This window comes from Felis catus, chromosome B4 (assembly GCF_018350175.1).
Source record: "Felis catus isolate Fca126 chromosome B4, F.catus_Fca126_mat1.0, whole genome shotgun sequence".
NCBI lineage: Eukaryota > Metazoa > Chordata > Mammalia > Carnivora > Felidae > Felis > Felis catus.
This window is the reverse complement of record NC_058374.1, coordinates 46,913,775-47,202,132: the sequence shown is the minus strand read 5'-3', so window position 1 is coordinate 47,202,132 and position 288,358 is coordinate 46,913,775. Positions and strand designations below refer to the sequence as shown.

The 288,358-nt window shown below is 44.9% G+C and overlaps 5 protein-coding genes and 1 long non-coding RNA gene across 15 annotated transcripts; 3 read left to right on the top strand and 3 right to left on the bottom strand.

Annotated features, from left to right (window-relative positions):
* Positions 1-84,719: 84,719 nt before the first annotated feature.
* Positions 84,720-100,696, top strand: GSG1 (germ cell associated 1). 3 transcript variants are annotated; one of them, XM_006933532.5, is made up of 6 exons: positions 84,721-84,949; positions 94,535-94,856; positions 96,505-96,552; positions 97,393-97,545; positions 98,217-98,328; positions 100,281-100,696. In XM_006933532.5, exons 1-6 carry the CDS (start codon positions 84,902-84,904, stop codon positions 100,621-100,623), a joined length of 1,026 nt encoding a protein of 341 aa, XP_006933594.1. In that variant the 5' UTR covers positions 84,721-84,901; the 3' UTR covers positions 100,624-100,696. The 3 variants fall into 3 exon arrangements, with proteins under 3 accessions (XP_019690111.1, XP_006933594.1, XP_006933593.1); XM_006933531.5 differs by having other exon boundaries at positions 96,505-96,675; XM_019834552.3 differs by lacking the exon at positions 96,505-96,552 and having other exon boundaries at positions 84,720-84,949.
* A 716-nt stretch (positions 100,697-101,412) lies between these two features.
* On the bottom strand, positions 101,413-137,305 carry FAM234B (family with sequence similarity 234 member B). Its single transcript, XM_023256791.2, has 13 exons — positions 137,178-137,305; positions 125,747-126,145; positions 122,273-122,371; positions 118,728-118,916; positions 117,558-117,688; positions 113,783-113,930; positions 113,281-113,422; positions 112,135-112,278; positions 111,890-111,971; positions 108,748-108,903; positions 106,290-106,407; positions 104,514-104,734; positions 101,413-103,932 (listed from the first exon to the last, which is right to left on the bottom strand). Exons 1-13 carry the CDS (start codon positions 137,212-137,214, stop codon positions 103,927-103,929), a joined length of 1,872 nt encoding a protein of 623 aa, XP_023112559.1. The 5' UTR covers positions 137,215-137,305; the 3' UTR covers positions 101,413-103,926.
* Positions 137,306-166,697: 29,392 nt separating this feature from the next.
* Positions 166,698-192,273, top strand: HEBP1 (heme binding protein 1). Of its 3 annotated transcripts, XM_019834550.3 has the most exons (6): positions 166,757-166,905; positions 167,683-167,931; positions 175,567-175,705; positions 177,471-177,651; positions 178,303-178,410; positions 191,682-192,273. In XM_019834550.3, exons 3-6 carry the CDS (start codon positions 175,663-175,665, stop codon positions 191,851-191,853), a joined length of 504 nt encoding a protein of 167 aa, XP_019690109.1. In that variant the 5' UTR covers positions 166,757-166,905; positions 167,683-167,931; positions 175,567-175,662; the 3' UTR covers positions 191,854-192,273. The 3 variants fall into 3 exon arrangements, with proteins under 3 accessions (XP_019690108.2, XP_003988482.2, XP_019690109.1); XM_019834549.3 differs by lacking the exon at positions 167,683-167,931 and having other exon boundaries at positions 166,698-166,905; XM_003988433.5 differs by lacking the exons at positions 167,683-167,931; positions 178,303-178,410 and having other exon boundaries at positions 166,698-166,905.
* Positions 192,274-197,560: 5,287 nt separating this feature from the next.
* Positions 197,561-219,575, bottom strand: LOC123386539. Of its 2 annotated transcripts, none has more exons than XR_006600551.1 (3): positions 218,567-219,575; positions 210,971-212,889; positions 197,561-199,468 (listed from the first exon to the last, which is right to left on the bottom strand). It is a non-coding gene; the product is annotated as an uncharacterized LOC123386539 (long non-coding RNA). The 2 variants fall into 2 exon arrangements; XR_006600552.1 differs by lacking the exon at positions 197,561-199,468 and adding an exon at positions 206,867-209,949.
* Positions 211,957-219,844, top strand: GPRC5D (G protein-coupled receptor class C group 5 member D). 2 transcript variants are annotated; one of them, XM_003988470.5, is made up of 3 exons: positions 211,957-212,851; positions 218,404-218,471; positions 219,569-219,844. In XM_003988470.5, exons 1-3 carry the CDS (start codon positions 211,957-211,959, stop codon positions 219,647-219,649), a joined length of 1,044 nt encoding a protein of 347 aa, XP_003988519.5. In that variant the 3' UTR covers positions 219,650-219,844. The 2 variants fall into 2 exon arrangements, with proteins under 2 accessions (XP_003988519.5, XP_011282108.3); XM_011283806.3 differs by lacking the exon at positions 218,404-218,471.
* A 19,736-nt stretch (positions 219,845-239,580) lies between these two features.
* On the bottom strand, positions 239,581-257,486 carry GPRC5A (G protein-coupled receptor class C group 5 member A). Of its 4 annotated transcripts, none has more exons than XM_019834547.2 (5): positions 257,168-257,481; positions 256,499-256,682; positions 243,219-244,147; positions 240,849-240,907; positions 239,581-240,555 (listed from the first exon to the last, which is right to left on the bottom strand). In XM_019834547.2, the coding sequence occupies exons 3-5, from the start codon at positions 244,138-244,140 to the stop codon at positions 240,463-240,465; spliced, it is 1,074 nt and encodes a 357-aa protein (XP_019690106.1). In that variant the 5' UTR covers positions 244,141-244,147; positions 256,499-256,682; positions 257,168-257,481; the 3' UTR covers positions 239,581-240,462. The 4 variants fall into 4 exon arrangements, with proteins under 4 accessions (XP_019690106.1, XP_044917343.1, XP_044917345.1 ...); XM_045061408.1 differs by lacking the exon at positions 256,499-256,682 and adding an exon at positions 249,883-249,923; XM_045061410.1 differs by lacking the exon at positions 256,499-256,682 and having other exon boundaries at positions 243,202-244,147; positions 257,168-257,486.
* Between the last annotated feature and the right edge of the window lie 30,872 nt (positions 257,487-288,358).

Genomic DNA, 288,358 nt, shown 5'->3' with positions numbered 1-288,358 from the left:
GCCTGGCCTGGGGGTAAGTGAGCCACCCTCCTACCTTTCAACTTTAAATTTTTTTTTTAACGTTTATTTATTTTTGAGACAGAGAGAGACAGAGCATGAACAGGGGAGGGGCAGGGAGAGAGGGAGACACAGAATCTGAAACAGGCTGCAGGTTCTGAGCTGTCAGCACAGAGCCTGACGCGGGCCTCGAACTCACGGACCGCGAGATCATGACCTGAGCCGAAGTCGGCCGCTTAACCGACTGAGCCACCCAGGCGCCCCCCTTTCAACTTTAAAGTGAGTCCACGTCCTAGCCTTCCAAATGTGCTTAATAAATCTCACCTTCCTGGGTACTTGTGCAAATGTTTAGGGTTTGGAAAGAAAATCTTAAATGCTTTGAGCTCTTAAAACACACACACACACACACACACGTGGCATCATATAAAGTGAAGTTGTATAAATATTTTTAAAAGATCAATGCCGGTCCAGGATTTCTAAAGTCTCCTAATTAACCCTTGAAATGTCACTGAACTTATTCTATAAAGCAAAGTTGTCAAGTCTGGGAAGGAAATCAGATCTGTTCCGGCTGAAGTTCCAGCTTACCGTGCCTCTGGATGTGATTAAAATGTTAAGTCTGATTCTGATTCTTTCCACGGCCATGAGCATAAGGCTATGGATAGGGAAGAGTTCAAGGGTCTAAAACCACATGGGGCCGGAGAGCACAGCTCTCTCTGCCATCTGCACGGGTCTTTTCAAACACTTCGGGGTAATCTGCCTGTCTGCTCCGTGCTCCCATGCCCTTCATCTGGAGGGTAGATCAGACACTTTCGTTTTCCATGGGGGTAAAGAACTGGGCAAAATTTCATTTGACCTCAGTAGAGTCATTTATTCTTGGGAAGGAATGTCCCCTCTTGCCCAGTGCCACAGCGTCACCCTCAACTACAAGAATATTTTTCCCTCCTTCTGAAGCAATGAGAATCAACTTCTGGCACAATGCCATTTAGGGCAGCTTTTCAAGTTGGAGCCGGCGTAAACACTTTTAATGAACGTATGAATCAAGAGCTTTTAATGATGAGCTACAAGGAGAAACCTCCGAAGGTGGATTTGGCCCCTTATGGCTCCCAGAAAAGAAAACTAATAATAGCTTTAACTTGTTTTTGCTCAAAGTCAGTTAGCCAAAAAGAATCTCAAACATGTTCCCCATTATATGTGCAGGGGATATCAATGTTAATATTAGCAAACACTGCTTGAAAGGTAAATAAATGAAAAGTTACGTAGTATCCTCCGAAATCAAATGGGTGTTTTGTCCCTTGCCACTCGTATTTGCAATTTGAGCTTTTATCAGAAATTTCATATTCTTCCCTCTTTCCTTCCTGCCACTCTCCTGTCCTTTTTTCTCCCTCAGACTGTTTTCTTCCACCTGCGTTGTTTCCTTTCTCAGGTCCGTCTCACTGAGATGTCATTTTAGTATAATTCCCCCAAATAGAGAGTCTCTACAATCCTGTTAGTCTCCCCTGCTTTCTTGTCTCAGCGAGCTCGTCCTGAAACTGGTTTTGAAAGATAAAATTCATGAAACTCCAAGAGCGTTCCAAGAATGTGGGCCCCTGGTCAGGCACTTCAAGCCAAGTGGAAAGTCTTGCCGACCCAGCGGTGTGATGTTGCCGTAGAAGAGGATGGGCTGTTGAAGACATCTGAACTCGGCAGGGGAAAGGAGCCAATGCAGCCACCTTGGACAGTTACCAGATTGATGCTAATTACTGCCTTTAAGTTCTTCAGGCAGCTGGGATTTGTATGGATGTTCAAAATGGCTAAACGAACCGAACTCCCGAGCCATGTCCACGTCACTGCAGCTCCAAAGCCAGAGAAGAATAACCAGCAAACAATAAGTGGGGATCAAAACAAAAAGTGAGGAGGTCTTTCTCCAGCTAATGTCAACAGCAACGCTAGAAGACGGATATTAACCGCATATCGCCTTCTTCACTTTGCCCTTCATGTTACTGAATGCATTATTTCTAGTGCTTAATGGACCATTTCAGGTAAAGCGCTGAATATTTATAAGGAATTCAAGAGTGACTGTCCCTCCTTTTGTATAGAGTGGGCATCAGGTCCAGTAAGTAGATTCTGGCTACATTGCAGTTATCCAATTAAAACCTAGTACATTTAGGGCACCTGGGTGGCTCAGTCAGTTGAGCATCTGACTCTTGATTTCAGCTCAGGTCACGATCTCACGGTTCGTGGGTTCGAGCCTCACACTGGGCTCTGAGCAGAGCCTCCTTGGGATTCTCTCTCTCTCCCTCTCTCTCTGCCCATCCTCCATTCGTGTACCCTCTCCCTCTTTCTCTCTCAAAAATAAATAAACTTTCAAAAAAAACTAGTACATTTAATTAGTAAAGTGTCCAATCCCCAAATAAAAGAATCTCCTGTTCTGCCTCAAGATTTTCCCCTCAAACTCAGATGCTGATCAGAGCACCCCTATGGCTAAACTTCCACAGATGCGAGAAAGCAGTTAACACATATCTTTACATTTGCCCAAGGAAAATTGCCAGGGAAGAGGGCGCAAAGCTGGACAGCACAGCCGAGGGGTCCACCTGGCTCTGTGTGGTCAGGAGAGCACACAGACATAGTGATACTCTAGAAATAATCTCGAGACTAAGTTAGCACTTTCAAGGACATGAACTGTTTCTTGGTGGAAACAAACAAACAAACACTAAGTAAGGGGACTCCATTATTCAGCCTCATTGGAAAATGGAGTACTCTTTCCAGTTAAATTTTAGGACAATTGATTGAATAGTTTTAAGTCCTACAGGACTAATCCGAAGTCTTTCCAGAAGTCTTAAGACTAATCCAGAAGTCTTAAGACTCATTCACGTGTGCACACACAAGGTGGCATTTGCCATTCCAAACACGTGGATGCCAGGCGCTCTCTACTCTTGGTGGGTGGTATGTAGGAAGGTCTTTCAAGGCTCTGGAACATGGCAGAGCCGGTGGCCACAGAATGCACAATTGCTCTTCCCTCGCGGGGCTGGATAAATGCTGACCAATACACAGAGCTCATTTTCCAGACCCTGTACTGGTTTTTCCCCCTTGGTTAACGTGCTACACCTTCAGCCAAATTACAGTGCTATCCAATGCAGTTAATTCAGTTTCATCTTTCCAGTTATATTTTTGCTTTAGTTATACTTGCCTGTGGCTACACCCAAGCTCCTCAAATAGAGTTGGGGACCCCTAATCTCTGCCACACATTTGTTCAGGGTGGTCACATCCACAGAGGCTCAAATCAACCATTCTGTTCTTCCTAATTTTTACTCTTAAACAGAGACGTTTTCTTGATGCTGTGGGAACCTCTTAATCTACCCTTGTACTAACAACGTCTGTTTGAAGATCCAAGGCATCATGCCCTCCGTAACACCCTTCCTTTTAGATTGTGTGCTGAGCAGACCTTGTAGATTTTTGAGGGGAAAGCTACTATAAGGGAACCAGATGCGGGGGAACTCACTGCCACCATCCTGCAGACCTCTGAAACTGCACACAGATATCTGTGACAAAAAGGAGGATGTCCTTTTACTGTTTGGTTTCAGATTATAAAAAGTGATACATGATCTTTGAATAAAATTCCAACAGTGCGTGAAAATGTAAGTAAGAAAGTTAAAATCATCCAAAACCTCACCTCTGAGATAATTATTGTAAACATTTTTTCACATATATATTTACATATGCATACATATATACAATTTTACCCCAGATGACTTACATGCTACATTGACATCTGCTATTGTCACACAACAGAGAGTCACAAGTATCCCTCTAGCTCAGCCCCAGGGCTTACCATGTCAGTAATGTAGATCTATTCCACCATTTGTAATGGCTACAAAGAATTCCATCATGTGTATCCACGTAATGGATACTTATGTTGCTTTGATTTTTTGTCACAGTAAACAAACCTGTGGTAAAACCCTTTGTATATAACATATCTATACACATAATGACATATTTGCCATATTTTTAAATACTGTGTCCCTCATTCATTGGACTGACACAAAGTACAGATGTCATCACCCAATTGTGTGCAGTCTTAGAAAACTCACTTAAGCACTCTGGATCCTATTCCTCATGATCTTGAGGGTCCCTTCTAGGATTAACATTTTTTGGTCACTTTCCCCATTCTAAAAACGCAGGTAAAACATGTATAGATGGATACCAACCAGCTGTCTCTGGCCTCTTCCTTCTCTTTTTATCTCATGAACAATAATCGACAATTCATATTGTTGTCCTTCTGATCTATCATCTGAGCACATGAAGCCAAATAAGCCTGCCCAACCCTAAAGATATAGGGCTGGGTAGTTGCCAGCAATTTGAGATTTAAAAGATTCTTTAGTTCTAGCTAAATCTCCCTGGACTGCCCCGTCAGCGTTCTCAACTCGCACACACGCATTTCCCAAAATTCCAGGCTCATGGCATCATTTCACCCTTAGTTTATGCCTTAATCCCATGGCTCAGGATGTGACCCTAGTCAGCTCCGCAGGCTGGAGTCACACAGAACTCAGAGGGGCAGCAGGAGTTGTGCCAGTGATCCGTCCCTAATGAGCGCCTGGTCTCGGGGGGATGCCCTCAGCAACCTACAGGTGCAGGGAAACAAACAAGTCTGTGGTGGTAGAGCTTTTGCCAAAGAAGTTCGAGCCTTAGCTCAGAAGCAATAAAAGGCAAGGCCCGTGCTAGCTGGTGGAAAGCGACAGCTGCACGATTCCTCAGCCCTGGTGCTGGCTGACTGATGGATGGGGGAGGAGCTGGCTCACTGGGCATTGTCTGTTGGACGTCTTCAGCCTGTTGAGGGAGAGCTTTTGGCACGACTCTGAGGATTAGGGTCCATCAGACTGTGGACTCCAGAAGGGAGGCCTGCTAAAAATCACAACACTAAAAACTTACATTTGCATAGCACCTTATGGGCATACATTCCTTGTATTTTAACCTCTTCTTCCTTTCTTTCTTTCTTCTGTCTCTCTCCCCCCCCACCCCTTCCTTTCCTTCCTTCTTTCCTTCCTCTTCTTTCTTTCTTTCTTTCTTTCTTTCTTTCTTTCTTTCTTTCTTTCTTTCCTTCTTTTACATTATTGGAAGGATAAAATTGAGGTTCAGAGAGTCCTAATTGTTTGGCCAAGGCCACAGAAATATTAAGGAACAGCACCTAGTTTTCTTAGGCTTTGGGGTTTGTTGTTTTGTTTTTGTTTTTGTTTTTTAACTCTTTGTTAAGTTTTCTCTTTCCTCTACTTTGCTTACCTCTCTCTGGCTCATGGGAGCTAGAAGAGGTCTGCTGAAGATCCAGAATGGTCCAAAAACGTGGAGGACTTCCAGATATGTGAGGCGGTTTTGAACCCCTCCAGTGGGGTGCTATCCAAATTGGAGCTTCCTAGACCTTCATGGAGGAGCTTATGACTTAAAGAGATCCCTGCATCCATGTTCTCTGAGTGAAGAGCTCACTCAACCCAAATGAGCCCTGCAATGGCCTCTAGGTTCCTCATCCCAGGCTTATCTTGCATGCCCAGAGATCTGTGAGAACCAATCTCCCTAGGAAAGTTTACTTGAGTATCCGGCCCCACCAAATTCAGTGAACTATCTCAAGGTTGGGTCTCAGGCACCCTTTGGTCATATCCAGAGACTTTCCCCCACAACTCTTAGTTGTGGACAAAGAATTAAATGTTATAAGGACTTAACGACAGAAGGTGTACATCCAGTACATAGGTCATTGGGAGGACTTAAGGAAACAGTTAAATTATCTTCTCAAAAGAGAGCATTTAATTGTTTTCAGAGTATATAGAGGAGGGAGCTGCCATCTATGGGGTTTAAAAAGAAGTTATGGTCAGAGAAAAGGCTGTGACGTTGACATTCAGAACTCGGGCAAAGTACTTAAGGTTCTATTTGGGGAAATTCCCAGGGTAAGGAACTGGTGTGCTGTGAACAATCCATTCTAGGGAGATGGAGAGGCTCATGTGAAGGAGAGCACAGCCCCACTTGAGAAAGGGCTGCAGGGAACATTCTCCTGGCTGGGAGGGGACAACCCATCTGTGAATATCCCAAAAGAGTGACACAAATCAAGAAGTGGTAAATCACTGAGGCTGCAGAAATGGAAGGCTGCATGAGGGTAGAGTCCTTCCTCATTCATGGATGCATCCCATGCAGCTACAACAGTTCCTGGTGCCTGATAACTACTTGTTGGGTGAATGAAGCAAAACCTTACCCAGGCTTGAACAAAGATTGTGGAGTACTCTCAGGAAGGAAGTAGACTGATCCACAACAGATAGTGTTTCCCCCTTAATTAACCCATCAGACAGTAACAATAAAAAATAAAGAGAACAGTACCTGAAAGAAAGCAAATCATTCACCACAATAGAAATGAGTAAGCTAAAACAAACAAACAAAAAAAACAAACAACAACAAAAAAACACAAGCCCAGGTAAATTTTACAAACGCTACAACACCTACGGTGAACAGCTAATGGGAAGGAACTCGGGGGAAGACTCCCAACCATGTGCCCACTTATACTGAGCATTTTAATAGAGGACAGAGGGAGAACATGACCGCAGGAAAGGAATGTGTCATGTGAGTGAGCAAGCTGTCTGGACTTTTAACTGCCACAAAATGAAAAGCATCACGGGGGTACTAGATCACAGAAATTGCTGGGTTGAAGATAAGCCTCTGCTCAACAAATCCAAAATCAGATTTGTGATCATCTCTCTCAAACGTGCACTCCTCCTGTGTTCCTTATCAGCAGAGCCTTCCCTAACCCCCTGCTTCCTAAGACTAGGAGAAGTGCCCCTCGGTGCCCCCAAATCTCTCTGTGCTTACCCTCCAACAGACTTCCTTACTAAGTTCTGAGCTCCTTCACAGCAAGGCACTGTATCTTATTCTTTGCTGTACCTCAGCCCCTAACACAGCATCTTGCATATATACTAAGTACTCAACAAAAAATTGTCCCAAAATTAAATGAATTAATGGTTCCATCATCTACCCACCCAACCTAGAGTTCTACCCTCCATGTCCAAAGTCACAGTCTGAGTTAATCCATTTAAAATGTGTTTCAGGGGGCGCCTGGGTGGCTCAGTCGGTTGAGCGTCCGACTTCAGCTCAGGCCATGATCTCGTGGTTTGTGAGTTCGAGCCCCGCGTCGGGCTCTGTGCTGACAGCTCAGAGCCTGGAGCCTGCTTTGGATTCTGTGTCTCCCTCTCTCTCTGCCCCTCCCCCGCTTGTGTTTGCTCTCTCTCTCTCTCTCTCAAAAATAAATAAATGTAAAATGTGTTTCAGGCCTGCCCCCTCCTCTCATTGCACACTGCCCAGGCCTTTGCTCAGGTCTTCTTTTGTCTAGACTCTTACAAAGGCCTCCTGACATTGGTGTCCTCTGTGCGCTCTCCGTTCTCATCCACCCACCACATCACAGGTGGCAAGCCAGCAGTCCACGCCTATGACTTGCTCAACCCTAAAAATGTTCTAAAAATACTATGAATTCGTTTTCTACATTTTAAAATCAGGGAAGCTCCAATAACATTTTGACTTTCCAAAGTTTCTTTAAAAATTAGAAGGACTCGGTTAAGCGTCTGACTCTTGATTTCGGCTCAGGTCGTGATCTCACAGTTCCGTGAGATCGAGCCCTGCGTTGGGCTCTGCACTGACAGCTCAGAGCCTGCTTGGGATTCTCTCTCTGCCCCTCCCCCAATTTGCACACTCTCCGTCTCTCTCAACATAAATAAATAAACTTCAAAAAAAAAGTCAGAAAGACTAGAAACAAAGGCACTTGATTCCCACATGGCTGCCGTGAGCTGAAAGGAGGTGGAGGCACGGAGCTTGTCACCTTCAGCAGGGACATCCCCCTTCTCCCCACGTGGCCCGCTTCCCTTGGCTTATGGGCCTGCTCCTCGACAGGCACGGATGCTTGTGACGTCTCTCCCGTTCTCCCATCAGAGTTACCTGCATGAAACACAGATCTGATCATATTGGATCACATGACTACAATCTTACTTTGCTGGCAAAATAAAATCATGGTACGCATTCCATACCCCTCACACACACTGGCTCCATCCAGCTTTTTAAGCCTACACCTCCCTTTTTTATCACCCTGCACCTTGAGCGTAATGGGCATTTTCCCATCTCTGAGGCTTTGCTCAAGCTCCGTTCTCTAGCCTGAGCGACAGGCCCTGTGCTGTAGTGGTCGAGACAACATGCTGGCATCAGACTGCTTAGGTGCAAATCCTCTCTAAGACTTCCTCATCTGTAAAATGGGGGTAATACTAGTTGATACTTCATGGGGTTATGGGGAGGAGTAAATAAATAGTATTTGTGAAACTCCTAATGCAGGGCCTGGCACATAGCAAGGGCTTAACAGGTGATACTTCTGTTGTTGCTGTCGTCTTGCCCTTCTGTCCCTGAAGAAATGCCGTTCTACCTCCATGTCGGGTTCAAAGTCGCCTTCTTGGTGAAGCCTTCCTCATCCTTCCACCCCACCCTGAACAGAATGAGTAATCTGTCCCGTCCCCAGGCACCAGAGGATTTTGCACATACCTCTAGGAAGGCAGTGTCCACATTCTCTCGCCTTTAGCTGTACGATGCCCATCCCCTACACGCACCACTCACTCGCTAAGGGCCAAGTTGGACATTTTCTAGCATCCAGTGCCTGGACCCCAGCTGCTCAGTGTTTCTGGAATGAGTTAGGTTGGACATGAAGATGGCAATAGCCAGAGGGTCAAATTTTTCCCCAGAGTTCTACACACCAAAGATTGTCACCTGATGCCATTTGTCACCTGGATGCCGTCCGTAAAGGGCAATAAAAAAGGAAAAGGATAAATTCAGAGCACTAAGAGAAAACTACAGCACTTAACTGTATGGTTTTTGCTTTTCTCACCCTCAGTTTTCTTACCGTACGATGGGAGATAATAATGCCTTTCCCACCTCACTGGAATATATAAGGATCCAATGAGGATAACATAGGTGCAAACATTTGTAAACATTTGTAAACTACAAACGTGAATTTACGTATGATGTTAATAACATGAGAATGGAAGCATACTATGTATTTTCTGATTTGGAATGGAGGGTAACTGAGTGTTTAAAACCCTCGGGGCGCCTGGGTGGCGCAGTCGGTTAAGCGTCCGACTTCAGCCAGGTCACGATCTCGTGGACCGTGAGTTCGAGCCCCGCGTCAGGTTCTGGGCTGATGGCTCAGAGCCTGGAGCCTGTTTCTGATTCTGTGTCTCCCTCTCTCTCTGCCCCTCCCCTGTTCATGCTCTGTCTCTCTCTGTCCCCCCAAAAATAAATAAATGTTGAAAAAAAATTAAAAAAAAAAACCCTCTACTCTTCTCTGCCCCTTCCCCACTCATGCTCTGTCTCTGTCTCTCAAAGATAAATAAACGTTAAAAAAAAAATGGGGCGCCTGGGTGGCTCAGTCGGTTGAGCAACCGACTTCGGCTCAGGTCATGATCTCACGGTTGGTGAGTTCGAGCCCCGCGTCCGGCTCTGTGCTGACAGCTCAAAGCCTGGAGCCTGCTTCCGATTCTGTGTCTCCCTCTCTCTCTCTGCCCCTCCCCTGCTCATGCTCTGTCTCTCTCTGTCTCAGAAATAAATAAACATTTAAAAAAAAAAAAATAAATAAATAAATAAATAAATAAATAAAACCCTCTACTCAGATCAAAGCCCTTGAAGCCCTGCTCCTTGATCACTCACCTGGATCTCTGCAGCCCCTTCCTATCTGTCCAGGGGCCATGTTCTGATCCCTTTCCACTCTCATCAGAGTGCTTTTCCCAAACTATTATTATGAGCCTCTACTATGGGAAGCTGTTCAATGGCTCCCCACTGTTGTTAGGACGTGGACCCTCTACTTGGCGATCGGCAAGGCCCTTCACAGTCTGATTGTACCTATCTCACCAGTCCTACCTGTCACCAACCCGTCACCCCACCCCTCATACCTCACATCCCTGCCACACAGTTCTAGCACACCTCCAAGGCTTTTATATCCTGCCCTGATGAGATACCTCTTCTCTCTGGCCTGTTCTCTAAGATCCGGTGTGGGCATCAACTTCTCCAGGAAGACACTGTCTGCCCCAATAGGGATTTGGTGCCTGCCCTGGATGCTCCCACAAGCTCTGAGCACACCTGTCTTTATCATTAATCACCAGGAGACACAATATTCATTTACTTGTCTGTCTTCCTCTTTCCATTAGATGGCAAGATCCTGGAAGGTAATAATGGTCTTTGGTGTTTGAATCCTCACCAATTACTGACCACGTCTAAGCATAGTTCGTCCTCTATTATTTTTGATTGAACAAAATATACTTATAAGGGAATGGAGAATGTATTGGTTATAACATTAATGTACTACAAGTAAGTTCATCTCTTTCCCCCCTTCAAAAAAAATAATAAATCATCTCCTGTCTTCAGGAACTTGCTTTTACAGACATAAAGAAATCAGAATTTAAGTGATGGCAGATGTGAGGCCTTTTAGCACTGTGTTTAAGCACACAGACGTTGGTGTTAGACAGAGGCTGAGTTTCCATTTTGGCCATATTACTTACTAACTGTGAGGGCATGTTGTGCAATCTCTCTAAAGCTCAGTTTCCTTCTCTACAAAACAAATATAATGAGAGTACGTGCTTCATAAATTTTTTACGACAATGGGACAAGATGACACGGGTAAAACACCGTGCCTAGTGTATAATAAGTGTTCAATAAATGTTAAAAATAAAGTAAGGGTGAAGAAGTCCTGGTAACTGCCTTTTGATCAATGAATCAGCAAGGGTTTGAATGTGTCTATTGGACCCTTGGGAAGCAAAGAGAGGTCTGGATCCCCAGCATGCCATAGACTCTAGATGGTACATAGGAGGACAATGTAAGAAGCCTTGGAAATGCTTGATCCCTGTGCAGAGAGGCAGGCCTGAGCTCAGGGGAGAGCACACCCATTTGCAAAGTGGCTTAAACACTTCAGAAACTGAATGTGGTCCTGCTCTTCACATCACCCAGGCTGTTAGCCTCTCTCACGCACCATGGACTTTCCATTTGCTCTGAAACGCTCAGCTCCCTCAGCCCCATGCTTTTCCCCCCACCCTTCCAAGTGCCTTCCGCCCTTCTTGACTCACTTAACTTTTGATTCTCTCAGGCCTCTTCCAGGCCAGTTTTAAATGCCTGAAACTCTCATAGTGTCATAGTCAGTTGTATTAGGTTTTTATCATATGGCTTTTGAGCACCCACATGGGTAAACTATGCAGACCAATGAAAGAAAGGAAGAGATAGTGCCTGGGGAGGGCAGAAGTCCCAGAGCCAGCTCTCCCAAGGTCCCCTTCTGATTGATACTCCCAGGGAAGGACTGATAGGTGAGCTGCAACTCCGTGATGCTTGTGAACAGGCACCTTCTGGTAGGAAGGTTTCCGGGAGCTCCTGGACCCTTGGATGATGTTTGCTTTAGTCCTGCTCCTTGGTCACCCCATCCACCTTCTCTTTGCCTCTTCCCGACTCCCCTGTCCCAGTGGCAAGCCCCAGGCCCTCAACATGCTCTGGTGGCCCCAGGTCAGAGGATATGACCCAACCACATCCCCACCTCTGGTGACAAGGGTACATCACCTAACCTCTCTATGTCCCCCATTTAGTCATCTACCGCGGGCAGAAAGCTCTAGAGTGAAATATGAGCTTGACTGCTATTAGCAGCCCCAGACCTATGACATGATTCCACAACAGCCACAGGGTGCCCATCATTTTGTGTCACAGAGTTATGCGATATCCTGATAATGGTAATAATGGGTAGGCTTGCTGAATGCTTTATATGTACCTTACAACACCCCTGGTTTGGGTGTGTTTTGTTTGTTTGTTTGTTTGTTTGTTTGTTTGTTTTTTAATGTAGCATTCCCAATTTGGAGATGAGGAAGCCGAGGTTCCGAGAATTAAGTAGCACACCTGGTCACAAGGTTAGGAGGCAGCCAAGTGAGACTTGAACCCACATCCCTCTAGCTGAGGGCACAGCCCCTGCTTTTCTGCCCATGCCACCACCACTTCCTGGGGCAAACAACATTCCCACATCCGTGCCACCTCCCAGGTCCAGCTGCAGTGGTTGGGACCCTCGGACATCCCTGGTAAATTTCTGGATGCTGATGTGTCTTGCCCAAAGAGCACGGTTAGGCACTATGAGTATTTTTCTTTAAAGTGTGTAATATACAGGGCACAGATAAGAGAAGACACTCATTGCAGCGTGCCAAATCTCAGTATACCGACACCACTTTTGGCCCCTTTCATTCCTTCTTTGATTAGATAAAGTTTTGTCAACTTTCAAACGTATAGAGTGAGCCCCACCTCCTGCATGAATTTCCGCTGGCTACTCCCTGGCCTTCCCCTCTGCTACGTACTTACTCAGCTTGGACCATGCAATTCCAGTACTCGTATCTTTCGATTGGTTACTCAAATGTCACCTTCTCGGTAGGAACTCTCCCGGTCACCTGTTCTAAAATGGCAACCGCTCCCCAACACTTCCTACCCCACTTTGCTGTTTTTCTAAGCTATCTCCTCACTATCCCACATGCTACATATCCTACTCATTGCTCCACTAGAGTATAGCTACCTGAGGGCAGGCATTTATTTATGCTTTTCCTTATGGCTGCATTCCCCGAGCAGTGTCTGATAGGTGCCCGGTACTTACTGGTTGAAAGCTTGGCATACTTGGTTTCCGGTTATATCAGTCGAATTAGTTCTTGCTCTTTCATTAACTATAAAGTCCTCAAAAACACTACACATACCCTATAGATCTTTTGTATCCCCACACGCTTGGGGAGATGCCAGGAACTCAGAAGTTATTTTTTTTTAAGTTTTATTTATTTAGATAATTTCTCCACCCCATGTGGAGCTTGAACTCATGATCCTGAAATCAAGAGTCTCATGCTCTTCCGACTGAGCCAGCCAGGTGCCCCAACATAGAAGTTATTTTAAAATCCACTTGCCAGGGGTGTTTGGGCATCTGACTTTGACTCAGGTCATGATCTCACAGTTTGTGGGTTTGAGCCCTGCATCGGGCTCTGTGCTGACAGCTCAGAGCCTGGAGCCTGCTTCGGGTTCTGTGTCTCCCTCTCTTTCTGCCCCTCCCCTGCTCACACGCTGTCTCTCTCTCTCTTTCTCTCTCTCTCTCAAAAATAAAATAAACATTAAAAGATTTAAAACATAAAATAAAATCCACTTGCCAGGTTGAGTAGCAAATTATGCAAAATTGAGGGCCGTAAGTTCAGTATTGAGGGATGTGGCTCTTTCCATCATTGTGAATTTACCTCAGTTTGGAGAAGTTTAATCTGCCCGGCAGGGTTTTTATCAATGATAAAAATTGATTTCTCTTTTACTCCAAGATTAACTGCTGGTGACCGTTTGTACCTTCTCACACTAGTTTTCTCTTCCCCTAGCCCTGGAAGACAATTGGGTTCTCTCTCTATCCGTCATTCTGACAGCTCCCTACGCTAGGAACGGAATTCAGCATGTTGCACAAATTCTTGTGCCTGCTGGGTCTGGGTGAGGATGCACACTCCCCAGCCCGTAGCAGGAGTGAGTGGCTCAGAGGGCAGAGCCCAGCATTCACAAGCCTGCAGGGCTGTGTGCCGCCTGCTCTGTGCACAGGCTGTGTGTGCCCCGGGGAGATCATGGATTTCCATGGCTGTCCCCCCCGCAGCAGCGTGCACGTGTGTGCACGTGCCCGTGCACGTGTGTGCACAAGCACGTGTGTGCCCAGCCGGCTCTGCCTGATTCTTTGCCCTCCCGAAATGGGCTGGCTCCTCTGGGAGCATCGCTGTGTTGAAATCCTGTGGGAGGGACCAGCTTTGACCCTAAGAGAATGCAGAGGATTAGCTCCGTCTGCCACCACCCAAATCAGGCCACAAGTTGCAGTGGTTCGACAATGAAATCATCTTTTCTTCTGGTTTTGGTGGTTACTATTTTTAACTGGGTTGAATGGCCAGGAAGAACCTGAGGGGAAGGTAGCCAGAGCAGCAAAGACCAGTTTCCTGGCTTAGGAGCCCCACAGCCCAAGGATAGTTTCCTGTTTGCTGGAGGAGAGCTGTGTGTGTGTGTGTGTGTGTGTGTGTGTGTGTGTGTGTGTTGCTGGGGGTGGGGGGAGGGCCATTATTCCCTCACAGTTTTTAAGGTTTTGCAACATTTTAAGGAAGAGAAATAAGAAATCTTTGGCTCTGCCCAGGCTTAGACTTCACAGCAATTATTTTTTCTGTTGGGGAAGGAGGGTGTTGATGAGCAGGAGAGAGCAAAAGAGAGAGCAGAATGGGGGGGGGGGGGGGGTAAGCTTTGGTGGAACAGGATGTACTTAAAATTCTCCCTGTCTGTTATCCATCCAAAAACTGGCCTCTCCATGGGTGTAGGAGGCCACGGCAACTTCATACATATTTATAGTATTCGACAGATTTGTGGAACACAACTCTAACGATGTATTTTAAATGAAGCTAGAAAAATGCATTTCTATTTCCCTGGGAGAGTTCTTAATTTTTTTGTTTTGTTTTTTTGGATGTAACATGGTGTGGAGAGATGGTGCTGGAGGAAGTGTCACGGATAATGACAGTGTGTGAAGCTGACGTGAGTCTGGGTGGGAGCCGGATGACCCAATCTAGATCGGGCCACCCTGGAAGACCGCCAGCCACTCGAACTAGCCTGACTGTTCCCAGATCTGGGAGCCCCCAGAAGCAGGGTGAAGCTGAAAGATCCCACCACTTCTCTACCTACCACTCTTTCCAAAGACTTTTTGATGACCTGATTCTCTCCACTCATGTTAACCCCCGTGCAAACTAACTCCGTCCCCTCAAAGGTCTCCGAGGATCAGGACGTCCCAGGGGTCAAGATTTCTGGAACCAGAATGCAGACGTCATGAGCCCAAACCCAATATTCTATTTCCTCTGGTTTCCCAATTATATCGCAGGAGTTTCTGTGTCCGAATCCGAAAATATATTTGTTATTTTCCAAATTAAATACGGGCCTCACTGAACTTCACTGGCCCACATTTTTTTCTCTGCATCAACAGCTTCTTTACTGACCTATCAAAAATGCCAAGATTCAACAAAAATATATTCACTATCACTCCTCCAATCCCAAAGCCCTTTTTTTCCCCGAGTCCTGCTAATCATTCCTCTGCCTTACTTCCTGTTTTGTGATCTTTTTCTCTATCCCAAAGGTATCAACACTAGTTCATCGTTTAAGCTTCTCAATGCTAGATAGACTACTGAGCTGTCTTCCTCGGGATTTCTTTGGTTTCCGGTTTTTTTTTGGGGTTTTTTTTTTTTTTTGGTTTTTGGGGGTTTTTTTGTTTGTTCTTTGTTCTTGTCTAAATTAATTGATAGCTCCTTAGCTCCTCAGAATAACCAGCTTTGGAGACCACTTCATATCCAATTCAGGACCTGTAGATGGCTCCTTACTTTCTCATCCCTACACCCACCTCAACCCCATCACCCCCTGCCACCGTACAACATGGCCCTATGGCCCTAGTCGTGTTCGTTTCCTATCCAGTCCTCCATTCGCCTGGAAGAGTCCCACTCCTTTGCCGTCTCACTAAGATTCCCATAGTTTCCCCTTCTCTCCGAACCAATCTTTGTCCATCCTTCTTTCAAGCCTCACCTTGGCTCCACTGCTGGGAGACTGACCCTCGTTCCCTTTTGATGCTCCCTTCGTGTTCTTTTCTTTGCCATTTTGATCAAATACCTCTGTCATGGCCTCATGGTTTCATGTTTACTCAGTGACCCCTCCCCCCTAAGGAAAAGTACAAGATCGTGCCTGCCCTTTCTTCTGTAGCAGTTAAATGTTGCCATGTCACAGCCCCTGCTTCTTCTCCTTGGAGCCCAGTGTAGTACGTGGCACATACATTGCTGTTGGAGGATTGACAACAGTTAATTGGCTTCCATTTGCAACTAATTCGACAGCAACCGGGCTTGCTCCGTCCCATTAACTACATGTGCCCATTGCAGCAAGGGGACATGTCGAGGGCTCGGAGTTCAGAGGGAGGCTCATGGGCGGAGCCCAGGGCTTGGCTACACAGGCCAGCTTGAAGAAGGTTGAGCTCCCAACGTGTTTTGCTTGTTCTGCAACTAGTGAGCTCTCTTTGTTTTTATTCTCATGTCTGTAAATTACGGGTGAGATGACTCAGCCAAGAAATCCCATGCACGGGGGTATCATGGTATTTTTGTAAATATGATAATCTCCGTAGAGTCAATCCATAAGGCAGTTTATGTATAATGATAAGGACTCCAAAATGTTTGCTCATATTTCCTGTGCAAACATGACATATAACCTGAGGAACCAGAGGTTTTGGTCTCCCCCCACCCCACCACCAATACCACATCCACTATTGGCGAAAATGACCAGGAGTGGGGATCCTCGGAAGGGTATGGCCTTTTTTCCCTTTATCTGCACTTAAAAAAGTATGTCAAAGTTTTTTTTGAGTGTTCAGAAATTACACCCTTTCCCCTGTAAGTCTTTCTGGATGCCATAGGAAAAGTCTTCCGTGCATCCTCTAGAAATAGCACCTCTCATGAGAAGACAGCAGACTTATACTGCGGCTTTCAGCTTTAGGCCTTCTGTTGGAGGACTTGTTTGATCCCCTCAGGACTCTCTGCAGAGTTCCAGAAGCAGGCCAAAGATGTGGAAGGTGATGACTGAAAAAAATAGCTCTGCTGGGTCCCCTTATTATTGTCTGTACTCTCAGATGCTCTATGGAAGGAGGCAGAATGAGGGGCTAAATCTACACTTGACCACACTTCTATGCTATGCTCACATAGGCTTGTCCTCTGGTGGCCAAGAGAGGTTGTTCTTGAAGGTGCCGGGGTACGCACAAGAACATGAAGTTGTGGGAAATGGCTTATATTTTCTTTCAATAGGAACACTATCTTGTTACAAGTTTCCGAATGAAAACCTGTACTTTGCCTTGTTTGATAATATCTCATTCGGATACCTCCAGCTCTGTGCTCCATCACCAGGGCCTGCCAGTTAAAGTTCTGCATTTCCACAACCGGGGTCATGAACCTGGAAGGAATCTCCTCGAGCAGGTTCAGCTACAGAATTAAATCAATCCACCAAATGAACAAGGTGGTGGCAGGCTCATGCACCTTTGGCAAAAGCCATTCTGAGGGAAACGTCTCATTGGTAACCCCAAATCTTCCTTTCAGGGTCAAGGGGGTCATTTCCAACCTTTCAGGATACGACACTGTTTTCTCCTTCTTTCCACTTCATTATGTCACCTATGGGACCTACGGGCATTATTACTATTTCTGTCAATAAAATGAATGGGAATAGATTGTTCTGGGAATTTCAGAATGTCTCGAACGCACAGAGAGCCTCCTGGCTGAACCAGACTGGACATCCGTAAAGAAGAGGCTCTGGAGTCCGGTGAACCAGGTTTATCTGATTTCCAGCCGCAAGGCCTTGGATGAGGCATTCAGTCTCTCTGAGCCTCGGTTTCCTCATCTCTAAAATGGGGTTAATGCCACCTCGCTGATTGAGTCACTAGTAACAATAAATGTGATAAATAGAAGTAAATTCCTTGGCGCATAGGCATACAATAAATGGTAGATTTAATCTAACATATCACCATTGGAGGGATAGGCACCACAACGTGCAGGAAAACACTCATAGATGGAGAAAAGTTTATCGCTGAGGCATTTTCTCTAGCTTAGGTCACCGAAGGATTAAATTAATGCATGCAAGAGGGTAGAGCTAAGCATAACAGACAGGTGAAAAGGAAGGTGGAGAACAAGTCAACAGAAAGGAACATTCCACAGGAAATTACACCTTTGGAATCCAAAGACAAGGGCTGGGCTTTTGAACTTTAGTCACTGCTGAGGAGCAATGAGGTAGAGAGCTCATGGCGGGTGTCCTCTCAGGCAACAAATCCACGCGGCGGGGACCTGAGCTGCGACAGCAGAAAGGCCATTTCCCTCCTCTCCGGGAAGGCCTGCTGGTACCAGGGAGGAAGTGAACCCAAACGCCATGTCTCCTTCAGCACATGTGTGACTCGGGGCCAGGAGGCATGGGAAAAGCCTAGAAATACAGGGTGGAGAACCTCTATAAACCTGGTGTCTGAGCAGAATGCAAGGACTGCAGGTCCCCTGTGCAGCGTTGTGGAGCAAGGCAGGCTAACTGCAACACCAGCCTCTCTGAAACCTCCTCAAAATAACAGTGAACACAACCAACTTACAAGAACGAAACAAAACACCTTTGCCGCCACGAATGCTAACCAGAAATCTGTCTAATTCAGAGATGAAACACACCAAGTTTGTAGTTAAAAGCCAGAATGGAGTACATACATTTTCTGAACCACATATTGAACTAAACCTAACTGACTCGTTTGCCAAAACCTCAAACCAATGCTAAGTGGTTTAAGTATAAAAAATTTAAACACGTGAATCCTAGTGAGCCAGGACAGAATCAATGTCATAAAGCTGAATCAGGTCTTCGTTGGAATAGCAAAATATGCCTAGAACCAAATTTAAACAGTAGCCTGCGGTTTCAAATCCAATTAGATTAAAGCAAAAAGAAATAAAGAACTCACAATTAGCCAATAGTGGTGATGATGAGGATGAGGATGAGGATGATGCTGATGATGAAAACACTATACTTCCCAGAGTAATGACATCTATCTATGTATCCAGGGTGCACTAATCCCGGGTTCGCCCTTCAATGATCTCAATACCTTCCAATTAGATAATTTGCCTCTGATTGGTATGGCCTTTGAGACGTGTGTTGGGCTACAAATCACAGGAGATTAGGTCCCACTAAGGAAAACAGAAGACGGCTAATTAACTTTTCAATTTAGTTATTATTAATTGTATTGTTAGCATATTGGCCAGAGATTATACCACTGTGTGTGTGTGAGTGTGTGTGTGTGTGTGTGTGTGTGCGTGCACGTGCGCTCAGTATGTAGGCATGATTGCATATGCACATATTTTAATAATATAAATAATTAGCAACTTAAATATACTCATTTTGTTAGCATGTGTGCTTTAGATCTTGAGAACCCCTAGAGGGAAATAAAAATGCGGACGCCCCCCTCCAGCGGGACCAGCACAGAGTGAGTTATTTGTGTCGCGGAAAAATATTAGGCGGAAGCGGGAATCAAAACCATACTTCCAGGGTGGCATGGAAATTGAGGCAGAGGACAGTCTTTGCACGGAAGAAGAAAAGGGTAGGGGCAAGTGGGAAGGTGGGGAGACATACATCTGGAGCAGCCATTTGTCAGATCTTCCCGGAGAAGGTGAAGATGCCAACAGAGGGAAAGAAGGGCGTTTTATGTCACGCAGCCAGGACTTTGACAGTGGCTCAGAGTCTCAGAGGTGTGACAAACCGTGATGACTTGGCCACAAGGCTTCCGTTTTCTGCGGTTCCAGCTTTACTCATCTGAGAAACCTGGGACCTCCTAGCCGGGGTGAAGGAATGAACCCGAGAGAACGAGTTGCTGATTCAGAAGCTGGAGCAGGAAAGGAGGTGCAGTTCCTGGCTTCTCCTCCTTCCGCATTCTGGCCTCCCTTCTCTTCTCCCCATAAGACTCAGCCTGTCTGGCCTGCTATACCACCTCCACTGGCGAACCTCAGATTCGCTCAGGTCTAAGGGGACTGAGCTCCTGGGGGCAACACCCCTTCGGAGATTTCTCTCCAGCAGGACAGTTTGAGGTGTGGCCTCCAAGCGCACCGCATATCTGAAAGGTCAGCCCACGTGGGAATGATTCCTTGAGTTAGTCTGGCCCCATGTCCAAGAGTTTAACTTGGATTCCATGTCTCTCATTTCATCCCTCTTCCCCTTGTCCTACTTTCCCGTGTGGCTGGGAGCAGTTTTTCCATTTCATTTTGCAGACATGTGAGGCATCTCACTCCCCCGGCTCCCCCACCCCACCCTTCCACACATCTGGAAGAGCAATATTCACATCTGGAGACCATTCGCATCTGGAAGATTTTTTTTTTTTTTTTGACATTCTTTTCTTTGAAACTCAATCCATGTAACCTCTTGTTCAAACGGGCCTCTGAACTACTGGAATCATTTGCAGAGGCTCAGGAAAAAAGTCCCGAGTTTTATCCCTACATGGTGGAATTTATGACTCAAACCAAGCCCAACATTATGTTTCTGATTGCTTTCTTTCTTTTCTTTTCTTTTCTTTTTTTTTTTTTCTGTAGTAATTACTTTTCTGAGCTTCATGTTGGAAAGGGCTGGAAGTGCCAGCCTAGGTCACACACAAGAGGAAGGTGGGAAGTGAGATGCTCAGCAAGCACATTGGTTTAAGTCTGGTGCCTAGCTGGGTGACTCTGAAGAAAACAGTCATTTCCTCATCAGTAAAATGGGTTTTTTTTGGGGGGGGGTGGGGTTTTTTTTGTTTTTTTTGTTTTTTGTTTTTTGTCTAAAACTAGGTTAATGAACATGCTTCATTGTCACATAAGATTGTTTGAAGATAAGGTGAGATAACACAGCCTAATGTGCCTGGTCTCACACCTGGGTAAGATAAGGATCGGTGGGGGGGGGGGGTGAGGAAAGACCCCAAGGCTATTGCTCTATGATGTACCACTGAGCACAGAAAGGCGGGAGTCTCTGGAACACAAATCCCACTGTTGGCCACATGCTGTCATGTTAAATGAGTTGACACTGGAGTATTTGATCAGTGGTTCTCCGTGCGCATACAAATCACCCGTCCCGTTGTGGAAAAAAATGTAGATTCTGGTTCAGCAGGCCTGGGGAGGGACTGAGGTTTGCGCTTCTAACAATCCCAGGTGATGCCTACCCCGTCCCCAGACATCCCAGGTACGAGGAAAGTAGAATTCCCCACCCAAAACTTCAACCTCTGCTAACAAGTGAATCTGCCATGTTTTCAGTGCCAAACCTTCATCTCAAGCACAGTCAGTGGGAGGAGAGGCATGGAGAGAAATGAAATTCACATTCCTGAAATGCACAAAGACCTGTTCAGCATAACTTTGACCCTCTCCTGCCTGAAGGCAGAAGCCACGTGGCTTTGGGCGTGAAGGGAAAACTAACTGCCCTATTTCACCCCATTCCCTGCCTTCGAGTATTTCCCCTCCTGAGTCAGGTTCCTGCCAAGTCAAGAGTGCCACAGCTATGGATGGCTGCCTCTGACCTTCAGTGAGCTGCTCAACTCCCAGCCTGGCTGCTATGAAAGGGAGAAAGACCAGTGCCTTTCGGTGGGGCACTTGCAGCCAGCCTCTCTTGCCCCTGAGCTGTGTTGCCTGGCAACCAGAGGGCAGGGGGACCAGGGTGATGGGAGTCTGTAAGGAGGCTGGGAGGAAATAATGGACCAGGAGAGACAGGGCTGAAGCCATCTGAGCTGCGGTCACACAGACTCGCACACCCAGCAGGGTGGAATGTTGTTATAAGCCTCAGAGGGAGGGTCCAGTGGGTGTGAACCTAGAAAGCAGGAGGCCAGAAGTTTACAAACATTCATTTTTCCCATTTTATTATTTTAAAGATACTAATAACAAAAAGGGGGGGGGACATCCTCCTTCTTCGATGAGTTGGCGAGGCAGGAAGAAAAAACTGAAAACCTGCTTATAAAAACCAAGGGAATCATTAAAGGGTGTGGAGAGGAGTGAAAAGAAGTTGGTAAAAATTCTGTACTGAAAACTAAAACATGCCTTGGAACGTGGCCCCAAAATAGTTTATAGTAAGGTTTGGAAGCTAAAATAAGACGCCTGCCCAGGGGGCTCCTAGCGGCTCCCGAATGAGGAGGGATGGGGCAGCTCCACGCAGTCCCCCAGAGGGCCAGGGTGATGGACTGCGGGCCAGGGAGGCAGCGAAAGTGGAAGGAAAATTTGCTACTCCATCACCATTTCCTCCCAGGTTGAAAGCCTTCGTTCAGGCCCTGAAGAGTCTCTTTAAGACTGTTGCGCCTGCTTCTGCTCCGGCGCCCCTGCTTCCTGGCGTGCCCACATTTCAAATCCTACCATAAGGATGTCACCATAAGGATGAGCCTTCTAAAACACAGATGGAATCGCACTGCTCAAAACTTCTCCTGCTTCCCCGTTGCCAACAAAGGAAATTCCAAACTTCTTAGCATGGTATTCAATGCTTTCCACAGCCCTGCCCCGGTCTACTTTTCCAGAATCATCTCCAGCTACTCCTACCGAGCCCCAGCCGCCCTGCAGCCCAGACACCCTAAAGCACACCAGTCTCCACCAAGCCCCGAACCCTTGGGCCCTTCTGTGTCACTGCACACTGCACTAACTCCTCATCTGGCTCATCTCCCAAACAAGCCCTATTCACCCTTTTAAAAATACAAAGCGATAGAAAGGTAAAAATTTCAAAGGAATACATGGCAATGATTTAATAATTTTTAAAGGTGCAGAAGATTTGGGGGTGCCTGGGTGGCTCAGTGGGTTGAACATCCAGCTCTTGATTTCAGTTCAGGTCATGATCTCAAGGTCCTGGGATCGAGCCCCACATGGATCAAGCATGGAGCCTGCTTGGGATTCTCTCTCTCTCTCTCTCTCTCTCTGCCCCTCTCCCCATCTCTCTCTGTCAAGAAAGAAAGAAAGAAAGAAAGAAAGAAAGAAAGAAAGAAAGAAAGAAAGAAAGAAAGAAAAAAGATAAGAAATAAATTTAAAAGGTGCAGAAGATTTAAAATGCAATGAAACGGTCTCTAGCCTTCTTCCTCCCCTCCCCAGGCCCTCTTCCTCAACCAAATCACCTGCCACTCTTAAATTTTCTTTCCTGGTGGTTCCCTTCATTTTTTCTAGAATCTATTTCTTGCTTTATTTCTTATTTCAGCAATTTTACATAGGATTTTTGCCTTCTGACTCTAATAAATGAGTGTTTGGCACACGTAGAACATATCTCTGTTTTTTATTTTCCCGGTGGAAACTTTTAATCACTTTAAGATCTGGGCCAAGAATAAGCAAAGTATGATAAGACTAAGAGCTCAGGCTAGGAAGTCCTTCTGGCTGGGTCCAGATTGCTAACTGCTTATCATCCCTGTGATCTTAGCCAATTGACCTAACCTTTTCTGTGCTTCTGATGTCTTCAAAATGGCAGAGGATACAATTAGTGTTTTCTTCACTGTGAAATCTGTACTGGTCTCTCCCTAGACCTTCAGCGAAACTTTCATCGGCATTTCTCTTCACTGCTGCTCAAGGGCAGAGGGGCTATTTCCAGAATCCAAGTCCCCCTCTGGCTTGTTTTACTCTCTCGTCCGACAGGTGTACATTTTCCAATGGCTTCCTTAGAGAGATGATGTAACAAGTCTCTCCACACCTCATCCGTCTGAAAATGCCTTTTCTTCTGCCTTCAAAATTCACAATGATTTTTGCTGGATACAGACTTCTAGTTGAAAGTTATTTTCTTTATCATTTGAAGCACTGCTTTATTATCTTCTAATATCTACTGTTGCTCTGAGAAGCCTTGGATGCCCATCTATTTGTGGGTTGTCGCTAATTTTTCTTCATTTCTCTCTCTCTGGAAACGTCTAAGATCTCTCTTTCATTATTCATGTTCTGAATTTTTATGTTGCATTAGGATGGCTACTAAGTAAACACTTCTTTCTTAACTTTTGTGTCCTTGAACTCCAGGAAATTCTCTTATAATGTTTCTTCCATAATTCCTTCCCACATAGTTTTGTTTTTAGATCTCCTCTCAGGTGGATGTTGAGTTCCCGGGTTATTCTAAATGTTATTCTAAATGTTGGTGGTGGTCATTTTATACTCTTTTTTCTTTCTTTTTTCCTCTATTTTATCCTCCCTCTTTTTAGTTGGCATTTCATAGTGTCTTCTTCTTATTTAATTGATGTCGTATCTTCATGAATGTCTCTGCGGTTACAAATTAGTTTCTTTCAAGCTCCTTATTTACCTTGAATTATCTCTTACGCTCTCATGGGATCTTCTCTCTATTTCACAATGTCTCCTTATCATGTACCACAATCCCCTCAAATACCTAGTCATTGACTGGATTAGCAAGGCTGACCCTGAACTCCGTATAGACCGACAGGCATTGGTTGAGTATTGGAAGAAATGGAGTATTGGTGGAAATGGAGCCCAGAAGTGGCATTAGCTCCAGCACTAAGAAAAGGGTGTTCAATATCGTTAGAGAGGAGCCAGCCGTCTCCCATGAGCTCACAGTGGAGAAGTAGGGGGTTTCTCTCAGCCCGAATCTCCCTCTTGCCTCCCATGAAATCTAGAGATTTCTCTAGAGAAATCTAGAGATTTTGAAATCTAGAGTCTTGAGTCCTTCCAGGAATCTTCAAGAAAAATTGCCCTTGACGCCTGCCTGCACTGTGGATAATCTCTACTGCATCTTCTTCTGTCGACTTCATCAGCCCTCAGTCCTCCTCCCACTTCCTACAATCCGTGTATCACACAATTGTTTATCCTCTGAAGACCTGTCCACATTGTGCTCATTGCTGGTAGTTTATACTAGTTTTTATTCCTTTGCTGTCATGTCATGAGAGCTCAGAATGTTAAAAAATAATAATAAAATGTGTGTTTCGAGAAACCAAAAATAAAAATGACAATTCTAAAAGTTTCCGGAGAGGAGGTTTAGATCTCCTGAAAAGGAACAGGAATTCCCAATATCAACAATAGATACTGGCCAAAAGAATAATCTTTCCAGTGTTGAAAGACAAGAACCTTTAACCAAGAATGTTAACACCGATTAAACTATTTTTAAAACTTGGGGCAAATGAATGCTATCTCAGGCATGTGTATAAGGTCCTTTAATATTCTCTTTGAAGGAGTACTCTAGTAAGAAGAGAAAGAAATGCAGGAAAACACTATGAGACTTACGTTAATTAAGAATGAATAAACACAGGGGCACCTGGGTGGCTCACTCGGTTAAGCTCTGACTCTTAGTTTTGGCTCAGGTTATGATCTTGCAGTTTCGAGAGTTCAAGCCCTGTGTCAGGCTCAGCGCTGACAGCACAGGACCTGCTTGGGATTCTCTCTCACTCCTCTCTCTCTCTGCCCCTACCCCACTCATTCTGTCTCTGTCTCTCTCAAAATAAATAGATAAACGTAAAAAAAAAAAAAAGGAAAAAGAAAAAAGAAACGTCATTTTTTTCCCTGAAAAAGAAACAATAAAATGTAAGTTAAAAGATACGGAATAGGGAAGTAGGACTGAGAAGACTCACAGAGTGTTATATAATACAGATACATGGTGCCCTCCACACCCAGGCACATTACAAGTATAAAGTATCAAAATTAGCAAAGAATGAATTAAAAACTTGCATGGATAAATAACCATTATAGAAATTAAATTATCAATTGCCTGATGAAGCTAATACGTATAAACTTGATTCCAAAACAGGATGAGAACACAAGACAAAATTCTGTTATCTACATACATGGATAATTATATGTCTAATACATATAAGAAACTCTTACAAATCAGCGTGAAAAAGATTGGAAACTCATAAGCAAAATGAGCAAAATGTATAATAATACACAATTTAGATAATGGATACCAAGGATGAGATGAGATATGTATTTCTAGGAAGGCCTAGAAATCAGAGAAAATTTTAATACAGTGATATACTACCTTATACACACGCAAGATAGAAAGATTAGATCTGGGTAATACCAAGTGATGGAGAAGATTCAGAGAAGGAGACTTGCTCATGCGTTTCTGAAGCAACATTAAACCAGCCCAGCTATTCTGGAAAGCAAACAGGCAGGTGAGTGCGCACCTTGCGCCCAGCAATCCCCCGTGCTGGGTATGCAGGAGCTCATATATAAGGGTATTTGTCTTATCATTAGAGAATGCCATATGTGTGTCAGGGATTGGTGGCTGGAGGAAGCGAGAAATGAGGGAGGGGGCAAAAGGGAAATGGGGACGAAGATCAGGGATGAACAGGAAAAACGAATAACAAACTAAAACCAAAGTGCGACCTTGCCTTCAGTGTTCACAAACTGAAGAATGTGTTTAACTCAGCTCTCTGTATCTGAGGTTCCACAAAGCAAAGCTCACGATGCACCAGCCTCCATTTACCACCTGGTATCCTCTCCTGGGTCAGGGCACTTGTGGTAGAAAAATAAATGAGCAGGCGCTGCCAGCCTGTATCATAGCTTTGACCAAAGACCTGAGCTGTGGCACGGGGGTCACCTTCCCTGTCCCTGACCTTCCAACCATCTACCTCCCCCCCATTCATCTGGAAAAAAAAAGAAGGCCTCACCTTTGGTAAACAAACCCCTCCCTGGCCCTCATTGATCTCCAGGCTTAGTGCTTCCCACCCAAATCTCCTTTCCTTTGACAGAACCCTCGGGAGTGCATTGCTCAACCCCCAAGCGATCCCGTCCACTTCACCTGAGGTCACACTAGAGCAGTCAACATCTGTGCCCGTACTCACCAGAGCGTCACTGCAGCCACCGCATGGGTCCCAGACCCGTGTGCAGAAGAACTAAGAAAGTAGATGAAGGCAAGACCTGTGTTTTCTGGGGGAAATTATTCTCACAGCTTACTCCTGCACCCTCCTAGGTAATAAATTGCACACCAGGATAAAGAAACTCCACCTCCGGCAGATAAGGATTTGAACGAACTTTCTGAAGTGACCCAGTGATACAGACAAGACAGTACAAAGGTGAACTCTAAGAGCTGGTGAAGTTACAAGAGGCAGATCCTTTTTTTTTTTTTTAATTTTTTTTTCAACGTTTATTTATTTATAGGACAGAGAGAGACAGAGCATGAACGGGGGAGGGGCAGAGAGAGAGGGAGACACAGAATCGGAAACAGGCTCCAGGCTCTGAGCCATCAGCCCAGAGCCCGACGCGGGGCTCAAACTCCCGGACCGCGAGATCGTGACCTGGCTGAAGTCGGAGGCTTAACCGACTGCGCCACCCAGGCGCCCCGAGGCAGATCCTTTTAATGGGCACATGGTTGGCCCCTTTTTTCTCCCGCATAGGCCCACACCAGACTTCTCTTTTAGAAACAAATCTTCAGTTTTTCCATTTCCCCTCTCTTCCTCTTCCATGGATCTTGCCTCATCTGATTCCCCAGCTCAGACACCCACACAGCATCATCTTCCCCACCTCCCTCAACTCACCTAGAGCAGGGACCCCCAATCTCAGACATCTCCAGACTTCACCAGACCTCAAAATGGCCTCACATCCTTTCCAGCTTGCTTGTCCTCAGCTACCAAATAGATGATCAGCAGCAGCCCTCATTTGATTTACCTTACAGGCACAGCAGCACACTGAGGCCTTACGGAGAAAAACTACAGAAATAAAAGTTATAGATAGTCCTTGCCCTTAAAGACTGTGACTTAGTGTCTGTAGATCATCTGTTAAGTGAAAGCCATTATCCTCAGCACTTTGATATACAGTCCTTTACTTATCATCGCAATAACCCCAGAAGTTAAAGCCTCATTTTCTCTGTTTTCCAGATGAGTAAACTGAGCCTCTCAAAGGTTGAGCCTCTCGAGCTGGCAAATGGTGAGTCCAGGACGATTTTTTTTTTTTTAATGTTTGTTTTTGAGAGACAGGGAGAGACAGCAAGGGCAGAGGAGAGGCAGAGAGAGAGACACACACACACAGAATCTGAAGGAGGCTCCAGGCTCTGAGCTGTCAGCACAGAGCCCGACACAGGGCTCAAACTCACGGACTGCAAGATCATGACCTGAGCCCAAGTCAGAGGCTCAACCAACTGAGCCACCCAGGTGCCCCTGCCAAGTCCAGGACTTCTGACTCCAAGCCTAGGCAGTGTTCACAACAGCATAGTTGCATTAAAGACAATCAATCCGGGGTGCCTGGGTGGCTCAGTTGGTTAAGCATCTGACTTCAGCTCAGGTCATGATCTTGAGGTTCATGAGGTCGAGTCAGGCTCTGTGCTGACAGCTCAGAGCCTGGAACCTGCTTCCAATTCTGTGTCTCCCTCTCTCTCTGCCCCTCCCTTGCTCATACTCTGTTCTCTGCTCAAAAATTAAAAAAAAAAAAAAAAATTTTTTTTTAAAGCAATCAATCCTACTTGGAAATTCAGCGCACTGTGCCCTGAAATTGACTCAAAACATTTTCAAAATAGCCTGTCAAGGAGAACTAATGTGTGATAAAATAAACTCTGAGCTTGAGTGTTTTGCTCTTTTCTGTGGAAAGGAAGGGTTCAACAGAGAAAGGCTGCTAACGGGGACACCTTTGAAATCAAGTTTGAAAGAACAGAGGGCTCTAGTATTGGCAAGGGAGAGAAAATGAAGTGGGAACAAGCATCTTCCCTTACAGTTACTTAGACATTCCTCCTGTACCAGAATGAATTTTCCACTCTGTCTCCCAGAGTAAGAGGAGTCGTGCTGAAACGTGGCAGGGTGAATTCAGGTTAAATAACACAAAGAAATATCTCCGGTGATGAGATGGTTAAAGACCAAACTATTTCACTAAAGGAAGTGGTGAAATGTAGATTTTTTTTTCCCCCTTCGATGATTTTGGCTTGCTCCTGCTGGAGACACGGGTTGGAATACGCGAGCTCTAGAAATCTCATCTGCAGACGGCAGTCCCACAGCTACCAGATTACTTTATTATGCTCACATAAAAAGGGTTCAGGGCAGCCTGTGTAACAACAATTACTCAACCCCAGACCCTCCCAGAGAGCTATGGCAAAGGCTTTTCTCACCTTTCCTCCCTGGTTCCCATACTCCAACAAGCGTGAACCAGAAAGGGCCTGAGTCACCGGGTCACGTGACAGAAAGTGCACACAGGGCCTCTCCGCACTTGGCGGGGCCTCTCCGCACTTGGCACGGCCTCATGAAACCGAAATCACCCGTGCCCTGCAAGCTGAGGAGCACCGGGCAGGTACAGGTTTGTGCTGGGGAAACAGACCAGCGCTGCCCTCTAGCCACTCGAGCTTTAAAGGAAACTCCTACTTGGAAATGATGGAGTCCCAGGCCCAGTGGCCCGGCCGAAAGGCCAGTTGAGTGGGCCACTTAAGGCCCGTTGTTCACATTTGGGGTCTGTGGGAGGCTGCAGGGCCGGGCCGGCCGGGCGAGGTCTCAGCACTGCACACTGTTGTCCACAGCAAAGGACGCTCGCGACGGCTCCTTCCCGGCCCTCTGGCTGCTGCTCAGCTGTGTGTCCGGCAGTCAGGCAGTCAGTCAGTCAGTTGATGAGCTCATTGATCGATTAGTTAGTTCGTTAGTCTTCTAAATAGCACAAGGGCACAGCCCACCTCCTAGAAAACGATGTTTCACGGGCTCATTAATGATTTCACTGCCCCTGAGGGAAATCAGAAAACTGCCTGGAACAGGAAGAACTCCCGAGGAAACGTTGCTCCTCCTGCGAGAATCATTTCCATCTTCCCAAGAATCATGGACTCAGACAGAGACTATTCAAATTAGTCAGATCCTAGGAATCATCTAGAGCAAGCTCCTTGTTTTCCAGGAAAGGAAGCCCAAGCCCAGAGAGATGAAGCGACTCACCCAGGGTCACACATCTGGTCAGTGCCCTTCAAGCCCTGGGAGTGGACCAGAGCACATCCAAGGTGAAGGAGGAGGAAACAGGCCATTTCCCTCTTGTGTTTCAGGTAACGGGGTTTGCCTGATATTGACAAGTATAGTTTTACACGTTTTTGCCTCCTGTCCGTGTCTCAACCACCACCATGGTCACCAAACACACACATAAATTGCCCGTTCTACTGCTTCTAAGAACTCACTAAGCCTTTTAGTTCCATGAGAAGATCTTAAATTTACAGGTGCCTTTCATTCCTGCTAGCAGAAATGGGAATGGCTTCTGGCCTACAGAAGGGGGTGGCTACCCTTGGCAAGGTCGGGCTGAGTGGTGAATACAGGGTTTCTTTGCCACCCAGAGCTGTCATCCACCTTCCCCGCCCCCTTCTTCCCTCCCAATCCCCAGAACCCACCTCCTCACCACTAAAGGGGATCAGCCAGGTGTAGACATGTGGGTCGTTGTAAGAGCCAGGGTTTTCAAACCAAAAGGCCTTCATACACGTTAGCTGCATGGCATTACTCAAGACATTTAGTGACTGGAAGCTTCAAATTGAGGACAGTAATGCCATGGCGCCATAAGAATGAAATGAGGTCATATTTTGGGAAAGCCCTTTTGAAATTGTTGAGAGGAGACATAAGAGATTTTCATTGCCGCCTCTGAGCTGCCTGCCCTGTGCCTGATCATTCATTAGAGTTCACAGCCCGAAGGAAGGGTGTCAGCAGCAGGGCTGGGCCAGGGACAGGGCTGGAGATTGGAAACATAGTCTTCTCCACCTGTGTACAAGGAAAGAGTCTCTTGCCACAGTCCTCAGAGGGGACTCGGTAGAGGCAGGTCGTGTCTGGGGCCAGATGTGAGCACAATCCCAGAATGCACTGTGGCTGCTGCTGTGTGTCCGTCTCTGAAGCTTTTTTTTTTTCTTTTTTTTCTTTCTTTCTTTTTTTTTTTTTTTTTTTTTTTTCCTGATCTGGGTTCTCATGGAGCATTTGAAGAGGCTGTGTCACTACCAGCCTGGCCAACTGACAGCTTGTTCTAGGGCAACAACTCATTTTTTTTTTTTTTCTGAGTCTGAGCTTGTGTGAGTGGAGAATATTGGAGATGTGGGCACGTATTCCCTGCTGCCCCATGTTCTTTGACCACTCGGTTCACCCTATGACTCCACTATCTTCAGAAGTCTTGACAGGACATGATAATCCCCTATCCAACGGAGAGTGATGTCCTTCTCCATCTCAAGACTTTGCTCCTTCCAGAAAGAGCGTCCTCTCTTACTCAAGTTAATCACGTCACCTATTTCATCACTTCTTCCCAAACCCTCCTCTCTCCCTCACTAAGCATGGCTGGCCCCATTCAGCAGCCCCTTCCATTTCTCCTCTCCACAGACCTTTTCCCCCTCTGCTTAGGAGCACGTTCAGACTTCTATTAATTTGCAAAATGCTCCTTAATGCTTCTTACACTAATTACCATCTTATTTTGATTTTCTTTCCGTTGCCACACCTCTTAAATCAGTGATCTACACAAGCAGTGTCTTCTTTTCCTAAAATCAGTTATGTTACCTTAACCTCATGCTCTATACAAGTGTTACTCCCAAAGGTCCCCAAGGTATTGTCACAAGATCAATGGCTAATTTTCAGCCCTCGTTCTTCATTGGCAGTATGGATTCTCCACTCAGTGGGATTCACTCCTCCCACGACGTTGGCGGTAACACACCATCTCATGTCTCCATCTCTCTGCCTGTTGCCATGTCCCCTTTGTCAATTCATTTTCCTTTTACTGGCTTCTTAACATTGACGTTTGTCGGGATCTAGCTCCCAGGGCCTCTGCTACTCTGTTTATTCTCTTCTTCTTGTTATTTTCACCCAATCTCTTAGATGAGTGTTTGTTTCATTCTGAAAACGTGTCCAATATCATAATTTTTATATACGACTGCTCTGACCTGAAAATTCCTACTGGGTGTTGTCTTCCTCAGGGTCTTCATAGTGATTTGATATATATAAAATTAATTGCTTCATCTTTCCGGATTCTGTGTTTCTTTTAATAATACAACTTCTCTCTTAATTAATCACTGAAGAGTTAACCTTGAGAACCATTCTTAAGTCCTCTTTCGTCCCCATATTTAGTCAACTTACCAAGTCAAGTTTATTTTTCTAAAAATTTTTGCAATCTCCTTTTCTTCTCATCCATTTTATTCCTGTTGACTTCGCCTTCCCTAATTCAGAAAATTCACTCTTCATTTATTCATTTACCAAATCTGTATGGAGTGCCTATTCTGTGCCAGGCTTTGTGCAGGGAACTAGGCAAGTGACAGCAGACATAGACTGCCCCTGCTTCAGCAATGGAATTTACAAGCTGGTAAGAGAGACAGATGTTGCTCAAGAAAACATTAATGAACATATGACTGTAAGTTGAAATGAGTATTCTGAAAGAGAGGAACACAATTAAGGAATGAGAGGTGAAGTATGAGTAGAAGTTGATTAGAAAAGTGGGTGTGGCATGCCGAGAGAAGGAAGAAAGTTATTCACCGATGGAATAATTTATTCAGACTAGTTGATCAAAGGGAGCAGAGTAGGTAGGTTCAAGAAACTTAAAAGTGGCCAGTGAGGGTGGAGCTGAGAGGACAAGAGGAAAAATGAGACTGGAGGGGGGAAGGGAAAGGCCATGTCAGGCCTGGTCCATCAGGGTAAGTTAACTGGTTGGACTCCATCTTAAAATTGATGAGGAGCGGGGCGCCTGGGTGGCGCAGTCGGTTAAGTGTCCGACTTCAGCCAGGTCACGATCTCGCGGTCCGTGAGTTCGAGCCCCGCGTCGGGCTCTGGGCTGATGGCTCAGAGCCTGGAGCCTGTTTCCGATTCTGTGTCTCCCTCTCTCTCTGCCCCTCCCCCGTTCATGCTCTGTCTCTCTCTGTCCCAAAAATAAATAAACGTTGGGAAAAAAAAAATTAAAAAAAAAATTGATGAGGAGCAAATGAAGAGTCTTTACTATGACTCACTTTGACTATAGCAAAGGCCTCCTGCCTGAGAGTCTGGTTTTCTTACTCTAATCTGGACTGTATGTCACCACAAGAGTTTTTATAAGATAAAACTCCAGCCTATCTAGATTTCTTTCCCAAGACCAGCTTACACAACTTGTACATCACAGCCAAATGGTTTACCCTTTGAGCTCTGGGCTATTTGGTGCTTTTTGACTCTGTGCCTTTGCTTACCCCCCCTCTGCTTCAATTGCCATCTGCGGCTCCACTCTCCCGTACAGCTGCCTACCAATGAAGGGATCGTTTAAATCCATTATTTTCTGGAAAATCAGAAATATCCTGACCATTCTAACTAAAAATGGCTCTCCGTGCGCTCAACAGCCATGATACTTGCCACCTGCATATTGCAAGAGCCTGAGTTTTAGAGCTAGAAAGTTTTGGTTTGAATCCTGGCTTGGAGCAAATTACTTAATTCTGGGAACCTCGGATACCTAATCTATAAAGTGAATAAAATCATTGTATTTATAGGCTTATTGGTAGAACCAAATCAGAACGCATTTCTAAAGTATCTAAAAGGGTACCGCACGCATAGAAAACATTGAATATTTGTTAATTACCTTGCCCCTATTCAGCTCTTACTTTCCTAAAGAAATGGTAGGCTTTTTAAAGAAGAGGGTTGTCTGTTATTTACTTTTGCATTTTTTTTTAATTTTTTTTTCCAACGTTTATTTATTTTTGGGACAGAGAGAGACAGAGCATGAACGGGGGAGGGGCAGAGAGAGAGGGAGACACAGAATCGGAAACAGGCTCCAGGCTCTGAGCCATCAGCCCAGAGCCCGACGCGGGGCTCGAACTCACGGACCGCGAGATCGTGACCTGGCTGAAGTCGGACGCTTAACCGACTGCGCCACCCAGGCGCCCCTATTTACTTTTGCATTTTTACACTTAGCATAGCACCTGACCTATAATATCCAGTCAAAAATGGTGAACGATTGAAGAATTGTTTAATGAAGTGGAATTCAACATCAGAAAATCACTTAACTAACAAACCAGAAAATCAGATTAAAGGGAGGAAAAGTCTGATGCTTTTAATAAACTCAAAATAATCAGCCAAAATTTAATTTGGTCATGAAAAAAAAAATCTTAACAAAGAATAAGATTCAATATTCTTCATCCGAAACGTGTGTTCATTGAGATCCTATAGATAATGTATTTGATGGTAAAATCTTAAAAGCAATTACATTAAAGTCAGGAATAAGACAAGGACGATTGTAACAGCATGTCCATTCAGTAATAGAAATTCTAACTAATGATATAAGACAAGGATTAGAAATAGAAAGTGTACAGAGTCCAAAGGAATTTACAAAGCTGCTCCCACTGGAAGAGGATAGAATTATCTATAGAAAATCTATATAGAAAATTAGTATCAATAAAATTAACACAAGCGTTCTGCAATGTTATTTTAAAAATCAATATATAAAAGTCAATAGAGCATATACATGCAATGAAATACTATTCAGCCTTAAAAAGCAATAAAGGACTAGTATATGATGAATCATAGATGTACCTTAAAACATTACGCTAAATGAAAGAAGACAGTCAGTCACAAAAGACCACCTTTTATATGATTCTATTCATATGAAAATCCAGAAGAGGAAAATCTAGAGACAGAAAGTAGATTAGCAGTTGCTTGGGGCTGGAGGAGTGAGGAGAAATGGAGGGATCCGTGAATAACTTAAACATACCAGATTTCTTTTTGTAATGAAGATGATTGAAAATTATGGTGATGGTTGCACATATATATATACGTTTTAATTAGGCTCCACGCCCAATGTGGGCTTGAACTCACGACCCTGGGATCAAGAGTGGATGCTCTACCAACTGAGCCAGCCAGGCACCCTGGTTGCACATATTTTTGAATATACCAAAACCCACTGAATGTATACTTTCAATGGGTGACTTGTATAATATGTGAATTATAATTCAATAAAGCTGTTTAAAAGTCACAGATGTCTAAAACTAATAAACAATTAGCAAATTTAATGGAAGAAATTTCATTCACAAAATCAACAAAATCTGTAAAGTGCCTAGAAGACTAACAAATGTTGTGTAAAATCTTTATTGAGAAAATTACAATATTAAAATGCTTGCGGCACCTAGGGCGCCTGGGTGGCTCAGTTGGTTAGGCATCCGATTTGGGCTCAGGGCATGATCTCATGGTTCGTGAGTTCCAGCCCTACGTCAGGCTCTGTGCTGACAGCTGGGAGCCTGGAGCCTGGAGCTGGCTTTGAGTTCTGTGTCTCCCTCTCTCTCTGCTCCTCCTTCTCTCTCTCTCTCTCAAAAATGAATAAACATTAAAAAAAGTTGTTTTGTTTTTTTTTTTTTAATGCTTGGGGCACCTGGGTGGCTCAGTCTAAGCATCTGACTCTTAAGCGTCTTGGCTCAGGTTATGATCTTATGGTTTGTGAGCCCAAGCCCACATCGGGCTCTGTGCTGACAGCATAGAACCTGCTTGGGATTCTCTCTCTCCTGCTCTCTCTGCCCCTCCTCCACTCATGCTTGTTCTCTTTCAAAATAAATAAACATTTAAATAAAATCTTTTTTAAAAACAAAAAATAAAATGCTTAAGAAAAGACCAGAATAAATGGAAAAATAAAACATGTCCATGAATAGAATATTTAATATTGAAAAAACATCAATTTTCCCTAAATAAATCCATAAAAGGAAAAAGATTCCATTCAAATGTTTATTTGATCCTAACATTTGCATGGAAGGGAAAGGGGCTAAAAATAACCAAGACGCTCCTGAAATAGACAAAGTGAGAAACAAGGCTTGCCCTACCAGATATCAAACTTCTCATAAAGTAGAATTATTGACAGTGTATGAGTAAGGAATGGGCAAATGAGCCAACAGAACCAAATAGAGAGCTCAGAAACAGTCTTTCATATAAATTAAAACTTGATGTGAAAGGGCGGGCCTACGCCGGCCAACTCCATCTTGTTCTGTGTTCTCCACCTTGAGTGACTATGTCCCCGACATGACCCCTTTTCCGGGAAAATCGCAGAAACCTCAGACCGCGCCTCCTCCCCTTGAGTAACCTCCCACTCACCCCTTCAAACTTCCTGATCAAAACACGCCCAGCGACCTGCGTAACAGGACTCTGACCCTTCCCCAGCCAATCGGCTGCCCCTAGACCCCTATAAAACCTTTGTGCTTTTGAAACTCGCTCTCTCTCCCTGGTATCTCACCGCTGCGTCGGTGCAGGTAGGGGATTGAGCTCGAGCTAGCTCGAATAAAGGCTCTTTTGCTTTTGCATCGGACTCGGCTCCCTGGTGGTCTTTGGGGATCACGAATTCTGGGCATAACAGATGTATGAGATAAGGGACCTTAAAAAAATCAATGGAAATTTTTTTGAAAGATGGAATATTTAATAAATCATCCTGATACAACTGATTACCTACAAAATGTTATCTCCCCCATCCCACCAACCACAGAAATAAATTCCAAATGAATCGAATACAAATTTGAAAAGAAAGTTTCACAACTTTTAGAAGAAAAGTGAGAAAATACCTTCATAATCTCAGGATAGAGATTTTCTCAAATAAACAAAACAAGCACTAACTTTATGTGAAAAACTGGATTGATTTGATTAAATGGGTTTTTCTAAAATTCTGCACTATTACAAATATAAAAACAAGGTGAAAAGATAAGTCACAGACTGGGAGACTATATTCTCAATGCATGTAACAACAAAAGATAAATGTTCAGAAAATATGAAATGCTTACTTAATTCAATATGAAAGAACAACCTAATAGAAAATGGTCAAAAGAGACAAATGAGAAATAATGCAGGAGAAACCCAAATGGCCAATATACTTATGAAACTATACTCAACTCACTAGAATCCAGAAAATGGAGGTTCTTTTAAAAACCAAAGCTTGAGGGTGGGGGGCGCACCTGAGTGGCTCAGTCAGTTGAGCATTCGACTTCGGCTCCGGTCATGATCTCACAGTTGAGTTCATGAGTTTGAGCCCCACATTGGGCTTGGTGTGGTCAGTGCAGAGCCTGCTTCAGATCCTCCATTCCACTTTCTTTGCCCCTCCCCCACTTGCATTCTCCTTCAAAAATAAATAAACATTAAAAATAAATAAATAAAGCTTGGGGTGCCTCGGTGGCTCAGTTAGTTAAGTAACCAACTCTTGATATACACTCTGGTCATGATCTCATGGTGGTAAGATAGGGCTCACGCCGAGCATGGAGCCTGTTTGGGATTCTCTCTCTCCCTCTCTCTCTCTGTCCCTCCCCCACCTCGTGTGCACCTACCAACCCTCTCAAAATAAATAAATAAACTTTTTTTTTTTTTAAGTAAAGCTTGTCAAGGGTGCCTGGGCGTTTCAGTCGGTTAACTGCCCGACTTCAGCTCAGGTCATGATCTCACAGTTCGTGGGTTCAAGCCCCGCATTGGGCTCTGGGCTGACAGCTCAGAGTCCAGAACCTGCTTTGGATTCTGTGTCTCCCTCTCTCTCTCTCTCTCTCTGCCCCTCCTCCACTCATGCTCTGTTTCTCTCTCAAAACAACAAAAACATTAAAAATTAAAAAAAAAAAAAACCTCTTGCAAATAAATAAAATCAAAAACATCCATGATAGATAAAGGAGAAGGTAACATGAATGGAGAATTTACAGAAAATAAAATATTGTTAATAAATATTTTCAAATAATTATTGTTAATAAACATTATCAAATAAATTCAAATGAAGAGTAAATAGATATTATTTTCCTTATTAGCTTAACAAAAATATTTTTCTTGGTAATTCCTAATGTTGTCCAAGGTGTGATTCCATGTCCACTCATATGCCACTGTTAAGAGTATAAATTGCCATCAATGGTCAGAAAAACTGGCAGTTTGCATTAAAATGTCCAAAATTTTTTATCTTGCAATTACCCCTCCAGGTATCTATCAGAAATAAAAACAGGAATTCAATGAAGATTTGTGTTCAGAGATGTTATGTGTTGCATTGTTTGTAATAATAGTCCAAATAAAGGAAGAAAAAAAACCAAATTATTCAAAATAAGGGAATGTTTTGATAACTTATGGATCATAGTTTACCCATAAGATAGACATTAAGAATAAGATAGACATAAGAATGATGTAGTCATTCACTTCTGATGATGTTTATGAAGCATTCTTTTTTTTTTAATGTTTGTTAATTTTTGAGAGACAGAGACAGAGCACAAGGAGGAGAGAGGCAGAGAGAGAGGGGCAGAGAGGGAGGGAGACACAGAATCCGAAGCAGGCTGCAGGCTCTGAGCTGTCAGCACAGAGCCCAATGCAGGGCTTGAACTCATGAACTGTGAGATCATGACCTGAGTCAAAGTTGGGGGCTCAACCGACTGAGCCACCCAGATGCCCCGCTTATGAAGCATTCTTAAAGATACTAGGGAATCACTGTGATTGAGGGTGAAGTGATAGGTAGGGGCACAGACCTGCATTAGTGTTGCCCCAGCAACATAAACATACACAGGTGTCCTCCTTATCTACATGTTCATTATCCAAAGCCTTCATAGTTGCAAAACTTAATGAAACAAGGAGAGGTTATTTGCAGGGCTGGGCAAATCACTAGCAAATAAGGATCTGGAGAGTTCAATCAATTAAAAAACCAAAAAACACGAAGAGAAAATTAACAAGAGTGATGACAAGATGGGCCATTCAAAAGAGAATAACTTAAAAGTATTATGAGAGGCCATGCAGGAAATTAACAAATGCTTCAAATCTCTTTGCCCAATTGGTCCTCTTTATAACTGTGCTACAAAATACTCACGTGTAAAGTGAAAGATGTACTATTAAGCTATCTTTCATTTTCTTTGGAAAAATCATCCCACAATCCCTTCCCCCATCATTTTCTTTATTGACATTTTCTTCTAAGAATTAGTGTATAATTGCAAGTAGAACCTAAATTGTATTTGAAAGGTTCATAGTAAAATTATTTGTATAATTTTTATTATATTTTCAAGATAAAAATCACAATTAATCCTTTTCACTACTTACGAAATTTTGATTCTGATTTTAATTGATTAACTCCACATGAGTCTAGGTTAATAAAGTTTTCCTAATTATTAGCTATAGAAAATAAGGAGTAGAACAGCACTGTCCAACAGAAAGATAATGTGGCCCACTGGTGTTATTTAGGTGAAATTAATGTGAATGATATATTGTACTTATAACTATCCAAAGTACAATAATTTCAACATGTGATCAATGTAAAAATTGTTCTTTTTTTTTTTTTTTTTTTTTTTTTTTTACTATATCTTCAAAATCCAGTGTGTGTCTCTCAATTTGAACTAGCCACATTTCCTGTTGGGGCGCCTGGGTGGCGCAGTCGGTTAAGCGTCCGACTTCAGCCAGGTCACGATCTCGCGGTCCGTGAGTTCGAGCCCCGAGTCAGGCTCTGGGCTGATGGCTCAGAACCTGGAGCCTGTTTCCGATTCTGTGTCTCCCTCTCTCTCTGCCCCTCCCTCGTTCATGCTCTGTCTCTCTCTGTCCCAAAAATAAATAAAAACGTTGAAAAAAAAAAATGAACTAGCCACATTTCAAGGATTATATAGCTCAGGTCTAGAAGAAAATGCACCAAAATGTATTTCCAAAATGCATATAAAATGGTTGCACGTGAATGGAGGGATGAAGATATAAGATACTACCTTCATAATTTAAAACTTTTAGAACTTCGGCATTTAAGGATCCCATATCTTTAGCTTTCTGTTTTCATTTACGAAGGGTAATATTTTTCTGTCTCTCTCATTTGGGGCTTAAATGTTTAATATTTTTTTCCTGTTTCTCTTTATATTTTTTGCTAGTTGCATTTCCTTTTCTGCTTTAGCTCTTCTGGTCTTCTGAGCAAATTATTTCAATTTTTGACCATCCTTTTCACGGATTGCCGGGCAAACTTCCTCTTCTGAGATCATTTTAAAGCAACCCTTGACCCTGCCAATTTAATTTCTTTCTACCCTTTTCTGTTTTCTCATGGATCAAGATCTTTTTTTCTTATGTTATTAAAACCATATTGTTTTCTTATGAAACAGGCAGTTCTCTTAGACCTCTTTGTCTTTAAAAAAAAAAAAAAAAAAAAAAAAACCCTCCCCAGGGGACCTTTTAAGCTGTTGGAATCCAGTTAGTTGATTTTCATTATTTTTTTCTCCTACCGATTTCCTTCCTTCCGTCCTTTAGAATCATACATTTATAATGCATTAAATGTATGGTCACTTTCAACAAGGTTGATAAATTTAAATTTTCTTTCCTTTTTCTAATGTTTTGTGTATTTTTGAGACAGAGAGACAGAGCGTGAGTGGGGTAGGGGCAGAGAGAGAGAGAGAGAGAGAGAGGGAGACACAGAATCCAAAGCAGGCTCCAGGCTCCCAGCTGTCAGCGCAGAGCCCGACGCAGGGCTTGAACTCACAAACCTTGAGATCATGACCCCAGCCGAAGTCGGACGCTTAACCGACTGAGCCACCCACGCGACCCTATAAATTTAAATTTTTAATACTTATTCCGTGAACATAAGTATCACATTAAGAGCTGTGTTTTAGATCCAGTGATCTGATTTCTCCCTCACTTGCCATAAAGGGCTATTTGTCCTACAGGAGCCTGACAACTTAGTTCATATCACTTTCATGCTGTCTCCTTTCAAAGAAGGTATACACAGAAATTGTTGGGCTACACTGTTGCATTCTGTGCCAAAAGCTTTGGGTAAATTCTTCAAAGAAAGCCGTGGAGCTTGGGCAAGAGATTATGTATCATTTTCTTAAAGGCCAATAGCTCAATTTCACTTTTTTGATGCCCTTAAAATCCCTGAATTGGGGCTTTTGAGAGACAAAAGAATTGAGGAAAGCATTATCAATATACGTATGACCTAAATAATTTTGAAATCTTCCCTGGATAATAGGCAACTGGCACTCATTACTGTAAGAAACCACCCACTCAGAAAGTGGAAGAGTTTGTTTAAAACAATAGAATGGAACTAAAGGGGGGGAAAAAGTAATAGAGGTGGAGGGAGGGGTGCCCAGGTGGCAGTTTACTGAATACTAACAGCTTACCAAAGTGATCCAGACAAACTCACAGATGCTGAAATCCAACTCCCTGAACATCTGCTCAGGAACCCCCACAGGCCACCCACAGAAAACAAGAGTATTTTTTTTTTTCTCCCTCCAGGGGTGGGAGTGGAAGACTATGGATAATAGCTTCCTAATGCAGGAAGTAGAAAAATAAAACAAACACTAGGATTTGGGGTGGAATGAATTAATGATAATTCATATTTGATACGCATTGTGGGTAAAAGTGGTGAAATGTACAAATCAAATGAGATTATTTGGGGGAGGCTCATTATTTGTTTATATTCTGCCCTTTTCTGTGTAGGGCTTGAGGAGATTGGAGGTCACTCTGAAAACGTTAACATTCTATACACGTGAACATATAGAAGGAGATAAAAAAAAAAGAAGAAGAAAGAAGAGGGGAAGGGAGGAGGGGAGAGAGGGAGGAATTTCAGTTAAGTGTATTTCACTTGTAGAATAGGTTTCCTGGAGGGAGAAAAAAACAAGACAAAATATCGGTTACCATGTGATTAAACTAAAAAACATTTACTGAGGGGCTCCTGGGTGGCTCAGTCGATTAAGCCTCTGACTTCGGCTCATGTCATGATCTTGAGGTGTGTGAGTTCGAGCCCCGCATCAGGCTCTCTGCTATCAGCGCAGAGCCCGCTTCGGATCCTCTGTCTCCCTCCCTCTCTGCCCCTCCCCTGCTCATTATCTCTCTCTCAAAATAAATGAACTTTTAAAAAAAAGCCACTTATTGAGTATTTGCTCTGTGCTAACTTGCTCTAGGTGCTAAAGAGCATTGCAAGATGAGCAGCATCTTTAGATCTCTGCATAAGACAGGACCATGTCCTCCCTCCCACCACCACACGCCCACAGAGGATGGCCCAGTTTTTATCCCATCACAAGGCAGGAGTGCACACCAGGATGGAGCCCAAACCAGTGCTAGGCCCCCTCTGAGGCCACTCGGGAGGAGCCCCCGAAAGTAGGAATGATTCCAGAATTTATCTGGGGCTTGCAAGGCTGACCTTGATCTTGAGTTATTGTGAGATCATCAATGAGGGGTCTCTGACCTTTCCCAGGACTTGGCTCTGTCCTCTCATTAACTTCTAAATGGGCTAGATAGGAGATCCTGGGAGTGATCCAAATCAGAACTGGATGTTTAGGGAGAACGTATCCATCATTATTTTTGTCTAGGTGGGTTTCTTATATCAGGTGGCTCTCTTTCCCCAAGACAAAGTAGAGGTGCTGTAGGTTAAGGGAAACCCTAGTGTCCGGGGCTGAAGAGAGGAGCCGCATCGTCAGGAGAAAGCCCAGAGAACCTGGGTATGGGCACCAGTGGCTAGCTGTGCACTGTTAACCAAATTGCTCAACCTTTCATGTCTTCATTTTCTCAACTTTCAAGCAATGGTAACAATCACCTACATCACAGTGTCACAGTGATGATTAAATGAGATAAGATACCCAAACATTCTGGGCACATCTAACACAGATGTTAATTAATGTTTATAAAATCACGAGCGAGGCACCTGGACAGGTGAGAGGATAGATTTCTAAGCAGCTAGGGGAGTAAGCAGGAGAGATTAGACCTCTAAGAAAGCATCTGGAGATACAGAAAGAACCTGATTCAGAAAACCGGAAAGAAGCATCCAAGCCGATGACAGAAACTACCCAAATAATCAGATTCTGCTCTTAATTTGTGAACCTGGGATGCTATTTTTATAATCCCATCGAGCCTACGTGCTGTCTGTGATAGAATGATAACCCAAGAACACCAGAAGACAGCCCGAAATCCACTGCTGTTGAAGCTTTAGAGACAAGAAGCGTTGTGTTCCGGAAGCCATAAACATGGGAGGGACAGAGCTGGCCGCTTACAGCCATCTGGCTCCAGTTCTACCACACCCTCATCCCCATCCTGTCTGAAACCGCACCCCTGGGGCCCGCCTGAAGCTGGACCAGATTCCATATAAATTGGGGTGCAAAGTGCCTTTTCATAGACAATCACCCAGGGAAACTGTTTCTTCTTGGGTCCCAGTCCTGGGTTTCTTTTCCCCCACTCTTTGTTCATTTTGCAATTTACTTTGTAAATTGTATCTCTTAGCCACATAATAAAGCTGTGAGGAGACAAATGCTGAAAAGACAACCAGGGCTGCAGAATTGAGCTATCCTGGTGGGTGTGAAGTAACATCTCATTGTGGTTTTGATTTGCATTTTCCGGATGACTAATGATGTTGAGCATCTTTTCATGCGTTTGGTGGCCATTTGTACATCTTTGGAGAAACGTCTGTTCAAGTACTCTGCCAAATTTTTAATGGGGTTATTTGTTTTTGTAATATTGAGTTGTAAGAGGTCTGTATGTAGTGTATATATTTTAGATCTACTTAGACCTCTAGATAAGAGGTCTTTATATACTCTAGATCTAGATATCTAGATCCTAGATACATGGTTTGCAATTTTTTTTCCCATTCTGTGGCTTGTCCTTTCCCTCTCTTGAGAGTATTTTTTGAAGCACAATATATTTTAATTTTGATGAAGTTCAGTTTATCTATTTTTTCTTTGGTGGCTCCTGCTTTTGGTGTCATAGATAAGACTCTGTTGCCAAATTCGAGATTGTGAAGACTGACCCCTGTGTTTTCTTCTGAGAGTTTTATCTTTTCACCTCTTACACTTAAGTTCTTTGATCTGTTTTGAGTTACTTTTTGCATATGGTGTGAGATAGGGGTCTAACTTCATTCTTTTGTCTATAAATACCCAGTTGTCTCAGTACCATTTATTGGAAAGATCATTCTTTTCCTCACCGAAGGGTCTTGAAACACTTGTCAAAAATCAGTAAACGCAGGGATTTATTTCTGGATTTTCAGTTCTATCCCATTGATCTACATGTCTATCCTTATGCCGGTACCATACTGTCCTGATTATTTTAGAATAAGTTTTGAAATCAAGAAGTATGAGTCCTCCAACTTTGTTCTTCTCTTTTTCTTCAGGATTGTTTCTGTATTGTGGGTCCCTGTAATTCTGTATGAATTTTACAGTCAGCTTGTCTAAGAAGCAAGCTGGAATTCTGATGGGAATTACATTGACTCTGTAGATAAATCTGGGGAATATTTTCATCTTAACGATATTAAGTTTTCTAATCCATGAACTTGAAATGAATTCTATTTATTTAGAGCTTATTTATTTTTTAATTTGTATAATGTTTATTTTTGAGAGAGAAAGAGAGAGAGAGAGAAAGAGTGTGAGCAAGGGAGGGGCAAAGACAGAGGGAGACACAGAAACCAAAGTAGCCTCCAGGTTCTGTCCCAGCTGTCAGCACAGTGCCCAATGTGGGGCTCAAACCCACAAACTGCGAGATCATGACCTGAGCCCAAGTCGGACGCTTAACCGAGTGAGCCACCCAGGCCCCCATAGAGCTTATTTAATTTATTTCAACAATATCTTGAAGTTTTCAGAGTATAAATTTTGCACTTCTTTTGTTGAATTTATTCCTAAATATTTCACTCTTTTTGATACTATTGTAAATAGAATCGATTTCTTAATTTCATTTTCAGCATGTTCATTGCAAGTATATTCTACAAACTAGCTGAACTCATTTACTAGTTGTAATCTTTTTTTGTGAATTTCTTAGGATTATTGATATATAAAAGCATGTCTTCAAAAAATACAGATGGTTTTACTTCTTCCTTTCCAATCTGGATGACTTTATTTCTTTTTGTTGCCAGAGTGCCCTGGCTACATCCTCTAACACAATGTTGAATAGAAGTAGTGAGAGCAACATCCTTGTCTTTTTTCCTGATTTTTAAGGGAAAGTATCTAGTCTTCCAACCTTAAGTATGTTACCTATAAATTTTTCATAGATGCCTTTTACCAAGTTGAGAAATTTCCCTTCAGTTCCTAGTTTGTCAGTGTTTTTATTGTGAAAGAATGATGTACTCGCCAAATTCTTTTTCTAAATCTATAAAAAAATGCTCGTATGGTTTTGCTTTTTTATTCTGGTGTATGATTATATCGATTATACTGATTGGCCCACCAAAAGCTTGAGCTCACAAGAGATCCTGAGCACAAACCAACGAACTAATCTGCTCCTGAATTCCCGACCCACAAACACTGCGAGCTAATAAATGCTTATTCTTTTTTTTTTTTTAATTTTTTTTTCAACGTTTATTCATTTTTGGGACAGAGAGAGACAGAGCATGAACGGGGTAGGGGCAGAGAGAGAGGGAGACACAGAATCGGAAACAGGCTCCAGGCTCCGAGCCATCAGCCCAGAGCCTGACGCGGGGCACGAACTCACGGACCGCGAGATCGTGACCTGGCTGAAGTCTGACGCTTAACCGACCGCGCCACCCAGGCGCCCCACTTATTCTTTTTTAAGCTACAAAAATTTTAGAATAATTTGCTATGCAGGAGTAGATAACTAATGCAGTATTGTTATCACTGTTCTATGAACGAAGGAAGTGAAGTTTGAAGTATTTATCTGCTTCATAACCCCGCTCTGGATTAGAATGGAAGTAGAAGTGATTTGAACGAGGTCTTCTGCCTCAACTGGATTTTCCTTCACAAATGTGTATATTGGACACTTCAGCCCAAGTTCACTGCCAATTGTTGTGCCTGGTAGGCAAGCCCAGCTCATATGGTTGGGCAAGTAGTTCACTGCACAGAGCCAACTGTCTGAAGGGGCAGATAAGGATGCTATTCAGCCGATGATTTTCCTGCCGAGCTGTGCACCTGTATCTACCCAAAGGAAACGGCCCCTTTTCAAACGTGCCCAGAGGCAGACTCTGATTGCCAAGCCATATACCCAGAGGGTTGATACCCATAGAGGTATTTTCCTTTTTTTTTAATGTTTATTTATTTTGAGAGAGAGAGAAAGAGAGAGTGTGCACATGAGCAGGGGGAGGGGCAGAGAGAGAATCCCAAGCAGGCTCCATGCTGTCAGGGCAGAACCTGATGCAGGACTTGATCCCACAAACAGTGAAATCATGACCTGAGCTGAAATCAAGAGGCAGATACTCAACCAACTGAGCCACCCAGGCGTCTTGAGGTATTCCTGTTTTGTGCGGAGGCACTCTAGAAGTCAGTTAGGTTGTTCCAATAAAACTATATACAGTAAAACCTTGGATTATGAGTAATTTGTTCTGCGAGTATTCCACAAGACAGGCAAACATTTCTAATAAATTTTAAATTGATAAACAAGCCATGTCCTGCAATATGAGTCGTATGTGATGCCCAACATCACATGATCATGACTAAGCCAATGGTTCTTGAAATTCGCTTCGATATACTAGTACTTTGGATTACAAGCATGGTTCCAGAACGAATTATGCTCACAAGCCAAAGCTTTACTGTAATGAGAAAAAGTTTCGTATTTCCCTGTTTACTAGTTCTACACGCCCATTAGGCAACATTAGTCAATAGGACTAGTCCCAGACAAATGTTTAAGTCTATGACAAGACTTGTTGTCACCACCCTCTCTTAACTCCCACCTTCTAACACCTCTTCCCTAGGAACTTGCCTTTAAGAAAGAGAAGAGCTTTAAGAAGAAGACCCCTTAATATATGAGTGTCTCTTATATGCCGGTACATGGCTGGTCACCTTTTAAACTCAATAACATTAAAAAAAAATTTTTTTTAATTTTCTTATGTTTATTTATTCTTGAGAGAGAGGCAGAGTGTGAGCGGGAGAGGAGCAGAGAGAGAGGGAGACACAGAATCCGAAGCAGGCTCCAGGCTCCGAGCTGTCAGCACAGAGTCTCACATGGGGCTCGAACCCATGAGCCGTGAGATCATAACCTGAGCTGAAGTCGGACACTTAACCAACTAAGCCACCCAGGCACCCCTCAATATCATTTAATGTTGATCGTTCCAAGAAGAAGATATTACCGCCATTTTCCAGATAAGGAACCCCCTGAAGAGGTCAAATAATTTATCGAAGTCACACAAATGGTAAATAGTGACACTGAAGTTAGAAATCAGGCTCATCTGACTCCAGAACCGATGTTTCGCCCACCACACCTCGTTAACAAATCTAAAGGGGCTGTCCTGCCAGGAACATCAGCATTCTTGCAGAGGACAAACAACATTCTGAACAAATCACATTTAAGACCCTAAGATATGAGATTATTGTGGGCATTAGGACCTACCAGCCTACCTTCAACATACCACATAAGTCACCACTCTGACCTAAAGGTAACCCTACTGACAAGTCTCCACGGTATAATCAGGCAATTCACTGAAGTCCACATCCTGGACCTCAGAGGCTGGTGTCCTCTAACTCTGAGACCAGAGAGAAGATCTGATACGGGAAGGCAGATGTTCATTCATTCCTTTAACCAATATTTATTGAGTGTTTACCATGTACCATGGATGTGGCAAAGAAAGAAGATAGAGGAGTAACCAAGGTAGATATGTTCCCTGACCTCATGGAGCTGAGAAGATAATTGGGCTCCTTAAACTGCCCCTTCCCATTTTCACACACACACACACACACACACACACACACACACAGCTGAGTAGGAAGGAAACTATACACTTAACTCTCGTTATAACCCCTACAGTAGTGGAAGGCTCAATTGACTAGGGCAGAGATTGGGGGTTTAAAAATAAGCAATAGCTGAGAAAGAAGAGATGATGCTTCCAAGAAATCTTCTTATCTTCTCAAGTGAAAACAACAGCATGCACACAGATGCCTCTCAGCAGCCATTCATGAGGCCAGAGGAAGAGGTTCAGACTACCCTCCCCCTGACCTAAGGGTGAAGAGATGGCGGCGGGGGGGGGGGGGCGGGGAAGGGCCTGGAAGGAACACTGAGGAGAAACGACCTTTAGGAAATTTGGCTTTAGAGTCAGGAATGTTAGCTTATTATTGCCACAATTTGACCAGAGAATCTCAGAAGGTGGCACGAGTTTGGGTTCATTTCAGAACAACATGTAGAAAGAATTAACTGGCCACCCAAAACCTTATCTGAACCTAAAATGTCTGCAAAATTGGGCAACAACATTCAAAGAAACAGCCTTTTCCTTGCAGACTTCTAGTGCCAAGACTCCTTCTGGTCCGGTTGTAACTGAGTGAATATAGAAGCCAAGAAAATTAAGTGGAATTTTTGGAACATGATCCTGGGTGTGCTGTAAGCTGAGGACAGAGGTATTTGGGTTTATGAAAGTGGGGTGTAGGCTTATTTGCTCTAGGGTCCTTCCCATCCTCCAGAACCTTGGCCAATGTCATACAGCCAGGCTGGCTTCCAGGCTCCCTGCAAAGACCCAAGTTCAAGGTGATCAGTCCAAAAACTTCTCTTTTTACAATATATTATATGGAGAGTATTTGCTAACAACACCTGTGCAAGACGGAATAGGCCCAAAAGCTCCATATACCAGAAAAACTGGTTAGAAAAATGGAATATGACACCATGTCAAAGAAACAGATACATAAGTACTGATAAGATAGCAATGTGGGCGGTCTCGAGGGCTGCTGCACAGGGCAAAGAAAGGGCCAGTGTGCAGGGATCCAGGCCCTGCCTCTCCCGTCAGCCAGAGCAGCTCAGCTTTCCATCTTCATAAACTGGGGCTCTGGAAAAGATTTAATTGGGGGGAATAAGGTCCAAATAGACGACATAGACAGAGAGATGGATAAAATACCTAAAACAAGAAAAACCCGATGGTGTGGAATGAATGCTGCATTGTGAGTTAGGAGACCGCTCCTTAGCCCAGACCACCACTGGGTCCCTATATGGTCTTAAGCAAGATCAGAACTTGTAAGTCTTGGGGTTGTTTCAACTGATAAACGCCCAGGGTGGGCTAAAAGTTCTCTAGGGAGCTTCAGCCCCAACATAAATTGACTCTCTGATTGCAAGGAAGCTCTAGACAAAGATTCCAGCTGCTTTTAGTGACCAGGGCTCAAATCCTCCCTTCGTCTCTTCCTCTTGAGAAGATGGGAGTTTTACATGGAGATAAACCTGACGACTGTTAAGTCATCTCTAAGCTTAGAAAATCCTTGCAACTGAGCCCAGAATGCAGTTTAGGGATGAAATGAGCACTCCACTGGGCTTCTCTCTCTCTCCCTCTGTTTCTCTGCCCCTCTCCCGCTCACACTCATTCTTTCTCTCAAAATAAATACACATTAAAAAAAACAACAACAAGTAACACAATTAGAAATTCAGCTCCTCAGTCTCACTAGGCCCATTCCATGCCTTGCGTCATAATAACAACCCAGCACTCACTGTAATAAAAGCACGCTGTCACTGAAAACTCACAGGGGTCAGACATGGGGCCCAACATTTCATACGTATTGACTCCTTTCATCCCCACCACTTGGGACCATTATTACTCCCATTTTACAGATGAGAAAACTAAGGCTCAACCAGGTTAAGTGATTAGTCCAAGATCACATTGCTGCTCAGATAGCAAACCCAGATACCAATGCTGGGCAGTGTGGTGTCAGTGCTCCTGACTACTATGCCATTCAAAGTGGAGACCAAAATGGTAGCCCTGTTGACTTTTGAAGACTCATCAGGGGAGGAAGGGGAAGTTATAAAAACAATGAAATGCATTGTCAGTAAAATCCAATGGGATGCCTCCAAGATACTTAAGAATAGGCTTGTCAAACATACTGAGTTATTAAGAAGCACTGGCTCCACGGGACAGAGGAGAGAGACTGACAAGTAGTTCTCAAAAAAAAAAAAAAAAAAGATGAAATCAGGTCACTGACCATTGGCAGGCTGAGGGAAACTTAAACAGGGAGGTCCCTACAGACAGGGTGAGGGAGGCATGCTGGCGAAGGGAAACCACCAGAAATTCATGCCAAGTGTCCAAGGGCCTGTCTCCATCGCTTAATGGGTCTGGGACTGTTTGAATGGGTCTTATACACCACTGCATTCCTGGTTTAGGTCTGAAAAAGGGTCAGTCCTGGGTCAAGTGAGCTGAGGGGGTTCTGCCTCCACCCACTGAGGTAGATTTCCTCCATATTTGTTCTGATTTCTTCAGGAAGGGGTGAAAAGGAAGGGGCATGAGCTATCATTTAATACAAGCCCCCCATAACGTTGATTTAAATCTCCCACATATTCCCCTTTCCTTTTGTCCCTCAGCCTTTACCTTCTAGCCCAGAATTTCCAGAATCTCAGTCTTTCCCTCTGCTCCCCAGTCTACACTTGAACTTAAAAGTTCCACACAGCCTGCTCCTTTTGAAAAGCATTCACGTTGCCATTCTTTCTGCCCCAAGCAACAATGAAGCATCACGGTCCTTCATAAAGGGTCTGGAAAGGCTAGTCTTGCAGGACAGAGAGAAAGGGTCAGTGGTGACAGAGACCACCACCCCCCGCCCCGACTAAAACCAACCAGGAGCAGATGACAGGCACAGTTCCTGCCACACGCTAAGGACCCCAGTAGTATTTGTTGAAAGGAAGAGAGGGAGGGAGGCAGGGAGGGAAGGAGAGAGAGAGGGAGGGAAAGAAGACAGAAAAGATATTTTGTTTGATAGTTACAGCTGATTTGATGATTTGGAAACCTCCAGACTGTACTCAGGGGCTGCCAGAAGCCAGTGAATTTTTATTTTATGAAATGAATCAAATAATGCATTTCTATTAGTGACCTTGATGACTGCGTCGTCTATGAATTATGTTCATATCGTCTGTCTCCTGTACTAAAATATAAACTGCTAAAGGCTAATGTGCTAAAATATTTTCTATTTCTATTTGCCCCTCCTTTATCCACGGTGCCTTTGGGAGGCTTGAGCTCTACCCAGGCTCCCTTGCACTTCATCGAGTTCTCCAATGGGAGGCACCGATGAAAAATTGGAGGGTCAGAAGAGAGGATTTATTCCCACCTGCTAGGCCGTGTCTGGGCCATGGTTGTGTTCTTCTACCAAAAGCCACAACTCTCATCAAACGGCCCTTTTCCAAACGCCACAGCCCTCTCCAGGGCTGATAGCCACTCTTTCCCGTCACACCTTCAACTGAGAGGTGGTATGGGTTTGCCGCCATATTCAGATTCATCCTGCACATCACACCATCCCTTCCTGGTTCTCTAAACCTTACCCCAGGGCTCTGTAATTGTCCTTTCATTAAACCTTCATTCGCATGTTTATTCATTATGGATCAGTCACTTAGTATGGAGCTGACACTATGTTAGAAACACGCCTTTTTGGTGCTGGAAGCGAGCCCTATTTTGCCATCCTGCTGCTGTCCTAGAACCCCAACCCCAGCCCTACAGGGACACCCCCACCTAATTATTTTCCCTGTATTAAAATTCCATTGAGGGTGATTAATATACCTCCGGGTTTAGGCTTAGAAATCTCTCTTGCAATGTAAATATGACTTCTGGGAGGATCACATTCTTATCTTGATCATTATTGGAAGTGAATAAGCTCATTAGACTTTTTGGGGAAAGAGGGTAAATATAGCATGTTTTAAAAGCCTGTGATTTATTAGCCCTTATTTCAATGTTATCGCTTATATGACTCCCTAAACACATAGTACAGCAGATGTTGCTTCTGATGGGGACTAGGGAAGGGAAAGATCGCCCATGGCAGTGCTAAGGAGGATGCCAAGAGTGGGTGACTAGAGGGGTGTGAGGATATTGAGGACAAGCAAAAGGGAGTGTGTCCAAAGATAGGGAAGGACCCTGAAAAGAAACTGAATTCATTCACATATTTGTACGGGGCTGGGCAGGCCCCACCCATTTCCTTCCTCCTCTTCTCCACCCACCATTACTGCTCTACTTGGACTGCTACTTCCTCCTCCTCCTCCTCCTCTTTCCCTCCTGTGTCTTTGGGCACCACTCATGTATTGCCTCAGTTACAGAGTGAATTCATGCTCCTGATTGCCAAAAGCATGCCGGATACCTCTTGTGTGCCATTCAAACCGTTGAGGGTCTGGGGGAAAGGTAGGGAATCTGAAAAAGTGGTTCCATAAGGGCCCCAACATTTGTGGCTTTGCCCGGAATGAGTGTTATCTGGATGAAACATCCCTAATCGGCAGGACTCATCCATCCAACGGACCAAGAACATCCATTCTTCCATATTGGTGTTCTCAAAATACCTGAAGGGGTGGTGTGTTGGCAAACAAGGAGACCTCTTCCTTCTTCAGCATTTAGATAACACCAGTGCTAATCACATCACACAGGGTTGGGGGTTAATGACTCTCCGGAAGGACTCCCGCAGCTATGTGATTCTCTGAGGCACAGGCTTCAGAGAAGAGGAGAGGTGTCAGCTCTGGGCTCACACGTACAGTGTTGGGCTCTTGCTCATGGGATTTGTGGCAGAGGCAGCTTCTTCCCACTGCAGTATCTTTTCACCTTGTCACCTGGAGAAATAACATTTCCCAGCCTCCACTAAGCTCTGGCCAATGTGTTATAAGCAGAAGCAATGTGTGGCAGCTTCCAGAAATCTCTTTATAAGACAGCTGTCATGTGCTATTTCCTCCACCACCACCATCCCCCCCTTCTTAACTTTCCCTGCCCTCCTTCTGCTATTTAGAGTATGGATGTGATGGCTGGAGTTTGTGCAACCACCCAAGACCATGAGATGGGGGACACACGGAGAGGATAACAGAATATTAAGACCAAAGACTGAGTCCTTGACTGTGCATGATTGTACCAATCCTATACTGCTTGCCTCTAGACTTCTTATATTTGAAAGGAAAATAAATTTCTCTTCTGTTTAAAACACTGTAATTTGGGTTTCTTTGTTATACATCACCTGACCAGATTCTAATTGATAAAACATCTCTCCAAGCTTTGGGTATAACACCAAAGCTATCTTAAATAAATTCTAGCCCAGAAAGTCCACTGTCATTTCCTGAATTTCTCCGGAGGTGTCTTAATATGGACCTCACTTTCCCTTTCTTTCTGGGTAAGTAAAAAAGACAATATTCCATGGCCCCTATAGATGCCCAAGTCAAGGTCAAATGACAAAGCAGAAAGTGCAATGGCATGTAGGGTCCCATCCAGGCCAAGTTCTGGTTCCTACGTTTCCAGAGAACAGCAGTACCCCAGCTTAACTATGGAATACGTACGTGAAACCCACCTACATTTAGGGCCACGATTGAGATCAGTAATGATTCCATGTCTCTAGATGACTCGGGGACCTTTCATGAAAAGAGGCTCAGGAAACAGAAACACATCCTCAGCTAGAAAACAGCACTCCGTGAGTCAGATCCGGCACAAAACAGGTGCACTGGGCCATTTCAGGAAGTAGTTAACCGTGGAGGGAAGTGGCAAGAAAGGAGAAGGGAGGATGGAGAACAGTGAGCCGCTGGGAGTGGATACAACGTTCCCCATCACTCTTCCCTGCAGCTGTGCTGGTCACATAATGTGTCTTGATGCCTTCGTGATCTTGCCTGATGAATCTCTTTTCTCATCACACTTCACCTTCTCTGCTACCGTTACGCATGCCCCAAACATAAATGCTAGATCACACCCTGGAGACACTATACCCTCCCATAGCTACAGGTCTCCCTCTGCTCATGCTATTCTGTGTGTTTAGAAAGCTCTTGGCCCCCTACCAGTTGGAATGACACCTCCTCAGGAAAGCCTCCTCAGATTTCCTCAGGCAAAGTTCCAACATTTTTCCTCTGTGCTTTCAGACCACTTTATACAGTCATACAAACTTCCGTTTTAGGGATAACCATGGGGCTGTTTCGTATGTACATTTAATTTGCATGGATTTAACTGCACGTGCTCAGTAAACAGAAAGAGGGAAAAGGAGAAAACAAAGAGAAAGAGAAAGGCATATTTTCATTCCAGACACCCTACAAAATATAGCTTCATAAAAGAAAAGCAAAATTCTTTTTTAATGGAAGCTCTTGGGGTACATGAGTGGCTCAGTCAGTTAAGCATCCAAGTTTGGCTCAGGTCATGATCTCACGGTTCATGGGTTCAAGCCCCACGTCGGGCTCCACGCTGACAGCATGAAGCCTGCTTAGGATTCTCTCTCTCCCTCCCTCTCTGCCCCTCCCCCACTTGTGCTCCCACTCTCTCTCTCCCTCTCTCAAAATAAATAAATAAACTTAAAAAAAAAAAAAAGGAAGCTCTCACTAAAATGTAAAATGCAAAGAAAAAAATGAAGGAAGTTTCTTAGGGTTTACTTACAGGATTTTTGAGGGGGTGACTTTCTAGACTGTCATTTCACTTTATATGCTGACTTTGGACTACAGCTTTGAATAAGATGTGACTCTTCTGCATAGTATCACATAGTGACTTCTCTAACTGTCCTTACACAGACTGCTCCAGGCTGTGAGCTTCTGAATGACAGCAGCTTGTGTCATTCATTTTGGGGTCTTCTGGGCCTGGCACGGTGTTCTAGTAGACAGTTGGCAGCCAATAAACATTTGCAGAAAGGAAAGTTGACTGGTCCCGGCATTTCCCACTGGCTACAACTGAATTGCAATCTAAGGGAAACTGTCTCACCCCATTCACCTGTACCACACCTTCTCCAAACTGTCGTCTGCTCCCCTCTTTGAAGACACCTAAACACGAGCCATTCACTGTGCAAAGCAGCACACTTCACAGTTTCGTTAGAAAATGTCTGACAGGGGCACCTGGGTGGCACAGTCGGTTAAGCGTCCGACTTCAGCCAGGTCACGATCTTGCGGTCCGGGAGTTCGAGCCCCGCGTCAGGCTCTGGGCTGATGGCTCAGAGCCTGGAGCCTGTTTCCGATTCTGTGTCTCCCTCTCTCTCTGCCCCTCCCCCGTTCATGCTCTGTCTCTCTCTGTCCCAAAAATAAATAAACGTTGAAAAAAAAAAAAAAAAAAGAAAGAAAATGTTTGACAAAGTCCAATCATTAAGACACGAGGACTGTCCGGAGAGCTCACTGGGGCACCATGAGCAACAAAGGGAGCTTAGTTGAATTCTGCATCGCCACCACCACCAGTAAAATTGGCTACAGGAATCAGAAGCCTTTCCTTACTGAACTGATAACACTGGCTTTCTGCTATTAGAGTTTGAGAAATTGAAGGTCCACTTCACTCTCAATAATGATCCTAAGAACTGTCTTTGATATCTCAATTATCCAGAGACCAACCTTCAGGAAGGCTCAGAATGGCTGTGAACCTGGAAGTAACAATGGAGTAAAACAGCAGAAACAACAACAACACCACTTTTCATTGGATACATCAACTTTTGACCACCCATCACAATAGATCAGAGAGATGGGGACCTGAAGGTGACAGCTATTGACTACTTGGCTGAGCCAGGGAGAAAATGAGCTCCAGTCACAGCTGGTGCAGAGGGCACGTGTAGATCTTTGGTGAGAAGAGGAAGTGTTGGTTGGTTGTTTATTTCAGTTTCTTTCTCTTCTTCTCTCCTCCCTCTACTTCGCTTTGTAGGGGACCAAAAATCTTTGTTTTATATTCATCCATTAATTCAAGAAAAATTTTTTGAATCTCTGCTCTGTGGCGGATACTGTGCTGTGCGGTCTTACAGGGACACAAAGTAACAGGAGATTTTACAACATTGGGTGGTAAGTGCTACAATAGCATACTAATTAGCACAAGAGAAGCATATATGAGAGGCACCTAACCCCATACTGGAAGACAAAATAACAATGACAATGACAACAGTGGTAATTACTAAAGCATAGTAAGCGTTCGCTGTGTGTCAGATGCTGTTCTATGTACTTGAAATATATTAACTTATTCAATCTTCATTATATCTTTAAGCGATAGGTAAGCTTATTATCATTCCCATTTTCACCTGAACTAAAGTGGCAGTGGGGGGAAAGGAAGTAGATATTAAGGCCTATGATGACGTATTCGATGACAGATGTGAACAGGTGAGGGAGAGGGAGTCGTCTAGGGGAAATCTGAGTTTCTGGTTTAAGTGATGCATGGATGGTGGTGCCATTACTGACAAGCAGTTTCACCGAGGAGTTCATGTTCCATCCAGAGCAACCCATCTTTGGGAGGAGAAGGGGAGAAGTCAGCGATTCCCTAACCTTTCCCCATCCAATTCTCTGCCATGGTCAGGTGCATGAAGCCATTCTGCTGATGTCTGCAATCCAGCCTTTCTGGGAGATTCCTATAGGATCCTCAAGAGTCCAGGAGGCCGAGTGGTCACATCAAAGAAGTTAGCGTGGATGTTGTAACAGTGGAGGAAAGACTCACTTGAGACAGAAGACTCTGTCTAGAGCCCGTCTGACCAAAGGCCACACAACAACTCCGGAGTCTTACCACTGCCTATTCTGAGAGGGCTTTGGCTTGGTCACAAGAAATCGTGGGACTGGGCGGGGGTGGTGGGGGAGTGGATCTGCGTAGCCTTTAGCCTAGACCAATAAAATTTAGCCTACAAGTAAAATTTGTAGGATATATATCAGATGCCAGGTAGTAGCTAGATACCTTTGAGTCCAAGGTTTAAAGAAGCTAGCCTCTGTCAACCCAGTAGGGAGGGTGACTCCTAGAAAACGATCTATGGTATCCATTGTATTGATTGTAAGAATACAAAGCAAAGACTCAACATCAAAGAACCTGAATGGAACAAGAAATATAGAGACAAGAAGGGTGGTTTGGAGAACTGTTCATGCAGAGAAAACGTTGATGCTTTTCAATGGCAACTCAGAAGATAAGATCAAGAGGTAGGGGAGCAATTTACGAAATGGTACAGATGAGCTCAGGTGGAAACTAGATAGAAAGGTATAAGAATGAGAACCAATAAGAAGCACAGCATTGAAACTTACTACTGGAGATGAGGGTCTTTGGGGTCACAAAGGCAGAAAGTCCTTTTTTTTTAATGTTTTTTTTTTAATTTATATTGAGAGAGAGAAAGAAGGAGTGGAGAAGGAGGGGCAGAGAGAAAGAATCCCAGGCAGTGTTCCATGAGATCATTACTTAAGCCAAAGTCAAAAGTCAGATGCTTAACTGACTGAGCCACCCAGGGCCCCAAATGCAGAAAGTCTTTAAGAACTAGGGCCCAAAGGAGTAAGAGGTAGGAGATCTAAATAGCATAGAACTCCAGAGAAAGGATATGAACACCAAATAAGAATAAGATGACCCTGAAAACCTGGCCCTGACCATTCTGTGACTGCAAGTGAGAAAAGGAGTATCTGCCTCCAGGGACACCAGTAGAGGCACTGTTGGTGGCAGAAAGTAGAAGCTGGGGTGACTGGCCAAAAACTAGGTTAACCAGAGAAGAAAACTACAAGTGAGAGAGAAGCAAGAGAGTAAGTAATAGCATAGAAGAAGATTGAGAAGGAGAGTGCGAAGGGAGGGTGGGCATTTATGAAACGGAGTTATAAGGTTGGCGACAATGGCAAAGCCACCAGTGAATTTAGGAGAAAATGCAATGTAGCCAAGGGGCAAATGCCTACTCTTATAAAATCATCACCCATGGAAAGAAACTATAACCCTCCCCATGACATCTGTGTTGGTGGCCTCACTGCCTGACATGGCCCTTCAGAGTCTGTCCAGTCCAGTGGTACTCAAGAAAAGAAACCTGTACCAGAATATATTCTGAGCAGATTCCCTCATCCAGAACCGAGGTAGGCAAACTACACCCCCTCCCCCCAGCCCCAAGCCACATCTACCAACACTGGGCACTTCCCAGCTGTGTCAATTTTTGTCAAACGAAAGAAGAGAGAGAGAAGAGAAAAGTCGTATTGGAACACAGCCACACCCATTCATACACACGTTGTCTATGGCTGTTTCGGTACCACTAAACAGCAACATTGAGTAATTGTGACGGACTGCGAAGCTGGACATATTTACTTTCTGGCCCTTTACAGAAAGTTTGTCAACCTTTGATCTAGAGGCCATATTCTCCTTTTAAAAGAAAAAAAAATTTAATGTTTATTTTTGAGAGAGAGCGAGAGAGAGAGAGAGAGAGCCAGCAGGGGAGGGGCAGAGAGAGAAGGAAACACAGAGTCCGAAGTGGGCTCCAGGCTCTGAGCTGTCAGCACAGGGCCCAATATGGAGCTCGAACCCACAAGCCACGGGATCATGACCTGAGCCAAAGTTGGTTGCTTAACCTACTGAGCCACCCAGGCACCCCTAGAGGTCATAGTCTAAAATGTTAACAGAACCTAACAGTGTGTTTAATGACACCATTGATTTAAACTTTGGTGCAAGCGCCCTCACTAGTGATAGGCTGGTAGTGGCCTGTGGGCTGGCTTCTGTGCACACTTTGAGTAGTTCTGTCCGTAGGGCGGTGGGGGAGGATAGCTCCTGCTATCCCAAGGTCAAAAGTGAGTCCAAAGTGCATCCAAAGGTCAGGCTCTAAGGAGACAGAGCCACCGTTCTACCTCCATAAATGCAGTCACCCAACACTACAGAGACCTAGAACACACTGACACCCCAGCCACCATGTTTAAAAGATAGGGGTGCTCAGAAACCACCGAAAGGAGGCCCTGCCTCGAGGTTATTTTGATGAGAGAAGCGCTTATGTATATTTATGCGTGTTTATCCTCACGGTAAAACTTGCCTAACCATAAACTTCTGAGTGTATACTTCATTATGAAAGGTAAACCACCATACTCTTTGCCAGGACAACAGTAAATATTTATTTTTATTCTCTGGAAACTTTTGTGAAGTAATTTCTCAATTTTAGCATCTAATTAATTTCCTTGGATCTGACTGTATGAGAAGTTCTAGGCAGGGTAAGGAACCATCTCCTTTGTTTCCTGATGTGTGTGTGTGTGTGTGTGTGTGTTTTAAATCAAGGATGGCAAGTAATTTCAGAAATACATTTATTATAATGGTAAGAGGGTAAGAAATAAGCTTCCTAAGTTCATTCATTCATTTGTTCATTCAGCATTGCCAAGCCTCATGCAGGAGCTGTTCTAGGTACTAAGGGTACAATGATGAGAAATATACACAGAAAAGATGGAGGTCGACGTAAGTTGGGTGAGGAGAGGACTCATCCATGAATTGATGCTGGCTCTGGTTCTAAATCTGATTCCAGACTAGTTGTTTCATTCATTGCCTTTGGCCTGCTGGGCCCACACGGTTCTCTGACACAGAGATGACCCTGGCTGAATGTGGCCACATTCTGACCCGGATCCCTCTGCTGGGTCAGACTCATCTCATTGCCCGGACACCCCTGGTATACTTGACTCACTACCTCACCCGGGTGGCAGGCAGGCAAGTGTGGATGCCCAGAGGAGCTCTCCCTTAGCCACGCCTTCTCCAGCCTTTCCAGAAAAGCCCTCAAGGATTTCTGCAACCAGCCCTTCCAGTTGGGCAGAAATTTCCTGCCTTGGCAATCAAGAGGACTTGGCAATCAAGAGGTATTTTGTTTTGTTTTATTTTAAATGCACAGTACATCCCCAGGCAGCCCCACCCTCTGTTCTCATTCCATTAAATCTATTCCTTTTGGACCTTTATTTTTCTCCATTGGAAAGCGGGACTAGCAGAAAGGTAGGGAGAGAGGCTGGAAAAGTGAGAGTCTTCTATAAACATGAAAATTGAGGGTCCCCTGCACCCCTGTTGGCCTCTTTACTTTCTCCTCCCTCAAATCTGTCCCCTCCATTCATCAAACACCCCAGCTGTGCCCACTCTCTCACCCCAAGGAGTAGAGGCTGCCTTAATTAAGCTGAAATATATAATGTCACAGGAGCTGGCAATAATTAAAGGGTAAAGCAGACATCTGTGTCTTCAGAAAATAACACATATGCATACTGCTCTTAATTTAAAACTAATAACAATGTCACGCTAATATAATTAATGCCTCATTTATTAGGTCCAGTGGGGAATGAACTGTTCTGCATAATTGATTCTCCCAGAATCCTGGAGCCTCAAATTTGGGAAATCAAATTGTTTTAATATCTTTCGTTGTTCTGGAAATCTTTCTAAATACATTGTATTATTCTCTATTTTGCTAAATAAAACGCACCCAATACATTTTGTTACCCTCGTAAGGACAGAACCGTTTCTGACATTATGTACCCAGTGCCTGGTGGAGTTCTCGGCCTCCCAATACATGTTTGTAGAACAAATAAATAACTATCACCTCCAATATTGAATTTTGATGGCAACAAAAACGAACTCTTGGGCTTTGCAGTTATAGGGAGCTCTTTGGCCTCATCTCCGATGGTTTTTTGCATTCTTATTTGTACTTTTATAATTCTCCTGTCTCCTCCTTCACCATAAAGTTGCCAGCTTCTTGCTTCTGTTTCTAAAAGTTCCTCCCTGCCCCATTAATGCACTGACTGTAATCTGCCATAGATCAGAATTAAGCCTATTAGGTCATGCCTGAAATAAAAGCAAAGCAAAGAAGCAGAGTGGCTCTATGAATTTTTAATGCCCATATTGGCCACCCAAAGGCCTTTTTTTGCTTCCTTCTGGATTCTCAGCTGTGCTTCAGATGACTGCTCTTGCTAAAGGAGTAGCTCTCAGATAAGACAAGTGTTACCATGAAAACTACAACAGAAACTCATAATAAATGAGTCTTACTTGGGTTAGAACCTCTCACCATAGGTCATCCAGGAAAAGATTGCCGCAGATCATAGGACATCACATTTAAATTAACTGGTTCCTCCACACTTGTGAAGCAAAGCCAACTGAGATCACATTCCAGAAAAGGGCGGGGTATGATAGGCTACAATATTTCTCAAAATTCAGGAGTAAACTTCTGCCAGGATATTTCAAATGGATCTTCCATTTGCTGGTTCTCTGGACCCTCTTTGGGTCCCAGAAACTCCAAATTCATCACATAAGCAATCCAGCAGGACTGAGAGTTTCCCAGAGTTTCCTTGGAGTGGAAAGAATCTCTACTTTGTGCTAAACAGCTCTCTGACAACAGAGAGCAAATGGATGAAAACCCTATTTTCAAGTTTACCAAAAAAAATCATTTAGCCTTCAATAATATATTCTGTCACTCACAAAGAGTGCAATGAAGGCAGCAATGAACTGGTTTCTAAATAGGGAGGAAATAAGGAAATGAGATTAGCTTAGCATCAGACCATTGGCTCCCACCCTTGGTGTGCCTCTCATATCATCTTGGTTCCAAAGCAAACTGGTTTAGGCATAAGTTTTCTTCCCTGTACATGGTCTGGTTTAGGGCCAGAGAGTTTTTGGTTGGTTGGAGTAAGTAAGGGAACCAGGAGGCAGAACTTGAGCCTTACCCCTGAGTCAGCAGCTGTCTCACCAGGTGACCTCAGGCAGGCTGTCTGAGCCCTTTTGGATTCTAACTCTCTGGTCTGTAAAAGGAATGATGACTGTACCCCTCTGTTCCCAGCATGCTGTGAGACTTGGTTAATTGGTGTTTGGAAAAGCTTGTATCTTTGGATGAAAGCATTTACAAGTTTTGAGCTCTGTTCTTAGCTGAGCCTTTGTTCAGTTGGATTTTCTTGACTGTGGCAATCGACGGTCTATAATCCCTTTGGAGAACTAATTCCTTAACCCTAAGAGTGTGTGAATAGATGGCTTTATAAACCTCTTAAGTCTCCCTCTAACTCATGTGTCATCTCATCCATGATCAACATAGATTGCTTCAACTCTAAGAAAAATCCTTTAAAAAGTTTTAATTTTAAAAATATATGGTATAAACTAGATTTTTCTAAATCAAATTGTGGATTAAATGTAGTAGTAAATGTTCCTTGCTTTAAAATTTCAATTTTGAATTTTTAGAAAAGATAAGGTTTTTCAAAATGAATACACCACCTTCTGATATTCTCCTTTCTTTAAACAGCTGTGTTGACGTATAATGACATACGATACGACACGACATACGATAATGACGTATAATGACATACACTGTTTAAATCATATGAGTTGAAAAGTTTTTGCATATATATACATCTATGAAACCATCACTATAATCAAGACAATAAACGTACCCATTATCCTCAAAACTTTTGCCTGGATTCTTTCACTCCGTAAAATTATTTTAAGATTTATTCCATACTCTTAGGTGTATCACAGTTCATTCCTTTTCATTGCTAGGTAGTATTCCATTGTGTGGATATACCACATCTGCTTATCTTTTTTGCATTTGGGTTGTTTCAATTCGGGGATATTACAAATAAAGTTGCTACAGATATTCGTGTACATGTGTCTGCATGGGTATATCTTTTCATTTCTCTTGGGTAAATACCAAGAAGTTGAATGACTAGGTCTTATGGTACAATATTATCTTCTGCGTACATTCTGAACAAACATATTGTATTTGGAGAAAAGCGTGATACACGTGAATCCCTACATATGGTTCTCGATGCCTAAAATCATCATGGAACCAAAAAAAATGTATACTTTCTTCTTTATTCCTTATATTATGATAATAACAAAGAATTTGCTTTTGTGTTACACAATGCAATTTAAAAAATGCTTTTGCACACATTATCGTAATATATCCTTACAAGTCATTTCTTCTTCTCATTCTCTGATTCACTCCAGTTGATTGTCTCCTGACATAACAGTAACACCTCCAAGACTGAATGAAGTATTCTAGCTCTCCAAAGGACTACATATCCAAGGAGCTTTTTCTCCCTTGTCTCTCCAATGGCAACACTTACCCCAAGTCATACGCCCTTGCCAAAGGCTGGCTTGCCCTACTTCGCAAGTGAATCAGCAAGGTGCAGACCAGACCCTCCACTGTTGCCTTCTTTCTCTCTCATTCCACATGTCTACAGATTCATCAATCACTGAGGCTGCGGTTCATATCTTACAAACTTCTTGACTCCAGCCCTTTCACAGATGTCCCAGCTAAGAACGTACAGAAACGGCTCTTTGGGTAATTCCCAAACAACAACATCTTACCATGTTGTTTTGGTTAGAAAACAATATTATTGGGGAAATACTGTTGAAAACCAAACTTCACATGTTCACTGTTTCACGCCAGAAACAACTTCATTCAATGGTTTTAGAAAAATTGCAGCGAGACCTTTAGAACCTTCACTCCAGAAATCCCATCCTGTCTCTCTCCGTTCCCTACTACGCTGCCCGTTGCTAAGTCTTACTGCCTTTTCTCTCTCCAATCTCCCAGCATTTTTTAAGGTGTGGAGAAAACTGTCAAAGACTATAGGAGATCATTCTAAAAAGAGTATTTAGCTTTGGGACAACTGGTCTTCTGAATGCAGAAGTTAGGTTAGATCCCTCCCCACACAAAAATGTAATTTAATATGGATTTACCAATTAAAAGTAGAACTACCCAAGCACTGGAAACATATGGAACTTTTAAAGTAATGTTAGGTGGGAGAAGTCTTCCTAAGCAAGACATAAAACCTAGAACGCATAAAGGAAATTATTGATAAATTAAGTGGCTACGTAAATTTTCCATTTATGTAAGTGACAACCATTGTAATAAAGTTGAAAAGTAAGAAGCTGATTGGGAGAAAATATATCTCTTGCAATATATCTACATAGAGAAAGAAAGATTACTACTGTTAATATATTGAAAAGCTCCCCACATTGAATTGTACCCCTAAGATATATGCACTTTGGGGGCGCCTGGGTGGTTCAGTCGGTTAAGCATCTGACTTCAGCTCCGGTCAAGGTCTCACGGTCTGTGAGTTTGAGCCCCCGAGTCAGGCTCTGTGCTGACAGCTCAGAGCCTGGAGTCTGCTTCAGACTCTCGGTCTCCTTCTCTCTCTGCCCCTCCCCTGCTCATACTGTCTCTGTCTGTCTCTCTCTCTCAAAAATAAATAAATATTTTTAAAAAGTATGCACTTTGGGGCGCCTGGGTGGCGCAGTCGGTTAAGCGTCCGACTTCAGCCAGGTCACGATCTCGCGGTCGGTGAGTTCGAGCCCCGCATCGGGCTCTGGGCTGATGGCTCGGAGCCTGGAGCCTGTTTCCGATTCTGTGTCTCCCTCTCTCTCTGGCCCTCCCCCGTTCATGCTCTCTCTCTTTCCCGAAAATAAATAAATAAATAAATAAATAAATAAATAAAAAAGTATGCACTTTGCTGTATGTAAATTTTACCTCAAAAAATAAAAAAGACTGTAAACAAATATTAAATCCTATTATTGATAAGCAACTGGAATATTTAGTGTACTGATATCTACAACTTTGTTCAAAATGCACAAAAATAAGGTAAATTGAGGGGTGCCTGGGTGGCTCAGCCGGTTGAACATCCGACTTCAACTCAGGTCATGATCTCACAGCTTGTGAGTTCGAGCCCCATGTCGGGCTCTGTGCTGACAGCTCAGAGCCTGGAGCCTGTTTCGGATTCTGTGTCTCCGTCTCCCTCTGTCCCTCCCCTGCTCACACTCTGTCTCTCTCTCCCTCAAAAATAAATAAACATTAAAAAAATAATAAGGTAAATTGATAAATTAATAAAGGAAGAGACAGAAAGATATATGATAAAGTAAATATAGCAAAATGTTAATTATCCATCTAGATGGTAGGTGTGTGGATGTTTAAACTATACAATTCTTTCAACTGTTCTGTGTGCTTGAAAATTTTCATACTAAAATGTTGGGGGAAACCCCCTAAAATGAATAAGAAAATACATATAACTCCTGAGAGCAGAAAACAAAGAAAATCAACAGACAATTTGAAATTGTTTAAAAAATGGATAAAAGAAAGGACTTTCAATTTCACTTGGAATAAGAAAACATGTATAATGCTTGATAACATCCAACATAAATACACACACGGGAAAAAAAAATATGTGTAAGGATATTTATTGCTTTTCTGTTTAAAACAGATAATAAGAAAGGGAAAAAAATAGAAAAAAAAAAAAAGAAAAGAAAAGAAACGACCCAAACACCCCTCCCTGGGGAAATGGTTAAGTAAATGACAACGTGTCATGGTCCAGAACCCTGTCAGCGGTGACAAAGCGTGAGGTAGTGCTTTTGGACTGACACGGAGGACATCCAAGGTCTGTTGTTCACTGGGAAAACGGGCATCACAGAGCATTGTGTGTAAATGGCCATTTGCATAAAAAATAATAATAAAACTACGTGTGTATACAAATATACAGAAAAGGTGTCTAAAAGCATACATATGCAACCCATGATTCATCTTAGGAAAGAGTGAAATTAGAGGGAGGGATAGAAGACAGAGAAGGACATTTAAACTTCTACTCGGTAGAGTTCTAGATTACTTGGACTTTTTGCAATGAGCATGCAATACTTTGGTAACTTTTTAAATTGCCTAAATTGATCCAAAATGCTAATAATGACTAAAATCTACATATCACTAAAGCGCCCTGTACAAATTGCAAAATTCAGTCAAGAATGCACATATTTTTCCCCGCCTAACATCAAAAGCCTGAAGTCTTGCAGACAAAACATCTGGTGATCTTTTACAGGATTTTTCTCTACTTTTCATCTCAATGTGTCAGCATTCGTGTCTATGAGCCGAAACAGTCACAAGCCTATAAATCATGTGAAAGCTCTTTCTTCTCCCAATTGCATCCCCCCGGGGCTTCACCCGACTCTGGATACGGTCTGCTCCCAATAGAAGCTCCATTGACAGAAAAGTGTTCTTAAACATAATGGAACACATTCTGAGCGAAATACCAAAGACTAGATGGGTCAGAGAGGGGAAAGTTTTACAAAAACACTGCACGCCAAAGGAAAGAGAAGGAAAGATGAGAAGTGAGCAAAAGCAGAAGGAAGATGGAGGCAGGGAGCAGACGAGGCGAGGGGGGAGAGTAAGGAAAGAGTTTCGAAGTTAATGTTTGCAGTATTTTGACCCATGAAAAAATTCAGAAGGAATTTCGCCACCTAGGCACGCACACATACATGCGTGTGGAGCCCTGTTCAGGAAACCAGAAGAGACTTTCTAGAAGCAGACAGAATGGTAAATCGTTCGTTCAGAGTGAGAGTTTTGGGTCTGCAGATGTGCAGACATGGAAAGAGGAGTGGGAAGTGTAGAGTCAGGATACATTCTGAAAGATTGCATGCCTGCAAGGAACAGGTTCCCTGCCCTCGGAGGGCCTCGGGGCATACTACAAACAAACATCCTTGTGAGTGGGGAGGGCATTCAGCTTCTTGCCCAACTGCAGCTTCTCTGGTAGGGACTGGATGGTTTGCATCTGGACTCTGGCAAAAATACCTATGCTCAGGTGAAGATGTAATGTAACCAGGACCAAAATGCCTTTCGCAAAACATGTTTCTCACTACCGCTGTTTCTTACTACCATGGGGTGGGGGGGGGGGGTGGAATACTCCTCACCCCATGCCATGCTTTCCAGGGAGGCAGCGGTGCCCTGTGCACGTAAGTCCTCATTTCACACTTCCATGTAGTCAGCACACACATATTGGGTACTTAATTCATGCCAGACACAGTGCTTTGTTCTGGAAATGCAAAAATGAGTCATATGACCCTCTCCCCAAGAATCCCACAGTCTGGTGGGTAAATATTTACCCACCAAATAGGACAGATGTTTGCAAAAGGCACAGTGACAGCACAAAGTCAATCTCGAGCAACTACTGGGGAGGGGAAGAGTTAGACCCAGTGTCACAGAAGGTGAGCTCTGAGCTGTGCTTTAAAAACGAATCAGGGCTCAAGAAAATGAGAAGATAAGCCAAAGACCGGAAGAAAATATTTGTAAAAGACATCTGATAAAGGACTCTCATCCAAAACATGCAAATAATTCTTAAAACTCAACAATAAGAAAACGAACACCCCGATTAAAAAATGGGCAAAAAACCTGCTCAGGCACCTCAGCAAAGATACACAGATGGCAAATAAGCATAAGAAAAGGTGTTCAACATCATATACCATTAGGTGATTGACAATCAAAACAGCAATGAGATATCACCACACACCAGTTAGAATGACCCAAATCCTTGGGGCGCCTGGGTGGCGCAGTCGGTTAAGCGTCCGACTTCAGCCAGGTCACGATCTCGCGGTCCGCGAGTTCGAGCCCCACGTCAGGCTCTGGGCTGATGGCTCAGAGCCTGGAGCCTGTTTCCGATTCTGTGTCTCCTTCTCTCTGCCCCTCCCCCGTTCATGCTCTGTCTCTCTCTGTCCCAAAAATAAATAAACGTTGAAAAATTAAAAAAAAAAAAAAAAAAAAAAAAAAGAATGACCCAAATCCAGAACACTGACAACATTAAATGCTGGTGAGAGTGTGGAGCAACAGGAACTCTCACCCACTGCCGGTGGGAACGCAGAATGGTACAGCTACTTTGGATGACAGTTTGACACTTCCTTATAAAACTGAACGTACTCTTAGCAAATAATCCAGCAATCACACCCTTTGGCATTTACCCAAGGGAGCTGGAAATGGAGGCCCACGCAGAAACCTGTATGCAGATGTTTATAGCAGCTTTATTCATCATTACCAAAACCTGGAAGCAACCAAAATGCCCTGCAGTAGGTGAGTGGTTAAACAAACTCTAGTACATTCAGACAATGGAGTATTATTCAGAGCTAAAAAGAAATGAGCTATCAAGCTATGAAGAGACATGGAGGAATTTGAAATGCATATTGCTAAGTGGAAAAAAAAAAACAACCTTACAGCTACACACGGTATGGTTCCAACTATGACATCCGTCCCCCCGAAAAAGTTAAAACTATGGAGGTATTTGCCAGGAGTTGGTGGGAAGAAAGGATGAATAGGCAGAGCCCAGAGGATTTTTAAGGCGGTAAAACTATACCATACGTTCCTATAATAGTGGATACATGTCATTACACATTTCCCAAGACTCATAGAATGTGCAACACCAAGAATGAACCCTACTCTAACGATGGACTTTGGGTGATAGTGATGTATCAATGTTGGTTCATCAGCTGTAATAAATGGACCACATCTGGTGGTCCATCCAGATGCTGATAGTAGGAGAGGGTGTAAAGGACAGCCAGGAAGTAGATGGGAACTCTCTGTGCTTTCCACTCCATTTTACTGTGAACTTAAAAGTGCTCTAAAAAATAAAGTCCATTTAAAAGAGAAAAAAAAGTAAATAGGAGGTACAGCACTAGCTACCACACCTGTCAACGCAGGTTCCCCCTGTAGGTAAAAGACACAGGCGAAGTCAAGCCGTCTGGATTACAAGTGAAACACTCATGTGAAGAAATAAAAAACATATTTTAAAAACTCATAATTGTATCTGATGAGTTTACCATGTGACCAAGGTCGAGGAAAGCCAGAGTATGAATCTAAGGCACTAAGCCCCGAGAGTGGTATGTTATAAATTCCCAATACATGGTGGCTGTTGTTATCATCCTCCTTTGCTTCATCATTATCGTCATCATTCAAAGCATTCCAGGGAGGGGGCCACCTTGTTAAAGGCACAGAGATTAGAAAAAGAAAAAACAGACGTGGAGTTGTTGAGTTCATAGAGAGTGTCTCTGGAACACAGAAATCGAGGTAGAGGCAGTAAGGAGACAAGCCAGGTCTTGTGAAGCCATAATTTACTCCCAAAGAACGTTTTATCCTGTAGATGAACAGAGATGGTCTAACGCAAGAGAGTACTTGAGATCAGATGTGCAGCTCTCAAAGACTGGGAATGGGAGCCAGCCTGGAGGCTGCCGCCATTGTCCAAGAGAGGAATTGTGCACTGCTCTGGAACAAGTAGCAGGAATGAGGGGCGGAGACGGAGATTGAACCGGTAGAAATGATAGACTTTAGTGACCACTGAGATGTTAGAGGAAGAAGAAGAGAGAGAAGTCTAGGATGGCATTGGGGTTTCTGGTTTTAGGAAGGGAGAATGGTGGAGACGCTAAGGGGAGGCACAGGTTGGGACAAGGCGGTGAGGTAAGGTGAAAAGAGCAAGCGGTACATGAGCTCTGTGCCCATAAGTACACCCCAGATGGCCGTGGGCATCATGGCACCACCGACGACCAACATAGGTGCATGAAGCACTAAATACGGCCCTGCCACTCTGCTGAGCCTTCTGCCCACACTATCTCATTTGATCCTTCCAAGAGCCTTATAAAATAGACTCTGCTGTTATCCTTGTCTTACAGATGAAGAAACCAAGGCTTACAAACTTGCCCAAAGGCAAGCAGTAAGTCGTGGAGCAGAGCTCTAAACCCACGTCTCTCTGACTGCAAAGCTCACGTCCTCTAAACCAAAATGTCTGATCTCGCTGAATCGCCAGCACCTCCAGCCCTTTCTCCTTGTGACCCGGGACATGCAGCTCCATCCTCAAGCACAGCCAATCCCCACCTGAATGCATAGCTTGGTGAGAGAGCCCACTTCTCTCAGCTGGGGACCCTTGGCGGGACACAGCCTGCACAGCTGTCCATGGTGGCCCCGTGCTCTATTTCCGAAGCACAGTTCCCTTGTTCTCATCCTTAGGCAGGACTGGGACAATCGGAAGGATTTCAGCCCTATAGGGGGGCATGTTCCACTTTGGCTGAAGGACACTTCCCAGAGAAATGGTCTTTTTCTGTGTGTGCCGCTGTCCCCCTTGTGTGCACTGCCCTGGAACTAAATAAGACATCATGATGAGGTGATTTTCATTAAAAAAAAAAATACACCTAGGGATAAAAACTGTACCAAGAGGAAATAAAAGATGGATGTGTATTCGGTACCTTTGTCATGAAAACCTTTGGGACTCTGAAATTTGCTCTCCTCAGCAATGTGCAGCAATGGCAATTGCAATAGTTAATTAATGACTCTGACTTTTCGCATAGCAGTTTCCAAATGCTAGTCCTCAGGCCAAGTAAGTGCTTGAGGAAGTGTCGCTACAAGATAGAATGAGAAAAATAAGCACACTGCAAAATGCTTGTGTGTGTGCAGGTCTGTTGCATACATAGGTGCATCAGGACAACTTTTCTAACCGCCTTTCTTGGGAAGAAGGCTCCTTTATTTTGAGACTATTACCTTCCCATTTTTAGAGCAGTTTTTACATTCTAAGCAGCAACTCCAAAATTCTGGAACAACTATTGCCGTTAGCCAGCCTTATTTCATCATTCAACCCAACGTGCGTTAAGCGTCTACTCTCTGTGCGGCTCTGGGGATGTCCCAGGGAGCAAGTGCCACCAAATGCTGCTCTTCAAGAGATTCCTGGTGGGAAAGATGGGTATTGACGATGTCATCAGAGCACGAGGAATACCAAGAAGGAGAAGGCACGGGACATTGCAGAAGCATGTGACAGGCGTCCTCGCCTCGCTGCGGGGGGATCTGGGAAGACTTCCTTGAGAAAAATGGCATTTAAGCTGAGTAGGAATGAGTAGGATGAGCAGAAATAAACTGAATGAAGTAGCCCTAAGTGGCAGCAAAAAGTGAGGCAGTTTCGAAGAACAGAAGGGGCTCAAGAGCCAGGGGGCTGGCTATGTCACAGGAGCACTTTATTGTTTACATCTAGATGGTCTATGGCTAAAGAGGAAAGTTCCCCCACCATAGGGTAAGCCTGAATCAAACCCATAGTCTGCATCTCCCAAAAATGCTCCTGATTGCTTGCAGCAAAGTCACCAACGAATAAATGCCTGACTGCACACTATCAAGTAGTGTTTGAGAAATAAATGTTCAATGAGTAAGATTCTGTCCCTGGCTGAGGAGGGTGGACAAACAGGTTACTTTGCTGATCACTCTGTGCTTTGTTTCATTTTGTTTTTTGTTTTTTTGCTTTGTTTTCTGATGCCTAAAATAAGAGGGTTGGTTCTTAGTGCTCTAAGGTCTATTCCAGGGCAAACATTCCATAACGATAAATGTGTAACAGCTACCATTTATTGAGCATTTAAAAATTGAAGTCACTGTGTTATATGTTGTATCTGTATTATCAGCAATCCCCATCACAGCCTCACGAGATAAATGTTATTACCACCATTTTATGGATGAGAGACTCTGAGACATAGACCAAAAGTTCCAAGGTCATGCTCTAGTACATAGCAGATCCAGGATTCAAACCCAGTGCTGTCTGATTCCCAAACCCATGCTCTCTCTTACCAGTTTGTGCACACTACCGTGAAGTCTTGTGATGTTCTGTGATTCAGCTCCTTGTCCCTTTGATATTCTTCAGCATGGCACTCAGAGTCTCTTCTGAGCCACTCTTCCCCCTGGCTGTAATCACACTTTTCTTGGGGCTGGTCCACGATACTCATCCCCCGGCAGCACTCTGCTTATGATGTTCATCCCTGATCCCCCCATCACCACCTCCTTCCCCCACTAGAATGAAATCAAGTAAGCAACTGGACAATGGCCCGCAAATAAAACACGCTGAGTGGGGTCATACAAGCACACAGGAGCAGACGTTGTAAGAGAAGCTATTTGAAGTCCAACCCGGCTGATGGATGGAGTAATTCCTATGGAGTGAGTAACAGGATAAAGGTCTTGGTGGGCCTGTCAGCATCCAGAATCTCCTACAAGTGTGACAATTGGACCACATACACAAATATACAGGCATGATGCTGGCCAACAGTGGCCCAGGATACAGCGATGAAATTCCTGAGACTGTGGGACTGAGTGGACGACCAGGGCAGGCGCTTCAGCCCTGAGGAGCAAGGCAAGAAAGAATGGAGCCCAAGACTGGGGTTTGGCTCATGGGACAAAGAAGGAACCAAATCATTTATGAGGGATGCCTCACATGAGCCAGAACAGCAACAGAACCCCCCTGCCCCCAAAACAGGACGAGGGCTCTTCCCTCGGTGCTGGAACAAATTTGAGTCTGATGTCTTGGACAGGGAATCAGTGAGATCATTACACTTCTCTTGGCTACTTTGGTTCTAACCCTAGCCCTGATGTTTACTAGCCGGGCAACCTTAAGCAAACTAGAAGACAACTCTCCATGAGTCTCTCAAGTTCACACGTCTCTATGAGAGAGGTGCTGATTACTCTTTGTTCCAGATTTAGCTTTTCAAAGACACTTGTGTAACAAACAGACTTGGAAGATAGAGTGTCCCTTTGGAACAAAATACAAGAAGGCTTATTGACCTTCATAAAAGATTTGGGTCCCCTAAGCTCAAGCTTCCTCTTTTATAGTGAAACCCACTTCAAGTACAAGTATCATCTGGTCCACCTAGCAGATTTACTCAACAAATTACATTCCTTCCACCACCTCTTTCAGAGAGGTGGTGAAAGGATCCTAAAAAGCGCTCACCATAAATGCTAATGCGCTCCATTGTTACTAAGTGTTACTAACAATACAAACCCTACAACTTCACGTCCCTCCTCATTTCTCTGTCTCCATTTTGACCTTTTCAAATAGGTGTCAGGACAGAAGTTAGTCACATAATTTGCACATATTGTCAAAAAGGTTTGTGCTTACTTCTTACGCATAACTTTTAGCTCCCTGACTTGATTATTAGTGTTTGAGGGCAGGGATCATATTTCCCACCTCTTCTGGATCAGGTATATCTACACTTAGCTTTATGATAAAGATGCCCAGTAAACACTTGTAAATGATGGAGTCTCATATGTCATCGTTCTACATACCTATTACCAGGAGAAGCTTCAGGAAGGTCAATAGGAAAGAATGTTAATTGTTTTTAATCAGTTTTACTGTCTCTGTGATACAGGCTTTATAGCCTGGAAAGAGGGCAGGCTGATAAAAACTGTCCGTGGGATGGCAAGCCCATTGAACTTATCTGAAAGGCTGATTTAGCAGTTAATATGTTTATAGGATATTTGCATCAAGTGTATTATTGAGCACAGGCTTAAGTATTTATATATGCCAAGCAAATTGCAATAATTCACGTAAGTTTTTTCCAGCAACTCATCATGTGGAACAAGCCATCTGCCCACCTACAGGAAACAGTCAGGGTCAAACCTCAGAAGCCACATCTTCACCCTGTTCCTGGGATCTCTGAGCCACAAGGCATGCCATCCACTTCAAAAAGACATTAACAAAATTAAGCTCTAAGCTATTAGGGTCAGCAAGCAATAACTCCTATGAGAAAAAGCAAACTAAAGCAATGAGAACCAAAATCAAGCTTATTCTACAAATAGTTATTATGCTATTACTATCATTATAGACAACGGGGTATCCAGGCAGTTTATTTTCTCCAAGACAGTTGTCCTACAGCATGATAGAGGTACCTGGGTGGTGGCCTCCTAGTCTAATGGCTATACGTCTCGGACACATGGTTAGTAATGAGTTGAGAAGGCTCTCTCAATTAGTTGTGCTAAATATACGAAAGTGTCCCTAGAGTCACCAGCACAAATCCACCCGATGCTGTCACTGAATATGACAGTCCACAAAGTAGTATGAGTCTATCATTTCACAAACCTGCAAGTGAGGATTGGCACTCAAAAAGCACCCAAATGTGGAAGTCTACCAGTGTTATAATCTGACACACTATCAACAGCCAAATTATGGAAAGAGCCCAAATGTCCATCGACTGATGAATGAATAAAGAAGAAGTGGTATACACACACACACACACACACACACACACACACACACACACATATATACACACACACAATGGAATATTACTGGTATATATTTATATTACATATATATTTATATTATATATATAGTTAGTGGTATATATTAGTATATTAGTTTTATATATGTGTGTGTGTGTGTATATATATGTATGTATATAATGGAATATTACTCAGCCATCAAAAAGAATGAAATCTTTTCATTTGTAACAACATGGATGGATGGAGCTAGAGTGCATTATGCTAAGTGAAATAAGTCAGAAAAAAACAATAAACAAAAAACAAAAAACAATTTCACTCATATGTGGAATTTAAGAACCAAAACAGATGAACATAGGGAAAGAGAAGGAAAAATAAAATAAGACAAAAAACAGAGAGGGAAGCAAACCCTAAGAGACTCTTAAAGATAGAGAACTGAGGGTTGCTGGAGGGGACGTGAGTGGGGGAGGGGATGGGCTAAATGGGCATTAAGGAGGGCATTTGTTGGGATGAGCACTGGGTGCTTTACGCAAGTGATGAATCACTGAAGTCTACTCCCGAAACCAATATTACACTCTATGTTAACTAACTTGGATTTAAATAAATTCTTGGAAGGAAAAAAAAGAATCTGACCACACTTCAGCATGTTCATCTCCTGTGAGTAGAGAAATACAAGAGGCTCTACTTTCTGGTCTAAAGTACAGATGGCCCACCACATTCCTTAACTTGGATTTTCACACACACACACACACACACACACACACACACACACACACACAGCTTTCAGGTAACATTACAACCTGGGAAAAGAAGTGAAATCATGTATGTAATGTTTCTGATTCATCATTAGCATTCACTGAATGTTCATTCAGTCCTCTCTTTCCTTTCTCCCTAAAAGAACCAGAAATGAGAGTTAAGAACGTGCCAAGAAGTCAGAGACAGTAAGAGACCACAGCCCGCTTCATCAAATGCTACCTCCATCCTGGCCACTCACACGTGGGGCGGAGGCTGAGAGGAAAACCCAGACAACCTGCCGCCGCTGGGAATGGAAACACTTGTCTTTAAAAGCTTGTGCTGTGATGAGACCCGCTCAGATAGGTCCAGGTTAGCATCTCTAGGCAGAGTGCTCACTTGGGCCATCAGAAACAGAGCTTTCCCATCTCTTTCTTTCACCAGAACATGAAGCATTTGCAGTGCGAGTGAACCAGACTGAGAGCCAGCCTTTGGTCCTTCCCGGTTGCGCCTTTGACAACCCCTACGTCACCCACTACCGTGCACCGCGAACCACGCCGCCCAGGATCGGGCAAACTCCGGCACATCCTCGATTAATGAACCCCGCAGACTTCATTAAAAATCAGAAAACGTGGGTCAGGTCTCACAAACCAATATATTATTGTCATTTGTTTCCACCTAAGAGGTGAAATTCCAACCTTGGGCAAGTCAAAATACAACCTTGGGCAAGTCAAAATACTCTCTCTATAAATTAAGTACAATTATGCCTGGCGGCAGATATCAGATATGTCGAGTATAAATAGCTTTGAGATCTCAAGATGAAAGGTCCAGTTCTCTTTGCTCTTTGTGATGTTATTTGCAAGAATCCCCAGATACTGCCCTTTTCCTCTTTTGCCCTGTGCCTTCCACTCCCCTCCCCCAACCCCTTGGCAACTGAGCTCCAGGGAATGCTCCAGACCTTTTGCATCCGATTTGCCACAGGGGAAAGAAAGATGGGGGAGCTCAGGGTTAAATTCTGAGACTTAGAGATTATTTGGAATAAACTCACCCCCGCGAACCAAAATTTCAGATAACGAGCAATTTTATGAAGTGCTGTATCAGAACGACTTGTGGTAGCTGCCATACAAAAGGTAATGTTTTAATGAGTGTTTTTGCTTCTTTTATTCAAGGGCCTTGGAATCCTTTAGGATGAAAGGTCCTGGGAGCCTGAAAGGGATTAATGACAGGCTTTGCGTGTTATTATCCTCCCACAGAGGCACCTACAATCCAGAGTGCAGAAGGTGAGTTTTCAGCCTGAAGCACTCAGGTGACACGCCGTTTTTGCTGCTGCAGAAATCCTCCGCGAGAACGACCCTCAGTGCCAAGAAAATAAAAGAAGGGCAGGAGAACAGTCACCCTCATCCCAATAACAGCATGAATTTTACATTTTCCAGATGAGGAAACTGAGGCAACAGGAGATTAACTTGCTCACATTTGAAGATCTTATAAGGGGTGCGAAAACAGAATTTGAATCTGGGGGCGCCTGGGTGGCGCAGTCGGTTAAGCGTCCGACTTCAGCCAGGTCACGATCTCGCGGTCCGTGAGTTCGAGCCCCGCGTCGGGCTCTGGGCTGATGGCTCAGAGACTGGAGCCTGTTTCCGATTCTGTGTCTCCCTCTCTCTCTGCCCCTCCCCCGTTCATGCCCTGTCTCTCTCTGTCCCAAAAATAAATAAACGTTGAAAAAAAAAATTTTTTTTTTAAATAAAAAAAACAGAATTTGAATCCAAGTAGTCTAATTCCAGAGACGAAGCTCTTGACAGGGAGACAAAGCTATTTAATCCTGTCCATTTCATAAAAGACCAGCTCAGGTGGGAATAGAGTCCCCATACTCCTTCCCTGTTCCTCCCTCTGTACCTCTGCTCTCAGTGTGGGGGAACACCCATCCTACCCACGAGAGGAAGAGAGGAAGAGAGCAGGCCTCTTCCCAAGAGAGGAAGCTCAAGGAAAGGAGGGGGGAGTCTGCTGAGCATTGGCTCCTCGAGTCTGCCTCGGAAGCTGCTGTGTAAAGACAGATTGAGAGATCTAATAGCTGGAGGCTGAAGGAGGGCCACACTGAGCTCTGGACAGACACTTTCCAGCCCAGACCATGCGGAGCTCATTCAGAACAGCCAGGATGGTGAAAGAACAGGGTACTACACCCAATAAGGAATTGCTGAAGGAACAGGGCATATTTAGCCCGGAGCAGAACAGACTTAGAAAACAGGAGGGCTATCCTCACGCACCTGATCTGTTCTCCTGGAAACAGAGATGAGACTTTGCCTGATGAGCCCAAGGGAAGACTTGACGCTAATTTTAGCTAATGCTCAGAGCTGTCCAAAGACAATCGCACCGCCTAGTCTTAGCAAAGGTGTTTAGGTACGAGCCAGAGGCCCACCGGCATCCTTGTTAGTAACGCATCCTTTCACTTTCAAAAGGGTCCTGACTTGGGTCTACAATACTGGTCACCGGAAAGAGGGAACACAGACCCTGAGCTCCTGGATGACCTGTGCAGGTTTCAAAACATTTCTAATGTGTCATTTTTAAACTCACATATACAAGATTTTTTGAGATAGTAATCCCGTTAATGATTCGTAACTACAAGGATTATACTTTTTATCTACTTTTCCATCATTTCCATTGTGGTGATGGAGCATAGTCCTTCACAGGCCTGCTCCGCTTTCCTGTCTGTGCGCTCCCACCGGCAGAGGAAACAAGCCCAGGAATGTTGTGCTGAACGGAAAAGGCAGGAAAGTTCTGTTTGACTTGGAATTCTGCGGCATGTGGCAGCAGGGTGGAGGAGTGACTGAGCTCTCTGAACAGGGTGTTCTTTGGGGCCTAGAAAACTTGCTGAAAGAATCTAAGTTCCAAATAAACCGGGAGGGAAGGGCGGAAGGGACAGGCAGGGACCAGGCCAGGGGAAAACAGCGTTCGGGGACACAGTCTCACCCTTTGGTGTGGCAGCACCACTTTGTTTTGCTTCGTGCTCTTTCTTTTTTAAAGAAAATACATCACCAGGCTAGGGGCTAAAGTAGCCATTTGAATTACAGTTTATAGGGAAGGAGGGAGGGAGGGAAGAGAGGCCTCAGAAAGGAAAATCATTTAAGAAAAAGAAGTAAAGAGATCCTCATGTGGTCTAGGTACCAGGTGCCTCCATCAGAGGACGCGAGCTAAAGTTCTCTCAAGTTCCTTTTAGTTTATGATGTGCTGATTTTTGCAAAGAGGAACTGCAGTCCCGTGCAGTGTAAGAGAGCAGAGAACATTTGGCTGGGGTCACCACTTCCCTGCTTGATTCTGGGGCTTTATCTAAGTCACTTCACCTCTTTGAGCCTCAGGGTCCGCATGTGTCCACATGAAACCTTGAGGACACCATGTTTCCAAGGCCCCCTCTTTTTTTTTTTTTTTTAAGTTTATTTATTTTGAGAGAAAGCGTGAGCGGGGTAGGGGCAGAGGGACAGGGGGAAAGAGAATCCAAAGCAGGCTTTACGCTGTCAGCGCAGAGCCTGATGTGCAGCTCGAACTCACAAACCGTGAGATCATGACCTGAGCAGAAATCAAGGGTCCGACGCGAAACCGACCGAGCCACCCAGGCGCCCCACCAAGGCCCCTTCTTTTTTTTTTTTTTTTTAATTTTTTTTTCAGCGTTTTTATTTATTTTTGGGACAGAGAGAGACAGAGCATGAACGGGGGAGGGGCAGAGAGAGAGGGAGACACAAAATCGGAAACAGGCTCCAGGCTCTGAGCCATCAGCCCAGAGCCCGACGCGGGGCTCGAACCCACGGACCGCGAGATCGTGACCTGGCTGAAGTCGGACGCTTAACCGACTGCGCCACCCAGGCGCCCACCAAGGCCCCTTCTAACTGAAGTTCAGTGATTCTATGATTAAAGTCTAAAAGAGCTTGTAATTGCCCTGGGCACCTCCTCCAGGTAAGGCAATGAGATGGGAAGAGCGACAGGAAGGGAATCTGTCCATGAGAGTTCTTGACATGCATGTAAAAAGGAACTGGGCTGATGAGGAACGCAAGCAGGGAAGCCCCTAGACTTTTCCTCTGTCTTACTCCATGTCTGACGATCACCAAAGAGAAGGGCAAAAACCACTTCAATTGCCCCCCTCTCCTCTGGAAATATCCTCAAAAAATGAGATAATGGTGACAACTGATCGCGTCCCTTCTTCTGAGGGGCTGAGGAGGCACAGACAGGAGGCCTATATGACAGCATCAGCTGATTTTATCAGACGCCAGCTCAGGCTTCAAGCTCCACGGACCAGGTGTAAAGTGAGTCACCCAACACCACGAGTTAAAGCAAAGAATCGGGAAGGAGCAACCTGGCAAAATGTGCAAGCGAAGAGGGGGGGTCTCAGGGTAGGCATATTTGTAGAAGACCCTGAAAGCCCCAGGAAGCCAGAACGGCTCGGGACTAGTTACCTTCCCACACGGAAATTCTGTTCTAGGTCCTCAACAGCATCCCCCATGCAGCCAGTTGCCTCTTAGATGCCTACACAGGCTCTGGACAAAACAGTCACCAGTCAGTGCAAACACACGTGTTGGAGTGAGGGGAACATATCTGAGCACGTCTCCTGCTGCTTCTGGAGAACCAGGTTTGGGTCTGTGCTGTTTGACAGCCCAGTTTGCGAGCCAGAGAACTAAGGCCACCGAGGGAACACATCCGCTAACGTGCTCTGTACAGCAATCCCTCCCGAAAGCCAGTGCAGCTTTGAACGTAGCTGTCCCCTCTGGGCAAGAGGCCACCAATAAAGCCCCATGCCCCTAGGTGAGTGACATCATAATAGTAGCTGTATGTGCAAAAGCCTGTGTGTCAGGCTTTACTGTGTGCCTAGCTTTGATGTATGCTATCTCATCAGATGCTGTAACAACCCCGTGAAGTAGATAAAACTGATACTATCACCTCTGTTTTAAGAATAAGAAAACTGAAGCTCACAGTGACCCAATGACCTAATCAAGCTCCCACGCTAGGGAGTGTCCGAGCTTACACAGACTTTGGTCCCAATTAAGGAAAGGCAATACTTCAAAAAAGAAAGAAGGAGCCTACCCACTCCTCTTTGCTTTGCTTTGGAATTTACTTGTATTTATGCCACTGTGGCTGTAAGCCCCAAGGAAGAGAAGGGTGTGCGCTTTCCTGCACAAGAGGCTCTAAATACCTGGCCAATCAGCAGCGTCTCCCTGCTCACTCCTCCCACACACTACACACAACTCCCAGGAATCACACTGGGTGGAAAAGTTAATAACGATCCCTGCCGCACTCTGACACCAATTAGTACCTAATGTACGGAACACCCACGCAGTCCTCACCAAGCCCTGCAGGGCTTTATGGCCACAGAGAAAATGCTGTCTTTATTCTCAAGGAATTTACAGTCTTAAGAGGAAGTAGGAGAAGATGCATATCAAGTTACGCATGGCATAAAATGCTTCACAAAATGCCAGGATGACTGGGAGGACCCGAAATCTACACATAGGTGGACGATGGCTCCAGCGGGAGAGCGTCCTTGGGGTCGGGTCACACTTCTACGTCCAAGGCTAATTGCTTGACCAAGCATATTTGCCTTGCTCGCTGTCCTTATTAAGTAAAAATGCACATGCATACTTTCAAAGGCGTGCTTAGATTTCACAGCCTTGCATTTACTACTACGATAGCTAATACGCTGCACACTTCCCTTTACCTTTTAAATGCCTTTTGTGTCAATTAGGACTATTAATAATAACAGCCTCCATTAAGTAGATGTTTACTCCGTGTCTGGCACTGTTAAATGCTTTGTATTTACTATCTCATTTAATTTCTTCTAAGACCCTATGAAGTAGCTGTTTTTAGCTTCACTCTTCAGATACAGAAACTGAGGACTAGAGTTTTGAATAAACCGACTCAAACTCATGCAGCTTATAAGGAAAAAGTAGATTTGAACCAAGGTCTGTCTAAATCCAAAGCTCCTAAGCTTAGAGTCTTCCATTTTAGCTTTATGACACCTTTATGAAGTAAGTAGGAAAGGTTTTATTAACCCCATTTTAAAGATGAGGAAATGGATTTATCCAGAGTATCAACAACTTACCTAAGAGTTTTGGCACTAATCCTGCAACCCATTCCACTTAACAGTCTATCCCATCGTCTTTCCACAGTATCAGCCACTACATACATGAAGAGGGAAAGCCAGAATATTATAATCAGCCTTGAGACCGATCATAAGCAAGAATGCAATCCATGTGTTTTTTAAATTGTTATTTGCTACGTGAGTAGCATCGCATCCAAATGTTAAAAATTCTACCCTTTACCCAGTAGAGAATGCAGGTGGTTTGGACTCTTCAAAGCCAAGCTGGAAATGACCTACATTTGAGAAAACTCATGTCCTGGGCTCTCTCAAAGCCACACGGTGCCAGAGATGGTTGGAACCTTGAGCAGACTCGTTTCAGCGCTTACCACTCGAAACTAGCAGTTACGTTGGAATCGCCAATGATTCAGACTCCAAACTCCCCCGGAATCCCTCCCTGCAAGCCCTGTCTGCTCTCAGTTTGCCTCCATAGAGAGTCACCTTCTCTGAACTTCCGCCATGTTTGTTAGTCACCCTAGTAAGTTGGGTAAAATGTGCGTTCAGGCTGTGATACTTTCGCTTCCACAGAAACCCTCTGAGACCTACAGTCCTGCTGTAACTTACCAGAAATTCAAGGGTCGTGATCTATACAGTCATATCCTCGGGTTGCTCATGGATAAAATAATATTAATGAGTCCACCTGACTGCATTACGGGGACTAAATGAGACAATGAACAAAAAAATCCCATAGCAGAATACGTTGCAAGTAGTCAATAAATACTAGCTACCCAATATTGTATTACATCACATTATACCGTATTATGTTATTAACAATGTAATATCATTATATTATTACTACTCATGAGGAGTTTGAGTATATTGAATTTAATTAAGGAGAGTATGACTAATCAGTATAGGCAATTGGATTTTTTCTTTAAAAAACTCTGAGTAGGATCCTTTCTCAGCCAAACAATGGTTTAAGAAAGGAAAAGACAAGAGGTAGAATTATTTGTATAGTCAATTTGGATCACGTTGTGCCTGTGATGTCTGAATGGATCAGGGGAAGAAGGCAAGGTTGAGAACCACCTACCTTTCATATATGGGAGGGAGAAGAGGCTTACATGAAGAGCTTGTATTTTGGGGACCTTTGCTCCTTTACTCACAGAATCCTTACGTATTCCATTTTTCTGTTATAAATTAAAAGCAGTAAGGCACAGAGAAGACATGCCTTCCTGCAAGTCTGTGTATGAGCTGGGAGTGAGGATGGAGACTGAAGTGATTTCCATTTCTACCACTGTATTAGTTTCCTAAAACTGCTGTAACAAATTACCACAAACCTGATGGCTTAAAACACCAGAAATGTACTGTCGCCGACTCCTAGAGGCCAAAAGTCTGAAAGTTATTCCACTAAGCCAAAAGCAAGGTGTCGGTAGGGTTGCACTCCCTCTGGGGGCTCAGGAGCGCATCCTTCTTTGCCTCTTCCAAATCCTGGCCGCCGCCATGTTCCTTGGTTTGTGGCCACATCACTCGGGCCTCTGCCTCCACGGCCACGTTGCCTTGTCCTCTTCTGTGTGTGCCCAGTCTCCCTCGGCCTCCCTCCCACATAATGTTCAAAGTTCATCTAATAACAACTTTGTCCCATCTCTGGGATTGGCCATTTCTTTGAGGAACTCTTGGTTTTACAGGCCAAGATTTGAATGCTAGGTGCTCACTGCTACTGGGGAGCCTTTACTTCTAGGCCCTTTCAGTAGACAAAACTAGAAAAAATATACATATATTTATGCACATACATACAAACATAATACATAGGTGCATATTATACATATACACACATGCACACACATATGTACAGGTATATTTAGGTGTCCATATATATTTATATGCATACATGTGTATATATGTATACATATAATATATATGTATATATATAAATAATACATATGTGTATATATAATACATATGTATATATGTATATATATAATATATATACAAATATAAAAATATATATATATATTTTTTTCACACTGATGCCTCTAATTCCAGTCCACCCAATAAGGTTCCTTCTTGCCTTCCCCCATTCCATAGTTTGATGTCACTTTCCCATATGGAAATTCTAGCTCCCAACTGCATTAACCATGTTTCCATTTGCCCAGTGCCACAATACCTCTGCAATGTTTCCAAATTGCTTGACACATCTACCACAAGATGCATTAAGGATATTTACTAAAAGGAGTTCAAGAGGTGGCTGCCATTCTCCTCAACTGAACTTCACCCAAGACAGAAGGTAAGTAGTCACGAGTTACTTGGATTTGCTCTATTCCTTTTTCCCCTTCAGGGTGGTTGTAGTGTTTATATGAAATACAATTGCCTTCGTTTGTTTCCCGTTTGTTTCCGTTGTAGGTTTTTCTTTCCCTTCCCATCTTGTTTTAATTTTATTTTTGAATACGTAGAACATTAACATGCTTCCAAAAGTCAAAACGACACAAAAAACATTGTTCTCGGGCGAAGTGTCACTCCCTCCTGAATCACTTCCATCCCTGCCCCCCACCAAGTAATCAACTTCATTGTTTTTTGGTTTATCTTCCTGTTTCTTTGGTAACGATAAGCAAATATTTATGTTTTATTTGCCCTTCTTTCTCACACAAAAGACATCATGTTCTATATCCTCTTTTGCACTTTCCAGTTTTTCAGTTAATATTTCCTAGAAATCATACTATATCAGTTCATGGAAATCTCCCTCATTTTGGTGTTTTTCAATTTTTATATAGCTGCACAGTACTCCATTGTTTGTATGTATCCATAGTTAATTCAACTAATCTATTTTGGGAGATTCAGGTAGTTTCCAGTATTTCATGACTGCAAAGAGCATTGCAATGAATAACTTTGTGCATATATATTTCCATATTGTTGGAGGTGCATCTTCAGGGTAAATTCCTAGAAGTGGGATTTCTGTGGTTAAGGGATAAACACACGTGTAGTCTTGCTCAATGTTGCCAGTTCTCCTCCAAGGGGCTGGTACCATTTTGGATTTCTACTAGCAATGAATGAAAGTGCCTGTTTCCCCCACAGCCTTATCAATAGAGTTCTATTGTCAAGGTTTTGAATTTTGCCAGTCTGCCAGATGAGAAATGAGATTCCATTGTTTTTTTTCCAATATGCACTACTCTGACTATAAATGAAGGTGAACATCTTTTCATATATTTAGGGCCACTTATATGTCTCTTTTCTTGAATTGCCTGTTTCTTAATTTTGCCCGTTTTTTTCTAAGGGAATTTTGATCTCTTTTCTCCCTTAATGTCTGAAAAATCTTTATATGTTAGGGAGAGTAGCCTTTTATCTGTCATATGTATTACTCATATTTTCTCCCAGTTTATGATCTGTTTTTTACTTTGTTTATGGTGATTTTTGCCATGGAGAAGGTTTTTGTTGTTTGTTTTTTAACGTAGTCAAATTTATCAATCGTTTCTTATCTAGTATCTGGATTTTGAGCCATAGTCTGAAAGCCTCTTTTTCACCCAGATTGTGAAGTAATTTGCCCACACGTTCTTCTGGCACTTGTATAATTTCATTTTTTTTACATTCAGATCTCTGGTCCGTTTAGAGTTTATCCTTGTATATGGCATAAAAATGGATACAATTTACATTTTTCTAAATAGCTATCCAAGTGTGTCCCAATGTCATTTGTTAAAAAGATCATCTTTGCCCCAGTAATTATGGATATCACCTTTATCACATACTGGGTGTCTATATGGAGCTGCGTGTATTTCTGGACTTCCTCTTCTATTCCATTGATCTGTTTGCTAGTTGTGTACCAACACCACATCGTGTTCATTATAGAGGCCTTGCAGCCTGCCTTAGTATCTGTTAGGGTTGGTCTCCCTCAGAGCTCTTTCCTTCCAGTATTTCCTAGCTAGTGTTGTGCGTCTGTTTTCCTAAATGAACTTTAACATCAACTTGTCTTGCTCTTTAGAAATGCTCACCGGTATTTGTATTAGGGTTACATTAAATTTGTAAATTAACTTAGAGAGAACCGACATCTTGATCAAGTTGAAACATGCCAAGAACGAGGCATGTCAATTCCTTTTGTTCAAGTTATCAATAGATAATTTCAATCTGGTGTCCTCCCTTAGGCATTTACTTAGGCATCTTAGTGAATACGAAGCTCCCCAGTGTACAATCGGATCATACATGCTATACAAGTTCAGAGGAAAGGGAGAGAGGAGATAACTAGAATCACAAGAGAAGGCTCTGGGCTGAATAGAGACTGGAATCACGCGTCCTGAAGGTTGTGTAGGATTTAGGTGGGGTAGCAAAGAAGAGGAGGGAATCCCAGTGAGGGGCACGCAGGCAAAGCTCAGGGGTGGACTGAGGGTGACCTGTCTCACAGGACAGAAAGCCCCCATCCAGACTCTTAGCTGGAATAATGGGAAAGACACCACCTTGCTCTTTAAACCTCAGAGTTACGTCTCAGTGTCAATAGCTCCCAGATCCTTGTTATGTATTATTAAAATTGTATTAGTGAACATCAACTAGATTTCCAGATACTGGAATGATAATTTCTGCACATTCTTGCCTTTTCTGGGAATGGTCTAGAGCTGTGTTATCCAATACAGTAGCTACTGGTCACGTGGTTACCGAGCCCTTAGGTGACTAATGCAACCAAGGAATTGAAGCTCTCTTTCTTTTATAAGGTTTTTTTTTTTTAAGTTTATTTTTATTTATTTTGAGAGAGAGACAAAGAACAAGCAGGGGAGGGTCAGAGAGAGAGCCAGACAGAAAACCAAGCAGGTTCTGAACTGTCAGCACAGAGCTCGATGCTGGGCTCAAACCCACAAACCATGAGATCATGACCTGAGCCAAAATCAAGGGTCAGACGCTTAACTGACTGAGCCACCCAGGCACCGCTGGAGCTCATTTCATTTTCGTCAGTGTCAGCTATTTTTCCATTGAACCCAACTTTATTGCTCTGAGGAGGACTACATTTTATTCTGATGATACCGCCGCATAAGATACCATTGTCGCATCGCAACATGTGTGTCCATTTTACTTTTTTAAATGTGGCTCCTAGAAAATTGTAAATTACATGTATGGTTCATATTGTATTTCTCCCTGACGGCACTGGTCTAGAACCTCCCGCCTCAGTGTGGTCAGCCACGTGTGGGAACCATCCCAGGCCTTCAGAATCTGCTGGTTTACAAGGATCCCCGGCAGGGAGCGTGTTCTTCTGCCCAGGAACAGCAGCCCAGGTCAGGTTGACTCAGAAGATAGCCAGGTCTCTGGCAGGTACCCCAGAGTGGCCCCCCCATCCTTCTGGGGGTGGCGAGAGGAGGCGGGGGGTGGGCAGCAGAGATATCCCTACCTCCCGCTGTGATGTCACAGAGAAAACCTCTTGTGTCAGCCAGCCCCACCCGCCCTGGGCCGCAGGATATCCTTCCCATCTCCGGCAGCCCATCTCACACCACCTCACCCCTCTGCTGGCAAGAGGGGACCTCATTCGTCTTCACACCAGAAACTCATTCCGTGCAACCGATTAAGGCAGAGCCGAAGAGAAACGGAAACACCCTTGCCTCAGAGCTTCAAAAGTGAATGAGCAAACCCTCCCAACTGACTCAAAATGTTTGTCTCACCCAGAAGGTAGGTACCAAGACTTATATTTTTTTTTTTTCGGTTTTATTTAAATCCGGTTCGTTGACACACAGTGAAATGGTAGTTTCAGGTATACCGTATAGAAATTCAACAGTTCAGTCCGACAACACGTCATCACAACAAAATTTTTGAAATCTCACGACTCTCCCCTGCATCGTACCCCTTATGGTGGATTTGTAATACAGCTTATAAAAATTCACTGCCTTGTTTCACATGCTCATGGTAAGGAGCCTGAGAACACACCATGGGATTATACAAAACAGGATCAAAATTTGTTACTCAAGCCCCATTTTTATTGATAAACCTGGTGATGGCCATACCTCGGCCTTGGGGTTTTTTTCATCTTCTTCCATTATACTTCCCTTCCCTCCTCCTTTGCCTCTTCATCTTGCTTTTCCTTGCTGCTCCCAGGACTACTTAGAGCCCTCTAGTTCTCCTTTCCTCCCTCCCATCTGTATGATTCCCGCTGCCAAAATCTGGTTCCTGGTAAAAGGCTCAGCGGTAGTGGTAACCACAGAGCTGTGTATCACTCTAACGAAGAAAGAGCAGATGTTAAGTTCTCTGCCAGAAAAAGGTGAGGCATCCCCATGGTCCCGCTGGTAGTGAGCTCTGATCTGGAATCTACTGGAACTAAGGACAGCACAACCTTAGTTGGGCTCTTTCTGGCTCGGGGAACCTGGGAGAATCTGCAGGGATCCTTGCAGCTCCAGGAAGACCCTCACGGTCGGCAAAAGATGTCTTGGCTTGTTTAGGAGAACTCACATCTGGAAATGACTTGCCTCCCATCTGAGATAGTTGGGAACTGCCATCTTTCCGCTCAGAGGGTTACTAAAAAAGCAAAGGTTCATTCTCATTCTTCTCGCCTTTCTCGGGAGAGAAAAATGAAGCTTGCAATTCGCCAGAGAACTAAAACCCGCACGCACACTCACGCACACAGAGCAATGTGGTGTGCTGTTAATTGGCTGGATATTAGGGATCACAAAAGAAAGGCTAGAAACCCAAAGTGAATAGGTCATAAATGGGAGAACCCACAGAAATGGGCAAGAACGCGATAGAAAAAGCCAGACATGGTAAATTTTATTGACTATTGATTTAGGAGAGACAGAGGGGGTATGGAAGTTTATCTGTATATCTGAAGTATAAAACACAATGCGCGGCATCATTCTGTGTACGTTTCCATACTCTGTCCTGCGATCCCTGTCTTTAAGTGTGTGCGCCTCCCCTTTACGGAGGGGCAGCCTGGGGTTGAAACAAGAGACTGAATATTGACTCCACCATTTACTAGCATTGCGGCCTGGAGCAAGTCAAATGCTCCCTCTGGAAACCACCTGTCCTTCAGGCCTATTGTGAGGGTTCAAGGAGATGTTTGTGAGGAGCCTAGCAAGGTGTCCGAAACACCGTAGATTCCCTTCCCCTTCCTCCACACTTTCACGAGGCCTCTTGGTCTTCACGGCGGGACCGTGAGGAACAACTCTCTCCCAATTTACTTCTGAATCACTCAGGTAGGTTGTGTAACTTGGCCGAAATCGTGAGTCCAGCGGTGGGCGGAGTAGTGACGAGAACCCAGAACTACTGAGGCTTCTCGGTGTCCCAGTTTCCCCTCTTGGGCCCACGAAAGGAGGCAAAGACACAGTCTTGCTTTAGAACAGCGGCCAGGGGCCTGAGCCTTTAGGGGAAGGGCGGGGGCTGGGAAACGCCGGACTCTGGGCTCCCCTGCACCCCGAACCTCCTGACCCTCAGGCCTACAGGCCGGGGCGTGACGAGATGATCGGATGACCCGGGCGGCGCAGGAGCCGCCGCCGGCCAGCAGGCCAGCCTTGGGCACCACGTGGCGGCGGCCCGGCCTCCCTCTCGCCAGCTCTCGCCGGCTCCTGGTCTCGGGAGGCCCCGGGCCGCGGCCGTCAGCGGACGCAGGAGCCTGGAGAGGAAGACCGGCCCCAGTCCCCGGCCCCAGTCCCCGGCCCCAGTCCCCGGCCCCAGTCCCCGGCCCCACCCGCTCGCGTCCCCAGCGCTCAGCCGCTAGGGCGGGGCCTCGCCAAACAATTCAAAACACGCTCCGGGCGCGTCGCCATGGCAACGCGCGCCCGCTGCTAGGCGACCGGGGAGCCATAGTAAACCGGGGGCGGAGGTGTTACTCATGGAGGGAGGGGGGGCGAAGAGAGTCGGCGGGGACTCGGCGGGGCTCGGACACCGCGACCGCAGGGGGGAGGGAGAGCAGAAAAGTAGGGACGAGGGGGGCGCGCGCGGAGTGCAAATGGGGCGGCCCAGCTCCGGGCCCTGAGCATCCCTGGGGAGGCCGCTCCCCTTCGGCGCCCCTTCCCGCCCCGCGGTCCCCAAGAGCCCCCAGCCCCGGCAGGCCCCGAGGGCTCGGTCACCCGCGCGTGAGCGATTGCCCCACAGGATGTGCAGATGTGGCTGCCGCTCTGATTCACTCCAGCTGCTTAGGGCATGGAAGAAAGGCCGCTTCCTCTCCTGGAAATGACTGCATTAGCAAAAGCCCTCTAACAATTCCACCAACAACGGAAAGGGAAAGGCGACAGAGGAGAGGCCCCCAAATGCTATTCTTCAGTCCTTCCCACTCGACATAAGTAGAAGCGTTCCCAGAACTCAACTGGGGACCCATGTTAGAAAGGAGTCGTATTTAGTCTACACGCCCCTGTTCTGGGGCCATGCGCACACTAAACACTTGGGGGTGAGGTTAACCTGAGGCTGAGAAATCCCACAGCTAAGGGTCCTATGTTAATATTTTGGACATTCGGCATGGGCACTTTGGTGACATGACTCTTCCCTTCTGGGCTGGGAGGCCTATCAAAATGTCCTGCGTGAAGACATTCCTCGTTTTATCAGTGATTCTGTGAGCTGTGGAGCTGTGAAATCTCAGATGGCTCAAGATATGTCATCCGAATGGGTTCCAATCACTAGGGAATCACAGAGCTTGGGAAAGGACATGGCATTTCCAATCCGTCACTGGCTTTTAAGCAATCTGTTTGTACCCTGCTATCTGTGAACCAAAGATAATACTCGTTCGTGAGATCACTGCTGTTTTCTGGGCTTTGCTCATCAAAAAGCAGGAATGTTTCCACAGGTGGGAGGAAATGTATTGGCAGCGGATCTGTTCAGTGAAACTATGGGTGCATCTGTGTAGAAAGGCACAGGGTGTGTCTGTGGACCTGTGGACCTTCTACCTTCTCACTGTTCTCCTGTATGGGAATCAGGAAGATTTGCGTGTCCCTTAACAATAAAAGACTGTTTGGGACACTTTTCTTTATTCACATGTGCTCTTCACCCATAGGCTTCCTCATTGTATTCTGAGCCTGGTTTCCATTACAAACCTCACTCACTGATTCCCGGATGTTAGAAAGTGCTGGGCGCTGACGATCAACAATGAATAAAACACAGCTGCTCCTGTATCTAGCGACTTAAAGTCAAGTGAGCATGTTATGAGCTGCCTGAGAGGCACACGGTAGAACATGCAGGAACAAAGAACAGGGGCATGTAGATCGGAGCCAGCGACAGCAGAAACATTTCGCATTCCACTCCAGCTTTTTGTCTGCTGAGTAACAGAAAGGGATTAGTTAATGGGTCATGGGTCAGATAATCTGACTCCTGGGCAAAGGACAGAGATACTACTGCTAGGGAGGGCAAATGAACCTATCCTGGGAGAAGAGGCCACTATTGATAATGGAGCGGGGGACAGACAAGAAGCGATTTGCCACGAGGCTTTGCCTTAGGGAAGTGGTATGCTATGCAATTTTCTCTGGCTCAGCATTCTTACCCATTGTTTTAATCATGTCTAATGGACACTGTATTCACAAAACAATAAATTGGATTCCTGTTTACAGAGTTTGTGTGGGTGTCCCCAAACCATCATTTCCCTTTGTGTGTACTTAATAAATATGGTTTCGTACAGTGCAGGGAACAGGGACTGAGGACCTTAGCAAGTATAGGTTAGTCCCAACCCTTGGTTTAGTGATGTCATAAATGCTGAGTCACCTATACATCCCTATGGGGAATCGTCCTGACATGGTAACAGTCCAACATACCAAAGTTAAATACTGTTTGGGGATGTGGAATCTTTGTGTCTGTCCTGAGTCATGAGCTTCTGAGCCCAACCTAATTATAGTCATGGTGCACTGACTAGCAATGACTTTTTCTGTTCTAAGAGAGGAAAGAGAAGAAAAAAATATTAACATGCCTAAATTATAATGAAAGGAAGTGAGTGGGATGCCAGACAGAGAACCTCATGGTTCATCAAAAAGGGGAAATTAGACATTGTGGCATAGGGTCCTCGGGGAAGGAGGTTGTCCTCGAGATGGGTCACAGCTAGTAGCCAGCCAGCCCAGCCATGCAAAGAGCCAGCCTTCGAAGGGGTGGATTCAGGCTTTGGGGAGGCCTAAAGTAATGTAACTTTGGAGGCTCTCTTTAAGAAGAATCATACAAAATGAGGAGTATGTAACAGGCTGGGAAAGGGCCTGAGTTAGCAGAAGACCCCAGAGCCAAAATGTCCCTGGCTTCACTCAGTCTACCTCTAGGCCTCCTCACATAACCTCCAGCCTGTGCCGCTCCCGTCCCCTTTCCCTTGGAGAAGGCACATGTAATGCTATGAGGGCAGAGGGGGTGCGGTTTCTGAGCAGAGGCAATAAAAACCAAAGACATCAGACCGTGCCAAACAGTGACTCAAGCGGGATATGAGAAGCGTCTGCAAGTATTTGAAGGGTGTAAGCACAGAGCAGGGAAAAGAATTGTTCACTGTTCTGGGGTGGAAAAGGGAATGAGGATACGATTCAATAAAGAAAAATGTGCACAAAACTCATCAGGAAACATTGGCGAACTCTATTTTCTGACACCGTGGAGTTGTATTTCCCATGGGAGGTATTTGAGGATCTATTGAGTCACTGGAACTGGAACTGGCCACACACACACAAAAAAAATGTGCTACAGGAAATAATCCTGCGAGATGTCCTCGAGGGAGCGGCTGGATGCTCCCAGAGTTCGTTCCGAGCCCTGAATTCCAAAAGGCTGACACATGGCATTGTATAGATTAGTGAGCGGGGAGGAGGCCAAAGGAAGAAAAAAGAGCCATTCCCCGCAGGGAGGGACAACCACCTGCACCCCATGACTGGAGTTCAGGACGGAAGAGGAAAAACATGAGGAGACAGTGCCACCCAGCGTCAGGACAAAAGCTGTAGCCAGTTGAAACGTGAAAAGTGACCACAAAATTCCTCCTCCCTTCTCCCAGAGAGAGAGCTCTGCCACAATGAATTAAGGGTCCTTTGGGTGAAACGGAGAATCAACGCCTGGGCATAAGCACATGCGTGTCAAATGTGCTGTTACATCAGTCCTAGAAGAGTAGGAAGCAAGATCCAGAGACACCCATCTGGCTACAATCTGGATTAATTCTGTCAGAGGGGAGCGGGCCTTTGAGTCCCCAAACTAACTGTACAAATACACAACAGGAAAACCATGGCTTGGTTGGTGGCAAATCTGGAAGAGGCGGGGGAGGGCCGGGGTAGAACACGAAGGGTTTCGTTAAACCTAAGCCCCAAAATGGATCAAACAGGTATTACTTCATGGTACGTTCATTCCCCGGCTGTATATTTTCCAGTCTGTTCAGCCTTTTCCTCATTGTAAAGCTGAAGTGGCAACTTCCAAGCTCTTTACCTGCGGAACCAGAAACCAGATGTCCATCCCTGGGTATATACGAAGAGTTTTCTACAATTGCACATTCCTGGATCTCACTCAGCCTTACTGTGGAATCTCAGGATGGGGCCCAGGAATCTGAGTATCTTTCAGTTTTCTGACGCTCAGAGGCTGTTCTGATGCTCAGGCAGAATTGAGAACCTCTGCTCTCCAATTAGAGAGTGGCGATCAAGCCAACTAACATGAACTCACAGAAAGCATTACGAGAGGGGTGCAGTACGGAAGGACAGAGAGGAGGGGGTTGTTCTTCGAGAGAAAAGAAACATTTTCCAAGAATGAGTGGCCTTCACACTACTCTTGATAAGAGGCAGATCGCCAGATAAAAAGGGACTGAGGACATTCCAGGTAGAAAAAAGAGCGCCTCCAAAGGCACCCAGGACAAAAAAAAATGTGTGGCATCGGGTATTTGGAGAATCAAAAGCAGCTGCAGAACGAGCTCCTTCCTTGCCATCCCAATTAATTGGTACAATTTTTTTTTTCTTTTCAACGTTTTTTTTTTTATTTATTTTTGGGACAGAGAGAGACAGAGCATGAACGGGGGAGAGGCAGAGAGAGAGGGAGCCACAGAATCGGAAACAGGCTCCAGGCTCTGAGCCCTCAGCCCAGAGCCCGAGGCGGGGCTCGAACTCACGGACCGCGAGATCGTGACCTGGCTGAAGTCGGCTGCTTAACCGACTGCGCCACCCAGGCGCCCCTAATTGGTACAATTTTTGAGGACAGAAAGAATTCCTGGTTCTCAGGTGGCTGGCCGCAAGAAGATATGCAATCCACCCCTTACTGATTTGTCAAATTACTTTTTTAAAGTTTTAGAAACACTTTTTAAAAAAATAAACATTCTTCTTCCTATGCCCTGTAATATTTTCTGTGACTGCCATAAAATCAAGCCCAGTCCCACCAGCTACCGAGGGAACGGCAGTCAGATGGAAACTGAATCTTCACTTACTTTTTAAAGACCCGTCCCTCTGAGAACGCAGGTCCTTGCTTCTTTGTGCTTAATCCTGGATCCCGATTGGCAAGCTCTCCCATGTAATCTTCCAGAACAGCTGGGCCATGATTGCATTGTCAATTATTAAATGCCCACGTTCCCTGCAAAGGCAGCGGTTTAATCAAGAGGCACTCCAAAAAAATAGGAGGTAGAGGAGGAGGGAGCGGCCGGGAGGCGGGAGGGTGGGAAGGCAGTTTCACTCTGTCAACATTAAACCAAAGGGATTTGGGGCACAGATGGCATCCGTGGTCCTTCAGACAAGCAGCAAGTCGCTGACCATGGCCAAGGTAACCCAGCTTCCCGCTCTTATTGCTCAGAACGTACATTCCATGGTTATTTTGCACCTGATTTAGAGGTGTGTCTGGCTCATCAATGTGTTGTCTATGTTAATTCTGAGTTTTTCTGTTAACCTCTGTCGATGGAAGAATTAGTGAAGTTTTGGCACCTATGCACTTCCAATTGGCCTGAGCCAGAGTGTCAAGGGAAGCCACTCTCTGCCCCTTTTCTCAAGAGTAGAGAGTCACCTTGGCGCGGGACTTGTCAGCATATGCAAAGATAAAATTTTCTTATGGCTGCTACCCCTTCATGATGACCTTAAAGAGACCATTGCAAAATTAGACTTGGCCTTCCAATGCAAGAGGTATCTGAATCCTGGAGAGAAAAGGACATGTTTAGAGGAGAAATAAAATACAGGATGAAGGGCGCAGTACTGTAAGTGTTGAAGATAATTCTCGAAAGGGCTCTTGAATGAATTCCCATTCAATAATCAAAATGATTCTTGAATGAGTCTCCTTGTGTCCATCCTTGGTAGGACACTCCTTCTAGAAGCAGCCTCTTTGAGCTTTACTCCAAGCTGTAGTTCATCCTTTGTCTCTCAACTCACTGCTTCCTTAAATTGGTTATCACCTTGGTGCTGCAAAGTGGTTATACCATGGTGTGGGGTTCATTATTCTTCTCTGGCAACAGTCTGCAGAATAACTTACAAATACGTGTGACTTGAAATGGATTGAGGGTAAAGAAAAAAATCCGATGTGATAGTAGTCAAATCTCCAAGCCACATAGTTGCTGAAAATATAGAATTGCCTAAATCATTAGCTCAGTCTGTATACAGAATGATTAATGAAGATGTTTCATCTGGAAGTCCGTTGCCTGTTCAAGCAATGGATGTGAAAATAATTAGAAAGAGTAACTTATAGTAACAGAGCAATGACTAAACCAATAGATTTCAGAACTAAAAACAAGATGAAAGCATTCTTCTGGGGGGACAGGGGCAATATGTGACTTCCATACCTGGTAATATAAGATCTTTCTTCATTCCTGATGCTGTGGTTTTTCAGTCTTTACCAAGGTCACCCAGAGTCTTGCACAGACTGACAATTCTTGGGGGATTTAATTTGTTGAGTGCTTTTAAAAAAAAATCATGTTAGCAGATTGCTTTCCAGAAGTTGTTTTATCATGTATTTTATGTATTGATTTTTATATGCATATGAACCTTATATATTTCTTATTGCCATAAATAATCTGTCCTTTATCTGTGGCATGCACTGTTTTAGTCCCTGGAAATTCTGAAGAACAAACTGTTACATTTCTAAGATAAAGTTCTCTGTTAAATGTAGAAAATGCTAAGCTGGAGATGATGAGGCAGATTTATGAGCCTGTCCCATTTAGCTATGGTTTTATTTACGTTTCTTAAGCTAAGAAGATTTAGGTCTGATTAATTCTGATATGAGAGATCCCCCGGAAAGCTCGAGATAGTTTACTTAAGAAGCGTCTGTCAGCAACTAAATATGGGCTTCTTTTCTGTTCCGTATGTATTAATGTAACAGTATAAACATCTCCATAACACAAAAGTGCAAGACCAGTTAGATTTCTTTATTTTCTAAAGTTCAGTCTGGCTCCGAGCCACCACTCGTCAGGGTTGAAATATCTACTATTAGTCATTTTTCAGCTGGCTCTCCTCTTAGGCTAAAAATGAGGAGGAGGTCAGGGGCTCCGGCCAGAGCCACACGGGCCACAGATCTTTCTGCGGCCACACACTGTCCCCGCTGTGAGGCAGGCACCACTGCTGCCTCGAGCAGTGGAGGTGCCCCTCCAGTTCCTCCCCAGTGGCCGAGGGCACCCTCCCTGTGGCTCCATGACCATGACACTTGGTGTCCAGTCTCCACGGGCACCACCTGGATACCTCCCATTTGAGATTCTGTCATCTCTGTGGCAGTGTGTGAAAGCCGGACCCAGATCACCATCTCTCAGAACCTGTAGCCCCATCTCCTCTCCCGGGGTCTCAACAGCCCCGCGTCCCAGTTGGTCCACTGCCTTCTTTAATCCTGAAGGCCCTAATCCTTGCTCCCCGCCCCCTGACTGGGGTGAGCCACTTTAATGTTTATCGAGAGAACATATCCCCCTTTCCTCTCCTCTCCGAGGAATCTGTCAGGCAGAGAAGAGGGCAGCAAAAACTTCTGCTGTTACAATAGCAAATACCTCAGCCCATCAGGGCTACTACGTTCCAGTGAAGACAAAATCAAAACAATTCTCAGCAAGAGCATTAGAGCGACCACAATTCTTTTACTCAGCTTGAGATAGACTAGCTCAGTGGCTGAATCGCATTCTGACTGAGGTTATTATCTGATCCTTATTCAGATCATCCTCAGTAAACATGTTCGTGTAATAAGGTCCAGCTTAAACAAACAGCATCGCCACGGCGTCTTCTCCGGGCCACTGCTAAAGCTGAGCCTCCACACGGCTCCTTGGAGAGAGCCCCCGGGGCGGGCTGTGCCTGGCACAGGGGAGGGGCGTGGCTTGAGCCCAGGGAGCCTCAGGATCGGGCACCCTGTCCAGATCCCCGAGGGGGCTCTGCAATCAGCTTCTCCGCTCCCGTTGGTCTGTTACAGGTGGAGCTCTCCCAGGGCTTCTATGGCCAACGGGCATTCCTATCTGCCATCCTCAACATGCTGTCACTCAGCCTCTCCACAGTATCCCTGCTCAGCAACTACTGGTTTGTGGGCACACAGAAGGTGCCCAAGCCCGTGTGCGGAAAAGGTCTGGCAGCCAAATGCTTTGACGTGCCGGTGCCCTTGGATGGGAGCAGCACCAACAACACATCATCCCAGGAGGTGGTGCAATACAGCTGGGAGGCTGGGGATGACCGCTTCTCCTTCCATACCTTCTGGAGTGGCATGTGGCTATCCTGTGAGGAAAGCGTGGAAGAACCAGGTGGGCTCCTCACCCGGGGGACCTTACCCAGCCAAAGAACTAGGGGGCAGTGGCACTCGCCATCCCCGGCTGGGCCCCACCCCCGGGCTCGGCATCTCCCACCTCTGTGTTGTGTCCCTTCTCCTCGGACTCCCTTTTTCTTTCTTTGAAGTTTTATTTATGTTTGAGAGACCGAGAGAGAGCGAGCCCACGTGAGCTAGGGAGGGGAGGGGCAGAGAGAGAAGGGAGAGAGAGGGGCGGAGAGAGAGAATTTCAAGCAGGCTCCCCGCCGCCAGCACAGAGCCCCAAACCCACGAACTGTGAGATCATGACCTGAGCAGAGACCAAGAGTCTGACATGTAACCAGCTGAGCCACCCAGGCGCCCCAGAACTCCCTTTTAATAGGGTCAAAGGCCATCTGGCTTTTCCCCTCCTGACTGTCTCATAGACCCTCTGGTTTAAAATAGCAATACCCTTGGGGCGCCTGGGTGGCCCAGTCGGTTAAGCGTCCGACTTCAGCCAGGTCACCATCTCGTGCTCCGTGAGTTCGAGCCCCGCGTCGGGCTCTGGGCTGATGGCTCAGAGCCTGGAGCCTGTTTCCGATTCTGTGTCTCCCTCTCTCTCTGCCCCTCCCCCGTTCATACTCTGTCTCTCTCTGTCCCAAAAATAAATAAACGTTGAAAAAAAAAATTTAAAATAGCATTACCCTTAAAGGGTTTCATTTAGACTTGTAACATCATGAGAATTCCCACTCTAGTGAGTTAGGATTGCCGTTTGGAGACCCAAGGGAGGAGATATAATTCTTCTAGAAAAAGCCCTGGCTCTGCCTAGCTGTGACCTTATATGAGCAGCTTCCTCTCTACAGACCTTGATTTTCTCACAGGTGAGATGGAAGGATCAGAGTAGGTTACCTGTAGAGCCCCTTCCTCCCCGCCCCCAAAAGGGTTTTCTCCTTCTAAGTATTCTCATTATAATTTACCAGGTCAGGGAACTGAAGCCCAAAGAGGGTAACTAGACCCTGTAAGGGTGCCCTTGACCCTCCCAGGTCTCCCGCCACTCAGCGCATACTGGCAGAGCGGTGCCCTGTCATTGTGCATTCCTTCACTTGTGGTTCTCGGTCAGGAGCAGTTGGCCTAAGGACACCCCCCCTCCCCCCTGCGCAAAGCATTCAGAGGTCACTTGCTAGTCAAGTTTCTCTAAAGCCCAGAATTGTGTACAATTAACCACATGCCATTTCTCCCAATTTGGGCTAAGGGAAAAAAGGAGATGGAAGAGAAATATAAATGCGTGTATATTTAGATTTAGAATGAACGTTCTGCTTAGCACTGCTCCAACCCCGGTCCTGGAAACAATCGAGAGCCATTTCAGACCAGTGGTACAGCGGCAGCAAAAGGTTGACACTAGGATTGTGAACCCTTCCCGGCACGAGAAATGGGGACGTTTCCCCGCGGAAGCCCTCTCAGCGATGTTCTCATCTTCACTGTCTGGAATCGGGGCGGGGCGGGGCGGGGCGCGGGGAGAAATTAATCCTGAGGAATTCTAGCCTATGCCGTTGCCTGCCTACTGTATGCGGGCAGGCACTGGTCTGAACGGATGGAGCTGAACCAGGTGGGAGACTGGGGGCAAAGTTTTCACCCCTCCCTGACGTCAGACCTCGTCTGTGTTTCAGGGGAGAGGTGCCGAAGTTTCATTGAACTCACGCCACCAACCGAGAGAGGTGAGAAAGGACTACTGGAGTTTGCCACGTTGCAAGGCCCATGTCACCCCACTCTCCGATTTGGAGGGAAGCGGTTGATGGAGAAGGCTTTCCTCCCCCACCCTCCCCCGGGGCTTGTGGCAAGTATGTGGGTTTGATAACAAATTTAGTTGCCGTCGACTTGGGCCTCTCTGGCCCAACCGCGCTCTGCATTGTACTGTGATCTCCTTTTCTCTTCTTCTGAGCCCCACAGGCTGACACGCATTGCTTCCAGAGTTGACGCTCATTCATATGCAGGAATGCAGAACAGGAACAGCAGGAACAAATAAAGTTCACAAATAGAAAACCGCTTCCAACCAACCTCTCTAACTTCCTCTTATTGCCTAGTAACCATGTTGAAAAGCTTAGAGGGTTTTTCCCTCCCATATATACATATAAATATATTTTTTTCTATATATATATTTTTAGTGGAATGGAATGAAAAAGGGGAGGGAGGGAGGGAGGGAGAAAGAAACAAAATTGATCGTTCCAAATTCAATAAGGAGAAAAGAGACAAAAATGACCCATAGCAGTCATGCCCCTGGAAGATTTTATGACCATTAGATGGTTTCTTCTGGAATCTCCCTAACGGTGTTTCCAGCCAATCAAGTTTACTTGATTATATATCAGGTAGTGAGCAGAGAGAGCCGAGGGGCTGACAGCAAAGGACCCAAATTGGAGGAAGCTCCCAAGCAGGTTCCAGCTCTGTCTCATTCTCCCCTTCTCTGACTCCGCAAGGCTTTTCCCTTCTGATAGTCATCATTTGTACCACGTTCAGTTAACTGCCTGGGTGAGGGCTCTTCTTCTTCTGGTTTCTGACAGAGATCCTATGGTTATCAATGGGAGCCCAGTTCTCCTCCATTGGACTTGAATTCGCCAGCTTCCTCCTGCTACTGATGGACCTGCTGCTCACTGGGAACCCGGGCTGCGGGCTCAAGCTGAGCGCCTTTGCGGCAATCTCCTCCGTCCTGTCAGGTGCGTGCCTCCCGGGCTGGAGGGGGTGGGTGTCCTGGCCGCCTTTGAGGCACCCCCGCAGGGCGTGTATGTCTGTAGGGAGGGCAGGAACGGGGTGCCCACAGGCGGTATAAAGAATGGACGTTGCAGGCATGTTTAAGTTGAAATGAAATTTTGTATTAGAGCATTATGTACTCTGCAAAGTGATTTATCTCTAGGTTCTTTTTACTTGCAAGCTTTCCCAGTATGTGAAATATGGTTTGGTTTGCTTTTCAGTTGCACATATACACAGCTTTTCAAGACTCTTTTGGATCAAGTAAGAGAAAGAGATGCAGATATCTATCTTACATCTTATATCTTATATCTGCAGATATAAGACAGATCAGGAATAAAGCTCACGTACAGGGCCTGGGTAGGAAGAAGTAAAAGCCCCAAATGCAGCATTGACGCAGAAACTTTTCCCATAACCCTACACCTAAAGCCTGGGGCAGCCTATTGGAAAGCTATGCATTCAAGGAGAAGCCCCCATTGCAGATGAGTCTCCCTGGGAATGTGGTGGCAGCTGGGTAATGGAACTTCTCAACCTAGGCTGCACCTGATGCAAAACAAGGCGGTTGCTCCAAACTCCTATTCCCTGTAGACGGCAATGCCAGTGTCTCTCTAAAGGCGCTGCCTTCCTGTTCCCTCTGTAGGCCTTCTGGGGATGGTGGCCCATATGATGTATTCACAAGTCTTCCAGGCAACGGTCAACGTGGGTCCAGAAGACTGGAGGCCACATGCTTGGAATTATGGCTGGGCCTTCTAGTAAGTGCTTACTGTCTCCTGAGCCTTTTACCCCCTCCTCAGCCAACCTGCATTAGATGTTCTGCCCTTAAGCAGGTGCTTGCTCCGTGTCGTCCTATCTTCTCTTCATCCTTCATCCCTCATCAGGGGGTCTTTGGACCAGCGGGCTGGCCCACGAGGTCACATTTATTCTTTCCCCACCTCCTGGGGAGCTACGGAAGGGATTCTGTTTGTCTGATGATACGGTGGTAGCAGTTGCTTCTTCGCCTAATACACACGTTGCTTTGGGAAACGAGACTGGTTTTATGTGACTTACGGAAGCGATGCTCCATGTTTTAAATATTTTGTGGCTCAAGGTATTGGAGGACAGAGCAACGAAGAGATAGCCTTGAGACTTGGTTGGAGTCCCATGGCCTGTGAATGGCTGACTCTTCTCCCGTAATGAAGAGTAACTTCCTCCTACTTCCATTCTTATCCCACCAAACTGTGTGAGAAAGAAAACCTCCCCTGCTGGTCATTCCCTAACCCTTAAAGAAGGAAGGGGACAGTTGTTTTCGATTTCTCTTGAGGAGGAGCAGCCACCATGGCAAAATACACACCAAGTAAACATCCCCTTTAAGAGTTCCTCGCCTTCTCCCTTGAGGAATATGCTGTCTCGGCTGCACGGGCGCCAGCTTGGAGTTGCCCTACTGTGAAGTACTTTCATCGTGCTGAAAAGACACGGTGCTGGGCTCAAGGAGGCGATATGGAAGCCCATCCATGTCTGTTAGGAGATCCTATCCCCTTTTCTCATGATAGGAAACAGGCCATTTGATTCAGGCGTCTTTGGCCTAATCCACCAGCCACCAGAACTTCTTCTCCAGACACATGGTTTTGCACCTTGTGTCTATCTTTAAGCCATTCTTGGCATCAACATCTGCGGAGCTCAGACTACAAAACCCCCATCAGAAGCATTGCCAACCTGAGCCCACTGAGTCTGTCAGAGGCAGCAGATAGGAACACACTGTGCCAGCGTGTGGCCTGGCTTTAACCATCACTTGACCTCCTGAAATTCCTCACTAACCTCACACAACTTCCTGTTTCCTGGGCTTCCCAGAATCATGGGGAGATTTAGGGGTTGACTTTCCAAGTTTTTAGGAATGTGTTTGATACAGTTCCCTGGTGGGTTTTTTTTTTTTTTTCCTTGTCAAATCCATCCAGCTTCTCTTCAATCTCCGGCTTCTCTTCCATCCATTATAAACTCCCTTAAGCCAAGAACCACACTGTTTTCATAATAGGCAAATTCCACTATTACAACCTATAATACCTCCAGATTTGTAGTATTTCCTGAACGACTCTGAGAGGCTCAATTTGTGAACCCTAAGAATGCTAACCTCAAAACGAAGAAGGCAGAGGAATGATCACTCTCAGCATCTGATCTGAACAAAGGAAAATCTTTGGCAGGGTGTGGGGGTTGCTGAGGGGGTGCGTTGGGCTGCATCCACTCTACACGGCTGAGCTACAGGTTTGTGGAATCTCGGGAGATTACAAGGGTATCTGCAGCTTGGGAAACAGTAGTCCAGAAAACTGTGTGTGTGTGTGTGTGTGTGTGTGTGTGTGCGCGCGCACGCCATGTGTGTTTACATATGTATATAAAACAGGCACACTGGGAATAAAGGAGCTCAGCACTGACAACGGATCAATCCAGTGAAAACGAATCTGTTAAACTCCTAGTCTGACTCTTCACACTACTGACTACAAGAGTCATTCCCTTGGACTACAAAACGTTCAGAACGTATCCTACTAAGACAGACTAAACTAAGGCCTCGTGCCCATGGTTCTTGACCTACAACGTGGTGGAGGGAGCACACGCAGGTCCCTAAACCCTGAGGGGCATCGGCCTAGTTTGCTGGTAGGAAGGAATCATGGTATTTTCCCTGAAACCTGTAAGGAGGTCAGGTTCTTACTGTGCAATTTTTTTTGTTCATCCCTAGCACGGCCTGGGTTTCCTTCACCTGTTGCATGGCATCGGCTGTCACCACCTTCAACACATACACCAAGTTGGTGCTGGAGTTCAAGTGTAAGCACAGTAAGAGCTTCAAAGGAAACCCGACTTGCCTGCCACATCACCACCAATGTTTCCTCCAGCAGCTATGTGCAGCCCACACAGGGGGTCCTTTGACCAGCTACCACCAGTATCCCAATCAGCCCATCCGCTCTGTCTCTGAAGGAGTTGACTTCTACTCAGAGCTCCGCAACAAGGGATTACAACAAGGACCCAGCCAGGCTCTTAAGGAAGAGGAGGCGGGGTCAGTCGTAGAGGAAGAACAGTGTTAGGAGTAGTGGGGGGTTTAGAGGGCAGGCTGAACCCAACCTTACATGTTCGTTATCAACATGTACGTAAGCCAAAGTCTGTGTCTTAAGCATGGTTTTGATGGGTAAGAACAAGAGTATCTTAAAGTACAAGACCAAAGGGGTGTGTGCCCGGGTGCCATCGCTCCCTTTTCCTTTCCCACTCCGTCTCCTGTCTCGTTTCACCGTCCCCCTATCTCCCACGTTCAGAATCACCTCCTCTCCTTTACTGATTGCTTGTTACGTGCCAGGTTCTGGGCTAAGCAGCACAGTCCCTGTCCTTTAGGAGTTTATCAGTTTGGTCATCTATCTGGGATTTGGAGGAATGGACGTGGGCAACTCAACAGGTGATTGTGACTCACCTTTTCACAATGCACTTGAATTTTCCTGGAAGCCTCAGAATGGAAAACGAAGGCCCTTCCGGGAGCTTGGACATGTAGGACAGATGTCCTCCACACTGCCTGCTGCAGTGTCCTGCATCCACGTAGGAGGGTACCCAATAAAAGTTTAATTAGGTATTAACCCAGAGGCCACCAGGAGACTAGTATACACGAGAAGGCTCCCACAGCATGCAGGGACAGGTCCACTTCAAGAAAGGGTCCACTGAGGCTATTCCTCATGGGATTTATGGTAAGGGAGATGTCTCTAATGAACAAGGCCACAGCACACACTCCTCTCTGGAGCCCCAACTCATCCACCCACTCACCGTTTCTCTTTTCCGCAAGGGAAAAGACACCATTCCAATGGCTAAGGAGAATGAGGATAACACACAAGCACGTTTCTACACATAATTTTTATTTGTTCTGCAACAATTCACATTTTTAATAGTGCTTCCTGACCATATACCAGCTGGCTCTTCTGTAGTATGGGCAATAAAAGTAGCAATTCACATTCAAGGGGGTTGGTATCAGCATCCCACACTGCCAAGGAGGAGTAGAGACCATCTACGGGACGGGGGGATGCCGTCTAGGATCGAAGAGGCTGTAAGGATAGCAAGGAGGAAAGCTTGGGCGAAGGAAGCCCCTTGCATTTGCAGAAGTCACTACTATCCCTAAGTGGCAGTCACGCTGGCCTTGCCGGCTCCCCATGTTGTGAGTGGGGGGAAGGAAGGAGCTCTTCCTATCTTAGATGTCAGGTTGGGTGGGTGCCTGTAAGGAGAAGGAAGGGTGGGGACCTATCTGACAGACCAGCACCCAAGCTGGTCAGATGAAGCTTCCTCAGTCCTCAGCCACCATTTCTACCCTCTGCATGGCTGCAGGAGGGACGACAGCTTGTACTGTGTCTAGCAAAAAGGGAAAATTATAGTCAAAACAGCCTATGTTAAGTTAGTCTGTAAACACATCACGAAGAATGTAGGGATGTATGCTTTCCTAGCTTCCTCTTACATAGTTCTGGGACTCACCCAGCATAAACACAATCTTCTACCAAAAAGGATCCCCCCAGAGCAGACCCTCCGTAAATGACCTTGCATTTTATTCCTCTACCTAAAGTGGCTGGCTTCCCACAGAGCCTCAACATGGTAGAGAACGAAGTTTAGGCATAGATGGCTCAGCCCAGGCCAGAGGACCACAACCCAAGCTTTAGGTATTCAGTTGACTATAGATTAGTCCTTAGAATTATCTACTAGGCCAAACAAGATCTTAGGCTCTTCCACCCAAGTAGATTCAAACCCTAGAAATGAATCTAGAATCATCCCCATCCTCTTGGGTTTTCATCTAATTAATTGTTTCCCCAAGTTTACAACAAGCTGGACCCACACGTGCTTCCCAAAGTATTGAAACCAGATTTGCTTTCAGAGACTATGGCAAGGGGGTTTCCAAGAAACATCGCAGGCCAATCTGCTAGTGCTACCAAACTCGTGTTATGTCATAATGCCAACCAGTGGGCAAGTAACATACATCCCTTTAAATCTGGGATCCCTAAATTTCTGTAATCTCTAAATTTTCTGGACTCCCTTTATTAACACAAGCTAAAAACACAAAGGCTCAAGCAAAGACAGAACCTGAGTTGCACTCGGGCATGACCTATCAAAATTATTCAAGAAGAAAAGCAGTTCTTCACCGGCTAACGTGGGATTTTCTGCTATACAAACAATGACCTAGAAGTTCAGAAGAAAACTTAATAGAAGTGACATATGTATTGAAGAAGGAAGAAATAAGCACTGGAAGTAATTCCAAAGAACTTAATTATAAAAGTTATAATATTTACATGGGAATTTTCCCAAAATACAGTGCTTCCAAGGCTCTACCAGGAAGGAGATGTGCAGGCAAAATGGTTGCATACTGGACTCAAGCAAGAGTAAAACTCCAGAAACAGCTTTGCTGTCATGCAAGCAAAGCAAAAATATCTCGGCAAGTGAGAGGCGATAAGGAGGATGCCCCGTAGGTGATGCTAAGAAAGCAGAGTAGAGATGAGGCAGGCATAAGGCTACCCACCTCAATCGTTCCTGACTTCACACACGTAAGGACCACACACACACAAGCACTCCTGACGTTACTGCCGTGAAAAGGTCATGATGGGCAGGGCAGAACAATCAAGACCACAGGATACCATTGTTAGAGGTCGGTCCCCAACTATACTTCTCTGGCTCCCCTTCTGACAGGAATATGGTGGTGGTTATGGTAACTAAGAATATAGAGATGGAAAGTGTGAGGAGGGAGGCTCTGTATGATAAGAAAGTGCTGGATGGCTACCTCAGCCCCTCACTGCCAGTCTTCTCCCTGCTGTTAAAGTAGGGAAGAAGCCAAGGTACAGGTGGTGAGAGAATACAGAGGGAAATGACAAGTGGCCCTGAATATTGGAGGCAGGGCACCTGACGTCTCAAGATGACCAAATAACCCAGATGTATTTCAGAAGGACAAGAAACCGGGTCCCTGAAGCTTAAAACAGACCTAGAAAATGTTTCATCACAATACTAATACATACACACGCGTGGCATGATGCAAAACAAAATGTTCTGGGGAAGAACTTCACTGGAATTTCCCAGTAAGAGTTTATAAATTAGACATACAAAAAACAACATGGAAGATTCACATTTGCATACTATCCACAGAGTGCCCAGAGGGGGTTAATGCAGGGACTGAAAACGTAGGTCAGATACCCCAGCCAAATGGATGGTGCTGTCATCAAAGAACTCTGATGCGCCTTCCAAAGTGCTTTGCAACAATTGCGCAGACGTGGTAAAATGAGGTTGAAGTCTTCCTTCTCTCCAAAGCACTGACTCTGCGCTGATGGGGGAGAGAGAGTACCACCCTGCTCACTTCTTCTGAGACTGAAGATTCCATCAGACTACATCTAGGGGAAAGAGCGCAAGCATCAGAGACTTTATTTTTTTCATGGTAGAGAACTGGAGGAAACCTAAAGGTCAGGCTATTCCTCTACTTTTCTGTCCTTTTGTCTAGCCCCAGTAGTTCATAAGTCTTTCCGGAAAGGTCCAGAGACTTTACCTTTTTCCATGACAAACTCATGAACACTGAACTAGACCACAGTATTTGAGGGGTGGGGGATTAGCATTTGGAGCAAGATAATCCTCCGGAGTAACCGCCACAATCACTGCATGACGTTAGCACCACTAGGCCCAACCCAGAAAATTAAAGTAGAAGCCACCCACCTCAGTCACTGAGACCGTGAAAACCATGAGCCCACATTTCCAAATGTCCCCTAAGGGAGATGGTACCATTCCCAGCTAAAAACAATTGAATATTTCTGAATGGTCACGAAGCACCCTGAGAAAAGAGTGCTGCTCTAAAACAACTGGTTCTTGACACCCAAGAAGACTCCCACTCTCCCTACCTTCTAGAGAACAAAGTCGGGGTTGGTAGTATTTGCCCCAAACCCTCGGTGGTAACCAAGTATTTCTTTCAGAAGCGATTCACCTGGTAGGGAAGATCAACAAACTTTATCCTAGAGAGGAATCTTCGCAGCTCCCCGCGGCCAATTTTGGGGGTGGTATCCTCGAGTTGGACCACCTGGCCTTCCATCAGCGCCCACCGTAGACTGAGCTTGCTGACCACCAGGGGTGCTGGGTGGCCTTCGGAGCTGGGCCCTGTTGTCCTGGTAACATAAAAGGCATCTTTCCAGAGGTCGTTAATTCCAACTGAGGAAGGACAAAAACAAGAGCAATTAACATAAAGACCAAAAACTTCTGCTAACAGGAGAGTGGCTCGGTTCAGCAGCTAGATTCATTCATTCATTTACTCTTCCATTAATTCATACACAAAGTTTATTGAGCACCTAATAAATGCAGGGCACTGAGCTAGGCAGTGGGTGCACAGTGGGAATGACTGGTGGCCGGCAAACCAGCACATTCCTCTCGGTCTCTGAACCTTTCCTTCTCTGAAGCTGTTTCCAAGAAAACCCCAAATCAGGAAATGAGGATATGCCACCTCTGGTGACAATTTGGTAAAAAAGTGAGCACGACAAACTAGAACTTCTGAGAATTCCTGGACTGTCAGTGCGTGGTCACAGAAGCTATGTGCCTCCCCAGTGCTTATTTGGCCTCATCCTTAAAACAGGGATCATAAAAATGGTCTGGATTCTTAATCACCATCATTTAGCCCTCACTGAATAATATTTGATGCTAACATTGAGAAACGGCTCATTTAGATCCAATCACAGGATTCTCCCCCACCCCGGCCCCCCACCACACACACAGCCAGCAGGCCAGTATGCCTGCAAGTTCCAGATCAGGTGTCCTTCCCGATGTATCTCAACAAACTGAGAGCCACAATCATTGGCTTTAACCTCAAGGCAAATGAGTTTGTGCACAGTGAGCCAGTCTGTGAATGGCAAGAGAACACAGAAGTAAAGGAAAAGGGGCCAGTCTGGTCTTCCTCTCCACAATACCCACAGCGAGGACTACAGACTCGCTTAGGCCAGAGAGAGGCAAAGGATCTCGGTGGAGGAGACCATCAGACACTTCCAGACCAGGAGGTGGCAGTGGCTGAGTTTCCAGAGCTTTGACCACCTGAATTACAGGACTCCAATACAGGATCCAGATTTTGCTGTATGGTATTATTTACATACATATATAAAGCTGAGGAATACTTCTAAAATGTTAATAGCAATTATGAGTGGTCAGATTCCGGCAAAATTTTTTTTTCTTTTTGATTTTTCTCTTGGCAGCCACTTCTACGCAATGGGCATGTTTACTTGTACTAGTCAAAAGAAAGCCTCCCACTGATCCTAAACCAATATCCTGGAGACAACATGCTACCTCCATCATATCCCTCACAGTTAATTCTAAATCCTAAGCTCTTGGAAGGTCGAGAAACCAGTCTTATTTGTATTCCTAGCACCTGGCACGGTGCCTGACATACAAGTGATGCTCAGTGAATGTCTGCTGAAGGAGTGGCTGTGGGAATCACATCCCCCCAAGAACCTCTGGGACATGGGGCTGCACTGGCCCTCGGCTTTCAGGCCTATTCAGAGAATTGGGTCCTCAGCCTGTGAGCCAAGTGCTCCTCCCAGAGGGAGCACTCCGGTCATGGCCCTGGGCACCAGGGCGCCAGGGAAAATGCATGGGAGTGCTCAGCTGTCATTTGAAAGTACACATCCCTCCGCTGGTAGGACGGTGGTACCCTCACACACACACAGCCGGCACATCTCCTCCCCTCGCTGTGCACGCAGTCCCCACTGTCACTGGGACTCACCCTCTGAAGCCGTCACTGTGCCCGTGGCATTGGCCAGATCGAGAAGAAGAGAGGGGAATGCTGGGTGCAGGAGGTAGAGGTGGTGAAGGCTGGGTGGCCCAGTTCCCGGGATGGCATCCTGACAATGAGAAGCAAAAAGGAAGAACGCAGGTAACTCTACGTTCCCACATGTGAGGTCCTCGGATGAAAAGGGCAGAGGGGACAGTGATTACTCACTCCTCTCTGATGCTACGACCTGACCCCAAATACAAGCATGTGTTTGAGAAAAACTCCCATATAAAAACTCCACATATTTCAAAGGGCTCAAAACAGACTAACCACTAATTTCTTCAAACCACTAGAGCTGGAAAATGCCCTCTCCCTTATGAGAAAAAGAAGAACAGAAATGTGCATGCCCCAGGAGAGAAGTTTGGTGGGGCGGCTCCCAGTCTTCTGCCCGTGGAGTATTACAACATCTCTTGCAGTAGGTGGGGCTTTGTGGAGACAAAATGTATGTTTGAAAAGACATCTGTCTCCTCTCACTGGGTATTAAAGCCAATTACAAGTGTCAAGCTAAAATCCACAAAACTCTTCTCTCAGTTCCTGAGATAAACAGAGCATTGGCCACACAGAAGCAAATCATTAAAAAAAAAAAATTCCAAGGCCCAAGTGTCAGTCGTCTTTGCAGAAGACATGCACATTGGCCCTTCCTTTACCGGTGTGACTTTTGCGCAAGGATGACATTCCATTCTTGCACGTGTGCAGCCATTCGGTTGTTAATACACAAAAATACCACGGATGGGTTAGTAAATGACTGCTCTACCAAGCTCCTCGAGGACCTCCCCTCCCCTGGGAGCATCCTGGGGCTCTGCTAGTGGAGGAAGTAGAACCCCATATTCTTAGCATAAGAAGTCCACTGAGTGAGGAGAAACACAGGTGGGAAGCTTGCAGCCACGCTCCCACCACCACACAGAAGAGGGCGTTTTCCACACACACGCTCAGGAGCCCAGGCTTGAGAGGACAGACCTCTGGCTCTGTCCACGTGACAAGCAAGGAGTCAAACACCCTCCTCACTGCCTAGGGAATGGAGCCCAAATTCCTAGCCTGAAAACCAAGGTCTAATGGCATTTAATCCAAATCTGCCATTTCCAGCCTCTTCCTACAATTATTTACCTGCCCACCCATGCTTCAGCAACCTCTACTGCCCTTGCCCTCTCTAACCTCTGCCAACCTATTTCCCCCTTAGACTGTCTAACAATCCCTGCAGCCCATTTCCACGCACTAATACAATTCTCAGCCTTAGGTCCCACACCTAAACGCCACCCCTTTCACAAAAAGCTCTCTAACTGCCCCAGACAAAATTAATATCCTCTCCTTTTGTGCTTCCACCTAAACCTCTTATTTGTGCTTCCTTTGCGGCATTTGTGACATGCCTTTGTTTTCTGGTTATAGACATTTGAGAGTCACTTGCTCCAATCCCCTCATTTTATTAAATGAGGAAACCGGGAAGTTTAAAATGTCAGGCAAACTATTCGTGGGCACACGTTGGGGCAGAACAGAATTAGGACTAAAACCTAGATTTTGAGTAAATCTGATCCTCAAACTGGAACATATTAGCATCTTCACTGACAGATAAAGAGCATAAGGCTCAGAAAAGTGAGGTGGCCCGTCCAAGAGTGCACGGCTGATGAACTCAGGACTCTTGATCTTTTGGGGTCCCCCCCCCATCTGGGGACCATCTGCCTTCTCCTCTAGAGGACCAGCACTCTTTCCAGGCTATCCTTAGGTCCCTACAGAGATCACGGCATCTGGCGCAGAGTGAGTGCTGGTCAAGACGTGTTTAATTGAACTCATTCAGGGTGGGTCTTACCAAAAACTCCCAGGCACCTAATACAGGTGGCACCCTGCCTCATCAGCCCCACTGAAATGCTGTGTATAGCACTTAAGACATTCCAAAATCTGCCTTCTGGGCATAGGACCTTCTCTCCCACACTTCCCCCGGGTAAACTCTCAACCTCAGCCTCGTCATCCTCTCCAACTGCTTGCCATCCCAGCCCCACACCATTTCTGCAGGCTCCGTTTATTCGCCTCAAAGCCCAGCCTCACCCTCCATGAGACCTCCTCTGCCCATTCCAGACCAGTCACAGTTAGTTCTCTTCGACTGTGGCACAGATGGATCATCTGGAAATCTGGACCTTGTGGCTTTAGAAGACCTATCCTTTATCTAGCCTCCCACTGTCAGCAGCCAGCAGCCAGGGGCTGTCGGCTTGCACGATGCTCGGCCGAGAGGAAGGCCAGGACAAGCAGCGCTCAGGAGGAAGCAGGGTCTTGCCCTGCCTGCTCGAGTGCTGCTGCTGTGATCCACCCCCGCCCCCCGGAAGCATGGCGGCTCCATGGATCCCCGCAGGCCCAATCAGCCCAGCAGAGCAGCCATCACCTCACCAAGTGACAAAAGCCCCCACCCCCCAGGCCCACTTACAGAACTGGGAGATACCGCCGACATCCCCTCGGCCCAGAAGAGGAAGACAGACTTCTGATCTGAAGTAACCGCCGAGGTGGTTGGCGTTTCCTTCATGTGGCAGGGAGCGTTGTAGGTCCAGGTAACAGAGCCCGAGTCCCCATCCACCACCATCATCTGCAGAAGAGGAGCCTGTGAGTACAGCCCGTCTCCAGAAAGGCAGCAGGCCAAGAAAACACACAGAGCAAAGAAAACCCGCAGAGATCCAAATGACACATGTATTAACAGGTTGAGCTTATTACATGTGAACAAACTGGGTGTTCGGAGAGCATTATATAAGGCCTAGGGACCAAGCCCCGCTTAGCAGCAGCTGTTGTCTCCATTTTGTAGAGTTTAAAGGATTGTAGAATTCTCCAGTGGGAAGGAGATGTTAATCATCTGATCCACCTCTCATTCTCAGGGTGAGAGGGTGGAGGCCCGGGACAGGAAGGCACTCAGATTGTTCAGGGTCTGTGACGGTGCTCCGACAGAGAGCGGCCCTTGGAGGGGAGCACCTCCTCCCGCTCCTTCCCTCCCACCACTGCAGCCACCACTTTAGGGAACAATGACTAAGTGGACGCAAGTCCTATGGGCTGTGCTAAAAGCTTTCTGGGTTTGATGATGTCACGGCACATGTAGCTCAGCCCCAGGGTGGTCTCAAATTCAAAAGAGCACATCTAAACAGATGAACACATAAACTAAGAGATTCACTTAGTTTACTTAGATTTACTCCTCAGCTGCGTCTCTCAAAGGACAATTAAGGGGCCTGAACTCATCATCCCTGACACATTGCTATCTCCTTGTCACCCCAAATACCTCATACCTCACAGTTTTAGAGGCTCTTCTTGGCCAAAATCCACAAGAAACTCCCCATCCACCTCTAGCCCCTGTCTTTATGGCCCTTCTCCTCAAGGGTCTGTTCTTGGATAAACGGAAGGACTGTAGCTCTGGCAACAATCACTTCCCTATTCTTCCAGCCTCTGGGTCCTGCCCTTCTTTGTCCGTGCTCGGACTCTGCCTCATGGAAGGTCCTGGAACCACACAGAGGGACAAACTCCCCTGAGCCAGCAGTTCAAGATTCCCTCCGGCAGCCTGAGGAGAAAAGTCTTGAGACACCACACTAAAAAATTTTATCCAGTCACACATATTATTTAGCTGTCATAATAACCCTATGAAGATAGGTGATACTCCCACTTTATAAAGCGATGTGGAATCTGCAGTTGGGTGAGATTATGTAATTCACCCAAGGTCACTAGCAAGTAGTGGAGCCAGGATTAAATTCCAGGTCCAAACCCTCAGCATCTCAGCTCTTAAGCAAGCTACATATCCCCTTCTCCCTTAATCCCGCTGGAATGCCCATGGAAATTCCAATCTCTACCTGAAATCTTTTTGAAACACAACCAGACATCGCTTCCTTCCTGGACAGCACTGCTGGAACTGCTCCCTGAAGTGATGCTTCTATCATCGGCTCTGTCCTCCACTCATGACCAAATAACCCTACTGCCTCCAATACATCACCTAAATTCTGCAGCCTTGCTTTTCAGGGCCCTCCATCATCAGCTGAGCTCACTCTGATCTCTCTGGAGGAAATACCCCTTGGCCTACCCTTATATACCGACCCAGCAAACCACTTCTCTGCTTTCATGATTTGAACATCTCACCTGCAACCAACATGAAGCACCTCTTGACTCCCTGCACTCTATCTGCTCCCCACGTCCCCATGGCATTGTGCAGACCTCCTTTACCTACCCACCACGATGTGGTAGGGCTGTGTGCATACAGGCACCCCAAAGACTATGAACTACACAAAACCAGGACCTTGTCTTCATTACTGCTGTGCCTCCACAGACATCATCTGTGCATCTGGCACGGAACTTGGCAGATATTAGAGGAGATGATTAAGTGTTTTGTTTGCTCACAGGGAACAGGGCATAATATATAAATATATATGTTACAGTAAAGATAAACTGAAAAGATTGGTCAGTTATAAAAAAGAAATTTTAAAAACTCTAATTCTCCCTATAATAAGAATGAAAACTGTCTATCCAATCATTATAACCTCATAATATGCAATCTCACATAAAATCAGGAAGACCTATGGAACATGCCATACCATTCTGTCTCTGGGCCACTGGTGTCAGTGTTTCTAACCTAACAAGCCTTCCCAACCACCCTTCCTCATATAAATGTGGTTCAGCTTTCCAGGTTCTGCTCATCATCTTTCCCTCCTTTGTTAAGTCTTTCATAACAACCCAACCACCCCAGATATCCTGCCTTCTCTGAAATCTTGGGAAGATATGTACTGAAGTACTAAGTTCATTTATGCCTGCCTTTCCCCACCAAGAGACTTCAGAAGGTTCCTATTGCCTAACTGTGAGTTAAGAATCCAGAAAGGGGGGTGGGGAGGGCGGCGGGGAGGCGGGCAGCACCTGGGTGGCTCAGTCGGTTAAGCGTCCGACTTCGGCTCAGGTCATGATCTCGTGGTTTGTGAGTTCGAGCCTCACTTCAGGCTCTGTGCTGACAGCTCAGAGCCTGGAGCCTGCTTCAGATTCTGTATCTCCCTCTCTCTCTGCCCCTTGCCTGCTCACGCTGTCTCTGTCTCTCAAAAACAAATAAACACTAAAAAAAAAAATTTTTTTTTAATTTTTTTTTTTAACATTTATTTATTTTTGAGACAGAGAGAGACAAAGCATGAACGGGGGAGGGTCAGAGAGAGGGAGACACAGAATCTGAAACAGGCTCCAGGCTCTGAGCTGTCAGCACAGAGCCTGACACGGGGCTCGAACTCACGGACCGCGAGATCGTGACCTGAGCCAAAGTCGGCCGCTTAACCGACTGAGCCACCCAGGCGCCCCAAAAAAAAATTTTTTTAAAAGGAAAAAAAAAAGAATCCAGAAGTGGGAACTCATGTACAGGAAGGAAGTTAGCAAGACAGGCTTCCAATGCTATAGATTGTAGCACCGAATTGTGAGTTTTCATTTTATCCATCAGCCAGAGTTTGAGTTCTCTGAAGGAAGGGACCAAATTTTAGGTTCTTTTTATTTCTCACAGGGCCTAGCATATGGCTGGACACAACATATATACCTTATATATGTTTCAATTGATTTGAGTCCCAAAGTTTTACCTTTTTCATCCCAACTCCATCCTGTATCTGTAGAAGGAAGTCTAACGTCTGATCATCAGTGAAATACCCAGGAGTAGGCTGGCTGCAAATGAGAACACAGCGATCAGTGGTGAATAAGAAGAAGAGGAAACCAAGGAATTCTCTTCTCCTGCATGGCCCCACATATCAAGCGATTGTTCTGAGGAATTTTGACACATGGGAAAGCGGATCAGAACGGCAAACACACAGAGGAACATGCTGCAAACCTGTGCAGGCCTTGCAGGCTCAATGTCCAGGAAGGTGTCAGATTTTGCCCCCGCAGCAGGACAAGGCCTTGTCTGGCTGTAATCAGGAGGTTGCTGCAGTTGGAATCAGGTGCCTTCACCATCTGGAGTAGCTCGACACCATCACTGAATTAAACAAAAGCCCAACAGTTAGCCTCCAGCTGGGATGAGATTCCCAACCCACCAGCTTGGGCTTTTGGTCTTGGTACTCTTGTATTCATCTCCCACCATTATCTCATCAGGTGGGCACTCTGTCATTCCAGGGAATGTCAGTTTAGAAACCAAACATCCCTAGAGAATTCATGCAAGTTCAAAAGGAACTCCCAGGAGAAGCGCTGCAGAGCCATATCTCTGATGTTAGACGCCCTGGGAAAGATAACAGAGCCAAGGATAATGGCAAGGAAGGCGGATGGAAACCTGGACAGGAGGCCTGAAACTGTCACTAAGCTTGGACAGCAACTCACTTGACACTGCATCAAATTATTTCTCTGTCTGGACAACTGGGACGATTCTATTTAACAACTGCCAAACTGACTGAAACAATGTGATACTGCCAGAGAAAATGCTAGAAAATGATTTGAAACTTCTGACAGAATAGAATGAAGACAATTACCATCCAGGCCTGGGGTTAAATGGGTAAAATCCACTCCATGTGGAAAATGGCATGCTTTGGATTAAGAAATAAACAAAAATAAAAAATAAGATTTCATGGATGCTAGCCTTGCTTCTGCCAAAATGAGTTTTTAACTAAGAGAAAAACACAGAAAAAGAGTAGGGCAGATGCTTCAGCACAGTTTTACACGCAGGTATTTTAAATAAATCTGTCTCCCTACCTGAAGGGTTCCCAGTCTCACCTATCCCACTCTCAGAACCCTAAACAAATATCCTTCTTTGCAACCTATGTGCAGAGTGATCACAAATCATGATCCCCAACACATAGCTATCAACACATTATGTTACCAAGAAAAGAAAGTTTCTAACTCACCAGACCAGAAGATGGTATATTAAGGGCAGCACTGTTTCCCCCCAAACTTCTGCCCACTTATTCACCAGCCCAACCAAACTTGGAGACTCCATAACACATGAGATCTCAGATCTCACTGTGACAAAGTCAGACATCTGCCCTACCTGTAAATGTCAATGAGCTCAGACAGGTTGATAGATCTTCGCTTCTCCCATTCTGGCTCTTCTATCTGCAGAGAAGGTGGTAAGCTGTCTCGATTTTGGGCCTGAACAAAAATGTCCCGCAGGGCGACAGCTTGGATATTTCCTAGCACCACAGGAAGAACCAACACTGAGAAGTTGAATTTACTAGAACTCTCCCAGGGTGAGGATCTGAGCAAGAGACACAGAGCCGAATCAGATGGGTCTAATATAGCCCACCCAGTACATATCCAACATGGAGTAACTGGAGAAGTGATTAAGCAGATGCTGCACAGTCTTTGGAGAAGGCAGCTGAGAAAAGCAGAGTTAATAACCCGCAATGGGTGGGGGAGAGTGAGAGGCCCCTGGGACAGGAGGTGGCAATAGGGCTGGTGACAGCAATTCCCGAGCTTTCATTGTCTCAAAAGGGAGGCCTAACGCACACACACAGATGGGGAACAGCAGCAAAACTACACTTAATTCTTACCAAAGCCAAAAAGGATATAGACAGCCCCGTTTGTGGTGACGTAAACCTGAGGACCAATCAGATTCCCCACGCCCACGATGTTGTACTTCACAGGTCGGCCCACCGGACTCCCTGTCCGGCCAGACACCAGCAGAAAGCACAGATCTGGCTGAAGAAGCAAAAAAACGGGAGTCAATAGATGTCATATCGTCTCCTAATCGAGTAGCTTCTACAGAAGTCACTGCGCTCTGATTAGCTAAGGGTTCAGAAACACTTCCCAAAGTTGCACAGCACAAAGCCAAACCTGCTTCCCTTTTTTTCCCTGGAAGCAAGAAAATGAAGCCAATGTCCCATTCCTTGTTAGATATGTGCAAAAAGCATCTTCATGGTAGCTCAGGCAATTTCTCTGAAGCATGGTTGTTGCTGATTAACAGTCTTCTGAGGCACAGAGTTCTAGCCGAGAGCTAAGTATAGGACAGCTGACTGCTGGGTCTCTATTCTCATACCCAGAAATCCCCAGTAATATTTGGTCCCAACTAAAATCAACACGGGCAGTCTCTCCCATCATAACATTACATGTCTAGCCTGGCCACTCTCAACCCTCAAGCAGAGATAAGCAAACCTATCCTGTGAAGAGTCAAAAGGTGGATATTTTAGGTTTTGCAACTCAGATGATTTCTGTAGCAACTAGTCAACCACCATAGGGTGAGAGCAGCCATCGATAATAATAAATGAAGAGGCATGACTGTGCTCTAATAAAACTTTAGAAAAACAAGCAGTGGGCCAAATCAGGCCTGCAGGTCAGTTTGTCAACCCTGCCCTAAAGGGTTTTCTTTAGGAATAGAGTCACCGGTCACTACAATATGAGGATTGTAGTGATATCCTGACTTAAGTAAAGCTTTTGACGAAGTTTAGCATCATGAATTCTTCTGGACAAGATAAAAAGATATGGTTTTCAGTGTACCTAGAGTAAGAGTCAATGTCAATCCAGAGGGAGACTTCTGGTGGGATGTCACAGCACTCTGCCATTATCCCATTGCTACTAATCATTCTCATCAAAGACTTGAATGAATAGCTTATCTCAAGCTTATCACAGAACTGAAAGTGATAGCTAATATGCTATATGACAAACTCAAAATTCAAAGAAGTGTTAGGCTTGGAAGATGGGTCAAAATCTGAAAGAAGAAACGGGGCCACTAATGAGTTGATTAAGTAAAAGGTGTGGGTGCTTTAACGGATTATAAACAAAAACTAAATCTTAGAAAGGCTATCGCAATCTTCAGCTGCATTAATAGAAATATAAAGCCTATATCTAAAGAAGTAATAATTTCCCTATGCTGGTAAAACTGGCTATATCACAAATAGAATATTGTTTTCAGATATGGGTACCACATTTTAAAAGAGATATGGATAGAATGGAGCGCAAAGGAAAAGAAAGCAAGAAAGAGAGGGGTCTAGACTTCATTTTGTACAGAGTACAGTATAAGAAATTGGGGGTAGCCTTAGAGTAGCAGGTGTAGTGGGATGAAGCTAAGGGCTAATAGGCCTACATGAAAGCATGTAGAAAGAGGATTAGATTCTTTCAGAGTAGCTCTGTGGGGCTGAAGCTGGAACAGTGAGTGGAAGCTATGAGAAAACAGAATTCTCACCAATGTGACAGAATTTTCTTGACCTGACCAAAAATGAAATGAACTGCCTTACAAATCAGTGATATTCCCATTAGCCTGAGTACTCATGGAGAGTATGGATGCCAATGTGTCTAGAATACCGTATCAGACTATAGCACAGTGGAAGAGGGTTCACCACATGGCTTTTAAGGTCCCTTCCCTAGAAGATCCAAACTGTTCTAGACCAGATCAGTTCCTCTCACCCCAAACCAGGTCCCACTGTCCCAAGCCCACCTCACTCTAAACCCAGATCTAAGAACAGAGTCACTCTAAGTCATAGGCCTCATATGTTCTATTCCTCAAGAAGAGAGAACCTTCTATACTGTAGCTTAGAGTAAACCAGCTTAAGTTTCCCAGGTTCTTTGTTGCTGGCATCATGGTCAAGAGAGGTCAGTAGAAAGATGAGGCTACTGCTGTAAACCCATTGCTTCACTAAGATTTTTTAAATCTATCAACCATCTATCAACCATCTATCAACTTTTCAGGCAGAATGTGTAAATAAGTAAATTCTGTGACACAAGTTGGGTGATACACTTTTTTTGCTGTTTGGTTAAGACAAAAAAAAAGAAAAAAAAAGCACAGAGTTGGAGCAGACAAGAAGCTAATTCCTCTAATAGAGGCCACCTCACTACGGAGGGTCCTTAGAAGCCAGAACCTCTAGCCTGTCAACCACCTCTGGCTAATAAGAAGCCAAATGGGGTATTAAGGCCGAGATTTTTAAATTTATCCAGGATACAGAAACTTTTTCAATTTCTTGCTATGCCTCTGCTAACCATACTTCCACTGAAAAGAAACTCCCCATACTTTCCACTTTGGCACCTTCATACAATCACTCCCTGATGGGCATAGTCTTCAAAAATTTCCCTACACCCTGGTCTCTTTATTCACAATGACTGTAGTAAAAAAGGTTATGTAAACAATAGTTGAGTTTTGGGTTCAATCTACTTTGAGACCAACTGGCTAGCTGAAGAAAAACTAACAGAAAGCACCCTTAAAACAAACTAGCCTTCAGAAATTTACCTAACTTCTCTGTTTTCATCTTACAAAGTATCGCCAGGTGTCCTAGAGCAGTGCTCCTCAACACTTGTGATTGGTGAAGCACTCTCAGTTAGTCTCTGATGCTCCTGGCAGAAAACCATAAAACACTGATAGATTTCACGCTATTCTAAATAATTTTACTTGCAGATTTTATAACTATACTCCACGCATATGCATTACAAAAATCACAGCAGCAAACACAAGGTCTACTAAAAATTAACATATGCTACCAAATAAAGCAAAATCATCTACATCCACAGTTTTCCACAAATATTATCTGCCAATTGTTCCTGGCAAACTCACATAGGAAGTCTGAGAAAAAGACTTGGAGGAACTCTGACACAAGCTTGAGGAAAAGCTTTAGGAGTAAAAACTTAAAGTTGAGATAAATCTGTTTGTTAACATATTCTTTCCTGTGAATCAGGAGGGAAAACTACTATTATTTTAACTGTGCACAGAATAACTAGTTCCAGTACCCCACAGCTCCAATAAAGCAGAATTGAGAAGCGTAATTTAAGGACCAACGTACTAGACTCAAAGTCTGTATTATCATAGCCTGCGTTACAACTATCCTTTCTTAGGTCATTGTTGTTATTACTTATTCAATTTACAACATGCTCTATGTACATGAACTATCAGCCTATCTTACTGTTTTATGTAAAATAAAAATTAAGTATACATAACTAACAACACAAACACATGGTCCAATAGGCACTACGTTAGGCACTTAAATACATTAGTTCCAACTTTCACAACAATCCTGTGAGTAGACAGAACCTTCCCATGTCCAGGGCCCAGCTGGATCCCATGGCTTGCGCACGGCCACACAGCTACAGCAGAGCACGAATTGAAACACAGACCTATTTGGCTCCAGAACTCTACCATGTCACAGTCAATGGGAACATAATGAGGCTGCCGGGGAAAACGAGTTCATGATCGTAATTTATTCATTAAATCTCACAAAGACTATTTGCTTAAACCCAAGCCCTCGTAAAAAGGTTTCGAGCAGCATTTATAATAACAACACTAGGAGCTGACTAAAGTTGGAACATTTCCTATGAGAAACACAGACCATTTAATATAGGGCATACCTGTGATTCCCCAATGGCCAGGACTACAAGATCTCGAACACCATCTTCATCCAAGTCTGGCAGCACCACCCCTGGGGCAGCCAGGGTACCGTTGGATAAGTAGTTTGGGTTTAAAGTCCAAATGGCTTTCCCTAGGGGAGGGCAAAGAGGCTGATCACAATTTACAGCTTTTGGACTCTGGAAAAGGCAGACGCCATGCTCCCAGATCAGAAAAGAGAAACCCGATGGGCAAACGACAGACAGCAGCGCTTCCTTACTTTTTCAGTTTTTATCTTATAGGGGACAAACGGAGCAGGGAGTGTAAGCTGAAATCCTCAAGTGTCTGACTCATAAACCTGTGTGATAACTTCATGCCTAGATTTTTTAGATAAAATAGAAGTGCTGAAGTCTCTTCAAGAAAGAGGAGCCCACTTGTCTGGGGCAGAGAAACTGATCTGTAAGAGATTATTACAACTATTAAGGAAACATCCAGGGGCAGCCAGCCAGACCAAGTCTCCCTCCCGCTACCACATGTTCACATGAGCAGGGAAATTGTAGGAGGTTTCCAAAATGACTTCACTTCTGGAGTTAACTCACATTTAAATTTTTTTCGCTCAAAGTTACCCCACTACCAAACTCCAACCTCTAAAACTGGGAAGGTTGCTATGCATTCATTCAGCTTCGCTCAAGTCCAAGCAATACACTTATGGTGGTGTCGGGGGCCTTCATTATATTTGATTCTCTTTCACTCCTTGTGTCATGGATGTCTGAGTATAATAAGAAGTCAAAAGGCCAAATCAACACGCATCAACAAACCTTAGTTTCTTCCCTGACCTTTGCTGAGGTGGTTAATGGCCAAGTTTACACAGGGACCCCGTATATATCAGATACAAGAGACAGAGCTTGGCTGTCTTTTGTACACAGCAGGAAGACTAGAAACCAAAAGCCTCAGGGTAGTTTCTGTTTGGGCAATTCAGTTTAGCCCCAACCTAACACCAAACAGGTTTAACCGTGGATCTATTACTCAATCTATTCAAACCCTTTCTCTATCTACCTTAAGACTCACCTTCCCAAGTAGAAAAATCAGATTTTCCATCATGCGACAGTGGTAAGGCCCCTTCCACACGAGACTGTTCTGACCAGAGACTGTGACTCACTGGAACAGAGGCTTTTGTGGAAAGTGATCTTTACCTGATGTCGCATTGAACGCACTGAACATCTTATGCGTCCCTGTCACGAGGCAGATGGTTTCAGCCACGCTTCCCGGTATCAGATCCAAACATGTAATATCTCGGGCCTCCTCGGGGAGGGGACTCAACCAGAGTGTGCTGCCATTCATCCCCGAAAGGCACACAAGGATAGCAGCTGGCCTTGAGACACCTAAAAGCACTCGAGAGATACAAGAAAAGAAAGGAGACAGAGAAGATAAACAGTACAGGTGAGAAGGAGGCCAGAAAACCAAAAGTAAACGGTGCCGAAGCAGCACCTCACACCTGCGTATTCTGCTCCTTCCCATATTTCTGGCTCCAAGTCTCAACAACAGAGTTCCTCTCATATCTGTTCAACACACTTCTCATGTAAGACAAGAGGTTGTGGACCTTGTCCGGGCCACCTTGTGTGCATGTTGCACCTCCCCCAACACGCTTGTTTACATGTCCGTCACCTCAGCCCCCACTAAATAGCAACACTCGTAAGGCTAAAGACTGTCACATTGATTTCTGTATCCTCAGTGCCTCACAAAGCACCTAGCACACACAGCAACCAATCATTTGCTGAATAAAAGACAGGAGCAAAATCTAGAACATGGGAAAGTCACTGCGGAGAACAAAAGCCATCAAGAGGGTAAGGCATGCTCAGAAAAGTCAGACTGAGCTAGAACATACACAGAGCAGGGGGCAAAGAAACACCCAAGTTCTGAGACACCAGGGTGGCTCAGTCAGCAAAGCCTCCGACTCTTGATTTCAGATCAGGTCATGATCTCACGGTTCATGAGATTGAGCCCTACATCAGGCTCTGTGCTGACAGTGTGGAGACCCCTTGGGATTCTCTTTCTTCCCCTCTCTCTGCCCCTCCCCTGCTCTCTCTTTCTCTCTCAAAATAAATAAACTTGGAAAAAAAAAAAAAAAAGAAATACCTGAGTTCTAATCATTGCTAGCAAGTGCTCCCTGAGAGCAGAAAAAATAAAACATTTTAAAAATAAAATCCTGAAGATTACACGTAGCAATGATCAGTAGGCCTTCCTGGTCTAGACTCCCATGGAATCAGCTGATATAGCCCCAGTCAGGAAAGAATACTTCGGAAAACTTAATGTCTATGTTCAAGGACATCTGGTAAGGGATCAGAGTAGCTCATCTCTTTAGTAAATAATCCTTTATGTCACTTAATTAACAACTAGAATAACAACTTTCTCTCTTGCCAGTTTTACATTCACTTTCAGGATAGGGATGCTGACTCATCTCAACACTTTCCACTTCCAGCAACAACCAATATGGACAAAGCAATTAAGTTTTAGAGCTTCCCTGTACCTATTCCTCAGCACTGCTAATTAAATATACAACCAAAAAACAAGAGACAAGCTGTGGCTCACTGTTTCAGACCCTGTTGCCAGAAGCATTGATACACATGACAAATTACAGTAACATATGTTAGCTTCTGGACTTCCCAGGGTTGCTGTGATTAATATACTGTGCTGTCCTTCCTCCTTAAGGACCCTCTGAGACTCCAGATCAATTCTCTGAATCATCTTTTTCCAGGTGGTAATGGGTTATCCGTTCCCCACCAGACTGTGGCTCCTTGAGGCAGAGACCACATTCATCTTGTTTAGCTCAATATGACTGGCACAGCTCTATGTAAGGTGCACAGCAGGTATTCAATTCATAGTTGTTGAATAAATGGATGCACAAATGAATAAATAAATAAGTAAATAAATAACATAATCCTTCTTGTGCTCAGTGGCACAGATCTTTGAACCCACTGGCTGGGGTTATGGGCACAGCAGTTTGACGTAAGGGTCAAGGATGTGAACTCCAGAGACTCTCAGCTATACAGTTTGATCCCAGCTCTACCATTTACCAGCTATGGGACTTTGCCAAGTTCCTCAAACTCCCTATGTCGGTTTCCCCATATGCAAATGGGGAACAGGGGGATATTAGTCTACCCCACAGGATTATGTTGAGAGATAAATTTGTTCATAACATGTTATACACTTATACCTGTGCATAGTACACAAGAAGTACCATATGTTAGCTCCAGTGTTTTCATCATCTGTAACAAAATCAGGCTAGTCTGCATTGTGCCCAAACCCATGGCCTTGCCATTAGGAGTCTTGATATATAGCAATCTGTGTAAAACAATAACTAAAAAAAAGTCTCCAAATCTAAAAGGGGATAGGGAAAATTTTTACTTCAAAGGCTAATAGTCATAGACCAAAAAAATGTAATTAAAGTTCAATCATATAAAAGTCAATTAAAGTCAAAAGTCAACCCTCTAGGCTGAAGTTTCTCTCTGCAAACAGATCTATTCCTAAATTGCTTCTACAGATTACACAAGACCCAGAAAGTTTTTTTCTAATAATGTCAGAGAAGAGGGCAGCTTAGCATTCCCTAAAACATACCTAGATGTTTATTCCAGGGCCTAGATGATTAAAAAGTAGCTACTAAGGCATCCTCAGCCTCAAACCAGAGTTCCTGTATCAGTTTACAGACTACAGTTTGAATCCACTTTAATGGATGCTATAGGACAAACCAGAAGCCCCCATGTACCTACACTGAAAATGCAACTTTTTTTTTTTTTTTTTTTTTTTGTAGTTGACATATATCACACACTCAATCAAGTTAAGTTGTGGTAAGGTTTAATAAACAGACTGTTTACAAAGTTGTGGTCTGGGTACAGACAAACCACAAGGGATAGTACCACCCGTTAGAACTGTTACCACTCCCAGGCACAAAGAGACAGGAGAGGAAGTGATTCCTGAAATCCCAAAAAAGAAAGTCCTATGAGAAGACCACCTTAAGAGAGGATGTGACCTATGATCAAGGATGTAGCCAGCCTGAGTTCACCCTGGCAGGGAGGGAGCCAAGGGAATAAATACCCTCCCCTCACTCTCTTCCTCTCCTCCAACTTCTTGCCTGTGCTTCCTATTGGCCAAACCCAATCAGAAGTTGGTAAGCAAGGTAGCCTGTTGACATAATGCCTACTGGTTGGCCTTCCAGTGCAGAGAGCAGGGTGGGAGACCAGAGAGAATGAGAGAGGACTAAACAGGAGTAAAAAGAAAGCACCTGGCCAAGATATATGTGTGTAAAAATATGTTAGAACATGAACAGAAGCTTTCTGCTGGGGATGGGAAGGTCGGATTGGATTAGCATTTACTATAATCTAAGAAGCAATGGAAAATTGGCCAGGAGAAAACTCAAGAACCCTGGGAACTAATGCTGTTCATTGGTGTGTAGACAAGTCACTTCCTCTCTGGATCTCAGCTTCTGTATTATGGGACTGGGCGACCCACTAAAAGTTCTTCCAGCTACAACTCTCCATGATTCTTGAAATGAGCTTTGCTTACACACAGGAGCTTTCCAATAAGGTTAGTCACATATGATAGACCCATGATGACTTTCTATTGACTCCAGATCCTTTTCTATAGTGCCCTTCTGGAGACAACCCTCTGTTTTCTCTTAGTTCACAGCCCCTCCAATCAATGAACTTCTCCTGTAGCAGCCTCTATAAGACATGTCTCTTACCGACCGCACTCCCATTCCTTGAAGTTACGAAGGAGAGAAGCACATCACGCAGGCCATCTCCATTCACATCAGCCAATTCCAACGGAGACAGGTCCCCACCTGATGAACACATAAAAACAAAAAAGTCCTGAGTTAAGTCACCACAAACCAGTTCTCCCAGGTTACAAAGGGAACAGACACAGAGCACTGCCAGCACCTCCCTAAAAAATAGGCAGACTTCTGGTTCCTAGATAAGACAGAGTACACACAGTACTGCCTATTCTTCTAAGTGCAGCTCAAGTCCCCAGGCATTACTGAGAAAACAAATGTAAGAAGACTCTGGAAGGCGCAGAGAAGGTAGCATGGCTAGAGATTGCAAAACCCAAGGAATAACAAGGTGATGACTCCCCTGGGCTTTCTTTTGGCCTGAAATGTCCCAGACGAGGTGCTGCAGAAGCTGGCAACCAGAAATGCCAGCAGGTACAGACAAAAAAGGTCCAAGAAAAGCTGGCTCCCCTAGCCAAAGGACCAGGAAAGGAACAGCATAGCGAGACAGGCAAGTTTTAGATGACAAGTGTTCTACACCAACCAAACACCATACAGATAGAACTGTGCCCCCACCCCACCCCCACAGCAAAGGCCAAGTGAGAGCCTAGAGTTCCACTTTGCCCAGCTGTAATAAGGCACCCTTCCCCCACCCCAACCAAGGTCACATCGGAGAAGGCCAGGTGGGGAGCCAGGACTTTCATCCCTGCCTAGTGCCCTCCACACACACAAGGGAAGCCTATAGTTTTACCCCTACCTGGCATGAATGAGGCAGCTCGCGCTGCCCCTGCCTGGGTGGTGTCAGCAGAGGCCTAGCAGGGAGTCTGGGCTTCCCACTGAGCGGTGACAAATAGATAGTGCCACCCTACCCCTCAACAGTGTGGAGTCAGAGGACACCTGCCAAAGTTGGAGAGAACTCATGCACAGCTGGTGGAAGTGTAAATTGGTACAACCACTATGGAAAATAATTTAACGTAAATTGAACACACGCACACCTTATGACCCAGCAGTATCACTCACAGGTTAATGCTCTAGAGAAATGCTCACACGTTGCATCAGCAAACATGTACAAGAATCTTCTTAACAGCATTATTCATTTTTTAAAAAATAGAAGTCACCTAAATGTTTATCAACAGTAAAATGAATCAATAAATCATGGGATAATCATACCATGGGAAATCAGTGATGAAAATGAGTAAGGTCCAGTTACAGTATATCAATATTGATGAACGTCAAAAAGCATTTTATAAACATGCTAAACAAAAAGAAAAAACAAGTCACAGAAGCCTGCTTAATTACATTTATACAAAATTCAAAATGGGAAAAATTACTTTACCATGTGGTAAAACTTTAAAGAAAAGTAAAGAAATAATGACACAAAACTCAGGGCAGTAGAACTCCGGCAGGGAGAGGTGGCTTTGGTGAGGAGGGACACATGGAGATTTCAACGGTCTTTTTTTTTTTTTTTTTCAACGTTTATTTATTTATTTTTTTGGGAGAGAGAGAGAGACAGAGCATGAATGGGGGAGGGGCAGAGAGAGAGGGAGACACAGAATCGGAAACAGGCTCCAGGCTCCGAGCCATCAGCCCAGAGCCTGACGCGGGGCTCGAACTCACAGACCGTGAGATCGTGACCTGGCTGAAGTCGGACGCTTAACCGACTGCGCCACCCAGGCGCCCCTCAACGGTCTTTATAATATCTTATTTCTTAAACTCGGTGGTGGATACATCAGTGATTTGTTCCTAGCCTTACCACATATACAAATATTATAAGAGCTCACTTAGAATCATCAAAAAAGGAAGGAAGAGGTGTGCCTGGGTGGCTCAGTCAGTTGAGCATCCAACTCTTGATTTCAGCTCAGGTCATGATCACAGGGTCATGGGATCGAGCCCTGTGTTGGGCTCTGGGCTCTGAGCTGAGTGTGAAGCCTGCCTGCTTAAGATTCTCTCACTCTCTTTCTCTCTCACTCTCTCTCTCTCTCCCCCTCTGCCCTTCGCCCCTACTTGAGCTCTCTCTCTCTATAAAATAAAAAAAAATTTTTTTGTTAATAAATTGGAATCTTTTAAAAAAGGAAGACAGGGAGAGATATCCTGTGTGGTGGGAATACAGCATACGTCACATCTACCCAGTCTTGCCTTAAGAGAAAGTAAAGGTGAGAACACAGAACTCATCAGAAGCTAAATCAACTAAAATTAGTGAAGTGTCAGAGCTAAAATATTTCTAAACGAAGATGATGTAGGGGTTTGGGAGTATTGTAGGGGAGGGAAAATTTCTCCTCTACCTTCTTAGGGTTCCTAGCTGGGACTGAGTAATAAAACATAATGAGATAACCGGTTAAGAAGACAGACTGACGTGACAAAAGGACTCAACGTTCACTGAATGAAATTTCACATGTACGTGGGAGCCCCCACAGAAAAATAAAGACCTGGAGAAGTGCTTACGTACTAGGTTGAACAAAGAGCGGTAGCCATGGGAAGGGAGCTAACACGTCTAAAGAGACTAAAGGAAGAGAAGAGTTATTTTAACAAGGTCTCTGTTTGCACAGACTTCCCTCAGCCTCAACCCCCTGTCTCTGTTGATTAGAATGCGTCTTTCCTCCTGGTACTGGGAGGGCATCTTTCACACAGGAGTTTCATCTCCCGCTTCAGGGAAGAATTAAAGGTCAAGGTCAGAGTGCCCTTCTTGCATCTGCTGCTATTCATGTGCCTTCAACTCAAAATAAACAATATTTTGTTTGCTGTGACATATTTTGGGGTGGTGTTCTGAACCCCCGCACCCCAAGGCAGTTCATAAAAGACAGGACTGTTTGGCACTCACAGCTCAGATGGAATTGCATTCTGGACCCAGAGCAGGCTATTTAAAAGAAACCTGCCCCAGAATGAGACAAAATAGCTAGAATTACTTGGGTGGCACCAACCTAACCATTAGGAGCAAGAAAGAAAATTTACCACAAGAAAGCAAGTCGACTTTACTTGAAAGAAATTATTTCAAAATTCAAATTGGGTGAGGCTCCTATAATCGACAAATGCCTGAGGGTCCTACAAAGCCCTGGCCTCTGGTCTGGCCAGGCCTTGAGTCTTACTTTTCTCTGTAAATAGCCCGTCTCACAGCTTTGCTCTCCCCTGACAGTGTTGGCTGCACTGCAAGGACCCAGCAAACCAATGCTCTGTCCTATCTGCATCTAATTAAGACCAATGCCAATAGAAACACAACAGAGCAGCGACCTTCCCAAGCTTCTGGAGCTGTATCAATCTTTTTGTTTTATTTCCAGTTTTAACCTCCTAACCACCTCCACACACAGGGAGAGGAATGCTATATGACACACATTTATTTGTAAAGACCTGGAGGGAATTTTCAACATCATCAGCATACAGTTTTACAGAAGTTTTACAAAATTACATGTAAACTTGAAGTTTTCCACAATTGGGGCTGGAAATCCTGCAACTCACCTCTCTGGGGGCCCAGGTGGCGGCTCCAAGTGCTGTGCAGATCTCTGGGGGGACAGGGGATCAGGAAAGCACATACGAGCACCAGGATCATGGAGATGACCAAAGTTAGCAGGAAGACAGATGTGCGTACGTAAGACACGATGGAAGAGGTTGCCTTCTGCTCCAGGCCCCCAAGAGGTTCTGAGGGGTACCCCTCTGTGGCGACTTCTGAAAGATGCGGCTTTGCAGCCCCCACAGCCTCAGCATCTGAGTCAGGTTCTGGCACTTCTCCCAGAGGGCTCTTCCCGTTTTTGACCCCTCCATTCTTCTGCTGCAAGTTGAGCACAAGGTCATCCTCGCTCTCGTCACTGTCGGCCTGTGTGAGGGGGTCATACTCCCCTAGATCTGGACTTTTCTTCCCTGAAACACAGAAAGACGGAATGTCAGGAAGAACTAGGAAGGAGAAACCCTCAACAATTACATGGCAGCTGTGAACAGCTAAAAGAACACACAGAAAACAAAATAACTTAAGTTTACAAACTTAAATCTTGATGGCTATCTATAAAACAGATGCCAGCAAAATGGGGAAAGAATGGGGGGGAAGAAAATCAGTGTTCTAGAATTATTGCTTTTATGACTTTAAAAAATTGGAAAAGAAACAAAGTGGCAAATTTCAAATACCTTTATAGGTTTTTTTTTCCAATATATGAAATTTATTGTCAAATTGGTTTCCATACAACACCCAGTGCTCATCCCAACAGGTGCCCTCCTCAATACCCATCACCCACCCTCCCCTCCCTCCCACCCCCCATCAACCCTCAGTTTGTTCTCAGTTTTTAAGAGTCTCTTATGCTTTGGTACCTTTTTAGTTTTAAGAAAAAAACCTCTTAATTTGTGTGAATCTCACTAAAGAAAGACATAGCTCTTATATCAACCTTCCATATGCCTTATGTGCAGATTCCCTTTGATTTTCTTAGATCTGTGATGTTCCAATCTTTCCTGGAACTTGCCTAAACTTCAGAAGAATCGTTCTCTGGGCACTGCTTCTCACAGTCGGATATTCGTGGCTTCCTAATGGTCTCCACAGAAACAGCTTGCAAAGTAGAACACTGTCACCTGAAAACTCACTTCTGAGAAACTTCCTATGATTCTAAAGCCCTGTCAGTACATGTTTCAGTAAACACTGTTTACCTTTAAAAATGTTATTCTGAGCAAGTATTTTAGGAGGGGTGGGACCAAGCAGGAATGCAGCGGTAAAGGATTTTTCTCAAAGCTGGCTTACACAACAAACGCCCTATTTTTACTTAGACTCTACATTTATTTGGGGTGGCTGACAGGTGGAAATTATAGGAGAGCTGAAGCAACACTTGCTCCCAAGCCACTCCTTGACCCTCACTGCCAATGACTAACTGCTTTTATGCCTTTAGTTCATGCTATCACCATGCAAAAACCAAGAAAAAATTTCCAGTGTTAGAAATTACATGGTAAGTTGTACTAACATAAACTCCATTGTTAAAGCTTTTATTAAGAAGAAATGTAAAGGGGCACTGAGGCTCAGTCAGTCGAGCATCTGACTCTTGATTTCAGCTCAGGTCATGATCCCAGCATCGTGGGATCAAGCCCTGCATCAGGCCCCTGTCAGACTCCATGCTGAGCATGGAGCCTGCTTAAGATTTTCTCTTTCTTTCCTTCTGCCCCTCTCCCCAACTCTCCCCTCCATCAATCAATCAATCAATCAATCAATCAATCGTGTTTAAAAAAGAAATATAAAAAAGAAAATACGACCCAGTTAATTAAAAAGGAAAAAAGAAAAATTCTTGATGTTGATCTCTGCCTCTTGTCACTGTGATCTTGGTGATGTCACTCCATATATTATGTCCCATTTACTCAAGACATAATATGATGGGGCGCCTGGGTGGCACAGTCGGTTAAGCGTCCGACTTCAGCCAGGTCACGATCTTGCGGTCCGGGAGTTCGAGCCCCGCATCGGGCTCTGGGCTGATGATGGCTCAGAGCCTGGAGCCTGTTTCCGATTCTGTGTCTCCCTCTCTCTCTCTGCCCCTCTCCCGTTCATGCTCTGTCTCTCTCTGTCCCAAAAATAAATAAACGTTGAAAAAAAAAATTTTTTTTTAAAAAGACATAATATGAAGCAATAAAACACTATATAGAAACCAATATGGGAAGTAAAATCTTTAGTGTAAAGCTTAGTGCTTGGTACACAGAAAATCAATAAATATTTTATTTAAAAAATAAACATTACACAGATATACTTTATAACATTAAGTATTTTACAAAAAAAAGCACAGAAGATACTGAGCAAACTGGCATTCTATTAACTAGACACTCCTATGTATTTTCACTTTCAAAGCTATTCATTTTATCAACAAATACTGGATTTGTCTTGTAAAGGCACAAATTGTAAGAAAATAGACCAATTATTAGGAATTTAATTCAAAATAGTATTTCCAAATTATGCTATAAAGTCAGTACAGGTTTTAAGCTAATCTTCTACAATTTATATATCTACTCCATGAACCAAATTATTTTATTAATTAGGGTACCCCATTTTCTAACTGTCCCATATAATTTTAGTTATAATAATCTGCAAACAGAACCATAGGCTGTTATAATAATATATTATATATAATATATAATATGTATTTATTATATATTTATATATTAAATATAAATATTATATAATATATATATAATTATATATATAATATATATAATATAATAATATATTAACTCTAAAACTTAAAACAAAAATTTTTTTTAACTAAAAGGATATACCTGATGGGATTCAAAATGTGATATATACATCCCATGGATTACTATCCCACCTTAAAAAGTAAAGAAACTCTAACATGCTATATAATACAGACGAACCTTGAAGGCATTATGCTAAGTGAAATAAACAAAGACACTGTATGATTCTTATATGAGATATTTATCTAGATTAATCAAATTCATAGAAACAAATTAGAATGTAGTTTCCAGGGCCTGGGAGTATGGGTAAATGGGGAGTTGTTATTATTTAATGGGTATAGGTTTCCCTCACTATCCAAAAGTAGAGTATTCCTGTCAAAATCCTCCTAAGCTGTAATAGCATAAAACAAAGAAGCAATTATCATTAATTTATATGGAAAATTTTTTTGAGCTTTCCCAGACCCAAGCAATAACCTCTCCTAGGCTTTTCTGATACCTCAGGGCACATCTTGCTAATGGATGCACAAAATAAGTCGGGATAAAGCACAGATGCCCCCAGACACAGTTCAAAGCCCTGGCGACTTGGGGCTGAGATGCTGAGGGTGGTTCCCAGGCAAGCAGCTCAGCGGGACCCCTCCCACGGCTGGGGTGAGCGCTGCCTCTCTAATGACTTGCTGCAAAACAAGCACCGAATGCTCTTTTCACTTTTTGCCTTTTTTCACAAAAGCGAAAATCCTCTTTGGATTTCTTTAGGTTAGTGAAAATAGGCACTGACACAGGTCTTCCATAAAAGCAAAGGGACATAATGCAAACTATCAAAGAGCGGGGGATGCCTTACAGAGCTTCAGCTTTGCTAGACAAAGTTCTAGACACTGGTTGCACAACAATGTGAATATGCTTAACAATACTACATTTAAAATTGGTTACATTTTAAACGTGCATTTAAAAATGGTTGAGAGGGTGACTTTTATGTGTATTTTACCATGATTTTAAATTTTTTTAATTAAAAAAAAAAAGACTATATCTAACAAAGAGGAAATCAAACACCCACCATGCAGTCACTCAGCATACACCTGAACATAAGCAGTGTGAGGGAAACTCACTGCCCTCCAATCCAGAAAGCAGTTCCATACACTGATTCGAGAATCTGTTTCTGGCCATTTGCCGATTATCTGCCCTAGTTCTAACTTCTGGGACCCCTCTTCCACATGCAAGTCCTTCAAAACGTGAAGACACCAGTCATAAGAAAAGTATGGCATGGTGTTTAAGAGTTCAAGTCTTTACAGGCAGACAGACAGACAGAGTCAAATCTTGGCTCCATCTCTTTTTAATCATGTGACCTCAATTAATTTCTCAGCTTTAGTAAGCCTTATTCTCCCCATTTCTGAAATGGGGCAATTATTTTTCCCACCTCATGCAACTATTTTTGAGGATTAAATAAGATAACATATGCATGGTCCTTAGGGTCTGGCTTATAGTTGCAGTCAACAGATTTCAGCTCCTATTATTACTGTTGGCATTATTTCTCCCAACTGCCCAATCTTGTCTTCCCCAGGTTAAACGTCTCCACCTCCTTCAACTCATCACTTGAAGAAGCACCGTTCCACGTGTCTTCAACATCCTGGTCGCTCTGCTCTGGACACAATGTGATATGTCAGTGCTTCTTAAAGTATGGTTCTTGGAACTGGATACAATCCCCAGGGTGCAGTCTGACCAGGCCAGCGGAGGGCAGAACCATGTCCTCCCTAATCTAGAGAATATGCTACAATTCGATTACTGTAACCTAATATCTTGCCAGCTTTCTTGGCAGTCACATCACACAACTGATTCAACTCAAACTCCCAAGTATTGTCTACATACACTCAGGTCATCTTATATAACGGTACAATTGGATTTTTAGCATCAAGTGAAAAATTTAGCATTGATACTTACTAAATTCAACCTCGCTTGTCAGTTGCCACCTTGCAACAAATATACCAGTCTAAAACAGTCAAAGTAAAACCCTTACTAAAATATTGGCTAACAAAACAGTTTAAAAGAAATGCATTTTATGATATCACACACTATCACAGGCAGGAAGAGAACTTGGCTGCATATGCTACAGAAACTAGTAAAATCTTTACTAAACCTATAAAACTAATTTGCAAGCATCCTTTGAAAATCAGCTGCTCTTGAAATGGTCTCTGTAAAATACTATATACTTCCAGTTGATGATAGCAAAGGAAAGCATTTCTGTCAGTATTCGTCCTAAAAACCGGGGGGTGGAGGGAGGGGTGTAATAAAATGGGAGAAAAGAAAACAACCACATTCCCAAACTACAATTTATGAAAAATTGTTGCCAAATGCAGCAAAACTTGTATCCTATCGAGGAAGCACAGTAAGAGTAGATGCATGCATCTCAGGTCCCCACCAGTGAGCAGAGTTCACAGAGTTAATAATGACAACAATAAAGATGATGGCAATGATGCTAACTGAAAAGTAGGAGTGCCTACTATCCTGGGCACTGGTCCAAGCATGTACATGTTAATTCATTCCATCCTCATGACAACCCTGGAAGGTAGGTATCGTTGTTGGTGGTGGTGGTGGTGGTTGTTGTTATTCCCATTTTACCAACAAGAAATGAAAATATAGAGAGATAAGTTGCATAAGATCACAGAACTAGGGAGAAAGAGAGCCAGGATTCAAACTCAGGCAATCTGACTACAGAATTCACAATCCTAACCAATCAATTGTATTACCTCCCTTGTTCCATGGATATATAGCCAAACTGGTTATTTCTTGCTTAGAAAGACCAAGTCTGGGGTCCCAAAGGCATCGATGGGCCCCATTCAACACCATAGACTCAAAAGCAAGGTAAGAGTAAGTGAGAAAGGCTTCTATGTTTACAGGAAAAGTAAACTGTAAGAAAAGTAGCTGTAGACAGTCAGACCTGAAGAGGGGGATTTTTTTTTTTTTAAACAGGCTGGGGCCCAAGTAGATTAAATTCTAGCTTCTAACTGCCCTGGCTCACTCCCCCAGCCTCTGCCTGCATGTCAGCCAAGAGCTAGCTATAAAACAAATGACCATTAAATATGATTTATAATCAGAAAGAAGCCACCATTAGTACTTATTCTATGAGATACTTCAAAGTTCTGCAAATATTCAAGAAAGAAGCTACAAAAAAACATAGCCGACAAAATCTACTGAGGAACCAATGCTGGACAAATTATGCCACAAAATGGAGGAAATAATGAACAGATACTTCCCCAGGGAATCCAAGAAATTAAAGAAAACAGTTTCTCTGAAATAAGAGTACACACACACACACACACACACACACATAATATTTCTAAGAATAAAGGACAACTGAATAGAGAAGATGAGAAGTAAACAAGCAGGGCTCAGAAAAACAATGGAAAAATTAATAAAACAAGTTTAGAAAAGATACCCTTACTGGAATGAGCAAACGGGCAGACATGGCTGAAAAGAGTCCGAGACATCAAGGGCAGACTGGTGGAAAATCAAGCAAAATGAAACGGAAACAAGAATGGCTGGTAGTTCCAAGCACTTGGTATGCCCTCTTCCACACCCTTTTGCTGCCTTATCTCTGCAAATCTTCATAACAACTTCTGGAGACAGAAACATTATTATCTCCGTTTTCAAGATGAAGAAACTGAGGTTTGGAAGTTTAAGTAACTGGGCCCACAGTTAAACAGCAAGTAAGCAATAATGCAAGCATTCAAATCCAGGCAGTCTGGTTTTGAGGTCTCGCATGGAAAAGATCAAGGCTTTCAAGAAGACTAAAAAGGCATAGATACAGACAGCAAAAGTGACCCAACATATGCGTAACTGAAGAAGACAACGGGAAAGAAAATGGAACAAAAAACAATAATTAAAAGACATGCCAAACAAGCTCCTGTAATATAGCAAGACCCAAAATGGTAAAAGGTACACTGAGTCCCAAGAAAAACTGATACAGAGTGATCAATACTGAAATATATTGCAAAAAAGGGGCTAAACTTCAAGGACAAAAAAAGAATCATATATGAGCAGCCAAGCCAAGGGAAAGAGAATCCAGTCACTAAAGATGGGAACAAAAACCAGGCTAACTTAGTAGTGCAATTGCTGGGTTGTAGGGTTTTGAAGGGGCACATGCACCCCAATGCTTACAGCAGCACTATTAACAATAGCCAAAGTATGGAAAGAGCCCAAATGTCCATCTACGGATGAATGAATAAAGAAGATGTGGTGTATACACACACAAACACACACACACACACACACACACACACACACACACACACACACACACACACAAAATGGAGTATTACTCAGCAATCAAAAAGAATGAAATCTTGCCATTTGCAACTACATGGATGGAACTAGAGGATATTATGCTGACTGAAATTAGAGAAGGACAAATATCGTATGACTTCACACATATGTGGAATTTAAGATATAAAACAGATAAGCATAAGGGAAGGGAAGCAAAAACAATATAAAAACAGGAAAGGGGACAAAACATAAGAGACTCCTAAACAGAGGGTTACTGGAGGGGTTGTGGGAGGGGGGATGGGCTAAATGGGTAAGGGGCATTAAGAAATCTACTCCTGAAATCATTGTTGCACTATATGCTAACTTGGATGTAAATTTTAAAAATAAAATAAAATAATCAGGCTAACTTCTTATCAGTAACCTATATTATCAAAAGATAGTGTCTTTTTCCAGACATTACACAAAGCCCAGCTTAATTATTCCAGACTATAAACTTGATCAGAGAACTCCTTTGTAAATATGTTTGCTATCTGTCACAGAAAGACAAGGGACTGTGAAGCATAAAGTACACCAACTTGCCTGAAGTTATAATCATGATCAAAATCACACTTCAGAAGGCAGGGCACTTTAGCACTCTTTTCTCTACTGATTACAGCCACCATATTTTTAATCCATGAAAGGGTTTCAAAGAATAAAGGAGAGGATACTGATTTCATAATGTATCAACATAAATGAGCTTTCCACAGCTATCACTTTTCACCTTAGGAAGACTGAGGATGCCAGTTAAACAGCATTCCCAAAATGGTACAGAGGAAAACAGGAAGGAAGTGCAACTGTATCTTCCCCAGGTATGTTCAGGAAAATATGGTGTAAAACACACCATTCTGTGATATGCACTATACATAGACTACACTCTACTGCAATTAAAGGTAAATCACATCATAGATTAGATTATCCAGGGCCCATAACGATTCTAAATTACACATAATAAAACAAATCGTTACAGTAACATTGCGCTCTGATATACCTTTCAGGCTTTGACCTTCAAACTTTAAAATGGACTAAAAAAAATATTTACTTAAGATAAGTTGTTCCACAGGCTGCTTTATGAATGTCACATTGTCCTTCTGTTACTAATTTACCCTATCATATGCATGTGAGCCAAACATCTTTCCATCTTGGGCTTAGTGGAAGGGTAAGAGACTGAAATAGATTCCAAGCAACTGTCCTTTCTTCACCAACTTGATGACATCTGTCATTAGCTCACTGTTACATTAGGCCTTCCTTCAGGAAGCACATTCCTAAATGAGCCTGGTGCTAACAAAGATGATAATAAGAACTAACACTTACTGAATAATAACAAACCTCTTCAGTACAACCATTTCTTCTACTAAGACAAGTAATCCCGGGGCTCCTGGGTGGCTCAGTCAGTTAAGCATCCAACTTTGGCTCAGGTCACGATCTCACGGTTCATGGGCTCATGCCCCGTATCCGGCTCTGTGCTGACAGCACGGAACCTGGAGCCTGCTTCAGATTCTGTGTCTCCCTCTCTCTCGTCCCTCTCCAGCTCACACTCTCTCTCTCTCAAAAATAAATAAACTTTGGGGGTGCCTGGGTGGCTCAGTTGGTTGAGGGTCCGACTTCGGCTCAGGTCACGATCTCACGGTCCGTGAGTTCGAGCCCCGCGTCGGGCTCTGGGCTGATGGCTCAGAGCCTGGAGCCTGCTTCCGATTCTGTGTCTCCCTCTCTCTCTGACCCTCCCCCATTCATGCTCTGTCTCTGTCTCAAAAATAAATAAACGTTAAAAAAAAATTTTTTTTTAATAAATAAACTTTGAAAAAAATTTTTTATTTTTTTTTTAACATTTATGTATTTTTGAGACAGAGAGAGAGAGAGCATGAATGGGGGAGGGTCAGAGAGAGGGGCAGACACAGAATCTGAAACAGGCTCCAGGCTCTGAGCTGTCAGCACAGAGCCTGACGCAGGGCTCGAACTCACAGACCGCGAGATAATGACCTGAGCAGAAGTCGGAAGCTTAACCGACTGAGCCACCCAGGCGCCCCCCAAAAAATTTTAAGCCAAATAACCCCATGAGGTAAATATGAAGCAGAGTGTGCAGTACCTAAAGAATTTTCCATAATAATAGTATTACGACACATGAACAAACTAAAGCTTAAAAAGATTAAATAACCAATCTGGTAAACACTGGACTTGAACCCAAAGCTGTGTCATGCTCTTAGTTACCATTCTAGTCTGCTTCCTTACACATAGAAATAGTGAGGATGTCACTGTGTGATCATTTTGCAATATATACAAATATCGAATCATTACGTTGTATACCTAAAACTAACAGGATGTGTCAATTAGACTTCAGTTTAAAAAAAAAAGAGACGATGTTAACTAAGGTAACATAACACAGTAGCCCAAACTGGATAACAGTCTCACAGTCCCAATCACAGGAAATCCAAAAAAAAGTTATTAAGAAGGCAACTTCTACCTAAAAACTAAAAATTGTATTTGGGGCAGTGGGGAGAAACGACAAAAGGGAGACAAGCAAAAGTACTAACAAAAACAAACAAAAGAAACCACAACCCACATCATCGAAGAGAACACATGGCCACTGCACCCGGGCCTTAAAAAGTATGGAACATACCTGTCTCTTCAGGTCCAAGGCGCTGTTCAAACACAGGCCCAAGGACCAGACTATACTTTCCCTACCCTGTCAGCTGACTGAGTTACTGCAACTGAATACTCCAGGGAGTGATAGTGTCACAGCCTTAACGACGTGAGAATGCAAAAGAGCTCAAGAGTTTCAAAAGCGTTTTTCTTGCATTCCCATCCTTAGAGAAGAATAATTATCTATGCTGGAAAAAAAGAAAAGGAACTTAAAAGAAATAAATCTAAATATGTCTGACATCTCATTATCCTTGGAGAGGATATCATCCTACACTAAGGATATACAAAGGTACTCTCTTTAAAGTTAATTAATCCTGGGGCGCCTGGGTGGCTCAGTCGGTTGAGTGTCTAACTTTTGATTTCGGCTCAGGTCATGATCCCAGGGTCGTGGGATCGAGCCCCACGTCCAGCTTGGTGTGGAGTCTGTTTAAGATTCTCTCTCTCTCTGCCCCTCTCCCCCGCTTGTACCCTCTCTGCATTCTCTTAAAAAAAAACAAAACAAAAACTAATCCTGCAGGTAAAGGCACACATCCATCCCCCACTTCATTCCAATGTTACATACACATTCCAAGACAGATATTATCAATGTTCCTTCCAATGTTCTAATGAGCCCATGTCGGGGGAAAAACGTCTCAGGTCATGAAGTCTGGGGACAGAAATGCAAATTCATGCCCAACCCAGTGTCATCCATGGCACAATGTGGCAGCAGGCTGGAAGCTCCTTTAGAATAAAGTCCCTGTGATACACCCTGTGATGCCATATGCTGGATTATCCACCAGACACCAAACTAGCCCTTTCTTCTGATGCCAGTGAAAGCAACTGTTTTTCCTACTAACCCTGCTTTTCCCACTATCACCGTATCAGCAAATACATGTTTGCAGCTTAATGTTTAAAATTTATTTGGGCAGGACAAATATACTTTTATTTTAAAAAGCAAGCTTGTAGCGGCACAGTCCCATTCTGGAGGTTCAAGCGAAAATGTTTAAAAACGTGAAGCTGCTGCCCAAAGTACTGAATTAGCTCTAGAAGTTGTCGACACTACCAGTGTGCCTCCTTAAAGAACATTCCACAATTTATCTGCAACTTTCAGGGGCCAAATCCTTCCCCTCCTCAATACTTAGCCTTGAGAGCCAGAGGCTGATCAATAGGAATCAAACCCCAGGATCTAGAACCAAGAGACCCCAGAGGTTCTAGTCCAGGCGTTTCCAATACCGTTTTTGCGACCTTGGGACAAGTCAATTAGCCAAATAACTCTCATTTTCCTCTTCTGTAAACCAGAAGGGGTAAACACCTGTCCCGCTTACCTTATGGCTGCGTCAGTGTTGTCATTAAGTGGAGAGGCTGCTCCAGAGGGTGGCCCGCTGTCCTGCAGCTCCTGTCCCCCCTCGCCCGCAGGGCCAGCCCAAGACAGAAAGAGCTGGGGACCCTGCGGTATCTGGTCCGCGGCGCTCAGGAAAGGATGCTCCCCTCACCAGCCCTCCCTTTGGGATGGCGGCGACGCGCGCTCTGACTGCCGCCCTCGAAGCAACGCCCGCCTGCTCCAGGCCACCAGCCCCGCGCGCCTACAGCGCTCCCTCCCTTGAGTCTCCCAAGCTCGCCCCGCGCCCGCGACCCCCGACCAGCCTGGCGCCCCTCTCGCCCCCTGGTGGTGACAGACCCCCAGCCCGTGGGGGCTGCACCGGCTCGCCTCCGCGCGCCTGCATCTACGCTGGGGCTGGGACCAGGCCCCGACCGGCTTCGCCTCCAGCGCCTCGCCTCCCAGTCTCCCCAGGGTCCGCGGGAGCAGGGTGGTCGCGAGGCTGCGACTCCTTACCCGGGAGCTTGAGCGCCCTGGACAGCACAGTCGCCATGGCGGAGGCCCCGGTGCGCGTGCGCGCGCCCGCGTCCTGCCGGGAAGTGTAGTTCGCAGCGGGCCGTGCGCGGGACTGGGACCGGGGAAGGTGGGAGCCGCGAGGCAGAGCGGAGCCGGGGGAGGCGCGGGGTTGCGGCACCGGAGTCCACGTGCACGCTTCTGCCCGCTCTCCTCCCGCCCACTCGGAGCCAGATCCTTTTCCCGGCAAGTCACTTCACTGCTCCGAGTCTCACTTTCCTGCTCAGTGAAATGGGGAAATAATAACTACCCCGGAGGCTTGCAGTGAGAATGGAATGAGATAGCAGGTATTGAAGCAGGCAGTGGTTGTGAAATGAGCCTGGGCTTTGGAGTTAGACGGGATTTGAATCCTACCTGCATACCTTGCCAGCTGGGCCATCTTGGTCAAGTCACTTGGCATGACTAAGCTTCAGCTTCGTTTTTTAAATGGAGACCCTACCTAATTCACAGGCTTATTGTGAGAATTAGATAATCTGTTTAAGACACAGGGCGCACAGTAAGCGCTCGGTAAATGTGTTTCTTTATGTTTCTTAGGTAAAGGGTGAGGTTTCTTAGGCCTCTAACCCTCGTCTGGTGTTTCCAGTTCTTCACAGGTATCTACTGGACACCCTACCCTGCAGCTTCTGGCTTGAAGGGTGTAGGAAGCAGGAACTGACCTGCTTCTTCCCCACAGGCACCAAGAGATCAGCATTTTAGCGCAGGATTGCTGAAGATGTTATTTATCTTAGACTTGGGACGGGTCTTAGAGGTCACCTAGTCCACCCTCCTTGTTTCACTGAAGAGAAAACTAAGATCTAGAAAGATGATGTGACTTCTTAGTGTCAAACAAAAGCTCTAAGATACCTCTCTCTTGGACTCTGCCTCATTCCCATGAGAAACTGTCAGTGGGTATCCTGTGGGTGTAATTCACATCCCATCACCCTTTTCCACTCAAAAACATGTCATGGACTCTGATAGGGCACAGAGTCTGGGGACAGGCCACTGAGTTTGAATCCCGACTCCACCATTTCCTAGCTGCCAGATCTAGGGCTTCTTGCTTAATCTCTCTCTGCCTCAATTTCCTCATCTGCAAAATGAAATAGTTCCAATCCCACAGAGTTGTCCTGAGAATTAAATGGATACATGCAAAGCACTTAGAAGAGTGCCTGGCACCTAGTACCTGTCATATAAGTGTCAGTGCTTCTTTTTATTAATAAGTGATTAATTTTTGACAACTTAATAATTTAATAACATAAATTTAATAATAACTTAACGGATTGGTAATTTATCCATTTATTCTTTCAGAGTTCTACAATACCCTAAATGTTTACTCTTTGCCATATCTCTGGAGGTATGATTAAAAATCATATTTTACATCTATGTAGGTCATCCTGGACCAAAAGCACTAGAGATCACAGTAAGCCAGTAGTGGCTTGCCTGATACCAGATTAGCTAATTAGAACACATTCTTGAGATATGGAGACTGAGGAAAATAACTTTAAAGTGAGCAGGATGCGGGGCGCCTGGGTGGCTCAGTCGGTTGAGCGTCCGACTTCGGCTCAGGTCATGATCTCACAGTCTGCGAGTTCGAGCCCCGCGTCGGGCTCTGTGCTGACAGCTCAGAGCCTGGAGCCTGTTTCAGGTTCTGTGTCTCCCTCTCTCTCTGCCCCTCCCCTGTTCATGCTCTGTCTCTCTCTGTCTCAAAAATAAATAAACGTAAAAACATATATAAATAAATAAATAAATAAATAAATAAATAAATAAAGTGAGCAGGATGCAGGATATGTCAGTGTTAGCTGCAGAAGAACAGGAACTTGAGTTTCTAGGAGAAAGCAGGTGGGCTGGAACAGCCAGGGTACACAGAAAGGAAAGAGATAATCTATCCACTTTTCATAGTAAAAGGGTATATGCTTCTTATGTGACGGAAGTAAAAGTGTACAGCTTAAAGTTTGATTAAAATTCTGCTTCAAAGGGCATAGTCACCAAAAGCACCAACGGGTGTACATAATTAGCTGTGAGCACATAAACGCGGGTGAATGTACACATATCCCACAGCTGTGTCCTCTCCGGCCCCTCAGCTTTCCATGCCTAATCTTTGTGGCATTTACGATCTCCCTATAATCACCCCAGCTTTGCCCAAATGATTTTCAGGGGGAAGCAGATCGCTGAAGCGATCTGAGCGGTCCCCCCTCAGGTCCCCCCTCTTTGTTTTCCTTGGCCCTTCCAGAAATCTCTTCTATCCTCCACTTTTTTTTTTCATCTTAACACAGGACCCCCAGCTTAGAACATTGTTTCTCAATTTCAACGTGCTTTGCTTCCAAATGAAGGGAAAAAAAACCTCAGAGCAGCCACCAAATGAATCAAGATCCTGGCCTTTTACAAAGAGGAAACCTGCAAGTTCCTCTCTCGTTACCTGCAGGAATGTGCCTTCAGTGCCCAAACACCCATTGAGGTCACTGTGGAAAACGCAAACTTCCTGGGTTTCCTGACTGCCCAACTTGGCTTACCTCCCGGAGAAGTGAAATAAGGGGTGGCCGGGGAGGGACGCCTGCGGACAGCCTAACCTGCCTGAGTGTTGTGCCTGCTACGTGGAGAAGAAATTCTATTTCTGGAACTCATTAACTGAAGCCAGAAGGGCCCCTTCTCTTCTTCCTACATGATCTGCATTGGGAGAGTTCCTTCCCAACCTTCCAAGGTTCCAATACTTGGTAGAGGGGACCCATACTTGCTGCTTCTTATTACCATCATGCTTTCCCAAGTTTTGCTCAAAATCTCGAAGCGTCCTACATGGGTTCATCTGGCCATCTAATCCTTAACATTCCCTGGATGCTGTCACCACTTCTGCTGGCTGTGACCCTCGCATTCGCATTCACCGCTTCCCCTGGGAACCCGTACTGCTGTGTCCACCAGCAGCTACAACCCCTCTCTCTTGGTACTACTGAGACCTCCAGGCCTCCTGGCCATTTCTGCTTCCTTTGAAAACTGCTCCTTCTTCCTCTGTCTCCCATCAGTTAATGCCACTTCATATTTTAATGCTGTCAACATGGCAAAGCCGTTTGATGCAGTGGCAACTAGGGAAGACTGGCTCTCTTCTTTTTTCATGTTACTCTTTATTAGAAAAATACTAACGCTATGCTGCCCATTCCTCAAGGTCAGATGCAGTATTTTCATTAAACAGAGATTTCCATTTTTACTTAGCAAGTCAATCAGGGCAAGGTTATTGCTGTTAACGAACAACCTCACAATTTGTATGGTTTTAGAGGATAAGAGTTCATTCGGGCTCATGTCACCATCAAGGTGAGAACGGGGATAGGCAGCGATGGGGTTCTATTCCTCCCATTTATTCAGGGCTTCCATCTGGGGCTTCATTCTTCATCCTTAGGGCCTTGGATTCCTCCACTGGATTATCTGCATCCCCAATCATGCAGGAAGTTTCATGTGCCAGGCCTGGAGGTGGTATATGTGACTTCTGCCCACATTTATTTGGCCAGAAATCAGACAGAGAGTATGTATGCCAGGAAGGTATGAGCCCAAGAAGGAAAGGAAACAGTTCAGTGAGGGTCTTTTCAGTCTGTGCTATAGTAGACACCCTACCTCTTTATAGCATATAGACCTGAGTTCTTGGTAGTGGGGAGGGGGTTCGGCACTGCTCTACTTAGAATTACCCTTCTCCTCTAGAGGCTAAAGCTTTGCTCCTGAGCTGAGCTTGTTGTCCTGAGCTAAGACTTCCCAATGTGTGTCAGATAAGGAAGGCTTTCCCAGGAGGTTCCTCAATCCCTCCACAGACGGATGTCCAGGAGGCATTTCTACATCCGTCAGCAGGACAGAGACAAGTCTGAACCCATTGGTAGACCCATCTCAGGCCCATCTCTACCCTCTGCTTCACTGGTGCCAAAGACCTAGATCAGGAAGCAAAAGAGAAGCAAATCGCAATGACAGCAGGGGAATTGAGAAGAGCAAAAGAGGCGCACAGCAAAGATTACTTTGGGGTTAAATGCCAATGTCAAGAATCCTAAGAAATCAGCCTTGCATCTGGATCAGGAAGTTCTAAAAGGGCCCACGCAAGTGGCATATTCGCTTCTCGTCACAGACGACTTGATTCTATGACCAGAAGTGGTATGGCTTATTGCAGGTTTATGTTCTCAGAGCATCCTTTAGTAAAACACAAGGGCTCATCCAGCTTAGATTCATACACATAGAACTTTCTAGAATCTAGACTATAAAATGCTTTCTGGGCCCTGAGATTTAAACAAATGCTTCTTCTTAAGTCTCTGGCTGGAACATATGTTTAAGAATGACAGTATAATTAAGGACAGACCTGCCCAGGGCAACTTGGCTCTCCTTCATCTGGGCCTTCATCATAGCTTGTTCCTATGTCTACCAAAGCACTTGTGGTAGTAATGGGCATGCCGATAGTTAGCATGTACTGAGTACTGATCTCCTACAGGAGAAGACATTGTTTTGGACCCTTGCCAACCTTGATCCAAAACTCAGCCCTTCACCAGCTTTCAAAAATAAAAAAAAAATTCAGTGGACCAACTATATTGTGAATTGTGTAGTTTTCCTGAAGATTTAAGGGGGCCAGAGGGTGGAGTCACAGGGTACACATAGCATTTCACCAAAAAATATTCTCCCGGGCCCTTGCTCCTGGATCCATCACTGGGTCTTCCTCCACCAGGACCCCCTTGTGTCTGTCCCACGTTTAAGCTAAGCTCTTTCTTCTCCTCCCTTTTATGCCTCCTGCTGCCCTTAGCCTTGACATAGGCTGGAATCTTACCTCCATCCTACAGTTGGCATGATCTTTGCCTGGAAGCCATCACGTCACACAGTGGAATTCTGACATGATGTGTGCCATGCTGTCCCTCCTTAATTCTCACAAGGGTCCTGTTCCTTAGGTCTTACCCCAATCTTACGACGAGGATGTATAAGCTAGATGGATAAAGCCACTGGCCCAAAGTCTTACAGCTCCTTCACACTGGAAGGAGGATTTGAATGCAGGTTTGTGGTTTTTCTTTTTTTTAATTATTTCAATGTTTATTTACTTTTTGAGAGAGAGAGAGAGACAGAGCATGAAGAAGGGAGGGGCAGAGAGAGAGAGAGAGAGAGAGAGAGGCACAGAATCTGAAGCAGGCTCCAAGCTCTGAGCTGTCAGCATGAAGCCCGATGTGGGGCTTGAACTCACAAACTGGGAGATCATGACCTGAGCTGAGGTCGGACGCTCAACTGACTGAGCCACCCAGGTGCCCCCAGGTTTGTGTTTTTTAATCACAAGCAAGGACATCAAATACATGACACGTGGACTACAGTTTGTCTTCCTTCATCCCTGGCACACATCAGTCACCACCACATTCTTTCACGGTGAGCCTACACACAGCTTCCAAATCCTTAACTCAGCTATCTGGGGAGTCACAACCTATCAATTTCTAAAAACTGGCCTAAAAACTGAAAACTATTTGTAACCCGCCTCACTTATGGCATGGTAACCACACTACACACCCCTTTAAAGATGGTACCTGATTCTCGACAGGTGTTCAGTGTTGAAAGTAGCTGATAACCGGCCAACAATTGCTCTAATTGGTCAGGAGTCCTAGATGATTAGTCAGACAGGTTCTGATTGGTCAGGACCTATGTGGTACTGGTTTGTTAACATCTAGACTACACCCCTGGCTGAGTCTTTTCAGTTCTGCACTTCTAGCTCACTGGTTAAGTCCTAAGTAATGCTCTAAAAGTCAGTAAACTAGGTTTTTTGTGTAACTAACTCCTTTTTTCTGCCCTTCTTAGAGTATCACAGACAACTGCGTATTGTAATCATTTGAATATATGTCTACCACATTAAAACTCCCATACAAAATGTTGACTTCTTAAGGAATAGAAGTAAGATTCTTGTATCTTTTTTTAGCCCTATACAATGCAGAGGACATTGCTTTCAGATGTTTATTGGATAAATGTGAATTCATGAATAAATGACTCATGTGTGAATAGGATGAAATCAATTTAGCAACAAGGTCTTTAAAAATGAGATCCTTTTTATAATGAAGGAAACCTTTTTCCCCCCTAAGTTCACATTCCTTGATTCATGCAACCCAAATGTTCTTTCACCACTGCTCATGCTGCCAGGGCCATGGTCCAAGCACCCAGCCTGCCCGACTTCAGGAAACCCAGTCCCTTTGCAGATCTGCCCCTTAGTAGTGCTTACACACACCACATATGCCTCGTGCTGTTACTTCTCCCCCATCACTCTGGTTAGGTGGAGTCAGCTTGTCTGATAATTACCTCCGGTATTCTCATCTCTGCATTTCCATAAGGCATCATACTACAGAACAAGAAGCATTGACACTTATATCAAGTGCCCTGCTCCTGGAGTCCACAGGCTATGTCCTTCTCAAGGGGCCACTCCTAGCCAATTCTTTCAGCAGAGCTGAATGTAAAATACATTCACAGGGCACCTGAGTGGCTCAGTGGGTTAAGCCTCCAACTCTTGATCTCAGCTCAGGTCATGACCTCATGGTTTGTGAGACTGAGCCCCAAATCGGGCTCTGCAGCTGACCGCATGGAGCCTGCTTGGGATTCTCTCTCTCCCTCCCTCTCTCTCTGCTCTCTCTCTCTCCCCCATCTCAACATAAATAAACTTTTAAATATAAATAAATAAAATAAAATAGTGAACAGAAGCAGCAAGGCCTTGCAATCTACGGGGAGAGAGGGACATCAAGTAAGTAACAAAACATGTATCATTACAAATGGTGATAAGCACCATGAAAGAAAAGAACCTAGTGCCATGAGAGAGAATTACAGGGAGAACATCGAATAGGTAGGGACTGGGGGCAGGGGGGGGGGGTGGTGGGGCGTGGGCACAGGAAATGGCTCCCTGGGAAACTGAGACCTGAAGAACGGGTAAAGGTTGGCTGAGGAAAGGCTGAAGAACAGTGCATGTGAAGTCACGAGTCAGACAGGAGCTTGGTTGCATGGAGGAAACCAGTATGCCTGGAGGACAGTTGCAAAGAGCCGGTGGTGAGAGCAAGAGGTGACGGGAGTCAGACCGACCATGCAGACGCCTTAAAAACTGTGACATGAAGGACTTCAATCAAAAAGCGATCTGATCTAGTTGGCTGCTATGTGAAGAATAAGTTGGAGGAAAATAAGAATGGACACAGAGGGAGCAATTATAAGAAAGATATCATGGTGCATGAGGGTTCTCATGCTTTGTCTTTCTGAGAATATATGCACGGATCCTGATTTCTCACCTGCTTTCCTGTTCTGGAAAGAAAGAAAATATGGGGATTCTCTATTCTCCTCGTATCATGCAAACTATTAAACCTCACAGAACTCCAGCGTTTTCTCCTGGGAGCCTGACTGTAGATGGCACAGTTAACCACACCCAGCCTGACATCAGCAGCCAGCCTCTCTGTAGACACAGGCAGCTTGCATCCATAGGAGTCCTGGACCAAATCACACACAGACATGGGCTCCCTGGCTCTCTCACACCCTGAGTGATGCCACTGGGCTGGGTGGAACCATTGCCCTAGGTGACAGCCCAACATGCAATGTATGGAAATAAAACTCTTTCCCTCTACATTGATCTGCCATGAGGGGAATATAAACGGCTGCCATATGAAATATACCATATAAAACTATGTTTTCTCTAACACACAATTATGTTAAATACTATCCAGGGGCGTCTGGGTGGCTCAGTCAGTTGAGTGTCCGACTCTTGATTTTGGCTCAGGTCATGATCCCAGGGTTGTAGGATCAAGCCCTGCATTGGGCTCCAAGCTGAGCGTGAAGCCTACTTAAGATTCTCTCTCTTGGCCCCTCCCCCACTAACAAGCACATGCCCACTCTCTCTAAAAGAAAAAAAAAAAAAAATAGAGGCATCTGGGTGGCTCAGTCCGTTAAGCATCCGACTTCAGCTCAGGTCATGATCTCATGGTTCATGGGTTCAAGCCCTGCATCAGGCTCTGTGCTGACAGCTCAGAGCCTGGAGCCTGCTTCGGATTCTCTGTCTCCCTCTCTTTCTCAAGAATAAATAAACATTTAAGAAAATTTTTAAAAATACTATCCATTATTTTCATTCCTATACAATTAACACTTTCAGCTTTCTTATTTGAAGCACATTGCTGTAATTTAATGAATTACGTTAAACCTAAAAATCATTTCTGAAATCTTTGTCCTAAAATTATCTCTTAAATATTTTTCATTATAATCTTATGACCAAAACTTATTTCTTAAATATTTTTCATTAGGATCTTGCCTCTAAGATAATCTAATAAAACCCGATTACTGTTTACTTCCGGCTGGCTTTCTGGGTTTGGCAGTGAGCTTCTCTGGTCAGCCTGGAGTTTACTATAACACAGGACTTATTATGATGCTTCATTTCTCTCTAGAATGTTCTTTGAGGTTTCGAGAGGACTGATCACAATGGCAGAGTTGACAGCACGTATGTAACTAGAAACCCTCCAAAGGTTGGGAGACAAATACATCCACCCTACCTTTGCCACCACAAATATTTTCATTCATTCTTTTTTTTTCTTTTCTTTTCTTTTCTTTTCAAGAGTTGGTCCTTGGGGTGCCTGAGTGGCTCAGTCAGTTAAGCGTCCGGCTCTTGGTTTCAGCTCAGGTCATGATCTCACAGTTCGTGAGATTGAGCCCCATGTTGGGCTCCGCACTGACAGCACAGAGGGGATTCTCTCTCTCTCTCTCTCTTTCTCTCTCAATAAATAAAGAAATAAATAAACTTGAAAAAGATACTTAAAAAAAAGTGTGTCTTTAAAGAACTAAAGGCTCTGAGAAAATTTTTCAGAAACTCTATATAAAGCTGATTTTTTACTTACCCAATTCATAAAATCACATTTATTTTTCTTCTTTCCTATCACAAATATCATTCTATCTTAATCTTCCACACCTGGGAATTTTATTTTTTCACCTGAGTAACAACTTTTTATTTCCTTACCCCGGCCTTAAAGACCAAAAGTGGGTTGCTTAGAGATGACATTTTGCATACGGTTATGTCCTCCTTCCCAACACAGATTGTCTCATTTTATTTCTTTCTCTGGGTTAATCTTAAGAATTCGAGTTTTGTTCTTCACCTGGAAGGTTTTGCATGAAACCAATCTTTTTGCCACTTCCCTAGTCTTAAATACTAGTGCGGGTCTTATGTGAGGAGATGTTTTATAATAGGTTGTTACATTTTTTCCATCACTTTTTGGGGGGACACTTATTCCCCAATGCTCAGCTTTCCTTACAGAGGGATTTCCACTAGAACATCATGGAAGAAGTGAGTTTTCCTATCCGGTAAGATCAGAAGAAGGAGGGCATGCTTAGCATAGCTGTTTCTCCTTGGGACTCATACATTCATTCATTTTAAAAATTATTCATTCAACCAATATTTGAGTGATCACTACTTTCCAGGCCCTATTCTAGATGCTGGGGATAGAAGATCAAACAACACAGACAACACTCCTTACTCTCTGGCATATGTGTTTGTGGGAGCAGAGGAGCCAGGGAGGGAAAAAGGTAGATAAATAAAATATATGCTGTGTCAGATGGTGATATATGTTATGTAGACAAGAGAGAATAGGGAAGGGGAAATGAAGGATGGAAGCTGTAGGTGGTGAGGGGGGCAGAGTGCCCAATTTTAAGTGGGATGGTTAGAGAAGATCTCAGTGAGAAGGTGACATTGGAACAAAGATTTATGGAGGCAGCATGAATAGGAAATGAAAAGTCTTGGAGGCAGAAGCCTGGCCTATTTGAGGATGAGCAGAAATGTGGCTTGAAAGGATGGCTCTAAAGAAAGATTAGTAAGAGATGAGATCAGACATGGTCAGAGCAGAAACAAGTTATGCAGAGTCTGCGGGAGACCCAAGGAAAGATTTTTTGGCATTTAGTCTATGTTAGGTAGGACTTTGAACGTTTGGGGGCACGGAAGTGTTGATTTGACTTAGATTTCAAAAGGATTCCTGTGGATCACTTTCCTGTTCTGAGAAAAGACGATGGGGATGCTAGGGTTGATGAATGCTTTTGGCTAGTGCAATAATCCCAGTGAGAACTGTTGATGGCTTAGACAAGAATGGTGGCAGAGGAGGGAGGGAGAAGTGGTCAGACTCTTAATTTATTTTTTTTTAATTTTTTTTCAACGTTTTTTATTTTATTTTTTGGGACAGAGAGAGACAGAGCATGAACGGGGGAGGGGCAGAGAGAGAGGGAGACACAGAATCGGAAACAGGCTCCAGGCTCTGAGCCATCAGCCCAGAGCGTGACGCGGGGCTCGAACTCACGGACCGCGAGATCGTGACCTGGCTGAAGTCGGATGCTTAACCGACTGCGCCACCCAGGCGCCCCCTCTTAATTTATTTTGAAGATAGAGCCCAAAGGATTCTCTGATGAATCGAATATGAGTTGTGGAAGAAAGAATTAAGGAGACCTTGAGGCTTTTGGTGTAAGCGACTGGAAAAAAAACAATGACAGGGAGACAGAGAGGACCAGGATGGAAAGAGGAGATCAAGGTTTGGCTTGGGGTGTGCCGAGTTGGACATCCAATTGGACGTGCAAGTAGAAATGGCAGTTGGGCAGTTGGATATCAGAACATGGAGACAGGGAGAAGTACTAGGTGGAGATGTAGATTGGGGGTTGTTAGCACGGAGCCCATATTCGAAGCAGGTCAGCATAAGGAGTGAGTGTGGCTGAGGAGAGCAGGGAAGGGGAGGGGTAGTAGAGTGAGCCCTGTGGCATTTCAACATTCCTGGTTCTTGGAGAAGGGGGAGAACCAGCAGAGGAAGCCAGCAGGAGTCGCCAGTGAGATCAGAGAATAACCAGGAGAATTTGGTGTCCCAGAAGCCAAGAGAAAAAGTATTTGGCAGTGGGAGTGCATCAATCGTTTGAGATGCAGCAGAGAGACCAAGGAAGAGTAGCCTAGGAGTGATCTGCCTGCTTTCAGAGCGTTTATTTTGGTCTGTTCTCTGCAGTTGGCCTGCTGGGTAGGTCTTTCTAATTCAAAGAAAGACTCTGCAAGCCCTTTTCGGCCCCAGATCCAAGCCATGTTATTCAGTATAGCTTTCTTTTAATAGTGAAGCCGGTATTTTTGTCTCCACCTTCCCATCCCTTTGCTCTATCCTCAGTTCAGTCAGAGCTATGCAGGGAAGATGGGTATCAATTTATTGTCCCCCTAAACCTTCAACAATCAAAAATATTCTTTTTGTGTCCCTCTGCCTGACAGGTGTCTCTTCTCTCATACTACGTTTCCCAATGATGTTATTTCCTCTTCTTGCCCTGTCTTAGGTTCTCTCCCAGGCTACTTTCTTCTCTAGCCCCCAGCTTTTAACACCTATTACAGGAGCTACAGATACCTTCACGTGGAGCCAGACCCTGATCTAGCCACGGAGCAGTTCCTTCTTCTAATGGGGAGCCAATGGAATTAACACACCATTCCTAATTATTGTTCTTAAACAAGGTACTACAAGATTTGTAAACCTCTTCCCAGAAGCCAGACTGTACATCAGACACAAAGGAAAAGAAGGTAGATTTCTTTTTTTTTACACCGTCACCATTAAAAGCCCCTCCTTATGGAGAAACCAGGCTTGTATCTTTTCATATTTCTAAGAGGACAGGAATAAACATGCCCCTTGGTGACCCAAAGGAAGCGGAGGAGATGATGGGTTATCTCCATGATCCCACAGTATCTTCTCTGAGCAAAGTAATATAGAGAGTGAAAAACAATCCTACTGGTTGAAAAAGTCACGAGGTCATGCCTGCAGGACATTCAGTTGCCCACTCTCTTCCGAGTCCAGATAGACAAAGACGCACCAAATCTGGGCCAAGGACCCCTGGGAGCTTTAAGGAAGACCCCCTGAGGCAGACCACAACAGCAAGGAAGGTCATAAAGGTGTTGGGCAATCCTCTGGTAGCCTCTGGCCCTTGGTGTCTGGAATTTCCCTCAAGATCAAAAGCGTCAAAATGCAGTCTAGCTGAGATACGGCACTTGCCCCAATTTTGGAAGAGCCTAAAAATAAAACCCATTAGGATTTATTAGAGACATAATAGTGCGTGGGACTACTCTTGCATGAAATTAAACTTATTTATTCTTCATTCTATCTTTTACGTTGGCGTTAAAGAGCTTGGATTTTTTGTTGTTGTTGTTTGCCTTGTCATTGCTTTACAAACGATTAAGTAGGATTCTTAGATTTACATGAAGCTATTTTCTTATTATCATCAACAATATTTTCATTCTAACCTCTCCCCCGGGGGCTAAGATTTTATCCTTTTATTCAGGAGACAGTACCCGAAGCTACATTCTCATGCCTGTGAAAAGCCCTTATTTTTATGTATTTACACAAAACATTCTCCTTCAGTAATAGAGTCTTAAAGTCAGGTAGATTTCTGACAATGGGCATTTCACATAATGCCAACCCACTCTTAAAAGTACAAATTCCCTTTTCTTCTCAGCCTTAAACATTTATGATTGAGTTCTTTTATTGAGAAAATCTGTGCACATCTCTCTTTCACCTTGAAACTGGGTTAGAAATATTAAACACTGGAGAATTTATTATCCTTTGGCTTTACATGATATAATTCTTTCCAAGTGAAATAACAATTTAATTTTCGATCTATCTTCCATTACATCATTATGCAGGTTTTAAAATATTAATCTCATCGATGATATATCATCTCCTCCAGATCCTGGTATATGGTAAACTACATGTTCTTCAGTTTTCATTTAAATGAAGAAATGGAGGGGTGCCTGGGTGGCTCAATTGGTCTGACTTCGGCTCAGATCATGATCTTATGGTTTGCGGGTTCTATGCTGACAGCTTGGAGCCTGAAGCCTGCTCCCCATTCTGTGTCTCCCTCTCTCTCTCTGCCCCTCCCCTGCTCGCTCTCTCTCTCTCTCTCTCTCTCTCTCTCTCTCAAAAATAAATAAAACATTAAAAAATAATTTAAAAATTAAAAGATTTAAATGAAGAAGTGGAGGAGAAAACTTGGCAAAAATCTAGTTAAAAATGGAATAAACAAAAACACTTCATTAATCTTCATCTACCAAATTTAATGTCATGCCTTCTAAGTCCAGAATGAGAATTTCAGACGAAAGGGCAGTAAGTACAGCCTTCACACCAGGGCAAACAGGGTTCCTGTTCTGGGCCTTACAGCTCAGAGAACACCCAGTTTGAAGAGCCTTCCTTGATAGGTCCTAAGACCCCTCCAGCGCCTGGAGCCAAGTGAGTGCAATGCATTGTTGTCTCTCTCATTAGGGGAGCTCTGCGACCCTGCCCCCACCCACATGCCCATGAATTTTCCAATACGTTTTCAATCAAACCGTTTATATTGATGAGGCCCTGCTAGAAATATTTCCCCAGGTCACCCCCCACCCACCAATAGCCTCCCCACCACAGAGAGACACCCTACCTCGCTCCCCGCCAGGTCCAGGGCCAGTCTTGCTGAAGGGGATTTGAGGGCTTGGGGGTTGTTGCTTTTAGTAACGTTGGATCTCAGTGTCGGAAGGGATTCCAGATGTCTGCAAATCTAACCCTCACCAACTAAGAATTACTTCTGTACTCCCCAGTCATTTCATTTCTGCTCAGGTATTATCAGCCTCTGAGAGCCCGTGGCGTGCAGCAGATACCTGCTGTTGGATAACTCTGCGACTGCCACCCGTGACCCCCATCCAGCGACAGTTACGCTTCCTTCCAAAGCCATAGAAGAGGCCTAATCCCCACGCCATATGGCAATCCTTAAAATGCCTGACATACGAGGCAGTGTTCTCAAGAAATTTCGCTTGAAGTTATTTCCCCTTTTCTATCAAAAATATTTTTCTTTCTCCCCCTCCCCTTTGCCTTAGGTATATGAAGTCTTGTCTCCCAATACAAGAGGTTCACTTTGACGTTAATTTCTCCTTTCAGCAATCAAGCCTCACATTCCTCAGAGAGAAGGTTTTTTTATGGAGTTAATCCCTCCTTCCTCTCAAAACTGTTTTCTCTCAATGCATGGGCTTTAAATCCTTAAAGACCTTAAATGTGTTTTCTAAAAGCTGAAAACGTCCATTTCCACTGGTCAAAGCTTGACGTTCAAGAAAGGCTTTTTTCAGAGAAAGGAATGTACCTAGAGCTACTTGGACCTATCCCATTCCATCACAGAACTCTCTCTGTTTCCCTTTCTATGCTAACCTTAAAGAACCAAGTTTTTGTCCTCACTTCTAAGAATGAAGCTCTGTTCTTCATTAGGCCAACCTTAAATAAGAGAAAGCACCTTAGAGAAAGGATTTTTGCATGTTTTTCTGCCTATCCCATATAATCCCTTACAAATTCTTCCTTTCGCCTTAATTTTAGTCCTGCAGTGCTGTTCCCTCATCTGAGAAATTGTTGAATATATTTTCCTCCACTCCCCTGTCTTTTTTTTTTTTTTAACGTTTATTTATTTTTGAGACAGAGAGAGACAGAGCATGAACAGGGGAGGGGCAGAGAGAGAGGGAGACACAGAATCTGAAACAGGCCAACGTGGGGCTCGAACTCACGGACCGTGAGATCATGACCTGAGCCGAAGTCGGACGCTTAACCAACCAAGCCACCCACGTGCCCCATCCCCTGTCTTAAAGATCAAGGATGCAAGAGTCCATTTGCTCCTTTTACAAATGTATTGCTTTCTACACATTTGCCTTATAAATCTGCGGATTTGTTCTTTTAGTGAATGAGCAAAAAATACAAGCTGGCAATTTAGAGAATAGATACATCTGGGACCAATAACCAGATACTACTTATCCAGATTATGTATATAATATTTTCATTTTAGAAGAATGAAATAAGGGTATGGTTCATTTAATTTTATCTTTTTGTATATCATTTCGATGAAATAAAAATGTAATTCATTACATTTGGGGGAAGGGTGGGCGAAATAGGGGAAAGGGATTAAAAGGTACAGACTTCCATAGGGCGCCTGGGTGGCTTAGTCAGTTAAGCGTCTGACTTCAGCTCAGGTCACGATCTCATGGTTCCTGGGTTTGAGCCCCACATCAGGCTCTGTGCTGACAGCTCAGAGCCTGGAGCCTGCTTCAGATTCTGTGTCTCCCTCTCTCTCTGCCCCTCCCCTGCTCATGCTCTGTCTCTCTCTGTCTCTCAAAAATAAATGTTAAAAAAAAATTTTTTTTGAAAGGTACAGCCTTCCAGTTATAAAATAGTAAGACACAGTGATAGAATGTACACATCGGAAATATAGTTTATAGTATGTAATAATTTTGTGGTGACAGATGGTAGCTACATTTATCATGGTGAGCACTTCCTAATATGAATAAATGTGGAATCATCATGTTGTCTACCTGCAACTAAGTTATAATACAGTATGTCAATTTCCTTTGATACAAAGGAATACATGATATAAAATATGTTACAATTGTAATTATTTAGCGGTCATTCATGAACTTGATACCCAATCCAACAACTAAAACATTCCCAATAGTTTGTAGCCATGTGTTTTTTCTCTATTCAATTTCTCTGCTTCCCACAAGTGATAACCAAGATACTGAAGACTGCCTTTCAATTTCCTTTAAAACATGAAAATGTTTTAATACATGTGGATATATACCTAAACAATAGCTGTTTAGTTTTGCTTGTTTCTGACTTTATGAAAATGGTATCACATATTATCATCTTCTGGACTTGTTTTCCCCTTAAACAAATATTTCAAGGATTCATCCATGTTATTGTAAGTAGCTATATTTCACCGCCTTTTCTATTGTCCATTGGGTGACTATATCGTGATTTATTTTGCTATTCTCCTGTTAATGTATGTTGGTTGTTTCTGTATTTTCCCATATATAAGAGTGCTGTTGCGAGATTCTTGCTATTTGAGGGAAAGTTCTCCTGCAATAGACACCTAGGGGTGGAATTGTTGTGTTGAAGTGTATGCAAAGTACAACTGCATCAAAAATAAAAATTTTTAATTTAAAAGTTGTACTACTATCATTCCCACTAGCAGTGTATTAGAGAGTCCATTGATGTACATACATCGTTGTCAACACATGGAATTGCCAAAACTTCTTAAAGTTTCTGCTAATCTAAAGGGTATATGCAGCATGTAATTCCCTGATTACTACTGAGGTTGAGAATATTGTCCTATGTGCTTCTCTTATGTGCTTCTTTTTCTGAGAATTGTTAGTTCTATCTTTTGCCCATTATTCTACTGAGTTGTTTGAAGTAAAAAATAGATTTCTAAAAAACCTAATTTGTTAATATGTGTGCAGAATGAAAAAAATAATGACGTAGATCTAAATGTAGTAAGATGGAACATATCCATCATAAGTTTCAGAAACATATAGACAATGATCCTGTGTGTGCGTGTGTGAGTTAATGCACATAAAAAGATGCAATGGACTGAATGTTCGTATCCTTCTACAATTCATGTATTGAAACCTAATCCCCAGTGTGATGGTATTTGGAAATGAGACCTTTGGGAGGTGATTATATAAAGAGGGCAGAACCCTATGAATGGAATTCGTGCTAAAAGAGACCCCTTAAAGCTCCTTCACCCCTTTGCCACCTTGAGACACAGCAAGCAGACAGCCATCATGAGCCAGGAAGGAGGTTCTCCAGACACCAAATATGATGGCACCTTGACCGTAGACTTCTCAGCCTCCAGAACTGTGGGAAATAAATTTTTGCTCTTTAGAAGCCACCCAATCTGTGGTATTTTGGTTATAGCAGCCCAAACGGACTAAGATAGGAAAGATAAATCTACAACTGTCAAAAGTGGTTATCTCTGGGAGGAATGTTGCGTTACATCATGAAGGGAGAGTACTGTTACAGAACTTTCACTTTTGACTCTGTATTCAGTTGTGTTCGTGGGTAATAAACACATATTCCCTATAAAATATTTTAAAGTTGCCACCAGAAGAGAAATAGAAAAGAAAAATTAAATATACTAAAAACATAGAGTCAGTCAAGAGAAGTTAATGTAGGTATTAATTTCTATCAAAATGCTTTTCTAATACCTAATATTAGATATCTAATATTTAAATTTTATTAACCTCAAATTATGTCACGGAGTTTAATTTTATAGTCTAATGGTGATTGTATTTAACACTGATTCCAGTTCTCCTATGAAATAGTCTGTGATGAACTTTGGTATCTCTCCTCTTGCATATTGAAGACTAGGGCTATATCTCTTAAGGAAGCATGATACATGTTTTCCCACCGTGGAATTTCAGAGTTTTTATATCATAAGAATTCTTCACAAAAAAATGCTTTCTTTTTCCTAGCGGTAGTCAATATTTTATTTTCTCACCCAGCATGCAGTTCCCAGCTTTGCTGAATGCCTGTTTTCCTCAACTTGACTCTAATCAGGTTCAATTTCTCTGGGGTGTTGCCATAGAAAATTTGGAAGAGATGATAAACCAGCGTTTCCCCATATTTTCTCTCTTAAAAAAAATAAATGTCCCTTTCCCTTGTTTAATTTTAGAACTCAGATAGAATGTTTACTTCCTGCAAAGATGGAAACCTGGCACAGATTGCTGGCTCCCTTCCCCAGGTGATTCAATGAGGAAACAGTTGAAGGGGATGTGAATTCCAGGAACTAATGACATGGATAGTCAGAAGTTCTGGGGAGGTAGGAGTTGTGCACCTGAAGCGGGTTGGGGCACATGTTGGCCACAGCCTGGGGCAGATGACTGGCAGCAAGAAACAGGTTAGTGGAAACAAGTTTACATTTCCTCTTGCCTCTTCCTTATTCTGCTTTGAGGCCATGACTGTCTTCCCATTTGCCAGGGAAATCAGTGAAATAGGGACCCAGTGGATAAAATCAGGCAACTACAATCTCAGCAGGAGTTACAAGTTAATGAAGACAGGGGAGGACTGACCAGCCTGAAGCATTTACTCCTCCAATCCTTCACCATCCTCTCTGGCTATTCACTTACAAGTTACATGTCCAGGCTGGACCTTGCCCCTGAACTCCAGGCTCAGATAGACAAGTGTCTACTCTAACTCTCCCTGGATATGAATAGGCATCTCCAACAAAACGTGTCTTCAATCGCACGCCTGATAGTCCCCTTAAAACCTGTTCTTTTTGCAGTCTTCCCCATTGCAGCAAGTGATAACTCTACCCTTCAAGTTACTTATTCCAAATCTGCTTTATCTGGATAAATTCACACTGTGGAGAACTATGCAGCTGTAGAAAGGAATAAGATTTCTATGTACCACTATGGAGTGAATTCCATATGTTTATTTTAGTTCAGTGAGAAAAGCAAGGTGAAACATAAAATTCTACTATTCTAAATTTTACATTAAAAGTGAGGAAATATATTGGGGCTTCTGGGTGGTTCAGTCGGTTAAGCGTCCAACTCTTGATTTCAGCTCAGGTCATGATCTCATCAGTTGTGAGTTCAAGCCCCATGTCAGGCTCTGCGCTAACAGTGCAGAACCTTCTTGGAATTCTCTCTCTCTCTCTCTCTCTCTCTCTCTCTCTCTCTCTGCACCTCCCCTGTTCACATTCTCTCTATATCTCTCAAAATAAACTTTTTTAAAAAGTGAGGAAATATGAAAAAATGCATATATTTTCAAAGATGGAAGAACAAATTAAAATGTAATGGAAAATGGTTACTTTTAGGAGGAAAGAGGAAGCAGGTTAAAGGGAACAGGGCTAGAAGCCAAACTTCTCTGAACTTACTTTGGGTATAGCTTTTAACTTAGAAACCATGTCAATGGTTTACATAATTATAAAACAAAATTAAATCAAGATGGGAAAATATCAGTCCCAGAAATTGAAAACAAGATGTGAAATATATCAAGTTTATAGAGAAGATTTAATTTAGTAACTTCTAAATATAGCAATTTGACTGTATTTTCCCAGTGGGATGTATTCTAAAGGGAAAATAAAATTTTAAAGAAATCTTAAGTTGTATTCAGGGCTCATATTGCTAATAACAATAGTATGAGACTATTATACACATGTATATAATAGGATAAAGCCAATATGTAATTTGCAAATGATGTTTGAAACTATTATATATACACACAGAGTAAGCTAAAGCAAGTTAAGTAATGAGTTATGTTAATGAGTAAGAGTAAAGAGATACAAATATAAAATAAATGAATTAGGTAAAGAAAAAATGTAATGTTTTGAGTTGGAAGTATGAGAATTAACTCTCATGAGGTATTTTTCTTTTTCATACAAGAATACATACTTCTAGTTCTGTCCAAGGAAAACGCGATGGCCAACGCAATGAGGACCCCTAGTGCCCAGATTGAATCTCTAAACACTACTTCTCATGAAAAAGCAACCAGTACTCCTTGGAACAATAGAGGAGTTTCAATTGGGAGCAGGAATGAGCCTGTAATATCTAGTCATGCTAGAAACAAGGAAGCTATTAAAGTCCACTGGGGTCATGTTGAGAGGTCACAAGAACCAATCTGAAGGAGCTCCCAATGGTCAAAACTGCAACAATTTGGGGGCACCTGGGTGGCTCAGTTGGTTGAACGTCCAACTTTGGCTCAAGTCATGATCTTAAGGCTTGTAGGTTTGAGCTCCACGTCAGGCTCTGTGCTGACAGCTTGGAGCCTAGAGCCTGCTTCAGATTCTGTGTCTTCCTCTCTCTCTGCCCCCCACCCCCCAACCACTCACACGGTCTCTCTCTAAGAATAAATAAATATTAAAACATTTTTTTTCACTGCAACAATTTGAAGGGGCTCCCAATAGCCAAAGGTGGAACGTTATCATTAAGAATCATGATTGCAAGAGAGCGAAACATACAAAATATGTTAAAATCCATAAGTTTGTAATGACACATTGAAAAAAAAAAAAACGCTTACTGGTCACTTTTGGAGGATACAAAAGGATGAAATCATTTTTCTAAACACTGGAAATGCAAGAGACTTAGTGCCCCATGGGACAACCCTCATACAAGAACAGGAGGCAATGATAAATATTCCCTTCCCTTCCCTTTCAAGCAGACAGTTCTTCCACACATTCTTCCCTAGCAGGGTTCACCTCGAATTCCTCACAGTGGATCAACTCAGTGAGGGGCTCTTAGGTTATCTGTTCTTCCTTTCCTGCTTCATTCTTCCTTCTTCTGCTCCTGGAAGGTTCATTTCCCAAAATAATGACCATCAAGCAAGTCCTTGTCTCAGGCCCTGCATTTCTTGAAGAACATCGGCTAAAACAACTGGTAGTAGAAGTAGGTCTGGAAAGCAGACCCTCAGAATGAGATTCTGGAACTGGGTCACCTATAGGTCAGCCATGGGTAGGGATTCCATTAGTGGTGATAAGTAAGAAGGAAATAATTATAAAGACTGTGGAGTTGGCTGGCTTTTGTTCATAGCTTTAGAAGCCTTGAAGAAAAAAAATTAAATTTAAATTTAAATTAAAAAAAAAAAAAAAAAAAAAAAGATGGGCTCAGGTTAACCAGACAACTCAAGACACCCTGGGAAAGTGAGAAAACCTCCATGGCAGTGTTTAAAGAAGTGCTTATCGGGGCGCCTGGGTGGCGCAGTTGGTTAAGCGTCCGACTTCAGCCAGGTCACGATCTCGCGGTCCGTGAGTTCGAGCCCCGCGTCAGGCTCTGGGCTGATGGCTCGGAGCCTGGAGCCTGTTTCCGATTCTGTGTCTCCTTCTTTCTCTGCCCCTCCCCCGTTCATGCTCTGTCTCTCTCTGTCCCAAAAATAAATAAACGTTAAAAAAAAAAAATTTAAAAAAAAAAAAAGAAGTGCTTATCCTTTGTAGCCCAGGGGGCAGACCATGCTGAAAATCAAGTCCAGAATTTCATTACTAGGCTAGCAGGGCTCAAAGAATACTGAACAGCAGCCTAAACAGGTCTCCTGTCAAGGTCAAGGACCTTGTATGATGATAGTGAGAATCAGAGACCTAAGATGGGGATATCTGGGTGCATGAGCCTAACAACCTTGAACCCTGATACCTCTTAACCCTCCCAGTCCGCAAAAGCAGCCCCCTCCCCGTGGCTAAAGGAGACAGCCTCCATTCCATCATCGGAGGCTCCAAAAGACCTCAGCTGAGGCAGGCACTTCACAACATGGTGCCTGTCCTTCTCAAGACCTGCCTCCACCTTTTCTAACTTCCTCCCAACCAATGACTAGGGAAAAGTCACAGCTCCGCCCCAAAGGGTAACGCCTCCTCTGGAAACGTGTTGTTTCCCTCTTGGAAACGTGCAGCGAATGAAAATACCTGGCTGACAGGTATCAGCAGGAATTTTTTAGATGTCCTTGCACATGTGGGAAAGGATATGTGTAGGGAGTTACTCATTCCAGCATTGTTCTCATTATCAAAAGTGTAAACGGCTATTGATTGGCTACTTTTTAAGTGTGGCACCTCCACGCACGGGAATCTCCACAGCTGTGGGGAATATGAGGATGTTCCTGATATACCAACACAGGACGAATTCATTCTGTATCGGCACATAAAACAGTTTATAGAAACCATGAGTATAGCAAGCTACCATTTGTGCAGCAGGAGTGGGGAGAACAATAGATGCACGTATTTGTCTATGTAGAAAAAGAAATCTGGAAAAAATATATCTGAAAGCAATGTAACAATATATGTTTCCGAGAAAGGGAAGCAGGTAGCTGAGAAGCAGGTAGCTAGCAGGGGCTAGAAGGAAACTCTTTACTACGTATCCTTCGGTACCTTTTGGGTTTTTGAAATGTATCCGTGACTCAAAAAAAAAATGGTATGAAATTTTTTTAAAGTTAACTGTTTTCCTGTTGTCCTCTCCCAGAGATTCTGATTTTGGCCCAAGGAATCTGCATTGATACAGAAGATCCAGGAGATGCAAAGAGCACACTGTGAGAAACTCAGACTGACATCACAGGTCCACATATCAAAGTATTCTATGTGAGGTATCACCAGGAAGGGACAGTGAAGAGAGACAAAGATGACGTCCAGGTGTTGGTACCATAAATGGGGAAATTAGAACACTGTTCTGAACAGGATAAGACGGAAGGGGAATTTCCCAAAATAAAGGACAAGCCAGTCCATTTAGATGTAATTGGGAACTAGATCCTTTTTGCCATTCTAGCTGCAATTTTCATAGAGATTCTGTCATCAAAAAGAAATCGCTGACATGACAATGGAGTTATGGGTATGTCAAAAAAGTCCTCTCTTTTGATTCCTCTTTTTCCCCAAAACTGCTGACTATGATCAACTCTGTTTCAAACAAGCACATTTTTACAACTTTTCCTTCCCCTCCTAAAACAGTGCACTTGGTTGATATAGGATGGAACATGAGACACTAAGACACATACACACACACACACACACACACACACACACACACACACAGTCTCTCCAATAACTGTGCTCATGTTGCCCACTTTCCTCCTAGAGTCCTGCCCCTCCCACTCTCCCCCTCCCACCCTCTCACACCCCCTCCCATCTTCATTCATTCAACAAATATATATTGAGAACTTATGTTTCTGACACTGGGTACTGGAGACAGAGTCCTAATCAAGGTTCCTTGTCTCATGATATGTACATACCAGTGGAAAGAGCTAGAAAAAAGAACGAAAAGTATAGAAATTAATTAATTAAATATTTTCAGATAATGGTAAGTGTTCTGGGGGAGAGGGAACACTTTAGGTTGGGTAGTCAAGGGAAGTTTCTCTGAAGAGGTTATCTGAGGCCTGAATGACGAGAAGGAGCCAGGCAAGTGAATTTCTGGGGCAAGAACATTCCAAGCAAAGGAATAGTCAGTGCAAAGGCCCTGACTCTTGAGGAATACAAAGAAGACCAGTCTGGCTGGGGCAGAGTAAACTAGGACGAGGGCACAAACGTATTAGGCGAAAGAAGAAGGCTATGTGGATGCTTGTGCATACCCACTACAATTTATCTCCACATCTTTTGATAGTAGGCTGTGTATATCATGCCATTTGTCCCCTTAATACTTCAGTGTATGTTTCCTAAGAACAAGGATATTCTCCTGCACAATCACAATACAGTCACTAGTTGCAGAAACTTTAACGTTGGTACGTTTATCTAATCTACAGTCTTATTCCAATTTAAACAATTATTCCACTAATGTTCTTTATAGCATTTCTTAGTACAGAGTTCTTTATAGTATTTCTTAGTACAAACTCTGGTCCACAGTCACAGACAGCATTTACCTGTCATGTCTCCTCGTTTCCTTTAAACTGGATCAACTTCTCAGCCTTTCCTTGTCTTTTAACATACTGGCCAGTAATTTTTCTTTATTAAGTTGTTTTTTTGTTGTTTGTTTTCAGAGAGAGAGAGAGAGTACGAGCACATGCGAGTAGGGAAGGGTCAGAGAGAGGGAGACAAGAGAATCTCAATCAGGCTCTGCGCTGTCAGGGTAGAGCCTGACGTGAGGCTCGACCTCACGAACTGTGAGATCGTGACCTGAGCCAAGATCACGAGTCAGTCCCTCGACAGACTGAGCCACCCACATGCCCCCCAGGCCAGTAATTTAGAGAATTTTCTCTTATTTGGTTTTTCTGATATCTTTACCATTTGATTCAGGTATGCCACATATGTCACATGGGCAATTTTCCATCCTCAGAGCATTAGTCCAGAGGCACATCGTGCCTCGTTGGTGACGTTAATGTTGATCGTTTGTGGAAGGGATCATCCAGGTTCTCCGCTGCGCTGTTACTTGGTGGGGAGATACACATTAATTTATATCCAACAAAAAATCGACTGTCACTCCTGGGTTCGATTTTATGGAGTAGTTAGAAAAAAAAAATTAACCTTTAGTTTATGTCAGTCAGGGTCCAAAGAAGGACCATACAATGCATTTGGTTGCTATGTCACTGCCCTGTCTAAAGTGGCATACACAATGGGGCGCCTGGATGGCTCAGTCGGCTGACCATCCAACTTCGGCTCCGGTCATGATCTTGCAGTTCGTGGTTTCAAGCCCCGCGTCAGGCTTTGTGCCAATAGCTCGGAGCCTGGAGCCTGCTTTGGATTCTGTGTCTCCCTCTCTCTCTCTGCCCCGCCCCCTCTCGCACTCTGTCTCTCTCTCTTTCTCTCTCTCTCTCTCTCTCTCTCTCTGTCTCTCTCAAAAATAATAAAATTAGGGGCGCCTGGGTGGCGCAGTCGGTTAAGCATCTGACTTCAGCCAGGTCACGATCTCGCGGTCCGTGAGTTCGAGCCCCGCGTCAGGCTCTGGGCTGATGACTCAGAGCCTGGAGCTTGTTTCCGATTCTGTGTCTCCCTCTCTCTCTGCCTCTCCCCCGTTCATGCTCTGTCTCTCTCTGTCCCAAAAATAAATAAATATTAAAAAAATAATAATAATAAAATTAAACAAATTTTAAATAAATAAATAAATAAAGCGGCACACACTGACACACCTCTGGCTCAACACACACCACCTGCCCTATCGTATATTTATTGGTGCATTTATTTACTACCTGTCTCCCACATTAAAAATGTAAACTCCAAAAAAGCAAGGGCTTTTGTCTGTTCTGCTCAGTGCTCCAGTACACAGCCTACCTAAACATGAAGAAGTGCTGAAAATTAAAGGAAACAAACCGGACCTGAAGAAGCGTTGAAAATGAAAGGAAATGACCTTTTGCTTTTGTAATCCGGAAGCAAAATTGCAAGGAAGCAATTAATTCCCTGGTGTATCAATATCTGTGGTACTGATTTTTTGCTATGTTCTAAGAGGAGGCAGAGGAAAAGGCATCACTACCATGGGCAGAGAGTGGGTCTTCCCTGAGGTTAGAACATGTGCACAGTCAAAAAGGACAGGGTAAGATATCATTGATGAGAAAGGCTGACCGGGGAGGCAATCTTTGTGCAAATGGGGGAACTCATTAGAGGGGGGAACGCCTTCCTCTCTGAGCCTCAGTCTCTTGGACCCGCACTCAGAAGCCTCTTGGTTACACCAGATGACCCTCTCTGCTAACGTGAGTCAGGAACACCAATTATTTAGCCCCCCTATGTAAAAATCTTAGTGGGATAGATCTCCACTACCTGGACCATACACTCTAGGCTTTCTAGTATTGCATACAACCGTGTTCTCATGCCTTATCACCAATTACGATTTGGTTTGCCGATGCTTTGCCTCTAGGGGAAAAAAATGGTGCCTATTCTGTCCTGTACCTGTTCTATTATTCTCATAATCTACTCACAGAGAAAAGAAAATCTTTCTGACATGGGCTCCTATACCTTCCCACCTGCAACCTCCAAAAGCATAGACACCTATACTCATCTCCTCCTTTTCTCTCTGCATAATGGAAGATACGTCCTGATGTATGTCTTTCTTAACTTCTCAGAAATATCACTCAGCCAACCACCTCACTCCTGAATCTTGACATCTTCCTCCTTCCTAGCTCCTTTTTTTCAAAATTAAAGTAACTTGCTTCAGTCTCTCCATGGTTTTTAAAAAAATGTATCTGGACCTCTCCTCATTCAGCTGCTGTGTGTTACCCTCCTTGTAACAACTAGACTGTGTCATCCTCTTCTGTACCATCCACAACCTCCTTGGATCACTCAGTCTGATTTCTGCACCTCTCAGCCTGCGGTGTAACTGTTCTTGCCAAGATCGGAGGCTTTCTTGTTGCTACATCCAGCCAATGCTTCCCAGTCTCTTTCCTACTTGGCTTCTTAGCAGCATTCGACACTGTCCATCAGTCCTTCTTGGGACACACATACTCTCCTCTGGCTTCTTGGCTTAGTGGCTCCTTATGTCACAACTTTTTCTCATTCTCCTTAGTACAACTGTGCCCCACTTCTGCCCCCTTGAATGCTGGCATTCCTCAGTGTCGTGTCTAGGCTCTCTTTCCTTATTCTACCTTCTCTACTTGGGGAATTTCATCACTTCCAAGGTGCCCATGAGTACCTAAAGACGCTAATGACTTTTCATATCTGTTTCTCCAACCTACCTCTCCTCCCTGAGACAACACAGTTCTGCCCTAATTGTCAGCCTCAGCTTTTTTAAGGCTCAGAAACTTGGTCTACCTGCTTTTTAAAGTGGCTTTTTCTCAGAGGAAATTAAGTTATAATCGTCACATAGTAAAGATGCCAAAAATGTTAGGAGTTATTGTCATCGCACTGATATTATCAGTGGTATCGTTAGCATATTCATCACAAATATTTTTAGCGTGCAAGTTATTTTTAAACAATAAATCAAGACCATTCTGAAAGGGGCAGAGGGACCAAAAACAAAATGGCTCGTCATGCTTGACTGCAATAACCTACAAACAAGGGAACACGTCTCCATTATTCTGTCCTATTTGAAGGGAAAGATGTCATATTGTACAACCTCGGTGTAGAGTGTGTTTCTGGACTTCAATTCACAGGAAGAATAAAACTAAAAATCAAGGCCAATCAAATGTTATCCAAAGTAACTGAACCTTGTCTCCTTTGAACTAAGGCCAGGCTCAACTCTGACTTCCCATGCGACCCCCCTGACTTGGGAAAGTATGTTGGCTTAATGAACGTTTCCTGCAAAGAAGGAAGAGGCAATTATCGTATGCTTCAGGGTAAAAAAAAAAAAAAAAAAAAAAAAGCCACTTCCATTTAAAGTGTCTTTCCTCAAAATCTTCCTCTCTCCTCAGTAGCTGAATTCTCCCTTCTTACCATACTCACTTCACCAGACTCCCTTCCCACAGCTCCTGGTCTCGCTCTCTCTTCCCTGTAAATGGTTAGTAGGCAATTCAACATGCATACAACTTTGGTTGCTAGAGCTCTGCTTTGTTTTGCCTTACATATAAATATTACTACCTGCATGATTTCCCTCTCGGCCTAGGTAAACCCTGCTTGTGAGTGTTCCTCCCACCAAGCTCCAAATTTTGAGTGGGTTCTTCTGCTGTAGATATCAACCCCCGCATCCGCCCCCGATCTCGTGAACTTGTCTCTCTTCCTGGGTATCATTTCCAAGGAAACAAAAGCAGCTGTAGCCATTGCTGTGATTCATTGTGAAGTCTCCAACTGCCCTCTTCCCCAACCTCTTCAGCACTTGGTGATTTGGAAATTGGGTGGGTCACACTTCCTGCTCTAATGCCCTAGATATTTACAGAAGCATTCAGAGCAGCATGACTCTGGCCCTACAGTACCTGCCTTTGAACCCTACCTTCACCGTTACTAGCTGCCTGCTCTTAGGTAGATTACCTAGCCTTTCTATGCCCCAATTTCCTAATCTACAACACTGGGGAAGTACTAGTACCTTCCTCCCAGGGTCAAGGTTAAATGAGATAAACCAAATAGATAGAGCACTTCTGATGCTTACTGGTTCATATACAGCCCTTAAGGAATGTTATTATTATCCCTCTCCTACCAAATTCTGCTTCATCATAACATTGCATCCTTAAAACCCCACTGCCTAAACAATCCATACGGTATCTTTTGTCTGTAGTACACACATGGTCAACATTATTCAATTTTAATAGCTAATAAATTGCAAAGGGAAGTATCTCACAACATATCAAAGTCTTCAGAGAAAGGAAAACTCCTAATGCTTTAAAATGATGCGTCCATACAATGCTCTTGAAGCAGGTGGGGTCAGTTGTAGGTAGTACAACCAACTTAATCCTAGGAGTAGGGAGAGTCTAGCCCTTAACAGTCCACACAGTGCTTTTAAGTGCCTGAGCAATTTCTATCCTGCTGACAGCACTGTAAAGGGACATTATTACCCCAACACTGCAGATGTAGGAACAGAGGCCTACAGAGGCTCGGGAATTTGCAGAGGAGACACTAATCACACTAGCAGGACAGAGCCAAATTGGAATCCAGATCTTCTGACCCTATGTTCTTCTGATTCCCAAATGTTCTTGCTACTTGACCATGCTGAGAAATAGGCCCCATTTCACTGTAACTAAAACAGATGATTAGATCTAATGTCAAGAATAATTCTGTTGGGGCGCCTGGGTGGCTCAGTCGGTTGAGCGTCTGACTGCGGCTCAGGTCACGATCTCGCAGTCTGTGAGTTCGAGCCCCAGCGTCCAGCTCTGTGCTGACAGCTCGGAACCTGGAGCCTGCTTCGGATTCTGTGTCTCCCTTTCTCTCTGCTCCTCCCCCCCTCATGCTCTCTCTCTCCCTCTCTCTCTCTCTCTCTCTGTCAAAAATAAATAAATATAAAAAAAAAAAAGAATTCTGTTAATCATTGGAAAGCCATTGAGCAACCCTTGGATGAGGGTAACGCTAAAGAAAAATAGATCTTTGCCCTTTAATAGATTAGTTTGTAATAAAGGGGACATGGCTATGAGAAGGAAAGACCCAGGAACTCTTACAAAGCAACATACAATCTCTTCCGAATCGTAAACTGCATGCTATTTCACATTGTAATGTCCCTGGATGATTTCAAATCAATTAAATATCATAGTTTACCAGGTAACATTTGTTTTCTTTCTTGGTGGCACATAAAATAACAGTGCCTCATAATCAGTGTCATCAAGTAATTAAAATAAATAGTCATTTATTTTATAGTAATCAACAAATATTAGTCAAAAGTAAATCTTGTTTATACACAATAAAGTTAACATATGTTACCACAAAACTGGAGGCCATCAGCATCACCATTATTGATCACCACTATCTGGCTCAGGTTCAAGGTCCTCCCTGTCAAGATGCAGGCACAGCAGGAAGTCCTTCAAGATTAGGGCAGAGTGGCCTGCACAAATGAGGCTAACAATTAGGTTAACAACTCCAGACGACAATGATTACCAGTGAGTTAAAGGTGCATTTAAATCCCTCATATGGACAGAACGCTTTGAATAAACAAAATGGTGGGTGAGTTCAGACAGAAGGACTGCACGGTGTTTCCAGGGACACAATGAACGTTGTACTGTCAGAGAATATTGACACCATGCATATTGACAGCATGCTCAGGGATTCAAATCCTGGCTAAGCTGCACACTGGTTTTTCATTTTAGGAAAGTCAATTATTCTGAGTATCGAGTTCCTCCTTTGTAAAATGGCTATAAAATATGCATGTTTAGTGGTGAGAGGAGGTGATATTTGTAAAATGCTTGTCAGGGGGAACAGGCACTCAACAAATGGTAGTAACATTGGTTAGAAGGTTTTGAATAGAAGGGATGAATGAGCAAAGCCACGATTTGAGAAATTAACGTGGAATTTGTGATTAAAACTGGTTGCAGGAAAGAAAGTGGTAAGGAGAAAACTAGTTAAGATGCTTTTTCAATCGTCCAGATGAGAGGTAACGGGGTGGAGGGGGGGGGGGGGACACACTAGGATATCTGTAGGTGGAGATGCCGCCATCAGCTGTCTCCAGGGGTCAGGAGCTACAGAGACTTTGAACCTTGTCTACTCAGTCCCTGCGGGGGGCAGAGCCTTAAGAGTGGAGCACCAAAAAGCCCGAGAGGAATCAGAGGCTTGAAAGTTTGGTGTCCAGGTACCTGAGAGCAGAAGCAGCCGTGGACAGAGTGGAGGGCGGCGGGATGTAGGAAGTTCTCCGTTACCGTTGCCTAAATCCCTAACGCGGGAGAATCTGTTTCCAGGCCCCCCAGAACAGTCGGACTCAGTGGAGGAGGCGGGGCCGGCGGAGGCGGAGCGCGGCCCCTCCTCCGCCGCTCCCGCCGTGCCCCGCCCAGCCCGCCTTCAAGCGCCGCTCCGCGGGGCGGAGCCCCAGCAGCCCAGCCCGCGGCCTGCGGCCCCGCTCGCCCTATCCACCGTTGCAACCCCGAGTCCGCAGGTGCGTCCGGAGCGCCGCAGCCGCACCATGTTGGGCATGATCAAGAACTCGCTGTTCGGAAGCGTAGAAACGTGGCCTTGGCAGGTCCTGAGCAAAGGGGGCAAGGTAGGCCCGCAGGGCTGCCGAGGACCTAAAACGGGGCGGCACCTCCCACCGCACCCTGATCGGAGGGGGGCGGGGGCGGGTTCTGACGGGCAAGTGGGACAGCGCTGTGCTCCAGAATGTGCGTTTTGGCGCCTACCGGGGGCGCGGCCCCCCAGTGCCCAGCACGTGAATTGGGAAGGAGGAAGTAAGGGAAGTCCAGCACAGCAGGCCTAGGGCTCTGCTGGGAGGAGGGGTGACAAAAAGGAGAGGTTGCTTTGGGGGAGGGGTACCCCGTGGCGATAGAACTGCGCCTGTTGAATGCATTCCTTCGTTTAAACATCCCCAGCATTCTGCTGTTTTGCTCCCTGGGAGACCTTCGGTTGCAGAAAGACCAGAAACATGCTTGTCCTTAAGAAACTCCCAACTCCTGGAGGACTGAGTATAAAGGAACAAGATCTGTGCTCCACAGAGGCACAGGGGCAAGAACAAACCATTCTGCCAGGGGCTGATGAGGGGGCCTGCCCTGAGGAGGTGTCTTCAGCTGGGCCTCAGGGAGGTTAGAAGTGCACAGAAAAGGAGAGAGCAGGTGCAAAGGCCCAGAGCTGTGAAATGGTATGTTAGCCAGTGGGACTCCCAGAGTTGGGTCCTAGAATACAGGTTGGGTGAAGAGGGCGTAACTGCTGTCTCCCCCCAAATTTACATCAGTGCTAACACAAGCAAATGGGACTGCCCCCTGAAGACAGAGTCCCCCACTAGATCATAGTCTCCTTGCAGACAAGTACTTTGTGCACTTTGTAGACTCAGCTCCCAGCTTCGCATCTCGTATGTTAAAGGACTGTGTTGTCCGGCGGCCAAGTTCTGGTACCTGCTACAGTGATGGTCACAAAAGCCCTCAACTAGACTCTAGTCTGCACTCTTCAAGCAACTATAACCAGAGGCCTGTCCCTTCATCTGTCTGTCTCTCCGTTTCCTCGGCAGCACATAGAATGATCAAGGTTAGCCCAGATCAAGGGTGACATAGTCAGATGCTCACAAGCATCCAAGCAGGTAAGGGGAATAACGCTAGCCGTGTTAGGTGCTAGGGCAAGGTGGGGTCTGAGGCAAATCAGAGAGAACTCAGGGCCCCCTCTACAAAGGCAGTGATGTGGCTTCACAGAGACGTAAACCAGAGTTGCCAGATTTTTAAGGAAGACCAGAAATCCAGATTCTTGGTGTGAACTCTCCCAAGTTAAAATTAATTTATTCGACAAGGAACTACTTGTCGAGTGCCATCTGTGTGCCAGTCCGTCTCACAGGCCGTGGAGATAGAGCAGTGAACAAAACCAAAAAAATTCCATGTCCTCATGGGGCTTACATCTGAGTGGTCAGTGAACAAAAAAAACAGGTCAAACATCATTATCAGATGGTGATCAGGGCTGTGAAGAAAAACAAGCAGGGGAGAGAGGAAGGAACAGGGAATTTTAGGAGTGAGGCTGTGCAAATATGTCGGTTTTAACTGTGGATAGCTGCCTACGAATGTTTGTAAACTGCAGGCCATAGGATCTGTCTGTGCCTAGACCAGGCCTGTGTGCCTGCCAGTCTGTGGACTCAGCCCAGGGATGTCTACGGTGCTTTTTGGCCCTAACACTTATAGAATCCACATGTTACCAACAAGTTCCAGAAAGCTTTCCTTTCTATAGTGGAATCCAGCTTACTTGGTCTCTTTAGGTTAAGAGACAATTGCACATTCAGGTCTGAGTTGGTCTGCTGCCTGTTTGCCCTCAGATCCCTTCCTCACCCACTCCCTGCTTTGCTCTCTGGGTCTCTGTGTGGAGTGGGGGCTGATCCCAGTTGCCTATTTCCCAGGCTCCGATGTCAGGCACCTGGCAGTGAGGTTCACCCAGTGGGAGGCACTACTGGGAGATAAGAGGGTGGGAGGAAAGGAAGAAGGTGTTTCTCCAAACTATCAGGTCTCTGGCACCAAGAGTGTCTCTGTGGATCCAGCTCTTTCTAGACAGGCCACCATGGCTCTAGCTTCTACCAAGTGATCCAGGTGTCTGAGCTCAGGTAGCATAATCCTCCCTCTGCCCCTCCTAAGGTGTTCACTCACCTGTGGGTTGCCTCGCGGCTCCCTGTGGGGCATCTCCACTCTTCTATTATTTATGAAATTAGTTCCTTGAATCAAGATGCCTCTGTTCAAAATACTCTGGTAGCTTCTGTTTCCCTTATGGGTACAGTGTCACCTACCACTGATTTGGTGCCTCTAAGGACAAATACAACTCCCTGATAAGCATCTTCCCTCAACATTTGATGGGAGTATGGTGCTATCTGGGATGTTGCTATCAGGCTGATGCAAATCATTTAACCTGACCGACCTCAGTTTCTGCAGCTGTAGAATGGATATAAAAATATCTTTCCCAACTGCTCCCAGTGTTACCATACATATTAATTTTTTAAAAGGCATGAAAATGCGGGGTGCCTGGATGGCTCAGTCGGGTAAGCGTTCTGACTCTTCACTTCAGCTCAGGTCACGATCTTGGGATAGTGAGATTGAGTTCTGCATAGGCCTCTGCACTGAGTAAGGAATTTCCTTGGGATTCTCTCTCTACGTCTCTCTGCCCTTTCTCCACTTTGTGCTCTCTTTCACTCAAAATAAATAAACATTTAAAATGTTTACCCCCTTCAAATGTGGTAATATCATCATGTCACAACTCAGCTCTGTTCTTACTGGCTGTGTGGTCACAGGCAACTTACTTAACTTCTCTGAAGTAAGCATGAGAGGAAATAATTTGTATCTTATAAGATTGTTTGGAAGCTTAAATGAGATAACCAATTCAAAGTTGTTCAACAAAATACCTAACACTTGGTTGGGTATGGTGTTAGTATCCCTTTAGTTTCACAGGTAATTTTGGGTAAACTACTTGACCTCCTAACCACTCTGAACCCTGAAATTCCTCAACTGTAATATAAGAATCACCATGCCTATGTGACAGTTACTTAAATATTCAAAGGTACTTACAAGCCTTTTTAAATACACACACACACACACACACACACACACACAAATTCAGAGTGTTATTATTTTGAAAAGAGACTCTCCCTGAAATTGAGCATCTTACCCTGGAAAGAGTCTGGGTCAGGAACTGTTGCCTACTTCGCTGGGCAAATTGATGGCAGGAAGCGTGTCCTGTGTAGCTCAGGTTCAGGCTCACCAGATGTTCAGAACTGATTGTGATGGGGGAGGTCCAGGCTGCTGCGACCTTATCAGGTGCCTTCCACATTGCTTCTGGAGAGAGGAGGACACACTGCTCTCTGTGTTGGATTGGGTGGGTCTTGTGGATGCTCAGAGCAGGACTGACATCAACAACTGACATCTTTATGGGATTTTTTTCCAGCCTGTGCACATTGGTTGGGACCCGACAGCCTGGGTTGGAATCCTGGCTCAACCACCTGCCCGCTGTAACTTGGGCATGTTATTTAACCCCTTGTGCTCCAGTTTCATCTGAAAATAAAGATAAAAACACTAAGGTCTTCACAAGATCATTGGAGGGACTGAGTGAACGAATCCATGCAAAATATTTAAAATAATACCCGACACATAGAAAGTCCTGAGTTAGGTTGATTGTTATTATTATTTTCTTACAATGAGAAAGCTGGCTTCCGGAATTAACATGTACACCCACCACATCAGGTGGCAAGGAAAAAAAAAAAAACTGACCTTGCAGAGGACCTTGCAAATACCGTTGCAAGAGGCATTGTTGCAAGATCCCTGTCTGGAGTTTGAACTTGACCAGGGTTCCCATCGAATGCTGAATATTGGTGTTTGTAGTCATGGGCCAAATCCTTATATGACTGGGAGCATAAGCTAGTCGGATCTGGGGCAGAAGTGGGCTATTCTGTTCCATGTGACAATGAAACACACTAGGGGCGCCTGGGTGGCTCAGTCAGTTGGGCGTCCGACTTCGGCTCAGGTCATGATCTCGCAGTTCATTAATTCAAGCCCCACTTTGGGCTCTGTGCTGACAGCTTGGAGCCTGGAGCCTGTTTCTGATTCTGTGTCTCCCTCTCTCTCTGCCCCTCCCCCATTCATGCTCTGTCTCTCTCTGTCTCAAAAATAAATAAACGTAAAAAAAATTTTTTTTAAATAAAAAAAATTTAAAAAAAAAGAAACACACTAAAGACGTTAAATCTGAAGAACCAAATGTGTTAACTGGGTTAACCTAGGTGCTTTGTTTTCTGCAGAAATGGAATTCTATTTCAAATCCCCCTCGAGAACTAGAGTAGTTTTGTAATATCCGTCACTTAGGTTTGAGCGATCCAGTAAACAATGAGAGTTTATGGACTTAGATGCTGTAAAAACAAGGTGGGACCTGCCATGGTACCACCTTTAGACATTGTGGCCCCACTTTTCTCCAGCATAAATATAACTAGACTAGTTTCTTATCTCTCTACCCAGCTATGTCTGTTGTATTCCTTGTCGTTAGGGTAAGACCAGGTTTTACCCTCCTTCCCCACAGACCCTTGCAATACCTACTATATGCAAGACACAGCAGTACATGCTAAGAGATGCAGACAGCCCCTGCCCCCATGGGGCCTGTGATTGCAGGTGGAGGTTAAACACGTTATTCTTCAGCTGTAATTACGATACGTATTGTGTCTCGAAAGGACAAGGGCCTGTCCGAAATACCAGGGGAACTTGTTTTAAATTGGGATCCTCTTTGGGAAGCGACTTTTCGGTTGGGGGTTTTTGGATAAGTAGGGGTTCGTCAGGCAGAGACAGGAAAAAGATATTCCGGGGAGAGAAAAGAGGCAGGTTCAGAGGCCCTGAGGCAGGAATGACCATGGCACTGAAGGCAATAGAAGGCCAGTGAGGAAGTGCTCTGAGGGTGGCTGGCAAGGCAGACAGAAGTTAGGCGGGGCCTAGACCACCTGGATAGGTTAAGAACCTGGTGAATGACGACTTGTAGGTAGGGGATTAATTAAAATGATTAAGTGATACAGAACGCTCATTTGTTCCCTAGGCAATCTTCGCTCCATTCACAGGTTTAGTTACCCCTTCTGCTGATGACTCCCAAACTTATATCCCTGTATCAGTGTCTTGCTGAGCTCTAGACCCACGTGTCCAGCTTGCACAGTGGACAGTTTGCTCATCTATAACAGGACGCAGATGAACAGATAGATATGAAAGGGCCCTTCTAACCTTAGTCTTGTCTGCCTTCCGAGCTCCTCGGAAGGAGGAATCACTCTGGAGGAGGAGGTTGAATTGAGCCTTAAGGGTGGGTAGACTTATCACGGAAGCCTTATCTCTCTGAATCACACTGGATTCCTTTCTTTGAAGCCCTTCTTCCCTGTCCCTGGACTTTCTGCCTGGGGGACAGGCTGAGAGCACGGATCGCCTAGACCATCCCCAGAACTCTCCTTTCTGCTCCGGGACCCCTCCTACTCGAAATTCCATATCTGGATCACAAAGTCAGTTGAATTAATGTGGGGTGGATGAAACTGGCTTGCACACTCGGCTCACCGTCACTAGGACAGTTGTCACAAAATCCTTCTCCCTGTGACAGCCTATGAGGTCTTTGTGCGTCTGGCCCCTCTCTTGCTGTGCCCTGCTTGACCGCCTTTGCTCCAGCCCCAGTGAACCGCATCACCCTCAGCAGTTTGTTCTTCTGTTCTTTTCATTGACACTCGTGGTGTCCACGACCTGGTATCGCCCTCCCCGAGCTATCAGAACATTTACTACATCATATGATAATTTTATAATCTTCTCACCACCCAACCAGACTGCCCATATCATATTAATCTCTAAATCTAGAGCACCCAGCAGAGGTTTTCAATATTTATTCAACGAATCAATGCATCGGTGACTGAATGTCCAGCTGGATGATCTATAAGCACCTCAAAGTCAGCCTGACCTAGCCAAACACATCAACATGCACCCGTGCCCTGCAAAACAACCTGACTAGTCTTCTTCTGTGTTCCCACCCTGCCCTGCCTCTCCTCTTAAACATATCAGATTATTACCTGTAAGCCCGTGCCCCTCCTGATGTCAGAGACTCTGTCTCTCTTCTCTGTATCGTAGCCCATGCCACAGTGCTCAGCACACGGTAGATGCCCCGTCGTTGTAGGTTGAGTGAATAAAAAGAAGGAACGAAAGAACAAAGGAAAGAGCCAACCAGCTCTTTTCTCCATTGAGAGTTTATCATTGGTTTCTCCAGTTGTGAGAGATGAGGGTCCATGAAATGAATTTGGATGCCCCTATTCTGAGTTTGACGCAGGCACACAAATGTCTATCAGAAGTAACTAACTCAGGGCGCCTGGGTGGCTCAGTTAGTTAAGCATCCAACTTTTTTTTTTTTTTAATGTTTTATTTATTTTTGCGAGAGAGAGCGTGAGCGGAGGAGGGGTAGGGAGTGGGGGCAGAGGATCTAAAGCAGGCTCTGTGCTTACGGCAATGAGCCCGATGTAGGGCTCAAACTCACAAACCATGAGATCATGACATGAGCCAAAGTCGGACACTCAACCAACTGAGCCACCCAGGTGCCCAAGCATCCAACTCTTGATTTCAGCTCAGGTCATGATCTCACAGTTCATGAGATCAAGCCCCACGTCTGGTTCTATGCTGACGATGCAGAATCTGGCCTGGGATTCTCTCCCTCCCTCTCTCTTTGCTTCTCTCTCTCTCTCTCTCTCTCTCTCTCTCAAAATAAATAAATAACTTAAAAAAAAAAAAAGAAATAACTTACTCAGTAGCTAAAGAAAGATGCTTCAAAGCACTAACATCATCCCCCATACAGTATAGAGTCCGGCAGTAAGCATTAGACTAGGGTTTGGAGGTGTGAAGTCTGGTTCCAATTTCACCGCTTAGTAGCTGTGTGTTCTTGGGCCGTTCAATCCCTCTGGTTCTTCATTTCCTCTTTGGGGAATTTCAGGCTGAAATTCTGTGATTCACGGAGTAGCATTGCTGGAATTTAAAACGTAAATGGCAGGACTCGGTGGGACCTCCAGTGGAAGGTGTGTGTCGTCTGCTGCGACAGAACCAGAACGAGCAAAACCGCCCCGTTTACACAGCAGGGTTTGCTGCTGGAGACTCTGGTCGTGTGACGCTCTCCAAGGGGAGGGCCTCACAGCAACCCTTGGAATTAGTAGCCGCAGTAGATTTGCAGCCTCTTGATTCCTGGTCTGGTGCAATTCCCGCCCCCCCCCCTTCTTGCTATTCTCCTTTAATTTTGCATTACAAACACAATGGGTATTTTTCTCATTCTAAACACAAAACTATAATGTAAATGTACTCTTTCAGACTATCCAGGCCACTTAGCCCCACCTCCACAGAGTCATTGGGTCCCCTTGGGAGTTGAGACCTTTCAGTCTAGGATGTCATAGGAAGTCCTGTTTCCCCAGCCAGGGGCAGCCAAGTTCTCTCTCCCATGTGTCTGGTTTTCATCATCATTAGTAAGTGAGGCAGTTCCTTAAGCATCTAATTTATGATGAGCATCTCATTTATGATGCTTCGTGGCATAGCTCTTGTCCACAAAGACTTCATGGCAGATTTTTCAAACCGCACCAGTGTTTCCTTACCTGATAGCTCAAGATAGGGGACTTGTTTCTTCTTTTCGTGGAATAGCATGAAATTTACTTGAGTAGAGTGGAAGTCAACAGGGAAGAAAGAAAAGGCTTGATGCAGAATGTATCCCCTCCCTAAGGGTAAAGTATTATTTTTGTGAAGCTTTGTTTCTCCTTGTAAAAAAAAATACACCTTTCTTGTTATGTGTCGTGGTTCTCTTTAATGTTTGAAAGACACAGTCTTATAGTGTATGTTGAGGAATATGAAATTATCGGAGATATCACAGGGCAAGGAAGAGGAGGAGGGAGTGAAGGAGAGCTGCGTGGGTCTCTATGGCAAAGGACCTTCGGGCAGAGACCCACACAGAGAGTGGTCATGCTGGGGGTGGCGGGGGTGGGGTCCCGCCAGGAAGGCTCTGGAGAAGTAGTGGAGCTGAGCATCCAGGGGAGTGGGGGAGGGGTACCATTTAGCGAGACAGGAGTAGTGTCTGGAAGTACTGAGGGAAGAGAGCTACTCTGTTTCTTCTTGCCCTGAGTCCCTGCTTCTAGAATGAGGCCCATCCCGGAGCCTTGGAGTCTGTGGCGGTGTTGTTGTATCTCTTTGTTTCCTCCTTTGCAATTCTCTTCTCTCTTTCCTGGCTCTCCTGTCATTCAGGTGTTGGCTCTCCTGGCCTGATCCCCTGATTTCCTTTCCTCCTCTGTTTTCTACTCCTTTGCCTTTTCACTTGACTTTCTGGAAGATTTCCTTCCGCTTTATCTTCTGACCTCGCCACTGAATGTTTCATTTCTGTTGTATTTTTAATTTCGAAGAGCCCTTTGATCTCTGGACATTCTATTTTTATAGCATTCTGGGGGACGTTCCGAGTGGCTTGGGAACGCAGTATCTTCTCTTATCTCTCTGAGAATATTGATTATACCAAGTTTTTTTTTTCTGCTGACTCTACATTTGTAAGAAATCCCAGAACCTTTTTCTCATGGCCCTTCGTACCTCTACTGTCATCTCTTCTACCCTGCCACCATGCCCGGGTTCGTCATGGAAAGTTCTTTAGCAGTCAGGGTCTCATGTAGCTGGACCGTTACTGCTTCTGGAGTCGCCACAGGTTACCACTTTACATCTCTTAAGCATGTGTATTCTGCCCCTAGGAAGAAGTCTCCTATGAGGAGAGGACCTGTGAAGGCGGACAGTTTGCCACAGTGGAAGTGACAGATAAGCCTGTGGATGAGGGTCTGCGTGAAGCCATGCCCAAGGTCATGAAGTATGTGGGGGGCACCAATGACAAGGGTGAGTATCCCTGAGGGATGTGGCTCTAGTCTCAGAGGCAAGCTTGCTACGGCTCCCGTCATCAGTGGAAAACACAGGGAGAGGCCACAAGGCACATGTCACCGTGTGCTTCCGTGGCCCGTGAACTTGTTGTACTGTGTGCACGGGGGCACTCGGCAGGCAGGGGGACGGGAACCACACTGACTTCATCCCAGCCTCCCCCTCGTTGTGTGGTATCCCTGCTCAGTATCACTGCCTTCCTGCTTCTCTGCCAGGCGTGAACATACACTCTGGGGTTTTTAACCATACGGTGCTTATCATGACTGAGTGAAGGAAGCCGAGTCACAGAGCCAGGCCAACCTCTGACCCGAGACCTCTGCCTCCAGGCTGAACATCTCTGCTCAGTCCCCTGGTCTGGTTGCTCAGAATCTGCAGGGTACTGAGGCTCAGTGAGTGTTGCGTATGGCAGGTCCCCGGCTCTGTTCTAGCAAATGAAGGGTCTGGGAATTTTTAAGCTGTCCCACTCCTTACAGTCTTGGCAGTCTGTGATGCCTGTGCCCCTATTTTTAAAATGATGGGCGTGAAGTTTCAGTGTGCCTGTCAGCATGAAAACCATATTTAATATGAATGTAACACTAAAGCTCTCTAATTTAAACTACCCTTTATGATCAGTGCAAACCCAAAGTGGATCAGAAAGCAAGGTGAAAAAAGAGATGTGATGTTTTATTTTTAGGGTATTTCTCAAGCTGATAATTTAGAAAGTTAGAAACTGGTATTAACCTCAGTAACATTTACTAGGACTAAAGTAATCAGGCTTTGTATAAGTCCACCAGTAGGAAGTCAGAAATCTTTTCCTTCTTAATACTGTCATAACTTTTTTTTAGAAGAAAATATGGATAAAAATTATAAAACTCGTTAAAGAAAATTTTGAGCATAACACAACAGCACCCCAAATAATACAATCATTGTTGTCTTCTGAATGTATTTCTTTAGGGCTTTTTGCTAGGCTTTTTTTTTTTAATGTTTATTTTTGAGGGAGAGAAAGAGCGTGAGAGGGGGGAGGGACAGAGAGAGAGAGGGAGACACAGAATCCGAAGCAGGCTTCAGGCTCCGAGCTGTCAGCACAGAGCCCAACACGGGCCTTGAACTCACAAGCCGTGAGATCATGACCTCAGCCAAAGTACGACGCTCAACCGAGTGAGCCACCCAGGCATCCTTTAATAGGCTTTTAAAATGTAATCATAGTGTTTGTGCAATTGTATACCCTTCTGTTACTTATTTCATAACTATTTTCCACCTTTGAGAAATTGTCTTCTTAAGCATAATTATTGATAGCTATGTTATATTGTATCATGCGCCTATAATTCACTTAGACATATTGCTGTTTTGAACACTTATATGGCTCCCAGTCTCTCACAATTATAAATTCTGCTGCAATGAATGTCCTATCACCTGTAGCCTTTTCCACATTTTGGATTATTTCCTTCAAATTTATATTTAAATAGAGAGTAATTAGATACTGATCTATTTACAGTCTTGATATATATTAGCAAATAGTGTTTTCCAAATGAGTTGAATCACTACGCTCCTATTTCCAAAATATACAAATAAGAGGTGTTTTGTATGTATCTGACTATATAGTTTTCATACCTGAAAGGTTTATTATTAATTTCAAGAACAAAACGAATCCTGATTTGGAAGAAGAATGAGACCAGCAGATCTTTCACAGTTCTGAGCCAAAGTTCTGTCTACAATACCCTCACTCTGTGGGTTTTTATGTTTTCAGGAATCGGGATGGGCATGACCGTGCCTATTTCCTTTGCTGTGTTTCCAAGTGATGATGGCTCCCTGCAGAAGAAATTGAAAGTCTGGTTCCGGATTCCAAACCAGTTTCAGAGCAACCCGCCAGTTCCCACCGATGACAGTGTTAAGATCGAAGAGAGGGAAAGCATCACTGTCTATTCCCTGTAAGGAGAGGATTCTGTGTGTGTGTGTGTGTGTGTGTGTGTGTGTGTGTGTGTGTGTGTGTTTAATTTATTTATTTAAATTCAAGTTAGTTAACATACAGTGTGGTATTGGTTTCAGGAGTAGAACCCAGTGATTCATCACTTAGTGTAACGCCCAGTGTTCATCCCAACAGGTGTCCTCCTTAATGCTTATCGCCCATTTAGCCCATCCCCCCACCTCCCCACCGACAACCTTCGGTTTGTTCTCTATGTTTAAGAGTCTCTTATGGTTTGCCTCTCTCTCTGTTTTTATTTTATTGTTGTAAGGAGAGGAATCTTTAGGCATCCAGGGTAGCACGTGACTTCCATCACCACTCCTTAATCATCTGGAGGAAGCATTTACATTACATTTATATTTTATTCCAGTTTTATTGAGATACAATTAAAATATAACCTTATAGTGACTTCAGGTATACAATATGTAATGCTTTGATATAGGTAAATATTATGAAATGATCACCATAATGTTTAGTTAACATCCATCACCTGACATAGTTACAGTTGCTTTTTCCTGAGAGGAGAACTTTTCAGATCTGCTTTCTTAATAACTTTCAAATATTTATGACAGTATATTGTTAACTATAGTCACCTTGCTTTCTATTATATCCCCAGGACAAATTTACCTTATAGCTGGAAATTTGTACCTTTTGACCACCTTCACCCATTTCTCCAACTCTCCGCCTACATCCCCTATCGTTGGCAACCATCAGGCTCTTCTCTGTGAGTTCAGGGTTTGTTTGTTTTCAATTCTACATATAAGTGAGATCATATAGTGTTTTCCTTTCTCTGTCTGACTGATTTCACTTAGCATAATGCCCTCAAAGTCATCCACATTGTTACACATGGCAGATTGTCCTTTTTTTTATGGCTGAATAATACTGCATTGTATATATGTACCACACCTTTGTCCATTCATCTGTTGATGGCCCCCCAGGTTGTTTCCATATCTTGGCTATTATAAATAATGTTGCAGTGAACGTGGTAGTGCAGATATCTCTTCAAGATAGTGATTTTATTTCCTTTGGATATGTACCCAGAAGTGGAATTGCTGGATCATATGGTAGTTCTACTTTTAATTTTTTGAGGACCCTCCATACTGTTTTCCCTAGTGGCTGCACCAGTTTACATTCCCACCAACAGTGCGCAGTTCTCTTTTTTCCATAGCCTTGCTAACTCTTGTTATTTCTTGTCTTTTTGATAATAGCTATTCTAATGGATGTGAAGTGATATCTCATTGTGGCTTTGATTTGTATTTCAATGATGATTAGTGACGTTGAGCGCCTTTTCATGTACGCGCTGGCCATGTGTATGTCTTCTTTGGAAAAATGTCTCTTCAGATCCTCTGCCCACTTTTTAAAAATGTTTATTTATTTTGGGGGGGAGAGAGAGAAAGAGTGTGTGTGTGTGTGTGTGTGTGTGTGTGTGTGTGTGTGTGTGTCAGCAGGGGAAGGACAAAGAGAGAAGGAGACAGAGGATCTGAAGCAGGCTTTGCACTGTCAGCGTGGAACCCAATATGGGGCTTGAACCCATGAACCGTGAGATCATGACCTGAGCCAAAGTCAGATGCTTAACCAACTGCCCATTTTTTATCAGATTGTTTGGCTTTTTTGCTATTGATTTATAGGAGTTCTTTATATATTTCAGCTTTTAACTCCTGATCATATATATGATTTGTAAATATTTTCTCCCATTTAGTAGGTCGCTTTTTCATTATGTTGATGGTTTCCTTTGCTGTGCAGAAACTTTTTTGTTCAATGTAGTCCCATTTGTTTATTTTTGCTTTTGTTGCCAAATACAAAAAATTGTTGCCAAGACTGATGCCAAGGAGCTTACACCTTATGTTTTCTTCTAGGAATCTTATGGTTTCAGGTCTTATGTTCAAGTATTTAATCTGTTTTGTGTTGATTTTTGTGTGTGGCGTAAGATAGAGGTCCCATGTCAATCTTTTGCCTGTTGCTGCCCTGTTTTCCAGACACCATTTATTGAAGACACTGGGCTTCTTTGTTGTGAATTGGTTGACCATATATGCATGGGTTTGTTTCTGAGCTCTCTATTCTGTTTCGTTGATCTGTATATCTGTTTTTATGCCAATGCCGTACTGTTTTTATTATAATAACTTTGTAATACAGTTTGAAATCAGGACATACATTTCAGCTTTATTCTTTTTTTCTCAAGATTGCTTTGGCTATTTGGGGTCTTCTGCGGTTCCATACAAATTTCAGGGTTGGTTTTCTAGTTCTGTGAAAAATGCCATTGGAATTTTCATAGGGATTGCGTTGAATCTGTAGATTGCTTTTGGTAGTATGAACATCCTAACAATATTAATTCTTCCAATCCATGAGCATGGAATATCTATTCATTTATTTGTGTCTTGTCCAATTTTCTTCATTAATGTCTTACAGTTTTCAGGTACAGATCTCTTACCTCCTTCGTTAAATTTATTCCTAGGTATTCTTTCCTATTTGATGTCAATAGGATTGTTTCCTTAATTTCTCTGTATTGTCGATGAATTAAGTTAAGAAATACCGAGTCCTGACAATTTCTCACTTCTGTTTCTTCAGCTTACGACGCACAAACATTTGTACTGTATCTGAATAAATGCGTTTGCCAGTTGCCACATTCACCTGGATAGAGTATCCCCACAGCTTAAGCTGAACATCCACATTAGCCACAGCAGGGTTCTGGGAGACTCTGGGAATATCTAAGTCAAGCGGTAGTTTGGGGTCACGAATATGTAAATGAGTACATAAATACATAAAGGACTTGGGGGAATCTCCTTTTTTAGCCCATGCTCCCTTTGAATGCCAGAAGGGCAGGGAGTATTTGCCAGAGCTGGACTGCCACCCCCTTAGCTGTTCATTGTCCATGGTCCTTTGAGCAGAGCACTATTATCATTCTAGTCCTGTTGCCAGGGCCTCAAATGGGGTCATGTTCCTTTTGACTGTAGAGCACAACAGGTACAGATAGTTGCATGTTTTTATTCTTTGGGCCCCAACCTCCCTTCAGAAACCAAGTCTCTCGTAGGTAATCAGTGACTCCCTGTTTTCAAAATCCTACTTTGTGACAGGCACTGAACCATGTATAGTCAGAGACCAGGAACGTCACCAGTATCAACTATAGGTATGGATCTGCTCTTGCTCTGGAGCAACTTAAAGAAAAATAAATATACAAATAATCTTGCACTGGAGAGTTTCTGTCCACGCCCAGGGGCCTCCACACTTACTTATTTGACTGCCCTGCCCCACTTCTGCACCTGAGGATGCAACTTTCTCTGTTGCCAACACTAAGGCTGGGAATGTGAGTTTGGCTGCTCTGGGCAGTCCTAGGCCATGCGACGCAGGGCCCCCCAGAGGACAGTGATTGTACTGCAGTTGGACCGCTAGCACTGGAAACTCAGCTTTTCTCCAGTCATCAGACTTTCCAGCCTTCACTACAGAGTCTGCAGAGAAAGCAAACTCTAAGTAAAGAATGTCTTTCCCAGGTCACCTGGGTGGCTCAGTCAGTTAAGCGTCCGACTTCAGCTCAGGTCAAGATCTCAAGGTCCATGGGTTCTGGCCCCGAGTCGGGCTCTGTGCTGACAGCTCAGAGCCTGGAGCTTGCTTCGGATTCTGTGTCTCTCTGTCTCTCTCTCATAAATAAACATTAAAAAAAAAAAAAGAATGTCTTTCCCAAGGGCAGAGACTAGAGTGGGGAAGCGAGGTGAGGTGCCTGTGGCCCAGAATTTAAAGAGACACCCACTTTCACAGTTGTCCAAGTGTAGGGTTAGCACTGAGAGAATCAGCGCCTCCTTAAATCTTATGCCCTCTGTCTCGCCTATCTGACCTTCATGCCTGATCCCTCTGTTCCATTCTCTTCCCTGTGTCTTGGGAGGCAGTCTGGTATACTCCAATGAATAAGTATGTTTTCGTTTGAATCCCAGAAGCTTGGGAAGTCCCTCACCCTCTTTAAGACAGTTTCTCCATCTGTCGAGTGTCATAACAATGTCCCTCATAGGATTATTACTAAAGAGTACCTTTCAGTAGCTACTAAGATGCTTCCGTCTTTACAAACCACTTCATGACCTGTGGTAAGTTTCAGTAATGTTTTTCCCCTTCGCTCCTTTTGATTTCATGAGGAATGAGGTTGACATGGTTAAATCAGTTCGCATAAGACTTCAAGCAGACGAGGCTGGCTTTGAATCGTCTGTTTTACCAGACCCAGGGTGATGAGTTGGTATGATTTTTTTTTCTTTTAACATTTTAGTATGGAAATTTTCAAACTTATAAAAAAATAGAAGATCGTGAAATCCTACGTAACCCATCACTTACCTTCAATGATAATTAACTCAAGGCCAAACCTGTGTAATAAAAAGATACAATAGGGGCGTCTGGGTGGCGCAGTCGGTTAAGCGTCCGACTTCAGCCAGGTCACGATCTCGCGGTCCGTGAGTTCGAGCCCCGCGTCAGGCTCTGGGCTGATGGCTCAGAGCCTGGAGCCTGTTTCTGATTCTGTGTCTCCCTCTCTCTCTGCCCCTCCCCCGTTCATGCTCTGTCTCTCTCTGTCCCAAAAATAAATAAATGTTGAAAAAAAAAAAATTAAAAAAAAAAAAAAAAGATACAATAAACTTAATGACGTCCTATGTAACCTATCACTCACCTTCAAGATAATTAACTCAAGGTCAAATCTGTGTCATGGGTACCCTCACAACTACCACGCAGCCCCTCCACTGGGTTATTTTTAGGCAAATTCCAGACATTTTGTTATTTCATCCACAAATACTTCAGTGTGACTACCAAAGACCTTTTAAAAACACACTCGTAATGTCTTATTACTCCTAAAATTTTAACATCATTTCATTAATGTGATAATAATATAAAATATGTCCAGTGTTCAGATTTCTCCCACTACCTGAAAATTTGTTCTTAAAAGTTTGTTTTGAGCCGGGATCCAAATAAAATCCATCCATTGCAATTGATTGGTATGCCTTTTAAGCTTTTACTAATCTGCGGCCTTCCTCGCCACTACACCTTTTCATTTTTCATTACTGCCTAGGGGTCATTTGTCCTCTTGTTTCCTGCAGTCTCAATGTTGCAGATTGCCTTTCAGTGACCTTTTAACGTGTTCCTCTGCCTCCGGCACTGCCTGTAAATTAGTCGTTCGAACCAGAGGCATAGTCAGATTCCAGCTGCTGCTCTTGGCAAGGATGTTTCATAGGTGGTGCTGTATCCCTCTACCGGGGGCCCATACGGTTTGCTTGCCTCTGTTTTTGTGAGGTCAGCGACTGTAGATCACCCTTGCCTAGAGGCCTTTCTTAGAGCTGGTAAAGTGATAATGTGTTCTATTTGTCCTTCAGTCATTAGCTGGAATACTCTGATACAAAGAGAAACCTCTCCTCGTCTGCCATTTGACTTCCCTGAGATGGAGTCGTAGAGAAAATGCAAGATACCTTCTCTGTAGCTTGTTGCCTTCTCCTTATCTGTTTTCGGAATAATGACTTCGTTCCTGAACATCTGCCACACGCAAGGTGGTGTCGATCTGTTTTTTGAGTGTCGGTATAAACACAGGAATTTAGACATAATTGATGTGTTTCAGTTCTTTGTAGCTGTTCTTACTGATGTTCAAATTGTCCATCTTTGGCCAGTGGGAGCCTCTTCCAATTGGTTTCTGAGTCCTTTGGACATGACTCTAGTGCTCTATGGTAGCTTCCTTGCTTTCTGGTGTCACAAAAATGTTTCAAGCACATCTGGGCATTTCTTGCTCTAGAGCTGGAATTAGCCATTTCTCCAAGGACCCTGGTTCCTTATAGTGTGAGAGGGTATCTCTTTAAAAGTACTATTAACATCAGGTCTGTGGAAGTTTCCTTTTAATTCTCTGAAATCTAAACCGATGAAAATGATGAATAATGGTATCTTGCATGGCTTAGTGAATTTTTTTTTTAACCGAACACATGGTCCTAAATTAACATATGTTATTCCTCAACCAGCCACTGGGTGTCACTGCAAGTCAAATGTGCATTTAAAAGTACCTTTATGTGGAAGGCAGTGTGAATGCGGTAATAGAAAGTCAAGTACACAGTATGTGCATTAGATGACCAAAAAATTAATTCCAAAATGAAAGCTTTGCATCCTTCATTCAGCCTTCCTTTTGTATGACCTTGTGAAGGGATGTTCAGAAGGGAGTATACATTTATTAGTAGTATGTGTTAGCAGTCAATGAATAGAAGGCTAAGAAAGAATAATACTATCAGAATCCTTTTAGTATTCACAAGAGGCAATAGAAATACCCTCACATTTATATGAGTGGCCCCATTCCAGACCACTGTCCTCCCTCTGTGTTCCACAAAGGCCACTTAGGTTACAGCTCAGCCTCCTCAGCGTAATTCAGCACTGAGTTCAACAGAGACCGATGGCAGGAGAAGGTTGACGGTTTTAGTGAAATGTCTGGGTATAAAGTGTTGGAAACTAGGAGTTCATTGTCAGGGTGAGCTGAGATCCAATTCTAGCTCAATGGCCACGGGACCTTTGGCGTGTTGCCGAGCTTCTCTGTGCCTCAGTTTCCCCCAAGTATAAGATGGAGCAAGAGTACCTAACCCACAAGGTTGTTGTGAGGATGCAATATTGTGTATCCACAAATGCCTACACATCGCGAGACATTAGGTAGACCCTTGGTGAGAGTTAGCCTCTTCTTGACTTCACTTCCCTCTGAGAATCAGGTCAAGTTTTACTAGAATTGACAAAAAAAGTCAAGCTACTACAGATACACTTCAGTTCAAACCTCAACTCTAATAATTATGAGTTTTACAGTTGGGCTTTTGGAGCTTTAGTTTTCTCATCTATAAAATAGAACTTATGGACACCAGGGTGGCCCAGTCAGTTAAGCATCCAACTTTTTTTTTTAACGTTTATTTTTGAGAGAGACAGAGTGTGGGCGGGGGAGGGGAAGAGAGGGAGGGAGACACAGAATCCGAAGCAGGCCCCAGGCTCTGAGCTGTCAGCACAGAGCCCGATGCGGAGCTCATCACCTGAGCCAAAGTCAGACGTGTAACTGACTGAGCCACCCAGGTGCCCCAAGTGTCCACCTCTTAATTTTGGCTCTTAACCCTTCCCAGGATCATGAGATCGAGTCCTGTGTCGGGCTCCATGCTGGGCATGGGGCCTGCTTAAGATTTCCCCTCTCTCTCTCTCTCTCTCTCTCTCTGTCCCTCATCCACTCACACTCTTGCTATCTCAAAAAATTACATTAAAATAAAATAAAATAAAATAAAATAAAGCTTATGATGCACTGTTGTTAGGGTCCAGTGAAATGTGCATATGACACAACTTTGTCAGCCATGAGGCACCAACGGATGCTGATGTTGTTTTTCTCTCTAAATGACCAGGCTCTTGCGGCACCTGGGTGGCTCAGTCAGTTAAGTGTCAGACGATTTCAGCTCAGGTCACGATCTCACGGTTTGTGGGATCGAGCCTCACATCAGCCTTGTGCTGACAGCACAGAGCCTGCTTGGGATTCTCTCTCTCCCTCTCTCTCTGCCCCTCCCCTACTCTCTCTCTCTCAAAATAAATAAATAAACATAAATAAATAAATAAATAAATAACCAGCCCCTCACTGAGGACACTGGCAGCTTGGGAAGTTCAGCCTAGAGAACATGAACTTTGGTAAAAAGAGTACAACTGCTAAGCTTCTAGGGTGTTCCCAGAGCTATAGACCAGTGTTAGCCAAGTTCATAGATAATTCCAGCACCCATCTGTAATCACAGGAGGCTCAGGCCAAGGGTGACATAATACGGTTTTGCCTCCTTGGTCAGCTCAATACTCAAGCTCTGTCCTTTTGATTGCAAGGAGCCTCACCTTCTTTTAAAAACCTCACTCCTCCCTTTTCTGTATCCTCACCCTTTATTTTCCTCACCTCACTTATTCTCACCTGCATTATATACCCATTTGTTCATTTGTTTATTGTCTACTCCCTCACCAGGATATTCTTGAGGGCAGGACCTTGGGCTAGTCTCTATTAAGTGCTCAGTTAAAAGTTGAATAAATAAGTGAGTGAAAGTCTTGGTCCTTGCCTTCCCTGCACTTCTCTTTTTTTGCTGTCCTCCCTAAAGATCTCGGTCCCCTCCCATAGCTTCAACTGTCACCCTTCCATTGGTAAATCTCCAGCCTGACCATCTCTCCAGCTCCCTTGAGTGTCTTAGCAATCATCAGACTCAACGTGATGACTAAGGTGAGGCCATTCACACATCCATGAATTCATTCAAAAACACCACATATTCATTACTCACTTACTCTGTGCCAGGAATTGCTATAGGTCCTCAAAACAGTGCAGGGGAACAAGCGACGTGGCCGCCCTTTGAAGCCCCAAAAACATTCTAGTGGGGAAGAGAGATGAGAGACAGACGATGTCTCAAGTATTTGAGGACTGTGTTATTTCCGAGATAAGAAGTCGTGTTTGTGGGTTGAGATTATAGGGGAGCATATTTCTTACTCTGGCATGAAGTATCTAACAGTAAGAGGGACAGGTGACAAGGCGAGGAAGCCCTTGCCCTGAAGGAGTCTAAGCATCATCTGGAGAGACGTGCAGCCCGTGTGCTATGTAATGTTCGTACTAACTGGGAAGTTTGGTTCCACTGGGCAAATGTCTATCAAGTACCTCTGATATTTAAGCCGCCTCCCTTCTAAGAGCCTGCCAGTGATGAGATTCCGAATCTAAAAACATTTCCCCCCACAACCGGTCAGGTGTCCCGCCAGTCTTCCGCGAACGGGTACTTGGAAGGGACTTCAGCCACCATTTCTGGGCGGATGAGCCTGAGTCAACACGGCTCGCGCTGCCTTGTCTCCCAAGCACCGGCCTCTCGTTCCCAGCTCCCCAGGAGGCATCTTTCCAAACACCTCCCCAGGGTCTCCCAAATCAATACGTCAAACATGGAATTCAGATGTCCTCCCCAGATCTGATGCCCTGTGTTCTGTCTTACTAGAGGTCCCTTCTGTCCTCCTACTCGTCCCGTTCAAGTGTCATCCTGACTCCTTCACCTGGCACATCAACTGTCGGCCAAGTCCTGGTCACCCCCCCAGCCGTGCCTCCCCTTGCATCCGCACCGCCTTGGTCTCCGGCACCTCTTGCCTGAACTGTTGCCGTGTCCTCCTGATAATTTCTAGTTCTTCCACCTCTGCCCCTTCTAAGTTGTCCTTTTATCACCACCTTCCATAGAGCGTGGGACCGATCGCACTCCCTCCCCCCTGCTGCTCAACTCCGGTCACGGGCCTCGGGCCTGCCTCTGACCTAGGCACGCATCAGGGCTGGGATCTAAGCCCAAGCTAGTAATAAAATGAGAAGGGGGATGGGGAAACGTTGGGCTGGGTCCCCGAATGTGTAGCCAGGCAGCGAAGCCTAGTAAAAATGCTCGGTCGTGGCATCGCATCCGCGACGTCGCCCCACTCCGTGTCCACGTGATCTCAGCGCACGCCGCCCCCCAGCTCCCAGGGCCCCCCTCCAACACATGCACAGGCACCCTCCACTTCCACGCTTTCACTTTCACCCAGCTCCTCCTACAGACTGTCTCCAGCTTCTGCTTCTTGGAAGCTGTGTGAGGACAGGCATTTTTGTCGTATTGTTCATTGTTGGCATCAGGAAGGGATGCTCAATAAACAAGTGCTTAATATCAGGTCCTCCATGATGCCTTCCCTTCGTGTTGTAAGTCAGAACCAATCATTCCCTATTCCCCACCCCCAGAGCATTCCATTTGTACCTTCGACCTTCATTCTAGTGCTTCCTTCTGCCCTATATAATCTTTATGTGTGTTTCTGTCCTGACCACTACAGTTGGACCTCGAGAGGGTAGACAGACGTCTTCGTCGTCTTTACAGCTCTGTGGTGTCTAGCTTGTGTTTTGTGCCCCGTGATGCTCGACGCCATGAGCACGGTTCAGTCTGATGGCCTGACATGCCTTGTGGTGTGACTTCTTTCCTGTGGACGTGAAATTATCAGCTCCTAGTCTTAATTCCTCTTTTGCCTAGCACAGGGCTACGTGCACAGCAGACTGTCTCTAAATTTGTGTGGGCTTGTTGATAAAGTTTTAGACCAAGTTGGGTGGTCAGGCTAGACCATGCATTTCTCTTCCTATTTTATTTGCATGCCTGAACTATTATTATCTTTTGCCTCTTTGGACCAAAGCCTCTTGTCTGTTGGCCTGCCTCATTGATGCCTGCATCATCCATCACCGCCACCCCCCCCCCAACCTCTTCCAGACCTTTTTAGTCAGCTCCTTTCATGTTTCTGCAGTCTAGGGTGTGTGTGTCTTTCCTCGGTTCCCATAGTAACCCAACGCTTTGTTCCAAATGCTGAACTCTGACGTGAGGGGAGATAAAATACAGTGCCCCGGAGGAGAGCTTCTTTGAAGATGGAGACTGAGACTTGTTAACAGGCTTACAAAAATAACGTATAGACTTCGTGTTTACTTCCTTTGAGGAGCTCAAAGCGCGTTACGAGAATTCTTGAAATCACACTCAAACGTGCTTGTGAACTTGGAGAGCCATGGGCGCTGTGTTACCCTCCGCGGGTAGCTTGGAAGCTTGAGGCAGGGAGGAAGGAGGCAGCTTACCTGTGAACAGGCTGAGGAGCCAGCACTGGGCCTGAATCATTTATTAGGACCGCGTGCCCTGTGGGGTTTGGTTTTCTGGCCTGTTTGTGCAGTTCTGTGATTGGGCATGGGTGAGTTGGTTGATTTACCAGTGAGGAGAACACATGTATCTGTTTCATGGCCCACTCGCTTGGTTTGTTTTCTAGTAGAATACCTCCATGGTGAAGCAATAGGGAATTTTTATTCTCATTATCCGCATCTCAGTCAGCCTGGGAATAAATATTTTTTAATTGGGTTTTTTTTTTTTTAATGAACTTAAGAATCCACAAATGACGACATTCTCCATGTCACGTCTCAGACAAGTTCCTTCTCCAGTGGCCCTTGCCAAGGCCACTTTTTCCGCTCACCGCTTGGGGAGTAGGACTCCCAAGAGCAAACTGCTGGCCCTCTGTCTGCTCACCGTCCAGACCTCGTCTCCCTCCTTACCAGTAGCTACTCACTGAGGACCCCCAGTAGCTGTCACTAGGCCCACCTTCCCAAATCAGGATCTCTGACTTCAGTTCTTTCCCAGGTCTGAGGAGATTTTCACAGTGCCCGACACACACTTAGGTACACAGTAATAGTTGCATGAATGTATTTCACAGATGCACCTTCATATCAACACGCCCCCAAACCATATTATTTACTGTCCTCACCCCACTCCTTGTTTTCTTCAACCTAGCGTCCCTATTCTGGTTATTGGCACCAGTTGCCATCTAGAGACTTTACTGGAAGCCCTGGAGAATCTTCGACTCCTCCACCTCTCCCTGCCCTCCCCTCATATCCAGTCACCCCTCACCTGTGCCTTTGTCCAGAAGCCTTTGCCACCTCACACCTGGCTGTTCCTGGCCTCCACTGACTCTATCTCTCCCTCCACTGCCACCAGAGGAATTTCTCCAGAACACAACCTGATCATGGCAGCCTCTTACTTTCAACCCCCTTGTAGGTCCACCTTTGCATCTAGGATCAGGTTCAAAGTCGGCATGGCATTCAAAGCCCTTCCCAGTGTGGCTCCAGTCAATCCAGTTTTCTTGTTTAAATTACCACTACTGTCCCCTTAGTATGTGCTTCAGATTTTATTACATGAGTGAGTGAATATGGAGGCCAATAGACCTAAGTGCTATCATCTTGAGGTCTGTCAACCTGAAGACCCTAATCCTTATTGTTTATCCCAGAATTGTTCATCTAGCCAATAGATCTAATGTGTGTCAGGCACTGTGTTAGGTGCTCAGAATATACCAGGGGGGAAAGTGACAAAGAGCCCTGCCTTCATGGGGCCTATATTTCAGGAATTCAGACCATAGACAATGAACACAATAAATGAATTATATAGTATGTTAGAAGGTCATAAGTGCTGAGGAAGGAAGGAAGGAAGGAAGGAAGGAAGGAAGGAAGGAAAAGGAAAGGAAAGAAAAGAGAGTGAGAGAAAAAAACAAAAAGAAAAAGGGAAAACAAATGGGGGCGGGGGAAGTGGAGTGAAAAAGTAAACAGGGTTTGGAGAGAGGGTCCAGTTGAGAAGGTGAGATTGTTTATCGAGTCGGTTCTTCATTACTAGGCTGTCTTCCCGGGTTCCTGATATTACCGTAGATGACCGTCATGTCCCCCACCCCAAAGGCAGGGAACCAGATAGCTGTTCTGAGCAGAACTGCAAAGTAACAACAACAGCTTCTGTTTGTTGTGGGCTTACATTGTGACGGGCACCGTGCTGAGCAGTTCACAGTCTTTTCTCCCTTCATCTTTACAACAGCCTTCTGAGATTCTGCTGTCGACCCTATTTAACAGTTGAAGGATCTGAAGATTAGAGAAATTCAAGCATGTGCCCAAGACCATGAGCTAGGAAAGGGCAGAGGTAGTATGACTGAGCACACAACCAGCCATTTTGGCTCCAGCCGATGAATGAAGGTATTTGAGGACCACACCTTCTTTGGACGTTTCAAAAACCCAGTAGCCTAAAGAGCCAACATTGTTCATTTTCAAGGATAAAATTGAGTGTCACAGCATGAGAGGGGGATGCAGAGGGCACTCCGCACTCCTACATTCAGCATCTGATTCATCTCAGGCAAGTGGCTCTCAACCTATAGACATTCTCTGGAAATAACTCCAATGTCTTACAAGCTTTTATTGCCAGGACTGTCTTTCCTTAATGTTCGTCGTTGGTCTGCTAATCCAGTTTCCTCTCATTGAGCTAGAGTTCAGCTTTTCCTCAACTGCCTCGTAGTCTTTCTTTGATATACTTGAACCAACTTTCTTCTCTTCCAGATTGGTCTCAGCTTTGTCCATGTTCTATGGCGATTGTCTGGACACTGGAAGAATCAATCCCTTCAAGATGAAATCCTGGGTGTTTTTACATCAGTAACCCTGTAATCAACGTGCTGAATGCTTGCCCAGCATGACTAACCGCTTATAAAAGAGCAAAGCGTGACTCAGAGAACCCCACCAAAAATAATGCATTTGGCCTAATCTTGGCCTGGTGCAGATTCAGACTTTTGAGTCATAAAGCTCATTAGAATTGGGGACATATTTGACTCTAATAAAGATTTTAGTGCAACCCAGATTTAGAGTGGTATATTTAGGGTAGGCCACAGGATGAATTTTGGAGCGTAGGCAGATGACGTAAGGAGGGAATAATCATCTTGAAAAGGCAAGCTTTATTCCTTCTCTGTCCCCACCTTCTGCCATCAAGAAAAAGCCTGATTTAGGAAAGTCTTTTTACTTGCTAGAAAAAGAAGGCTTTCATGATTCGAACAGGAGAAGGGATTTATTAGAAGTGATTTCTTTATTTGGGGCATGCTTACAGCTTGCCAAGGGGCCTCCCAACCCTTCCTCGGGTCTCTGCCTTTGGTCGCTCTGTGTTTTTAACAAAGCTGCTACCTGTCACTGCTGTGATGTGCTCCCTCCTCAAAAAGGATCTGCTGGGGAAGAGACATTAGCTTCAGCTCCACCCCAGCTAACGCCCCAGTCTCCTCCTCCTTCCCCAGCTAGAGCCAGAGGGGCCCAGAGGAGTGGCTGCCTGGGCGGTAGAGAGATCTAGAGAGAAGGGTGAAGGCACAGCCTATGGGAAGGTCAGCCTACCCTCGCCTGGGGAGATTCCAGAAAGGAAAGGGAAGCTCACACTTAGCACTTGACTCCTGTGTTTCAGGCTCTGCGTTAGTTCTTCACATCCATTACTCTATTTAATGTTCATAACAACCGTGGGGGGAAAAGACAGCACATCCCCATTGTACACACGAGGATCTGAGGCTCAGAGGGGTCCAATCTCCCCATCTAGGAAGTGGCAAACGTCTTACCGCTCTCACGTGCTTGTCATAGTAAGAGCGGCCAGTGACTTCCTTTTTTAAAGACTCCCCCCTCTCTTGGAGACCGCGTGCTTTCTTAACCAGCCCCTTGTTCTTCTACCCTAGGCAGTTTGGTGGTTATGCCAAGGAGGCCGACTATGTAGCACACGCCGCTCAGCTGCGGACCGCCTTGGAGGGCACAGCCACCTGCCGGAGTGACATCTACTTCTGCACTGGGTACGACCCTCCCATGAAGCCCTACGGACGCCGCAATGAGGTCTGGCTGGTGAAAGCATGAGTAATTCTCTGAGTTAGACCTTCCTGGACGTGTGTTCCTGTGTCCGCTTCCTCGGGGGAGAGGGAGGAGCAAAGGTGCCGGCTGTATCTCCAGCTTAACCAATCTTCCTTCCCTCAGAGCCCTTCACTGCCAGTTTTCTGAAATCAGCATATTCCATCTCTGCTCTTTTTCTCGTGGTGGGAAATAATACAGCCCAGGTAGGCGGCATCCTTCTGACTGACTTAGAAAGCTCTGTGGTAGACCAGAAAAAGAATCAGCAACGTTTTTCCAGCTATCTAGGGCACTCAAAACTGCTTTTTAAAAATTATTGAACTTGTATTTTTGCTATTGAGGGGAAAATGTGATTTGTGCGTGATCTTTCATCTGTGGTCCTTACGAGATCTTTGTCTGGAAATAAAGATCTTCGATTCAAACAACTGATACCGATCCTAAGTATAGTTATTTCCACGATTCCAGAGTCTCATAAATAACACCGTTATGAGTACTGGTGATGATGTTTACTGTTACAGGAATCCCCAAGTTTTGTTCCAGAATATAAAGCCAAAGATCCCGGGGTAGAAGGACATGTGCCATATGCTTGAACGTGTCTACATCAGAGACGTTCACTTTGTGTTGTGATGATTCTACAACCGTGAGTTGACGATCCTTTTTGCAGCTGTGGTCCACGAAGGGTTCCGGGAGTCACCAAAGTAGACCAATGAGAAAAATCATCACATTCTGTTACACATCCCTGAAGGCAGGAAATTTGCTTGGAGGTTGTGTTCATGGCGACGAGCTGAGGTTAGCAAAAGCGCAGGTCTGGTTTCATGAGCTGAAGAAGAACGTGCGGTTTGGCCTGCGGAGAAGGACAGGGCCCCTCAACCCCCTGCTTCCGGGGGCTGTGAGGGGCAGGCGGGAAAGCGACTGAGCTGAAACAGAACGTGTGGGTGAAGCAAGAGGACAGAAGAGCCTGGTGGGTCATGGGGCAGGTACCAGGGCCCGGCCCTGTCAACAGCCCTCCCGGGGACAGCTGGAAAGGTTTTCTGGGAGAAACCCACCTCGGCACCCATCAGAAAGTTACAACGTGAGCAGCGAGGAAAGAAACCAAAATGAGCTTGGATCCTCACCAGGATAAAACGGGATTTGCTAAGGAAAGGGGGAAGAGCTATGCCATCGCCTTTCTTGGCAACCATTCAGAACGGCCATCTCTTGTGAGGGCCGGGCCGGGCCCCTCTCTGAAGACCAGTGAGAGAGCACCCTGGAGCCTTGGCCACCTGGAAACAGCGCGCCGGGTGCCTTACGTGCAACCCCACGTACCCCACGTACACGCTCTGGGAGGGAGGAACTGTGGTGACCCTCACACACAGCTGAACGCCACAGGCTCACACACTGAACTCAGGGCCAAGATGCCAGCGCGGCCACAGGGGCCTTAGGTCACGGCAAGGCGTTTGAACTTCACCCGGAGAGAAAGGAAAAGCACGTGAATGACTGTGAGCAGGAACACGACACCGCCGTGGTTTAAAGGGAAAATTCTGTGGAAGGGAGACCGGAAGGGAATGCGAGCGGAGGTGTAAAGAGCAGTCACGAAACTCTCAGAGGACGGGGGCCTAAGGTGGGATGGTGGCGTGGGGGTGGGGAGAAGCGGGCAGTTCGAGCGAAGCAGGATCGACAGGACTTGGAGGCGACCAGGTGAGTGAGGTGAGGGAGAAGGGCTCCAGGGCAAGTGCCCAGGATGTTGGCTGGAGCGGGGTGGATGGAGCTGCCACTCTCTGTGGCAGGGAGCCCAGGCGAGAAGCAGGTGGCCGAGAGCAGCGTCCACGCGATGGTCGTGCGGGAGCACCTGAGGGAGGCCGCCTCCCAGTTGCACGTAGGACATACGTGCGGAGGCCGTCAGTATGCAGATGGAGTGGATGAACTACGGACTCTCCCAGGGAAAGGCTGCGGAGGAGAAGCGAGAACCTAGGTAAGCATCCAGGGGAGCCCCATGTTTGGGGAAGAGCGGAGGAAAAGAGACTGACAAAGACATGGTCAGTGGTGCAGGAAGAAAATGGGAAAATCAGCAAGGAGGACGTGGCCAGCGAGCACTACTACATCAGGAAGTGCCACTGAGGCAACTCTGTCTCCACCGGGACCATCCTAGGGCACGTCACCATCTTTCTTCCCTGGACTCCCGCAGCAGCCTCCTGACTGGTCACACCTCCCTTTGGTCCGTTTCTATACAACATCCAGAGGGACTTTGCTTTAAAAGTCTCACTTTGCCCTTAGACTGAAATGTATGTTCCATTTCATGTCCTGCCAGGCCTTGTGTGATTTGGCCCCTGACCACTCTTTCCCCTTCCTTTCTTTATAATCTCTCCCTTCTATCCTCCAGCCTTGGTGAACTTCTGCTTCCTTGAACACAGCGAGCTCTTTATCGCCCCCAGAGCCTTTGCACTAGCTGTTGTGTCTGCCAGAAATCCTTTCTACCTTCTTTTTCAAGTGGCTGGGCCCTCTTCTCTTCCCATAGGCCCTAACCTAACCCCCTCATCCTCAAAAAAGTCTATAATGGCCCCTCTGTCTAAACTAGGGTCCCCCACAGTTTTCTATCATAGCATTGTATTTATGTTTTCCTTCTTAATGCAAGCCAATGTTTGTGATTTGGGGACTTACTCTTTTTTTCCTCTCTCTTTCTTGATAATAAGGAAGAGCCGCATACCTGGTTTGTTCTCCATTATATCCCCTGACCTAGTTCAGGGTCATCATTTAGGGATGAATTTAACCTTTAAGTAACAGACAACTGAACCAACAGTAGCTTAAACTACTACGTTTTTTTTTTTTTTCCTCACATAGCAAGAAATCTAGTGGTAGGCTCGTTAGCTCAATGCTTACATCTCTGCACTTGCCTTGCTGTTTCCCTCATGACTGCAAGATGGCTGGCGCAGCTGCTGCCATTGCACGTTCATCCATGTTCAAGGTAGGAAAAAAGGGAGAGGAGGAAAGGCTGTATCAGTAGTATCATCTAATTTTATGAGTAAACAAGCAGACACTCCCCCAGCAGATTTCCACTTATATCTAATGGGCCAGGACTGACATAGAGCCCCCATACCTGCAACAGAGATGGGGAAAGTGTGTGTGTTTAACTTTTCCAGCCTCTGGAGTGAGGAGCAACAAAGGAAAATGACATTCAGAATGGCTTCGGAGTAGCTAATCTACAGGGGTTTCTGCAAGAGGACAGTGAGTAGGGCTATTTACCTGGAATCAAGAATTTGGGACAGGGAGAAATGAGAGACAGCTGAAGAGATGGGTGGAGGCCAGATTGCAGAGGATCTTAAAGGTTTTAATTCTACATTCTCACTTTTTTTTTTTTTAATGTTTATTTTTGAGAGGGGGCGGAGAGAGGGAGGGGCAGAGAGAAACGGAGACACAGAATCTGCTCCAGGCTCGGGCACAGAGCCCCATGCGGGGCTCGAACTCACAAACCGTGAGATCATGACCTGAGCCGAAGTCGGGCACTTAATCAGCCAAGCCATCCAGGCGCCCCCTCTACATTCTCACTTCTGAGCTGGTGCAAATGGCTTCGCACTTGGCTGCCTTCCTCTGCTGGTGGTTCCTGTTCCCCCCATCTCTCCTCTCTCCCCCTTTGAAAGCCCAGAAGAGTGGAGGGCCATCAAAGTGCAGAAGGGATTGATTTTCAGTCCCCCTACCCCACAGTGAGGACATGGGGTGACTGGATGGTGATACAGTGAATTAAGAAAAAAAGAGGGACAGGAGCGAAGGAAATAAAATGTTTATCTTCAGTCTGGATTTAATGAAAAACAACCACAGAAACCAGGGTTTCCAATTGCCAATCTGTGAACTAGTGAAGGTAACATCTTTTCCTGACTCCCATGTACTTCTCGTCTGTATCTTTCCCAAAATAGAACTTTATGAAAAGGCCCTCTGGCCCCATCTCCCTCCTTCTCTCCCTGGGGTCTGGAGTAGAGCATATAGTTAATATTTGAGATTATTGTGTAATGAAGTTGGAAACCAGGAAACTGTAGAGTACAGATATTAACAAATTATCTAAACTATGCTCGGGGTCTGATGCTTAGGACCACAGCCTGGAACTGCATATATAAGGATGCTGTCTCTGCCTTGAGCCAGAAGCCATCTTCCTGTGGCATTAATACCCTTGTATGTTTTGTGAGCACCACCCAGTAAGCTTTGTCCTGTACATAACCCAGCACGATACCTCACTCTCCTGCTTACGCGAGTGCTTAATGGCCGTCAGGTGATTGTGGCTGTGACTACAGTGGAACATTTGGCTGAGTTCAGGGAACTGGTCATCACTTGTTTAAGGAAGACCTCCTTCATTTACATTTGGCTTCTTCACTCTTGAGTAAAATTACTTTGATCTTGAGCACAGTAATTAAAGCTTCATAGCATTTGGTTGAATGCCATGGATCTTGCCTTTGATTGAATTTATATTCTTGACTAGCTCTAGGCTTTCTCTTTAGAGATGTTTTGTTTCGCGAGCAATCATCATTCTGTAGAAGTTTGGGGAGAGACCCGAGCGATGTGCACAAATGCAGAACGGAGAATCCATCTGTGTGAGGTGGAAATGCCAAAGAGGACTGAAAGTGTGGCAGGAATCGGTACGGGCTGCATAGAGCAACCTCGTAATCAAACTTCAGATAAAACTTGAGTTCAGTTTTCCTTGGCAATGAGTTCATTAGACCCTCATCATAAAGTCATGTTATGAGCTGGCTCAAACCCAGCTTCTTTTCATGTCTTGCCTCTTCTCCTCTCCTGGGCTCCTTATCCTCCAATAGCATGAGAATACATGCTGGTTCTCCAAAGGTACCCCTCACTTTCCCCACTCCGTGCCTTTGCTCACGCTGCTCCCACACCTAGAACCTCCCCTTGCCTCCCTATCCATCCCTCACATCCCGGCTGAAGTGACTTCACATTCTTCTCTGATTCCCCCAGTTACACCCCTCTTCCCCATGTCACCCCCAGAGTATAAGGATATGTGCACGGTGGATGCTCAGTCTTGCTAATGTAGATTGTTTTGAATTTTTAAATGAGAGCTATTGGTAACTAACATCTATGGAGCGTTCGTCATGTCCCAGGCCCCAGGCAAACTCATTATGTGAATTATGTTATTTATTCTATACAACAACCCTGTGAGGTAGTCACAGGCGCCGCCATTTCTACCCCATTTACAGATGAACTGGGTCAGCTCAGGAAGGTTCATTAACATGCGCCGGGCTGCACAGATGGTACATGACAGAGCTAGAATGGGAGCTCAGGAAGTTTGACTCCAGGACCGAATACTCCTAAACATTCAGTTCAACATCTGGCAAGGAGGAAAGGAGGCCAGGAGGGAATATACTGGGTGGACGCTCCCTCCCTGTATAATTTATTCTGAGGCTGAGCCAAAGTGGCAATGATATAATCCCTGTATCCCTAGGGTACATGGCATGGCCTGAAATTTCGGTGAACCAAACTCCAGGAACTTAAAACTCCAGAAACAACACAGATACCCAGCAGCAACCTATTCGCTACCTGTCAAACCAGCAGCCTTGGTCTGTCCCGTCTCTCTCTCTCTCCCTCTGCAGATCAAAATTCAGCTAAAAGAGGGGCGCCTGGGTGGCTCAGTCGGTTGAGCGCCGACTTCGGCTCAGGTCACGATCTCGCGGTCCGTGAGTTCGAGCCCCGCATCGGGCCCCTGTGCTGACAGCTCAGAGCCCGGAGCCTGTTTCAGATTCTGTGTCTCCCTCTCGCTGACCCTCCCCCGTTCATGCTCTCTCTCTGTCTCAAAAATAAATAAATAAACGTTAAAAAAAATTTTTTTTAATTCAGCTAAAAGAAGTTCATATACCACCAATGCAAACACAGGACTATTGCCCCTCCTTAAACAATGTCCACAATGTACTTTTGAATATATCATGTGTGTCTGTAATCATGTTGTCTCCACTCTGATTTTAGAGTCCTTTCTTATGGGCCACCAAATGGGGGCATTCACACAGGGTGTTTGCGGGGTGAGCGGAGTGTGTTTCATGAACGGAGAGGCCTCAACCAGAGGCAGAGCCCTGTCAAGCCTCAGCCATTCTAGAAACCAAGAGGAACCTTCAGCACTTGGTTGTGTCTGCAAAGGCCCCATGGAGGAAACAGAGTTATTGGAGTCTATGTAATTCTTAGGAGAAGGGCTTGGTGGTCGTTGGACAATACCGTCCTTGATTCCTTCCCTCTCACAGAAAATGAGGTGTCCCACTGTCCGTCAAGACCTGTCCTGTCACCTCTGCTGGGGCCAGGTCTCACTTCCATAAGAATTCTGGACTATCTTACTCCACCCTTATGATTTCAATCTTCCCCTCTTCGCTGGCTCTCTCCTCTGCAACGTATGATCATCTCACACCCTCCAGTTAAAACAGAGAAACTTCCCTTGGTCCTGTCTTGTTTTCCAGGTACCATCTCATTTCCTCCACAAATTGCCTTACAAATTACTTTACACACAGGGGCACCTGGGTGGCTCAGTCGGTGGAGCATCCCAACTTCGGCTCCAGTCACGATCTCACAGTTGATAGGTTTGAGCCCCGCATTGGGCTCTGTGCTGATGGCTCAGAGCCTGGAGCCTGCTTTGGATTCTGTGTCTCTCTCTGTCTTTCCTCCATTCACATTCTCTGTCTATGAAAATTAATTAATTAATTAATTAAAATAAAAACAAATTACACACAGAGTATTCATTTCCTTGCCTCCCGTTCACTCTGTTGATAGACATTTACGGTCTCTGAAAATGATCCTCCTTCACAAAGTCCAGCAGGCACATTTTGGTCTTTATCAGGGTAAATGGCTCCTCTGTACCATTTGATAGAGACACCACCTTCTCCCTTGCATTCCTCCTTTGACACCTGTGATCTGTCATTCTCGAGGTGCACCTACCCCAGACTACTCCGTCTACTACTGCCTTCACTCCCCACCCTGCCCTTAGGTTGCTGTGGTTCTCGGGGGAGTCGAGTCGGGTAATACTCTACCCTCTTTCTGCCACATCAGTTGCTCTGCACACCCTCCCGAGGGAGCCCATCCATGATGTCACAGATCACGTGCCTGGGTTCTGTGACCATCCGTGTGCCAGTGACTCCCAAGTGTTCGATTCCAGCCCAGACTTAACTTTTGTATGCATCCCATCTCCTTTCAAAAGGTGGCCTGCAGGCATGTGGAACTAAGAAGTGGCTCCATTGCTAAGACCTACGCTGAACAGACCCCCTCTCAGTGATGCAAAAACATAAGACCTTTGAAATAACCACTTGTGGGGGGTTCATAGGTAATTGATAAGGCCTGCCCTTTTCTGGAGTCTCTTTCCGGTAGGAAGAGAGGTGGGTGTATTCATTTATTCTTCAAGTTACACCTTCGAGTGCATCCATCTCCATATTTGTCAGCATAGCTCACCAATTCGATGTGATTTCTTGAATGCTGATAGGTGGGCTTATTTGTTTTTGTATTCTCAGCTCCCAGCAGAATACCAGTTCTTAGCAAAGGCTCAGTGTCTGATTGCGGGATGAATAAATGAAAGAATGTGCTTCCCAATTTGTGCAGCTGCTGAGAGACAGCTGGAAAGTGAGGGTGAAGGGGTGTCCCGTCTCCCTGTCATCCAGCTTGGTACCAAGCTTGGAACCTGGCACATGAAGAAAAGGACAAAAAAGCAAAAATAAATCCATAAGCTCCAGATTGCATTTATCCAACAGACTACCTGACATATTCACAGGTACTTTGGACTTGATGTGTCCGAAACTGAACTCTCGGTCCAGCCACCAAGACCTTTTCCTGTCTCAGTCTTCCTTGTCTAAGTAGCACACCATCCCCCTACTAGCTTGAGGCAAAAACCTGGAAATCTTCCTGGTAAGAGACAAACCCTCAGTTGGTGGGTGGTCCTCAGTTGGTGGGAGAGGGAGGTGAGCTTCTCCCTCTCCTGTGTGGCTATCGTCTGATACCAGAGTATTCCTCTTGCCAACAAGGCCATTCTCCTTGGAAAGCCCCCATTTTAACTTGACCGGTTGGCCAATTGTTTCTTGTCTCCTCCCAACTTCTCTTACAGAGACTGGAGGGGTGGGTAGGGAAGAGTGGAGGCCCTCTCCTGGATCACCATTCCCACAGTGCCTCCAGGCAAGCTTGGCCAAGAGTGACAGTCCAGGGGACCACATACATGTTGCTGACTGTCTGCTGCTGACTCCTCGCTATTAACCATGCTTTAGCTTATGTTTATAGCTTGTGGTGTTAGGCTCTCCTCTTGGGCGTAACACATTCCTGATTCCTTCTCATCACTCATTCATTTCACAAATATTTATGGAGCCCCCACTGTATGCTATATGCCCACTGTTGTGGGCGATTAGATTCATCAGTGAAGGGGCACCAGCATGGCTCAGTCGGTTGAGCGTCCGACTTCGGCTCAGGTCGTGATCTCGCAATTCGTGAGTTCAAGCCCCGCATTGGGCTCTCTGCCGACAGCTCAGAGCCTGGAGCCTGCTTCCGATTCTGTGTCTCCCTCTCTCTCTCTGCCCCTCCGTGCTCACTCTCTCTCTCTCAAAAATAAACATTCAAAAAAAGTAAAGATTCATCAGTGAACGAAACAAAGATCCTTGCCCTGTGGAGTTGGGTATGTAGGTAGTAAACAGTAGACGTAATAAATCATTTACTACCTTATATTTTAGAAAATAATAAATGCTATGGCAAAATTAGAAGGTAGAGCTGGATAAGAAAATAGGCAGTGTTAGAGGATGGTGTGAAATTTTTACTAGTGTGGAAAGGCCCCATAGAGAATAAAGACTTGAGGCAGTGAGCGAGCTAGCCATGTGAATATCGGGAGCGGGGCGGGAGGGACGGGGGAGTGGGGGTGGGGGAAGCACATTCTAGGCAGAGGAAATAGCCAATGTGAAGCCCTAAGACAAGGTAAGCCTGTGTGACTGAGGCCAAGCTGGCAGGTCAATGGGGCTGCAACAGCAAAGGCCAGAGCACAGAAGGTGAGTTCAGAGAGGTAATGAAAAGGGCTGGTCCTGTCAGGCCTTAGAGGCCACTTTATTTTATTTTATTTTTTTAATTTTTTTTAAACTTTATTTATTTTTTTGAAACAGAAACAGAGCATGAATGGGGGAGGGTCAGAGAGAGGGAGACACAGAATCCGAAATAGGCTCCAGGCTCTGAGCTGTCGGCACAGAGCCCGATGCGGGGCTCGAACTCACAGACTGTGAGATCATGACCTGAGCCGAAGTCGGATGCTCAGCTGACTGAGCCACCCAGGCGCCGCTCAGAGGCCACTTTAAAGCGTTGGCTTTCCCTCTACACAAAAGGGAGAAGACCATTGCAGTATTTTAAGCAGATACATAATCAAAGCCATCCTTTGAAAGAATCCCTCTGCTGCTGTACTGATTACATACTATAAGAGGCACAGGGTCGGGCTTGGGGTGGGGACAAGAGCAGAAGCAGATGGCCAGCTAGGCGTCTTCCTTCAGCCAAGCAGACAAGGGGTGATGGTGACTTGGGCCAACGGGTGACACCGAAGTGATGAGAAGCGATCAGAGTCTGTATGTATTTTCAAGGCAGAACCAATAGGATTTCCCATTAAATTGCATATGGGGCGTGAAAGAAAGAGAAAAGTCAAGATGATGCCAAGGTTTTGATTTGAGGAACTAGAAAGATGGATTTGCTATAAACTGAGATGTGGAAGGGGGACCGGTGAAGCAGGTTGGGGGTTTCAGGGGCCCAGTCTTCCTTTATTCTCTGTCTCTCAACCACCAGCAAGTCAGATTCCTCTTCCAAAGGGTCCCTCGAATCCCGCTGGCTCCCACCTACCGTCCCCACCAGCCCCAGGAAACCGACAGCCACCATCACGGCCCGTCTGAGCTGGAGGTGGCCTCCTGCTTCCTGTCCTGATCCTCTCCGATCCACGCTCCTGCCCCCAGTTCCTAAGCGGGTCAGTCTGATGCAGTCTGATGCACTAACCTGCTAACTGCCCTTTAGTGGTTTCTGTTGCACCGGACTCCGTTCCCTGGGTCCCAAGCGCCTGCACCGTCTGATGCTCACCTCCTGTCCCACTCTCATCCCTTGCTGCAGACACAGTGGCCTTCTTTCAATTTCCCAAACACTCCACTCTTTGGCAGCCTCGTGCTCCTGCTCATCTTACCTCTCTGCCTGGATTGCTCTTCCTCTTTCTGCATGGTCCTGGCTGGCTCTTTCCTGTCCCATCCCATCCCATCTCTGCTTCAGTGTCCCCTTCGCTGAGAGACCCTCCTAAGCCACCCTAACAGAGGCATTCCCCACTCCCATTTTTCGCTAGTACAGGCTCTTTTATAGTACTTTCCACAACCAGTAAATAATGTATATTTATATATTTTATTTGCTGTCTTACTGCCTGTTCTCCCACCAAACTGCAGGCTCATTGAGGCCAGAAACATGCCTGTCTTCTTCATCTCTATGTCCGCGGCATTTGACACAAGAAGTAGTTACAGATGTTCCATAGCCACGTGTGGGTATGGGAACAAATGTATTAAGTGTAATGCAAAAGAAAGCTTAAATGCCATAAATAAAATTACCCTTGGAATAGCATCTATATCCTTTAAAATACAAGGCTCCGGGCCCCTCCTCCTCTCTCACCTGTTCATGCCCCACCCTCCACTCACCTACTTGTTATTCCTGGCCTCAGCCACTGTGCATACAGGCTGTTTCCTCCATCTGGAGCCCTCTGATTCCTCGTTTCACGTAGCTTAGCTTGGCTTACACATGTCTTCCTCTGAAAGGTCTTCTCGGATTCCCCCATCGGGTGTACCCACAGATTATTTACTGAATGCCTAATGTTTCCATTATCCGCTCACTCTCCACCCACCTCAGTCTACAAGCAGCTTGAATACAGCAATGGGCCCTAGGTCTCATTAGCTGTGACAGCTCAAGCGAAAACAGATGCTCAGGAACAGTCATTAGAAGAATGAATGAGTGGGCACCTGGTGTCTCAGTCAGTTAAGTGTCTGACTCTTGGTTTCAGCTCAGGTCATGATCTCACAGTTCTTGGGTTCAAGCCCCACATGGAACTCTGCACTGACAGCACAGAGCCTGCTTGGGATTTTCTCTCTCTCTCTCTCCCTCTCTCTCTCTCAAAAATAAAATAAATAAACCTTAAAAAAAGAACAACAAATGAGCAAATGAATGAATTAATGCCGATAATACATTTCTAGAGAGAGGCTCTAGAAGTAAATAAATGGACTACCTTCCTTTGTAGACCTAACATTTGAATTTAGCATCATAGTTTGCATGTTGACAATTAAGTTACGAAAGTCCTTTAAAATTAATAGTATTCCTAGGTTCAACAGTCTTATTTAAACTTTCATAGAGTTTGTATCATCATTTCGCTTTCAAGACTCTTTAACCCAGCCCACACCAAATTATCACAGAAATCACTGATGTTTTCTTCTTTAAGTAAATATACCCACAGGAAAGAGGAAACATTTACGTAAGTTCAGAGAAATCGAGAAAATTTTCTAGGATCAGAGAGCTAGTTCATAGCTGGTATCCAAACCCAAGTCGGATTCCAGGCCAGTGCCCATTTGATGAAACGAGGATTTTTCAAACTTTTTGTTAACCCCAGCCCACAGTCAGAAATACGTCTTACATTTCAACCCAGTAACAGCACATGCACACCCCCACACACTGATGAAACAAATGATATGAAAATATGAAACGATATTTCCCATTACTACCAATGGTAAATAAAAACATAGCAGAGTTCACATTGCATACGATTCTATTGATATTTACACAGAAGATAAAAATCCAAGATTGAAAATAAACAAAAACTTAGACATGATTTTTCTTTAGTGAACAGATGTGCTTACCTGCTTGTAAATTCATTCCAGTGGAATACCTGAGGACAAATGTAATAATTCCAGCTGCTGGACAAAGTGTACACCTGAGGATATACATCTGATACACTGTTGAACCTGGCTCTTTGCCTTTTTTAATCCAGTAAAAGTTGAAAACCCTAAAAATTCACCCAAATGTGTTGTTGTGATTGGCAATATAGTAATACTCTCTATGTAGAACTGGAAATTTATTAAAATCTCAATCTAAATAACAAACATAATACCTCTTAATCATTCTTCAGTATCAGAATGAAATGAAATTACTTATTCTCTTTTCTGTTCACGAAGGTTAATTCAATTATTGATTCAGAGTTATTGACTCAGATTCAGTGAAAAGCAAATGTATCTTTTATTCAATGTTTTCCCTGCAAGCTTCAGATTTTCCTCTACAAAGGAACGATTGGGACTTTGAGAGAAAAATGAAGCGTAACAGTATCTCTCATTTTATTTCATTCAAGCTGATTTTATAATGTTCCCTTCTAGGGGTGCCTGGGTGGCTCAGTCGGTCGAGTGGCCGACTTCGGCTCAGGTCATGATCTCACAGCTTGTGAGTTTGAGCCCCATGGTGGGCTCCGTGCTGAGCCAGCTCGGAGCCTGGAGCCTGCTTCCGATTCTGTGCCTCCCTCTCTCTGCCCTAACCCACTCGCAATCTATCTCTGTCTCTCTCAAAAATAAATAAACATTAAAAAAATTTTTTTATAATGTTCCCTTCTGTGTGTTGCAATAATGTCGGGAACATACAGCAGCTGGAATTATTACATTTTTAAGGAAAATTTAAAGACTGGAATGAACATCGTTTCAATGGAGTGCTGGTCGCTCTGATCGTATGGGGATGCGGGCCTGAGGCGTTAACTAGACTACACCCCCACTTACCCACCCAAGTAAAACATGTCAGTTTTCATTTGGAGCGCTGAATGAAGTTTCAACGCACTTCAAAGCTTGATGACAGGAACAAAGATTTAGAGGTTAGATGTGAAATTGGCATGTGTTTCAGACCAGGACAACTACAACCTTGAAAAATATTATGTGCACTTCTACTACACGAAAAGCGTATTTGTCACTGGAACATCTTTGTCAATGGGTTATACAGAGCCTTCTCTCAGGATCCAACAGTTTATGAAAGTTACATTTCTCGTGTGGGCAGGCACTGGTATTGTCCACAAATTTTCCATAGGGATTCATTATTTCCAATATTAGCTAAGCCAACATTTGCTAGCTTGCTGAGTACCGTGCCGTCTTCCAGATGCTCATTTTTTTGGTCATTTGACCACTCAGTGGGTAAGTAGGTAGGTATTCACCTCTGGAAATGAAAAAGAGGAGAGTAGCACATTGGCAAGTCGGGGGAAAAAAAAAAAAAAAAAGACCAACCCAGCTCTTTTAGCGTTGATCTCTCTAAACTTGCTAACTCAGACTTGATTCTGCAAATCCACTCAGTAGTAATTGCCAATGTCACCTTTGCCTTCAAAGTGGATTTCGTCACCCAGTACTGACTTGGCTTTTTTAGAACTCTGTAGAAATAAACATTAAGCTATAGAAAACTCATAGCGATGCAAACAATTCTTACATATAGACATGTACATAAGTTCTGTTCAGTGTAGTGTCAGTGGAACACCTGGAACGATAGATGTTCCCAGATGGCTTTTCCATTCCCATGTCTGGTGCTTTGGTGTGGGTGGCTGGAAGACTGAGCTGGTGCTGTTGACCAGCGAACCTACCTGTGGTCTCTTAGTGGCTTGGGATTCTCAGAGCATCAGAGCTGTGTAGCTGTGTCTCAGGAGAAATCATCTGGGGATCAAGTATTCCAAGGGACCAAAGCAGAAGCTACAAGTCTCATTTTGACCCAGCCTCAGAATTCACACATCATCACTTCCACCATATTTTATTGGTTACAAGAGAGTCAGCCAAGTGAGATCTCCCCTCAAGTGGTGGGGAATTCGACCCCGTTTCTTGACTGGAGGAATGTCCAATGACGACAGCCATCTTTTAAAACTGCCCTGTCTTTTGGAATCCTTGAATGTGTTTGACATGTTATAGTTTTCTTCCAAAATTGTTAATTAAGGATGCCCCCAAATCAGCCTAATATGCACTTTTACTATCCGAGTATCATGTCCAAAAGGACTTGCCAAATGAGATATTTTCCCAGTTCAAGAAATCTAAATCTTATTTCTGAGTTTATGTATCATGCTTTGCTTAATATTGTATCTTATGGCGACCAGAAATTCTGCCATGTACAGTAAGTAGATGTGGTCAGCTCCAACATCTGAACAAAATATTTCTACAGGCTTTGCTCACTGGTATCTCACTTGGTTTCAATGAATCCATGAGGTTCAAGAAATTTAGGTGCCAAAGATTCATGATGAATAAACCATGATTGCTAATCAGTTTTTAATAACTCTGATATTGTTTCTGCTCATATTTGTTGTCCAAGCTTGTAATTTCTTTGCAATGTTTCCAGATTAAATAAACCTTGAATCAACAACATATTGTTCCAACTCAGAGATTATATTTAATCTAGTTATAAGTAAAATTAAATGTAAACAACTTAAAAAATCTTCCATAAAAATTGTCTTGTCACTCGTATCTGATATAACCAAAAGTGTTGGCAACTTAGATCAGTGATGTTATCGAGTTAAATCACAAAATTTATAGCAGACTATAATTATGCTAAAACATAGCTTCTCTATGCTCTGCAATAAGACAGATTTGATGAGATATTATGGTATACAGATCTTCCTCGATTTACAACGGGGTTACATCCTGATAAATCCATCTTATGTTGAACAGAGTACGTTTAAAATGCATTCAATACACCTAACCTACCAAGCATCATATCTTAGCTTAGTTTGCCTTAAGTGTGCTCAGGGGTGCCTGGGTGGCTCAGTCAGTTAAGCGTCCAACTTCAGCTCAGGTCATGATCTCATGGTTTGTGGGTTCGAGCCCCGCATCAGCTCAGAGCCTGGAGCCTGCTTCCGATCCTGTGTGCGCACCCCGCCCCGCCCCGCCGCCCCTTCCCTGCTCACATTCTGTGTGTCTCCCTCTCAAAACTAAACAAACATTTAAAAAAAACCTTTTCACATGCTCAGAAATTTCCATTCGCATAAAGTTGGGCAAAATCATCTAATACATATAATAAAGTGTTGGCTATTTCATAGAATTTATTGAATACTATGCTGAAAAACAGAATGCTTGGATGGGGGCAGAGTGATTATAAGTGTATGGAGGTGTTTAGCCCCATGATCTTGTGGCTGACCGGGAGCTGTCGGCTGCCACCACCCAACATCAGGAGAGAGGATTGCTCAGCACATAGCCCGGAAAAAGATCAAATTCAAATTTGAAGCTCAGTTTCTACTCTTTGGCACCACCATAGTCCAAAAATTGGAAGCTGAACCCCGGTAAGTCAGCAGACTGTAAATTTCATTAAAAATTATGTGTCAAGTCTGTGGTTTTTGCTAAGCTTTGCGTATTTAATTAAATCACGTTTAGGTGATTTTCATTTTTAAGGTCCTGCCTCTGCTTTTTCCTTTTTATAATGCTTAGTCAACATTTTTCTAAATGTTGTTGTGTTTATGCTTCCAGATCCAGCAGTTAAACCTGACATACCTCTATATTTTGCACATCATCTCTTTTCTTCTAATGAGGATAAAACAACCCAATATGAAAGCGATGTATACTAGTTCAATTAAAATGTTACAGTAGTTGCAAACTGGAAAAAAAAAAAAAAAGTCGGATAATTTCCTTTCCAAAAACTACCCTGCTCATTCATAAATGAGACTCAGTTGAGTCTTGACACTTTGCTGACCCAGATAAAACATTGTAAGTTCCTTGCAACTAACTGCACATCCTATTAATATACAATTAAACTGTACAGTGGTAACATCCCGATATTATATGCATTAAATTGACCATATATGGGAAAGTTTAATGAGATGCCCAAAGCCTGCTACGTAATTTTCAGGGCCCAGTGCAAAATGAAAATGTGGCACCCTACCTGGCCATGGGTAAGTCAGTCCCCCCTTTCCAAGAGCCCATCACCTCAATCCAAGGAGAGAGGTGACCCTGATGGAGTGTGCCAGCAGTCATGGGGCAGGACCAGAAATGGGGAAGCCAAGTGACCCAGGGCGCCAAGTGGTGGTAGGGAGTAGGCGACAAAGAACCTGTCTCAGGGAAGCAGAGAGACAATGGGAGGCAGGATCACGCCTGACCCCAGACTCCAAGCTCTCAGTGCCTGCTCCATTGTCTCATCTGACTTCACGTTCATCACACAAAGACAAAATTAAGAATTTCGAGATGGTGACCACAAGGCGCTAAATTTGAAGCATGGGATCCTTCTGAATGGGAGTCCCTGAGCAACTGCCCTGGTGGCACCACCATGAAGCTGGTCCTGGAGATGCCAGTGAGCAAAATGAGCAGGTGACCCAGTCCTGGCCAGCACCCCGCGCCACACGGCCAGCCCTCGCCTGGCTGCGGGGTGTGCTGCAGGATGCCGAGCACCTGACGTACTCTCGTAATCTATTTTTTTTATCTTTCTTTCTTTCCGGTCATGACCCATGTGTCATGTCTGAGTGCTCCTCTCTTCCGAGGCCTGTCCTCCCGAGGTGGGAAGTGTCAGGGGGACAGCCAATACGGCAGCAGGAATGTGCCAGCAATCAGATGGCCCTGGCCATCCCCTCTAACATTCCATACCTTCGGTACCTCCCTTCATCTCTCTGGGCCTCTGCCTCCTTGCTATGCAAGTTCTCATGTTATACTATTGGCTTCCTACCTATTAATTATTAACGAGAGGGTGAGACTAGGTGACCTCTAACATTCCCTCCAGGTCTGTTTCTGGAAGAAAGAGGCAACACAAATCGGTGTTTGGCAAAAGGCGTTCGGCCTCTTGACTGTTTTGTCTTCATTTTTATTGGACTTGTTATAATCAATATACTCTGATTCATCAAAGCCACATTTGAACTGTTTGGTGAGATGTCGTTGCTGCCTAAAAGCCGAAAGAAAGGAGATGTGAGTAATGTGGACGTGTGTAGGCAAAGAAGGCCCTCGTTTACTTCAGGCCTGGCAGCAGATGGGTTAATTCCATGACCCCAGATTTTAGAATGGCAATAATTAGTACCTGAGACAAGCTCTTTTATCTCAGATGCTCAAAGGGCTTTGTGGTCATTAACCCATTAATTCACCTGCCTCAAGCCATCAGGAGCTCAGGAAGAATCTTCTTAGAAGACGAGCATGCTGGAAATGGAAACATCACCACAGTGAGGAGTGGCCATGAGTAACTAGCTGGGAGGGGGTGGGGGGGAAGGGGAAGGGTCACCAGAACAGTTCTCTTGGAAGAATTAAATGGGAAATCCTCTGCTGTTCTACAGACAGCAATGTAACTACTCACGAGGCTCTCTGAGTGAATTCTCATGGATGTCCCATTTCATCATCTGGAAAAATCTCTTTACCCTTAAAGTAAACTTTAGATTAGCTTTTACAGTTTCCAACAAACCACAATTATGCCTAAAGCAAGTAAAGGAGAGGACTCTCCTCCCTGGAATATTCCTCTCTCAAAGCAGAGGTGGGGGATGGCTCTTTAAAGTTGAAGAGTCTCTAAAGATAGAGCACCACTTCAGAATGAATTTGTCTGGGGTTTGTTAAGGTCCTGACTTGTTTGCTGGTAGTTTCCACTAAAAAGCTTCTGCTGGAAATCCACACTGCTAAGACCTGCCTTCACGAGGTCAGGAATTCTATCATTAGACTCTCCCAGCTGAACAATCCACCCATCACCTAGGATGGCCAGGTGCTATGGGGGCATAAAATGTGGAGACTGACCCCCCACCAAGCAGCTATAACTCTAATCAAGGGGGTGAGGCCAATGCAAAGAAAATAAATTAATACATTTATTATTTATTACTATTTTGAATTCATTGATTATTTTATTTATGGAAAATCGATTGATGCAAATAAAATGGACAGAAAATATGGTTTCCACTAATTGTGAAGAGCACAGACCCGACCCCAGCATGCCTTGGAGTTCATGGTAGGAGGTGAGTGGTGAGGGCTCCAGGGATTAAGGGAGTCAGGGAAGCTCACAGAGGAAATAAGAGATAAATCTTAGAGGTAGGGAAAGTATTTGGTTAGGGAACAGGATCAGCAGAAATAAAGCAAAAGGCAATTCAGGTCATGGACAACATCTAAGAGAAGGCAATCAGACCGGAGTTTGTTTCTTTATGCACAGTGGGAAAACCAACCTGGATAAACCATAGGGCCAGGAGACCTGAAAGAAATACAGTTGGATGAGAAAGATAGGGCCAGATCGCAGAGTGACTGGAAACCAAACTAACAAGTACTGACTTGGGGTCTTTGGAAGTCCTCTATCAAAATGCAAATACCCAGCGAAAGAACCAAGGAGTAAACTGGGGGGTGTAGAGGTGCGGTCAGTATAGGCTGGACACTATTAATGTGTTCCATTATACACTGTCACAGGAGAAAAGGGATTTGTTACACCAATATTGGCTGGTAAATTCAACTGTGAGTTCCATCTTTGGCCTTGGGATGCCCTGATGGAATGAAACCCAGAACAGGTGTCTTCTGATAGGAATGAGGAGAGGAAGGACAACGGGAAATTGTACCAAAGGCTTCGGCATTGCCAGGAAGAGCTGGTCAAGGTAGGGGCCCACACTTGTTGGACAGCCAAAGCCTGAGGAAAGACTTCCACTGAATAGGGAAGAGTCGTAGAGAAGACAAATTTCCCCTAATTCACAATTTTGCCAACCGCTGGCCCTTTTAATGCACATAACCCTTCTTTAGGGCCCAGTAAAACTCTTATTCATTAAATGGATACTATTTTGGATCTCACAACCAAAACGAGGATGTGGGGAAGAGTCCAGATGGCTCTTTAGGGAGGAGGTCAGACGGAGAATGAAGTGTCCTCACGTAAGGCCAACTGAAGGCCTCTTGCAGCTTCCTAAACACAGTGGAGTATATGGGGAGGAAGCCGTCTTTTCCTAAAGTCACCTTCAGGACCCCCTAAGGCCAAGGTGCCTCAAGTTAGCAATAGCATAGAAAATAATTGTTCTCGGGGCGCCTGGGTGGCTCAGTCGGTTGAGCGGCCGACTTCGGCTCAGGTCATGAGTTCGAGCCCCGAGTCGGGCTCTCAGAGCCTGGAGCCTGTTTCAGATTCTGTGTCTCCCTCTCTCTGACCCTCCCCCGTTCATGCTCTGTCTCTCTCTGTCTCAAAAACAAATAAACGTTAAAAAAAAAAAATTAAAAAAAAAAAAGAAAATAATTGTTCTCACCAAAGAAAGCTCTGGAGAAAAGTTGCCGTGAAACTGGAATAGGTGTGTCCTTCCGGTTCTTTTTATAGGCACTGCAGGAACCTGAGTGAGGGCCTTCCGCCCATTTGGGGAGAGATTAAAGAAGCTGCGATTGTCTCCTTCTTACTCATTGGCAGTTACAACCTCGCAGCCACTATCATCTCAGCTTCCAGCGTGGACACAGAGAAGGTAAGTGGGAACGAAGGGGCCATGTCCTTAGCTATAAACCAGGATTGCTCCAGCCATCTGGCTTGGGAATAACTGAAGGGGAATAGAGCTAGAAGTATCCAATTGCCAAGTACTTTTTTCCTAAAGAATGTGTGGAATTTTTTTTTCCTGGGCAGCCTCAGTGAGGACATAGATGTTGGTGCTCAATGGTCCCAAAAGGTAGTTGAAGCAGGGACCATTTTGCATAAGTCTTTGATGAACAAATAGTAGGTATTTAGCAATAACATGTTCTGTTGGATTGACTTACGTTAAAAGAAGGAACGGCCATTAGAATTACTAGGAAGAATGATCTGCCTGTGTCCCTCAAGCAGTGCATCAGTGTCTCGAATGATCCGATGATCCATTAACGTTGACAGCGCTCGTTCTGGAGTCCGACCTAACTGGAGTCTCATCAACCATGCAACCTTTGTCCCATACCCTATTTTGTGAAAATGATCCTGCCTCGGGTTTCAAAAAGGCTTGGTGGAAACTGACGTGAAAATGGATGAAGCATCGGGAAGTAGACATTGTTCTGCTTTTCCCAGCAGAATGGAGCCAGGCGAGATTTCAGGGTTTGATAGTTTGGGGACGTTTTATCCAGTATGTCCAGGTGTCTTCTTTTGGGAATGAGAGACCTTATAGTGCCCAAATAGGACTACCTGACGGGCGCTCTTATGAGTGGATGTAGTCAGAAATTTGTCTCATCTTTCTTCCGCAGGGAAACAGAAGTCCATTCTCGTGAGGTCCACCTACAAGTCACCATGTATGAGGACTGCGTCAAGTCCACTGAGGACTATTATTTCCTCTGTGACAACGAGGGGCCATGGAGCACTGTTCTAGAGTCCCTGGCAATAATTGGCATAGTAGTTACGATTATCCTACTCTTGGCGTTTCTCTTCCTCATGCGAAGGGTTCAAGACTGCAGCCAGTGGAATGTCCTTCCCACTCAGTTCCTCTTCCTCCTGGGTGTGTTGGGACTCTTTAGCCTCACGTTTGCCTTCATCACTCAGTTCAATCAGCAAACTGCCCCTGTACGCTACTTTCTCTTTGGGGTTCTCTTTGCTCTCTGTTTCTCATGCCTCTTGGCTCATGCCTCCAACCTGGTGAAGCTGGTCCGGGGCAGAGTCTCCTTCTCTTGGACAACAATTCTGTGCATTGCTATTGGTGTCAGCTTGCTGCAGATAATCATTGCCACTGAGTATGTGACTCTCATGATGACCAGGGGTATGATGTTCATGCATATGACACCCTGTCAGCTCAACGTGGACTTTGTTGTGCTCCTGGTCTATGTCCTCTTCCTGATGGCCCTCACATTCTTCGTCTCCAAAGCCACTTTCTGTGGCCCATGTGAGAACTGGAAGCAACATGGAAGGCTCATCTTCGTCACTGTGCTCATCTCCATCATTATCTGGGTAGTGTGGATCTCCATGCTCCTGAGAGGCAACCCACAGTTCCAGCGGCAGCCCCAGTGGGATGACCCTGTCATCTGTATTGCCCTGGTCACCAATGCATGGGTCTTCCTGCTGCTGTACATCATACCCGAGCTCTGCATTCTCTACAGATCGAGCAAGCAGACTTGCCCTTTACCAGGCAATGCCTGCCCAGCCCCAGCCTACCAATGCAGCTTCAGAGTGGAGAACCAGGAACTCTCACGAGGTACTTTCCCAGGGGTTTCAGGGAGTAGGGAGGCTTTCCTGTGGGAAAAACAGGAGAGAAATTGAGAAATAGGATGAACCAAGAGGGAACAATTTAGATGGGTGACTTACTATTTCCAAAAAGGAGGTAAAGATACCCGGAATCAAGGTTAGACTTTTACGAAAAATCAGTTCTTCCAAAATACAGAGATTTATGGGGGAGAGGCCAAGACAGAAACGAATCAAAGGCCCTAAATAAAGAGGGTGTGACTGAGTGCTCACGCCGGGTAAAGAAAGGCACCCACTATAAAGTGAGTTAACTAGCACCAAATTAGGCTTGGACCATGCAGTTGCATGGCATATGATGCTAAGTCTAGACGTTTGGGCCATCAGATGCAAAAGTCAATCCAGGTAACATGTGATTGACATTTTTAAAAATTTAAGTCTTGAAGCTAATTTGCCCAAACATCATAATAAACTGATTCATAGGACTCATCACTTCATTAACGTCACAAAGCCCAATAACTTCTAAATCTCTACTTTTCAAACCATTCACTGCTTGAAAGCCTTCAAAGTTTGCAAAAAGTGACCGGAAGAGCCATCGAATCAGAATTCTAATAAAGGCTCAGATATGTAATCATTAACAGAAATAAAGCAACTTGCTTATGTGACATTTTCAAAAAATTTCTGGTCAGATTTTGTTTTTATCTTTATGTAAGACCAAGCCACCTGTCTATACTTGGTTAATGAATAAAATAGATTAACCATGACAACAAAAATGCTTGGACCCTAACAACCTGGGAGATAGTGGCTAATTTTGGTTGTCTAGAAATATGTCAAACCCCATTCATTCCCTTCTGAAACATCTGGCCTATTATTCATAAGCCAATATCATAGTTTTACATCAATTTTTGTGTCTTAATAGGCATCTGATTCCTCACAATTTATTTCTAATGTGCAAAATGATGTTATTTTAAATGTTGTATATCACACATAATGTTCACCAGGCTCAAAAAAATTAATAGAAGCCTTCCCTTTAAGTGCATACACTTTTTTGAGCTGTCATCTATGGCTAATTACACATTCAAATTAAATCCTGTTCAGAGAGATGCAGCCATTTATTCTTTTCAGTTCAGTTGACCGAGAGTCGGAAATTGATGCTATACATCCTTCCTTTAACAGTTTTTCCTTGCTTGTTGATGGTGCGTCATCAGATCACTAAGGTTTATGGCAGAATTGCAGAGTCAATCCCTGAAACTACGTCTTGTAGTTCTCACCAGAAGATTAGATAAAATTTCTTGTGTTGTTTTATTGTCGTTGTATATTTCCAAGAAACAAAAGCTGAGAGAAAGAGAGAGAGGGGTTCTTAGAATTGTATAATACCCCAAACATACTGGGAGTTGTAATGATCAAGAGTCCATACCCTAAAACACAAGTGTTTTAAGTGTTCTAAGGAGGGTTTGGTGAAAGACCAAGGGCTTGGTACTATCCTTGTTACTCGAGCATGGTTAGAAAATCCATTTCTGAGCAGGAAATGCCTGCCAGTGACAGTCACTGTCAAAGCAGTTTGGTGTTTTGTTTGTTTTTATTGTAGACAGAGAGAGAGCGTGAGTGGGAGAGAGGGGCAAAGGGAAAGAGGGGGAGAGAGAGAGAGAGAGAGAGAGACAGAGAGAGAGAGTCTTAAGCAGGCTCCACGCTCAGCTCAGAGCCCAACACAGGGCTTGATCCCACGACCCCGGGATCATGACCTGAGTCGAAATCAAGAATCAGACACTCAACCAACTGAGCCACTCAGGTGCCCCCAGTTTGATGTTTTGTTAAAAATAATAATAATAATAAATCAGTAGTGTAGTAAAGGACATACAGATTGCTCTCCACATTGGTCAGAATAACCAGAAACTTAAACTGGGACAACAGAATCAGAATCTAGGTCACCTGGGAAAAATTACAAATATCAAAACTTAGAAGAATAATTAAAACTCAGTACAAAATAGAGGATTCCACCAAGCTCAGGAAAACATACCAGCAGACACAAAATAGATAAGAGCCAGACTAGAAGAGTACGATAACAAGAACTTGAGAAACCCTACGTACGTATTATAGGTCACAAGCTAGCAATAGGCAAGCCGCTTACCACTGCCTTTGTTTTCCTTTGCTCAAGAAACACAGTGCTATATACATAGACGTGTGGTCAGCAAGAACAATCAGGCTGTTGTGCTGGGCGTCAGTCAGCCAGTCGCCAACAAGAATACCCATTCCAGTTCTGGGACCCACCAATGAGAAGTGTGGGGGACTTGGGGAGGCTGAGGGAAAACCACAAAGACAGTTAAAGGGTTATGACATCAGACCCATGTGGAAAGGTTAAGACAATGGAATAGACAGTAGTTCTTAAGGTGCCTTCCTCACAGACCATGCCAGTTCTCTCTCTAAATTCTGTATACCAAAACACGACATTTTGTGTGAGCCCATGAGGCATGCGTTTGTCATGAGACTCTTCTGATTAATACTGCCTGTAGCTGTGACTCCAGTCACATAATTATTTGATTGACCACTGGGTTGTGAGATGAGAATTATTCATCTGAAAGAAGAGAAAGACAAGAGGAGATTAGCAGGGAATTTCACAAGTATGAAGACCTCTCTCCAAGAGGCTGTTGTCCTGTTCTCTGTCTCCAACTAAAGACAATCTGTAGAAGTGAACTCAAACCAAAGCATAAAGGATTTAGATTAACTGTGAAAATAAGAGTTAGTAAACACTGAAATAGATCGGCAAAGGGGATTAAGGACTCTATTTCCCTGGGATTCTTTCAAAAGAAGATTAGGCTTTATCTCTCTGAAGTGGCTTATGAACTTAATTCCAAGATCTAAAAACATCCGGGTGGAGAATAAAAATGCACTCAAGCATGTTACCACAGGACACCAAACAAATGGTTATAAATATTCTTTGCCCTCTATTATAAATGCGTTCCTAGAAAGCTGTATATTGATTATATTTTTTAAACCAGTTGTCCTTTTAACTGAGATTTTTTTTTTTTAACGTTTATTCATTATTGAGAGACAGAGGGAGACAGAGCATGAGCATGGGAGGGGCAGAGAGAGGGGGAGACACAAAATCCCAAGCAGGCTCCAGGCCGAGCTGTCAGCACAGAGCTGGATGCGGAGCTTGAACTCACAAACCACGAGATCATGACCTGAGCCGAAGTCAGACACTTAACCAACTGAGCCACCCAGGCGCCCCCTTTTAACTGAGAATTTTAAATGCAGTATAATTTGTGGAGATCTTAAATATAGAATATCAGCCATCAAAATTTTTTTGTGAAGGGAAAGCTCCTGTTCTAAGTATTGCTTACTTCATCTGCCCTAGTTTACTTAGGGTATTGTTATATCAAGTTTGCTATAAGCAAGGCCCATGTATATATATATATATTTTTTTTTTTTAACATTTATTTACTTTGAGAGAGAGAGAGAGAGGGCGCACGCATGCACACGAGCATGAGCAGGGGAGAGGCAGAGAGAGGGAGAGAGAGAATCCCAAGCAGGCTCCACACTGTCAGCGCAGAGCCTGACTCAAGACTCCATCTCACAAACCAAACTGTGAAATTATGACCTGAGCCAAAATCCAGAGTCAGACGCCTAACCAGCTGAGCCACCCAGGCACTCCAAGACCCATGTATATTTTAAAATATCACATTATTGTGGGCATTTTTTTTCTGTTCATTGTTTGAAGGTGTACAAACCTAGCATGATTCTTTTTGAAGGCTTTAAGATAAAAACAATGAGTCTATGCAGTGTAAAAGTGGTTCAATGACTGTAAAATGATGTGAACCAAGAGAATGTTCCCTCAAACTTAAGCCCATTCATTGGGCTGTTTGCCTTACAGTAAATACGAGCTTTTGCTGGACGGCCCCTTTTTTTTTTTTTAATTTTTTTTTAATGTTTTTATTTATTTTTGAGACAGAGAGAGACAGAGCATGAGCGGGGAAGGGGCAGAGAGAGAGGGAGACACAGAATCTGAGGCAGGCTCCAGGCTCTGAGCTGTCAGCACAGAGCCCGATGCGGGGCTCGAACTCACAGACTGTGAGATCGTGACCCGGGCTGAAGTCGGACGCTTAACCGACTGAGCTACCCAGACGCCCCCGCACGGCCCTTTTTGACAATTCTCAGCATGTTTTTCTTCAAGGCACCCCCCTTCCTAGGAGAAACCCAATTTCAGTGGTCCCAAGTGGTGTAGTTTTTGTTTGCTCTTTCTCAGGAACAGCTCTCAGAACTGCTGTTTTATCACCTTCAAGAGCTACAGGTTACAGAGAGAGTCGTGGTATAAAGTAGGGAAGAAGACAGTGAGTCTGGGCAGGATTTGTCTGGTCTGAGGACGGATAAGGCACAGGTGTGACCTTCCTAAAGATCCAGAGAGCGTGAGATAATTGTGCAGCATGGGGCAGCAGAAAGAACGCAGAATCTGGATGCCCTGGCTTGAGGCTCAGCTCTGCTTCCTGCCAACTTTGAGACCAAACCAAGCTCCTCAACGTCTAGAAGCTCAGGCTCCTTGCCTAAATGATGGCTGTAATGTCTCTGCCTCCTCCCTGTATAAACATAAGGTCTTCCTTACTCAACTCAGATTTCACAGCGTGAAGTGGCTGCAGGATGAACAGAAAGAGGAAAACACTTTGGTGTTTTCCTTTGGTAAATCCATGAACAGCAGCCAGTCCTGGAGAATTCCGGAGAATGAAGCTTCTCTGGTGTCTAGTCTAGTCTGATGAGAGTGTTGGGTGAATGTCGGTCCCTAAGGAGCTGAGTGTGAAGGAGTCTCGTTAGACCTCAAGGAACACAGTTAAACCGAGAATTCAGTTCGTTCTACCATGAAGGAAAGAATAGCATTTCATATTTCACAGGGTCCGACCCTCTAGAAAAAAATGACAGTGGGAAGACAATGTCAGAGCATCACGTATGACCACACCACCAGCACCACCGTGGGTAATAATATGCAGAGTACAGCAATATGGTGTTTTCGATGATCATGCCCTATTCCAAGGGTCGTACACATATTGAACGACTTAATCCTCAAGACAATCCTATGAAGGACGTTTGCTATTATGATCATCATGATCTCCCTTTTATTCGCATCAGGAAACAAAGGCAACCAAAGGTTAAGAAACTTGGCCCCAGGTCACACAGCTAGCGAGAGAGCCCCTAAGTGTGAACACTGGGGCATGGCCATGTCTGTGACCATCAAACAACAGATACATATCGCGCAAGGGCCTGACCTCGGAGACAGACAGACACAGCTCAAAAGTCTTGTTGAGGGGACCGACATTAAACACATAACCGCGCATGGGATTATTCTATGTCCTGAACACACGTACGCCATCCATAGCCAACCTTCCTCATAAGCTTTCAAGCCCTCTTTTTTAAAATCACAGATTCAGGGGAAAAAGAAAAAAAAATCAGCCTGGACTGAGAATTCCTTTCTAAAAGGCCAAGAACCTCTTGGCAAGCCCTTGAGTCTCCTCATAGTCCTCATGTGCTGTTTCCACGTGAATCTCTGACACTAACCCAGCCCTTCCCTCCTTTGGCTTTCAGCCCGAGACAGTGATGGAGCTGAGGAGGATGTAGCATTAACTTCATATGGTACCCCCATTCAGCTGCAGGTAAATGTGCTCGTCTACAATCACCAAGGAGGGATATAGCAAGCCCACCTTCCACAGGAGAGCTGTCAGGCTTCATTTCCAATGTCTTTACTGACCTGAGAGAGGACAGGCAGGGCAGGCTCATCCCTCCAAGTCTGTGCAGCTTGAGTCATCCAGATACAATGCCTTTGTCTCTGCCCGAGCCCCTCCAAATCCCCATGGCCCCTCCATTAACGATGTACTCCAATATAGGTGAATGTCGCTGGAACGAAAAGGCAGCTTGAAGGGTTCGTGTGAGGGTGAAGAGGAGCAAGCTCGCTGCTTTTTGCCTTGGGGACAACAGGGACTTGTGAATATGAATGAGGTCACATCTGCTTTTAGTATCTATCAGTTGTCTAGATGATCCCCTGAGCCCCGCTGGCTGCCTCTCTGAGTCACCGTCTAGCTCCTGCAGCTCAGGCTGCCCCCAAGAACTGGGTTAGGTCCGTCACCACCATCACCAGATGGGTGTAACCGATTTTAATTCTTTCAGACAAAAGCAGAGGGAGCGCTACTGAGTAGAAGGGGAGGCAACTTGCGTTTGTGTCACGATGGCTTGAGGGCACACAGACGCAGGCAGCCAAAAATACCACACTGGGACACGGTTCTTGTATTTTGATCCCCGTAACTGAAATCTGAGGGTGAAAGTCATGCTCAGATTGTTTGTTTGATGGACCGTACACGGCAACTCTAATCCTAATCCTTCTGGTCTGTTATCTGAGACTTTGCCTTTTCCTGGAATGGCACACAGCCCAGGATACAGATAGATCGTTTGCCGTCATTAACCCTCTGGAGGGCATTTACATGATGAGAAGATCTTTATTATACCTTCTCCAAGAATTTCTTGGATTACTTCGATGTCCAGTGACCAGCTCTTCAAGAATCTTGCAAAAAGATTCTTGTTACTGGCTAAGAAGGAAGATGCTAAAACAAAGTTCTGATGTGGGTAGCCTCAATATTTTTTTTCTTTACCAACAAAGGACTGAATGAAGCTGAAATGGTATTTCAAACGTAGCTCTGGAGAGTATCATCCCTTGTGTTGGCTCAGAAAGTTGACAATGACATTTCTTCTTTTCCAGACTGTTGATCCCGTACAAGAGTGTTTCATCCCACTGCCTAAACCAAGCTCCCAGGAAGATGCAGAAATACAAAGCCCATAGGAAACATGTGCAGTGAAAACTCAGAAGATCATCCCAATGGAGCCCTGATGGGTTGCTGGGTAGTCCTGAGTCACACTATCAACAGAGTATGGGCTCATCCTTCCTCCCCTTCTTCCTAGCCCATTCCATCCATCTGGGACCCATCATCAGAAGACCACACTCTCAAGCAAAATTACAATCTTGCTGGCCACCCTACCTTGATTATGTGTCTCTTTCTTCCTCCGTGCAATTGAAAGATTCCCTTCCTTAGGAATGCAAAAACAAATTGGCACCTCTTACTAATGGGGCCAGAAGACCTTGGTCTGAAAAAAATAGGGCCATATTAATGTGACAAAATATAGAGGTCCAGGGATGCCTGGGTGGCTCAGTTGGTTAAGCATCTGACTCTTGATTTCAGCTCAGGTCACAATCTCATGTTCGTGAGATGAACCCTTGCATCAGGCTCTGCACTGACAGCCAGGGGCCTGCTTAGGATTCTCTCTCTCTCTCTCTCTCTCTCTCTCTCTCTCTCTCTTTCTCTCTGAGAGAGAGAGAGAGAGAGAGAGAGAGAGAGAGGTCAGTAGCAACTTACTACTAGATTGATCCTCTAGTCATGTTTTATAAAGGGACCCTAAATGAGTAACCCAGAATTTGCAACAAAAATTATAGCAAAATCCTCAGGATCCCCACAATTGGGCATACTAAATAACACAGACATTTCATGGGCTTGCAAACTGTCAGCAAACTGGCAGCTTTCTCCCATGGTTTTAGCACCCCATGACAGCGAGTATGGTGGCAGATGTGGCTGAGGTCAGTGACCTGCTTTGATGAACCACTAAGAGCAAAGGAAGAACCACCCTAGTTGATGCTTATAAAGGATTTTAGGTGGTGCATATAAAAAACAGAGTCTGCCTGTCTTGATGTTTCTAATGGACTGATGCCTCTGCATTAATTACTTTGACTACATTCCTCCTACAGCTCCACATCCTTCCTGATGGATTCTTCTATTCTTAACACCCATTTGTTGTACATAACAGGTATAACAGGACCAGAGGTGTGCCACCAGAAAACAGAACCTTAGAGAAAAAGAAAGACTTGCCCAAAGTCACACAGTAGTTAGTGGTGGGCCAGGTCTTTCGACTCACAGGCCACCCCTCTTCCCAGTGTATACGGCTTCTCCATGCCTGTATTTCTGTATTAACAAGTAAGCGTGGACCCCCTGAGAACCAAATGTGATATCTCAGACCAGTGAGTGTTGAGGGCCTCCTATGTGAAAGCAACTTGAAGGATAGCTAAGACTCCATACATGAAAAAGAGCCTTTTTAGTAAGCAACATACAGCGTGAACTGCTCAAGATCACCAGGTATTTCCTAAGCACCTGCAAGAACAGGAACTGTTCTTGGATTGAGCCCTAAGCAGATAAGGCAGACAATGCTGCTTTGGCGGAGTTTATGGTTTTTGTAGGGGAGATAACACAACGCAGAGAATTTCAGGATCACAGCGCCCTCTTTTTACAGACAAGGAAAGGGACTTGGCCAGAATAACATGGCTTGCCAGCGGCAGAATTGACTAGAATCCAGGTTCCCCAGCTACAGTTCAAGGGCTTGCTCACCCTCTACACAATGTTCCAACATGTCATATATTTTTCTGCTGCCCTCAGATAGCTGGTCCTTTTTGAAATCTGTGCCCTGAGCAATGTTCTCAGAACAAACAAGTATGTAGGTAAATGACCAAAGAGTGTCGCCCTCTGCTTTTATCGGTAATAAAAAATTGAGGGAAAATGTTTAAACGTGAAGACTCAGACCTATTGATGAGATGCTATTTAACAAACCACGTAAAGAACCCAACTCGAGGGATAAACAAGCCACAACCTTACATCTGCTCTGGAAGAAAATCGTCATCACTGATGCTCCTAGTTTTTATCCTCAAAATGATGACAGTGGCATCTTCAGCATAATTCTGTCTTGTTTTGTTGTTTGGTTGGTTTGGCAGATGTTTCTGTTGAGTTGGCCAACCCATTTTAATAATAAGCCCATTCAAACCCTATGTGGTGGCTAATATTATTTCCCCAAATGTCTTTCTTAAAATTAGTAAAAGTAAAATTGAACATCTTTGTGCCAAATTTTGGACTACATGTTAGTTAGATTTGGGGGGTGGGGGTTCTACGGTGGCAAGTGCCTCATTCAGGCTGTTTCAGGAATGGCGTTGGATTGTGAGGTTACATATGGCAGCAGGGAGACAAAACTCTCTGAGAGCAGATATAGCCACTCAGCCAGCTCCGTGGAGACGGAATACTGTCAGGCACTGGTAGGAGATTGTTGTCCCCACCTCAGCCCTGAAATGCCCCTCAGCCATTTTGATAATTTCCTCACTGTCTCCTTTTGAGGTGTTTTCATGTATCCACCCACTATGGGCTGACTGGTTCTCTCCCCAAGTATCATATTCAGACTCCTGAAAGGAAGTCTGAGCGGTCCAACTAACCATCATTGCTTCTGACAGGGAGCTCTTTAGAAGTGGCCCTCCTCTTAATTTACAGTCAGCTTCTGGACTGCCAGCCCATGGGTCTCGTACCCATCCTTGGTCCATTCAGCTGTGCCTGCCTTTGTCATGTGGGACAGACTTGGTCACATATGTCTGCTCCCTCAGCAAGAAGCTATGGGCAGGAAATTCGCCTCCAGGCAGCAAGGCATAGCATGCACCATGAGTGGCCAACACAGGAGAGATTAATCCAGAAAAGTATGAGTTTATGAAGTTAAAGAATATTTTAATGAAAGTACAATTTCATTTCTTTGAAGTTAATGCAGCAATTCACATAAAGCTAAAAACCCCAATAGCCTTCTAAGTCAAGATCCATGAGGAACCACTTAAAAAAAAAATGATAAAACTATTTATGATTACCATATTGTACTCAATTACTCAATTCAACAGGTATTATGTGAAGATTTAAACTCATTTACTTATATGTACCAGGTTGTATCATTTAAAAGGTGCTTATTCTCTTACGTATTTTAGATAATCCTCTGCTGGCTTTATTTATCCAGAAGAAAGGGTATTGGTGAAAAACTTTGTTATAAAATATCTCCCTGGTATAATGTGGCTGGTTAGCTCAGTCAGAGCATGATGCTAATAAAATACCTGCCAAGTAGAGTTAATATATCCTTCATTTTGATGATTTTTCCTGACCTAAAGATCATCAAAGATTTGTTTCCCTCCACATTAAATTTCATGCTCTCCCCGTAAGCTTAAAGGCTTCCAGTTAGCCTGCCTTATTTCAAGCTGTGGTCTGATCAGGCTAAATTCTCTCACGCTCTCTACCATTATTCCTTCTTCTCCTTTTACTGTTTTTTTATTTTTATTTATTTTTTAGAGAGAGATGGCACAAGTGGGGGAGAGGGGCAGAGGGAGAGAGAGCACGGAACCCCCTGCGGCGCTCAATCCCGTGACCCTGTGATCATGACCTGAGCCGAAATCAAGAGTCTGATGCTCAACTGACTGAGCCACCCAGGTGCCCTTCTTCTCTCTTCTTTTAAACAGATGACCCCGGGGCGCCTGGGTGGCACAGTCGGTTAAGCGTCCGACTTCAGCCAGGTCACGATCTCAGCCAGGTCACGATCTCGCGGTCCGGGAGTTCGAGCCCCGCGTCAGGCTCTGGGCTGATGGCTCGGAGCCTGGAGCCTGTTTCCGATTCTGTGTCTCCCTCTCTCTCTGCCCCTCCCCCGTTCATGCTCTGTCTCTCTCTGTCCCAAAAATAAATAAAAACGTTGGGAAAAAAAAAATTAAAAAAAAAAAACAGATGACCCCTTTTTCCAGGATTCTTTCTCCTTCAGATTGGCCAGATTCATGCCTTGTTATCCTCTTTTTCTCCTCCCACAATCAGTTCCAAGTCTACCTTTTCCCAGAAGCTTTCTCTGATAATATAAGGACCCAGGGGTGTCACATACCAAGCCCTTAAGTTGTGGCAAGATGAAGTTCTCTTTTTGCCTCAAGCTCAGATGGTAAAGAAGATATTTCTGTAGCATCTTCCTCAGATTAAGCCTACTCATCTCCTTTATAAGCACACAATTGATGAGCAATAAACTGGAAAACGTATGTGTGCTTCCTTGGTACAAAAGCCTCTGTATTTTTCGCGAGAAGAAGGCGCTTCTCAATTAACCTCCAACGGGGGCAATCGTGAAGACCTCGACTTCTAAGGAGACATGCTTGACATCCCAGACATCTCCTTGGAGTCGTTGAAAATGTCTTGATGGCTCAAGCCAGTTTTAAGCTCCCGGTCTTCTGTGAGCGATCATACTGGCTGCCTTGCACAGACAGATGAGTTAAAATTAAGTTTGCATTTTAACACGTATCAGAATTTATTTATTCAAAGGGCTTCAAAGTGGAGGACTCAGGAAGCATGAGGATGCATCCACTGCTGACAACGTTATTAGAATGCTTTTCCTGGAACAGCTTTCAAGAAAGTCTCAAGAAAATCAGTGTGATTGGGTTACTGTGATAGTCCAGCTGTCAGATCGGAGAGGTGAGTTGAATGAGGAATTTCCAATATTGATCTCATCCGTCACTCAAAGAACTACCGAGTACGCTTCGGAAATGCCATTGGATATCTTTCTGGATTTTTCTTTTTTTAAATTTTTTTTTTCCAACGTTTATTTATTTTTGGGACAGAGAGAGACAGAACATGAACGGGGGAGGGGCAGAGAGAGAGGGAGACACAGAATCGGAAACAGGCTCCAGGCTCCGAGCCGTCAGCCCAGAGCCTGACGAGGGGCTCGAACTAACGGACCGCGAGATCGTGACCTGGCTGAAGTCAGACGCTTAACCGACTGCGCCACCCAGGCGCCCCTTTCTGGATTTTTCTAAAGAGAGTGGAACTATTAGAACTCAAGCCACATTTAATCAGTAGATAAATCAAATCCGGGTTTGGAAACGTTGCACCAGATCTCCAACAGGATGAATCCTCTAGGCAGACTGTTTTTTTAATATGAAAAGTAAGCGGATCTTATTGACTTTTATATGTTCTCGGAGAAAAACATTCACATGTACAAGATTGGCATTTGGTATGAGATGTGTTCGCACTTTATTTTACACAAGTCCTTTCATTTGAGGTCAGACGTAATTTTTCGTTTCGACAGGACTTTCACATGATTATAGTCACAAGCTCTTGAGATAACTATGTGTCATCACAGGGCTCAAGATAAACTAAACTGGTAGGGATTTCAGTCATATCTGTTATTGCCCAATTACTATAGGATAATGGAGTACACGCAGTAAAGCAGATACAGAGGAAGCTATCCATAAAAAAGGTGTAAAACACAGGGAAAGAAAATAAATTATAGTACTGCGTATATATTTTACTTGACGAAACTGACATTTTTAACTCACCAACATGTTCTTTTATGTGATATAAATGTACCAAGGGAGCACGATTTTAAAATTCCTTTTAGGGGCGCCTGGGTGTCTCAGTCAGTTAAGCATCTGACTCTTGATTTCGGCTCACGTCGTGATCTCGTGGTTCATGAGATGGAGCCTTGCGTCAGGCTCTGCATTGACAGTGTGGAGCCTGCTTGGGATTCTTTCTTTCCCTCTCTCTCTGGCCCTCCCCCCCAACCATGCGCTCAGGTGCGTGCTCTCCCTCTCTCTCTCAAAGTAAATAAATAAACAGTTAAAACAAAAAAGAAAAAAAAATAAAATTATTTTTAAATTTTTTTTAACGTTTATTTATTTTTGAGACAGAGAGAGACAGAGCATGAACGGGGGAGGGGCAGAGAGAGAGGGAGACACAGAACCAGAAGCAGGCTCCAGGCTCTGCGCCATCAGCCCAGAGCCCGACCGGGGCTCGAACTCAAGGACCGTGAGATCGTGACCTGAGCTGAGGTCGGACGCTTAACCGACTGAGCCACCCAGGCACTCCAATAAAATTCTTTTTAAATGTGAAATTCACTGCTTAGTTATTCTGTTTTTAAGAGTCTTATAGATGTGCACATCTTCCAAAAAACAGAGCCCACCTGAACATACTAACAGGGCTGAACTTTTAAAAATATATTCTACAAAGGGAACGTTTTGTCATAGCTCCCACCTGGACTTTATTGGTATGTAGAAGAACTCTGTGTAGACTTCATCTGCAATTCATTTTTAAATTCCTTAATGTCAACTCCAAATGGCATTACTCCCAGGGCAATTTCTGTCTGGAAACTTTCTGTCAGTCTGAAAAACTGAGCTTTTTGAGTTTTGATTTGAACTTACAGCTGATTCACATTTTTAAAAATGTTTGCTAGATCTGTTATTATTAGGGGCCTGTTTTAAAAGCAAATGAAAATCCATGGAAAAGAAACAAGGAGATGCCTATAGCAGGATAAGATCTTAGAATAGATGGATCTTTGGGATGACTGGTCCTTTAGGCTAATAATAATTTGTTTTTAAACAGCCCTTCACGTTTTAGCACTTTACAAACGGTTTTCACATCCGCTATCTCGTTTGATCAATTGGATGGATGAGGCAATTTATTTCAATTATGTATGTATATATACATTTATTTATATGTTTATATATTTAATTTTTATATATTCATGTGATAGTTATATACATTTAATTTTTATATATTTATATAATATGTATCATATATATACATATATATGTATATATACATATATATACATACATATATATACATATATATGTATATAAATCTTTCTAAGATAATAAGAACCTCTTCTAAAAGTGCATTTGGGCCACTACCACTCTGCTGGTGTTTTGTGTGTGTATTTTTTTTTTTTTATTTAAAAAAATTTTTTTTCAACGTTTTCATTTATTTTTGGGACAGAGAGAGACAGAGCATGAATGGGGGAGGGGCAGAGAGAGAGGGAGACACAGAATCGGAAACAGGCTCCAGGCTCCGAGCCATCAGCTCAGAGCCCAACGCGGGGCTCAAACTCACGGACCGCGAGATCGTGACCTGGCTGAAGTCGGACGCTTAACCGACTGCGCCACCCAGGCGCCCCACCACTCTGCTGTTTTTTACAGTATAATCTGAACTACATCTGTAAACTGCAACAGACACAAACCCCATGAGAATCCTTATTTATGAGCAAAGATGTCACTGAAAGATTTCCAAAAACGACTGTGCTTTTGGTTTTTAGCTACAGTTGTTATCACCACGTTCTGATGTTGATAACCCATTTTTCTAAACACCGAAACACATGACAGGAGCATTTAGGAAATAAGGAAACTCCGTCAACTCTATGGAAAAGTGTCAGCTCCGGTAGTCGTAAGTGCTGTTTGCCAAACGTTTTTCAAACTCTCCTGCCTTCCAGGCATATGGCAGGATTGCCCTTGTGAGGTTGGGTGGAACCATGGCACTAATTCTGGCCAATAAGTTGGAGCAGAGATAATGTCATTTGCAAAGTCAAAGCCAGGCAGAGGCAATTAATTGCTGGCGCAGGGCCATCGGGAGTTTGATTCTTTTTCTTCCACGGTGGCAAGCTCCATCCATCTGGATTCCATGATGAAGACGTAGTCTAAGCAAGAAATAAGACTTTGGTATTAACTCACCCAGAGTCGGACTTGTTGCCTTAGCTGGCCCAGCACATTCCGACTAAGCCATGAACCAGTTGTCTGTTGTCCTGAAGGGAAAGGAGTTACTTGTCTGGATGCTTTACTTTACCACTGATTGTTCTAGTGCTCTTCAAAGACATCCTTAGATTAAAGAAGAACCACCCTGTTCTTGACTGATATATGCCAGACGAATCTGCCAGCCAGGTGGCTCCATGGTTGTTCCCATAATTACAATTCACTGAGAAAGCTGCCATCATAAAAGCACGCAGAGGGTGAGGTGGTGACTTAGAACACAGAGTCACTCTGTCTGAGAGACTGAGGGCAAGGAAGACTTCACAGTGGAGGTCAAACCTCGAGCTCTGTCTTAAATGGTAGGCAGGAATTCATGGGGCAGGTGATACAGGGAATGATACTCAGAGCAGCCACCAACAAGGAGTCTTTGTGCAAACCAGAAAAATGTGCCCCCTATGGGTGGATGAATTAGAAAAGGTGCCTCCCCACCCCCAACCCCCAGGGAGGCAGCCTCATGCCAGGACACAGGGCTTGGTAAGCGGAACGAGGCTAAATTCCAACCCTGCTCACCATCTCAGCCAGGTGTCTCTGTGCGGTACAAAAATCAACAACAACAACAAACTACTCAGCTGACTGCAATGACCCAGATTTGCAGGGCAGAAAAAAATACCCGTGTAAAGGTGTAGCTGCGAGGAAAATGCAGACACATCCAGAGAACCGCGAGGCGTTCGTTATCGCTAGGGCACAAATGCACAACAGGGGCAGCAACCGGACATGGGGCTGGAGAGCTGGGCTTGGTCAACTCACACAGAGCTTCTATCCCAAAGGCAGGAATGTAGCCCTGGGAAGGAGGAGCTCCAAAGGGAGAAGCCCATGCTGTATTGAGCCGCGTTGGAAGCTCAGGCAAAAGGCAAGATGAGAGTTCCTGTTTATACTTACCAAAAGACCTCCCGTACTTTGAACCAAATAGAAAATCTCCAATGAAAAAAATCTAAGTCCATTGCCTAATCTGTTCACACGCCTCTGTCAACCCTCATAAACCCACGGGAGGGACAGGACAGCCACACAAGCCTGGGAACCACGGCCCGACTGGAAACAATTGCTCCTGTTGCGAAATAACGCAGGGTTGTAAAACAAACAAACCACAACAGGCTGTTTTCATAAAATGTTGATGTGTTGTTTATCGTGGTCTTTTTTGCCTTCATTTTGATTTTCAAACATATTATTTACCTTGATTACCGCGGGTCTTGGTGCTCCCTTGAATTTTGTGCCCAAGGTAAGTGCCTTACCCTCCTCCCCCTGCCTCCCCCACCCCCAGCTGATCAGATTTGCCTCCTGTGGAAGCAAGTGCGTAACTGGGGGAGAGAGAACCCTGGTTACACATTAGAATCACCTGGGAAGTTTTAAAAGCTCTCCATGGCTTGGGACACCCCCGTGGCTCAACCATTTGAGTATCTGACTCTTGATTTTCGTTCAGGTCATGATTTCACAGTTTGTGAGTTCGAGCCCTGCATTGGGCTCTACGCTGGCTGCATGGAGCCTGCTTGGGATTCTCTGCCCCCCCTCCTCCCCCTTCTTCTTCTCTCTCTTTCTCTCTCTTTCTCTCTGTCCCTTTCCCGCTTCGCTCTCTGTCTCTCAGGATAAATAAATAAACATTAAAAAAAAAAAAAAAAGCTCTCCAGGGCCTGACCTCACCACAGACCAATTAAATCAGAATTTCTGGGAGTGGAGCCCAGGCATGGGTATGTTTTAAAAAATCTTTCCACATGATTATGTTTTGCAGCCAGGGTTGCAAACCACTGCCTTAAACAGATATGTGGGATTAGATGCAAAGAATGAGGAAGGGGGAGAAGTCGGGATCCTGGCCGGGGTAACTAGGTGGATAATGATTCTGTTTTGTAGGAGAGGTAACCCAGGAAGAACACATGTGGGGGTGGAGAGGAGAGATGAGTAGTCGTGCATGAGCGGAGTTTGAAATGGAAATGCGCAGATGCACTGGAGGCCGTGGAGTTCTAATAGAGACAGGGAGAGACTTGGGAAGGAGCTTAGAGGCGAAGATGGAAACTGGGGGGAAGGTGTGGTTGTACCAGGAGCATAAGGAGGGGGCCCCAAGTGGGGTCCTAGTGCTGGCAAAGGCCATTCCATCCCTAAAGGGATTGTCTCCTGATATCCCAGTCCCACCTCAACCACTGGGACATCTCCACCAAGATCCTTCCAGAGAGAGGACCTAAGTACTGTCCACAGAACCACGTGACACGCTGAATGAACGTACTGAGAGTCTTCCTCTGGCTTGGAATTCAAAGGTTGAGGAGGCAGCGGCCAGGGCTTGCCTGGAAAATTGGTGGATCTGCCAAAGAAGGACGAACGTGGCTACCTATCCAATGCCTTTCCTCAAACCTGCAGGATCAGACAAATCGGCTGGGACAGTTGTTCCAAATATAAATTCTCCTAGTCAGACCCGGAGCTACTGAATCAGAACCTCCAGGAGACGGCCCTGGGACACTGCATTTTTCACAAGTTCCCGTGTGACTCTGAAGGTAGTGTGAGGGGTGCCTGGACCGCTCAGTTGGCTAAGCATCGGACTCTTGATTTATGCTCAGGTCATGATCTCCCCATTGGTGAGTTCGAGCCCCACATCAGGCTCTGTGCTGACAGTGTGAAGCCTGCTTGGGATTCTATCTCTCTCTCTCTCTCTCTCTCTCTCTCTCTCTCTGCCCCCACCCCGTTCTCTCTCAAAAATAAATAAATAAACTTTAAAAAAAAAAAATAGTGTGAGTTCAGCAAGCACCGCTCTGTTGACAAGGGAGGTCTCCCTCCTTGCTCTGGTTTGTAGCAAAGAGTGTCCAGGCTTTCCCAACTTGGCCCAGGAAGGCAGGAAGTGATTGGCTTGATATGGCACAATCAATGGAAAGATTTTATGAGTCAGTCCTGTCACTGGAAACATTCAGCTTCCAATCTGCACCTCCCCTCCTCCCCTTGTCCAGAGTCATGTTCAGCCCAGGACACACTCACCCCGTTCTCCTAAGAGAAAACATTGCCAGAAGCAGCTTACGGCCTTAAATTTAGGAAGATAAATCCTTTCTGAGCCTACCTGCTGGCATAGGCTCATCGATTTCCAGTTTGGTTTATACAGGCTGGAAGGTCCTTGTTCATCTATTTGGTTCGAGTCAGTTTAGAAAAGTAATGCACTTGAAAAAAAAAAAAAGAAGAAGAAGAAGATTGCAATTGATCTTTGGGGGAATCAATCTAAAATGGTTCTCTGATTTTTGCTTTGGGGATGCTTTTCTCGTTTATATTTGAAGTTGGTTCTTGTGTGGTTCTCGTAGGAAACAGCACTTTCCCAAGCTCGACAAAGAAAAGCCTCAGGGAAATAAAACTTGGATGTGATGAAATGCACTCAGCCCAAAAACTAAAGAATTTCCTTTCTTTCCTCCAAGCCTCGGGCTTGTAAGTAGCTTTTATCACATTGGATTTAAGTGTTCTTATATGAAAAAATAAAAAAAATAAATAAATAAATAAGAACCTCATGGTTGATCAGCTGAAATCCATCAAAATTATTTCAGAAGAAATGGAGACACCAGAACGGAGCAGAGGGAGTTTGACAGTGGTGTTCTCTAAATGAGATGTTATAATCCCAATTAGCCTGTGACAAGCAAAAAGACACCTTTCTCCCCAAAACTGTATTCGTTCATGCAACAAATGCTCCTATACGTGCAGACACTGTGCTGGGCCCTGGGAAATACAGAAGGAAACAAAACGAGCTCCTGTCTTCCTGAAGCACACAGAAGAGTAGGAGAAAAGCAGGTAAGCCAGCCAATAAATATAACTTCAAATTTTGAGTACTCGGACACAAACAGGCTGGTCCTCTGAAGACCAGCTACCGTGGGAGACCAGCATTACTCAACTGGTAGGAGGCCTCACAAAGGATGCCACGTTGGACTGAGGTGTAAACGCTGTCAAGAAGAGTTTGGGGCGGGGCGCCTGGGTGGCGCAGTCGGTTAAGCGTCCGGCTTCAGCCAGGTCACGATCTCGCGGTCCGGGAGTTCGAGCCCCGCGTCGGGCTCTGGGCTGATGGCTCGGAGCCTGGAGCCTGTTTCCGATTCTGTGTCTCCCTCTCTCTCTGCCCCTCCCCCCGTTCATGCTCTGTCTCTCTCTGTCCCAAAAATAAATAAACGTTGAAAAAAAAAAAAAAAAGAAGAGTTTGGGGAGATTTGGGAAGAGTCGGGGCAAGACCTGAGCGGGAGGCATGTAGAGCTGGGCCCCTCGAGGGAAGGACTTACAGAAAAACTCGTCTCTGAAGGGAATTATTGGCACCATTGAGAACTCTAACTCGCAGGGTCAGACCCAAGAAGGACTGGCAAACCAGACAGGAGAGAGGCAAGGAGTCCTGGGAGGGATCACAGGATGGAGAAATGTCAGTTCCCTAGACCCAGGGGCAGCCGGGCAGGGTTTGAGGTGACCAGAGCCCCAGACTGGCCATGTCTTGGCAATGAGCAGCAGCATCCGCTTACCCCCGTGTGTCTTAAAATATTCGTGTCACTTCCTAGGTGTCCCAATAGGTGAATATGAACGAGAGGTCCTGCCTAAGGGTTTAGGCCAAACCTAAACCTCGTGAAAACCTACGTGGGATTAACCTCGTCTAGATACAGAAGTTATCTCCTCAAATTTCTTCACTATATATAGGAAAGCCTTTCAGACTGGAATGCCTTTCTGGAAGAAAAGATGTTGAGAAAAGCAGGGATGTGGGAGGCCATAGATAGCGAGGTAATGCTCTTTGATTGTCACATCACCCACCCTAAGGGCATATGAGAAAGGTCGTGGAAAGGCAGGTCACAGGGGCGGGTCATGAGTCCTCGGTCACAACACCTGGTGATATGCATCCCTTCTCCACTTTGCAATCAACTTCTGTTTTGTTACTGATTTGAATGGAATGATTTTTTTTTTTTTACCGGCATGATATATTTGCATACACAGAGTGAATAAGATTAAGGACAATGGTTTCACCTCACTGTGGAAGTGACTCTGTACCTTACAATTACATCTGATCTCTGGCTACACGCATAGATGTGTTGTGTAGGTGAGTGTGCACACGTGCATACACCCCAGCAGACACCCCACACCCGTACTAGGGATCTCTGAGACTCTCACAGACTGCCGGAAAAGATACTTGGAGAGCCAGAAAACTCCTTTTATCCTTTATGCAGAATTGATAAAGAACTATCTTTCTTGGGGCACCTGGGTGGCTCAGTCAGTTGAGCATCCAACTCTTGATTTTGGCTCAAGTCATGATCCCAGGGTCGTGGGATCAAGCCCCGAGCTGGGTTCTGCTGAGCATAACGCCTACTTCAGATTCTCTCTCTCTCTCTCTCTCTCTCTCTCTCTCTCTCTCTCTCTCTCTCCATCTGCCCTTCTTCCCCACTTGAGCGCACTCTCTCTCTCTAAAATAAATTTTTTTTCAATTATTCTAATGAAAAAGAATGATCTTTTTTCCTATCCTCTTATTTCCTCTTTAAATAACATGTAACACACACGTGCACACACACACATACACACACACACACATACATACCAGCTCCCTGGGTGGGCAAAGTTTTCACGTTCCCGTTTGGTATGTCACAGCCCAGCCACCGGGTGTGTCAGGAAAAGGAAGAAACAGAAGGCCCAACCAATGCCTTTGAAGAGGGCTATGGGACCATTGGGCCACCTGTTCTGCTGTCATTACCGCAGACAGCAGAGGGGCAGCAAGGGGTTGTGTGTAAGAGATCCCAAGGCAGCCCACCCGGCTTTGACCCTCAGCCCCATCACTTGGTCGCTATGTCACCTTAGGGCTCCCATTTCTGCAGGCATGAAGCAAAAGGGAGATAAAGTAATCATAATAACTCATACGGTTTTTAGAAGCATGAAACGAAAGAACCACAAAAAGAACCACCTTGTTCGCAGGCCAGGGTCCGTGCCTTTTGGAGGTTGCTTCTCCTCACATCATCCCCCTCGTTCATGATGCGAGGGCTTAGGGAACTTAGAGACAAAAATAACCTCTCTTACTAAGCCGTTCTATGATGCGGTTGCCCAGTTGCATGGACCGCTCAGGACACTCTGGGAATTGTCCCTTCATGTTTTCCTGGATTTCTGGTTCTCAAGGCCTTAACTTTCATTTCACCTCATGATACCTTTTTCTTCCTTATTTTGCCAGGTCCCTGATTTTCTAACCCTTCCTTCCTACCTAGGGGCCTTCTCTCCCCACCCTTCCCTCACTCCCACCCTCCCTCCCCAGTTCAGCTTTGTCTGCCTCCCCCTCTGGCAGCTACTTAAGTACACTCAGATGCTCCCTCTGACCCGCTCCCTGGTTCCCAAAGTGTTCGACGAGTTCACGGGTTTATGACTCAGATGACTAAGCTCAGGCTATGCAAGCACAACCCACAAACCTTTTTGATTTTGCTGAGAATACAAACCATGAGTTTCTTTCTTATGCAATTCATCGCCCTCAAAGAACAACATGGACCTGTTTTTTCGTACTTAAAAAATGATAGCTTTTGTGCAAAGAACTCCATCGGGCTATATTTCAGGCATTGACTGCATGTTCCTGAGGCAGGGGGTGCACGCTAGTTTCTACTAAGTTCAAGTCTCTTTGCAGAGGAGTCCACAGGATTGATCATCGTATCACAATACAGCGTTATTAAATACAGATGCAAAGTATTCGCATGGTCTCTTCCATTCCAAAGCAAAGCTGCGAGGAATTGTTCTGTAAAATAAAACTACCGGCCAGGGCATGGATTATGACAACCAAAAATAACACACTTACTAACAGGTGAGGGTGTGTCCAATGAAGAGCATCTTCCTTTTCCCCTGAGGGCTGAGGGAGTGTTTGGGGTTGCAGGTGTGGGAGAAGAAAACTGCACAGTAAAACCGATAACCCCTCCACGGTCCTTAGAATCCAATGCCAGGAACAACAACATGCCAAGTAAAACTCCAAAACCCCAACAGTTCCAAGACTCCTTGAGCCTCCTAGTCCAGCCTAGTCCCAACACGGGACGCCCCGTATCATCCTCAACAGAGCGTCATTGAGCTTGAATACATCCAGCAGGAGTTAACCCACCGCTTTGCAGGAAGCTCTTCTGGGAGCTGCATCCCTGAAATTTCTAACCATTCGGCCACCTGTTATGCTGTCGTTATCAGAGGCAGCGAGGGGTTATGCGTAAGAGATCCTGAGACAGCCCAGGATCTTTGACCCTCAGCCCTATCACTTGGTCGCTATGTACCTTAGGGCTTCCATTTCTGCAGGTATGAAGCAAAAGGGAGATAAATGGTCATAATAACTCATATGGGTTTTTTTTGTTTTTGTTTTTGTTTTTGTTTTTTTGAGACAGAGAGAGACAGAGCATGAACAGGGGAGGGGCAGAGAGAGAGGGAGACACAGAATCGGAAACAGGCTCCAGGCTCTGAGCTGTCAGCACAGAGCCCGACGCGGGGCTCGAACTCATGGACCGTGAGATCATGACCTGAGCCGAAGTCGGACGCTCAACCGACTGAGCCACCCAGGTGCCCCATACGGGTTTTTTTTTTAATGTTTATTTATTTTTGAGACAGAGAGAGACAGAGCATGAATGGGGGAGGAGCAGAGAGAGAGGGAGACACAGAATCGGAAGCAGGCTCCAGGCTCTGAGCCATCAGCCCAGAGCCTGACGCGGGGCTCGAACTCATGAACCGTGAGATCGTGACCTGAGCTGAAGTCGGACGCTCAACCGACTGAGCCACCCAGGCACCCCTCATACGGTTTTTTATAAGTATGAAATGATATTATACAAATAGAGCCCTTAAAATGGAAGCTGGCACAGAGTAAGCTCCCAATAAATGTGACCTGTGTCGAGGATAATGTAGCCTGCAGAAGTCTTGCCCTGTCCAGGTGAAATAGCTCCATTTCCATCAACCGTGCTGTATATCAAGTAATTCTAGAAACATCTCCCCTGTTAGAAGCTGCCCAATTACAGTGAGACACGCAGAAATGGATTTAATAATCCGGGGTGGGGTAACATGTCCCCAGTTCAGCGAGAACAGCAGCTGCCCTGATCCAGACTTTGCAATTTTATCAGTGCTGCCCTTGATCGCGTTGGCTTTTTGCCTGCTGAACCACATCGCCGGTCGGTATCCAAGCCTTTCCAAACAATATTTATGTAATTTATTTGGGAGGTATGAATACATCTACATTCATTAAACTAAATTCTTGGTTTGGGATCTTCATTCCGGTCTTTTGCAATACATTTGTATTCTCATTTTTTTATTCAGTCTTTTCCTAATGTGTCGCGTGCAAAATTTGATAAACCCATGCTTTGTTTTTTTTTTTTCAACGTTTATTTAGTTTTTTGGGGACAGAGAGAGACAGAGCATGAATGGGAGAGGGGCAGAGAGAGGGAGACACAGAATTGGAAACAGGCTCCAGGCTCTGAGCCATCAGCCCAGAGCCTGACGCGGGGCTCGAACTCACAGACCACAAGATCGTGACCTGGCTGAAGTCAGACGCTTAACCGACTGCACCACCCAGGCGCCCCATACCCATGCTTTGTTTTTAACCGGGTGGTTGATAAAAGTGTTACCCAAACAGATCGAAAGACAAAGCCCTGTGGGAAACCGCTAGAGACCTCCATCTCTAAATGATCTCTTCTTGAATGTTTGCCTTATGATTGCACCTAACTCTATTACCATTACCCCTGCCTTTTTCCATCTTGTTCATAAAGATATGGTGCCAAAATCAATATACGCTTTTTCCGCTTCAATTTCTTATGGGTAAAAAATGTTGATCTGGATTTATTCCTTCTTAGGGAAAGAGAGAGAAAGTAGTTTTACGTAATCACAGGATACGGTGCTAGTCCCATCCTACAATGCCGCAGAGCTCAGGGCAAAGCTACATGGGTTTGTCAGAGGTTTTTTTTTAGTTGATAGAAATCCCGCAGGAATGATAGACAATAATATGAACTGATGCAGCTGGTACACATGCAGTAACCAAATTCCATCAAAATCTCACCTTTTCTTTTCCAATTTTTTTAACGTTTATTTATTTTTTGAGAGACAGAGCGAGAGCAGGAGAAGGGCAGAGAGAGAGAGGGAGACACAGAGTCTGAAGCAGGTTCCAGGCTCTAAGCTGTCAGCACAGAGCCTGACACGGGACTCGAACCGACGAACCTGAGCTGAAGTCGGATGCTTAACCGACTGAGCCACTCAGATGCCCCCCCACCTTCTTTTCTCTTGAGATCATCACGCTTGGATCTGGTGCTTGAGACACGTGGGTCAGGTCACAACTATAGAAGTGTTACTTTCAAAGGTTTTTCAAGGGCTGCCTCAGAAATGTGCCCTCAGGAACTACACGGGTGTAAAAGACTCCAGAGGGCTGGGACAAAGCCCCCTGAGGGGACAGATAGCTCCATACAACCAGGAAAACAGGAAGGTGCTGGGGATGGGTTTTGACTCAGTATGGGAGTCAGGGAAGAGGAAGGATTATCATGCTGGCAGGGAAAATGAAGAATCCTGCCTTGTCTTACAAGTCCTCCCTCTGACACTCTACTTTCCCAAGAGGCAAATGTTCCCTTGGCTTGGGGCTCGTCGGGGAGTGACCTGGGGTTAACCACAATATGCCCATCGTCACCCCCTCCTTCTCTCCACGGCTTGCATGCAGAAGGGAGAGGAGACACTAGACAGGAAGTCAGGGGAGGAAAAGGCAATTCGGGAGGCAAAGTAAAATGAGAAGGAAGCTTAAAATACAGAGTGACCATGGCCGTTTTCTTGGATTCTTTATTCAAACACCCACTTTGGGGCGGGGGGGGGGGGGGGGGAGGGTCTAAAACCGGCCACGCGAGTGTTGCCAGTAGACAAAACACAGAACCCGAAATCTGGCCCCGGTCGTATTGAGTCCACTAGGCCTGAGTTCTCTCCTCTGTAAAATGAAGGCCGGGGGGGCCCAACTGAAGAAGGTCTGTGACCTCAAACGCCAACATTGTAGGCACTGGAGTGTTCCATTCTGAAGGGTTCAGAGAGTTCTAGCAATCTGGAGGTGGCAGAAGTGAGGGTCAGGCACTGATACCCTGCCACACAGACCCATCTGCATACCTGGAAGGTCCTGAAGCCACGGCTGGGGGCGGGAGGGGGGACAAAGCATTGTCTGCCCTGGATGGAAGAGATTCTAGAAGACGACCACAGGCTGGACCATCCCATGTGCAAAGCCAACAATCTACAACCCGGAGGCCGATCTCCCAGACCCCAGGTTTCAGCAGTCCACACTCGAGAAAGATTTTTCTGACGCTCCCATTCCAAAATACTTCCATGCTTCAGATCGGGGCTGGAACAGCAGCAAACCTGCAAACCCCGATAGCAACAGAAGGAAGTGGGCCAGGAAGGAAAAGATCAGCTGGGCACAGTTCGGCTCTCGGCAATAATGACAAGGCTAGAAATGAAGGAAGGAAACCCGGAATGCATGGGGGCGGGGGACCGGGAGGGATGGGCTTTACTGCTGCCTTTCCAGGGCCAGGCTGTACTCTTTGTTTTGGCATGCTTTCCCTGACAAAAAGTCAATGTTCTCACCACATAAATATTCGTCGACATTAATAACAACAGCATCTGACACCGTTATCTGTAAAGATGCCAGGTTGCATGCAAATGGGCTGCTAGAATACCTTGGAGAGTTTCACAAAACTAACACACCGGGCAATGAACGTCTGGCAGAGGACATGGGTCCTTTAATGATGGTGGGAGGGAGGACACGAACAGCTCATACATACAAGCCTTTTAAAATGGGACGCATTTGCCTCAAGCCCACTGAATGTCTCTGGTTCTGCCTCTGCACCGGGCACTCCCTGAGGCTGATCTCTGAGGTTTTACCGCCATCAAGTGGAAGCATGGGGTATGGCAGCGGCAGAAGAGCCTCCGCGTGATGCCAGAGGCAGAGAGGAGACTCTGACAGTGAAAGATGAGAGGAAGGTTGCTGAGTTTCGCTTCATTATCACCCATTTAGTTCAAAGGAGATGCCATTTTGGTTCCCAGCCATCAATCAACCGGCGTCACTCGAGGCCCAAGCTGGGCTAAATTTGCACCTTCTATTTCAGCCCAGTGAAGATGGAAACCTACAGGAAGTCTTTGAAACCCTCTTGTCCAATATCGTAGTAATTGTCAGGTGCCCAAACCTCCAGTTCCTGTGATGTCCCTATTTTAACAGAAGAGTTTAATTATGGCCTGAACACGTAAGACCTGAAGACAGGGTAGCAGCCACGGACAGGGTTTGACAAGATCTGTTCGAACGGGGAGCAGTTATCTACCTGCCGACAAGAAACAAGGAAGGATTCGGCGAGGTGATGGTCTACTTGTCCAAACTCTGTATTTCTTGGGAGAGAAGCCGGCAATGGGCGCCATTTCCATGTTTTCTCCTGTTTTTGAAGAGGCTGACATGAGGACTGCCGTCACGGGATTACAAAAGCCCGGCAGATCCTTGCCCCTAACAAGAAAGCAGATCCAGGGTATTCTGTGGCTTTGCCTTTCACTCAGCCCCCTTCGCTTGGTTGATGGGCTAACCACCAGAGGAGTAAAGAAAAGAGGGAAGGGAATATGTATTTCTTGAGTACCTACACCGTGGTAGATAATACACGTGAAATTATATTGTCTTCACCGGACAACAACCTCACTGAGAAAAGAGTAACCTCTTAAGAAAGATTAGAATGGTCTAGAAGGATCCATCTCATTATTTGTAATTCCCCCTTTTCAATACAAAACTAGGCTGATGCTGGGACAAAGCCATGTGGGAAACCACCAAATCTTTGTGGAATGTAAACATCCTTAATTCAGAGTGTCATTAATTCTCCAGCCTCACCTCACCTCTTCCCAACAGGGTTTTTCCTTCTGATGAAAAACGGAGCCTCAGGCTCTTAGGAGATAACTCCCAAACTCAGCTACGAATTTCTAAATGTCATTCCGTTTCTGCATGTGGGGATTTATTCTTTTTCCTTCACCAAAGAGTGTTTCCTATTGCCCCACCCCACAGAGCTGCTTCTCGAAGTAACTAAATAATAACTGTTAGTCACTATGCATTTTCCAAGGGATATTATGAACCGATTGTGTCAAACAGGGATCTGAATTCATCGCCTCCTACAATTAAACCTCCTGTGGATCGGGAAGCTGGCCTTGAGGACTCCTCCCGGTCCTACTGGGGCCACCAAAGCCCATCCCAGGGTTGCCATTCCTCTGCCTTCCTGGAACAAAACCTCAGAGTCCGTGGCCGTTCTTGGCTCCCCCTCTCACCCTTGCCTCTCACTCAACGGAACTGAACCTTGAACTTCGGCTCCGTGTCTTGAGCTCCACGTGAAGAAGACAAGAGCCTGCCGTCTCTCCTTCAGGTCCCACCGCAGCTCTCACAGTCAAAGAGTTGCCACCGTATCTTTATTGCATCTCCAAGTGAGGAACAGTGAATAACTTATTACACACGGAACACTCTCCTTTGGAGGACAATGTCCTCTTGCGGGACACAGGTGGTGAACACAATGCAGAGCTATTTACAGAAGCTGAGGAGCAAGGCGCCGAGAGAAGGATCAGTGCCAGGAGTTTATAGCAAGAACAGTGCACAGATTCTCCTGCCAAAGAGAAATCGGGCTTCTCCCCGCTGGCGAGCTACAGAAGAGGGACTTCTGGTGAAGCGTACAGGGGAGCTTCAGTCTGGGGATGGACAGCATGTTTGGGCATGGTGACCTGGGAATTGGTGCTGCGGACCCACAGGGGTCCTGTGGGAGCACCAGAGATGAGAACGTTTAGGGTGACCTTGAGCCTCCCCTACCCAGGCGAGAAGGGAGGGTGCCAGTGAGTTGGTCTCCAGTGTAGATTTCGGCAGGGACAGGCCTTGGCTGTTTTTGCTCAGATTTGCCATTCTGCTCCGGGCCAAGCGGTCCTCACAAAACCCGTCTTGAGTTAGAAAGGCTGGCACCTGCAGCTAACTGCGCCAGTAAGCGGTCAGATGAGCAGAGCTCTCATGGCTTGTGAAATGACTGGGCACAGTGAGGGGCACACCCTGAGTTTGCCTGAGACTCCCTCCCGCTTAAAAGACGGATCCTAAGTATGGGACGAAGGAAAAACCCTAGAGTGCTGTGACCTGCCGTCCTGTTAGCCCCCCAGCAACTCCAGAAGGGAAGGAAAGCTCGTCCCAAAAGGTTCTGTACGGTTTCCTTAGGCGACTCCGGGTGTAGCCCACATCCCTTTGAACACCCCCCTGGTTGGCTGACTTGCTGTGTTCGCCCCACTCTTCGGAACAGCTAACTGCCGCCTTTCCTTCCTTCATAGTCATTGTAAGGGCTAGTCCGAGTCTGGGCCCGCGGAATGGAGAAGTCCTTTTGGGAGGTCCGATTCTGAAAAGGCAGCAACCATATCGTTAAACCCACTCCAATTCCCGGATATTTCCAGAGAGCTCCAATCTGGGCGGGAATCTAACTCTCTCCCCTTCTCCCAACCCTCCCCCTGAAGCCCTGCATTCCAGGGTCCTGTGCTAACCCCTGAGGCAGATCACGGGAAAGGAAGACACCGCACCCTTTCAAGGTGGCCTTCCAGGGGCCATGAGAGTGGCTACAGCCCGTGTTCCCAAAGGACAGACATTCCAGGGGGGCTGACGCTGCTGGTGTAACAGGTGAAAGAAACCATTTACCTGCAGCTGAAAATGGGTGGCGTAGGGAGCATAGAGCGTATCACCTAGCTCTTCAAGGCCTGAAAGAGAGGGAGGGGGGGATTACAGCGTTAGGGTCCCCCCCACCACATCATGCTTCTGCCTGTGCCTACCCCAATTCAGTCTATCTAAGCATCTATCTTCCCAGCGGACGCGAGTTTCATGCGGGGAGAGATTGTCCCAAGCCCGGGGCCAAACACAAAATAAGCACAATATTGGTTGAATAAATGAATAGCCACCAACATAGGGTCACTAGGGAAGCACCTTTCCCAAAACTTTCACGGGTGGCGCATCTCAATCCAGGACCACTTGAAAAGCACCCTTGAAACCAGTCTTTTCAGACAGAGAGCTGTCCAAGCGCTGTCAGTTACCTACAGTGAAGCTCACTACGGATTTACCTGCTTCCTTAACCACCAGCAAGGCAAGAAAAACAAAATTTATTACTTTCTTTGGGAGGGGGCAGAACTTATGAGCAATTGTTTCCTCGGTATTTGGGGAACACTAGAGGGATTTAAACTCTGGAACAGAAGAGTAAACGCATACAGTTGTCGTGAATACAATTTAAAGCAATCCATTCACCTGTTCCAGGTTACTGAGATTTCCCACCAAGTGTACCTATTCAGTTTACTCCGTGAACACCTCAAATACTTTCTCTGTGTTACTGCGGAGAATATAAGGATTAACCAGACGGATTCCTGGCCTGAGGCTGACACTGGAGAGCAAGGGATATACGACAGCTACACAAATAGCTATGAAATGAGACAGACTCTGATAAGAGCATTTCAAAGTTCTACAGCATGTGGGAGGAGTGAATAAGGAGACTGGGCAATGTGTGCTCTGGAAAAGGGCAAGAACAGGGCACACAGGCATGCCTGGAGCCTGGACACGCAGGCAGGGAAAGGCACTGAGTGACTTGGCTTGTTTGGACGGAGAGCACAGCTTCTGTGGTTGTTGGGTTCTCGCTGGGAAAAGCCTCCCTAAGTCAACACGGTGGATCTTAGACAGCCAGCAACGTCTGCGAGCAGGAACATGTGGTGGCCAGAGAAGTATTTTAGGGGAGAGGAAGGGGACGGGTGGCCTCCAAAATGGATGGAAGAAAGGATGAAAGGGAGGAATCGCAGTTAGGGAATGATAACAGGGAGTCCAGGAGCGCGGTGACAGAGTGAAGCCGTGAGAATGGACAGGAGTGGATGGGCGCTAAGACATCCCCTCCAGCCGCCCCTGTTTCCCTTTGGCCTTCCAAGCGCCCCAGAGAGGAATCACAGCTCCCGTGAGAAGCACCAGGAAGCTGTGCACCTCAGGCTTCAAGAGCAGAGGAAACTGTCAGCTGAACCTAAGAACCTAGCCTTGGAGGTCCCTCACTCCTCTCCCAAACTCATCCCCCCAGAGGTCGGTGTAAACCTCAGGGACCCTTGATTAGGCCCAGAGAGCAGTGGACACCTCACAGACCAACGGATAGGTCCCTAAGGGCAAGGGCAGTCTCTAGCTGTCGGTGTAGCCTCTTTCTGTTGTGAGAACAACAGAACACCTGGTTACTCGTGACTTCAGGCAAGAGCAAAATCATTGGATTCTTTTATGTCAGATACAATCTCCTCCCTCCCGTGGGCCCAGAGACACGCAGTAAGATGTGGCTGTGCAGGATAAATCAGAATCCTCAGTAACTGTATGGAGATTTCTGCGGGTTTGTGGTAAAAGGGCTTTCTCCCTCCTCTGTGCTCTGTGCCTACTGCAAGGAATCATGGCTTGGCTTTCTGCATTCAAATCTATAAAGGCTTCACGTTTCTGGAAGGAACACCCAGCTATCTTTCATAAAGAACACAATCTCACCTACAGGTCTCTAGGGATGTTTCTAGTCATTCCTTTGCTCCAACTTATTTTGACTCAGAGAAACCCACAGGGTATTGTGTAGAAAGTACTAGATTAAGACTCCAGAGGCCAGCTTCTAGTTCTACTAGAACTCTAACCAGCTGGATGAGCCTTGGGGACCCTGTCTGTTCTGTCAGGGGTATGACCTGGATAATCGTGAATGTTCCTTACAGTTACAATATCCTATGATTCTGGGGCACCTGGGTGGCTCAGGTTAAGCGGTTAAGCGTCCGACTTCGGCTCAGGTCATGATCTCACAGTTTGTGAGTTCGAGCACCGCACCAGGCTCTGTGCTGACAGCTCAGAGCCTGGAGCCTGCTTCGGATTCTGTGTCTCATTCTCTCTTCCCCTCCTCCACTTGTGCTCTGTCTCTCTCTGTCTCTCAAAAATAAATAAAAATGTAAAAACAAAACAAAACAACAACCGATATCCTCTGATTCCCTCCCATCTTCCTCCAAGGCATTCTCACCCAGCCGTGCTCTGTACCTTGAGTGATTTCCTCTTGAGAGTAGGCTCTGTTCTCCACACCATAGCTCTGCTTCATGAGCTGAGGTTTACAAAACGCATCCTCAACAGGGTAATCCATGGGGTTCCGTTGCTTCGTGAGCAGCTGAAACTCGGGCGCAACGTAAGCCAACAGGAAAACCCAGCCATTGGCAACCAAGGCTGAGCTGAGGATGGTATCATCCCACTCGGGGCCAAGGGCAGAAATCAGGAGCAGGGTGACCCACGTCACCCAGATGGCAATGGAGAGAACCATGGTGAGGAAGACGTGGACCCCGTGTCTCTTCCAGCCAGTGAAGGATCCACAGAAGACGGAGCAGGACGCGAGGAAGGTCAACGCCATCAAGAAAAGGACATAGGTGAGCAACAGGACAAAGTCTTCGTTGCGCCGAGAGGCAGAAAGCTCAGAGAAGATGGCGACGTTGGTCCTGTTCATGGTGAGGACGATGTACTCGATAGCAATGACGTCCTGCACCAGGCTGAAGCCCACGGCCAGGCCCAGCATCACCAGCAAGGACAGGGGCTTCCTCCCACGCACCAGCTTCGTCAGGTTGAAAGCATGAGCCAGCAGGCAGGAGAAGCAGAGGGAGAAGAGGACGCCGAAGAGGAAGAAGCGGGTGGGCCCTGTACTGCCATCGAGTTGGATGATGAAAGCGAAGGTGAGGCCGAAGATGCCCAGCACACCCAGCAGGAAGAGAAACTGGGTCGGGAGCACTTTTCGCCTGTTGGAGTCCTGCACCTTGCAGATGAGGATCAGGAGACCGAGCATGAAGGCCACCGAGGTCACAGCCCCCACTGCGGCCACCGCTTCTAGGACAATGCCCCAGATTTGAGTGGTATCACAAAGTCTGTGGTACTTGACGTCCAGGCTTGAGCGGCAACCACTAGGGGATGTCGTGGCCATGCTGGTCCTGCATAAACGCAAAGTTGGGGGGAGGGGCGGTGAGTCTCCTAACAAACTCGGACAGGCACAGGGGACCCAAAAGACCAGGGAAAACTTTCACATGTTTGGCCGGGGTTTTGCCTCTGAACTCGCTACGTTAGATGGAGCTACTAACTTTTCTCCACCTCTCATGGCAAGTTCTACAGACTGATGGAGGGAAAAGACAAATCTCCCCACAATTAAACTATGTTAATATGTACCCTGATGCCAGACGACTCAGTGCTCTGCTGAGGAATTTCAGGGTCTCGTTTCAAAAAAAATATGTCACAAATACCTTGCCAGGGATCCTGATACTTTTGGCTAGTATTTTCTCAGGAATTATCGAACATGAAAATCTCTAAGCTTAAAGCTTTAATCATAATTTGCCAGTCTCAAGGCTTTCTCCACCTTTGCCTCTGTTTCGGACATTTGTAAGCATCCCATTCTTTCCTGTAAATTTCTCTACAGAAGGCCAAACATTCCCTTCACCACCATGGGATCCTCGACTTCAGCTTTGCTGTCACATATTACAAGGGTTTTTCCCCTCCTTGAGGTTTGTAAGGATGGCTCTACTCATTCCAAAAAGCAATGGAAAGAGTCTTCTATGTCAGAAAGAGTTCTTTACTAACTATCTGTAAGGAGGGACACCCTGAAGGACACAAAACAACGGTGGATAATCCAATGAAACATATTACGAATAGCTAATGCTCATTTTTACTGTGGATCAGAAACTCTTCTAATCACGTTTCATATATACTAGTTTAATTTCAAAGCAGCTCTAGGAGGTAAAAAAAAAAAAAAAAAAAAATAGCCCTGTATCACAAATGAAAAAACTGAGGCAGAGACAGGTCAAGTTACTTGCCCAACATCATATACGAGGAAATAGCAGAAGCAGCATTTGAATATAGGTCAAGTTCTAGGATCTATGCTCTCTACTACTGCAGGTGCCACCACTCAAGTGAGTTCTAGTTGGCCTTAAATGCAAACTGAGATATTGTCATTCTCTCTGTCTCTCTCTCTCTCTCTTACCTCCTCCCCTTTTTCTCCCTTATCAGATGCCCCATAAACCAGTTCTGTTTATGGTCTTGATTCCACTTAGTTCAGCCCCATACAGGCTAGGAGCTCCCAGGGGATAGATGATCCACAAAGCAGGTAATCTGCTCACCTACTCAAAGACAATCAGAGTTGACTGGCTATATAGCAGATTACTTCCTATATATCTCTCCTTGACCTCCCAGGTCTGCTTCCTTCTCTGCTCCCACAACCTTCATGTCAATTTCAGACCCAGCTGATTTCCCAAACCCCATGAAATGTAATTCCTAAGAATTCAGGGCACAGTGGGAAGATAAATTGAGACACAGGAAGAGAGAAGGAGTTTGTACATTTCCCAAAAATGTATGGTTCTCAAACTCCAAAGTCAATGTCAAGTAAGATGCTAAAATTCAAAAGTGCTAAGGCTTTAAAGTTTGCCAACAAATTTTTTTCTGAATTACCTGGCTGTTTATTAGTTTCTAGGACACCCATTACTTTTGGTTTGTTGTATGCTATTTGTGCACGATTTTGGGGCGGGGGGGGCTTTAGTTTTTCTTTTCCTGATAGGATCGCTCACTCAACAATGAAGAGTCCTGAACTGACTAGAAGAGAAATATGGTCGGGACAGGGAGCAGAGGACAGAGGTAGGGGAAGGGAAGGCTCACTGAGAACCGCCCTCCCCCCCGCCCCCCCCCCCCCCCACACACACAGAAATTCACCCGTGAAAGATCTCGGCTTCTGCTAATGCCAAGTAGGGAGAGCCTGTGAAGAAAGGAATTGAAAGAAGGGAAGCCACTGGCATTGGGAAGCAGGAAAAGGTATAAAACATCCGCCGGATCCTGCTTCTTTCCTTGTAGCAGAAAAAACAGCTCAGAATTTCTTCACCACATGCCCATACACGCTTAATAGACAAGACTTCTCTGGCCCTTCATGGCTCTATGGGATTATGTGATCAACCCAATGGAAAAACAACACCCTCCCTTCTCCTTCCATTTTATGTCCTCATGATCAAACCACAAGTCAGAGAACGGCACAGTGAGATATAGAACAGGCCACCGTTCACTGACTGTCCGGGGCAAATGAGCAGCTTCCTCAGTGTAGACAGAATTCCAACATCTGCTTCCCTTAAAGATACAAAATCTGGGGGCACCTGGATGGCTCAGTAAGTTGAGTGTCACTGCACTCTACCCCATGGAAATTATACCACAGTCGCCCCTACCGTGCAGAGCACAGAGCAAAGGATGGGTCTTCAGGGCAGTGCAGAATACGAAACGGGAGGAAGAAGGAAGGCAACTGAGTTTAGATATAGGCAACTCCTGAAACACAAGGACCCGAAGTCTGATCTGCCTTGAGTACCAATGTCCACTCCATGGAGGTAGGGAGAAAGGAGGTGCAGACCCCACTTACTGGTCCGCACCATGAATATGGAAGAGAAAGAACCCCCGTTGAGTTCAAACACGGTGCACACAAGGGAAGGTACCGAGGCCATGTGCATTTCATCCTCACTCACCTCTCCTCTCCTCTCAGATCAGTCAGAAGGGTGCATCCAGCAGGAAAGGTATCTCACCCTCCCAGCCCTGCCCCGCCACTGTCCCTTCCCCACTCTTCAAGGTAGTGCCGTCCCTTGACGGTAGTCATCATAATCACGGAAAACTATGAAGGACTTTGGGCCTGATGACTAACTCTTATCAGAGACTGATGAGGTGTTTGCCTGAAGGGCACCTGTGGTGTGGACAGAGGAACAGTGAGGCAGAAACCTCCCGCCCCCAGCTTAGAGCTCCAGGCCCCTCCCTTGTGGTGGCAGCTTTCTGGGTGGGGGATGCTGTGTGGGGGCCTCCTGGCATCCACAGACCAGAGTCCAACAAGAGCAATGGGCCATGGGTGTGGAGAGGGGAGAAACCCTATGTCCCTCAACTTCGCCTCCACCTCCCACCCCCAATCACGCACAGGAGACGGAGAAACAGTCCCTGAAGTACCTTTAAAACACTGTTTTTAAAGAGATGCTGAAATTTTCAAGCATACTCACAAAAAAAAAAGAATAATATGGTGGAGACCCTTTGGACTCATCCCTTGGTTTCACAAATTACCAATATATGGCCAATTTTGCTTCATCCACATCCCCACCCACTCACTAGATTTTTTCTTAAGTTTATTTATTTGTTTTGAGAGAGGGGCAGACAGAGGGGGAGAGAGAGAACCCCAAGCAGGCTCTTTGCTATGAGCTCAGAGCCCAATGCGGGGTTTGAACACCCGAACCATGAGATCATGACCTGAGCCAAAATCAAGAGTCAGACATTTAACCAACTGAGCCACCCAGGTACCCCTCACTAGATTTTTTAAAAATTTATTTACCATTTATTTTAAGGTAGACTCTACATCCAACGTGGGGCCCAAACCCCCAACCCTAAGAACAAGAGTCCCATGCTCTACTGACTTGAGCCAGCCAGGCATCCCTCACTAGATTGTTTTTAAGCAAACCGCAGACATCGTATCCTTTTATACTTAAACACTTCACGTATCTCTAAAAGATAAAACTCCTTTTTAACTTAACCACCCTTTAAAAATTAACAATAACCCTTTAATATCAAATATCCAGTTAGGGTTCATATTTCCCAATTCTCTCACAACTGTCCTTTTAAAATTTTTCTTAGTAAATACGTGTTTATCTGAGTGACTAATTTTTTTGGAATTATCCTTACTTCACCTCCGCTAGCCCTCCTCCACCTCTTCCCCTGCACGACAGGCATTGCGCAATGGGTCTAAAGTGTCCTAAGTACTTTGAATTTGGTCAGAGGAAAATAAAACTCACTGGACTCATTAACAAGCAGCTCTGTATGGCGAAGGCCCTGTGTCACCCAGGGAGTGGCCCAGATGAGGAAAAGACACCAGGAAGGTGGCTGGGGGAAAGGACGGGGTTCTGAGAAGCTACGAAGGACTTCTAGAAAGCAAGGTTTGAGGGGGAAAGGGAAGCAATGAGCATTTGGGAAAACAAACTGCCAGGAGCTAGAGAGGAACCTCAGGGCGGGAGCAAGAAAGAGAAAATGGAATGAGACCACGGGTTATTTGGCCGTCGCTTGTAACCAAAGTCAAGGGCAGAGAGATTTGGGGTCCCATCAAGAAAAGACTACCTCCTACAAAGTCCGAATGGGGGCTGCAAGGAGCCATTTACTCTTGGACAGCTCTGAACAGGGAGAGGACGTCTCACCACTAACTCATTCTCAGCAGGGGTGAGGCATGCCCTTATGCGCTCTACCCATTTAACCCTCACAACCACCTTCTGCTATAGCTCATACCCTCATTATCCCTGTCCTCCAACTGCAGCCACTGAGACACAAGTCAGCTGGCTCACCAAAGTCACACCGCTGGGACAAGGCAGGGTCAACTGAATCCAATTCTGAATTCAAACCAGAATTCTAACTCCAACATTACACCCGTAGAGCCCTATGTCTGGTAAGGACTTTAAAGCCAGGGGGGACCTGCCATTGGCAAGGTTGGGGGGGGGGGGCTCCATCAGCACTCGGGCAATGCGCTAGGCTTTGAGCACGGATGAAATCCACTGAGGCACGCGGCCTGCCCTTGTGAGCTGCTCCAGCTGTTCAAGTTACGCATAATACCCTCAGATTCCTGCACACTGGCCACATGCACTCCACTGCAGCAGGCAGGGCAGGAGAGAAGGCCGTGGAAGAGGAGAAAGAAGGGCAGGAAGCAGTGCAGGGGGCTCCCGTCGGTGAGCCCAAGGCAGAGGCACCAAAAGCCAATTTAAGATCCACCCCAGAGCTGGGAAACGGCCTGAGAAATCCCCATCCCACATTAGCAAACCCAACATTCATGTCCTGCGGATGACATCTCTTCAGGAGCTCTTGAATATTCCACTCCTCTGACCCCTCCACCTGGACCCCTTCAGAAGACACCACCCCCCCGCCCCCTCATGCTCCAGGCCTGTCCTCTCTGAGCTGCTCTATCAGCAGCCAGGGGGGAAGAGCCATAATCCTGCACAAAAGCGTAAGGCTCTGCGTCCTCAGCCCTGCCTGCCTCTTGCGCTTCCCACCATAGCCCTGTTCACGCAGCCCTGCAATACCTATTGGAAAGTCTGTGTCTTCTTCCAGACTGAAAGGCTCTTTGATGGCAGGGACTGAGTTGTTAAGTGTTTCTCCCCAGTCTCCAACCTGATAGATGGTAAACGCCTAAGTAGGATGGACGAGTGCGCTCAGGGATAGAAGTGGAGTCCGCTGGGAGAGGAGGGGCTGCTCAGAGGACAGCGTGGGTGGGGTGCGTCGTACCTGGTTTCCTTGCTAGCTCCCCGTTCACTGTCCCGAGTCCCAACCTCCCTTCCTCCTGTCCTCCTCATGTGGGCTGTCTAAAACACACTTCGGGTCCGAGGCTAGGGGCTCTGGGCCATGTCTGGAACCGTGCTCCTATGTGAATGACGCCAGGTGTCTCCCAGGAAAGTATGAGTCCTGAGATTCCCCAGGAAGCAGAGAGAGATTTACTAGAATCCAGTCCCACATTCCCACCCAACTCCCTGATGACTAAACCCTGTACTTGGCAGGAACATGGTACAGTTTTAAAGTATGTAGCCTCTGACCTGGGACACAGGAAAGGGCCTTGAGTCATAAGGGTGAGACCCCCTTCACTTATTACAGCTGCTAACTAAGCTAACAACTCACGGTCCAATAATCCAACAACACCTACCACGCAGACCTTGAAGTCGCCTGGCGCTGTCCTAAACCCTTCTGGAATGAGTCAGGGCATGAAAGAAAAAAAAAAAAAAGAAACGTTAAAAAGAAAAAAGAGAGGGGAAAGGGAGAAAGAAAGGAAAGGACAATAAGAGGAAGAGGTGATAGGGGAGGAAGAAAGGCAAGGAGAAAGGGAGAGAAGGGAGGAAGGGGGAGGCAGGAAGTCACTTCCGGGGCTCAAGACCAAGCCCTGTCTTCACCCCACCCTTTCAGAGAGAAGGGGTTTCAGTTGCCTTCTGTGTGGACACTATCTCCAGGAACCTCCCTCCCCTCCTCTGAAAAATGAGGGTGGGGTGCTGAACTCGATGGTGTGAGCCCACCTCCAGCTTCACGGTTCATGCCTCTAGAAAACTCCTTTTAGACAATTCCCAAATCTTTCTCCCTCCCCCTCATTCTTCTCCTAGCCCCACCTCCTGTCATTTAAAGAACATGCCGGGGCGCCTGGGTGGCGCAGTCGGTTAAGCGTCCGACTTCAGCCAGGTCACGATCTTGCGGTCCATGAGTTCGAGCCCCGCGTCAGGCTCTGGGCTGATGGCTCGGAGCCTGGAGCCTGTTTCCGATTCTGTGTCTCCCTCTCTCTCTGCCCCTCACCCGTTCATGCTCTGTCTCTCTCTGTCCCAAAAATAAATAAACGTTGAAAAAAAAAATTGTTTTAAATAAATAAATAAATAAATAAATAAATAAATAAATAAAAGAACATGCCCTGCCAACTCCTAACCAAACCCCAAAACAGGGCTGGAGGTGACTGAGGGTCCGAGCGCAGGCCAAGCAAGGAGAGGGCCACCAGGCAAAGGCTCACCTGTAGGACGAGGCCACCAGGTAGCAGAGCAATACTGACCTTAGACCCGGGCCCGCTCTTGCCAGACCCAAGGCCCTAGCTGGTATGCAAGAACAAATGCCAGCATTGATGAGTGCCCCAGCTTCCCCAAGACTCCTCTCCTCTTTTCCCAGGGGGGCGAGAATGGGGTCTAGAGCTCCTGATGCCCAGACCTGGAAGGTCGCCCAAGCTGGTTGCCTGGGCCACACCCCCCTCCACCCCACCCCCACCGTATCTGAGCGTGAATAACCTGGGGCCCAGAGCCTAGCCAAAGCCAATCTTATCTTCCTCCTTATGAGGCATATCTCATTCTTTCATCTGAAAATGAAGAAGACAATACCTACCTCTCAGCGGTGCCTGGGGAATGATACCAAATAACTTTAGTGTTTGTTGAAGCTGAGTCCCCTCTACCTGAGCCAGGAAAACGTGTGATTTTCTAGCATTTTAATTTTCTCTCTTTTTCTTGAATTGCCTCAATGTAGCGCAAGAGTCCCAGTACAATTATGAATAAAAATAATGACTCTGGTCACATCCTGAGTTCCCCGGAGGCAGGCACCCTGCTGAGGGTTTATGTTTTTGTATGGATTCTCTCATTTACATGTTTTCACATTTATTGCTTCATTTACACCCATTTTATAGGTGAGAAGACAGACTCTTAGAAGTTACTGTGCCCAGTTTCACAGAGCTGAGAAGACTATCCCTTTATGAGTGGCCTTAATCATAATGTAATTTTTCATTTCATCTCGAAATCACGGTGATGAACTCTGAAGCTTTGCCCCCCAACTCCTGCCTCTCTCCACTTAAACCGGCTCTGAGAAGTTTCCACAGTGAGCAATACTACACTTGATCAACACGCATTTAAATGCCCACTCTGTGGGGCGCCTGGGTGGCTCAGTTGGTCAAGGGTCCCACTTTGTCTCAGGTCATGATCTCACAGTTCGTGAGTTCGAGCCCCACGTCGGGCTCTGTGCTGACAGCTCAGAACCTGGAGCCTGCTTCGGATTCTGTGTCTCCTTCTCTCTCTGCCCCTCCCCTGCTCGCTTGCCCTCTCCCTTTCTCTCTCTCTGAAAAGTAAAAATAAACACTAAACATTTTTTAAAAAAAATAAATGCCTAAAAATAAATGTGTTAGGTACTGTGCTAAGTCACACAGACCAAAAATATGTCTACTGCCCCTGGGAGACCCAACAGAGTCACAGTGACATACAAAAAAGGAGTCATGGGCTGTGCAGAGAATGCTAAGTACACATGGAAAACAGTGATCCATTCTACCTAACGGGTTTCTTTTTTTTTTTTTTTAATGCTACAGAGACCAGGGAGGTGAAGCATGAAAGATAAGCAGCAAAGAGTGGGAGACTTTTAGGAAGGTAGGTTAATTCCCAGATTTCTGGCTTAGGCAACTGCGTGGAGCCTAGAAATGCAGGCGGGTGAGGACCAATGCCAAGCGTGGTCATGTGGAATCTAAGATGAATATGGAACGTGCAACTGGAGGCATCCAGAAAGGACAACACAAAGTCCTCCTGAGAGTTTACTCCAGGCCACACATTCCTGCCTTCTCACAACAACCCTATTATTACGTCCCCTTTCTGCAGTTGAGGCGCAGAGAAATTAAAATAACTTGCCCAAGATCTCATGCCGCGTAGAAGCCAGGCTCCAGGACCTGGTTGTGCTGACCCCCTCTGCACTTAGACATGCAAGTCTGAGGCTCCGGAGAGGTTTGGGCTGTAAGTACAGAGTGGGCCTAGAGGAGGTATCTGAAGCCTTGGGAGGAGAACAAGATCACACTGGGAACAAGTACGGTGGGTAGGGGGCCAAGGGCAGAACCAGGGGAACACCATCTCACCAACGCAGCGGTCAACAAAAGATGGTTCAAAACTTGATCAGGGATTGGGGCGCCTGCGTGGTTCAGTTGGTCCAGCACTCGGTTGATTTCCACTCAGGTCACAATCCCAGGGTTGTGGGATGGAGCCCTGCATGGGGCTCTGTGCTGAGCGTGGAGCCTGCTTAAGATTCTCTCTCCCTCTGTCCCTCTCCCCTGCTCATTCTCTCTCTAAAATTTAAAAAAAAAAAAATTTTTTTTTTCTAACGATCAGGGGTTGGTAAAAAAACAATCATCATAATAAGCCTGAGTGGACTGGTTTCCCAGAAGCCAAGGAGCAGCTTCAAAAAAAAAAAAAAAAGTGGTCTGTCTGTAAGGGGAACAAAGAAGGGAAGGCCTGGGAAGGGATCTTTGGATTAACATATTAGCTCCTTTTTGTCTGTTATAACAGATTCAGTTCCAGAGCTTCATGGCTTTTCTCCAACTGGTCCTCCCGACCCTTCCTAACTCCCGTCCCCACCTCCATGCAAGGCAAACCAATCTTCCAAGAGTATTTCTATCCAGAAGGGGATTGTGACAAACTCCTGCTTTTTGCCTCAGCACGTGCATTTGTTCTCCCAACCAGAAAGACCCTTCCCCTCCTCTTCACAATCCATTTACCATATTGCTTTGAAATATAACTCAAAACTTACCCCTATCTTGAGGTAATAATAATTTAATAATAATAATTTTAAAAATTATTAGTCCCATCTCATTCTAAATGTATTCTAAACTCTCATCATAGTTTTTGCGATTAAGTATTTCTTGGTACTCAAGTTTTTCCACATATATGTTGTTGTTTTTTTTTAATTTTTTTTTTCAACATTTTTTATTTATTTTTGGGACAGAGAGAGACAGAGCATGAACAGGGGAGGGGTAGAGAGAGAGGGAGACACAGAATCCGAAACAGGCTCCAGGCTCTGAGCCATCAGCCCAGAGCCTGACGCGGGGCTGGAACTCACGGACCGCGAGATCGTGACCTGGCTGAAGTCGGACGCTTAACCGACTGCGCCACCCAGGCGCCCCTCCACATATATGTTTTATACAACACATTAATATCAATGCCGACTCAACTATCAGATAACAAGCTTTTTAAAGGAAACAGCAAACTTTCTATTTGTTGGTATTCTCCTCACTATATGCTCTGCACAGGGGTTGCTGAGCAAACGTTTTGGACTAAGACTGGCCACTGAATATCTACTCAAAGCAAGTTATTTATTGGCAAGTGTGAGTTAATGGGGAAGAAGAATTTTGTAAGATGAATACAAGCTGATGCTTATCCTCATCTTTTTATCTAGGCTGAATTCTAAGACAAGGGTGGAGCCCCAAGGGAATGTCTCTGCCCATGATGAAGGATTAGTTACAAATGGAAAGTGTCTACAGGGAAATCTCCAGGATCCCCTGTTCTGGGTAGTCATCCTAATTCTGATGACATGAAAGTGATTATGGCATCAGCTTATGAATAACCTCTGAATAACATCACTGAATTGAGTTCCTTTTGTAGTAACTGAGAGAAAATAAGTTACCTTACCACCTTAGGCAGATCTAAACAAGCATAACTACAGTGTATATCCCAGTTTCTTTACTTTCGGGTAGTTCCCTGGAGACATTCCATACCATCTCCCTCCATTCTAAACAAAGCATATGAACTTTAGATTTCTGTGAAATAAATTGCTGGAATATAAAATACTAGAAATCTTTAAAATAAAATAATATTTTGAGTGAAACTTCCAAATATTTTAGGCCCAGGATTTTAAGAAATAAAATTTCCAGAAAATAGGTGGATAAAGTCCATACTGGTATACCAGCTTATAGCTCTCAAAGATGCCTTCTTCTAAATATTTTATATATAAAAATAACATATTCGTGTTCAATCCAACAAGTCCCAAGCTAAACTTATCATCCTTCCTTACAAGCCTGTATTTCTAAGCCCTAAGAATGGCATGATCACTCACTTAGCACCCTACTCGATCTAAAGATACAATATAGACTACCTAATGTGGGAAAAGATTGAGAGAGCAGACCATGTGGCCAAAAATTATATGGCAATAGCAAGCAACAATTATTACAATAAATGTAAATGGTAACTTTTTCATTTTGAAAAAAGAAAAAACAAAGGCAAAATGTAAATAAACACAAAAATAAGCAATAAGAAAGAGTGTTTCTTTAGCAGGTATTATGCATCAAGAACATAATTAAATAGCTTGCTGAAGGTAAGAAAGTATATAATTAAATAGCTTGCTGAAGGTAAGAAAATTAAGTAAGAGTTGAAGTATTAATATCACACAAAGTTTAGTTAAGGCAAAAAGACATTGTAGGAACCAAAAAGCTTACTTTATAATCATTAAGGATACTCCACATTGAAGATACAACTATCATAAACTTTTATGCACTAAATAACGTAGCACCAAAATACATAAAACAAAAGCTACTGGAAATACAAGGAGAAATTAAAAGAAATACTATAGTTATAGGAGATTTTAATATTTCTAGGAGACTATCATATTCTTTATCAGTGCTTAGCAGATGAAATAGAAGAGTAATAATACAATAACTTTTTATAAATGTTCTATGGACACTTTAATTCAAATAGTCTCTATGTTCTTATTAGATCTCCATTGTTAATCATATAATTCCGATCGTCTGTATCTGTGGTCAGCAAACATTTTCTGCAAAGATCCAAATAATCAGTAGTTTAGGGTTTGCAGGGCTGAAAGCAGCCATACATAATGCATAGAAAAATGAGTATAGCTGGGTTCCAATAAAACTTTATTTGCAAAAAGAGGCAGTGAGCTGTGTTTGGCCATGGAACTAGTTTACCAACCCCTTTCTATATGATTGCTTCTGCTGAAATGGTTATGAAATATTTACAAAAACAGCATGTTTTAAACCACAAAAAAATCTGAAATTCTAAAATAAGAAACATACAGATTATGTATTCTGACCACAAAGCAATAAATACAGAAATAAAAGTAGAAACAAATACACCAAACTGCTCAGAAAATCTGAGATCCTTCAGATTAAAATACTATTCAATTCATTGTTTCTTAAGGTCCTAATATACCAGCACATCATTTCCTGTCCATTTCCTCAGCTCAGTCTGGGTTTTAAACAGAACTGGACCTGAAGGCAAACTTCCAAAATGAGAAGAATGAAATCACAGTCAAAATTCATCTTCAATTTTCACTAAGTAGTGGAATACTAAGAAGCAAACTCCAAAGAAGATTCCCAAAGGGACACATGCAGATACAGAGGGGCTAGAATCTCAGCCATGGGAAGGAGATGGGGGCCTTGCCTAGACCCCTTAGGAGGAACTCAAGGCCCAGGCCCTGGCCTCCTCACAGCTGCAGGTTCCCGCAGAGCCTGGATGAGAAATCAGTCTTCTGACTCAAGACTGAGCGCACTTCCCAGAAATGTCACGCTCATTCCTATCTGCCCTCTGAGCACACATCTGGCCATATCCTCAGAGGAGCCTTTCGGCTTCCCAGGTAACGCCGCTGCTGACTGTACCTTTCTGTCATTCCATCCCTCTCCCAGTGATAGCCAGCACACAGACCTGGAGGGGGGAGATCTGTCCCCCATTCTCACCCCTCCCCTGGGTCCCAGCCCAATGTATCTGAAGTGGTTCAAGGATTGCCCTTCAGGAGTGAGCCCACATTGGTGTCTGACTCAATTGAACCCTTCAACAGGTGTGGCCTTTACAAACCCTCTAAGGAGAAAATCAGTCTGGAAAGAAGCCAGGAACAGAAAAGCCTTCCAATTCTTTGGTCCTAAGCAGGCTTTCTCTATTACTAGCCCTATGTTACCCCCACCCCCACCCCCACCACCACCACACACACACACACCCTTCCCCCAGTAGATGTTTAAGGGAGTATCTTGGACAGCTTTGGGGCCATACCTGGGTCCTATCTAGTTGTTGCCAGAAAGTGGGCTGTTATTGGATATTCAACTTCCATCAGCCCCAAGGTTCCTGAGCAACTCAAAGGACAGCCAGGGAAGGAGAGCTGTGGGACTGACAGCCTGACACTCTCATCAAGAGAAGGGGTGGCTTCAACGATCGGCTTCCCAAAATTCACAAGGGTCTGCTTGTTGTGAAAGGAGAACACAAATCAAAACTTTTCAGTACCTGAGTGAAGTAGCAACTGTCACTATGTCCCTCCTCCTACCTCCCTCCACCCCCAACTCCCAACCCTCTCCACCCCCAATCCCATCCTCTAAAATCGGTCTCCTTTTCTCTTCCCTAGTGTGATCCCCAAGCTGCTCACCAGGTGCCCAGCCAGGATTCCACCTGCTAGGAGTTTGTAAACGTGTCTGAGCACAAATATTATCCCGACTATTTTTTTGCTCTACGCCTCTTTCTCAGCCTGAGAACCTCAGGGCGGGGATTCTGAGTTCAGTTAACCAAACTAGAGAAATTCCATTCTTGGGATTTCTTTTTCTCACAGCCAGCTGTAGTCCATTACCAGGAGTTCTCTTTTCTTGTATCCCACCCCTCCCAAAGCCGCACTCCCCCAAGGATTTAAATCTGGAGGCAGAGGGCGCCCCGGGCCGCGCGCGCCTCACTCACCCTTCTGCCCTGGCCGTGGCGCGTGAACTTGGGCTGCTTGTTTCGCGCGCGTCGGAGGCGGCACCGGAGCCTCTAGCTGCTGGAGAAGCCCGCAGGCAGCTATCCCGCCCTCGCAGCGCTGAGCGGTTATAAAGGCAGCCGTCGCCGGAGGGAGGGAACAAGCGAGGGGGTGAGCAGAGGGACACGGGGCGGGAGAGGGTCAGGGGGAGAGGACACGCCTATTCCAGTTCCGCGGCACTGCATGCTGTTATGAAAATAAAGTCCCCGTGCCAGGGTATGAACCAAAAGTCGCCTGACGTCAGCGGCACAGTCACCCTTAAAGTGGGGGGGGGGGGGACAGGAGGAACCACTCGGGCCCCGCCTAGCGCATCCAAAGTGCTGCGGGACGCGCGCACGGGCAGGTCCCAAGGCCCGGGGCGGGGGGGGGGGGGGGGGGGGGGGGGGGGGGGGGGGGGGGAAGTGGCCAGAAGGGACCTCTCGTTATCGTCCCGCAAGCTGTCACGTCCGGGGCGGGGGTGGGGGAGAGCCACACCCGCCCTCCCCGCCGGGCACCCCCCTCCGACAAGGGCCTGGGCGAGCCAGGTCGTGGCGCCTGGGTTAGCTCCTGGGTCCCACGGCCGGCGCGTGCGCGCGTGTGAGTTAAATAGGAAGGAGAGCTGACCTCCAGGTGGCCCTTCCTGCCGTGGTGCGGGAGAAGTTCGATTTCCTCACCTTTCCTCTTAGCTTAGCCTATCACTCTCCCCCACCAGTGCAGGATGGGAAGCCAGGCGGGGCAAGGAGGTGACCGCTCTCTCTGGCGCCCCAGCCAAAGCCAGGTCGAAACCAAGGAAGATTCCTTGGGGGTCCGGAGTCAGCTCCGCAAACTCCACCTGTCGAACTGTCCTCAGATGAGCAGCATTAGTGCCGTCCCGGGGTGGAGACCTCACTATGTCTGTACTTCCCTAACTACCTCTCTAAAAGCCTTGACCAGGCAGGTTGATGAGAATGGGGACGCCAGATAAAATTATGAAATAAAGGAATTTGCCTTTGGTGTCTGGTTCCGCCTCCCTCGCTGCCCACTCCTCTTCCATTATCAAGCCAATCCTACTGAAACTTGTCTTTGTTTACTTGTCAAACAATCCTTGAGTGGCTACCCCTCAGTGTCAAGGCTCAGGCAAGGCTCTACCCCAAAGCCTTGGGGGGAGGGGGAAGTTCTGTGCTTTTAAGGTGCCCATTGGCACTCCTGGTTACTATGCATGTGAATTAACAGGAAGGCCTAGGGCTCCCCAGCTTTGTCCTCACACCCCAAGTTACCAGGGTCTAATGGGCTTTTAAAATGTGACTTTATTCGGTTTAATTTCACTCCCAAGAATCCACAGCCAATGTCTTGAGTCTTGGAACATTTTTCTTGAGGCCTGCAGCCCAGGGGGCTGCAAGGGCCACCCACTCCTCTCCCCAGACTCACAGGGTGTGGGGGCAGGGGAAGGGGCAACTGAGAGCCTGGTGGAAATGACAATGTATTTTCGTGTGTACCATTTGCTAAGTGAGACCTTCTCTCGGGACCTCTGTCTTCTTGTGTTTAAGGAGGAAGTTGAACTAGACCAGCTTTATCCAACAGATCTACCATTCAAGTGACAAATGCAAGCCACATATGTAGTTAAATTTTCTAGCAGCCAAGGTGTGAAGAGCCCCTAGTCCAGGGAAATGGGGCTCAGCCAGAAAAGGGGCTGCCCCCTCCCACGTTCGTGAAGAATCTGGTGCTAATCCGTTCCTAGAGGACCTGCTTCTGGGTCAAGGTTCCATACACAGAGAAGCTTCATTGCTGCAATCTACTGAAAGTCAGCCCTCCACACAAAGGTTTGTAAAAATAATAAGTAAAAATAAATACAAAATAAAAAATTTTCTAGAAGCCATATTAAAATAAGTAAAAAGGGGGGAACACCTGGATGGCTCAGTCGGCTCAGTATCCAACTCTTAACTTTGGCTCAAGTCCTGATCTCACAGTATGTAGTGAGATCCAGCCCCCTGTCAGGCTCGCATGGAGTGTGGAGCCTGCTTAAGATTCTTTCCCTCTGCCCCTCTCCCCCACCCCCACGGCTTGTGCTCACTCTCTGTGTCTAAAATAAGTAGTAAAAAGGGGGGATTGATTTTAATAATTTAACCCAATAGATCCCAAACATCATTTCAGTATAATCAAGCTTTTACAAAAATCTCAGTAAGCTAACTTACATTCTTTTGTTTCAAGCTAGGTCTTCAAAACTTCAGTGTATATATCACCCTTAGCACTTGGGAGTTTGGAACAACCACATTGCAAGTGCTCAGAAGCCCCGTGTGGCTAGTGGCAGCTGAGACATTTTAGGACCCTGAATCACCATGCCTCCAGGTGAGGTTGGTGATGTCCAGAAAAAGCCATCAGGTCCAGGAGGGAGTCAAATCAGAGAGAACGTGTCTTCGGGGATTTCTTCCCCTTTTCTTGTCTTCCCTGGGACAAGAAACTCCGGGAAACCTAATGAGCCGGGGATGAGGGCGTTTTGTTTTTCCTGTTGCTTTCTTGTTCTCTCGGTGACATCTGGCAGGCTGCACGTGTGAGAGCTTTGTGGGGAAAAGCTGCCCTTGATCGCCTGCACCCACTATTCTTCACTCTTTTAGTGTTCGTTTAAATTCCAGCTAGTTAACACACAATATAATGTTAGTTTCAGGTGTACAATTCACTGTTTCAACACCTGCATCCAACACCCGGTGCACATCTGGACAAGTGCCCTCCTTAATCCCCATCACCCATTCAGCCCATCCCCCACCCACCTTCTGTGGGTGGGACCATGAGTCTATTCTCTACAGTTAAAAGTCGTTTCTTAGTTTTCCTGTCCCCCCCCACCCCCATGATCTTTTGTTTCTTTTTTTTTTTTTCAACGTTTTTTGGTTTTTTTTGTTTTTTTATTTTTGGGACAGAGAGAGACAGAGCATGAACGGGGGAGGGGCAGAGAGAGAGGGAGACACAGAATCGGAAACAGGCTCCAGGCTCTGAGCCATCAGCCCAGAGCCCGACGCGGGGCTCGAACCCACGGACCACAAGATCGTGACCTGGCTGAAGTCAGACGCTTAACCGACTGCGCCACCCAGGCACCCCTGATCTTTTGTTTCTTAAATTCCACAGTATGGAGGTTCCTCAAAAAGTTAAAAAACAGAACTACCCTTTGATCCAGCAATTGCACTACTAGGTATTTACCCCAATACACCCACTATTATTCACTTTGCCACTGACTTAAGAGTTCCCTCCTTGTTCAGTTACCACGGTGTCTTCTACTCCCTGCTTTTAACTTCTTTTTCTCCTCCCATCCCTTTATCAATTCGCCAGCCCAGCAGCCGGCCTGGACACCCCAGAACACAAAATTTAAGGAAGCACTTAGCCCCGAGAGTGAGTGCCTCCTTAAATTGTGAGCCCCTGAGAGTAAGACTTGCTTACCTCCTCTAGCCCCAGCCCTGTCCCAGTGCCCCAGAATCCCCTGGGGTCTGGTTGGGGGGCGGGAGGGGGTTGTCGAAGTGAGTAGGAGGGTGGAAAAGCTTAGTAATTTTGAGATGCCCCTGATGGGGACAGGGTGGGGGCCAGTAGAGGAAATAATTCATTTAGTAGGTCTCTTTTCCTACTAAAACGGTCTGGAGAACAAGGTTGAAGGCCCTTGGAAATCAATAGAAGAAATGGTATAAAGGGTGTCTGGAGACTCAGGTATGACTCCAACTCTAGTTAGCCTCCTTTGAGTGTTACCTGGCTTCAAGTGACAGGTAGCATTGTTAAGGGACACAGAAGGGAAGCTCACATGACTGGAAATGAGGTGAGAAGAGAGAGCCTCATAATAAGGGTGCCTTGTTCCCCCAAAAGAGAGGCTGGTCTGATGCTGGGGAGGACCTTCGTTCAGCTGCAAGGCCGGCAAGGGGTCATTTTCCATGGGATGGGCCCGGGTCAGCCTCCGTCTGGGTGTCCCAGCCCCCAGTCCCTGCTGACACCTCCCTTCCCTACCCCACCGCCCAACATCGCCATGATCCCCACTCTTGATTGCAGGAATAAACCAGGAACCAGCAGCGCCCTGGTCCTGGCCCTTTACCAAGGGAATTGTAATTACTGTTTGGAATTCAGGACTGCTCAGGCCCAGAGCTCCCCTTTCTTTCCCTTTACTTCTTCATTCGCAAGATAGGAAGGTGCCACCCGTTCCCCCTCCCTGGCCTCGATTAAATCTCACTTAATTTAACTTCACTGAAGCACCTGAGTCAGTTGGAGAAAAGGACAGGGGGATTTTGCTCTAATGGAATTGCACTAGTGACCCACAGCTCCCACTCTCCCTGTGAATAGTGGCTTTTCCATTCAATCGCTAAATGATACAGGAGGCATTGGAGAGCCAGCTATGTACCAAGCACTGTAGGGAATATAATACAAGTATGAGAAACAGGCTCCTTGGTCTCTGTCCCCTGAAGGGAATTTCCAAGTTTATTCAGCCATTTAGCAACGGTGGGTGATCTTGTGTATGGCTTGGGGGGGACTCAAAAGATAACTGCCTCTACATTGCTCAGTTTGGCAGGGAGGTAGCCAGTAAGGAAACAAAAGCAATGCATTCTGTCAGGTGTCACATGGGAGAAATACCCAAGGACCACGGCTGGGCACAAAGGCGCCAGGTAGCGCCCCCCACGGCATTCGGCGTAGCCCTCACCCAGGGGGAGAGGCTTCAAGGGTGAGTGAGAGCTTTTCACATGGAGAGGGAAGAGGGCTGAGGAACAGGGAGTGCATTCCAGTGAGGAGGGAACAGAATTTGCCAAGGCACAGAGGTGTGTGACAGCCGTGCCCATTAGTAGATTGTGAGCACAAAGCGTGGGCAGTGGGGGATGAAGTGGGACAAGTAGACGTGGCCAGACAGAGCGTGGAGTCGCAGACTCCTTTTTTTTTTTTTAAGTTTATTTATTTATTTTGAGAGACAGACCGTGTGGGACAGGGGCAGTGAGAGAGGGAGAGAATCCCAAGAAGGCTCCACACTGTCAGCACAGAGCCTGCTGTGGGGCTCACGCTCACTAACTGCAAGATCATGACCTGAGCCGAAGTCAGACACTTAACGGACTGAGCCACGCAGGCTCCCCGTCGCAGATTCACCTTGGAAGCAGAGGTCACTGAGGCATGAAGGAGGGGACCGACCTGAGATGTGTGAGATGGACAAGCCACTCCAGTGGCCCTAAATCCAGTAACTTGTGTCTTTATAAAAAGGGGACGTGGAGAGAGCAGACCCAGAGGAGACTGAGAAGAAGGCCGAGGGAGACGGGCAGAGCCCGCACTTTTAAACTGCCACAGGCCAAGAACACCAAGGGTAACGACAACCGCCAGCAGCTAGGAGAGAGGCGTGGGATAATTCTTCCCTTGGAGTTCCAGAAGGAGTTCCTGCCAGTACCTGGATCGCAGACTTTTAGCCTCCAGAACTGGAAAGAATGAACTTCTGTTGTTTTCAGCCACTCGGTTTGCGATACTTTGTTCAGGCAGCCGTGGGAAATTAATACACCCCTGCAACGTAGGCCGTCTCGTGTCTGCCGTGGGGTTCTGTGAACTGCTACGAGGAGCCTGCCTAGCGCCGCGGGAGTCTCAAGAGCTTCAGGCCGAAGTGGCCTTGGTCTCCCCTTCCCACCGCCACCAGGTAGAAGGGAGAGAGGTGGAATGCGCACAGGGTAAACATGTGTGGCTCCGGAGAGATGACACTTGAAGCCTCGGAATGCAGCCTGCGGGGAACCAGCGCTCGTGTCTGCCTGCCTCCCGTCCCTAGTTAGGCGGCAGCTGGAAATGCCACGGTCACGGCCCAGACTTCCCCACTCTTTCTGGGGTTGGCTTGAATGTCGTGCTCCTACTCAGGGCCCTAATTCGGAGGAAAGTTATGAGCCGAGGCTGCCATGCTGACACCAGAGCGGCACTGCCGGTAACCCCAAGGCTGGGTTAGAGAATCTCGTCCCATCAAGTGCCCAGACTGGTTAGTGGCCTGAAACCCAATGCAGCTCCAGGAGCCTGCACCTTCCACCCAGTGGATTTGCCTGACCTCTCCTTCTCCTCTCTCATTCCTTTCTCCCTCCTCCCTTGCGTTCTCCCTCCCTCCCTCCGTCTCCCTTCCTCCCCCCCCTTTCCCTCTCTCCCTCTTTCTCTCTCCCAGTCTCCCTCTCTGTTTCTCTCTCATTCTCTCCCTCCCTCCCTCCCTCCCTCCCTCCCTCTCTCCTCCTAATAAGACCTGGCCTGAATCCCACTAATAGATCAAGAGCCCGTTTCCTCATCTTGAAAGAAGGGAGCCCACGACGTCTAATTCACGGTGTTGTCATGAACATGGAATGGAATTACATCTCGCGCCTAGGAGGGATTCAGTAATACTCATTTACTCACTCTTGGATTTCTGGCACTGAAGGCAGGAAGGCTGCTCCTGGAGTCTGTACGTGACAGACAAGCAAACTGGTGATGCTGGCAAAACCGCCTTTCGGCGCCCTGCCTTTGTCAGGCTTCCCCCTCACTTCCAGTTACCCAAATGTTCTTGTACTTTCCGTATGTGGCTCGAGCAAAAAAAAAAAAAAAAAAAAAAAAAAAATCATTCAGACTAAAGTGTTACAGGACTGCCAGGATTACAGTATTTTCTATGTAATAGAATGAGAATGGCCTGCTGTTGTCACTCGGCAGTAAAAAGGAACAAACCACTGATACATGCAACACCATGGATGAATCTCAAAAACATGTCAAGCAAGAGAATAAAGAGTACCTACTGTATGCTTCCAGTTGCATAAAATTCTAGGGGCGCCTGCATGGCTCAGGTGGTTAAGCGTTGGACTCTTGATTTCAGCTCAGGTCATGATCTCACGGTTCATGAGTTCGAGGCCCTCATCTGGGCTCTGAGCTCACAGCACACAACCTGCTTCAGATCCTCTGTCTCCCTCTCTCTGCCCCTCCCCCCCCCAAAATAAATAGATGTTTAGAAAAAATTTTTTTAAGTCTAGAACAGGTGGAATTTGTCTATGATGACAGAAAGCAGATCAGTGCTTGTTCATGACCAAGGGTACTTGCTGAGGATTCCCACGAGGGAATGTTTTGGGGTAATGGATGTGTTCTAGTCTCTTCATCACGGTGGTTGTTACCCAGCGGTATGCCTTTGTCAAAACCAGCAAGCTGTGCCCTAAAAAAAAAATGGATGCATTTTAGGCCTTTTGAAGAGGTTGATGCTTGGGGGCACCTGGGTGACTCAGTCGGTTAAGCATCTGACTTCAGACCAGGTCATGATTTCATGGTTTGTGGGTTCAAGCCCCACATCAGGCTCTGTGCTGACAGCTCAGAGCCTGGAACCTGCTTCTGATTCTGTGTCTCCCTCTCTCTCTGTTTCTCCTCCGCTCACACCCTGTCTCTCTCTCTCTCTCTCTCTCTCTCTCTCTCTCTCTCTCTCTGTCTGTCTCAAAAATAAATAAAAGATTAAAAAAATTTTTTTAAAAAGGTTGATGCTTAACACTAAAAAACTCATCCCTGAGAGTAGAATTCTAGGGCAAGTGAAGATAATAGATCCAGGCCACAGAGGGCATTTCAGGAGAACATCCTGGATTGACAAAAATCTTTCCAGGCATAAGCTATTTTGGAAATGTGGTTCAGACACCTGAATGTTTATAAGACTCTGTGATTACCCACACTCCCACCTGTTTGTTCTTCACTCCCTGATTTGAGACTAGGTTTAATCACGCAACAAATATGTATTAAATATCTCTACATGCCAGGCACTCTCCCAGAAGGTAGGGATTCCACAGTGAACAAGACAAAGTCTGTCCTCGTGGCGCTTACAGTTTAGTGAAGAGAATAATAATGAATAATAATAAGGTAATGCATAATAAATAAAACGATAATCAAATCAATAGAGTATGTTAAGCACAGTTGGGAGGAGGGGCTGGAGGAACCGATGCTACTCGACTCTCTGCTGTTGGCACAGAGCCCGCTTCAGATCCTCTGTCCCCGTCTCTCTCTGCCCCTCCCATGCTGGTTCACTTGCTCTCTCAAAATAAATAAATAAACTTCAAGAAAGTGACTAGATTCTGAATACATTCTGATGATAAAGGCAACAGAACTCAGTGAATTGAATGTGAGATATGAAAGGGGGAAAAAAGAGTCAAGGATGATTCTGAGGTTTGAGGCTTTGGATATGCAGTTGTCCCTTGTACAACGTGGGGGTTGGGGCATCGACTCCCTCCACGGTCAAAAATCCAAGTATAACTTTTGGCTCCCTCCAAAACTTAACTGCTAATAGCCTACTGTTGGCCAGAAGCCCTACCAATAACATACACAGTCGATTAATACGTATTTTGTATGCTATGTGTATTCTATACTGTATTCTTATAATAAAGTAAGCTAGAGAAAAGAAAATGTTACCAAGAAAATCATAAGGAAGAGAAAATATGTTTACAGTACTGTGTTTATTGAAAAAATCCGTGTAGAAGTGGACCCGTGTGGTTCAAAGTGGTGCTGTCCGAGGGTCAACTGCAGTTGAAAAGAAAATCCTTTTGGTACATGTGTTTTCAAGAAACAACTAGGGCCCTTATTACTAAATTATTCTCTAAACTAAATGACCATGGTTTGAAAATAAAAAATGAAAAAGTGTAGGCTACGAAACTGCTTTGTGCCACACCCATCTGGAAGAGGCAATTTCAAAAATACAAAGACTTAAGGGGCACCTGGCTGGCTCAGTCAGTGGAGTGTGCAACTCTTGATCTCAGGGTTGTGAGTTCAAGCCCCATGTTGGGCGCGGTGCCTACTTACAAAATAAATAAAATTTGGGGTGCCTGGGTGGTGCAGGCAGTTAAGGGTCCGACTTGATCTCAGCTCAAGTCATGATCTTGGCTCAGGTCATGATCTCACGGTTCGTGAATTCGAGCCCCACATCAGCTCTGTGCTGATGGTGTGGAGTCTGCTTGGGATTCTGTCTCTCCTTCTCTCTGCCTCTCCCCTGCTTGTGCCCTCTCTAAAAATAAATAAACTTTAAAAATAAATAAATAAATAAATAAATAAATACTTAAATATATATATATATATATATAAATACTTAAATATTGAAACTTCTGAGACATAAATGTTTACGGGATCGGCTGTGAGATGAATATTTGAAACTGGGATGATCCCATAAAGTGCCATAAACCACCAACTTTTTCTAACAGAATTTTAGAAGCACTTTCTCATTGATTCTCAAAAGAATCATGCAATTATAAATTATTTCTTGGTCAAGCCACTTGCGCCATCATGGCTGAGCCGGGTGAACTGGAACACTTGCAGAGTGAAGCAGTTGTTTGGTGACACAGTCAGATATTAACACTTAGAAACTCACATGAAGTGTGTCAGTCCCTAGAGTGGTTTAGAATAAGTCAGTCATTATTTAGCCAAGGGGGGAAAATGTAGCAGGAACATCAGTGATAACTTTTTCCACATTGTTTTTATCCTCTCTGGTGCCATCTTCCACAAGTTTAAAGTCATCAGGGTTTTCTTCACAAGTGTTTACAAGCATGACTCATGTAGAGTCCAGTACAGAACCACAAATTCTCTCCTCTGCCTTTAACCCACAACATTTATCTCCCAGCAAATAAAAAAAGATGAGAAAACATTTCTACTCACATAGATTGGGACCACTCCAGAGTTTCAACTTAGGAAGACATAGAAGGCCTTTATTTCTAAAACTGTTTTCAAATGAATGAACTTCCCAAGTGCCCCAATCTCCCTATGTCCCTGATTTGGCAGGCTTGGCTAAGACCCACAGAAGAAAAAGGACTTGCTCAAAATTTACTTGATGAGACAGTGGAACTGAGAAAAAAATACTCCTACCAAGATAAGAAGGTCAGTAAATAACGTCCATTCTCCCGAATGCGGGAGAAATATTTGGCTTTCCAATACAAGTTGGTCTGAGGTTTTGAAAATACATATATTCTTTAACACAGCCTCCATCACAATTTCCTGAGTCAACAGAAGTAATAATGAATCACCTGAGGGGAGAAACTGGTAAGAACCAAATGCTGGTTGAAGGCCTATTTTGTGTCAGAGCCCCTTTCAGCACAAAAGCACTAAGGAGAACGATCCGTGCGTCCATGCGTTCTCTCAATAAACTCATACAGAACAGCTATTATGTGTCAGGTGTGTGTAGTGTTTCAGATGAAACAGAGTCAATGAATAAAAGGACTTTATCCAAATCAATAAATCACCTTTGCATCAAAATGCCCTCAGTCTCCTCTCTTGAGTTGGAAAATCAGCAGATTATCAACAGATGATCACCTTATCGCCTGTTCCTTTAGTTGCTAAGTTTATTCAGTGTGTTGGTGGGGGGCCCCAAGGAACGTGGCCAAAAAGGCTGTGTCCCCTGGGTGGTGGGGTACAATGAGAGGGGTCCCCAGTCTGCTAGCCAGTCCCAGGCCACATCTGAATTTGATTCCGGTCTCATGCCAGAGATGGTCCAATGGCTCCAGTGGACACAGGAGACTAATTAACTGACTAATTCCAAGGACAACACGGACCCAAACCAGAGTGAAACTCCTGTGGAAAGATTCTGGGCTGGCACTCAGGGCACACCCCAGGGCCCGCCAGCAGGGACAGACTGCCGTGGCAACTCCCAAGCCGCCCTAGCCGGTGGCAGGTGGAGAGCAGAACAAGGATGCCATTGGGCCCATCACTTGCCTGCCAGCCATTTCCTTATTTCTCTTGTGCTACCCAAACCACAACTGTTTGAAACACCCTTTCAAGAAACTGATGGGTGTGACCTTGGGAGGGAACAGTGTAAATAGGCACTGACAAAGGTGAGTATTGAGAAAAGAAGATGATTTTAAGGGAAAATGGGAAAAGACACAGCCACCTTGGTCTTGTTAAAGATGAGGGCCCCGGATGTCTCTGGGTAAGAGTTTCCCCAAACTAAGGCTTGTCCTAGATCCCCTGGGAAAGAACTTCTGAAGTGAGACCCAGGAGACCTAGGAAAAGTTTATTTTCCCATTGTAAAGAAATATGGCTCTCTTCCCACAAAATAACTGTGTGTGTGTGTGTGTGTGTGTGTGTGTGTGTATGTGTGTGTGTGTTACATACATCTGTGCTATACAATGTTGAACTATTAATATTTGGGGGTGTGGGTAGCACTTGGCATAATGTGTTTGGCCCACAATAGACATTGTGGGAATGAGCTTGACCAATGATAAGCCTGAAGTTCAGAGAGACAAAGGGACATGGTTTAGGTCCCAAATCTAGTTAACTGGGGAGTCAGGACTAGAACTCAGGTCTTCACACTCCCCTTCCAGGCAGCCAGCTATTTAACACCCTAAACCCACTTCATGACTTATTGAAGGAGAACAGGACAGTGAACTCTTTTACATTCTGCATTTTTAAAAATCTGCATTTTTACTCCCCCCCACACACACAAAAAAAAAATGGAAGAAATTCCCTTGATATTCTCAAAGACCACCAGCATTCCCCATTTTCTGTAGTGCAGGGGCTCATAAACTGAGGTCCATGGACCACACACACACACAAATACGCGCGCACACACACAAATCAAAGGTGGATTTCAAGTTGAAAACCCCTCTCCATTGTCAGAAATGTATGCGCATTTTCCTTGAGAAAATGTCCGTAGCTTTTGTCACATTCCCACAGGTAGTCATGGAGGGATCAAAGGTCAGAACCACAATTAGCCTATGTCTCCTCACACCGTACTTGCCAGTGCAGATCAGGTTTTCCCTGGCTCTCACTTTTAAAAGGGTGTCTCTACAAGTGACATAAAGGGTACAGTAGCGATAGACCAACAAAGTTCTGGCTGAGAAATCCAGGATCAGCCTAAGGGATTAACATTTCCCTATTTTGGCATAAGATTGGAAACATTTTCTTACAACCAATAATTTTTTCTCTCTCTCTAAAATACATCGGAGAATATTCATAAAAAGGAATCATTTCTTTTTCCTAAGTTTATTTATTTTGTGAGACAGAGAGCGTGTGCTCAAGGGAGGAGCAGAGAGAGAGGGAGACAGAGAATCCCAAGCCGGCTCTGCGCTATCAGCACAGAACCCAATTTGGGGATCGATCTTACGAACCCCGAGATCATGACCTAAGCTGAAATCAAGAGTCAGGCGCCTAACCAACTGAGCCACCACATGCCCCAGGAATAGCTTCTTTTTAACCAGTACTATGAATTGGATGTTTGTGTCCCCCACAAAGTTCCTATGTTGAAATCCTAATTCTCACACATGACAATATTTGGAGATGGGGGTCTTTAGGAAGTAATTACGGTTAGATGAGGTCATAAGAGTGGGGCCCTCCTGATGGGATTAGTACTCTTTCGAGAAGAGACACCAGAGAATTTGCTTGTGCTCTGTGTGTGTGTGTGCACAAAAAATTGAGCTCATGTGAGCACACAGCGAGACGCGGTCTCCTGCCAGCCAAGAGAAGAGGCCTCATGGGAAACCACCTTACCGGCCCCTTGATCTCAAACTTCCAGCCTCCAGATGTGAGAAAATAAACTCTGTTGAGTAAGCCCCCCAGTCTGTGGTGTTTTGTCACACAGCAGCCTGAGCTGACCGATACAAGTTTAGTTCCTTGTTCATGACAATGACCGCTGGCATCCAGAGTATTCCGTTTCCACGGCACATGGGCTTTCTCTGTCTCATTTTGAATCTTTACAGACACCCTTCAAAGCAGATGCCATTTTCCTCATTTTACAGATGAGGAAAGTGAGGGGTAGGTGGCCCTCATGTCGTTGGACCTTCAGAAAACAGAGCAGCGCCCACACAGCCCAGCCCCCAACCCCAGAGGCAGCCCGTCCTTCCTCTGCACCCCTCTGCCCTGGCCTCTTGGCCCAGCACATGACTGACTTTGCAGGGACACTGAGGCTGTGCTCTCTGCCATGTGTTCCCCAGCGAGCTCTGCCCTGGCCTCCTGCTGGCCTCGCCCTGCTGAGCTCATTTGCAGCTGGTGTTGCCCTGCGGCCCTAAACAGTCTGCTTTGTAGACATTTGGACATTTAGGTTTGGCAGGGGCTGCAGATCCTCCCTTAATTTCCCTTTCCCAAGTGAAAATAGCTGACCAACTGACTTCACTGGGGCCAGGCTGGCATCTCTTAGCAAATGTCTCCATTCACAGCCTGTTTTCCATGATTCATATGTGGTGCTATTATTGTATTTCTACACATCCTAAGATGCGTAACAGATCTGTCAGATGGTTGTGTCCTTTATTTAGTAAATAAATAAATAAACCCCCCATTCCTGGGGTTCCAGCTCACCTGTCATGTTCAGGGCTTCTGGTGGACAAGGTCAGGCTAGTCTAGGACAGGCTGGGAAGGGCATGCTCTCAGCCCCGGGTCTCCTGCCCCCAACCCCACTCCTGCCAATGCCACATCCTTCTCCGTATCTCCTCTGTTTTCTGAACACCTTCCCACTTCTAATCTGCTCTTTTGTCTTGTTCTGTTCTAAGCCAACACCTGTTGGGCACCTTCTTATTCCAGGCACTGCATTACGTGTTTTATATCCATAATCACAATCATTTTGCACTCCAAGAGGCTGATAAACACATTCATGGCAAGGGATATAGGACAGATAAGGTTTAATAAGTTACCCCTGGGGCACTTTGGCGGAAACTGGATCTACACCAAAGCATGAGGCTGTCACTGTGAATATGAAAGGATTAGCAAGCCAGGTAAGGAAGGAAATGCATGGTTTGGTTTAGTTTGGTAGCCTGAAGATGCTTTCCTGGAAGACCCTGAGTCATGTTATCAGGTGTTCATTCACCTGTCCCTCTTTTGCGAGACTGTTGGCAAATATCAATACTCACTTTGATTCAGCACAATGGTACATACGAAGCACCTACTATGTGAGGGCCTTGTACTACTCTTGCAACACAAAGATCTCTACACAAAGGAGGCCCCTGAACTCCTAAAGCCACAAAAAGTTCATGAATGTCTCTTTACAATTTTCAGGAGAGAAGTTTTGTATCTTCCTGAGATTGTCAAGGTTCTTCGATGCACTAGAGGATAAGAGCGGCTGCTTTACAGAGTTAAATTATAAGGCAAGCCCTCAGATCGTAAGATATTTTGTCAGAAAAAAAAAAGTAAGAAAATAAAAACAGAACTAATATATAAACACACACCTAAATGAAGCCCCCTCTCTCTGTTACCATCTGTCATGGAGGCATGCCATGGCCATGTGGAACAGAAGGACCCTGTAGCCACCTTCACTCCCTCCTCTGATGGTCACATGGCATCAGTCTGGACTCTAACAAAAGGAGTGGCTAAGTTATTCTACCTGAGGCACTTGGCTGAACTAGAAGGCCAGGAACTGACCCCACTCTGACCCATCTCTTATTTAGCCTTGTCCATTTGGTGTTCATTTATTGTTACTCCTTATAAATCAACTATTTATTTTTCTTGGCTAGGTTTCCCTTCAATGAAAGGAGTTCTCAAGATAAACAATTTTAAGTACACACACACACACACACACACACACACACACAGACATTCATATTGTAACTGAAGACAACAGACCTCTGGTTTAGCCATCTGGTTCATTCATTCACGTATTCAATCAGTATTTACTATCCTACCTGGAACCAGGCTCTGGAGTTAAGGACATAAGCAAATTAAGCCCTGTGTTTAAGGCCCTCACAGTCTAACAGGACAAACAGACGTAGAAATACAGGATTGCAATAAAACGTGAAGAAGTAAATAAACTGGGAATTTAATAGAAAGAGAGCGATTTCTCCTGGAGGGTTAAGGAAAGCAGGAAAGAGTTCACTGTAGAAATGAGCTGAAGAATAAGTGAGATCAGACATAACAAAGAAGACACTCAGTATGTGTGTCTCTCTACAGGGTTGCTCTTCAGCCCTGCCTGCGTTCACTCAGCAAATACTAATCCAGGGGGCCTGGGTGGCTCAGTCGGTTGAGCGACTCTTGATTTCAGCTCAGGTCATGATCTCACAGTTTGTGAGTTCGAGCCCTGCATCGGGATCTGCACTGACCGCACAGAACCTGCTTGGGATTTTCTCTCTCCCTCTCTCTCTGCCCCTCCCCCACTTACTCTCTATCTCTCTCTCTCAAAATAAATAAAAATAAACTTAAAAAAAAACAAAAACAAATACTAGTCTAACACCTATGGGAGCTATGCACTAACTTCCCAGCCTTCAACTCTGTGATGGTAATAATGCATAGTCAAAGCACCCACAGGGTGTGCCCTCGCCCCTTTCACCAGACTGTAAAAGACAATTTGCATTGCAAACATCCTGGTTAGGGTGGAGGGCACCTTATGAGCAGGGGTTTGTGAGAAGTTTATAAAACAAGGTAAAATCTACTTTCACGCCTGGCTAAGTGAAAACCAGACTTTGACATGAGCTACGTCAGGAAGGCCCATCTAACCCCCAAATCTCTTGCCTGAACCCTGTCGATCTGCCCGAGGGGGGGGCCCATGTGCATTAATAAGAGTCTTACTTTGAAATGCTAACGTGCCAAGAAATGGCCAGCACATGAATCTGGCTTTTACTGCTCATACCTTGTGTGTAAGTATAATGCAGTTCTCCCGTCTGCATAGTTGCTAGCCATCTCCCTGCTTTGGAGCCCGCTTTGCCTGCACCTGTGAAAAGCCAGCCATATGCAGTACTGATGCCTGTCCATGGCGCTGAACCAAAGTCTGGTGACCACTGACGGGTGCGGGTACAGGCGCTGGGTGTGAAAGCTCCAACTTCTTGGCTCCAGTTGGGTCAGGTCTCCTTACCCCACTCCCCGCTTTCAGGCAGCCCAGGCAGAGACCGCCCACCTTCCTCGGCTCCCTCCTCTGCCCTGTCCAGCCGTCCCACTGATCTCCCCCTGGGAGCACTTCCACAGGGAGCCTGAACTACAGCTGCAAAAAGAGGAGGCACTACACCAGGAAGCCAGAGAGGGAAAATGGAAAGGCCTGGAAAATAAATCCCCAATGCTTGACCGTGTTGCCTTGGGAAGGCCCTTTGAGGAGGAACACAGAGGCCTGAGGCAGCGTATGTGCAGGGTGACTGGCAAAGCACCAGTGCCCGGGGTTGTTATTATTGCCACTCTTCCACGTTCCTCTCTAGGCCTGTAAGTGGCCGACAACCACGGCTGCCATCCATGGCACCCTGGGACCAGGGCCACGTGCACGCTTTCTCGTTTAATCCTCACAACGACCCAGTGAGGCAGGAATTACTTGTATTCCCACTTTACAGGGAGGAAACTGAGGCTTAATAAGGTTAATAACCAGCCCAAGACCACAGACCTGGCCGGGGCGGTGGGGGGGGGGGGGGGGGGGGGGCTAGGACCAATCCCAAGTCTCTCTGGGCAGAGACCCGGCTTAACATCACCAGGTCAGTGGAGGCTGATGGTCGCTCTCTCCAGGGGTCTCTGTGGATTGAAACTACATCTCTGCCACAGAGGACAGCCAGAAGGGAGGCCCGGCCCCACAGGTCTAAGGCTGCACTCCCCAGTGGTGCTCGCCACGGCACCAACCTCCTCCCACAGGGCTTCCGAAGGAAGCCAAGAAGTCACATTTCTCCTCACACAACGTTTCTGATGATATCACTCCAAGGGGAGCAGAGGCCCCTCCGAGATCTGTTCTGAAAGGGGGCACAGCAACCTAGTCTTCTCAGGGAGACAGCCCTGACTTGAACTGCAAGTAGGCTTTATCACCGACTCTTTGTTCACTGAACATTTCAGTAACGGCGATCTCTGGAACCTCAGCTAGGCATCAGCTTCTGTGCCAGGCCCAGGGTTACCAAGATTAAAGTAGAAGCCACGGCCTCGCCCTTACCCTCAGAAAAGGTAGCGGCCTACTTTGCAGAGGACATAGGTAGGTAAACTGGGGCTACGATGTCGGAAGCACTGAAAATGCGAGGCAGCTCTGGGTGGGTTTGGCACATAAGCGCTATGCAGTTCTTTAAAAACTGTAAGCTTTAGTTTCCTCAGCAGTAAAATGTGGATAATAGGACTTACCTCTTCGGGTTTCTGGAAAAATTAAACAACAAATGTATGTGGAATGTGGAATGGAGGACTGTTCCTGGTTAGCTCCTGAATACATGCCAACCTTCACAACATGGGGTGGGTGACTTAACACTTTCCTCCTCAGCTGCCCAATCTGTAAATCAGGGCTAACGCATCTTCCAAACTTCTGGCTCTGTCAATCCACAGAGGTCGCCTGAAAACTCTGAGAGGGTTTTCTGGAGACAAGGGACGGAAAACCGTCAACCCTCACAGGGCTTCCTGTAAAGCTGGGAGAACAATATACACCGCATGTGTGAGTCAGTGCAGAGTTATATGGCGCCTACGTTTCCAGCTGGAATAGGGGTGGATCTGGGAGTGACCCACAAGGACTGGAATAGTAACAAGAGGCTTCCACAGAGGTGGGACCAGAGCTGTGCCCTGAAGAACTTGTAGGACACTGTCAATCAAGGCCCCATATGGACCCAGGATCAACATGGGGTGTTGGTGGACAAGAGAAGAGATTAGAGTAAATCCTCTCAGGAGTCATTTAGAATATAATCTAGACCTTCTGGGTCCCCTAATTCAGCGCGTAAAAACACCAGGCTCATTCTCTGCCCTCAGTCCCAGCAGCCACCCTTGTCTCAGATGTGTCTTCTCAGGATCCCATTCCTCCAAGTAGTAGCCACCGGGGTCGCTTGTTCCCAGCTATGCTCAGATCTTCTAAGAACTATGGACTCCATAGCCAACCTGTGTCCACAGAGGATGTTTGAGAAACACAGCTTGAAAGGGCAAAGATGCCCCAACAGAGTAGCCAATCAGATCTTACTAGTGTTCCACTTGCCAAATAAACTAGGAAAAGCAAACACTCCCAGTCTGACCCAAAGGAGAACAAATGAGGCAGCTATGAGAAAATGGAGTGTGATCCTTCGAATTGAGTTGAAAAAAAAGCTCTCCTTCAAGGAAAATCACTCTCCTCGTGATTTTTCCCTTGGATGCAGTGATTTCTGGGGGAGCACATCTATTATTGCAGTTTCAGGCATAAGCAATGGAACTGGAAACCATACCTCCCAGCTGAACCACCCCTGCCGAGTTAGTTGTGACTACTTATCTGGTTCCATCAAATAGCACATACTAAACCTCGGCCTATATAAACAAGTAAAAAAGGCTAATTTCCTGGCAGGACATTCCTGTGTAATTAGTCAGCAACTGCAGTCCCTTCTCCGTCACTAACTAGCACCGTGACCTTTATCAGGTTCTTCTCTCTCCATCCCCATTACCATAAGCCAGGCCACTATGTCCCTCTCGTGGACCATAGGAGCTTCCAACTCATCTCTGTCTCCCCCAAGTATTCCCCACCCTGGAGACCTTTAATACAGAGATCTTCCTAAAATCCCAAATCTGGCCAGCTCTTCCCTCCCCGAAATCTGCAACATCTCTTCTATTTACTTTCATATATAATTCAAACACCTCTGTACAACTTACAAAGTCAAGCTCTGGCCCCTGCTTCACATTCTAGACTCAAACCTCATCCTCCCCCATTTAGAGTCCTTTGTTCCAGCCACATTTAGTGGTCCATGTTTCTCTGTGTAATACTAACAATAACCAACACTTGCTGTTCTTCTATGTACCAGATATTATTCTAAAGAACTCTTCATGCATTGCTGATTAAATCATTACAGCACTAGTAGATAACAATTATGACGATCTCCATTTCACAAATGGGGAAACCGAAATCTGCAAAAGTTAAATAATTATCCAAAGTCACCTGGCAAGTAAATAGTAGAATTTGACCATCCCATGCTTATCATCCCCCCTTCTTATCTCCATGTCTGTATAAGGGGTTCCCTCTGCCTGGTAGGCCATTCTCTCTCTCTTCCTTTCTCTTCCCCACCCTTTCTTCACTTGGCTAACTCCAACTCTTCATCTGAGCACCCCCATGTATATATCTTCTCTGAGTTTTCCCTCCACAGACAGCCCTCTCGCCTCAGTAGTAGTAGTTAGTCTCCAAAGATGGCACCCAATGAATGATCCATCCCGATACTCCTGCCCTCGTGTAGTTCCTTTACATACTGAATCTTAGCTGACCCTGTGACTCACGACAGAGTATGGTAGATGCGATGCTGAGTAACTCCTGGTCCTCGGTAACAAAATGCCTGACAGCTTCCACCCAAATCTCTTGGAACATTCACTATGGGGCAAACCAGACACTATGTAAGAACTGTCTCATGCTGTGAGGAAGCCAAGGTAGCCACGTGGAAAACTATGTGGAGCTGGAAAGATGCCCCACCAATCCTCAGCTGTTTTAGTCACTAAAGGCCATGTACCAGATATATATAAAGAAACCATCTTGGATGTCTAGCTTGGTTGAACTCTCAGATAACACTAGCCTCAGCCATCACCTGACTGCAACTATAGAGAGACTCCAAGAGGGAACTATGTAGCTAAGTCCCATCGACCCACTGAACTGTGATTTGTTATTTTGAGCCACCAATCTTTAGTGTGGTTTTGTTGAGCAGTAATAGATAACGAAAGCAATGGGGATACAGTGGTGAACAGCTGATTGTGTCTGCCCCCAAGGAAGTCTTAGTCTAATGGCAAAGATGGTCAAACAAACAGGCAAGTACAACATGGTGTGATGAGTTTGGGTGATGGAGAAAGAGTAAAGGAATGACAGTTCAGTCAGTTCAGTCCTTAGCACAACCAAGATGAAAATAGATGAAAGAAAGCAATACGGTATGGTTGATAAAAGCATGGGCTTCTGAGTCAGATGAAGTCGTCCAAATCCTGGCCTTATACTTGCTTTCTGAGCGACTTAAGGAAAATTTCTCAAACTTTCTGAGCATCACCTTCATCATTTATAAAATGGGGATAATAATATTTAGTTTAGAAGATAGCAGTAAGGGTTAAATTAAGTATTAATTGTAATGTTTATCACGTAGCTTATTATATGGTAACATGCTATATATAACATATATATCACATGTAACTAAATATAGTTAATTACCGGGGCGCCTGGGTGGCGCAGTCGGTTAAGCGTCCGACTTCAGCCAGGTCACGATCTCGCAGTCCGTGAGTTCGAGCCCCGCGTCGGGCTCTGGGCTGATGGCTCAGAGCCTGGAGCCTGTTTCCGTTTCTGTGTCTCCCTCTCTCTCTGCCCCTCGCCCGTTCGTGCTCTGTCTCTCTCTGTCCCAAAAATAAATAAACGTTGAAAAAAAAATTTTTTTAATATAGTTAATTACCAAAAAAGAATATGTTGCAACAATAACCTCGACTTATCAAAGCTCATGTCAAACTAAGGAGAAAATTCCCTCTACACATGGAACTTACGTCCATATTGTACATTTTATGACTAAATCGTTAATTATATTCCATTTACTTGAAAGCCCATATTTGGGGGAAAGAATGAAGAGGAAGATTATGGCTTATATTCTGATGTATACTAAACAAGAGACTAGACGGGCTATTCTTGGAGGGCAGGAAGCAAATCTTATTCATCCTCATACCCCATGCTGATCAAAGCACCTGCTATATGGTAGCTGCTTGCTAATATAATTTGAATGAATGATTGAATGAATGAAAAAGAGAACTCCCAATTACTGAGCACGTACAAAGTGACACAACTAGGCTGAGTATTTTACCTAGAATATCTCTTTGACTTCTCAAAACCACCCTATGACATAGGCAATATAGTCACTTCTGATTGAAACCACTCTCCAGCATTGAACACGTAGTTTAATACCACTTGTACCATAAACTGGAGGCTGATCTTTTTCAGAAAGCAAAAGTGTGGCTTGACCCAACTGGCTAGAGAGAAGACTCACTGCCACACAGAGCTTATCTTCCAATTATTACATAACTATGTGAATACCCTTCAAAAGCTAAAATAAGCTGGTGAAGGCAACGTAGCCGATATAAATGCCCAGTAACTAGAGCAGAACGAGGGCCGGGCATGTAGATCCCTTCAAGACCATAAGTGAATTTGCAATTTATGTACTCCAGGAATCCCGGTCTGGGAGATCAAGCTAGATGTCAGGAGACAAAGAACCTCTCTACAAAAAGAGAAGGCTCTGCATTTTAGCTCCCTGCCAAAGAGGGGAATGTACCTATGTCAGTCTGGGTCCAGTCAGGAGGCAGAAACCACACAGTAATTCCAACAGGGAAAGTTTAGTTTTAAATTTAAAGACTTATGAGACTGGGATAGGAGCATAGTTATCAGATGTAAAGAGAACTATAAAGGGTACTTGAGGGCTGAGGGAAAATATCCAAGGAAAGACAAACTTGAAGGGGAGACCTCGTCCCAAAAGCTGGGCTTCAGATTTCATTGGAGAAGATCTGGTTGCGGCCTACTGGATGGTAGAGAAGTTCACTGGGTTGCCCAGGCCAGTGCGGGTCCACAGTTGCTGCACAGACAGGAAACAACTCCTCAGGGCACATGCAAGCTAAGGCTGCTGGACAGGTGTGCAGAGGGAGTTGGCGCACCACTGCAGGCCTGAAGCATGCCAAGCCACATCAGGAAGGCCACAGGAAGGTGGCCACTGGGCCTGCATCGTCTCCAAGAGACTGCACATTCTGAGCACACAGCTAGGACAGAACACCACTGGCCTCACAGATCCACACCACTGACCACCCATCTGAGCAAGAGCAAGACAGGAAAACCACAAGGCACCATAACTAGGAAGAAAAGCCTACAGTTTCCTCTTCAAATTCCCTCCCTTTCCCTCTACTGAGACAATTTAACAACATTCTCAGCATGTACAAGAAATACTTACAGTCTAGTCCATCATCACAGAGCAGGTACTGAAGGATGTGCATTCAGAGCTAAGAGGCCGTAAAGTGATGACTGACATAGTACCTATGTAGGAAAGGAAAGCAAATTAATATTTCACATGGAAAAGAGAATAAGCAGGTGCTCTTTCCATCCTATTACAAAAACACAATGAGGCATATTCTTAGTAAGACCGCTGTTCCAGGGCTCTCTGACAGTAGTACACAAAAGTGGGCATGAATTTAGGTGCCCAAGTTTACCCTGCCTGACAGCAATGTTAGAGTTCTGTTTTGTTTTGTTTTTACATTTATTTTCAAGTTAGTTAACATAAAGTGGAGTCTTGGCTTCAGGAGTGGAACCCAGTGATTCATGTCTTACACATGACACCCAGTGCCCATCCTGAAAAGTGCCCTCCTTAATGCCCGTCACCCATTTAACTCACCCACTTTCCTTCCTTCCGGCAACCCTCAGTTTATTTTCTGTATTTAAGAGTCTCTTATGGTTTGCCTCCCTCTCTGTTTTTATCTTATTTTTCCTTCCCTTTCCCCTATGTTCATCTGTTGAATTTCTCAAATTCTACATATGAGTGAAATCATATGACATCTGTCTTTCTCTGATTTATTTCACTTAGCATAATACCCTCCAGTTCCATCCACACTGTTGCATATGTCAAAGATTTCATTCTTTTTCATTGCCAAGTAGAATTCCATTGTGTGTGTGTGTGTGTGTGTGTGCGTGTGTGTGTGTATACATACCACATCTTCTTTACCTATTCATCAGTTGATGGACATTTGGGCTCTTTCCATAATTTGGCTATTGTTGATAGTGCTGCTATAAGCATTGAGGTGCATGTGCCCCTTCAAATCAGCATTTTTGTATACTTTGGATAAATTCCTACTAGTACAATTGCTGGATCATAGGGTAGTTTTATTTTTAATTTTTTGAGGAACTTCCATACTGTTCTCCAGAGTGGTTGCACCAGTTTGCATTCCCACCAGCAGTACAATAGGAGTCCCCTTTCGCCACGTCATTGCCAACATCTGTTGTTCCTGAGTTGTTAATCTTAGCCATTCTGACAGGTATGAGGTGGTATTTCATTGTGGTTTTGATTTGCATTTCCCTGATGATGAGCGATGTTGAGCATCTTTTCATGTGTCTGCCATCGGGATGTCTTCTTTGGAAAAGTGCCTATTCATATCTTTTGCCCATTTCTTCACTGGATTATTTGTTTTTTGGGTATTGAGTTTGATAAGTTCTTTAGAGATTTGGGATGCTAACCCTTTAATCAGATATGTCATTTGCAAATATCTTCTCCCATTCTGTTGGTTGCCTTTTAGTTCTGTTGACTGTTTCCTTTGCTATGCAGAAGCTTTTTATCTTGATGAGGTCCCAGCAGTTCACTTTGGCTTTTATTTCCCTTGCCTCCAGAGTCATGTCAAGTAAGAAGTTGCTGTGGCCAAGATCAAAGAGGTTGCTGACTGTTTTGTCCTATAGTATTTTTATGGCTTCCTGTCTTACATTTAGGTCTTGCATCCATTTTGAATTTATTTTTGTGTGTGGTGTAAGAAAGTGCAACCTTAGAATTTGAAGACAGATCCCAGAATGTTCTCATTCTCCTCAGTGATTTCATATGGCTTTGTCATCACTGTTCTACCTACATGCTTTATCAAGCTAGATATAATTTCAGCCTAAACTGCCCTGCCTCCTATCTCCTTGAATGTTTCTTATGTAATCGAAATGTATGGATGTCTATATATAGTGATGCTCCCGACAACAAATGTAGACTCCAATGTCAAGATTATCTGCCATTTCTAGAGTTCTACTTTGCAACTGCACTAAACTTCTGATCACTCTGGTCTACTGAAATGTGGTAGAGTCAGAGCTTTTTTATTTGTATCCTAATTGTTTTTCTGAGCTTTGAGGACTGCTTTGTGTCCAGAGAGGATTGGCTTAGTTTCCTAGGACTGCCATAACAAAGCACCACAAACGTGGATGGCTCAAAACAACAGAAATCTATTCTTTCACAGTTTTGGAGGCTAGAAGTTCTAAATCAAGCTGCCATCAGGGCTGTGCTCTCTCTGAAGGCCCTAAGAGATGTTTCTTCCTGCCTCTTGTTACCTTCTGGAGGTTGCCAGCAATCCCTGCTGTTCATGTTCTCCTACTTGCATACTCCAATCTCTGCCTCCATCATCATGTGGCCTTTCTCTTGTGTGTCTTCTGTCTCTGTGCCAAAACTCCTCTCTTCTTATAGAGACACCAGTCATTGGATTAAGGCCCATCCTTATCAAGTATGATCTCATCAACTTGATTACAGCTACAATGACCCTATTTTCAAATAAGATCACATTCACACGTACCAGGGATTAGAATCTAAACACATTTTGGGGGGAGACACGATTCTACCCAGTAGACAGCACTGCTTATCCTTCTGTTTCCTCTATACATAAATATGACAAATGCAGAAACTACTCTACCATGAATCCAGAAATTACCAGGACTGGCTGAGAAGTGGGAAAAATGAAGAACTAGAATATCCTGGGTTCTAAAACCAACCTCCGTATTTGGTTGAGGTCCATACATTGCAGAAGTGGCAGGGAGAGAAAAATGTGTGCAATCTTGAGCAAAGACATAACTTAGTGAATAGTTTTTTATATGTGGATATACGTTTAGCAGTAAATGTTAACTCCAAAAGTACGGGAGAGACTAACCAACACAATAAGCACTGACACCATTTTTATGGGTCTATGGATTGCCATTTTCAGATTTTGTTTATTTGTTTTCAGCTCATTTATGTTGCAAGGTCACTTACTAGGTGTCTCACTAGTTCCTCTACCTTAAATGCTTCCTCTCACTTCCCCAGCTCTTGTCTATTTTAGGACCCTCCATGTCCTCCATCCTCTGTGGAATCTTCCTGAATTTAGTCTTCAATTCATTCTACACATATTCAGCGAGTGCCTATTATGTGCTAGGCACATTGCTTGGTGTTTTACGATGAGTAAAAATGCATTCAGTCCCACTTCTCATTGTGCTAATAATCAAGTGAGAGAAATAGATATCAATCAAATAACCAAATATAATACAGTGACAAGTGTTATAGCGATGCAGCAGCATGAAATCACAGTCTCCAATAAGAGGACTTGATCTGGTCAGTGATATTATGCAAGGCTTCCCTGAAGAAGGGAATGCTTGAGCTGAGATCTGAAGGATGGGTGGAAGCTGCATAGGTGAAGAGGGTAGAAGAGGAGAGCAGGTAGAGAAAATGGCATGTGCAAGGGTCCTGTGGCAGGCAAGAGCTTAGAAACAAAAAAGGCCACGGGGGAGAGAGGACAAGTAAAAGAGTTGCTGGAGAAGTCAGTGGAGCCATGCAGAGCCTTGCTAAGTGGCTTTGTCTTTATTCTTTCTCCAAAGAGCAACCGAAAGACACTGAAGGTTAGGTGAGTTAGTTGTTGGTTTGTCTTTCTGACAGTTAACAAGGGTTGCTTCACCTAGATGGGAACACTGGGAAAAGACCGGAATTAGTGACAAACATCTATTTGGGCTGACATGATCTGCCTCCTCTAAACTCATTTATTTTGTATTATTTGTATCCCCCTTACTTGGTTTACCAACTGTGCAACCTTAAGCAAGCTATACTTGTTTGAGCTTTAGCTTCCTCTTCTGAAAAGGAAGATATTGATAATAGCTACCTTAAAGAACTTCTGAGCTTCTTAAATTAAATTCAATAATGCACATAAAGCACTTAGAAAAACATCTGATACATAGCACGGGCTCAGAAATATTAGCTGTTGTTATTTTATCATTACATCTTAAGCATTATCTATTGATTTATTCTTTAATTACTTATGCCATATAATCAGCACTCCATTTTAATTTTCTTCAATCATCCTTTAATTGTGCCCTTCTGAATCTTACCCTTCCCATTAAGACTGAAAGCCCCTTAAAGGCAAAAACGGGTAGCTCTCTCATCATCTACTATGCTGCTGATCTAAATACGTGTTCATTCGTTAGATCTTCAGAGTTTGCTCTGCTTCTACTCCCATTTGTTTTGAATCACAGAGGCAGCATAGGAAGGTGGAAGAATGATGTGGGCCGGTGGAAGAGGTAGAAGGAAGTGTGGTTCTAATCATGGACGTTCATCTCTAGGGTCGGGTGGTCCAAAGAGCAGATGCCAAGGTGCGCTTAGAAACGCCTCAGGACCCAGAGACAGAAGTCATCAGAGTTGACATTTACTGAATCTCCACGATCAGTACTGAATTCGCTCTTAATCCTCCCAACAACTCTGAGGGTGGTGTTATTACTATGACCCCCCATTTCACAGTAAGAGAAAGTAAAACAGTGCCGAGAGCCCTGTGCAGATAAGCACCCAGTGTGCCACAGCCCTCACATGCATAGCAAAAGCATGTCATTGAAGTCAAGACAGAGGACTTGCGGTCTCTGCCCCAGGATACCCCCTAGCCTCCCTGTTCTTCTGCAGTCTCCCCTGCACTGGGCCTGCACCGCAGACAGCAGCGTGCCCCCCAGGTCAGGCAAAGCTGTGTTCTGCCCCACCTGGCTAGTGGCTTAAGGCAAATCACCTGAATCCTCTGTTTCCTCTTTCCCCATCTGACACACGGCGGGGAGGGGGATGAAGAGGGGACTTTCCTCGGAAATTTACTCTCATGGTGTAGAAGCAGGCTGTAGCTGCTCTCCATATTAACCTCCTCTCAACCGTTGGGGTGAGGTCAAACAAGCTTCTGTGCCGTACATTTGCTGGGTTTTCCTGGCCTCCATATTCCCACTACACCTCTGGTAGCTAGTGACTTGATTTAATGCTGTGCTTTGTATAGTACTGTGCACATTTTGGCATCTGATAAAAGTTAAATTAGAAAACCTTAATGTGGCATCACTGCATTTATTTTGGCTTCTAACTTGCAGAAGAGATCCTCATTTTAGGCCTTACTATTTTTCTAAAATCGGGGATGAAAAGGAAAACGAGCCAAGCCACTCTAAGGTAAACAGACAGAGAGCTGGAGGAGGACGTAAATGAGTATTGTTAGCACTGACTACTTAGGGAACTCTTCTAAAGGAAAGTGGGATGGTCACGTACCATTTAACGTGGTGGTACTCCCAGGTTCAGGTTCAACACCAACCAAACCTGTCTCAGATTTACTAGGTGTGGCAAAAAAAGAAGGAAAAAAAAAATACTGCCTACAGGACAAACTGAATTGAAAATAACGGTATGAGTTAATTTTTTCGTCTTTAAAAGAAGAAGAAAGGGCAAAACAATAGGGACAGAAAACAACTGGGCATGAGGAAACTATTGGGGGGTGATGGAAGTGTTCTAAAACTGGATTACAGTGATGACTACATAAATTTGTTAAAACTCATCAAACTGTGCAATAAAAATGGGTGATTTTTTTTACTACATAAATGATACTGCAATAAAACATTAAACATTTTTTATTTTTATTTATTTATTTATTTTTATATATGAAATTTATTGACAAATTGGTTTCCATACAACACCCAGTGCTCATCCCAAAAGGTGCCCTCCTCAATACCCATCACCCACCCTCTCCTCCCTCCCACCCCCCATCAACCCTCAGTTTGTTCTCAGTTTTTAACAGTCTCTTATGCTTTGGCTCTCTCCCACTCTAACCTCTTTTTTTTTTTTTTCCTTCCCCTCCCCCATGGGTTCCTGTTAAGTTTCTCAGGATCCACATAAGAGTGAAACCATATGGTATCTGTCTTTCTCTGTATGGCTTATTTCACTTAGCATCACACTCTCCAGTTCCATCCACGTTGCTACAAAAGGCCATATTTCATTTTTTCCCATTGCCACGTAGTATTCCATTGTGTATATAAACCACAATTTCTTTATCCATTCATCAGTTGATGGACATTTAGGCTCTTTCCATAATTTAGCTATTGTTGAGAGTGCTGCTATGAACATTGGGGTACAAGTGGCCCTATGCATCAGTACTCCTGTATCCCTTGGATAAATTCCTAGCAGTGCTATTGCTGGGTCATAGGGTAGGTCTATTTTTAATTTTCTGAGGAACCTCCACACTGCTTTCCAGAGCGGCTGCACCAATTTGCATTCCCACCAACAGTGCAAGAGGGTTCCCTTTCTCCACATCCTCTCCAGCATCTCTAGTCTCCTGATTTGTTCATTTTGGCCACTCTGACTGGCGTGAGGTGATACCTGAGTGTGGTTTTGATTTGTATTTCCCTGATAAGGAGCGACGCTGAACATCTTTTCATGTGCCTGTTGGCCATCCGGATGTCTTCTTTAGAAAAGTGTCTATTCATGTTTTCTGCCCATCTCTTCACTGGGTTATTTGTTTTTCGGGTGTGGAGTTTGGTGAGCTCTTTATAGATTTTGGATACTAGCCCTTTGTCCGATATGTCATTTGCGAATATCTTTTCCCATTCCGTTGGTTGCCTTTTAGTTTTGTTGGTTGTTTCCTTTGCTGTGCAGAAGCTTTTTATCTTCATAAGGTCCCAGGAATTCACTTTTGCTTTTAATTCCCTTGCCTTTGGGGATGTGTCGAGTAAGAGATTGCTACGGCTGAGGTCAAAGAGGTCTTTTCCTGCTTTCTCTTCTAAGGTTTTGATGGTTTCCTGTCTCACATTTAAGTCCTTTATCCATTTTGAGTTTATTTTTGTGAATGGTGTGAGAAAGTGGTCTAGTTTCAACCTTCTGCATGTTGCTGTCCAATTCTCCCAGCACCATTTGTTAAAGAGACTGTCTTTTTTCCATTGGAGGTTCTTTCCTGCTTTGTCAAAGATGAGTTGGCCATACGTTTGTGGGTCTAGTTCTGGGGTTTCTATTCTATTCCATTGGTCTATGTGTCTGTTTTTGTGCCAATACCATGCTGTCTTGATGATGACAGCTTTGTAGTAGAGGCTAAAGTCTGGGATTGTGATGCCTCCTGCTTTGGTCTTCTTCTTCAAAATTCCTTTGGCTATTCGGGGCCTTTTGTGGTTCCATATGAATTTTAGGATTGCTTGTTCTAGTTTCGAGAAGAATGCTGGTGCAATTTTGATTGGGATTGCATTGAATGTGTAGATAGCTTTGGGTAGTATTGACATTTTGACAATATTTATTCTTCCAATCCATGAGCAGGGAATGTCTTTCCATTTCTTTAAATCTTCTTCAATTTCCTTCATAAGCTTTCTATAGTTTTCAGCATACAGATCCTTTACATCTTTGGTTAGATTTATTCCTAGGTATTTTATGCTTCTTGGTGCAATTGTGAATGGGATCAGTTTCTTTATTTGTCTTTCTGTTGCTTCATTGTTAGTGTATAAGAATGCAACTGATTTCTGTGCATTGATTTTGTATCCTGCAACTTTGCTGAATTCCTGTATCAGTTCTAGCAGACTTTTGGTGGAGTCTATCGGATTTTCCATGTATAATATCATGTCATCTGCAAAAAGCGAAAGCTTGACTTCATCTTTGCCAATTTTGATGCCTTTGATTTCCTTTTGTTGTCTGATTGCTGATGCTAGAACTTCCAGTACTATGTTAAACAGCAGCAGTGAGAGTGGGCATCCTTGTCGTGTTCCTGATCTCAGGGAAAAAGCTCTCAGTTTTTCCCCATTGAGGATGATGTTAGCTGTGGGCTTTTCATAAATGGCTTTTATGATCTTTAAGTATGTTCTTTCTATCCCGACTTTCTCAAGGGTTTTTATTAAGAAAGGGTGCTGGATTTTGTCAAAGGCCTTTTCTGCATCGATTGACAGGATCATATGGTTCTTCTCTTTTTTTTTGTTAATGTGATGTATCACGTTGATTGATTTGCGAATGTTGAACCAGCCCTGCATCCCAGGAATGAATCCCACTTGATCATGGTGAATAATTCTTTCTATATGCCATTGAATTCGATTTGCTAGTATCTTATTGAGAATTTTTGCATCCGTATTCATCAGGGATATTGGCCTGTAGTTCTCTTTTTTTACTGGGTCTCTGTCTGGTTTAGGAATCAAAGTAATACTGGCTTCATAGAATGAGTCTGGAAGTTTTCCTTCCCTTTCTATTTCTTGGAATAGCTTGAGAAGGATAGGTATTATCTCTGCTTTAAACGTCTGGTAGAACTCCCCTGGGAAGCCATCTGGTCCTGGACTCTTATTTGCTGGGAGATTTTTGATAACCGATTCAATTTCTTCGCTGGTTATGGGTCTGTTCAAGCTTTCTATTTCCTCCTGATTGAGTTTTGGAAGAGTGTGGGTGTTCAGGAATTTGTCCATTTCTTCCAGGTTGTCCAATTTGTTGGCATATAATTTTTCATAGTATTCCCTGATAATTGTTTGTATCTCTGAGGGATTGGTTGTAATCATTCCATTTTCATTCATGATTTTATCTATTTGGGTCATCTCCCTTTTCTTTTTGAGAAGCCTGGCTAGAGGTTTGTCAATTTTGTTTATTTTTTCAAAAAACCAACTCTTGGTTTCGTTGATCTGCTCTACAGTTTTTTTAGATTCTATATTGTTTATTTCTGCTCTGCTCTTTATTATTTCTCTTCTTCTGCTGGGTTTAGGCTGCCTTTGCTGTTCTGCTTCTAGTTCCTTTAGGTGTGCTGTTAGATTTTGTATTTGGGATTTTTCTTGTTTCTTGAGATAGGCCTGGATTGCAATGTATTTTCCTCTCAGGACTGCCTTTGCTGCGTCCCAAAGCGTTTGGATTGTTGTATTTTCATTTTCGTTTGTTTCCATATATTTTTTAATTTCTTCTCTAATTGCCTGGTTGACCCACTCATTCATTAGTAGGGTGTTCTTTAACCTCCATGCTTTTGGAGGTTTTCCAGACTTTTTTCTGTGGTTGATTTCAAGCTTCATAGCATTGTGGTCTGAAAGTATGCATGGTATAATTTCAATTCTTGTAAACTTATGAAGGGCTGTTTTGTGACCCAGTATATGATCTATCTTGGAGAATGTTCCATGTGCACTCGAGAAGAAAGTATATTCTGTTGCTTTGGGATGTAGAGTTCTAAATATATCTGTCAAGTCCATCTGATCCAATGTCTCATTCAGGGCCCTTGTTTCTTTATTGACCGTGTGTCTAGATGATCTATCCATTTCTGTAAGTGGGGTGTTAAAGTCCCCTGCAATTACCACATTCTTATCGATAAGGTTGCTTATGTTTATGAGTAATTGTTTTATATATTTGGGGGCTCCGGTATTTGGCGCATAGACATTTATAATTGTTAGCTCTTCCTGATGGATAGACCCTGTAACTATTATATAATGTCCTTCTTCATCTCTTGTTACAGCCTTTAATTTAAAGTCTAGTTTGTCTGATATAAGTATGGCTACTCCAGCTTTCTTTTGGCTTCCAGTCGCATGATAAATAGTTCTCCATCCCCTCACTCTCAATCTAAAGGTGTCCTCAGGTCTAAAATGAGTCTCTTGTAGACAGCAAACAGATGGGTCTTGTTTTTTTATCCATTCTGATACCCTATGTCTTTTGGTTGGCGCATTTAATCCATTTACATTCAGTGTTATTATA

Coding starts and splice junctions, on each gene's coding strand:
- GSG1 (XM_006933531.5), top strand. CDS start 84,902: ATGAGCAAACCCTCCCAACTGACTCAAAATGTTTGTCTCACCCAGAAG. Junction 84,950..94,534: donor ATGTTTGTCTCACCCAGAAG/GTAGGTACCAAG, acceptor GGTCTGTTACAG/GTGGAGCTCTCCCAGGGCTT. Junction 97,546..98,216: donor AATCTCCTCCGTCCTGTCAG/GTGCGTGCCTCC, acceptor TTCCCTCTGTAG/GCCTTCTGGGGATGGTGGCC.
- FAM234B (XM_023256791.2), bottom strand. CDS start 137,214: ATGGCGACTGTGCTGTCCAGGGCGCTCAAGCTCCCGG. Junction 113,423..113,782: donor CTATATCCTTTTTGGCTTTG/GTAAGAATTAAG, acceptor CTGTGGTGCTAG/GAAATATCCAAGCTGTCGCC. Junction 108,904..111,889: donor ATGGAGTTGGGATGAAAAAG/GTAAAACTTTGG, acceptor CCTCTTCTGCAG/ATGATGGTGGTGGATGGGGA.
- HEBP1 (XM_019834549.3), top strand. CDS start 166,828: ATGTTGGGCATGATCAAGAACTCGCTGTTCGGAAGCGTAGAAACGTGG. Junction 166,906..175,566: donor TCCTGAGCAAAGGGGGCAAG/GTAGGCCCGCAG, acceptor TTCTGCCCCTAG/GAAGAAGTCTCCTATGAGGA. Junction 175,706..177,470: donor GGGGGGCACCAATGACAAGG/GTGAGTATCCCT, acceptor TTATGTTTTCAG/GAATCGGGATGGGCATGACC.
- GPRC5D (XM_003988470.5), top strand. CDS start 211,957: ATGTATGAGGACTGCGTCAAGTCCACTGAGGACTATTATTTCCTCTGT. Junction 212,852..218,403: donor GAACCAGGAACTCTCACGAG/GTACTTTCCCAG, acceptor TTTGGCTTTCAG/CCCGAGACAGTGATGGAGCT. Junction 218,472..219,568: donor GTACCCCCATTCAGCTGCAG/GTAAATGTGCTC, acceptor CTTCTTTTCCAG/ACTGTTGATCCCGTACAAGA.
- GPRC5A (XM_019834547.2), bottom strand. CDS start 244,140: ATGGCCACGACATCCCCTAGTGGTTGCCGCTCAAGCCTGGACGTCAAG. Junction 240,908..243,218: donor TCAAGAGGAAATCACTCAAG/GTACAGAGCACG, acceptor CCTCTCTTTCAG/GCCTTGAAGAGCTAGGTGAT. Junction 240,556..240,848: donor CCACCCATTTTCAGCTGCAG/GTAAATGGTTTC, acceptor CTGCCTTTTCAG/AATCGGACCTCCCAAAAGGA.